At 40.5% G+C, this 249627-nt stretch overlaps 11 protein-coding genes across 18 annotated transcripts; 8 read left to right on the plus strand and 3 right to left on the minus strand.

Annotated features, from left to right (window-relative positions):
• The first annotated feature begins 18302 nt into the window (after window positions 1–18302).
• LOC146516645 (uncharacterized) lies at window positions 18303–25913 on the plus strand. The gene is made up of 4 exons (XM_085163837.1): window positions 18303–19233; window positions 19439–19543; window positions 20940–21032; window positions 22527–25913. Exons 1-4 carry the CDS (start codon window positions 19059–19061, stop codon window positions 22553–22555), a joined length of 402 nt encoding a protein of 133 aa, XP_085019963.1. The 5' UTR covers window positions 18303–19058; the 3' UTR covers window positions 22556–25913.
• Window positions 25914–27895: 1982 nt separating this feature from the next.
• LOC146516646 (putative ATP-dependent RNA helicase DDX5) lies at window positions 27896–38102 on the plus strand. 2 transcript variants are annotated; one of them, XM_085163828.1, is made up of 13 exons: window positions 27896–28117; window positions 30540–30723; window positions 30875–30971; window positions 31083–31216; window positions 31786–31851; window positions 32256–32397; window positions 32492–32652; window positions 32908–33080; window positions 33353–33463; window positions 34457–34518; window positions 34621–34680; window positions 36119–36340; window positions 37252–38102. In XM_085163828.1, the coding sequence occupies exons 1-13, from the start codon at window positions 28077–28079 to the stop codon at window positions 37701–37703; spliced, it is 1905 nt and encodes a 634-aa protein (XP_085019954.1). In that variant the 5' UTR covers window positions 27896–28076; the 3' UTR covers window positions 37704–38102. The 2 variants fall into 2 exon arrangements, with proteins under 2 accessions (XP_085019954.1, XP_085019955.1); XM_085163829.1 differs by having other exon boundaries at window positions 27897–28117; window positions 30543–30723.
• Window positions 38103–38497: 395 nt separating this feature from the next.
• Window positions 38498–44643, plus strand: polg2 (polymerase (DNA directed), gamma 2, accessory subunit). 2 transcript variants are annotated; one of them, XM_085163833.1, is made up of 9 exons: window positions 38498–39214; window positions 39434–39888; window positions 40418–40523; window positions 40750–40855; window positions 40974–41159; window positions 41471–41608; window positions 41714–41794; window positions 41951–42051; window positions 42145–44643. In XM_085163833.1, exons 1-9 carry the CDS (start codon window positions 39204–39206, stop codon window positions 42308–42310), a joined length of 1350 nt encoding a protein of 449 aa, XP_085019959.1. In that variant the 5' UTR covers window positions 38498–39203; the 3' UTR covers window positions 42311–44643. The 2 variants fall into 2 exon arrangements, with proteins under 2 accessions (XP_085019959.1, XP_085019958.1); XM_085163832.1 differs by having other exon boundaries at window positions 38503–39888.
• A 1066-nt stretch (window positions 44644–45709) lies between these two features.
• srp68 (signal recognition particle 68) lies at window positions 45710–58615 on the plus strand. The gene is made up of 16 exons (XM_085163830.1): window positions 45710–45898; window positions 46307–46373; window positions 46722–46835; window positions 47028–47223; window positions 48091–48173; window positions 48308–48417; window positions 48541–48620; window positions 48764–48904; window positions 53186–53284; window positions 53431–53495; window positions 53987–54140; window positions 54306–54400; window positions 54620–54749; window positions 55034–55109; window positions 55195–55244; window positions 56016–58615. Exons 1-16 carry the CDS (start codon window positions 45811–45813, stop codon window positions 56241–56243), a joined length of 1776 nt encoding a protein of 591 aa, XP_085019956.1. The 5' UTR covers window positions 45710–45810; the 3' UTR covers window positions 56244–58615.
• Window positions 58616–62836: 4221 nt separating this feature from the next.
• Window positions 62837–78155, plus strand: evpla (envoplakin a). Its single transcript, XM_085163821.1, has 22 exons — window positions 62837–63079; window positions 67569–67668; window positions 67760–67914; window positions 68101–68224; window positions 68878–69009; window positions 69143–69184; window positions 69478–69639; window positions 69795–69902; window positions 69994–70089; window positions 70210–70320; window positions 70967–71113; window positions 71235–71389; window positions 71484–71581; window positions 71697–71869; window positions 72113–72288; window positions 72458–72596; window positions 72685–72878; window positions 73221–73371; window positions 73573–73656; window positions 73972–74079; window positions 74164–74256; window positions 74376–78155. Exons 1-22 carry the CDS (start codon window positions 63009–63011, stop codon window positions 77763–77765), a joined length of 6009 nt encoding a protein of 2002 aa, XP_085019947.1. The 5' UTR covers window positions 62837–63008; the 3' UTR covers window positions 77766–78155.
• Window positions 78156–79413: 1258 nt separating this feature from the next.
• ten1 (TEN1 subunit of CST complex) lies at window positions 79414–82635 on the minus strand. Of its 2 annotated transcripts, none has more exons than XM_085163836.1 (3): window positions 82449–82635; window positions 80689–80825; window positions 79414–80340 (listed from the first exon to the last, which is right to left on the minus strand). In XM_085163836.1, the coding sequence occupies exons 1-3, from the start codon at window positions 82535–82537 to the stop codon at window positions 80195–80197; spliced, it is 372 nt and encodes a 123-aa protein (XP_085019962.1). In that variant the 5' UTR covers window positions 82538–82635; the 3' UTR covers window positions 79414–80194. The 2 variants fall into 2 exon arrangements, with proteins under 2 accessions (XP_085019962.1, XP_085019961.1); XM_085163835.1 differs by having other exon boundaries at window positions 80668–80825.
• Window positions 82636–82652: 17 nt separating this feature from the next.
• Window positions 82653–98576, plus strand: acox1 (acyl-CoA oxidase 1, palmitoyl). 4 transcript variants are annotated; one of them, XR_014874698.1, is made up of 15 exons: window positions 82653–82876; window positions 83983–84142; window positions 89497–89657; window positions 90734–90841; window positions 90943–91062; window positions 91178–91293; window positions 91684–91853; window positions 92230–92392; window positions 92913–93103; window positions 93389–93568; window positions 95547–95652; window positions 95985–96128; window positions 96278–96484; window positions 96684–97086; window positions 97185–98576. XR_014874698.1 is itself a non-coding variant. In XM_085163826.1 (14 exons), the coding sequence occupies exons 1-14, from the start codon at window positions 82768–82770 to the stop codon at window positions 96732–96734; spliced, it is 1986 nt and encodes a 661-aa protein (XP_085019952.1). In that variant the 5' UTR covers window positions 82653–82767; the 3' UTR covers window positions 96735–98576. The 4 variants fall into 4 exon arrangements, 3 of the variants coding, with proteins under 3 accessions (XP_085019952.1, XP_085019951.1, XP_085019953.1); XM_085163826.1 differs by lacking the exon at window positions 89497–89657 and adding an exon at window positions 87257–87417 and having other exon boundaries at window positions 96684–98576; XM_085163825.1 differs by having other exon boundaries at window positions 96684–98576.
• A 2457-nt stretch (window positions 98577–101033) lies between these two features.
• Window positions 101034–133224, plus strand: LOC146516652 (inactive rhomboid protein 2-like). 2 transcript variants are annotated; one of them, XM_085163823.1, is made up of 18 exons: window positions 101034–101195; window positions 117287–117427; window positions 119502–119653; window positions 120299–120482; window positions 121037–121258; window positions 121474–121602; window positions 121886–121983; window positions 122113–122337; window positions 122519–122630; window positions 122951–123025; window positions 124737–124898; window positions 125145–125233; window positions 125318–125381; window positions 125508–125602; window positions 125706–125781; window positions 125859–125959; window positions 126477–126630; window positions 130816–133224. In XM_085163823.1, the coding sequence occupies exons 2-18, from the start codon at window positions 117305–117307 to the stop codon at window positions 131245–131247; spliced, it is 2493 nt and encodes an 830-aa protein (XP_085019949.1). In that variant the 5' UTR covers window positions 101034–101195; window positions 117287–117304; the 3' UTR covers window positions 131248–133224. The 2 variants fall into 2 exon arrangements, with proteins under 2 accessions (XP_085019949.1, XP_085019950.1); XM_085163824.1 differs by lacking the exon at window positions 101034–101195 and adding an exon at window positions 101205–104449.
• Window positions 133225–133863: 639 nt separating this feature from the next.
• aanat1 (arylalkylamine N-acetyltransferase 1) lies at window positions 133864–137730 on the minus strand. The gene is made up of 3 exons (XM_085163834.1): window positions 135292–137730; window positions 134748–134902; window positions 133864–134514 (listed from the first exon to the last, which is right to left on the minus strand). Exons 1-3 carry the CDS (start codon window positions 135437–135439, stop codon window positions 134209–134211), a joined length of 609 nt encoding a protein of 202 aa, XP_085019960.1. The 5' UTR covers window positions 135440–137730; the 3' UTR covers window positions 133864–134208.
• A 113-nt stretch (window positions 137731–137843) lies between these two features.
• On the plus strand, window positions 137844–189608 carry ube2o (ubiquitin-conjugating enzyme E2O). Its single transcript, XM_085163822.1, has 23 exons — window positions 137844–138366; window positions 165584–165643; window positions 165975–166085; window positions 168182–168279; window positions 168404–168467; window positions 169206–169349; window positions 169852–169961; window positions 170117–170267; window positions 170542–170599; window positions 173165–173324; window positions 175481–175636; window positions 176390–176544; window positions 176887–176999; window positions 177126–177254; window positions 177729–177818; window positions 177898–178216; window positions 179076–179446; window positions 179526–179706; window positions 180517–180653; window positions 181434–181637; window positions 182522–182579; window positions 183085–183922; window positions 184299–189608. Exons 1-23 carry the CDS (start codon window positions 137932–137934, stop codon window positions 184324–184326), a joined length of 4170 nt encoding a protein of 1389 aa, XP_085019948.1. The 5' UTR covers window positions 137844–137931; the 3' UTR covers window positions 184327–189608.
• Window positions 189609–189702: 94 nt separating this feature from the next.
• On the minus strand, window positions 189703–231376 carry LOC146516655 (sphingosine kinase 1-like). The gene is made up of 5 exons (XM_085163831.1): window positions 230492–231376; window positions 211266–211415; window positions 201788–201882; window positions 200011–200126; window positions 189703–193800 (listed from the first exon to the last, which is right to left on the minus strand). The coding sequence occupies exons 1-5, from the start codon at window positions 230904–230906 to the stop codon at window positions 192942–192944; spliced, it is 1635 nt and encodes a 544-aa protein (XP_085019957.1). The 5' UTR covers window positions 230907–231376; the 3' UTR covers window positions 189703–192941.
• Between the last annotated feature and the right edge of the window lie 18251 nt (window positions 231377–249627).

A 249627-nucleotide genomic window follows, 5' to 3' on the forward strand; every position in this document is an offset into this window, starting at 1 on the left:
CATATCCAGAATTTTGCATTGGAACATGATTCATCATTCCAGCTGTTTTCTGAGTCGTAAGTTTTTATCTCTCCACAGTTTTCATTTCTGCCACCATTTGGTTCCCCACTATTCCAGTAGCTGAAATACAAATAAAATTATAAAAGTTAAACTCAACAATTCAGTCAGTCTTTGGTTTCGTGTGACACGATATTAGCTAAAATAAGTTAGTTAATGTACTTAATGACATAAGAAGACTTTGTGGACAAGAAAGGAATTTAATTTGTATTTCAACCTTGTGGTCATGCGAGTCCCATCCACCCATTTCCATGTCCCCTCTGTCTCTGAGTCAGTCAGTCCAATCCACAAACGCATCTTGAGCTGGTTCACAAAGTTCTTTTTTAGAAAGAGAGAAACTAAATGTAAACATGCAGAACTTAAAGTGATTCATCAGTGTATCCTCTGTTTTCATGCAGTTTCATTCACATGTGTATTATGATTAAACACACACCTGTTCCCCTCGGCTGTTAATAATCATCAGGTCTGCACCTTTTTGAAGACAGTCTTGTCTGCTTTCCTCCCAGGATTTCTTCTCTGAAGAAACTTGAAACAAACTACCATTGAATGCCACCCAGTTTTGTTGATAAGCTGTTTAAGAAAATCAGAATAAAAATTTGGGTTTACTGGGGGACAGGTAGCATCCATACAACTCCAGTCATAAGCCTTTAAAAACCATTGCTTTGGAGAAGAAATCAGTGGTACAAATTCAAAACACAAAAAAATTTGAAAAATGTTAAATTTTTGTGACCTCAGAGGGTCACAGGAGAGCAGAAATCAGAGCTGACGAGACAAGGGGAAGCAAAAGCAGACACACTAACATAAGACACGGGACTTCACAATAAAACAGGTAACTCACACACGCAAAGACACAGACTCAGAGACACAGGCTTTACACAGAGACCTGACTATACTGGAACAGAGGGAGCACCGAATAACATGAGGGGCAAACAGATCAAAACCCAGGACCTAGAAATACCAAAACTAAAACACACACATCAATAACATCAGGGATATAAATAATAAACAATTCAACTCGCTGGGTCACAGACCCAGGACCATGACAGAAACTAATCAAAACTAAATTATTATTGTTATCTCAATCAAAATTAACAGCTAACAAAAATCCACAACTACAGTAACTCTACAGCAGATTGCGTTTCCTGAAATTAGTCGTTTGTTTTTTTCAGACAGTTTATATAAAATTCTTAATTTTAGTTTTAGTTTTGTTTGTCCACAAAACTTCAGCAACATGTAATTGTAATATTTATAGATATGTTTGTGTTTTTTACCTGGGGGTGCAGGTCCAGTTGTTTTAAGTTGCACAGTTTGGATCGCTTCCTGATTCATATAAATGTCTTCTGAAGTTCTATGCTCACTTCTGTACTTTCTGTGACAACCTAATACTTCCTCTGAATTCTCATAGATTTCATCCATGACTGGAGGTTCAGTTGGGTCTTTAAGTCTCTGAGGTGATCAGTGTTTTGAGAGAGTCTCTGAAGTTGTTTGTAGTTGCTCTGAGCTACGTGAAAATATATTGACACAAGCAGTTCTCTATTTAACAGGAAATTAGAGGACTGGTGGCATGCCTCAAGACTGTGTTTGTGTTATAACTCCATTCGTCTTTGCATTTGAATATGCACACAACACTCACTGCAGCACTTTGTTGACTTGAAAGAATTTATAATATATCATACACGTAGTATGAATAGAAACAGTAGAGAAGGCCATCTTTTACATTATATATATATAATTAAATTACATCGTATATGTTATGTGTTTTTAAGAAGTCCAAACTTCCTGTGCGACATTATTTTATCACATTACTGTAATACAATCTTTATCTGACACACTTGTTCAGTTGCTTTGTCTTTGTACCTAAATGCCTGCTAAAGGTCTCATAGTTGTGAAACAACATTGTGTGTTTATGCACAAAACAAAGAGCATTCCTCATAGTTTTGTGTTGTGGTTCCTGGGTTATTTGAGCCAGTGTATTGAGTTTTTTGGGTTCATGATTTATTTCTGAATTTATTATGTGTTCTACATTGTTTAGGCCTTTAGCTTCGTATTATTTTCATGTGAATATATATCTCAGTGTCCCCTTGCCCATCGTTAAAGTCTTCTAGCTGATTATTTTGTGAATACTGTAAAGCATTCACACTGTTTTGTTCCTATTTTTTATGCTTCTTCTTTTTCTTTAAGTTGCCCTTTTAGGTCTTTTGGCCTTTAACTACTTCTCCATACTTTGTTCTATTTTAACCATTCTGCTACTTTTTTTTCTCTCCAGCTATACTTTCTATTTATTGATATTTAACTTTTATACTTTTTAAAATATTCATCTTTTTGTGGCTTTTCTGCTCCCATTGATGACTACTTTCACCATTCAAACTCAGAAATGCTCTCAAACCACTGGGCTACTACTGTATAATTCGGCTTTTCCATGCATTTTACTGTTTTCATAAAATCCCTACTTAAGTTTTTGTTGCATCATGATAATGTTTTAGAAAATACATGCGTTGCTTTGGTTGCAATGCAATCAAGACTGTACTACTCTGGAAGCGACGGGTAAGGTAAGCGACCCATGTTGTAGGTGACGTCAGACGCCGGAGATTTGGCGGAAAAAACAAAGCGAATGGTAGCGTAGAGTTTAACAAAGTTTCCTTAAGCTTCAGTACTGCCAAATAAACTAACCAACTGTCATATAACTAACAACATCTGTCTTATCATCTCTAACACCCTGGAGGACAACGGGGAGAGTTTAGACGCTCTCCAAGAATACATCGAACGCTGCTTCCAAGATTTAGTAATGAAGAAGGCCCAGAGTGCATCTTCCCCGGCCAAAACCGAGACGCCGTCATCGAAGAGATGTCGTCCGGCAGACTCCCCCGGCACAACATCGCCTGCCGGCAAAGACATCGCAGATATCCTGGAGTCAATCGACAAGCGATTGTCCAGTTTCGATGCGAGGCTGTCCCTGGTGGAGATTCTACACCGGGAATTTAAATCTCTGAGAGAATCCCTGGAATTCAGCCAGCAGCAGGTGGAAACGCTTGCCGCTGAAAATGCCACGCTACGGGAGTCGGTCAAATCTCTCGCCGATAACGTGACCCAGCTAAACACTGAAAATAAAAAAATAAAAGAGTCCGTTATCGATCTACAAGCCCGTAGCATGAGAGACAATCTTGTTTTTTCTGGTATTCCAGAATCTACCGGAGAGGACGCGGAGGCAACGGTGAAAAGCTTCATTAAAATCCACCTGAAGCTGCCGGAGGACACCGTAAAGAACATCGCCTTCGACAGAGTGCATCGCTTGGGGGGCGTGAGGTCGCGGACCGGGAGACCACGTCCTATTGTGGCCAAATTTGGTCAATTTAAACAGAAGGAACAGGTGAAGAGTCGCGGCAGGGAACTGAAAGGAACGGACTTCAGCGTGAACGACCAGTTCCCCAAAGAGATCCTGGAACGACGCAAGGTCCTGTTCCCAGTCCGACGTAGCTTCATGCAGAAAGGCTCCCGCGCTGTCATCGCCGTGGACCGGCTCTACGTGGACGGACAGCTCTACCGCGACCCCGGCACCACACCGTGGTTATATTGACTGCACTCCAGATAAGAACCCGCTACACTCTTTTCTTATTCATTCACACTTTCTCCTTTAACATGGGTTGAACCTAGTAATATCAGTATGATGTCATAGCAGATATAACACCGTCACCCTCCGTCATTACTTTAATTGGAATGTTTCCGTTTCTTTTCTTTTTTTTGTTGTCGCTCACACTTTATGTGGTTTCTTTCTTTCTCTTGTCTTTCACTGCTGTGATCACCTACTTCCCCACTCACCTACAAACAACACCCTCTATTTCTCCATATATTCGCACCACGATCACGCAAACACACACGCTCAACGGCAGCACATTTACAACAGCCTCACAGCAAGCACAGACTTACAGGACACATACGCAAGCCACGCTTGTTCATATTAGTGAATAGTCACACACATAGTCAGACTTATGGAGCCTATCACCACACTTTTTTCTCTTTCTATTTACAAACAAGTGATGTTTCCACATTTTCTCCACCCGTCTAAACGGAACACCCAGCTTACATCATTAGACATACACACACAATTATGGGCATGCTGAGGTTTGTCACATGGAATGTAAATGGGGCTGGCACCAGAGGAAAGAGGTTAAAGATATTTAACCAGCTTAAAAAACTACAGGCAGATGTTGTTTTATTACAAGAAACTCACAGACCTGTTACAGGTTTAAACGAACTTAAAACACCTGAGTTTCCTAATGTGTTTGCAGCTTGTTATAATTCTAGACAAAGAGGAGTAGCAATTTTAATACATAAAAATGTTAATTTTACAGTACTTGATACAGTTATGGATCCAGAGGGTAGATTTCTAATTATTAAACTATCAATATTGAACAAAAAACTATGTATTGTAAGTATATATGGTCCAAATGTTGATGAACCCTCATTCTTCCACGGATTTTTTAGTGCACTCTCTGAACACCTTGATTGCACACTCATTCTTGGAGGCGACCTCAACCTTGGACTAAATGAAGAAATGGATAGGCTCAACACAACAGGAACTCAGCGCAATTGGCAATCCACAAATATAATCAAACAGTATATGAGCGACTATGGCCTTTGCGATGCATGGCGCTCCCTTCACCCCAACAGTAAGGAATATACTTTCTTCTCACATGTTCATCACTCCTACTCTCGTCTGGATTATTTTTTGGTCAGCAGCTCACTGCTGAGTGACATTTCAGACACTGAGATTCACCCTATAGCTGTCAGCGATCATGCTCCTGTATCTTTAACACTAATACACAAGAATAATACTACGCCAAGTAAAAACTGGAGATTTAACACATCACTACTTAAAGATGAAGACTTTATTAAATATTTTAAAAAGGAATGGACTTCATATTTAGACTTTAATGACACTCCCGGAACATCTGCTTCTGTTCTATGGGAAGCAGGAAAAGCTGTGATGAGAGGTAAAATAATTTCTTTCTCATCACACAAAAAGAAAGAAGAAAACAAAAATATTCAGGAATTAGAAAAAACCATCAAATCCTTAGAAGAAGCCTACGCGTTCCACCAAGATCAAGAAATAATGAACAAAATATGCAAAACAAAACTAGAATTAAATGAAATTATTAATAGAAAAACACAATTCCTTGTACAAAGACTTCGCTTGCAGAATTTTGAACACAGTAACAAACCAGGTCGATTTCTAGCAAACCAGTTAAAAATAAATAAAGAAAAAACAACTATATGTGCCACTAAAGATTTATCAGGGAACACAATATATGACCCTGGAAGAATAAACAAGATTTTTAGGGATTTCTATGAAACTTTATATTCACCACAAATAAACCCGTCTAAAAATGAAATTGATTTGTTTCTTGACAACGTAACTCTTCCAAAATTACTAGACAGTCAAGCAATGGCACTGGATTCGCCACTGACGCCAGGTGAACTCCAGGAAGCCCTGATAAGTATGCCCATTAATAAAGCTCCAGGTCCAGACGGCTTTCCTGCAGAATTCTACAAAGAATTCTGGACAATTTTGGCACCAGTATTCCATGGAATGTTGCAGGAAATCAAGAAAAATGGCAGACTACCACCAAATATGAATTCTGCTAACATTAGTCTCCTGCTAAAACCAGGAAAAGACCCTTTATTTCCCTCAAGTTATCGTCCAATATCATGTAATTTTATCATATAAATGTAGACCTTAAAATAATCTGCAAAGCTCTCTCAAAGAGATTAGAGAAAATAACCCCCCTCTTAATTCATCCTGACCAAACTGGTTTCATATAAGGTCGGCACTCCTCAACAAATACTCGTAGATTTCTTAATTTAATAGACTACTCATACAATAAAAACATTGAAACCATAATATTATCTCTAGATGCAGAAAAAGCATTTGACAGAGTTAACTGGAAATTTTTATTTGCAACTTTACACAAATTTGGTTTTGGAAACTCTTTCATAAATTGGATAAGAATATTATACAATTCCCCAACAGCTCGTATCAGAACAAATGACCAGACATCCTCCAGCTTTTGTCTCCTGAGGGGCACCAGACAGGGATGCCCACTCTCCCCTTCACTTTTTGCAATTTTTATCGAACCTCTAGCAGCAGCACTTAGACAGGCTACAACAATTAAGGGCATAAAATGTAATAACGTAGAACATAAAATCAGTCTCTATGCAGATGATGTGTTGCTTTTTCTGCAAAACTCACAAATCAACCTCTCTGAGGTAATTACTCTAATAAACTGGTTTTCAAGAGTTTCAGACTATTCAATTAACTGGCCAAAATCTACAGTTCTTCCCATTAACTGCTCCTTCCACAATTCATCTTCTGCCCCACTACAATCTGGAAATATTAAATATTTAGGTATTATTGTTTCTCCTAAGCTTTCAGACTTAATTAAATTAAACCACATCCCACTTCTAAAGAAAGTAGAAGGCGATCTGACTAGATGGAAATCTCTACCCATATCACTCATGGGAAGGGTCGCCACTATAAAAATGATGATCTTGCCAAAAATAAATTACTTATTTTTAATGATCCCTAACAAACCATCACAAGATTGGTTCAGATCTCTGGATTCACATATTTCTAAATTCCTTTGGAAAGATAAACCCCCGCGCATCAGCTTAAAAACGCTACAAAGAACCAAGGATAGAGGAGGACTAGATCTGCCTAATTTTCACCAATACTTCTTAGCCAACAGGCTCCAGTTCATCTCAGAATGGTTAAAATGTACCCTCTTAGATGAGCCCTGGCTAGATGTTGAACAGGCACTATGCAATGATCTAGAGATTTCAGACCTACCATTTATTAGCTCAAACATCAAAAGACATGAATGCTTTAAAAGCATCAACATCAGCTTTTCTCTGTCAGCATGGTGGGAGTTTCTAAAAATAACGGAGTCTTCATTAATCCCATGCAAACGTACACCTATCTGGAATAACCCTGACATATTACAAAACAAAAATATGATTAATTTCCCAGAATGGAGTTGTAAAGGAATTAAATACTTAGAACATATATTAGAGGGAACAGAATTTATTCCATTTGACAGACTAGTTATACAATATGGGATCAACAAGAAAAGATTTTTAGAATATCAACAAATTAAATCCATAGTAAAAAAGAAATTTAACCTCAGTCAAGTTGAATTACAAACACCACCAAGTGTGGTTCAATTTCTTACTCTTAAATCCCCCAAACTATTATCTAAAATATACAGAACACTTTCTAAAATAGATGAATCAATATCCCTTCCTATTGCAAAGTGGGAAGCAGATTTATCAGTCAGCTTAGACCAAAACGTCTGGTCTCAGATTTGCTTAAAAACCTTTAAATTTATTAAAAATCCCAATCTGCAATTAATACAATACAAAATACTGCATAGAGTGCACTATACAGGTCATCGAATGTTTAAGATGGGCTTTACATCCGCCAACAACTGCTCACACTGTCAAGGCAATACACCAGACAGTTACATCCACGCTCTTTGGTTCTGTCCACCAGTGCAGAAGTTTTGGCACGAGATATGTGAGGACTTATCAAAGTGTCTGAAATGTAAAATTCCAACCTCCCCTTTAGTATGCTTGTTGGGAAATTTGGATGATGTCACTACAGAAATTAATACAGTCCACATGGTTTTTATTGCCCTATGCATCGCCAAGAAAACGGTCCTCATGAACTGGAAAAATAAAAATAATCTTAATTCTAGCCAATACAGAAACTATCTAATAGATCACATTAGTCTCGATATAGCCTCTGCCACCACATTAGATCAATCCCTCTGGGCTCCTTTGATCGGCTCCATCACCTAGCGGGGGTGGGGGGTCGTGGTTTGGTCCCGCCTTGGCTATTGTGGTTGATGTGGAGGTTGGGATGGGCTTAGGGCACCTGGAGGACCCCTAGAGACGTTATCCCTGGAGGGCTTAACCCGGGGGTTGTGTTCATAACCTGGTTAGTGGCTCTGGTCGCTCTCAGAGGTTGTTCTCCTCGTGGCCGCGTGCAGCGGGGCTGGAGGATGGTCTGTGCTGGCGGACATAGGTTACTGGCCTGGTGGCCTGGCTGCCCCTGAGTGGATCCGGGGCGGGCGTGGGGGTTTGGGGTTCGGGGGTGCTTCGCCTCCGTGCTGGGGCTCTGGCTGGGCCTTGGGGGCTTCGGTCCTCGTCGGTGTGTCGCCGAGGTTGTGGGCGGGTGGGTGCACGGGGGCTCAGCCCTGGCGCAGGGGGCCTCTTGTGCATCGGCCTAACCGGGGGGCTCTTGAACTGGCAGGGAGGTTGTTCCATCTTTGCAGGAGTCCACTCTGCAGGTGGGGGAGAGACATAGGAGAGGTGGAGAATAAACTTAACCTGGGTGTCTGTGTCTTGTGTAGTCTGGGAGATGATTGAATGTTGGGGTGGGTACAGTTTCCTCTGCGGTGGGGTAGAGTGGGCTGCCCCGGGTCCTGTGGGGCTTGGCGGTGTTGCTGCCGTAGGCCCCGGTCTGGATGGGCCTGGGCTCCCTTGCCTTGGTGGATACCAGGGGACGGGGGTGCATATTGGGGTCAGCGGGGGAGCTGGCCCTAGGGAGGGACACCCTCCCCTCCCTTCTTTTCCTCCCCATCCCCGTCTGCCTCCCTCTTCACGCTCCACCACACCCACCCACACAGGTAGGGCTTTGGGGTGCGGGTGTGTCACCAGGGTGCAGGGGAGACATTCCCCCCCCCTCTGTCCTCTTCTGGCCACCTGTGCCTCAATTTTATCTCACAACTTAGACATCCACATTACTTACACTCTCATAACACACACATATATATATATATATATATAGGGCCTTGAGGGTGGGCACGTTAACGGCGTCCAGTAGACGGTCTGTGTATTCAAACCTGCCTCTGGCGCCGGTGCCCACCTCTCAATTTTAAATCCATGTAGACATTGAGGGTTCTCGGGAGGGGCCGTGCTATCACCTGCTGCTCTCTGGCAGCAGCACCATGCTCTCCCTTGTTTTAAATACACTTTAGAGCAACACGCAGCAACACTACACTTGAGCGGGAGGAGGGAGGTATGGGGTCTTAACACACCCCTGTTCTCTGCTAGCCATCGGGGCGGGGGGGCTGGGAAGAGATGCTGGCTGTCCGATTGGCCTCCCTGCTGCTGCGGAGCCTGGGGCGGTCTGCTTGCCTCCACCCCGGAGGGAAGGGTAACATCTCTTGGGTCTGGGTGCCGTTTCCATCTCTGGGGGTGAGGATACCTGGACCCGGGATATAGAGTATGTTTGGGGAGTGTGATTGTGTGTACATGTCCATTTACGTTTATTCCTGCGTTGGGTGAGTGCTGAGTGTTTGTATATGTGTGCATGAGGGTGGGAATGCATGTCTGTGTCTGTGTGTGCCTGTTTGTCTGTGTCTATATGTCAGGTCGGGTCTTAGACTTCACCTCTCTGGGAACTCCAAGGCCCTCCAAAGTGTGGAGGCCTATCTCCCCTCACCACACTCCCTGCCGGTGACTGATGCCCTCAGGGGTCGGTGCGTTGGTGGTTCTTGGTGTCCGGGGCTGGGCGCTCAGGTATGTACCAGCTCACTCCCGGTGACTACTTGGCGGGGCCTGGCGCCTGCTGCTCGGTCAGGCCTCTTCCGGGGCGCGGGGGGCCCTCGGGCCTCCGGCCTCTGTGCCTGCGGCTCGGTTCACTCTGGCACAGCTGGCTGCCGGCAGAGCCGGCGGGCACGCCGGTGCAGCCCCCTCTAGCTTCTGCCCGGTGGCTACTGGGTGACCCCTCATCTGGGGATCCTCAGCCCTTCCCATGAAGGTGGCACGGATGCCCCTCCGGTGGTCCTCCTTGGGCTCTTGCACTCTGGGGCCTCTGGATGTCTGGGGCCTGGATCTCCTCCATGCCTGCTTCATGCCCTGGGGGACGGGGCTATGGCTCTCTACATCCTCTAGCAGACCATTACATGGGGAAACCATTTGAATACAAGCGCGCCGATCCACACAGGTGTGCACATGGGTGTTCACTATTCGTAGACTTAAATCACACCTTTCTTGGCTGCTACTTCAAAGCACATTGTGCGCTGTCTGTCCTGCGTGCTGCACAACAACATTCAATATTTAGTATTTACTGCTGTTTTCACTTAGCTAGATTAATGCGATGGTGTTGTGTATAGTATGTTGCATTGTTTTGTTTTGTTTTTTTGCTTGTTTTCTATTCTTTTTCTCTCAACAGGTGATCCCGGAGATATTTTTTCTTCCCCCCTTTCTCACTGTCCCTCTCCCCTTCTGTTTTTCTTTTCCTTCCTCTTTCTTTCTCCCTTTCCTATCCCTCACTCATGTCTGTCCCGTCTGTAACAACTGAAAATAAAATAAATAATAAAAACAAAGGTCGATCAAATGGACCAATACGGCAATGCCATGATGATCCATTTGGCAAAATAAATCCATTGGGTATCCTTGTTGGTCTTCAGACAACAATTCTGACGGCTAAAGAACCAAATGGGACAGGCGAAAAAAAAAAAAAAAAAAAAAAAAAAAAAAAAAAAAAAAGACTGTACTACTCTAGCTTTCTGAATCTGTTCCTTATGTTCGAACAAATTCTCCCTACACAATCAATTTCCCCTCTTCCTTCACAAATTAGATACAAAAATGTAGGTCTCTAGTCAGAAAATGTGACTGTCATTGATGTGGGAGTTACAGATTTCTGGTAAATCTACCCAAAGCAATAAAAAGTCTAAGCACTGGCAGGACTGGCAGGGAAGAAATACAAATTTCACTTAAAATCAGAGCTGGAAGTCTCTAACCTGCCATGATCCTACAAGAATGTTTAAATCACATGTTAACAAACACAAACATAAACAAAAGAAAAAAACTCTGAACAAGTCTGAACCTTTTGGACTGCAGGAAGTATACTACTGTATTTTTTTTTAAATGTACTGTAAGCTTTTATTTACTATGTTTTGTTATTTTTCATTGTCTCCTTCCTTTTTTTTATGTTGCCTTGTCAAAGGAAAAAAATGGTGCTTCAGTGAATGCGCCACTTGATCAACATCAAAACTTCAATTTATTTAACAGTAATTAAGTTTTATTGACACAATAAAGTGGGGGTCCAGGGTGGGGGGGGGACAGGATTTGAAGTGTGCTAGGACCAGCTGCTCTAAGCACTTTGTGATGATGGGGGTGAGTGCTATTAGGCAGTAGTCATTGAGGCTAGATGGGTTGGAGTTTTTGGGTATCGGGATGATGGAGGTGGATTTGAAGTAGGCCGGTACCACAGGGTGGGCCAAGGACAGGTTGAATATGTCTGTGAGCACTCCTGCAAGCTCCTCAGAACACGCTCTGAGAACATGCCCGGGGATGCCATCAGGACCTGCAGCCTTGTGGACATTGATCCTGCTCAGCACCGCTCCTACATCGGTGGGGGAGAGAGTCAGAGGTTGGTGGTCTGGCGTCATGTCTGTTGTGGTTGTGGGGTTCCCTTGCTCAAAACGAGCATGAAAGTTGTTGAGCTCGTTGAGGAGGAGACATCAGAGGATGTGGGGGAAGGGTTGGTGGTCCTGTAGTCTGTAATGGTCTGGAGTCCTTACCACATGCGTCACTGGAGTTGGAAAAGTGTTCTTCTACCTTCTTTTTGTAATGGTGTTTGGCTTTTTTGATGCCCTTCTTTAGATTAGCCCTGGCTGTACTGTAGGCGTGTGCATCTCCTGACCTAAAGGCGGTGTTGCGGGCCTTCAGGAGGAGACGAACATCCCGGTTCATCCAAGGATTCTGGTTGGGGTACATGGTGATCCGTTTCTGGGTGGTGACACTGTCTGTGGTTTTGGAGATGTAATCCAGTACAGATGAGGCGTACTGGTCCAGGTCTGTGTGGGTGAACGTATTCCAGTCTGTGTTTTTAAGTGTACAATAATGTTGATGTGATATACAGAATGTCAGGAAAGAAATTCTGGTATTAATGTGATTCTTGATTTAAGAATCAAAGGGTGGGATTGTATAGGAATTTCTTTTACTTATGTATTAATCACATTATTTTATTGTATGATGCCTTGGTGCCACTGGATTTTAACATGTCTTACACTCATACACTAAGACAAATGGTGGGGGTCTAGTAAGGAAGTTGGGGGAAGCAGACAACACCACAGGAAGACTCTTTTGTCTCTTTGAGGACTCTGGGAGGTAGCAAGGGAGTGTGAACCTTAAGGTGTGAAACAGCTGTGTACTACCTTTTGTTCCTGAAGAAGGTATTTAACTGAGAGCCATGCTAAGCTTAGGGAGACTCTGCTGACCGTCTGCCCCGCGGCCATGTAGGCTCTCCACAAGCTTGGTTGTCTGTTCTTTGTGTGTTTTGATTAAAGAATGTTAGCTACCACTCACCGCTCGTCTGCAGGCTTTATTTAATGGAAAACTTCCACAACACACATCACTGATGTAAAGTGGCTCATAATTTCTCACCTGCTTTGTGCTGAAGTCTACAATCAGCTTCTTAGTTTTGCTGATGTTTAGGAGAAGGTTATTCTTCTGGCACCAGTTCTCCAGGTTCCTGATCTCCTCCACATAGGCCTTCTCGATGTTATCAAAAATCAGGTCCACCACAGTGTCAGCTAACTTGACAATGGAGGTATTGCTAAGTGAGATAAAGGGAGTGACATGTTTTCCCAGCCTCACTGCTGGGTCTGTCTGTGAGAAAGTTGGGGATCCACTGACATAGTGATGAGCTGAGATCTAGACCCTTCAACTTGGTGAAAAGATTTGAGGAGAGTATTGTGTTGAATGCAGAACTGTAGACCACGAATAGCATCCTAACATTGGTCCACTATGCAAACTGTAGTGAATCAATGGTGGCAGAAAGTGAAGAAGTGATGAAGTCTTTGACCAGTCGCTCATAACACTTCATAACAAATGAAGTCAGTGCTACTGGGCGGTAATCACTGAGACAAGCAGGCTGTTATTTCTTTAGAACAAGAACAATCACCGACTGTTTGAAGCACCTGGGAACCACTGCTTGAGCCACGCTGAGATTGAAAATCTCTGTGAACACCGGTGTTAGATGCTCATTGAGTCTGTTGCCTTGAGTCTGTTGCCTTCCTGGTGTTCACTTTACTGAAAGCTTTCGTCACGGTGTGCCATGTGAGGATCAGCGCCTTGTCTTCACTGGTGGACCAGTGAAGTGCCGGCATTCATCATTGTAGAGGCTTGTTGTTTATAGTCCGTTATTGTGCGCAGTCCCTGCCATAGGCTCCTAGAGTCAGACTGTTTTTTTTCCCCCATAGCTCGGCTTGTCCTTTTTTACCACACTGTGCACAATGTATGATGTAGCCTTGTATTGATCCATATTAAAAGAGGTGAGCCCTGCTTTGTAGGTGGCAGTGTGCAGCCTCAGAACCTCACAGATGTTTTTGTCCCCCCCATGGCCTCTAATTTGGAAATGTTCAGATGATAGTTTTTTTCTACTGTATCAACTCCTAGCTTCCCAATTAATCCCACAACCGCTTCCTTAAACATGTCTATGTCATCATAATTTTGCCAGAACATGTCCCAGTCATAAAACACATCATCAAACACGCAGCGTGGCTATGGATTGGTCCGTCCTGTGTGCGATCTCCCTTGTGACTGGTACTTCCTGCTTAAGCCTTTGTTCTTAAACAGGCATAACGAAAATGGTGGAATGGACTGACTCCCAGATGCCGCCAGGGGTTGTGATCTGTAACAGTACTTAAACAGAGTAGAACAGTGGTCCAATGTACTACTGCCCCTGAGAAGGGCAGGTGATGTATTGGTAAAGGTTGTAAAATGTGTGTCTGAGATTGACTTTTTTACAATCTCCCATGACAATGAGTGCAACATCCAGGTGAAGTGTTTTAGAGCCTTGTGTAGCTCGCATAAGGCAGTGTCCAAGTCTGTGTGAAGCAGAATGTAGACTGTGCAGGCTATGACTACGGTGAATTCCCAAGGAAGACAGAAGGGGTGACATTTAACGATCAAAAGTTAGAGGTTTCTCGAAATTTCAAGAAAATAACTCGAAATTTCGAGTTATGGATCTTTTTTTTTTTTTTTTTAGTGGCGGAAAACGGGCTTCCATACAGATAATAGCTTACAGTCTTGCGCAAAGATGAAGTGACTTCGTACAGCCCCGATTTGCAGAGGCTGTGCCACGGCAGACATGGCGTGTAGGTGTAGGTGCAGTTCCTCATGATATTAAAGGCCTTCTGCTTCTATCTGCACATATCAGTCATAGACGCAGTCTAGTACAAAAGTATGGCATTATTTTTGTGCCTCTATTCTGAGCGCGCTTAAAAAAACAAAATTGAAAGTACAAATGTTGCATTTTGAGGAGAAAATAATTTTTAGCGAAGAAACGTTTAATTTGAGCAAACAAAATTAATTGCTGCATGCAAGAAATGTATTTCAGTGTTTGCTATTATCCATATACACACACAATGACAGCCCCTCTCGCTCAGTTGGAAACACGGTCCAGAATGTGGCTAAATCCAATGGAGTGGTTTGGTTTAAACTAGATTAAAACCAACAATGGTCTTAAAAATATATATATATTTTAAAATAAAATAATTAAACATACTAACCAAAAAATGGATTTAGCTACACTTTGGACAGTGTTTCCGGGAATGCAGTAGCTAGCGAGCTGATTGAAAACCAAAACAGCCAAGAGAATTTTTGCATCCAAGTCTGTGATTGGTTGGTTTTGTGGCACATTTATAACAGTGTACAGAGAGAGTTGAGCGTGCACGGAGCAGAGATGTTGAGAGTGCAAGCGACACACTGAGAACTGGTCCGAAGATGTCTGTCAGCACATAGAGCAGAGATCTGAGCAAGAGCAAATGCCAACAACTGAGCGAGAGGGGTTGCCATTGTATGTGTTTAAAAGCTGAAGGGGTGTGAACACACTCCAAAGCAGCTGTATGCTGAACAAAACTGGTCTGTTGCAAGTTCAGAAAAAAAACTGAGCAATAATAAGAATCTAAGATCTGATTTCCAATTGAAATAAACCTTTCTGGGTTTTTAAACGTCATTTTCTGTCGATAACACAATCATTTGTGCCATCATAACTTATATCTGAAAGTTTATTACTTGACATCAAGTGAATTTAATTTTGACTGAACTGTTTGTTAATCTGTAGATACTGGAGAGACACACAGCCGGATAATTGGGAATCACGCGAAGACTGTGCTGAACTTAGTGAAGGAAAGCCAAACTCAAACTGGAATGATTTGCAATGCAATCTTCAAAGAAATTTCATATGTGAGATTGAAAACTAAATAAGCTGGGGCTTGGTGTCCTGCTCACTGATATTTCAGCATCCAGTCTGGAGAAACAAAGGATCAGACTATTGATATGCAGTTCAGAAATTGAGTTTGTAGGAGTGTTTTATTAAAATTAAGTTCAAATTACTTGTGGTGTAATGTATTTAATGACTTTGAGCATTTGGGTTTACAGTCTGCATTCTTCATGTATAAATAGCTGTGTGATACAATAAGTGACAACAAATGAATAAATAAACAAACCAACTGATAAATCTTTTTTATCAATTCTTGTTAATTTTATGAGCTATCACAGTCATATGGTTTTCTGATGGAGAAAAATGGCTAAGGATGCTAATTAAAATAACTAAATAATTAGTTATATCTGTTACTGAATCCTATATTACTATAGTAGTATTTAGAAGAGGTTCAGTTTATTCAACTGATAGGCATTGGTTAACCATTTTTATTATTGTATGTGAAAATGTTTTTGAATGCAATAATTTTATGTTTTCTGTTCCCATTTTCTGTTCCTCAGCAGCAGTGGTGATATATACCATTAATACAAAAAATGCTACATCATATAAAAACTTTACAGTGTAATTTTTTAAGTAAATTGAGTCTGTAAGTCATTATCAGTAGAATTTTTTTTTCCCCACAATGTTTTGCACAGAGCATATTGTAAGAAGTTTAAGGAGATGATTATTTCAGCTGGAAACAGCCATGGCGCTTTTTTATTGTCACTGCTGTGAATTCATTATGCTGCCTCATTAATCGTGAAGTCAGATGAAAATTACAGTGGGGCAAAAAAGTATTTAGTCAGCCACCGATTGTGCAAGTTCCCCCACTTAAAATGATGACAGAGGTCAGTAATTTGCACCAGAGGTACACTTTAACTGTGAGAGACAGAATGTGAAAAAAAAAATCCATGAATTCACATGGTAGGATTTGTAAAGAATTTATTCGTAAATCAGGGTGGAAAATAAGTATTTGGTCACCTCAAACAAGGAAAATCCCTGGCTCTCACAGACCTGTAACGTCTTCTGTAAGAAGCTTTTCTGTCCCCCACTCGTTACCTGTATGAATGGCACCTGTTTGACCTCATCATCTGTATAAAAGACACCTGTCCACAGCCTCAACCAGTCAGACTCCAAACTCCGCCATGGCCAAGACCAAAGAGCTTTCGAAGGACACCAGGAAAAGAATTGTAGACCTGCACCAGACTGGGAAGAGTGAATCTACAATAGGCAAGCGGCTTGGTGTGAAAAAATCAACTGTGGGAGCAATCATCAGAAAATGGAAGACATACAAGACCACTGAAAATCTCCCTCGATCTGGGGCTCCACGCAAGATCTCATCCCGTGGGGTCAAAATGATCATGAGAATGGTGAGCAAAGATCCCAGAACCACACGGGGGGACCTGGTGAATGACCTACAGAGAGCTGGGACCAAAGTAACAAAGGTCACCATCAGTAACACACTACAACGGCAGGGAATCAAATCCCGCAGTGCCAGACGTGTTCCGCTGCTGAAGCCAGTGCATGTCCAGGCCCGTCTGAAGTTTGCCAGAGAGCACATGGATGATACAGCAGAGGATTGGGAGAATGTCATGTGGTCAGATGAAACCAAAGTAGAACTTTTTGGTATAAACTCAACTCGTCGTGTTTGGAGGAAGAAGAATACTGAGTTGCATCCCAAGAACACCATACCTACTGTGAAGCATGGGGGTGGAAACATCATGCTATGGGGCTGTTTTTCTGCCAAGGGGACAGGACGACTGATCCGTGTTAAGGACAGAATGAATGGGGCCAAGTATCGTGAGATTTTGAGCCAAAACCTCCTTCCATCAGTGAGAACTTTGAAGATGAAACGAGGCTGGGTCTTCCAACATGACAATGATCCAAAACACACCGCCCGGGCAACAAAGGAGTGGCTCCGTAAGAAGCATTTGAAAGTCCTGGAGTGGCCTAGCCAGTCTCCAGACCTCAACCCCATAGAAAATCTGTGGCGGGAGTTGAAAGTCCGTGTTGCTCGGCAACAGCCCCAAAACATCACTGCTCTTGAGAAGATCTGCATGGAGGAATGGGTCAAAATACCAGCTACTGTGTGTGCAAACCTGGTAAAGACCTATAGTAAACGTTTGACCTCTGTTATTGCCAACAAAGGTTATGTTACAAAGTATTGAGTTGTATTTTTGTTATTGACCAAATACTTATTTTCCACCCTGATTTACGAATAAATTCTTTACAAATCCTACCATGTGAATTCATGGATTTTTTTTTCACATTCTGTCTCTCACAGTTGAAGTGTACCTCTGGTGCAAATTACTGACCTCTGTCATCATTTTAAGTGGGGGAACTTGCACAATCGGTGGCTGACTAAATACTTTTTTGCCCCACTGTAAGTGTTAGACTGGGAAGAACAAGTTATCAGAAAGAGTGTGAGAAAAAGCAGTGGGGAAAGGAAACTCTATTTAGGCTCTGTAAGTGGAAAGACTTGTGGAAAACAGATGTGCAGACACACATAATAATGAATGTTTGGCTCAAATTTGTCCTAAAGCTGCAGTCAGATCAAAGCATGACTGCAGAAACTCAGGCACAGGTTCGCCTCGTGATTTTTGAGCCAATCAGAGAATTTACCAAAAGCGAGCCATGTGTTCTAAAAGTTTCTAAGTTTGTTTGCTGTCTGGGGCAGCCTTAATGTTGGAGGAGTAACTGAATGATACATCACATTAAAAGAGAAACCAATTTTTTTTTTATGTGGGAATCAAAGACAATACACACACATACAGTTTATACATGTTCTTTGAAAACAGTCCCCTCACATAAAGGTGTTATACTTTAAAAAAAAAAAAAAAAAAAGTCTTTTTTTAAGTATAGACTTTTAAGACTTTGTGTTTATTTCAGAAAAACATTGAAAATTTTTTTTTAAAGGCAATTATTGACTAATAACTAAAAATCCCAGACGTGGCATTTTATAATGTTTTCCACTGATATTTTAGAATTTAGTCCACATTGTTGTCCATTGTTTTCTGACATCATGCAGCTGGAGGACATTTCTGTAGAAGAATGCTGCATGATATATGATGTCAGTGCGCCCCAGGGTGGCTGTGGCTACAATGTAGCTTGCCATCACCAGTGTGTGAATGTGTGTGTGAATGGGTGGATGACTGGTTGTGTAAAGCGCTTTGGGGTCCTTAGGGACTAAGTAAAGCGCTATACAAATACAGGCCATTTACCATTTACCATGATATCAGTAAACAATTTCTGCAAGGTGATATTCGTGACCAAACTTAAAAGTCTACCATTTCATTAACATTTTTTTCATATGTTTTATATGTATATTTGACATTGAAGAAGTCATCGTGCCTGCTGCTATAGAGTTCCTTCCTTTGTTTCAGCCTCGCCTACTTCTTGTTTCTCTTCTCTGTTTAAACAATGCCTCAGTCAGGAACTGTGAACACAATATCTACTTCTATCTACATTATTTTAACCACAAATCAAATGGCAAAGTGTAGCACCGATCAGTTCCTAAAAAAAAATGAGTGGGTGTCCAAATGGTAATTATCTATGACTTCCCATTTTTATGATCATCCTCTTTTTGTCTTGTGTCCTACCTCTTTTTTGAAAAATCAGACACAACTGCTGTTATATCAAGTTTTTAAAAAAATACTCTGAATACTTAGAGTACAGTATAAAAAACTGCAACAGGTGCGTGTTTAATGTAACATAACCTGACAAAATAATGTCGGAAGGATTGTACGCTAAGCCGGGCAGCATCAAAGACTTTCCCTCTGACAAGAAGAAGGAAAGTATAGTCGACATCTATGTAAGTGCAGAAAGCCTGAGAGTGTATGATAACCCCTGGGTGGAGAGTACGTCACCAAACACCCCTGGACCGACAGGAGCTCAGCACACAGGTATGCTCATTAGAAGTATGAATAACAATAACACACATTTATATTCTTTTTTTTACCATATTTTCATATTTAATTTATAGGCTGATTTGCTAGAGCAAATACAATAATGTTACCTCTAAAAATGTGTTTAAATGTACTGCACTATAATTTTACTTTATAATTATTCATTTATTTCTTTTATATTTTCCTTGTTAAACACCTTTAGTCACTGAGAAAACCAGAAAGAGAAATCATTTCAGAAGTTGTTCAATGTTTCTGGGTTTGTTGTGTCTTCTCCTCCTGGTTGGGATCATCTGCATTGGTGTCCAAAGTGAGTTTCTGTTTTGTTTTCCAAATGTAATTTACAAATTATAACAGAATTTCAAGTTATATGATAGAACATATGTAGGGGAGACCGGGGGTAGTTGTAACATTTTTGACATTTCTGTCTGTAAATTGGAGCTCTTTTAAGGTAGTGGATTCAAAATTTAATGCAAAGTATTTACATGTCTCTGCTATTAAATAGTGCAGCTATTTTCTCTGCAGCACAATTACCCATTGCATGGTATGGTCTCAAACACAAAGAGTGAAATGTTACAATTAACCCCATAGTCTGGGTTAGTTGTAACATATCCTGGGGTGAAATGTAACACAATGAAATAAGGGTACTAACAAAACATTAACATGTAATCTTTGTTTATTCAACACATGAATGCACTTAGAGCCATTTATGTAACTATGTGTGTGTGTGACAGAATGCAGAAATCTAGCTTTTGAACATATGTCAACCCCCCAAAAAAGACAAATTATGGAATTTTCTGCAACTGAATATTTCATTAATTTTGGTTGGTCTTCCTTGAGTTTGGCCTCATTGGCTCCGTGGGCATTATAACCTACAACTCTTGCACCAATTTTGAACATAACAATGAAGCTGAAAAAATGTAGTTGTTCACCAGCATCGCAATTCCATTACTTTTTATCATGGCTTACCTTGGTGTGGTTTGCAAAGTGCTTCAGAAAGATGAGGAAATCTGTTTCTTGCACCCATCCTGATTTATTTCCATTACCAATACTTCCTACTGGTCCATCTCTGACACAGTGGTCTGCATAATGTATTTGTGGGAACACAAACAGTGGAGGAATTGTGTTGCCAATGGCATTAACCGCATATACAAAAGCGACCAGTGAACCTCTCTCTGCTGATGTCGTTGCCCCAACTTGTTTAATATAAGTTAAAGTAATAGTGTGGTAAGTTGTAACATCTGCATTATTGTTACAACTAACCCATACTGTTGCTGTTACAACTGACCCAGACTCATATAGCCATGAACTAGCTAACATTACAGCCAACGGCTAAAACATTAGCACTAAAGACCTACACAGAATATATCCCCATAGACATACAAATAACACAATTTAAGTTTGATGAGTTTAACTGCAAAGCAGATAATGCTATTAGAAATTGAAATAAAGTAGAAAAACTTACTTTTTGGCATAAAAATTACTTTTTTTCGTGTTAAATTGTCTGTGTTTGACAAAATGTGCTGATTTTTCACATGTGATAACAGAACTGAATTGGGCATGCACAGGATGAGTCACATCATTTGAAACTTAGCCCTGATTGGAGAAATTGGAAGTGTTACAACTGACCCACGTTACAACTATCCCCGGTCTCCCCTACTGCTTTTTTCTTTTATAAATATTTACATATTTATTTACTTTCACAGCAGTGAATAACAACAAAAACAACTGTGAGAAGCAGTTGGAGTTACTGGCAAATCTTAGAAATGAAAGAGAATGCTTCTGCAAGGACTTCTGTAGTAAGTAGACTGTTACCTCTGCCATTTGTCATTCAATGAGTAATTTGGAAAGATTTTTTTCTGTTAACAGGATCTGCATCATCCCCTAAACAGACATTTTATATATATTTTTAGTCTGACAGCTTTTGCAATGATGATGATGATGATCTGAATACGATGTTGTGCCAAACACATTTACTAGAATTTATTTACCCACAAGGAGCTTCATTTAAAAAAAAATGCATTACTTAATTTATGATTTAATCTGTATTATTAAAACAAATATTTTAGCTTTTGCAGCCACAAAAACAGTTCACATAACAATCTGTAAACTATAACACATGTAAATTTGAAAAGGAAAAAAGAGAAGACAGAAGGTTTAAAAAAAAATCTGGTATGAATGTCTGATGCCATTAATCTACGCAGAAATTAGGAAATAAGGCAAAGTGTTCCTTGTTGTGTTGTTACACAGGTGATTTCAGGTTCCACATTAACCTTTTCAGCACACTCACTTCTGTGTTTGTAAGTGAGACAAGCAAACAAGTTCTCTTTGTTCACATGTTTATATAAAAGTAGAGATATTTCCCAAGAGTGGCACGGGGGGGGGGGGGGACCAAGAAAGCAGAGAAAGAAAAAGAATAAATAAATAAATGAACATAGTGCTCACAGGAAGCCAGGATTAACACACTGTAGAAAACTGTCAGGTTCAACTCTGTGTCTAAGTGGTGTTGTAAGATACCTGAAAATTGTTTTGTTAGATAAGTGTTTAAGTTATAGTGTGAAAATTAATGCTTCAATGAGTTTTCCAAAATTAGGATAAAGCATATTAGGCTTGAGGTTATCATCTAATTATCTTGTTTTTTTTTTATCTTTACGCAAGTTAAATAATTAAATAAATAATATTCTGATCAATAATTTTAGACTCAAACTTGTAGTTAATTTAAAACAGACATTATATTAGCAAACAATAAATATTTATTAAGGAATGCATGTATTACATTAATGTCTTAGATATTTATTTATTTACATAACTTACTTATTTTAATTAATTTGGCTGGGCAGTTTTATCTATAACAATAAGACATAATATATTATAATATACGGAAACAAAACCTTTAAAATATATTGCTTGGAGTACAATATTTAAATTCAAAATATTGTTGGTTAAAGTGTACTTCAGTAAAGTAATTGAGTAATGTAAAGTTTCCTTCTGGTCTTGCTGTCAAAGCCATGGCACTTCAAGGTTAACCAAGTTAATCATTCCTGCTGAAAGGCAAATTTGCTCAAATGTGAAATTCAAAAATTGGCTTACTTAAACTATATTGCAATGTAATGTTATAATGTACTATATTTTTGTTTTTAAAAATGTAATCAATTGAAATTTTAGATTTTAATAAACTGGGATGGAACTCTAAAGTGAAACATAAGCCAAAGCATCCATTAAACACACTTTTAAAGCCGAGTGTTTACTGTGAAACTACTTCCTTCCTCATGTTTTTCTCTCTCCCTCTGTAGAAAAATCCAACAATCGGGCTCAGTGTTAATGTCCGTGGTCAAAGAAGGACCTGAGAATGGATGGATGCAGTGGCGGTCCTAGCCTGTTTGGCGCCCCGGGCGAACACACCCTCTGCCCGCCCCCACACACACACACATAAAACATATTAAGGATTATACATTAACATAAAACTGTTGTCGGAACCATACTGAATTTCGCCAGAGAAACACACACACACACACACACATATGAAGAGAGTATGCATTGTATGCAAACGGCTACCAAACAGCCATCATAATACATCATACAATGAGAACAGGACAAATCAACAATTGACAATGGCTAATTACTATTAAAATCTGTAACATAATGTATTGTTTGGAGTTTAGTCTGTTACTGTTACTATTTTTACATTTCTTTTTGGAGCAACTGTAACGCACATAATTTCCTTAGGGATTAATAAAGTATTCTGATTCTGATTGTTTCAGGATGACCTGCCATTATCCAATCACACATCTGCTTATCTGTATCTTTTGCTCCTTTCTCCTCCTGATGGCACCTGATGGCTTTGAACTTTTCTTGTTCATCTTACATTGGTTTTAATTTTGCACTCCAGTATGAACACAAATCCACCAACTCGAAGATCGCCACAACATAACCTAATAGACCTACACCTTAGTTCACAGATTCACTTTGTCTAGGGTTTATTTCTGGGATTTCACACAACCCAGGATTCAAATCAAGAATATATAATGGGCTTGGATTTACATCATTATGAATGAAATGTGCTCTATTTGGAAGCAGCCGGCCCCCCTCCCCTTTCGACGGGTTGTGTGTGAGACTTTAAATCATCAAACTGTAAATTATAAATTTTAAATTGTTATTGATCCCTTTACCCCTGGTCCTAAAGTGTATATTTATTTTCTTACTCTTCTTATATTTATTGTTTGTTTACTTGCACTGCTGTAACTGGAGCCTCGTCGTCTCGTCTCTCTATATACTGGACTGTATATAGCGGAGATGACAATATAGTTTACTTTGACTTCAGCAGTAAGCAGGCGCACCGAGGGCTCTTCCGCTCACTTTTCGCGTATAGAATTTCGAAAAAACATTGGTGCAAATTATAAGTCTGTATCAGGATGTCTGGTGTTTTCGTGTTTGTTTTTTTGTTTTTATTTTGTTTTATTTTGCGAGTTGGTTATTAGATGCTGCTCCAGCCAGCCAGAGAATCCCCCGCCGCCCCGCCCTCCCTGTGCAGCAAGCAGCAGTCGCACCTCGCAAACGGAGGCCGCCCTTACTCCCAGCAAATGGGCTATAGAAAACCGATCGGTGCCTATGCCATTCCCAATATGCGCTAGCTGATGTCAGGACAGCATGAGTACGAGCAATTTTTTATTTTAATTTTTTTTGCCGATGCCTGTGATGCCGCCCCCCACCACGATGCTGCCCCGGGCAACCGCCCATGTCGCCCGTATCAAAAACCGCTACTGGATGGATGCAACAGCACTGCTGACCACACAACAGTACGTATTAGGGGTGCACCGATACACAAAATTCACGGTTCGGTTCGATACTTTGGTGTCACGGTTCGATATTTTCTCGATACAAAAAAAATGTTCATTCCTTTTTAATTTGTCATTTATTAAAATTATAAATATATATTTTAACTCAAAAGTACAGTTTTTAAATTTAATGTTGATGAAACAACAAAGTAATAAAAAAAAAATCTATCTGATCAAGAAATCACTCATCTTTGGAAAAGAGAGTTTATTACAGAGAAATGGCTCTTTCCAAAATAAAAGCTATACTACGCTTCTTCTGGGGTATATTCTCAGCAGCATATTAAACATATCAGGTCCCCATAAGGAGAATCATGTGCTAACGGCTGTCTAAATGACTCAGGTAAAGTTTGTAGCATGCGTGCTTGTTGTTTTTGTCTGCTTCCACTTGTCTTTGCACCAGGATGATGTCGGTGTAAATGTGCAGTCATTCGTTGTGTTCCCACTAGTGCTGTCAGCGTTAATCTCGTTGAACTGACGTTAACGCCACAACACGGCAAATCTCCGTTAACGAGCTACCGCGGATCGCCCCGACGTGGGGCAGGACGGCCAACACGTTAACGAGCTAACTGCGCTAACGCAGTAGTTTCCACCAATGTAATTGAGCATTGCGTGGCACATCCGACATACTGTTTTACTTTTGTCCATGAAGCTAGTGATGTGTCCTGTGTGTCGAAGCGTCGAATCGTGCGTCGGGTAATCTCGGGGGCGTGTCTGTGAAGCGCATATCGAGGCTTGCTTTGATTACGTATGCAGTGACGTTCGAGGCCTCGCGGGCAGTCCGTACCACGTGACTGATTCAGGGACTGGTTCACCGGTTTGCGCCAGATTCGAAATAAAATGGACAGAAAAACACAGCTGATTTCCCATCACACTGTGTTATGGAATTGGATTACGTACGTGTTACATAGTTACTTGAGCATTTCCTTAATCGATGGAACCAGGAAGGAAGAGATTTGTTATTTTATTTTATCTCTCCTAATAAAGTATGCACACAGTAATAAATATCACAAATGATAAGCACCATAATATAAATAAACAACACTACAGATCCTATAATCTGATATGTGTCTTTTAGTTTATTAAAAAGTGAAGCGCCAAATACTAGTTTGTGTCATTATCCAGATGTACATAAGCATGATTACACAGGTACTAGCGGGTTTTGATTATCGATTAAAATCGATTCTAGCTTGGATAACGTGATATCGATTCATTAAAATTCTGAATCGATTTTTAATATAAATATTACTACATTTCAACCACCACCAAACAGCTAAAACAGTACATGAGAGCAGGTACACCGATTCTGCACAAAGACGTGCAAAAACACAAAGCGCTGACGCGTCAGAATCAGTGAAATGTCGCCTTTCTCACCAGACAGCACAGACACGGTCGGGGCTGAAAGCCGACAGCTCACTGATTCTAATCTAAGACATCTGCTGTGATGCTTACACATTAGATAAAGTCTCGAAAGTGTCAGCTTTCTTTTTATAGTTATAAAAATATGCAAATGTACTGATCTATGATCTGAATTATACTATTGACTGACTGTCTGAGGCTAACAGTTACACAAACATACCAAAACTCTGTCCTGATAGTTTCCACTTTCTCTTTTGTATCACACATACTGAGACAATATTCAGGATAAATAACCAAGAAAACAATTTATTTATTCAGTTTAGAGGTTTACACATCATTATAATCACAGAGCCTTGACTTGAATTGTCCACTTGATGGCGCAGTAGAGCAAATGAATCATCACAATGCTTCGAACCATGAGTCGACCAATTGGGTGGAAAGCTTCAGTTCATCATGAGGCTTCATCTCACCATCACTACATGAAGCACTTACCTTCAGGGTCATACGTCACATGAAAACCAAAATAGTTCCAAACGCCAGATCTAAATGAGGGTGGGGGAGGTTCAATTTGCCATGTTGCAACGAGCTTAACTTCTGTCTTGCTAGCTTGCCCTGAGCTCAGTGAATCTGCGTTCGACTACTCCACCTAGGCTGCACTGTCGAGCGCAGATCCACTGAGCACAGACAGCATCGTCAGAAGGAAAGTTGATAAAATAAATTAAAAATTTTGTATTGTTCGATACATATGCGTACCGAACAATACAAATTTTTTTCATTAATTGTGAATGAACTGTGTGAATTAGCAATATTATTTGTCAAATAAATGTTTACTTACTGTTACTCTGGATATTGCTGGAAAGAACAAAAAATGAGGTTATGCATCTGGCATGCCACGCTGCTCAAGATATTTCAACAGTATGAACCATCAAATCGATAATATTATAATGTTTTTTTTGTCAGGTAGTTATGAAATTTATTCCACTTTAACATTTACATACTACTGGCCGTGTTCAATTAAAGGAAGATTTGGAGGAAAACTATAGCTTAATGATTAAGAATGTAATGTCAAGTATTCTGTATCACAATGACCATAGAAACTCAGCATTTGGTTATTTCTACATGATAACCCAGGGATATTTCAGTGAGTACAATGAAGTGTACAAAATTTAAAGTGGGCAAGGTTTCTACTGAGTTATGTTTTTTTAAATTGCTATACATTTGGTAAACATCCGCATTTTTAACAAAGAAAATTGTAAAAGTATTGCCATTGTTGTTGACAAAATGGCACTGAAATCTGTTAAGTAGTTTTGGGGATATTCTGGTCAGTGAAACAGGCACAAGTAAACAGATGAAGTGGAAATAAAAGATGTGTGGAGAATTTTATTTTCATTTTGTTAATAATTTTTATCTGCAGTTTCTGGGCATGTACACACTTTCTTCTTCTTCTTCTTCTTCTTCTTCTTCTTCTTCTTCTTCTTCTGGCTTCTCCCTTTAGGGGTCGCCATAGCTGACTATCTGCCTCCCTTTAACTATCCCTAGGATCCTCCTCTGTTACAACAACCCTCTGTATGTCCTCATTCACATCCATTAACCTTCCCTGTAGTCTTCCTCTTTTCCTCCTCCCTTTTAGCTCCATATTATCATCCTTTGTTCCACTACTATATCCACTATCCCTTCTCCAACATCCAAACCATCTCAACTTTTCCTCTCGTTTGTCTCCAAACAGCTCAACCTGAGCTGTTCCCTGATGTACTTTTTAATTTTTTAATTTTCAACCCTGCCCATTCTGCACACTCCCAACAAAAATCTTAACATCTTCAGCTCTGTCACCTATCTTTTAGTTAGTACCACCTTCTCCAAACCCTACATCACAGCAGGTCTCACATCTTGTAAACTTTCCCTTTCACTCTTGCTGCTGTCCTTCTCTCATAATGTTGGGAATATGTAAATCCTAAACACCTTGGAGCCCCATCACACCAACAAAACACATACACGTGATAAATCCCATGTAAATGCCATTAAATAAACACACTGTATCTAAGAATTCAGGCAAAAGAGTTTTAGAAAACAACATATTTCCAGTCACCCAAACATCATGGCAGTAAGAGACTTGTTTTTGAATGTGGACCGTTTTAAAGGTTTGCATTATAAACATCTGTATATACTCAATTGCCAGGATCTCCGTTAGGTCTAATGGATGTATAGGATGTCTCGTTTTTTTGGAAGGATTGTAGATTTTTTTTTTTTTTACTTTATTCACTTTGGAGGAGGTAGTTGCACTACTGTTCAGTTGTCGCACACTTCTCAGAAAAATGCTTTTGAAAAATGCTTTTACTGATGTCAACGGGGCGGATAAAGGAAAGATAGAAAGAAAGCAAAGAAAGTTGTATCAACTGTAGAAATAAACGCCACAGCCCCGAACGCGAACATAAAATAGTACCACAGCTAATACGGATGAAAAACGCGCATTGATACAAATGTTATCCGTCCCGTCTGACCTCGTTTCCGTCTCGGTAGACAGACTTTTGTCTGCCGGCATTTTCTTTTTATTTCGCCGGTGCGCTCTCAGCTCGTAGATTTTTTTCGCCCGTTTTATAGGCCGGCAGCTGATATTTCTTCTTATCCCATTTTTTCACTGCAGTCTACAACACAATGCCAGGTTTTTCAGACAGAGATCGTGGCAGAGACCGAGGGTAAGTGTGGGTTTCCTTAATATTAGCAAAAAATGCCAAGTGTAGCATTCGGCCGTTGGCTGCAACGCTGTCATACGTGTCAAAACAAATGTCACTGCGAGGGTTTCGTGGTTTATTGTCGCCTTTCTGTTAGTAAGTAAAGCCGTGTATTAGAATGTACGCTTGTTTCTATGCGGGCGGCGCCCTGTCAGTGTAATGCAATCCATTTCCTTGCCGTTTGGAGATAAAATGGCAGCGAACGGCGGCTCCGTGTCGGCGTTTGCACGTCAGCCTTCCCGTTACCGGAGCATGTGACGCAGAAGTGTCTTCTCTTGAGAGTGCAAGATTTATGTCGCTGAGGCCCAATTTATTACTAACGAGTCGTTTTCTGTCACCGGAGGCAAAACGAAACCTCATAACAGCCCCGTTTAACCGTGTGTTAACCGGGTCAAGTCAGGCTCGGTGATGTGACATGTTATTGTTTATGCGGAAGCGGTATTCAAAGATGGCTCCGCATAAGCGGTTTGAACCTGTTCAGTCTGTACAGCATTCATAGTTATATATGGGTTTTAAATGTTAGTAAACCTGGTGTTGTATACATATACTACAATAATATAAAGTTAAATATATACATATAATGTGGGACTGTTTATGAAACATTTTAATTACAATTTTTTGTCATTATTTAGCGTTTGTTTTGGTTAAATGTACTTGTGAAATTACTGCAACTGACAAGTTATTGGCAGTTTCTCGAAAATGATAATTAAATAAATGCCCATTTAAAAAAAAAAAAACAGAACGGCAACGGATTGAAGTAAGCGGAAAGAACATAGATAATATACTAAAAAAAAGATGTAGCCTGGAGCTTTAGCCTATTCAGTACTAGGTTTCATCAAAAACGAAAGCTACAATGAATAAATATTCCTAAAAAAAAAAAAAAAAAAAAAAAAATATATATATATATATATATATATATATATATATATATATATATATATATATAAGTAAACGGGACATAAAAGCCATCGTTTCATAAAGATGATAATTACAGTTTCAAGTTGTATTTACATAACACATTCTAAACCAAAGGACTTTAAAATTAAAATATTTTTTAAATGGTTTCCTAAAAATTCATGCTACACATTGACGTTCAGCCCTACTTTTAATTTTATAAATTTATTTTCTTAGTGTACTACCCATTAGTAAGTTTACCCCTTTTATATAATTGTTTATGTGAGAGAGAGACACACACAATCTTAACTGCTTTATCTAATTTTTTAAAGTAAATTTCATATGTAATTATTAGCCTGTTATACCTATGCATTTGACATAACAGCTTCTTGTTGTTTGTTGGTTTCTGGTTGTCCTGACCACGCCTGTCTGAAAGATTAGTTTATCGACAGTTAAGGGTGTAGTTCTTAAATTTCTGCCATGCCCTACTTAAAAAGCTGAATTGTTCATATACCAATTTTTAAAATCAATTATTAAGTATTTAAAAAGGGATCTAAATCTTATTTTGTTTAAATAGAGGTGCAATCATTAGATCATAAGATGGCATCTGGGAAAGTTTGTTTGTTTTCCCAAAGCACTGTATGTGATCTCCTTCGTCAAAAAAATCTGTCTTTGTTTGTTTGTTTTTACACTGTCTGATTATTGAAGTCAAAAAAGTATATTATAATAATGTAAATTACACCATAAATACCAAAATGAGCTTAAAAAAATAACTTGTATTTCACAGTGCCAGTTTGTATTCTTTGGCTCTGGCTAAAACCTCTATTTAAAAAAAAAAAAAAAAAAAAAAAAGTGAAAAGATTCAAACTACAAATGTTTGGTCCTAAACTTGTATTTATTCCATTTAATGAATTTCTTTGCTGACATTTATTTCATCTATGGGTACTTTTTGGTGAATGCTGTTATTTTCAAAAACAAAATACAAAGCATATCTTCGATCATATCACTTCCATTTTCCCGAAATTCCACAGGTGCTGATTTTCTGTAAAGTAAATATTTAAGTTTTACAAACTAAGTGGGCACAAATACCCTCTTCTTCCAGTAAATAAATACATGGAAAATGGATATAATAGAAAGATTGTGTTTTGTGTAACAAATTCCTTTATATTTATTTTACAAAGGCTGTTTCCTTATAGTGCTATAAAACTGTGGAGACAGGAAATACATCTAGCGCTGCGATTGAAGAAATTGACCAAACAGGCCAAAACCTCAGCAGTGATGCTGCGATTAACTTCATTCATAGTTTAAGCCAACCTGAAAAAGTCCAGACTGCAGTTATTTAAACAATTGCAGTGTTTCATTTTGCATCCTTAAGAATATTTCTATAGGAATGGCTGAGCAGTTAATTGTTATTTTAACAAAAGGGTACTTTGTTTTCTTTTCTTTTTTTTATACCTGGCATCTTTTTTTCTTTTTCTTTTTTTTTCACAAGAAGATATGGCGGTGGGCCTCCTCGTTTTGGTGGTGGTGGAGGAGGCAATAGGGGTGGACCTCCTCCTGGAAAGTTCGGCAACCCTGGTGAGAGGCTGCGAAAGAAGCACTGGAACCTCGATGAGCTTCCCAAGTTTCAAAAGAACTTCTACCAGGAGCACCCAGATGTCACCCGCAGACCACTTGTAAGGCCTGATTTTGCATAATTTTCTCTATTTTTTTAACTAGGAAAAAAAACCCCATAAAACGTAAAGCTCTTAAAATTATACATGATTTCAGTGGGTATTGCTGCTTTAATGTGAACTTGTGTCTTTTTCTTTCTTTTTGGAATTCCAGCAAGAGGTCGAACAGTACCGAAGAAGCAAAGAAGTGACAGTTAAAGGCAGAGATTGCCCCAAACCGATCGTAAAGTTCCACGAAGCTGCATTTCCAAGTGAGTACAAATTCATGCTGCTTAAATAATTAAGAACTGCCTGTCTGCTCTATTACCCTATGCTGATATTTCAACTTGCAGCTACTAAACTTGCATGTCTTGCTTCCTCAGGCTACGTTATGGATGTAATTGTCAAACAAAACTGGACTGAACCAACTCCAATCCAGTCTCAGGGGTGGCCCGTAGCCCTGAGTGGCAAAGACATGGTTGGAATCGCTCAGACTGGCTCTGGGAAGACCCTTGCAGTAAGTGTTATACAGTTAGAATTTTTTTTTTTTTTTTTAAATCCATTTCAGCCAAGATGGGGAATAAAATTAATGGTGCTATGTGGTTACTTTTGCTTTCCAAAGCATTTTAAAACATAATACAGTATAGATTTTTTTGCAGCATGATTGGCTAAATTCACCAAAGAGAAAAACATAATAAATTCTTTATTCTGTCATTTTGTATTATTTAGTACAGCCATTTATGGCAAAGTAACCTTACTGCACCACTCACTAGGCAAAATTGGGGAAAAAAAATGTGTATAACTGTTGATATTTTTTAAGGTGACAACAGTGAGTGTATACAAGTTTAAGAGTGGCTCCGTTGAGACTGACCAGATGCTATGAGTTGTAAAATATCCATTTGAGACAAAATGTTTTGAGTTAAAACCATGTTAACACTGCTGTCTTTTGTAAGAAATTCACAGCACTGATGTTATGGCGATATGGAGATATGGCAGACAACTCTTTATTCTTTCAAAACACTGATGTTACACTGTTATGTTAATAGTTGCATTACGTGCAAGATTCACTCCTTTTGTCCTTTTTAGTACCTTCTGCCTGCAATTGTGCACATCCAACACCAGCCATTCTTGGAGCATGGAGATGGGCCTATTGTAAGTAAAAAATATAGCCATTTCCATCCTTTTGACTGCCATTTTGAAATCTGAAAATCTTTCCTCCTTTGTGTTTTCAGTGATTCATTTATATATCTTGATGCCTTTTTACATCCTCATAGCCTCTGCAGTCTTTTAGTTTTTTCCATCTATTGACAAGACACAAGTTTGACTTTAAAATGAAAAAATATTTATATTAAATATTTACATTTTAATTCAAACAAAAAATAATTAAAAAAAATAAATTTTCTTCCATTTATGACTTTTTGCTGCCCATCTACAGTACTTTCAAGACCCACACTTTTTGATATTTAATCTATAAACATGTGTCATCTATATTTGTTGTCATGTGGAAGAACAGCTGAAATGGTCAGACTTAAAAAGAATGTAAATCGTTTTTTTAGTGCTTGGTGCTGGCACCAACCCGTGAGCTGGCCCAGCAGGTGCAGCAAGTGGCGGCTGAATATGGCAGGGCCTCCCGTCTGAAGAGCACCTGCATCTATGGCGGGGCGCCCAAAGGGCCCCAAATCAGGGACCTTGAAAGAGGTATATTTTCTTTAAAGTTTTTCTTTAAGGATTACAGTTTAATTGTATTGGTTTTAAGTTTAAAAATGCTATTTTCTCATTTTTTTTGTTTAAGGTGTTGAGATTTGCATCGCTACTCCGGGTCGTCTCATTGATTTCCTGGAGTGCGGTAAGACTAATTTGCGTCGTTGCACCTATCTGGTGCTGGACGAAGCTGACCGCATGCTGGACATGGGGTTTGAACCTCAGATCCGCAAAATAGTGGACCAAATTCGGGTAGGTTGTTTCTGATTTTGCTTTGCAGACAGTTAACATTATATTTCTAAGAATCTGTGTCAAAACAGGTTTTCATGCCACAATGATGGCAACTATTTTAGTGGTTTCTTATGATATGTAATTTGCATAGTCTTTTAAGGGCAAGGGCCTCAAAAATTTGATGAAAGAAGACCTAGAACTGAACCAGAATACATCAAGTAAACCTGTGTTGGTAAAATTTCTTTTTTTCTTTGTTTTGTTTTTTTTCTCTACCAGCCAGACCGTCAGACCCTGATGTGGAGTGCCACCTGGCCTAAGGAAGTTCGTCAGCTGGCTGAGGACTTCCTGAAGGACTATGTCCAGATCAATATTGGAGCACTGCAGCTCAGTGCCAATCATAACATCCTGCAGATAGTTGATGTTTGCAATGACCTTGAGAAGGAGGACAAGTGAGTAAATGCTTTATACCACCCTTAACGAGTGCTTAAACATGAAAAATCCATGTTCTATATTTAATTATGTACTGTAGATAAAGAAAAATGTCTTATTAAATCTAAAATGGCTCTAATCGTGTTGTGTTCATACCATCTTCATAGTATTTTAGCTTAACCATTTAGACACAAAACGTAAATTTACGTGCTTTAAATTGGTAGAGAACTTTATTCAGCCAGTAGATGAATAATGAATAATGAGACTTCCTCTGTTGTCTGCTCTCTGTAAGACTGATCCGTTTGCTGGAGGAGATCATGAGTGAAAAGGAGAACAAGACCATTATTTTTGTGGAGACCAAAAGACGTTGTGATGAGCTCACCAGGAGGATGAGGAGAGATGGGTAAGGAGTCCATATCCTTAATTTTTTTTTAATCGTATTTACAGTAGGGCTGTGCGATATGACCAAAATCTCATATCCCGATATTAAGACATCTATCGTCCGATAACGATATAAATCACAAAAATGTAACATTTTCTGTAAATTCTGTGAATCTCGGGCAGCTCGACTTGCGTGAAATGTTTCCAGCTAGGCGTCGCGTACCTGGAGTCGAGTGTTTTAACTGATGCATGAAACTATACATTTTTAGACATAAGTTGTAACGCCCGCCGTTTTCTTTGTGAGTATTTATTAACGGCGTGCTGCGGGAAAAAGCCTGTTCTAATGTTTGAGTCTAAGGTTTATTTTTTAGCACCTGATGGCTCTTTTTTGCTTCTCATCCGTAAATACTCTGCATCTTTCACGTGATTCAGTTTATTTTGAAAAGTCTCAACAGGATCTTGAGCTTTATTGTGAAAGGTTTATGTAGAACATAAACAAGCAGACACACGATGGTGTTACCGTCGTTTTTGCTAACGACAATGCATAAAAACAAGCGCTTGTCCGTCCGTAGTGTGGTTATATTAAATATAAGACAAAGAGAGAACTTTAAGAAATTAATATAGCCACTACAGTGACCATCAAAATAATGAAAAAATATTGCCGTAAACAGTTTATTTTGTGACACCACAAAACAAACGATAGCGTAAAATGCAACAATAGACGTTTTTATATCGTCCTCCGATATATATCGTTATGTCGAACAGCCCTAATTTACAGTCAAGTTCAGCAAATATTTGAAGCAACATGTGTCACATTTGCTGTAAATATACATGCAGGTTTTGACCCAGAAACACATAAAATTAAAGTTACTTTAGATAAAGGTTCATATTAACTGCCTAAGTAAGTGCGTATAGGCATTTCAAGATTGCTGCAACACATGCTCCTCAGTGGACTGACAGTGGACTAATCTAGGCTGACTGTGTGTGTGTGCGCGTGTGTGTGTGTGTGAGACAGGTGGCCTGCAATGGGAATCCATGGAGACAAGAGCCAACAGGAGAGGGACTGGGTCCTTAACGGTAAGATATATGATTTTGTGTTAATAAAATGGATCTGGGTTTTAATATTGAAACAATCATTGTTCCTCTATATTTTACTCAATTAAGTCCCTTTCCTTCCAGAATTCAGATATGGCAAAGCGCCAATTCTCATTGCTACAGATGTGGCCTCCCGCGGCTTAGGTCAGTATGGCATTGAATAGTACTACTTTATTATCAGTGTTACACTTATTTTAAAGAAAGTGCTTTTGCTTTCTTTAACTTTTCTATGCATTTTCTGAGTTTTTCTCACCTTAAGGTGGAGTCTTTGTGGCAGGCGCTAGGCATGACAGTCCCAGGCCTCGAGAGGGAGCAGGATGACATATTGGAATTGCTCAACTGGCTTGCCACCCAGTGGGCCTAGAGAGGTGAAAGCTCTTGTGTGCCAGTGATCTTCAAAAGGCTGTGTGGCTAAGCCTTTGTCTCTGATATGTTGTTGAAAAACGCTCACATCTGTTCTCTGTCCATGGATTTCACCTGACAAATGCCATCCAGCTGTTTCCAACTCAAACGTTAAAAAACAGAGATATGCTTGATGCTGTGACTTTTGCCTTGCATGCTGTTGTGTTAGAGAGCGCTGTATTGCAAGTCACTTGTTTGAGATTTGGAACAATTGTTACCTTTCAGAGCTTGTATCACATAGCATGGGTGTGAGCTTGTCAAAGCTTTCAGTTGTTTTCTTTTGCCGTCAAAGTGCTGGATTCCTTGAAAATGGAGAGAGCAGTTTGAAATCATGTCTCTGAAAATTGAGGAGACCTGGCACATGTGTTTAGGGGGTAGTGGGAGCATCTAGTGAGTGGAAAAAGAGAGAGTCAGCTCAAACCAAAGTTCCTCCCTCGCCTGCGTTTTATAGTCATGTCGAGACCTGCCAACAAGAGACATTTTCTCAAGTGAACACTGGCTTCTTGGAAGATCTTGCCTTGATGATACTGATGAAGGGGGTGGGGGTGGTGGTAATTGTTCTGTGTTCGCTCAGGGGTCCCACAGGGTTCAATGTTTGGCTCTTTTTCATGGTTTTTGAAGCGGGCCCCTGTTTAAATTAGTACTCGGTCTATTTTGTCTTGGCAAGACGCGCAGTGCGGCCTTTAATAACAAGTTTCTTTTGAGAGTGTACTGGGAAAAGCCTGGACATGCAAAAATGTACCACTCAATGGTCCTATATTGGCACGAGGAGGCCCCAGTGCATATCGTGGCCCAACTGCGTAGAAGCTCCTGGATGTCACTTGACAATTTGTGGGGGATTTCGCTGCATTGGGAAAGGACTAGTGAATGCATACTCCTTAATGGTAAGACTTAAATTCATTTTTTTTTCTCCCTTGGTTAACAAAAGGGAGAATCATGTCTTTTGATTATGGTAAGCAACTGGAGTGTGCATCGTTTCTCTCTTCCCACAGTAGTATTCCCATGGAGTAGACTTGTACGCAATTCTGATGTTTTAACGTGTTTCCTCCACAGGCTAACAGTCGCCTTTCTTCCCCAGCCTTCCCAGTTGCTAATTTTTCCCTTTGATCTGGCTGTTGTGGTGTGCAAAATCCTTTGTGGCCTCCTTGTTTTGTTTTGCCACACTGCAACACTTTCACAGATGTGGAGGATGTGAAATTTGTCATCAATTATGACTACCCTAACTCTTCCGAGGATTATATCCACCGCATTGGACGCACAGCCCGAAGTCAAAAAACGGGCACAGCCTACACCTTCTTCACCCCCAACAACATGAAACAAGCCAGTGACCTGATCTCTGTGCTCCGCGAGGCCAACCAGGCCATTAACCCCAAGCTGATCCAGATGGCAGAGGACAGAGGAGGTAAAATGTCATTCTTATTTACATTAGGATTTAAACGTGAGCTAGACTTACTGACGAGTAGATACTCAGTTTTTGTTATTGATCAGTGATGTTATTAGAGAGGCGATTTAAAGTGAACCAATTAGTCTTTTCCAAAAAATGAGATCCAAGTATCAGGAGTTAGTCTCTAAATAAAAGTTAAATGGTTTAGACTGCTGTAAACACTCAGTTTTCGTTGTTCATGGACCTATACAAGAGACGGATATGCCTAATATGGTTATTTCAGGCATACGCTGGGACAGCTTCGCCAACACCTTAAGTTTACTCTCTAGCATCTGGTTGGCACGTCTCCATTTTAGTTCTTTTGACATTTCAGCATCAAAAATAGGTGATCAAGAATATATTTATTGTAATTATTATAATTTATATTTTCTCTCTCACCCCACCTTCCGCCACGGGGCTGCACCTACAATTTGTGTGTGTGTTTGTGGATAAGAGAGAGGTGTTATTGTCAAGGAAAAGCATAGTAGTTCCACTTTAAATGTTGACACAGCATACAGGTGTAGCTACTCCAGTACAGTCCAAGAATGGATATTAAGAAAGAAAAATAACCATGAAATGTTGCTTATTATAATGTTCAAATCGGATTTTATGGGGAAAATAAACTAACTTCAAAGTAGAGCTCTAGATTTTTATTATCCTTACTGAACTTTGCAATTCGTTCTTCTATCAGTTATTAGGTGTTTTTCCTTATATTTAGATCTAATAAGGTAATTGTGGTACTTTTTAATTGTGACTTGGTTTTTTTTTGTTTTGGGTTTGTTTGTTTTTTTTACGATCTCATAGCAGCCCTGATGCTGGTTTCTGTGTCTTGGTGCCACAGCCACGGTGTTTTAACCCACCCTTCCTTCTCTCTCCTTTGTCTCACACAGGTCGTGGAAGGGGGGGAAGAGGTGGCTACAAGGATGATCGTCGGGATAGGTATTCTGGGGGTGGGAGGAGTAACTTCAGTGGTAGTAGCTACAGGGACAGCGACAGAGGGTTTGGCAGTGGGCCGAAGAGCTCCTTTGGTGGCAGTAAGGCCCAAAATGGTGGCAACTATGGAGGCAATAGTGGTAACTCTAGTGGTAACTATGGTAGCAGCAATTACAGCAACAGCAATGGACAGGGTAATTTTGGCGCTCCTACAAACCAGGTGGGCGGCTTTGGTAACCAAAGCTTCCAGGGTCCCCCTCAGTTTGGGGGTATGCAGAGGGCCACTCAGAATGGTATGAACCACCCACCATTCCCATTCAACTCCCAGCCGCCGCCCCCACAGGCCCAGCAGCAGCCACCACCACCACCAATGGTGCCCTACACCATGCCACCACCCTTCCCTCAGTAGATATGATATATGCACAATAAATGGAACCAACATGATTTTTGTTTAGTCCTGAAATCTTACAGTATGATGATCATTACTATTATTATTATTAATATTATTATCCTTTGTACTGTTTAACTTTGTTTTGCTTACAGCAGGGTTGGAATTATTCCGTAAACCCAGAGCATTACATGGAGTCATAAATATGTCTCCTATAGTGCAACCATGATTGCTGCACTTTTCCTTGACTATTTTTGGTTTTTTGTTTTGTTTGTTTTTTTTGTTACATTCCTCGGTAATTTATTTTTACTAGGTAATACAGTGTTTTCAGTTTGTGGTATGCCTAAAGTGATGTTATGGAGATCATCTATAAAAGGGGTGCGTGTGGCCCTTTTCAATAAAAATAAGAAAAGATGGTAACCTTGAGTGTCTGTGTTCTCTCTCTTTGGGGAATTTGGGGATTTTTGTGTTTTTTGTTATTTTTGGGTGGTAGGGGGGTAGATTTTGATTTTGATACCTCTAAGTGGTGTTACAGGGAAACTGGCAGAGCTCTGTTCCGCTGTTTTGTTTTTTTTGTTAATTTTCACCCATGTGTCCATCCATTTTTCTGTTGATTATCTGGGTCACTGGGACAACACATAATGCAAAGCTTTAAACCTTTTGCCAACCTGCAGCTCTTTCTAGGGAACACCAAAGAGTTCCCGAGCCAGCTGAGAGATGCAGTCTTTCAAGAATATTCTGGCCATACCCCATGGCTGCCTGTTTATTTTTTTTGTTGTCGTTGTTTTGTTTTGTTTTGTTTTTTTTTTGGGGGGGGGGGGGGTATTATTATTATTATTTAATTATCGCAGAGAATGGTGTCTATGGAAAGTGAAGTTTTATGGTGCAATTGATGATTTTAATTGGTAATACCCCAAAATAATACAGAGAAACCTCAGATATTCAGAAGACACCCTATGAGCAAGCACCTGGCAACATCTATGCAACACACTTTCAACTGAATTCAAATGCAATACACATATTAAATCTTTCACAGTAAAGGTCAAGGATTGGTTAAAGGTAAATCAGAGGTGTAGTCATTTCTATTAACTATATTATAATTTTTACAAGTACCCTTTTTTTAATTTAATTTTTTTGTAGTTTTATAATCATAGTGTACACTATAATCAGATAAATAAACTGAAAAAAATATCTATTTAAATTAAACTGCTATTTTTTTTATTTTTTTTTTGTACAGTAATGGGTACAGACTCAATCACCACCTCCATTCACTTCCGAATTAAGTTTAATCTGTGAGCCAGAAAAGCACCCATATCATTGAATCGGTGAAGGATGTAGACGTTTTAATTTTATTTTGAAAGTCTTCTTTACCCGGATATATGGATTTAATTTCCGGATCACTCACCACATGTAACAGATGCGTTGCTAACACTGAAATGTTTCTCCTATGAGATGTGCAGCGTGAGCAGCGGCTAATTGGACATTAGTTGTGTGACAGCAGGGAAACTGTCCGACTCTTAAATGCACCGCAGGTTCGCTAAAGTTAGCTTTCATTGGGAGTTTAACACAGTGAGCCCAGTTCACATGTACTATTCAAACCACCGTATGCACTCATCTTTTCACTGCGGTATGCGGCCACTTAGGACCGTACACTTAGCGAATATTTTAAATCTACAGGATTCAAAGCTTGTTGTTTGCTAATGAAACTTTCTCTGAAGCGGGTTCTTCATCATGTTTACTCTGTGTGTAAGAAACATCCTGTCTAGAAGTGCATTCACTGTGACGCTGAAGCGGCACAGCTGGAGACGCTGCAGCACATCCCAGACTGAGACTGTGGACCGGGTCACTACGTTATTGCAGCTCTGCGTGGACAGGTTCTTCGTTTCTCCTGGTCACGCTAACGTGGAGCTGTTTCAGCGCGGGCTGTGCTGCAGCTATGGACCTCTGGGCATGGAGCTCAGGAGAAACCTGCTGGACCAGTGGTGGCATTCAGTGACTAGGTCCGGAGCTCAGGTTTTTGGGATTAACACCCTGAGCAGCAGCAGCAGGGAAGCACCTACAGGTGGACAGGGCCAGCTGAGGATTGTTGAATGTGAACAGCTGAAACAGAGACTTGGGCAGAAGGAGCTAAGCAAGGGGCGGCTCGCTGAGGAGGTGCACATGCTCCTGCAGAGGTCCCCAAGTATGAGAACAAACTTACTGCAAGGTAAGTTGCCTCACACAGCATAACATACACGTTTTTATTTCTATACTGAGAGCTAGCATTAAACATGCACAGTAAAGTAATGACACCACAGATGATTTATAAACTACAAGCAAAGTCACCGTGTATACCAACTGTTTCACGTTATTGCATTTATGATCTTCCATGTATTTCTTTTAATGGTTTATGAATAATTTTGATACTTGTAAGTGCAGTTTGATGCCAACACTGTGGTACTTTTGTTTGAGTAAGGTGAATGGAAACAAGAGCTGTTCTTGGAATATTATTTTCACACTGTAGTAAACTCAGTAAGTAAGAAAGATGATGGCAAGAGCTGAAATACCATGTTAAGGATACTGTCAGGACTTCAGCGTTGTGTGAAAGTGCTCATCAGCTTCAGAAATTCAGCTAGTAACATTTCTGTTTAACATGTCTCTGTCTTTTACATTGTTGTAAAACTAAAAAAAGACTAATTATTTTTTTCAAATTAGTCTTGATGGTTCTAATTTGTGTTGTGTTGTTTTGTTTCCAGGTGCCTTGGAGCAGTTTGTCCCCTCGTTAGAGCTGGTGAACAGGAAGCTGCCGTTTGGTCTGGCTGAGACGGGTCTGTGCTTCCAGCCTGCAGAAGGCTCTGGTTGGTGAGGCTTCGTCTGTTGTTTCTTACCTGTGTGAGTGTCTGTGTGGATACACTTATGAAAAATAAAAATTCAAACAGATTTCACTGAGATTTTGTTTCTTTATATTGTTTATCTGAGCTAGACTTTTAATTTTAATACAGTATTTCATGAGTTCACATTAACCTTTTTCAGACCTTATGAGGTAAGTATGTTATATTAACACACTGTATGTTCTATTTTCTGTCAGCTCAGCTGAGGTCACGCAAACATCTCTAGTGTGGTTTTGCTCTCCTCGCACATCGTCCCAGTGGCTGGACCACTGGACACGACAGAGGCTGAAGTGGTGGAGAAAAGTGAGTCTTTGAGGAGGGAAACATCTCTGACAAATTTAAAACGGTGTGATGCACCAGCCTTATAAACTACAAACATTAATAACTCAGCTTTTCTCTTTGTTTTGTCCTCTTTATCCAGTTTGCCCTCTCCCCGTCCGACTTCAGCAGCAATGAAGTCCAGCAGGAGGAGCTCGAACAGGCGGCTTCTCGCGGTGTGAGGATCATCTACAACTTCCCGTGGGGTCAGGAGGTCCTGGAGACACTGTGGAGTCGAGGAGATGCCGAGCTGCTGCACATACACAAAGGAGACCGGTCCAAACTGCAGGTCCGTCTGCTTCTTTTAGAGTGTGCTTTAAGTCAGGATCGAGTATCTGTCATGTTCCTAAGCTGCTATTGCAGAGGCTCTGGTTCTCTGACGAGGCGCATGTCTTAAAACAGGAAGTCAAATTGATATCAAAAATTCCCTTAGCTCCCAGCTAAGGGAATAGAGTCTTTCAGAAATCTCAGTTGAACTAAACGGCTTTAGGAAGAAGAACCACCAGGTCTCATAAGAAACACGGGCAGCTGCTCGTCTGTTGCTGCTTTTCTTCAGTTTAATCACACGCAGTGTCATCTCTCTTACCTGACCTCTTTCAGCATCGAGATGGACGAAGGTCTATTCCTCATGTCGTCTCCGTTACCGCAAACATGGACCGTGGTGCGATGGCGTTTCTGTCCAACTCACTCCAGCAGCTGAAGAGAGAAGAGAGCAAGCAAAAGCTGCACCAGAGAAAGGTGATTGTGCTTAACAGCTCGCTGCACGTGCAGAAAAACTGTGATTGGGTTTCCTATTTGTGGCGTGACTTTTATTTATGAGATTTGTTGCACTGTTGATTTCAGGTCCTGAAGCTGCATCCAGTGTTGGTTCCCATTAAAGTGGCTTTAAATATTGGTAGAGGAGCCACTGTGGAGCTGAGGCAGGTAATGATAACATGAAGTACATGTTGCATGCTTTTTCTTTGTGGAGTTTTTCTGTGCAAATACACATTTTTCACCTTAAAAGGATCTGATTGAATGTGTTCCTTCTGTGGACTTGCATCAAATTGCATTAAAGGTGTTTTAAATATATTTCTTCAGATTTGTGAAGGCCTTCTGCAGGAGTTCCTGGAAGCAAAGATTTCTGTGTGGCCTGGATATCTTGAAACTCTGCCAACATCAATGGAGCAGCTGAATGCCAAGTAAATGCCATTAAATCAGCACATAATGCAAATTGAATTACGTTACTTTTCTTTAAACTCGTGCCTGTGTGTTTCTGTGTGGATGTAATGCAGATACGATGAGATGGGCGTTCTTTTCACCATCATCATCGGTGAGAACACGTTGGAAAGTGGCCTTCTTCAGGTCCGCAGCAGAGACACAACCATCAAAGAGACCATGCACATCTCGGAGATCAAAAACTTTCTATTCAGATACATTTCTGCAGCTGACAACATCTGAATGCCCCTGCAGTTTTTTCGAACACCTGCCTGAGTTTGCATTCCTTTTAAAAAACAAAATGATGGTCGGGGACATGCTTGTGAAACATATTTCCTCAGAGCGGTCCAAAAATAAGAGACTTTTTGGGATAGAGGTGCACATGAACCCACTGTGTGTATACATGTACCCCAAGAGTTTGTATTTTTAACTTTGCTAACTCAGCTCTTACTGATCCTACAGTCTCTTCACAGTACATTCAAGGCACTGACATGGTTACATCAGGTTTATTTATCTGTGTGTAATTGGTGGCTACATAGTGGTCACAGAGCAGGAAGCTTTTGGATTTGTCTCTACATTTCTATTAAAAGATATGGAATCCCTCTTTAATATTTATATTATATTGTTTTTTTCTGGTTGTTGATGGCACTTTTGATTCTTGTTTCCTGAAGGTTCAAAGACTGTTCACAATAATGGAACAAGCAGTTAAGAAAACAGTCTTACCATATTAGTAAAGTGTAGTTTAGTTCAAATATAAAGTTAAAATACAGCATACCACACAAGTATAGAGGACTGAAACTGCTATAATAAAACACAAATAAATTGGTCAGTACATTAGTGACTGTCCCTTTATAACCTCTGAATATTATTAATGTTACTTGCTCTGTGGGAGGAAGCTAAAGGCCCCACACAAATGGCACACTGAAAGGCCTCAAACAGCTGGTGGATTTGAACTGGATGATGAAACTTGGGCTGTATCCCAATTCAGGGTCTGCAGCCTTAAAGGCTGCATTTTAAGGCCGATTATGTCACAGTGGCGCGCCGAAGGCTGTCCCAATTCAAAGGCTGCTCGAAATGCGGCCCTCAAATGCGTCCTTCATTTCCCTGAATTTTAAGGCTGTGGCAGTGTATACTTTGTGGCCCCATATATCCCACAATTCATAGCGCGGCAGTCGGTGTGGATAATTCTGCCGCAGACGGCAGAAGCAGAGCGGCCGAAGAGTAAACTGTGAAAAGTAAGTACTAAATATTATATCACTTATTTATGTGCAAATGTTTAATAATGAGGAACATTAAAACATTACTGTTGGCCACATGTCGGCAAAGTTATGTGACATTAGTGATGTTTGTACGGTCAGCTTTTACTTGCTTTTAAAGCCTTTAAAATATAATAATACAATAGTCGACCTTAATCTTACAGAGAATGTGATGAGTTTGTGGATAATTAAAGTCAGTCATATATCCACAAACACAACAAGCTGAAAGTCAGCGATGCTGCTCGGTTTGCAGTCCTGAATATCACGGCACAAGCAGGATTCACTGCACTGTTAATGTTAGCTATGTTATATTGCTGCCTCTGTTCGGTGGTGTCGAGCCAAATGGACTTTAACGTGTGTTTGAACGAGCTGATGGTTCACTCGTTAAGCTGAAAGAAAGATGCTTTAATCACAGCAGTCACACATGTGTCCACTGTCCCATCTGGGAACTCTTCTTGTTTAGCACTCGTAATAGCACAAACACTAAATCCTCCTGTTTGTAGCAGTGTATACACCTGAGACTGTCACCTGTCTATCTGTCCTGCACTCTCTCTCTGTTTCTTTCTCTCTGATTGTGGAATAAAAGTATGAACATGTGTTTATAAGTTACACTTGTGTTTGAATCCTGCGCTTATCACACATTTGATTTCCATGTGTGACGACTGCAAGTGTCCAGAGTGAGGACAGACTGAGGGACCCACTGCTGCACATCATCTGTGAGGCTTTGCACCCCTGATGATCCACCAGGACAAACTCAGCAGTGTGTGAGGAAGAGGAGGAGGAAGAGCCAGCAGCAGCTGACAGATGGAGAGAATAGACAGACTGTTCCCTGTTTGTGAAGGACTGCTAGGAAAGTTTAAAATAACTAATTGTCCTGAATCAGTCTTATTAGGTAATGTTCAAATAATTTTATCATTCCAGTGTTTTCAGTGTGGGAGAAAGTACTCAGGGCCTTCAAGTTACACACTATGAAAGGCAGCAACAAGTTTAATGTTCAGAAACCTAAAGTATCAGCAGCTGAATGGACCTAAAAATAAATGTTTGTTTCAGTTCTATGAAGCTTTGAGTATTTTGGATTAGTAGCACTGCTGTGTTTGTTGCATCATATTGCTGTAATTGTTTATATGCTTTATATATTCTGAGGTAAGTTGATCTATAGTGTTACATCATATTCTATAAGGATGTTATGTGTTTGTAGACTTTCTGCCCAGTTTGACCCATTTAGCAGAAGTCAGCCTGTTTAAGGCTTTGATATCTATTCTGTATGACTTAAAGCAGTTATGACATGGTCTGATTTTCTCACCCAATAAAGGAATATTTAATATATCAGTCTACTCTTCATTCTATCAGAAACAGTTATCACAGCTCGTACATTTGCTTTTTACACATATATGTAAGCATTGAGCCAAATGTAATAATGCCAACATACTGAAGGAACAACATTTGTCTTTTATATATAATACATCTATAGATACACTGTCAAAGATACTTGAGTGTCTTTGAGTGAAGATTTAAGGTGATAGGACATATAAATAGCTGCAACTTGAATCTTTACTGAAGCTCAGTATTTGACACAGAGTTCACTCACATGTGCTCTACCAGTGTACCTGCACATGTGATGTGACAATAGAAGTGATTTGATTTGAGAGTTCAAACTCACTGCTGTAATAACTAATAATGATTAGTATAATAACTATAATATTGGCCATATCATATTTACACTGACTTTAGTCTCATGAACAACATTAACTATTTGTTATTTACTAGCTAATCTTATATGACTGTTCAGTACAGAAATTAAGCCCAACAATCATGTTTTACAGTCCTGTGGTCTCAGCCTCAGATACTTATTAAATCACACAAAGCTCATGTAGAAACAAACGAACAAAATATGTTCTCCTTCATTTCTGTCAACCACACTTTTCCAGCTATCATGGTTGCTAGGCAACCTGGGCAGCCTAGCAACCATGATAGCTGGCCGTCCCATTTCACAAGCCTCACACTTCCGGCCTTAGCGGTCTTTGAGTACGCGGCCCTTGAGGACCGTTGAGGCTGCATACTTTAAGGCTGCAGACCTTGAATTGGGATACAGCCTTGGTGTGAGACAACAGCGGTGACCACTCACCATCGATGCCCAATCTATATATTAAATAGGGGCATTAATACGAAGGTGGATACAAAAGCAAAGAGGGATGGTTTAATTTTATGATGATATAATTTATTCTAATTATAATTAATAGCAGTAGCTGTATTGAAAATGATAATAAGAACGATAAAAAAAAATTGTTTTTTTTGTTTTTTTTTGATTGTTTTTGTTTATTTGTTGTTCCGGGGGCAGTGGGGCGTATTTCATTGAATCGACTGAATCATGAGGCACATTAGCAAAGTCTCGCGAAGTTTGCCCCTTTGCCCCTCCCTGCGCACTCATTGGTCCCTGGCTGCACCCCTGACTGGGCATGTGTGCCGCTTAGCTGTTAGCGTGTAGAGATGGCCGCAGACAAGCAAAACGACGCTAAAGTTTCCCTAATGGAAGAAAATAAAGAAAACTTACCGGATGGAGGACTCGGACTGGAAAGTATCCTTAAGAACACGACACGTGCTCTTTGACGTTTTCCCTCTGCGAGCATGTTTCACGCTCTTAAGCTAACGTTAGCTTTTAGCTAACTCAGTTGGAGGATAAGCTAGCGGTTATTAGGCTACGTGTCATACTGAAGCAGGCTGTCAGTGGTAAATGGGGATTTTTATGTATTCACAATTTATTTTGGGGGTCTGAGGGCATATTTTAAGATTGCTAGCTATTATGTGATGTCATCTTTGAGTTTCATTAGCGGTTACAATAGTTAAAACAGCTTGTCTTGGTGCTTGCATACAATAACTGCTATCAATACTGAAACGTTCATGCTTGAAAATAAATGGTAAACTGCCCCTCAGAGTAACGTGTGTGATGGTTACAAAAGGTTTGTACCTTAACGTTTAATCTCAGTCTTGCAAATCATCAAAGAATCCCAGCAGCAGCACGGCCTCAGGCATGGAGACTACCAGAGATACAGGTGAGCTGGCTCAGGTCATACATGACAGGGTGGAGATTTGTGTGTGGTGCAGCAGTTTTTCCACCCAATGTAAAGACACTGACATGAGACTTCTGTCCACAATACTGGGCTCAGATTTATGGTTTAATGCAGTTAAATGGAACAGGTGTGGATTAAAGTTAAACTCAAAGCTTTTGATGTCCACCTGTCTTCACCACATTTTCATATTTGCGGAGTTTAAGATATAGTGATAGATAATTTATGTTCTTTGATCTTCCTGCATATTAAGTTTTGTGGTGACTTTTTTTGTCTATGTTGTATTTCATTTATTGTAATGTAGAATTTTAAAAAATCCTTGTCTGTTTCCAGGGGCTACTGTTCCCGCAGGCTGCGGCGCCTCCGCAAGACTCTTGGCTTCAAGATGGGAAACCGACACAAGTTTGTTGGGAAGAAAGTCACTGTGGAAATGCTTTCTGATAACAGGTTAGACTTAGATCATTTTAACTGGTCATTCACATGTAGTTAACTGGCTGCTGGTTTGGGAACCTTTACATTAAGGAAATTCCAGTTTGAAACACTTAAACAGATCACTTTGCTTTGATGTGGAACAGTTCAGCGGCTTGATGCTTTCACATAAAAAACAAACTGTTTATACAGCTATGCCACCTTTTTCAGGTATCTTCTGCTGGTTTTGATGGAAGCAGAGCGTGCATGGAGCTACGCCATGCAGTTGAAGCAGGAGGCCAATACGGAGCCACGTAAGCGCTTCCACCTGCTGTCACGACTACGTAAGGCTGCAAAGAACAGTGAGAAGCTGGAGAAGCTCTGCGAAAGCCCCCGTGTGGACGCCAAAACTAAACTGGAGGCACAGGTACACAGGTCAAATTCACCTTAACTGACCTGTGTAGGTGTGTGGAATAACAAGTGGATGTGCAGCAAGGTCCCAGCCTCAGAGATGAATTACTTTAACTTTTTGATTTGTTGTCTTTCAACTGTAAGATTTCAGAACTTCAAACACTGTTAATTAGAAAAACAGTGTAGAATATTCCATGACTATATTTTATCTACACAGGGACACCAAATATTGATATTTTAATCAATAAAATACTTTTGGAATACTTTGAACAAGAGGGCTGAAAGGTTGGAGGAGGCAGCCTTTCTGCAAACAGTTGCAGTGTGCCTTTGGATTGACTGCAGTTATTCAGGGAAATTGGCAGAGGATTGTGAATAATTGCTTTCTCTAATCTATAAATGCAGACAGATTGCCAGCGGTCTGAATGACTCTGTGTCACTGAGCACAACTTGAGGGGACTCAACTAAACTGGCTGCCAGCTGATTGTATTCTGGCTATATTCTTATTATATGTATGTAACTGCTAACTTGACACTGTTCCATCGCAGACTTATATCAGCCTCAAAGCAGACTGATTCTGTCTTACGGCAACTTCTACAGCAAATTTTAGTGACAGTGTTGTGTACTTATTTTGCAACAAAAGAAAAAAAAAAGAGTTTAACTGTAACTTTGGAAACATAATTTGGAGTTGAAAAAAGATGATAAACTGTAGTACTTGCTACTGCAGATATCACAAAAATGTTAAATCACAATAATATCATATCACGAGTGAAATATTGTGATAATATCGTGGAGAGTCTTGGTGATTCCCACCTGTACTGTTGATGAAGTGTGGTGAGGGAATGAACAGAGAAGCTCCTCATCATGGGTTGTGGTGTTATTTCAGGCCTACACTGCATACCTGAGTGGAATGGTGGAGTTTGAGCTGCAGGAGTGGAAACAAGCCATGGAGGCTTTCAACAAGTGCAAGTGAGCTTTAACATTACTGCACTCTGTTTTTTGTTTTTTAATCTTCTTTTAATAATGGGAGGTTTTCTTTTTTGTTTGTTTTTCTTTCACCTTTTTTTTTTTTAAACCACTGATAAATATTTTTGTCTTGTCAGGACCATTTATGAGAAGCTGGCCAGTGCCTTCACTGAGGACCTGGCAGTTCTGTACCGCCAGCGTGTAGACGAGATATCGCCCAACATTCGCTACTGCGCTTACAATATTGGTCAGCATTGCTGTAGTCGTTCTTCTCAGTGTCATTGTTGATGCACAACACCAATCCTGAGTTCAGTCCTTCCTCTGCACACTGACAAACACACACTCACTCCCTGGTTGTATTTGATTTTAGGTGATCAGAATGCCATCAATGACCTGATGCAGATGAGGCTGACTGGTGGAGGAGGTGGCATGATGGCTGAGAAACTAGAGGTAAACACAAAGGGGTAAAACTTTTGTTACTCAGTCTGTAATTCATGATTAAACTGCTGAGGGGAGCACATACCAAACAAGAATATTACACAGCTGTGTAATCGTGTACTACATCCAGAAGTGTTTGTTTCGTTTCCCTCAAGGCACTGATTACTCAGGCGCGAACCAAGCAGGCGGCCACTATGAGTGAAGTGGAGTGGCGAGGACGCACGGTGCCCGTGAAGATCGACAAGGCTCGCGTCTTCCTGTTGGGTCTGGCAGACAACGAGGCCGCCATCGCTCAGGTCAGCCTCTCACACGTTCCTTCTTTTTTAAGCATATAAACAAACTCAGTGGGAAACACATGTTGGTTGTCCTTTCTATGTCTCTTGGGCTGCAAACAATGGAAACAACTGCAGAGACATTGACTCAAAGACAATAAGTGAATAGATTCCCTCTGTAGTACAAATCTAATCGTGTTCATCACTGGTCATTACCCCTCCCTATGTTTCCTGACTGCCTCCCGCAGAGCTACTATCAGAAACTACCCAGTATTTATCATAACACTGATTCTGTGTGCTCATATGACCCATTTAGACTGCTTATAGATGCCAACGTTTTAATTCAATGAATTCAACCTTGTTTCTTATTCTCTGCTGCCACATGCCTTTTATATCCTTAGAAGGGGAGCCTATTATTTTTGTTTTCACTTCCAAATTCAGGCCCACTTCTATATTTTCATTCTTAAATTGGGCCTTGATTTGATTTTTAAGCTTACAAGGATTATTTGCATATAGATCAGGTAGTGTCAAACATAATTCCTGGGTACAGACACTCCAGCCTTACCTGTTGGACTGCTTTGGAAAATGTCTTAAAAGTGTTTTAACTATATTTTCATAGGTTTGGCAGCTTTTCAATCTGTTTAAGACCTTGTATGTGACCATTCATACTAAAACAACACAATTAAGTGATAGTTAAAGCAATTAAATGACAACTTTCACTATCTATAAGAGAAATAAAATAAACTATGATTCTCTTTCAGTGAATTCAGAGTAAAATTAAAATTTCTGTGAATTAACACTTTGTTTTATAACTTTTTGTAATTTTACACATTTATTTTCTGTAATTTAGGCCTAAAGAGTCGTGCTGACAGATTTCTTTAATTTACTACAGCGGCATTTCTTTATCATGTACTGAAAACACTTTATTTTATTAAGACGTCTCATTGATTAAATGTGTAGTTCCACTTCTTTACAACGACAGGAAGGGGAGTTTCACTTGTCCGCCCCGCTTAAGATCAAAGTATGTAAACAGATCACAATATAAAAGGAGTTTGACATCCCTGATATAAATGAGCTCGATATCCAAAACCTTTGCATGCTTTCAGTGAATGTCCGGTACAGTAAAAGTGAATATATGAGAGGAAATAAGTAAAAGCATAAAAGTCTCTTCTTAACTAAATAATCTTTCATCCTGCTGGAGGCTGTTGGGTACTCGTCAAGCATTAAAATGGTTTAATAAAACCATAAAACAACCCTGAGAGCACTCGGTGCAGTTCCATAAAATTTCAGTAGGTGGCACTCTGTTCTTGATAGTATCACATGTCCTCTCGCTGTCACCACAGCTCATTCCTTCTGTTTTGTGCCAGAGTACTCAGCACACCCTGCAGACACACCTGTCACACCCATTGCCACTCAGGTCTCAGGCATGCAGCTGCTCTCACCACACAACTGCATTCTACGCATTTCACCTCGCACATGAATGCAGGGCTACACCCAGCAGCTCATTTTAGTTTCAGATGGAGCATTTTAGGTCTGACTGTCACATGAAAGGCGGTTAAAGGTGGCTGTGATTGACTGTGTGGAGAAGAACTGCAGCGCTGGCAGTTTTTATCACATTTGGCTTTTCTTATTGGTCACAATTAAAGGATTTTTGCATAGTATGCACATTATATTGTGTCACAGCTCTAGCACCTTTAGCTACACAATGTGCACCTGTTCTTCTGCTTGTGGCCTCAGGGGACAGGAGACACTGTAGGGCCAAATGTCAACCCTAGTTGAAGGGCTGTTTCCTCCTCTAACCAGTGTATCCATCCAGCCCTCCTGCCGAACAGCACAGATTGCTCAACAGGTAGAACTGGCTGTTCTAGGCCTTACTAGGGTGTTGGCACAAGTGTGAAACGCAAAGCAGCATCACCTTTCTGGGTGGGAGAGAGAAGGCTTGTGAACAATCTGTTATCAGGTTTGCCACCACAAGGAATTGTTTTGTAACATTCCTCTATTGTGTTTTCTCAACTTTTCGCAACAATAGAGACACAGTAATGTAATCCACAAAATCCTTTAAATACTTAAAACAGATATTTTTATGAATGATCAGTCCTTCTGTAATTGTTTTATTGCTCACACTTGGCTTTTTTCCAGTGTTAGTAAAACCCATCCTGCATCTTTCTGAGAATATCTCAGTTTAACACAGGCCTGTTGTATTAGTGTGGCGATGAAAGATGGCTTAGATGATGAACAATCGTGTCATTCTTAAAGACCTGAACCCTGAAACTAGACAGTGTCTTAACTGCTGATGAGTTATGTGCAGGAATGCATCAGCAGCCTGCCGGGCCACATACCTGCGTCTCTCCCCGGGTTTGTCAGTCGCATTCCTGCTTTAACTGTTGCTCTTTGTATCAAAGTACTAAAACTGTTACATGCATCAAATGTTTGCTTGATCGCGTTTTAAATGAGATACGTCTGCACAATCTGGTAGAAACCTTTTATGATCTGATCAAGTTTCAGCCAAATCTCATCAGTCTGGTTAAATGGCTGATATCGCTGCGTAAATCTGCTTGTAAGTTATTCTACAAAAAACATAAAAAGGATTTGTGAACATCTCCACTTTCAGTCTGCATGTTAAGAGGCGCGACTGCTTCCTCCCCTTCTCCCTTCTGCCTGTGTGTGCCTAGGATGGCCTCAGAGTATTGAGTGTTCTTTTAGCTGAAAGCAGTCTTTGTAGCTACAAGAAAGCAGAAGAAAAGCAACTGAAAGTGTTAGAGTATGTTCCTAGCTGACCTGTACAGAGAGCTGAATTGAAGTAAGGAGATACATGGAAGCCAAACTGGAGGCTGAAAAATTGCTTCAGTGCCTTCAGTGTGTTGTGTTACTGCTGGGCCTGCATTTTTGATAGGTACTCTGTTTTTACTTTCCAGAGTCATCTATAGAGATTGACAGACCACGTGACTTTCGCGCATTGCATGCCGGTAACTCGTGGCAAAACAATCCAAGTACCGCAAAACGTTCATTCTCCGGTTCCAATACCTTCTTGCTTTTTCTTTGCCCCCCAAAAAAGTTATGTACAAAACGAAGGAGAACAATTCCAGTCTGTACAAAGACAGACTTGATGAAAAGGCAAAGAAAAGATACGAGGAAAAAATCAAAGGAGTGAAAGGGTTATACCCTTACGAGCACACAGAGTGGACAAAATACGTTAGCATGCTGCCCAACTTTCACCACGCTCATATTTATAATTATACGGTTCTTGGAGTGAGTGCATACACTCATGAAGTTCAGTAACTTCAGATCACTGCAACAAGCCCAGGAACAGTTTACCGACGGATGGGTACAGGACCATGAAATGCACCGTGTAGAACGAAAGACCATCATACGTATGATAAGTTTACCAGTCTCACAAATCGTCTTCATAAATACACATTCGTTAACTGTTTATTAATAGGACCTTTGAGCTCAACGGTAATTAATTCGTAGTGGAAATAATTTCTGGTTCGCATTACAGAAATGTAGCAGTGACAATAATATTGTATGCTGTAATCGTACTGGGCAATTAGTGATAGCATAGCGCCACAATTTCTGTTCAGCGCCAGACTTGCTTGTAACCTATATCACCAATTATGTTATGAAAAATGACGTATTAACTACTACAAAACACTGACCTTTGTGGAAATGCTTGGAGCAGACTAACCTGTGAGCTGGAGTGTTCTGGGACGTTATATTTGGTCTTTGAATGGCTGCAATCCAGGCCATCTGTCGCCTCTTTTTACTTCAGAAACATGGCTCGAATAATTTCTCTTCAACAACGTAATCCGATATAAAAAAAAAAAACGATCTCTTTACCCGTCGGCTTCTCGTTGCTGTCATGCGACCGGCTATTGCAGTTAATAATACAACAGCTTCTTGACAGTTTTTTGTGTTTCTTTTTATCGCTGTGTAACTGATTTCAATTGAAAGCCTGCGTGCGCTAGTACCTCTTGCCACGAGTTCCCAGAATTATTTGCGGTTTTACCCTTGAATGATGTCACATTTTCAATCTCTATTGTACATCATCTCATCTTCAGCATGTGCCATCCATCTCACACATAGGCTTCACCCCCTGGGTTTTCCTCATTGTTGCCAACTTAGACATTTAGTTGCATTAAATCTATGATCTTTTAAAAAATGTAAAGACCGTGCTGGTACGATCTGAGACGTTTCTCTGCTTAGAATGTGAAACACACCCGTCTCCCTCCTTCTCTACTATTCAGTAAGTTCTACATTATGTTTTTTTCCTTTATCCTCATCTTTGGATCTGTTTGTGTCATTCAGGCAGCTAATGAGGAAACCAAAGAACATCTGTATGAGACCCTGCTGGCCGAGTGCAGAGACACCATCCAGGCAGTGAAAGAGGAGCTCAAGACTGAGGCGGTAAGATTCAGCAGGATGAAAAGCTGTGACGTTGACAAGAATGAGAGGTGGTGAAGGTGTAGCTTGTAAATACTTGAAACTGGGAATAACTAAAGAGCTTCTTTTTTCCCCTTTTTGTAAATCTATTAATTTTTTTATCACTGTAGAAACAGCGAGAGAGGAGCTCTGATGGTGACACTGGGAAGGTGTCCAACCTGCAGTACCTGCACAGGTAAAAAAGGAAGAAAAATGTACTTCAATTTTACTCCTGGTTCTGTTAGGTTAGTCAGTCATAGGATTAGAGCTGCAGCTAAATGCTTTACCGCTTATCTCAGTAAGTCAATAACACTTTGATCATTCCCCTCCTCGTCTCTTCATGCAGACAACACTGTAACACACAGATCTTCAGTTTATTGTGAAATTACAAACACATGCTCACTTTTGGGAGGATGAAATCGGAGAACATTTGGCTGTTTGTTTGGAAACATTACTAGCAACTTCTAACATATTTTAATAGACAGACATGTATAAACCTGTCAGGTCGGGACATCATTAGGCTGAACGCGTGTCGGATGAGTCTGGTTCAACTTGTAGAGAACCTGTGAGGCATGTTAATGGTTCTTGACGATGTCTGCAGTTGATTCAGCCGAGGTTTACAGACCTGATGAGTTTAAAGGGATCGCACGCCGTAAGTCAATAATCACTGCGGCTCTTCTCTCCCAGCTACCTGACCTACATTAAGCTGTGTACACTGGTGAAGAGGAATGAGAGCATGGCTCATACTCTCCAGGCCAAACTGAAGGAGCCCGAGGCCGACGAGAACAAGAGGGGGCCCCGTCCACAGGATCTCATCCGCCTGTATGACATCATCCTGCAGGTGAATATCCTGTTATCAAGTTTAGTCTCTAAGTTGTGTGGTTCTATTGAAAAAGCAAAGGTCTTAGGTGTACAGCCTGATGTTTGTGTTACCACAGTTACATGATGTGCATCTTGTGTTTTTTTTTTTTTTTTTTCCCCACCACCACCTCCCCCAACTATCCAGAGTCTGGCAGAGCTCTCCACCCTGCAGGGTCTGGAGGATGACCACACCTTCCAAAAGGAGGTGTCCCTGAAGACCCTGGTCTACAAGGCCTACAGGTCAGTGTTTTTGTGCCTGGTTTTCAACATGTTCTGCATCAAACAATGCAGCTGAAATTCAAACAGTGCAACAAGTGTCGTATTTACAATCGCAAATCCACCTGCGTCCTGATGTGAAAAGTATATCTAAGCTTTGTTCCATTTCAGATTTCCATGAAAGCTTCTGCAGTTCATAAACCCACACGTTGTTAATGAGCTGCTTTCTTTGGCCTCTTGCAGGTGTTTCTTTATAGCCCAGTCTTATGTGTTAGTGAAGAAGTGGAGTGAGGCGCTGGTGTTGTATGAAAGGGTGCTGAAATATGCCAAGGAAGTCCAATCTAAAGCCAAGAGTCTCAACAACAGCCTCAAGGTTGGTATAACATGCAAGCGAACACACACACACACCTCAAACACGAGTCATGGCGTTACTCATTGTGGAGGCCTCTTTTCAAAGCCTCATCTTTATCTAGGTTGCCATTTTAGTTATTTACAACACATTATATTTAGACAAATAGATGTTATTAAAAAACTTTATGGATCACAAAGATGTTGTTTGTTAGAAAAATGCAATGAGACCCAAACACACAGTACATCAAAGTTTAACAAAAATATCACTGCGCTACATTAATTTACATTCATCATGAATTTCTGCAGGATCTCCCCGATGTCCAGGAGCTCATTGCTGAGGTCAACGCTGAAAAATACTCACTTCAAGCTGCTGCCATTTTAGGTGCGAGCCTCTAAGTCGTTAAACAGTTAAACCAGCAGTCGTCTTCTCTGTTGTACAGTCCTGAAGAAACGTGTTTGTGTTTCAGACACCGATGAGATAGTTGAAGTTCCTCAGCAGCTGGTGAAAGACAACAGGGTAAGAGGAGGAAGCCTCAGGCTGCTCAACACTACAGCCATACACATACACATGGTTGTTGCACGTTTGTGTCTGTACGAATAAAATAAACAAGCTCTGTGGATTAATTACTTATCGGTTATATTACTCCTGAAGAGCCGAGGTGAAGCTTAATTTGTATATTTGCGTCTAAGAAACTGCAACATAATAACTTGGAAAGTGGTTTTGATGATGTCATTTAACTTTTTACATGTTTATCTATTTTTGTGATAAAACTTGATTTTTAGGAATTTTAATAACTGGAATAAGTTTAAGTGGATCTGTCACAGTCTGCACTGCAGTAACTTTAGTTTCATGAGTCAAAGTTCTAAATCTTATCTGTGTCGTGCTGGCCTTGGCCTAACACGAGCCGTTTCTGCTCCTCTCACGTCAGGCCAGCTTTCTTCTGATTGGTTGCCCATCACAGACACAAAAATTGAAGAACAAAGGGCGGGGCTTGTGCTCTAACAGACAGAGCTGAGATTAGGGATATCTTCTTTTTGGAAAATAAGTGTTTGGAGCAGCATGGGATTATTTGCACATATGCTAATCTCATCATTTTAATTTTTGTCCATGCTTGATGTGATCTGCCATTTTAACATTTATGACAAGAAATGCAGTTTTTATGGGGCAGTCATCACTCATTTTCTGCTGTTTTTTTATTTATTTATTTATTTTTATTTCTTCATTTAGCTGAACTTTCTGTTCCCTATGATTCCAGTGCTCTCATCTCCTCACTTCTTTTTCACGCAGCCCCTCTGTGACCACCTGGAGACCTTCCGCTTTGACCCCAGTCTCGTCGGAAAACAGCCCAGTCTGGTCCAGTTCCCACCCGACTTCCAGCCAATCCCCTGCAAGCCTCTGTTCTTTGACCTTGCTCTTAACCATGTGGCCTTCCCACCGCTGGATGACAAGGTGGAACAGAAGGGCAAGGGCGGTCTGACTGGCTACATCAAGGGCATTTTTGGCTTCGGCAGCTAAACCTAAACCCACACTTCAACCTCCATGTGAGAGCCACAGGGCCCAGAGTTTACTGCAACCAGCCAGAATTGGGTCAGCTGTTAGTTAGAATCATTTCAGTTTGTCTTTTATGTTTAATTTTTAGTGCCTATGTGCAGAGGGGTTGGAGTTGGCAGTTCTGAGGAAGACTGAGTCAATATAGTTTTCTCGGAAAGATTAATGAAATAGTAGCACTATGACCCAAGTCCACATCCAGCTTCAGTAATCGTATCAGCCTGCATGGCTTCACAGCATACAGGCTCCCTCCTTAAACTGAGCAATGGAGGTGTTGGCAACTTTTAACACATTAATATGCTGTGGTTTTGATGAGTGAAGTCAAGCTGTCAATCTCACGTTCTAGTAAGATAACATTTTTTCCCTCCTGTGTTTTAAATGCGCCTTCATATTGTGTGTTTTTTTTTTCCTTTTGTAAATGGATTGTTCTGCATTTTTCTTAGCCCTCTAAAAACAAAAAGATATGTTTTGATCTCATCAGCCTCAACATTAGTTACAAGACCTATAGCTGACCAAACTGTAATCATCTGTATGATTTCATCAGTCATCACAAACTAAAGTTTCTCCTCTTAATCTTTGCCCTTGTTGCTTTCACAGCATAAAAATCCTCATAAACACTGTACAGCCACAAGACCTTGTGTTGGGACAAGAAATGTCAGCTTGCTCAGGTGCCTAAGAGTGTACTCGCACTGAGCTGCTCCTCCCAGCGTTCAGTTGTTTTGACCAGTGTGTGCCTGTTAGAAGAAAACAGGTGGCCATGAGTCCGTAGCTGAAACGCTGCTTCAACATCTCAGTTATTAACCAATAAATCACTGGTAGATAAAGGCACGTCAAAGAACAAGGGTTCACTGTAAGTGTGCCTGTGTTTAACTTTAAACTCTATAACGTGAACTGTAACACGTGTCTCTGAGTGGAGAGGAGATGTTTGGGTTTGAGGAAAAATTGGAAGAAAATCTTCAGAGCATAACCTCCAGAAACATACTCGGGCCTGAAGCACATTTTGAGTGCAGGCACACGAGGACAAGTGTGAGTACACCTTTAGTCCTTTAGTTGTTCCACTTGGTTGTGATTTAGTAGCGGTGAGGATCCGAACATGTACAACATCCAGTTCCTCCTAAGTGCCCTGTGGGTGGGCACCACATCATAACAAACAAAGCTGTCACTGTCAAAGGTGTAGGGTTGTCCATTAAGCTGTCGCTCATCTGCAGATGTGATGTACTTTTAATAATCGCAAGAAGAAATTTTTCCGGTCTGTGGTTTTCTGTTTGTTCTTCTCTGTCGTCCCATGTCATTGCGCCAAAGCCTCTCGAAACCCAGCCTCTGAATTCAGGAAACTGGGACAGGGCTAGCATGACTAATGACAAAGCTATGAGTCACAGTTTTAAATCATCCTTTCTGAATAAAAGAAGCTGGATTGGCCAGTGTTTTTATTTCTTTGGTAGTTAGAGCCTAAACTCACCAGGCAGTTCATTAGATGCACTAACCAGCTAGAACTAAAGCAGTCACATACAACACACACTGCAGTAAAAGGCTGCTTATTTACAGTCGTCATAATGGTGGGATTCCCTCCATGACAGTTGTGTTATCCTGCTTTAGTTTTAGCTACTTGGTTTATTTGTACTTTGTTGCATTTTTCTTGCCCTCAAACTTGACTTCTTGTCAAAGGTCCAACTGCTTCAATAACTTCATCTCGCTGGAAGTAGAAAGCTCTTTAAAGGTCCCTCTGCTACATATTTTCAAATGGTACCTGCTTGTTGACGGCAGGTTCAGCTCATGAGACTGTAATCTGTTACTGTAAAGCTTTTAACGGTGTGTATTTATCTACAAAGGACAGTGGCAGACATCAGGACGCTGAAGGAGCTGTTAGCAGCCTTTCATTCATCACATTGCCAACACCACACCTCTGTCTATCGGTCTGTCTGTCATGGGAAGGACTACAAAAATGTTTTCATCACCTTTGACATGTCTGTGGATTTTCTGTTTTACATGTTCGGGATGTATTGAAACCCCTGATCTTTATGTGACCTGGTTTGCCTGTGAGACTTGGTGAAACACTAGGAAAGGACAGTTTCAGTCTCACTAACATGTTTAACTTTTTTTTTTTTTTTGCTTAATTTTGTCTTCATCCCTCCCTCTTCCCTACTCAAGTGTTTTTACGCTAAGTAAGATGGATGGGCTGGAACAGTTCCAGCACTTTACCTCGATTAGCTTGAAAAACAAAATAGCTATAATCTGTAGATGCTGGAAACGTTTGTGTGTGTGACGAGAGTAATGAAATGAGGGGATCGTATGATTTCATGTAGTTTCCAGCCTGGTAATTAAAGTATATTTGCACCAAATGCTGTTTTTGTCATTCTTCATTCACATTTTTTTTTGGCTGTATTTATTTTGATCTGGCATAGTTTCTGATTGCTAAAGAACTGCTATTAAACTGACGTGTTCTGAGGACGGTAGGCATGGAGGTGTGTGTGTGTTCAGTTGTTCCTGTGTTAGGGTGTGGGAGTGCATTGGATGCCTGAGCAGGGTGTGAATTTTTAGCTTTACTTTGTTTGTGCACTGAAAAGTGAGAATAATGATATAGGTGTGTTTATTAACCTCGATCTGACATCAGTGGGGGGGGGTTTTCTTGGAGGGGGGGGGGTCTCCCCATCTTCTAACCAAGAAGTCCCCCCAACCCACACACGCGCACTTACCGTAGTATTTCAGAAATGTGTACTATTTAGAATAGACTGAAAATATTTAAGCCTTTATGGGGTGGAGATGAATGCTTATCTGCAGAACAAAACCAAAGGGTAAAACTTGAACAACATTCTGTGTTACTGAATTATTGGCACAGATTTTTTTTTTCTTGCGCATTTTCCTCCAAGAGAGGTCCAGAATTTAGAATAACCATCAAAGCTGGGATGTGAGATTTACTTTGTAAACCAGACAGCTGGGCTGTGTGTAAGGTGAATGAAGAGGCTGGCACACCCTTGCAGTGTCTCTGCCTTTGTTTCTTCTCTGTTCAGCTGTTTGGAATTTACAGGTATACAGATACATAGTTGCTACATTAATGTGTCTCAAAATGAGCTGCAGGATGTGTGTGAACTGCAGGTTTGACATCGGTGAAACGCCTGACCTTTAATCCCGAGGAATCTTAATGATTGCGGTGATTGTTTTTCCGTGAGTCCTGCTTTCCACGAGGTCTTGCATTTGTGGACATTTATCTCCCTGCTCAGGGGGCATTTGTCACTAAAAAACACGAGTGTTTTAAGGGGAGGGGTGCACACCAGCATTTTTCTTGTGTTTTTTGTTTTTGTTTTGTTTTTTCCCCTCTTATACAGGTTTAAGTATATGTTTTCAAAAAACATACAAAATTAATAAAAACTTGAATGGAAAAAATAAACACGTGTTGTCATGCTCTTCAGGGACGCTGGGACAAAGCAGATTTTTTTTTATTCTTCCTGTTATGATTGCCACAAATAAAAATCAGCATTTTTAAAACACTTTTAGGAGTTTTCATGATGAATTAGAGCAGGGGTGGGGAACTCCACGCCTCAAGGGCCGGTGTCCTGCAGGTTTCAGATATCACCCTGGGTAAACACACCTGTATCAAATGATTAGTTCATCGCCAGACAACTTCAAGGCAGGTTGAAGAGGTAATTTAGCAGGACACTGGCCCTTGAGGCCTGGAGTTCCCCACCCCTGATATAGAGGAAAATGACCCCTGTCTGTGTGTCATTTTCAGTAGCTCACTTGAGGTTTAAGATGAAAGTATCGCTACAGTTTGTTACCTGGGTGCAACCACAATATACAATATATGTGAGCAAGTGAAAAAGTATGTTACTCCAGACACGTAGACCCACCCAGAGAGAAACGTTGTGTGACTGGATCAATGAGCACAGCGTGCTCTCGCTGTTGCAATGAAAGCTGCTTAGCTACATTTTTTCTCGTGATTTCTAATTGTTGCTATGCAGCAGAGAGACGCCCTGATCTGGAATAACTTCCACGTCTTTAGATGCTGCACACTAAACGTTCCAGTGTATGGGGCAACCTGTAATCAGCAGATTTATGGCATGTACCACTATATGAAAGTGTTATGTAAATTACTTTCTGACCCTTTGGATGTTCCACTGTTGACTGTACACACAGTGTCCCTCAGTGTTTGTGGCACAGGTCTGCTCCAAGCTTTGACTCAGGCTTAATAGTGAGGTGTCAGGGTGACATAACCAAATGAGAACGACTTAATTTCCTTGTTATAAATTCAGGAATAAAGGCTCAAGGAAGAAGAAGGAAAAATCAGAAGGGGGGGGGGGGGGGGGGGGGGATTGATCTCACTGTGTAAACTATCGTCTCCTGAATATTCTCATTAATTTGGAGCTCTCAGATGGGAATGCTGTGTTTTTTTAGTTATGGTTGCAGAGAAATTTCTTGCATATACTAATGCATCAAGTGTCTATTGTCTGGCAGTAGATAGAGTTTTTCAGCATGCAAGACAGAAAAATAATGATTGTTTAGAACTGTGACTCATACAAAGCTAGGAAAAAAACAGTCCAAAAATAAAAACATTAAGCTGGAAATGAGGATGACCTTTTAATAATTATCACACATTTTCTTTTTCACACAGCATGTCCTCATACTGGCTTCCTCCCCTCACCCCAACCAGTCACAGCGCATGGCCGCCTCCCTGAGCCTGATTCTGCCAGAGGTTTAAAAGTTTTTCCTTGCCACTGTCGCCAAAGCACTTGCTCAAAGAGGGGTCATATGACTGTTGGGATTTTCTCTGTATTATTATAGGGTTTTTACCTTACAATAAAAGCAACTTGAGCCACTTGTCATTATGACAAAGACAAAATTCAATTAATAACAGTCCAAAAAAGAGATTTCATCTACACTGGGAGAAAAAAAATGTTAAAAATTGTAAAAATGCCTTTCAGACAGATCAACAGTGACCTGTTGTGCCAAAACTCCTCCTGTGCTACATATTTCAGATATTTCACAGCTGTAACTGTCCTTCAGAAGTAAAAATGTATGTACAATGCAAATTTTACATGCGATTAAAAAAGGAAACAAATTGCAAAGATTACACAAAAATAATATATTCTTTTTAAAAATATGGATAAGTAAATAAAAATATATGTGATGGGATAAAATAAATAAAAGGGGATAATGCTATATTGATTCTAAATTAAATGTAATATTCATTAGCCGTATGCGTCACTTTACACAATGTGGATTACACATATGGCAAAACCTTGAAAATATAAGTGTGGTTGTGTGTGTGTTTTGCCATGCTCACAAGGTTTCACCAACATGGGTATCAATAAGGGGAATCTGGTGCCTCAAGGGTTTATTATTAGAATATATGTCGGTTTTAAAAAAAAAATTATTTCAATAGATATTTGATATCAGCACTGCGCTGAGTTTATTGGCAGAAACAGTATAACTGTTTAGCCTCAGTTTATTTATAATATGAATTACTGTATGACTTTATCATGTAGTCCACAAATGAAACAGAAGTGGATCCAAAACTGAGCCCTGAGGGACCCCATATGATACACAAACTTTAAATAAGACAAGAGCAGCTCAGAAAACGTCTAATGGGGGTTCGTGAGTTATGTAATCACCTAGGACAGACCAGATCAGACACTTTAGGGCTGTTTGATCCAATATTAACAATCATTAAGAATCACATGTGTAAAATATGGATACATCAGTGCTTTTTCAAATGGCCAGCAGGGGACAACTCCTCTGGTGGAAAAAAGAAATCAACTTATATAGAAACCTTTTAAAAGGGCCGTTCAGCTTCTCTTACAAACGGCTCAGTATCTTGGTCTCTATTTTCAAGGGTTTTGAGGTGTGCAGTTCATTGATTTTCAGATTATTCAGATCATACCCTTCAGTTTCACAACAATAAGGTGACAGTGGCACAAATCCTGAACTTGACACTTCACACAAGGACTTTACGGTGATGTCGCAGTGGTCACTTCAATCTTTTATCTACAGTTTATGCAAACAAGACTGTAAGGCCCAATTTATGTGCTGCTACCTTTAAAACCAGACTGGTATTATTCTGGTATATTATTGGTATTATTCACTGAAGTTTTGAAAGGCCTGAATTATTATTTATTTTTTGGGGTAAACGTGAAATCGAGTTGCCTAATATTATGTATCCTCTTATACGAATAACCTTGAGAGACACCTTGTGACAAAACTCACCTATCCCTTTAAGCATTCAGATTTGCAGTTCAGTACCATTTTGGGTTTGTAGCACTGGATCATTTTTCAGCTCTATAATTTTCCCAAGGGATACAATCTTCACAATGCGTGTGACACACAGAGCCGAGGGAACAGTGCAGGAATGGACCGTTTCCCTCTGGCTTTCTGAATTATGCATTCCTGCTTTGTTGGTAATTAAAAGACCTGTGCGAGTTTGGAGAGTGTGTCAGGGGCCCAATGAAAAGGAAGGGCTGGCCTGAAGAAGGGAAGAAGAGAGGGAGAGTGCAGAGAACAGGTCGGTCCAGTCGTCCTCTGCAAGGTGGATGTTTGGGCGTTGACACACCTGTTAACCTGTTTGGGAGGAGCCACTGGCATTAAACACCGTGGTGACATGAGTGTGTGTGTGTGTGTGTGTTTGTATACTTCAGTGTGTTTGACAAGAACCAGAGAGAGCGGGAGTCAGAGACGAAGAAGGAGTGAGACAGAGAGAGAGTGAGAGTTTTTACTCGGGATCTCTGCTTGACGTCCGCCAAGATGTTTAAGAAAAAGGAGACCACCAAGGACACTAAGAATGGTACACTCAAGGTCTCGGGGAAGATCAGCAAGTGAGTTATTCACTGTGGATTTTATGAATGCGTGTATGAGTGTGGTGACACTGTATCTCTGTCATGTTCCTCCTGTTCCTGTTCTTCTAAAGCCAAGAACTGTGTCATGTTTCCTCTGTGTTCTTGCTGTCCTCTTTCTCTGTGTGTGTCTGTGTTGTGGTTTATTATATTACAGGTTTAAAGGAGGTTTTAATGCATGTTTTCCTAGGGAATTCCTTCACTGCTTTCAAGTGCTGAGTTATGTGAGAGTTAATCTTTTGGAAAAAGTGAAAGCTAAATACAAGCCAGGGGTCAAGTTTACTTTGTAAACACGATGTGCAACGGTGTCCTGCAAGAGGACGAGTGAAATGAGGGAATTATGACTAAAAGTGAAATTGAAAGATGTTGTCATCCTGATTATCAGGCAGAAATTTACCCTAAACCTAATTTATTGGTGTTAGACCCTTGACAGGTGTCAGATTATTTGTGTTAGTAATTTTATTGTACTGGAGAGAAAAAAATCATTCACAGAGAAACTTTCTGTCTGTGCAAAATGATTATTGGAGAGCTTTTGTTGCTTGAAGATGTAGGGAGTCCTATCAGGCTAGGCAGCTGTTCAGATCAGATATGGAAATATGACAGTCAGGTGGCACAGGTTCCAAAAATGTACATAAAGCTGACAGCAACCTGCTTTAGAGGTTTGCCAATAAAAATGAATTCCATTTGATGCATAATGTGGGTGAGGTTATTTTCATGTGCTAAATATAAAGAGAAGACTCATGAAGAGCCACTGAATCTAATTCATGGCAAATCTGCTAAAAGTCTCCGGATCACAGATCAGAACGCCATTTAAGTCGCTGCATTCAAAGCGGCGAAGGGGGATGATCACCTTTTTAAGTAATGGATAGTATTGAGGACGGGTATTCTTCAGGTTTCCTCAGGATCAGTTTCTATTAATAGAAAGAGCCCCACTTCAGCTGCAAAGCCGACCACTTCACCTTTTTGTTCCTGGGAGTAACAAAAGACCGCTGACGTGATCTCACCGTCAGGTGGTGTCCGGCTTGTGCTTTCACCTTGGCTCGGCTTCAGACATATTTTCTCTCTGCTGAGGCGTGATGAGGGCTGGGTTGTCCGTTTTGCTCAGCTGGTTTCTGCCTCTCATGTGGGCGTTGGTTTTTAACTGTACATTACAGAGTGACGCACAGGAAGTGCTGTTCGTTTCATTCAGTCATTTCTATTGTCAGATAATTGTTTATTTATTAGTTTAAGAAAAATTTGTGAATCGCAATCAAAAATGATTCCTGGGTGACAATTGTGTTTGTTGGAAATGACACGGACAGCTGGAGAGCTACGATGTATGGATTTGTGCATTAGACATGGCACCGGGACGTTTTTAAGTGTTTTTAAAATAAAGGTACAAATAAAGGTAAAAGTGGCAGCTAATGCTCGGGTCAGTCTGAGTCTCCAAGAAGTCGAAAAGCCCAAAGACGTCATGGAAAAATTTGTATTTGTGTGTTTGTGTGTGTTGAGTCTGGGCGGCTCTCAGACATTCATCTTGTTCTGCTGGTGCCTTTGGTTACATCACAGATTAGAGAGCTGGTTACGCAGGGATTTGATAATGACTCTGAGGACTGTAAAACACAGATTCATTTCAGCATTCAACATCCATTTCTTTGCTCCAGTGGTCATGTTGTAAAATAACAATTCTTGAACCTAATTTTACTATGAAATCAGACCTTTTTTTTAACCATATGAGTTTAGCTTGAGGGAGAAATGAGGGTGTTTGTGCAGAAGATGTGAGATCTTACTATCATCTAAAAAATGCAGGCAAGCCCTTCTAAATTATGCAGATAATCCAGTTTAAACTGGTCTCATAGTAGTGTTTTCTGTAGCAGTCATTCATTTAATCATTTTCTAAAAACCACCAACTGTTGAAGAAGAGCAGTTTAACGATTTCTTTAACGATTTTTTAAAAATTGGCTACAAGCTCAGCATGACCACACAAGCAGCCCGCACAAATGCTTGATTCATGCTGAGGAAAGCATAAAGTTCCCCCAAAACACCTTATGAGAAACTCAAAGTATCACCTTACAAGACAGTCCTGGAAAACCCTGCACAGCCACTCCTGCACAGGAATATCACACTGCTGCTTGATTTAAAATGCAGATACTGTATGTGTCTACAGCAATGTATGGGTGTGACCAGTAATTCTTATCTGCTATTAATAAAAGAATGAAGTGAATAAACCAAAGGTGACAGCTTTAAATAAAAGAGATCAGAAATCAGACCTTTATTCATTTCAGTCCCTACACAGTTTACCTTTATCAAGACAAACTCAGAACTAAATATCCGACATGTAGGAAAGTAAAAAAGTAAAATATAAAGATCTGTAAATTACAGAAGACAAACTAGAGAGTAAAGCCACTTTTAAAAATTACCTTTAAAAATCCAAATTGAGTACAATTATTGGAAACATGGCGCCATCCGTAGTATAGCGTGTGTTTGGTATGTTTGGCATCAGTAATTCATGCTCCTCTGTCTGATGATCACAGACTCTTTTTTTTTCATGTATTTATTTGTTCATTTATTTTTTTAGAGCAAAGAGGATAAATCATTTCCGCAGCCCACTGCACCAACTGTTTCTATAAACAATGGTAACTAAACAGGTTTTTCTTTGACTGCAAAGGTGGGAATGCATACCTGTCCCTCCTGCTGAGTGAGCAGGAACAGGGCAGTCGTTGTGACAGCAGCTGCAGAACCAGATTCTTTGATTTAGTTTTGCACATAAGTGTAATTTCAGCATGAGTGTGACCTTTCTCAGACCAAATCCTCGGCACACTGGTCATTTCCTCTATAAGCAGTTTTTTTAAAGTGCTGACTCTCTTTTAAAAAAGCAGTTAAAATCGTTTTATTTTCTTGATTTATTCTTTGTCTTGATCTGTAGCTTATCTGTTAAAAGGGCTTCATAAGTAAACGTACTTACACTGGTTAATATAACCATGTTATTCTTTATAATAACATGGTTATTACCGGTGGGCAGATAGTGATTTTTTGTTTTTATGTTTGTTTCTGTAACGGTATAAACAATGAAAGGTGGTGGATTGTCCAATGGTTGTGATCGACTCTGGGCTGGACCAATTACAATACATCCATATTGAGGTGAAAAGCAAGCGATTTGTCCCGTACCTCAGCTAGAATGAAAAAAAGACACAAAGCTGGAGTTATTCTGTGTATTTCTGTGTTTATTCTGCCTCTTCTTCTCTCATCCCTCATCGTCATAGAAATCATACATATATACCAACAAGACTGTACATCACTGTCACAACAGCGTTTGTTTTCATTCAAAGGCTTTATGGTTTTTCCTATAATACCTGGTGTGCCGGTCTCTAGTCAAAATACCTGGGCTGATTTTTTTGTCCCAGTCCAGCCCAGTCTGACAGCTTTTCATATCTCTTTTCTTAATGTTGACACTGACAGATACACCAACAATTGTGCTGCTAAGATTTTTTCATCTGTACTTTTTGAACTGTAGCTCTACTTTAGCAACATTTTTTAAACTTCAGAGACTGCTGTGCAATCTATCGCACATTTCATTACTAACAAAAGCAAAAGTATTTATTTAGAATGTGTGTGTGTGTGTGTGTGTGTGTGTGTGTGTGTGTGTGTGTGTGTGTGTGTGTGTGTGTGTGTGTGTGTGTGTGTGTGGAGGTGGCATACAGTTTTATACAGCTGTGTAAAATACATAAATCTCAGTTAATGATGCAAAACCTGGATTTTAAAAAGTCTATTTTTAACACACACACACATTGAGGAGCTATGTGTGCTGAACCAATTATAAGCAAACATATCTCCAAAACCCCGTTTGCAGTTTGCAAAAACTTTGATTTAATCTAATTTAACTTTAACTGAGCTCTACCCAATGATTTATTCAGGCAGTAGATACAAAGCCTCTTAAATAAAACAAATACAATATTTGTCTCCAATCCCAAAGACTTCACCTTCATGGGTGTAGCTAATCTCTCAATGGAATGTCTTCCTCCTCCTCATTTTGACAATCTTAGTCATTGCGTTGCTTTGCAGCGACACAATCAACACAAACACTGACAGAGGGAGTGACAGTCAAAGTTCAAGAATGGGTAGAATTTAAGGAACATTTTGGGTGTGGTGCGAAGGGTGGAAAAATCCTACTCCATCCTAAAAGATTTGGAAACTGTGCAGTTTGTGCAAAATAAAAAAACCTGAAGGAAAAAAATAAAAATAAAAACGCCCTCACTGTGCAGATTTTTTTATATAAAGGATGACCTGGGGATCTGAAGTTTGTCCACAAATATAAATAAGTCTTTGTTGGTGAGAGTGCTCATAAAGATGCACACCGTAAGGTTTCACTGCAATCAAGCTGTTAATTATTCAAAACGTCTGCGTGGGAGTAGTCGTATACTTACCAATTCTGTATCATCCCTGAACTGATGTGTGCTGCTGTTCAACCTCTGACCTTTGTTGTCTGCTGCAGGTCACAGGCCACCGACTTGGCCTTGCTGATCACCCAGATGCAAAAAGATGCAGACTTGGTGGAGAAAAACGTCCTCAGGGCTGAGGAGCTGCTTGCTGTGGTAAGAACAAAACAAAACCTCTAATTATATGAACGATTACCTTCATTGCCTTTGTAAAAACGTCACCTTGTCTGTTGTCTGCCTTTGCCAGGATTTTGAAAATGACAAGAAAGAGCTGCCATACCAACATCAGAAGGAGATCTCAGATGAGCTGGGTGAAGCTGAGGGCCTGCTGAAGAAGCTCTTCATAGATGTTGACAAAGCCAAGAACCTAAAACATCCACAAGCCACAGACATAGAGAGCGAGTGAGTTCATGCAGAATAAATACAACACAGAAGATTTGCAGTATACCTGGTCCCTCCTCTGAGAACATACTGAGGATTTTAAAACATTTTAGCTGTTTAATATCATTAACTTTGAACTCATTGGAGCTCCACATTAACCACAGTTGTTTGTTTCTTTGTGTCTTTTCTGCCCTTTGATGACTCCAGTGTCCTTCATCTTCATGAGCGCTGGCTGAAGGACTGTACCGTCTACAGAGACATCTACGAGCAGCTTGATGATGTGTCGCGGATGCCCTTAATTGATTGGGGGCCTGTTTTAAGTGAGAAGCAAGTAAGTACTGTTACACTGTCTGAACATCCACGTCAGTCTTTCATACTCTATTAAATATTAATGCTCTTATTGTCAACAAAAAAGACAAAAAAAACAGTTTTAAAACGGCTGCCACCAACAAGTATTTTCCTCTGTAGTCAGACGCTCTGTAACAAAAACTATTCAAACTTTGAGTCGCACTGTTGCTTATTTGAGCATCGTAGAGAAATCAGACTCCTTTGACATGATGTCAGCAATCTGTAATTCCTATGTAATCTATAGTTCCCTTTTTAGCTAGCACTAGCATGGCCACCCTTGCTGTTCCCCCTGCAAGCCACTTTGCAAACCCCCTCGACATCAAGTGTTCTGAAAAAAATCAAACTAAATATTTGCAGTCTTTTAAAAAGATTTAAGTCTCCATTAGGAACTACAGGGTGGGGAAAATGGCAGTCACCCTTTCACAGGATTGCTTAATAATAAATAACATTAACTGTATCCTTTAATCCTAATGTAATCTAAATGCACTTGTTTCTTCGTTATGCACCTGTCTGTACTGTAATAAATCTCCCAAGCAGAGCTGACTGATTTACCGGCCTCACCCTGTCAGACCTGTCCTTCGGTATCTCATCACTACATTTCCATGAACTGCTTTCTTCTGGTGTCTGTGCTTTCAGAAACTGGTGGATGTGGAGCAGTTTGGCCCTAGTATGGCTGATCTGGAGAAGCAGATTGCTGCTCACAACATCGTACACAAAGAGATTGAAGCCTACAACACACAGCTCTGCCTCGCTTCTGCTGGCAACAAGGTATGCATGCATGATTACACAAGAACACGTGCTTGCATGATGTGTTTTACTTAAAACTGATTGCAGCTTGTGTCCTTTATTAAGCAAAAAGCATTTCAAACAGCCGCTCACATACGCTGTCTTGTTTTTTAAGGAGAAATACGAAGCTCTGAAAAAACAGTACAACAACTTATTGGTGAGTTGCTTCAGTCACTTAATGTTCAAAGATAAAGACAAGTCTTATTTCACTTTTGGTTTTGGCAGTATAAAAAGCTGTGAGGCAATTTTTCTATTTTTGTTGTTTTTTTTCTTCGTTGGAGAAAAAAATGAAAAATGTAAATTTCAGCTTAAAATTTCCCCCCCAAAAAACTAAAAAAATTTAAAAGAAATAAAAAAACAAAAATAATAATTAATACATGAATAAATGAATAAAAAAAATTCTTTTAGGGGTACTCATGTGTCTTTCCATTTTAATTTATTTCTCCTAAGGACAACTCCAAGTGGCGCCGCCACTACCTCAATAGCCTGTACGAGTACATGCAGGGCAGCAAAAAGGAGCTGAACTTCCTGGCAGAAGAGCAGAATAAGATCAAAAAGCAGGACTGGAGTGACCACATGTTGGACCCGCCTGACGTTCGGAGGCAGTATGAGGTTAGGATTAATGCGTTTTTAAGTCAGATAAAAATAGAATTGAAAGGCTCACCAATCACAAGGTGTGGCCTGTCCAGTGTGACAGAAGTTGTTTTGGTTCTGTACCTGGATGAATTCACACATAAATACGTCAATTTTGATTTGATCTCATTTAGAATTTCAAGAACAACAGTCTGCTGTCCCACGAGGCCGAGGTGAACAAACTGCAGGATGAAGGCGAGAGACTTGTTGAAATGAAGCACCCCGCAAGCGACACAATACAGGTACTTGAAAAGCCCATTAACAACATCAGCTTCACTCTTTCATCATGAATGCTGTTCAAAGGTATGTCAACTCCCTTCATTATATTTCCAGGCTCAAAGAGATGATGTACGAAATGAGTGGCAGAAATTCCTCAATCTCTGCATCTGTCAAGAGACGCACCTGGACAGCGTGGAGGATTTCAAAAGGGTGAGACAGAGTTCATCGCAATGCAGTGCTCAGTTTGCAACCTGTTCTGTCATCACCATTTGCAGATTTTATGCATAAACTCAAAACAAAACAAAAAGTGTGCTTTGTTCTGTTTTTCAGTACCAATATGACAGCGAGCAGCTGTCAGAGTCACTGACCAAGCTTAACAGCACCCTGGACCCCAAGACTCTCAGCAAGAAGAGCAAAACTGAGAAACTGCTGCAGCTTGAGGTACCAGTACTGCAACTCAGCACACATAAGAAATTCAGCTTGCACCCCTCTTTCAAGCTAGCAGTGAGGATTTTAAAAAAGTGAATGAGAAGGAGATTTGGATAGAAAATGAGGGACCGGGGCGGCAAAGCTGGAGACAAGGAGACTCCAAAGTCCAAAAGTAAAACAGGAAAAGTCTCCAAAAGTTGATTCTGTTCAGCAAAAGCCTAAAAAGGGAAATTATAAAGTCTTTGAGTTATATTTATTGAATAATTCTCAATGTTTATTTATTTATTCATATGTAAATGGACATATATATGAGAAAATATAAGGTGTAAACACAGCAGACTGAAGGAAAACTGTTAATTGGCTGGGCAGGTCACATGAAACTTTACAGTCAATACAAAGACCTGCCAATATACACCAGAACTAACAAAAACAAATACATAAAATGAGTTAAAGGTGCTCACACACCTGGTTTGCCACCACCCACTGATTGAGATGTGTTATAGAGCAGTCTTTCATTGCTGTACTGGTACTGAAATCAGGAAGAAACAGAGGTTCATTTTGTGGGATATTACACTAAGTTTGTTAAACCCAGCAGAAAGATTATGTGAAAAGATATGTTTGGAATCTTTTTTAAATCTTTGTGTCTTTTTCCTACCAGGCGGAGGAGAAAGATGTGCAGAAATGTGAACAGCTGCTGGCCGACCTGAGGAAACGCAGCACCACCATCGCACCGCTGAAACTGCGACGTACGACCCCCAGCAGAGCCATCACTGTGGAGTCCTTGTGCGACTGGGAAACAGGCACGGTGGGGAACAATTTTTGTCTAAATGTAAAACTCTAACTGCATGTGGCTGCAGTAAAAAAAACAACAACAACAACAACTTTGAAAAGTGACTTGTCTGACTGAATCAATCGTTATTTTTTAGGATTCTCTGCAAAGAGGAGACAAGTTCACCTTAAAATCAAACTCAGACGTTGAGAACTGGAATGTCATTTCCACTGATGGAAAAACTAAAAAATTCCCAGGAGTTTGCTTCCAGATCCCACCACCTGACTCAGAGGCCATTGATAAAGTGGACCTGTAAGTGCTGACAAGCTTTATTATTAAACAGCTCAAATGGCACATCCGACGTCTGCCCTTTCTTTGACTCCGTCCCTTTCTTTTTGTTCATTAGTTTGGGCCAGGAGCTTGCAGACATCAAGAAGAGAAGAGCCGCTCTGGCCGACTCCCTGAAGAATAACAAATCAGAAATCTCCAGGGCCCAGCAGTTAGGTTGTTGTCAATTAATTAAATGCATAAGTGTCCTCATTATATGCAATCACTGCATCTTTAAACCACAACTAAAGTGAGCTCAATCATTTAAAAACGTGTCCTTTTCCTCCTTCAGCCCCAGTGTCTTCTGCCCCCATGGACCCCAAAGCAACAGCCCTCTCTCAGCAGCTGGACAAGCTGGACAATGACCTGGCCAAAGCTGAGGAGAGCATGCTGAGCCGTCTGCGAGCCCCGCTGAGCCGCAGTGATCCCGCTGGTGATCTGGCCGAAAGGATGAAGGAGCAGGAGGTGAGAAAAAACACAAACTAACATCAGCACCAGCTAAATATCATTCACCACGTGAAACTAAAACAAACCATATAGAAGCAATTTTTTTGCTGTTATTATCCTCATATGTGTGTGTATGCATTCATACCCTATACAGCATAAAGAGATTCTTCGCTCCTGCAGACTGTCAGCATGAAATGATTATGCTGTGAATTATACTAATATCTGATGTTTAATGGAGGGTTGTATGGATGCTCTTTACAGCAAACTGCTCAGACACTTCAGGCTCTACAGCAGCAGCAACAGGCTGCACAGGCTGGCATGCAGCCCCTGCTGGCTAAAGATCCCAACGGGACCTCTTCGGGGCTGCCGCTCAAACTCAGTGCTGCCAGCAACAAGTCTGACAACCTTGCTGCACTTGCTGACCTTTACAATAAGAAGTAAGAGCTTGTTTTATGGCGGGGTTAGAACAACATTTTTAAAAACTTAAATCAGTTTTTCATTTGATATTCTTCTATCCATCTTTGTTAAGTTCTGTTACTTGAGTAGATGATCTAGATAACGAATAACCTTAGTATATTAGTAGTTTATTTATCTTCTTTTCTGCAGAGCAAATGCCTCACTTAACCTGGAGAAACAGATCAAGAAGGTGGATGGTCTCGTCTCCGGCTTTGAGAAAAGGCTGAGTGAAGATGGTCCGATCCCTGATGGCCCAAAAGCAATTGAAACCCGTGCTGAGGAAATTCAAGTAAGGAAGTCTTGACCATACAAATTTGAATTCTCTTGCATATCTCTAATGTTCACTTTGAATTGAACATCTCCTTTGTGGTGTTTAGAGCCAGCAAAAGTCTGTGGCAGCTGCTCAGAATGACATGAAGAAGCTCAGCAAGGATCTGGAGACCACAGAGCAGCTGTGCAGCTCTCTGCAGCAGGGCTACCAGGAGTACTGCCCGGACATCCAGCGCCAGAAAACAGAGGTCAAGCAGCTACAAGCACGTTATACCAACGTTGCCAACCAGCTGAAGGAGAGGTGAGAGTCAGACTGTGAACACACATCATCTCAGTCCCTTCAGCTTTATTAGAAAGACAGACTACAGTGGTTTTCCCTCATCAGCCTTTTAAATCACTTAAATCAAGCAACAAGGAAGTGAGAAGTACCTTTACGATTAGATCAGGCATTTGCAACCTGCAATGGGGTTAATCTATACTTCATCTATAAATCTATATACATCTATATATAATCTATAAAAATGTGCTACTACACTACTAAAAGGTAAAACAGGTTTCATTACATAAGGCGTTTCTGTTGTCATAATGTACCTAATACACCAATACCTTATAATGTGCCTAATACCTCTCATATTCCTCTCAGAGAAAGCACCTTACTCGAAACTACAGGAAAGAACCAGGAGTTCCAGAGCACATGTAAATCCCTGAACTCATTCTTGGACAACCTGCCAACAAACAAGATAAGCCCCAATGACGACCTGTCTCAGATTGCTGCTAAGAAGAGCTCTCAAGAGGTGAGACTGTCTTCTGATTATTTACCTTTAAGTATCACATAAAGAATAAAATAACAACCTGGCTACCCACTCCACACATAATGTCTTTTTGATTTATGGATGTATAAACATTATTGTCAATATGAACCAGTAGACATTCACTATGATTATGACAGGACAGTAACTTTAGGTGATTAATGTTTCTATACCTACGCATTGCAGAGGGTGATGGACGACCTGACGCGGAAGGAAGCTGACATGGAAAAGGTGACGAGCCTCTCTCAAGACCTGCAGGATCTCCTCAATGTAAGACTCCTAACTTATAATAAATAATATAATAAAATAATTTATGGAACCATGGTGTAGTGGTACAACCCTGGGAGGAAATGCTAATCCTGGGGATAATGGGACTTCCCTCAGGAAGGGCATCCAGTGTAAAGTCAAATGTGTTGAAAAGTTAAAAAAGCATAGAATGCATAAATGCATTTTAGGCAACACAGAAAGTAAATTAATACATTTTAATTTTAACATTAGCAGACATGGCTCGTACTTAAAGATTCTGAAATAGGCAACAAATGACATGAAACAATTCAAAGATTTTAAATCTTCACGTCTCTGCAGGAGTACGAGACCAACGTTGACACGTACAACAGTACGCTTGAGGACGCCGGCGCCACCGTTCCGAAGAAACCACGTATGCCCACACTGTCTGAGGCTATTCAGAAAGAGGTAATGTCTGTGTGTTTTTCAACATGATACACACTTCTCACATTTATTTATAGATCGAGGTGACATGAGCTTTGCTTATTACAGGAAAAGAGTCTGGTGAACCGCTACGCTGAAACGAAAGCCGAAAACACCCAGCGCCAAAAACAGATGGGCCTGGCTGAGAATCTCATATCACGAGTAAGAAAACAATGAATGAATTTATTATCTTTTGTATGCATTTAGATTATGCTTTCATTAAAACTAAAGCTACATTGCAAATAATATTACTTTGAATAAATTTGCTTTTCCTGCTGCAGAATGAAGAGACAGTTCAAGCAGTGGCACAGCAGCAAGTGCGGTCTGAAAGGAGTGCTTTTGAGTTAGATGGTCTGGTAAAAGAGCTGGAGGAGGAGAAGGAGAGGAGGACTCATGCTGAGACAAACCTGAGAACTTTCAAAGACAGGTTTTTGTCTTTGAAGAGTCGCCGTGGAGTTGAACGTGTCGAGGAGAAAGAAGTACTAAAGTACTACCGTGACCCAAAAGTGGAAAGTGATCTGAGGGATCTGCAGCAGACGCTACATGAGGAAATCTTGAAGCGCACCACCATACAAACTGAGGTTGAGGTTACAAACAAAAAAGTCACCACCCTGGCAGAAACCGTAAAGAGCGCTCCACCAAAACTGGTGACTAGAGAGGTGACAGAGTTTGAGAAAGATCCCCAGCTGGATACAGAGGCTGCTAAGCTGAGAGATCAAATAATGAAGATGAGAGAAGAAATTCGGATGAGGGATGGGGAGCATATTCAGATGAAGACAGAAGTAACAATTCTCCAGCAGAAGAGGCCAACAATCAAAGAGAGGGTGGTTAAGAAGGAAGTGGTTAAAGTGGAGAAAGACCCAGAGATGCTGAGAGCAGTGCGAACATTTGAGACAGTAATTTCTGACGAGAGCAAAAGGACCAAGCTCCTCCATGATGACATCTTCCAAACAAGGAGTCAGATAAATGCACTAGAGAGGCTGATTCCTAACATTGAGCCTAAGATAATCACTAAAGAAGTCAAAAAGATTGAACAAGACCAAGACTTAATCAACGAGTCCCAGAATATTCGAACAAGCCTGGAGGAAGAGAGAATTGGAAACAACTCTCTGGTCAATGAATTGACGGTGCTCCACAACCGTTACAGAGAAGTTTACGAATGGAAACCCAGAGTTGAGGTGAAGGAAATTGTTAACGAGATCTACAGGATAGACCCAAACACAGAGGTGGAGATAATGCGGCTCCGCAAAGAGATACAAGACTGCAGCAAGCAGCGCTCTGACCTTGAAAGAGGGCTTACCAAGGTGACAACTGAACTCAACATCATTCAGTCAGAGAAGCCAAGAATTGAAACAAAAGAAGTTTTCCAAGAGGTGGTTAAAGAGGAAAGAAGCCCCGAAAATGAGAAAGAAATTCAGAGGCTAAATGACCAGGTGTATAATTTACACAGCAATTACGACTCCTTCCAAGACCAGCTGAGAATGCTCCGGCAAGAGAGAGATGAGTGGAAGGCTGAAAAGTCAAAGGTAGAGATCCAACTTGTCAGCAGAGATCTTATTAAGTATGAGCCCGATCCACTCCAAGAGAAAGAGTTTGACCGCTTGAGAAATAATGTGCGGGAAGAGGCACAGATTCGGCGCACCATTGAAGAGATGGTGTTTGACCTGAAAAATAAATACATCCAGTTGGAGAGACAGAAACCAGAAGAGAAGGTGGTTGTCCAAGAGGTTGTTCGTTTGCAGAAAGACCCAAGGCAAATGGTCGAGCACGAAAGGCTTAGCAGGAACCTGGATGAAGAAGTAACGAACCGGCGTCAGTTTGAACTGCAGCTACAACAGTTAAGAACAAAGGTGGAAGAGAAAGAGAGGATCCTCAGAGAGAGTGTTGAACGCCAAAAGAGGATTCAAGCTGAGTCTGAAGTCAGAGAGATTAAACTGCGTATCTCACAGCTGGAAAATGCCCCACCGCCTGTTGAGGAAAACATAGTTGTCGAGGAGGTGCTCAAGGTGGAGAGAGACCCGAAACTGGAGAGGCTGACAAGCAGTCTGCGGTCAGACATGGACAACGAAACCAGTGATATTCTGAGACTGCAGAGAGAAATCCGTAACATCAACATAAAGCTTGAAATCTTGCAGAAAGAGAAGTCCAGTGAGAGGACAGTCTACAAAGAGGTTGTCCGTGTTGAAAAAGACCAGGCAGTTGAGGCTGAGAGGGATCGCCTGAGAGAACAGGTGTCTCAAAGTAAATTTGCTAGACAAGACCTCGAGGATGAACTTAGACGTTTCAATGACAAAATCCATTTCCTAATGAACAGCAAATCTGCTACTTCAAGAGAGGAGACAACCCTGATTATGAACCGAGATGCCTTACAGAGAGAGAAGGAAGACCTCACTCGTGAACTTAGATCCCTTGATGGCAAGAGGCACGATATCAGCCTGTCCTTCCAGCAGCAGAGCCGACTGATGAGTGAAAGAACGCAGATGAGCAGACAGAGAAGCATTAAGATGGAGTCTGATGTCATGCGTTTGGAGAGGGACATCTTGGATGAAAAAGACAACATCCATCAGCGAGATAGCATCATCCGTGAGCTTATACAGAACCTACAGAAAGAGGAGAGTGCAGAAACAAGAACCAAAGAGACCAATGTCTCTACAAAGATCACAATTTTGGACCCAGTTACCGGCAAAGACATGTCTCCTTATGATGCCTACCTTCAGGGCTTGATTGATCGTCCGCAGTACATTCACCTGCAAGAGCTTGAGTGTGACTGGGAGGAGATCACTTCATTGGGACCTGATGGGGAGATATCTGTACTCCAGGATCGCAAGAGCGGAAAGCAGTACTCCATCAAAGATGCGCTGAAAGAAGGAAGATTGACAGAATATGATCTGAAACAGTACAAACAAGGAAAAATTCCCATCTCGGAGTTTGCCCTGCTAGTCGCTGGTGACAACAAGAAGCAGTCCCAGTTCAATTCAATCACCCCAAAATCCACCACATCACTCAATTCAGCACCATTTAACCTATCTGCTGCCAAAGAAACCTACCCAGTTGCTGGAATAATAGATACAGACACTGACACCTGCTATACAATACGCAATGCCACCGTGAGTAAGCTAATTGATTCCACAACTGCCCAAAGACTTCTGGAGGCTCAGGCATCAACAGGAGGAATCATTGACATCAGCAATAAAGGGAGATACACGGTTCACAAGGCAGCAAACAGAGCCCTCATCGAGGATAGTCAAATTCAGAGACTGCTCAATGCACAGAAGGCTTTCACTGGAGTTGAAGACCCTGTGACCAAAGAGCGTTTGTCTGTGGGAAAGGCTGTTCAGAAAGGCTGGATGCCGAAGGACACTGCCATTCGCTTCATGGAGGCTCAGCACCTGACCGGAGGGCTGGTCGATCCAGATACTGGTGACAGAGTTAGCATCTTGGATGCCGTTGGGTCCAGAATGATCGACAACACAATAATGAGAGACCTGGAAACTGAGTCCGCCTACATCAAAGATATTATAGACCCAATCACAAAGGAGAAAATCAACTACAAGCAAGCTCTGAATCGCTGCAGGAAAGACCCAAATACAGGCTTACCAATGCTGCCTGCCTCTTCCAAAGGGTCTGGTTACAGTCCAGTGTACAATTCGACTAGATATGCAAGATTTTAGATATGTTTACTTTTTGGAGACATCTTTTCTATATGAAATCCATACATTACTTACAATGAACATTTTGACTCAGGAAAAGTCTTCTACTGCAAAGCTTTCTCTCTAGCCAAAATAACTGCTGCTGAGTTTTTTTGTTTACTAAAAATGTTTGATGTGGGCAGATTTTTCTTTTTTGGTTTAATTTAAAAACAGTATAAATGAAGTTTATCTTCAATATTAATGTGTTATTAGGGATACTGGGACATGGTGCAATGGTATTTGCCAAGATTAATTGATTCTGTATTACTCATTATTACTCATGGGTTTTCTTCAAAACTGTTCATTGAATTTTATCTTGTTTGATACCTTATAAAGAAACAAATATCAATAAAATAAATTATAATGGTTAAAGTGTATGGACTCTCATTTTCAATGCTGTGCAGTCTCTAAAGTAAAAAAAATGCTATAAAAAAGTATTTACTTCATCTTGATTTCTTAGTTTTTTTTGTATATGTCAAACTTAAATGTTTCAGATCATCATCTTTTAATATTAGAAAAATATAATATAATAGTGTAATAGAGGTCATGCCAAAGTATCTCAACAAGATTAAATACAAGACTTTGACTTGGGCAGTCCAAAACCTTCTTTTTTATTTGTTTATTGAGATATTCAGAGGTAGACTTGCTGATGTGCTCTTAGTCGTTGTCCAAGTGAGCTTGGGCTTCAGTGAATGAACTGATCGTCCATGTCCTGAAACAGCAGGGGAGCCCCAGACCATCACACTACCACCACCATGTTTGACTTTTGTCGGGTTGATGTTCTTTTTATGAAACAACTAGATGCAACAGGACTCAACCCTTCCACCAAGTTTATCTTTTATCTCATCAATCCACAAAATACTTCCCCCAAAGTCTTGGGTATCAGTAAGATGTTTTTTGGTAAATATGCAATGAGTCTCGGTTATTTTTGTTCAGCGGTGGTTTTCACCTTGGAACTCTCCCATCTTTGTGTGCCATTTTTGCCCCGTATTTTTCCCATTGTTGAATCAATAACACGGACCTTAACTGTTGTTCTGGGTTCTTTTGTGAACTCATGGATGAGTCGATGATGTGTTCTTGGAGTAATTTTGATAGGCTGGCCACTCCTGGGAAGGATCACCACTGTTTCCTCCATTTGTGAATAAAGGCTCACAGGGTTGTTCACTGCCTTAGATATATCTTTGTAACCATTTCCAGGTTGATAGATGTCAGTAACTTTGTTTCTCAGCCATTTCTTTAGACAGTGGCATGATGTGTTGCTTTGTGAGTTCTTTTAGGCCGCTTCACTTTATCAAACAGGTTCTATTTAAGTGGGTTTTTTTATTCTACTTGCCTGACAGTGATCAGGCTTGGGTATGGTTAGTGAAATAGAACCCAGCTTTCCAACAAAAAGTTTTCAATCACAGTTAATTCGTGACTTAAAAAGTGGGGGGATTAGTTTTTCACATAGGGCCACGGTTTGGATAGTTTTTTTCCTTAATAAATTAAATCATCAAATAATAAATTAATTAATCAATAACACCTGTATTTTTTAATTTACTTGGGTTATCTTAGACTAATATTAAAATTGTTTTCATGAAACATTTAAGGCAAATGATAGATTCAAAAAAGGGGCTTAAAAGGAAGCTACTGATGACTCAAACAATCCTTTATTTCAATTTGTACAAAGATTTCTACATCTGATCATTTCTTAACATTAACTTCTGCTAAGAACACACTTAGCTGATAAAATTAATGGGACAGACAACATAAACCTGACCCAAACTTTAACAGTCAGATGAGATTTCCCAATATTAAGTTTGCAAAGTTTTTAGTACACAATTCAGTCTCAAAGTAGCAGACAACACACAGTTACAGAAAGGGAGCACCAGCTTGAGGTGCAATGCATAATATTCACCAAAACTCTGCTGGCTTAACAGCTGCAGAATCCTAACCTCTTCTGGCACTGATGTTTCCATGGCCAAGCTGCTCCTGATGGCCCAGTATGTTTGGACATATAGTGAAGTTTTATCATATTACATGCATACAGATATTTGCTCATATCTTTAAAGCTGTGTCCATGCCGAATCATCACCTGGAGTCTTCAGAATCACAGACAAAACTAAAAATGTGACATATTTATGAGCCATAAACCCAAACCATCTGTTTGTAACTCTTTAATGACCCTACAAGAAAATCTAATAATGCCCCACTAATGCGGGGCTTTAGCTGTTTAAAAGCAATCCCTTGATCAAGTGCAGAAAAATCCCAGATCACAGGACAGTCACGTAAACTCTCAGAAGTGAACCTGTGTCTTTTACGCAAATTTAGACAGTTATTAAGTTCACTGTTCAGACAGCACAGCAAGGGGCATCACTGCAGCTCTGATGACCAAAGAGCACCTTGAGAAACCACATGAATAAAGTCCCTGATCATGTTGTATCTGCAGGTTGTGCACCCAGTTTGCGCTCCCTCTCTGTGAAGAAGTTTCTTTGTTCAGTGATGGCTTTCTCCAGAAGGGCAATGTTTACACCGTCAACACAGTTCAGCACACGGGCACGGACCATTGCACCGACTCCTGTAGGACAAGAAGTTACAAACACAGGCAGGTGATAGCACCAAAACATCATACCCAAATTAAACTTTTCAAAAGGCAGCATAAAGCTAAATAGAGTCAAAGAAATTTCACTGGTACTGAACTGCAATTTACATTTGCGTTTGCCCAAAACAAACACAAACAAACAAACATAGCATTTAAAGATGGCATCAGGTCAACCACACACAGGACAAACTGACACTTGCTTAATGTTTCCCATTTTTAAGTTATGTGAAGGTAAATTAACATCTGAACAGTCCCCTGCAACATTTTTGCACACTGTCTGTCTGTGTGAAATATTTCTCTTACTCTCATCATTTTCTATCTCACCCAGCACAATGTACTGGGCTCCAATTATGGGGTTGAAGGGCTCCACAAACAAGGTGTGGACAACCACACGGTGCTCTTTAGAAGCATGCTGTGCTGACAGCGTAGCCCTGGACTCCTCAGGCTGATAGCATACAAGTCTGAAAAAAAATGAGTAAAACATTTTAAAGTGAAGTTGGTTCATTTTCAGATCCGTGGTTTAGTTATTGAGCTATACAAGAGTAACTTTGTATGATTTACAATTTAAATAATCATTTACACAACCGGTTCACAAAAGCTACCCTTCAATATTTTTTTAAAAAGTGTGTAAACAGGTGAGTACAGTCCAAATCTATGTAGAAGATATAATCGCTGATCTGTGTATGTTTTAGTGGTTTAATGAACAGCCAATTGGGCCATAAAGTGTGAACAACACAGTAGCTTCTGTATGTTTAATCTGCTCCATTTGTTTTTCAAATTGATATAATAATTATAAAAGTAAACTTTATACAAACTTTATAACTTTAAAACTTTATAAATTACTTACGTTTTAGGTGACAAACAGGAGAATAGGGGATAGCGATAAATAAAGGTGTATGAGCAGAGAAGTGCTATAAAATCATTAATGTCAGTTACACAGTCATTTCTGCCTGAGTCAACATCTACCACCCTCAGTGCTGCTGCCAGTCAGTGAAGACAGCAAAAATCCTAGAGTGCATAGAAAGTTTATTTTCAAAGATTTTCATTTTTAAGAGGACATTTTCAGAAACTCTATGGTTTTAATACCAGTTTTTCAAACTTTAACTATCTTACAAACACCTTTTACTTGTACTGCATCCTACTGCATGTTTTTCTTAATTTGTGAAAGTATAATAAGTCTCTAACTGTAACACATGCAGTGAAAAACTAAGTACACCTCATGATTCAGTAACTTGAAGGTGGTTTGACCTTTAACAACAGTAACGTGAAGTAATCGTTTTCTGTATGACTTTATCAGTGTCTAATATCATTGTGGAGGAATTATGGCCCATAATGTTCGTGCTGACATGCTGTATTTGATTTGCCAAATGTGGTGCTGTTCATTATAGTCTAATATCTCTGCTTTGGTCTTGTTTTCTAATAGTATGATCATGAACTTTAATATTTAATAGGCTAACTGAAGCCTGTAGAGTCCAAGATACTTTGACAACTAACATTTTTTCTATTTCTCTGGCCATTAGATGGCTGACCTTTAGTTGAATTTGATGGGGCATGGACCTCTGGGAAGACTGTCAACTGTCTTGAATATTTTGCCACTTGTGAATAATTCACTATTGAACGATGGACTTTAGATTGGTTGGTCTTGTAATCCATCTCAGACAGATAAGCAGTGAAGATTGCTTTAATGATCAAAGATCGTTGTTGATATTTTTCCTCCTTGGCACCATGTTAACAGACATCTGAATGCTCCTAGCCAGAAAACTGTCAAAACTTCACATTTTACCCATGGTCAATAGCTCAAATGCATTTGATTCTCAGCATCTGGTTGCTACTTACCCTCTTAATGCCTATGGAAGAATAAACGTGTGTGGGCTAAATCAACAAACAATAGAAAATTTAAATAAAATATCGAATTTACTGAAATACAACCAAAAAGTCGTAGCTTTACTAACATAAGTCTGATTCTGTCCTCTCTGACCACATCAGATCAGGTATATACAAGATATTGTGCTTGTCACAACTGGCTGTTCATGATCTCATTAACCACACACTGAAGATTTTTTCTAGTTTGAAACAAACCCCACCTGCCAAATGTTCTGACTGATTGTCCTTCCTCCACGCTTCCAGAGTTTATTTCCCAGGGGAAATGAAAAACTGCAGCTAAGGGCAGCATCCCGATTTCTTAAAAAAATGTTTGGTTTGTATGATTAAAATTTAAGAGTCGTTTAACTGAAGACGACTTGGTACTTCCGCGCTACATGTCACGTGGCTTACCTCCGCCTCTCTGCGCCTGCGTGGATAAGAGGCCGATTCAGGAGAAGCCGTCAGTTTGCAGGAGTTTTAGGATCTGGGTCGCTTCATAGTTTTAAGTAGTAAGTATTGTTTCCAGTCTGAGACGGAACCATGAATCCTGATATCGTTAAGGAAAGAAAAAATGCCACGTTTGACGTCGAAAAACTGACCTTTATTTTGGACGGTGGCCCAGAAAAGACCAGAAGAAGGCGAGAAATTGGTGAGATTGTAAATGTCTTCCTTGGTCAAAACATGTTATTTTAACGCGTTTGGTGCTGCTGACTGTTTTAATTTAATACGATCATGGGACCTGTACTTGCATTTAAGTAAAAAACACTCACGTGAAGGTAAGAGAAGTTTAATGTTAGCACAACCGTGTTTCCATCGGCTGTTAGCTAAGGTGTTAGCAGCTCTCATAACCTGCAGGTGACTTTCAGTGTCCGGGGTACAACACACTTTTATATGCTTTAGATATCAGTCTCAGAATGATTAGTTTAAAGTGGCATTTCTGAAGTTGACTGTGCCACAATGATTTTTATGCGATCCGAATCTAAATTCGGCTTTAGTGTAATTTATATTTACGATTGCGTTTCACTGTACTGAAGTAATGCACTTTAACCCTCTTCTTTTTTTTTTTATTGTGGACAGCCGGTAGATGAACCCAAAATGCTGACACGCCCCGTGTAATGTTAGTTCAGCACGTACAACTTGAGGAGCATACTGATTACTATAGAGGTATATTTATGTACAGTGAAATCTTTCATCCGGTACTCCAATGTTCAAATTCAAGCTGAAATTTGGCATTGTGGAAATCAATAAACGGGCATTTGCAGGTTTTTTTTTTTTTAGTAAAGGTTAATGTGTCTCTCATATAAACTGATAAACTGCTAATGCCAAGCTAACGGAAGCTGTTTCTTGTGTCATCAGGGATCACAGGACAGGGGGGAACAATTAATTTTCCCAAGGGGCCACATGGGACTGGAGGATCACACCAATAACTTCATAAAGAGAGAGAATTAGTTATTGATATTAAGCAGAACTGAACTCAGCCTATGTGTAGAGTTACCTTTGCAGCAATCCCAGCTTCCCATGTGACCTCTTTTTCCCTAGAAAAAAAATCCACTAAAACCCATTCTGCTAAGCGAATGACTTCTTTACAGTTTGTTATAGGATGCTGAGTGGTTGTGTCCTACTCAATTCTGGTGAAACAGGCTTACTATGCGTTTTGCCTTGAGGTATTTGTTGGATTCATCCTTTTCAGCCTGCCATACCTGTTCAATTAGTAGCTGCCTCACTAATGCATGAATGTTTGAATTTCCACTGTAGAGTCACTCGTTTTCAGCGACCCAGACTTTAAGGAAGAAGACCCAAACTTCTTGTCCCGCAGTGAGCGCTATGACCAAGCCGTTAGAAAAAGTGCCCAAATGATCCTGAAGCTCAGAGAGTATGGTATTGCTGACCCAGAGGAGATCTACCAGTATAAGAGGTATGTGGTAGAAGAATCAGCTCATAAAGCCAACTGTTAAAGTAGATGGGTTTGTTATTAAAGAACAGCCTGCAAATGTTTAAATCCACTGGTTTGTGTGTAGATGCTGTTCATCTGTAGAAGTATAAGGGGGGAGGGGGGGGGGGGCTTATCACACTCAGTGCATTTCAGCGTATACTCATAAAAAGGCTTAACGAAATGTTCTTATGAAGCAAATGATGTGAGGCTCAAAGGTAAAGTATCGTGTATGTGGTGTACTTTAATGTTACTACACCCCGACTGTACTTTGACAGTAATCAAATTATCCACCCACCTTCTCTGTCAGCTTGTGTGCGATATGCAAAGCAACGAAAACCAATGTTTGTTTCCCAAACAGTGTCACAGATGTTACATGAACGGGCCTAATATAGTTTTCTTAATTAACCTCCTAAGACCTGAACTCTTCCACGGCATGCATTTTTGATTTCTCTTTGATATTTGGGCTGATTGGGACCTGATGAATGTAAAAACAAAGAATTACTAAAAAAAATATTTTTACCTAATTTTTGTTTCTGAGAAAATTGAGAGCCACTTATGAGGATATCTGTTTAAAATTTTGATAGAACAGTAGCAGTATAATGTCCTCGTAAGTGGATATCAGGCCCTTGTTGAGCAAAATTGAGCATTTTGGTCTAAATAACCCAAAATGTGATGTCCACATATGTGGACGCCAGGTCCTTAAGAGCCCCCCCCCCCCCCCCCCCCCCCCCCCCAATTGAACCCAGTCTGGTAGATTTTTTTTTTTTAAACCACTCTTGGCAACTAAGTCAACAACAAAAGCAGCTGGGGCAAAGTTCGCATAAGATTAAAATTGTGTTAGAGGGCAACAATCTGCCTTGTATCGTGTGCTTTCTTCATGAGCTGTGTGCATTTATTTAAACTCAGTTCTTCAAAGCTCTACCATGCAGTGCAGCTTTACTTCCACTGTAAACTGCACATATTCATACAAATCCTTTGATTTGTCAAGACACATGACCAGATTTATTAACAGTCAGAAATCCCCAAATGATCTGTAGCTCGTCACTGAGTTCTCACCCTGCATGTTTAGAGCTGAGCCCCACATTCTTCTGGTCCTCATATTACTGAAGACCATTGTCATATTTTGATGAGGAACAGTGAGCAGATGGGTTTGGAGTGTTTCAGGTTGACTGTCATATTTCTGCACAGAGATTGATCCACAATGAAAACTGCAAAGAGCACAAGAGCAACTTTGTGCCTTTTTCTCAGAGGTGCATACACACAGAGCTCTGCAACATGACACATTACCTGTTTATTTTAATTTTTAAATGTTTTAAAATTTCCCCACTACCACATAATGCATGCTGTACTGAAATGTCTGCCAAAATACAGCTTTTAATGGGGCTTTGGCTTGCAACATTACATAACATACAGGGAAAAATGTTTCCATTTACACACTTATTAAAAATGCAGATGGGTCAGGATCTGACTGTAAGCAAAGTTGTTCTGCACACAGTCCCCAGCAATTTCTAAGAGGGTTTGCCCCATTCTTTTGTAGAGAAGCGCATGTTTAAAATCTGCATTTCCATGTACACACTGTTTTGGTTATTTACTGGGTTCATTGGGTATTATTATTTTTGACTGGCTAATTAGCACCATTTGTACATTAAAGTCCATGCATCTTTGTTTTAAAATGAGTACTGTTAGAGCTCTTCACTTGCATTTTGCATGTTTTGTTTGTTTTTGTTTTTGGGGTTTTTTGGGGGGGTTTTTTTGCTCCACTTGGTAAAATCTGGCCAAACTGATCACGGTCATTCTTGGATTTACTTTAAACTTATTGACTTGACTATTTAAGACCCTTAGACACAACTTCATGATGCTGTGCTAAAATGCCTCAAATTTGCAACTTTTGAGAGTTTAATCTAAGTTATATTTTGGGGTTGTTTTGTTTTAGCAAAACTGGGAACTGTTGAACAGAGTATCTCTCACTTCTTGTATGTTTGGCAGATCCAAACTTAATATCACTATATAGGAAATAAACTTGATGTCATAAAATAATGCAGTCATCTAACATTTGAGTTGATGGTAAATCTGACCTTGTATTCACCCAGTATGGTCAAAGGCAACATCCCAGAGGCTATGGGAATACATTTTGGGGTGTTCCTTCCAACCATGCACAGCCAGTGTGACTCTCAGCAAAAAAAAAGAAATGGTTGCCTCTGACAGAGTCCTACCAGGTGGTGGGCACATATGCCCAAACTGAAATGGGTCACGGTCAGTCTTGGATTTAGCTTTTGACACAAATTAACTTAATTTTTGTGGAGTTCCTTAGACGAAACTTAATGATTCTGTGTTGAAACGCTTCAAATTAAAAACATTTTTTTCCCCAAAAAAAGTTTAATAAATGATCTCTAAGGCCAGGCAAAATGCCATTTTAAGCAGGATGGGAAAAGTGTTTAACACTAAGAATACCTCTGATTTCTTGTATGCGTTTGACAGATCCAAACTTGATGTATGTAGAAAACTTCCAATTGGATGTAATCAAATTATCAGTGTCTAATATGTGAGTTAACATTGTCTGAACCACACTTGTGTACACTTCCCTTTACCCAGTATGGTCAAAGGCAACAATCAGGAGCCTTTGGGACTACACTTTGGCATGTTCATCCCATTCCTGTACAGCCAATGTGACCATCACCAAAAACAGAAATGGTTGCCTTTGGCAGAGTCCTACCAGGTGGTGGGCACGTATGCCCAAACTGAGATGGGTCACGGTCAGTCTTGGATTTAGCTTTTGACACAAATTAACTTAATTTTTGTGGAGTTCCTTAGACGAAACTTAATGATTCTGTGTTGAAACGCTTAAAATTTACAATTGGTTTTTTTTTTCCACAAAAAAGTTTAATAAATGATCTCTAAGGCCAGGCAAAATGCCATTTTAAGCAGGATGGGAAAAGTGTTTAACACTAAGAATACCTCTGATTTCTTGTATGCGTTTGACAGATCCAAACTTGATGTATGTAGAAAACTTCCAATTGGATGTAATCAAATTATCAGTGTCTAATATGTGAGTTAACATTGTCTGAACCACACTTGTGTACACTTCCCTTTACCCAGTATGGTCAAAGGCAACAATCAGGAGCCTTTGGGACTACACTTTGTCATGTTCATCCCATTCCTGTACAGCCAATGTGACCATCACCAAAAAAAGAAATGGTTGCCTTTGGCAGAGTCCTACCAGGTGGTGGGCACGTATGCCCAAACTGAGATGGGTCACGGTCAGTCCTGGACTTAGCTTTGAACTTATTGAATGTTGATTAAGGCCCTTGGACAAAACTTTATCATCCTCTGCTGATAAATGATCAGCAGTCACATTTGAGTAAAAGAATAAAACTTTTAAAACCATAACTCTAATTTCTTGTATGTGTTTGACAGAAGTAAAATATTGACAAAATCCAAAGTAGTTGCATGTGTCTTTATGATTGTGTTTGCAGTTGCATGCTTTTCTAAAAGACACGCTACATGTAGATCTATCAATGCTATTAGCATAGCTTCAGTAGAAGTTCCCATTTAGACCCTAAATATTAAACTAGTTTTATGTCATTGACACATTTTCCCATAAGCAATTTCTAAGTCTACTTCCTTTCCACTGACTCTTTCATTCCGCTTTCTATGTTGATAATGCCCCAATTATGAAGCTTGTGTATATTTTGATTGCTCCCTTGATTTGCGCTCTTTTCTATGCATGATTTAACAATTAAGACTGAATAACTGATCAGAGATGGCCTGTCTTTGTTTGGCCTGTGGATTTGAAATGATGGGAACTAGAAACATGAAACTAGTTCAGTTGTCTTTTTCATGAAGTCTTGAAAGAGTAAGAGAAGCAGCATTATGAGCTGCAGAAGTTTGTGGCTCATCCACATGTAATCTGTGGATGAGCCACAGATTACTGAGAAATTGGCAAATTTCTCAGTAATCTGAGAAATTGGCAAATCTCTGTGAGAGAGAATGTGGGCCAAGCAGCTATTGTTTAGTGGCTTTCTGTTAAAAAGCCGGGTGGATGTCATTTTGAATTTGTAAATCTGTCACAAAGCTGCACTTAATATTTAACCCTGTATTTACTCACCATTTCAGTTTGGTTTGAGCCTACACTGGGTCAGTTAGAGAGAACACTTAGTTGTGGTCAACGGCACCTTAACACTCTTGTGAGGCTATCCCTAGTATCAGACTGCTGAAATTTGCGATTTAGAGCCCATATTCACTGAAAACGATGCAAATAAATATTAAAAACTCTGCACTGTGTGTTGGCAACAGTTGCTCATTTTGAATTTGCTGCCTGCTACAATTTTATTAGTTAAAGTTGGGGGTGGCACATTTTTGCTCCTTTGTTTAGGAACTAACTGCTTTTGTGTTTTGTTTTTGTTTTTTTTGCTTTTTATTTTTTTCATGACACACTGAATCCTTTCAATGACTGGACTGTTTAATGTTTCTTCTCCTCCTGTAAATGATCTCAGGACCAAAGAAAGCACTATCCTTTTTTTGTTTTGTTTTTGTAACTACAAAGTCATGTTAATAATTAAATGTTCCACTTAAAAATAAATTGCCTAATTTGACTTTTCCAGCCCAACTTTATTTCCCAACATGTGGCTAGTATCATATTCAAAATGAGCATATAAATAACACTACCAGTTATCTCTTTAGACTTATCAAATCACTTTTATTGTCACATCACATGTGCAGGTACACTGGTACAGTACATGTGAGTGAAATTCTTGTGTGCGAGCTTCACAAGCAACAGAGTTGTGCAAAAATACAATAACGTAAAACAAGCAAAACTTAATTAATATACATTCTGTCAGACTTGTAACAAGCAGGTCCAGTTTACATCTATGTATCCGTTCCACTCCCCTAAACATTTTTGGTGGCTTTGAGTTGTTGCCACCTGAGCAACCCAAACTTGGTCATCCCTGTCAGTGGTATGGCTAAATGTGTAGAGCCAGCTACTAAAGACAAACTTTTGGAAAATGGCATTTATGAAGTTTGAAGTTGGATTCTCACCACATGATCAAATCAGCAATTCCAATATGCATGTCATGCTGACAAATTGTTTTAATTTGTCTTTGTCACCTCTTTCTCTGCTGCTTGTGCACATGTCTTTTATTCTTGCATCACTATTTCAATTCCTGTAAATAATTCTTCCTGCGGATACACAACTGCATCATTATCTTCTCATTCATCTCTGCTAACGTTGTCTTAAACTCTTCATAATCACTTCCACCATCTGCGTCCCTTCTCCTCGCCCTTTCTACATCACAACCTGCTTTTTCCCCCATTTCCCACTGCTTTGCGTGGCCAAGATGTGTGCACCCTGACAGGCCAGAGCCCCTGGATCTTCATCTCGGGATGTTCCTGCCCACACTACTCAACCAGGCCACCCCAGAGCAAATGGACCGTTTCTTCATGCCCGCCTGGACCCTAAAGATCATCGGCACCTACGCTCAGACTGAGATGGGCCACGGTAAAATGAAGTTCAAAACAGTAGGCCAGTTAGGAACACTATGCCATTTTTAATTTTATTGTCAATATTCCCACAAACTATTGAGTCAGGTTGGTTGCGATTTAAAGTAAGAAAGAATTTGGTGCTGTTTATTATCTATTTATTTGTTTATTTTACACATGGCATTCAGCACTAGTTTATTATTCAAATATGTATATTCACCAACCAAAATTTGCGCTGGTGTACAAGTGGTTTATTTAAAGACACTTCAAGGAATTTAGGTGAATTCAGTCAACTAGAGAACTGCTGCAAACAAAGTAAGAGTTAAACCACTGTGCTACTTTAAGATTAGATGATAGATGGTAAATGCACCCAGTATATCTCTGACAGTGGAAGTGTTTTCTTCTTTGTTAAAGAGAAACGAAATCTTGAAACCAATGATTCATTTACATAACATCTGTGTCCACGGGGCCACTGGACAAATGTAAAGTTTTCCTTTCAGAACTTAAAAAAAATGTAACCACAGAGAAACATTGAGTAGTTTCTCACTGGCTGTTCTACTCCCTGACCACCCCTCCTATTCCACAGTAGCTCTTCTTATCTGGTTTTTGTTTTGTTTTCTTGTCTTCACTAACAATCTTTACTATACTTTAACAGCATGGGGTGTTATGTCTTTAACTAAAAACCAGTAAAATCCAGTTTAAACATCATGCAACTGAATCATCTTAAAACTGATTGAAAATTAAGATCTGTCAAACACCTACAAGCTTCTCTCGGAGAGAAGTGGATTCAGCTATTTTATTTAAGTAAATTTATACTGGATACTCCATTTTAAGTCTCAAGGGCCAAATGTGCTGTCTATTTATTATAAGTTTAAACTTAGATTTTTTTTTCCATCTCTGATTGATGCTAAAGGTATTTTCTCTTAAATGTAATTTTTAGTCTAGACATGTTTGTTAACAGTAGTAGTAGTTTTGCATAAAAATCATCAGATCGACTGCTAATGTCTAACCAGCACTGTGATGCACTACTTTTGCTTTTTAACTGTGTTCTCTGCATGTGTGTCTGGTGGCCTTTGACATATTGAATCACTCCAGGCACACACCTTAGAGGGCTAGAGACCACAGCCACATATGATCCAGCCACTCAAGAGTTTGTCTTGAACAGTCCCACTGTGAGCTCCATCAAGTGGTGGCCCGGAGGACGTAAGTGTTTTGACTCCGTTAGGTCTGGGGTTTCATCATGAATAGCGTTTGTGGGGTTTTCTTGTTTTGCTTTTGTTAACCATTTCACTCTCTCTTTCTAGTTGGGAAGACCTCCAACCATGCCATAGTGTTAGCACAGCTTTACACTCTTGGAAACTGCCATGGTCTGCATGCTTTCATCGTACCCATCAGAGATATGAACACACATTTACCCCTGCCAGGTAACCACAGCCTGTGATGACTTTCTGAATGTGATATTTGTAAAGTAAGTCCTCATCATCCTTTCTGTCCATCTCACTTTTTCTCTTACTGGCTTTGTTTATCTTTCTCTCTCAGGTATTGTTGTTGGCGACATTGGCCCCAAGTTTGGCTTCAATGAGGTTGACAACGGCTTCCTGAAATTGGAGAACGTACGAATTCCACGGGAGAACATGCTGATGAAATACGCCAAGGTGAAATGAAAGTTTGTCTTTTTAACAGCAGTGATTCACCATGAGTGGATTAATTTACCTCAGCTCTTTGTTTGTGATGTTTGGGAAGGGAATTGCTGATCTTGAAATTAGGCACAGTCATTGGTCCCGTTTCAACCATTGCTTGTCCTTTTGCTCCTTGCAGATTCTTTTATAATCAAGCACCAATCTGTGCTAACAGTGGTGGTTTAACTAATGAGTGTCAGAAATTGTGTCCTCATTGGGATTACATTTGCAAATGCCTTGCAAGAATTACTTAAAAAATACTTATTCAGTTTGGTAATATACATTGACACTTGGTGTTGTTGGTGGTTATATGGATACAGAATAAATACATTTCAAGTAGGGCTTCAATATGACTCTGTCCACCAGGTGGCGCCAGATGGAGCCTATGTGCAACCACCAAGTACTAAGCTGACCTACGGCACCATGGTGTTCATCCGCTCCATGATTGTCGCCGACTCAGCTCGAGCCCTTGCAAAGTCCTCCACCATTGCCATCCGCTACAGTGCCGTTCGTCACCAGTCTGAAATACGGCCAGGGTCAGTGGACAGTTGATTGCTGTCAATGCAAACATTTGCACAAACATCTCATGACTCAAAAGTAGTGAGTAAAAACAAATTTGTAGTTTAGCTGAAATAAACCAAGTGAACAGGCTGAAAGTTACACTAGTACTTTAAAGTACTTCACTCTACTAGTGGTTCCTAGTTTGCCCGAATATCAGCATAAAGGAAAAATGAATCACAGCGGTATGTGATGTGAAGTATACTGCACTGCAAACAGCTAGGATTGACACATCTGCAACTTTTGCATAGGTGACTATAAAAAGACCTGAGAGTATTAAACTCGGTGGTCTCGCTCGTCTGTGTCACTGTTTCAATCATGAAAAAAAATAAGTTTTGTGTTTCTATTGCACAGAGAGCCAGAGCCTCAGATCCTCGACTATCAGACACAGCAGTACAAGCTGTTCCCTCTGCTGGCCACAGCCTATGCCTTCACTTTTGTTGGCCAGTACATGGGGCAGACCTACCACCGCATTACTGAAGACATCAACCAGGGAGACTTCAGCGAGATGCCTGAGGTACTGACCAGCCACCCTGATGTGGGGCATCAAAGCTTAATTGGACTAGTGCACCCTCTCTGTTGATCCCACTTCTGTGGTCAGGGTCTAAATTAAGTTGGGGGCTGGGTGGGGTGTACTAGAATGAGAATTAAGTGAGGAATTGTGGTGATGATCAATGGACAGATTAATCACATAACATTTAAAAACACTTTCTTTTTTTTAAATTGATTTTTACACTTTACATTTTGAAAAACAAATCTGTTTGGAATTTTGAGCAAAATGTTAGAAAAGCAATTACCAGACATTTCTGAAGCATATGCGTCGCATATGGTTTTGTATGATGGCACACGGTTGCTGGTATTTGGTGGAACGGTGGCCTGTCCCTTTTCTTTGGACAGACTGCTTTTTTCTTCTTCTTCTTCCACTTACTTTCAATCCAGCCTGTCACAGAACCATATATTTGTTCCCATTTTTTAAGTTTAATTCATTTATAGCTATGAATTAATCTGTTTCACTTGCTTTGCCCTCTAATTCACAGCTCCATGCCTTGTCTGCGGGTTTGAAGGCCTTCACCTCATGGGAAGCGACCTCAGCCATCGAGGTGTGCCGCATGTCATGTGGTGGCCACGGTTACTCTCGAAGCAGTGCCTTGCCGGACATTTATGTTGAGTTTACCCCTACCTGCACCTACGAGGGAGAGAATACAGTCATGATGCTGCAGACTGCCAGGTAACACAAAGTGACATTTAACACCACAAATTAGAGAACTACTGAAGCTGAATTGTGTCCTCGGTGTCAGTATTGGTGGTGTAACATAAAAGCTCCCTTCATAAACTCGCCTTCACACCGATGACTAAAACACACAGTTAGTTGAAAAATGAAGATATGTTAACTTTTATTTCTAATAGGTACATATAAATATGTAAATATTTCTGTAAAGCTTTCAATTAATAGAAACACAGCTGCTAGCTATCTCGCGCGACTAACTGTTAAACTGAACACTCGTGTCTGCAGATACCTGGTGAAGAGCTACAAACAGGCTAAGGCAGGCCAGCAGCTGAGCGGCATTGTGTCATACCTGAATGAAGCAGATGTGCGGAGGGTGCAGCCACAACCCGTCGCTGCCAGGCCAACAGTGGTTGACATCAATGACCTGACTAGCCTGACGGAGGTCTACAAACTCCGAGCAGCCATGTAAGAGAGCAGTGGGAAAGATGATGACCTTGTTACATGAAATATCACCCGTTTCCTTTTATTTGCCATTAATATTTATATATCTAGTAGAATTGTACAGGTTTTCTGGGTTTGTACATTAGAAAAGGTGGTGGAACTTGAACATTGGATTGCACACTGGGGAAATTCACTTGCTACAGCAGCAAAAGGAAGAAGTCAGGAAGAAAAAGTCAATTGGAGATATTAGAAAAATGAAAAACCGTAAAAGTTGTGTACAAAAAATTTTAAACTGTGTACAGAGAAGAAATCTGTGTATTTTACTGTGTATAGTAACATTTCTACACAGTAAAGTGCAGTGGGGGTGGTAAAATATGCCCTCTCCATGCTGCCACTTCACAACTGAGAACCATGATCATGATGGTCTCTGACAAAGTTGCTTTTTGATTCCCATTTATATTTAGGAATGTGTTTCCACTGAGTGTTGTTTTTAAAAAGAAAATACGGTGTATAACATTTAAGGAAGGACAAGTTTTGCAGTTGTCACTACTGATCTCTTTAATAGTTCAGTTTGCTAGTGCAAGTCTGACTTAAACCTGCAGTTGTTGGTCATTTCCTGCATGTGACATGATATGCAGAGCTGATCACATGACTGCAGCTGTCATTATCTAAACCCATTTGGCAGGGAGTGTCAACTGTGGTGGAAGTTTCTTTTTTTTTTTTTTCTTTTTTTTTTAATGTAGTCCAACTTTAAACATCAGAGGGTTAAAAGGCAAATATACATTTCTAATTGGGTGGGGGTTTTTTTGTTTGTTTTTTTTGAATAGTATTAGGAAAATGATGCTTAAAGTATTGGGACTAAACGGATGAAAAGAAAGTAGTAAAAGGCTAGTTTTTCATAAGAGGAGTTTGACATATCTGAAAAAACTAAATGAGTGTTATGGTGTCAAACACTGACTCTGTGTTGGCAGGTAGGTAAGGCTTGGGAGGGGTGAGGCTTTAGTCAAGAACCAGACTAAAAAGCTTGTTTGGCGTTTCTTAAAAATGGACTTGCACAGTCTGACATTTGCTCAGTCGTATATTTCTGCCTGCTCTAACTAAGGCGATTGCAAGAGGGAGGATTAAAGAGTCTCTAAATTGAAGATTAAATAAATCCATCAGGGAGGCAGGTTTAACTTGGACTCAGCAGTGTTTGTCAGGGAGCATAGGCAACTTCTCTCATCTCTCCTTTTTATCTTAATCCACGTGTTTCTGATTATTTGAGGCACCTGGAAGTTTTTCTTGTTTCATCCAAAGGGCGCACATACTGTATTGTTTCAGACTCAAACTAATTCAGTTAATTTGTTTGTTTAAGGTTGGTGGCTGCTCTGCCTCCCCAAGTTGTAAAATGCTCTCTTTGTACCCCTGCATTTGTTTTGTTTACCACCAAAGAAGAAACCGCTCTTACAGTATCTGTCACAACATCAGCAATGCCACAAAAACATTTGGGTTTTTTTTTTTTATTGTTATTTCAAAGCATAAAACCTCATTTTTAGCTTACTTGCCTTAATCCAGGACCTCATAATCCCTGTCTAAGCCCAATTTTAGATGTATTCATTGAAGCTTGAATGTTGTAGACTATCTTCCTCAAAGTCTTTAGTGTAAACCTGCTATTTATCTATCAAGTCTATTATGCAAACACTAGTTACTGTCATAGGAGGGGCTCATCTTTTTTTGTTTTCCATCACAAAAGCTTAAAAGTCAACTTTAGTGTGACATGAAACACTCTTTGATCTGTAATTGTGAACGAAAAGGGAAGACTGATCGTACTCACATTTAGTTGTATTCAGTATGCAACTCTGTAGGTGAGCGCTAATCTTTAATGTTGATCCACTGAAGAGCATTCGGTACATAGACATTTTAGTCTAGACATACGGGGATGTAAAACTGCAGCTTACCTACAACCACAAGGAGGTAATTCTGGCTTTGTTGCTTAATGCACGCTATGTTTCTGTGTTTATAGTCTAGTGGAGCTGGCAGCGAAGAGCATCCAGCAGGAGCTGCAACGCAGGAAGAGTCAGGAGGATGCCTGGAACAACAGCGCCATTGACCTGGTCAGAGCCTCAAATGTAAGTTCAATTTTGCTTGATTGTCCTTTTTTATGAATAAATTATGACTAACCTTGGGGAAGGTTTTACTTGAAAAGAATATCTAAAACATCTGTCACCCTTTGAATATTGCCCTAAAGTTGGAGGTTGTTTGTTACTAGTCAGTATCTTCGGTTCTTTTGTTTATTGTAGAGTAAGAGCACCGATATATGCGAACTGCATTCTTAAGTCAAATTCAAATCATGATTTTTATTTATCTATCTACTTTTTTTTTAAAAGTCTGATTTTATTTATATAGATGGATATCTATATAGAGACACACACACTTTCTTTTTTTTCTCTCTTGTGTTCAGGCCCACTGTCACTATGTTGTAGTGAAACTCTTTACTGACAAGCTTGGGGAGGTTGCTGATACAGCAGTACACTCAGTGCTGTCAACCCTGGCTCTGCTCTACACCCTGTATGGCATCACAAAGAACTCTGGAGACTTCCTACAGGTAAGAAAAATCATCGTGTGTGGTCAGCAGATAAGCACAACAGTGCTGTTTCACTGCTCTTTCTACTGCTCAGCTTGGTCTGATCTAAGATCCAAATTTCTACAGCTGCTGGTGTTGTTTGTTTGTTTTTTCTTAAATTCTTTTTCTAGGCCGGACTGCTGAGTGTGCCTCAGGTGATGCAGATTTCTAGTCGAATCAAGGAGCTGCTGGCTCAGCTGAGGCCCAACGCTGTGGCCCTGGTGGATGCCTTTGACGTCCACGACAAGAAGCTGAATTCGGTCCTGGGACGATACGATGGGAATGTTTATGAGCACATGTTCGAGTGGGCTCGCAAATCCCCCCTCAATGCTACAGAGGTCAGTCGAGCCCACGAGGTTGTATGGTCACAGTGTTAATGATAAGCTGCTCTTTGCATTTATCAGCAGCGTGGAACTCGAGTGTGTTTTATATGAAAATGAAGATGTTGGCAAATCCAACCTCACACTAAACTTGTTTGTATGATCATTGTGTACATTAGTTGCATTATTTCAGCAACTTTTTTTTTTCTCTCTACAGGTACACGAATCTTTCCACAAGTACCTGAAGCCTCTGCGGTCCAAACTGTGAACTGATCCATGAACCTCACCTCCTGGCCGGACCCTTTGACTCTGCAGGCTCAAGCTCAACAGTACTAATCTACCCCATGATGCTTTTTACTAGCTACCAGCTGGTATATTTCAAATATTAGCCCTCTTAAGGCCATGGTAGATGGCGAACTAACCCTATAAGATAGAAGAGAGTGAGAGGAGGGAATTTAAAGTGAGTAGATGTGTTTTATGAAGGGAAATGGAAATGCAACCAAGACTGAAAATTGATAAAGTGAGCCCACCGAGAGACCTCAAGAATAGCTTTAACACTAACAATCACACATTTACAATTTTAGACTGGCCTGCCTTTTGAACAGAACATCCACTGCAAAGTATTATTTGTGGTCAGTTTTTTTTCCCTCAGTTTCTTTGCTGCATGCCTGAAATTTCCTTTTTTCTTCTTCTTCTTCTCCTTCTCTCTTCTAGCAAGAACAGAATGTCTGATGATTGTTACATAATGTGGGCAATCGGCTAATGGTAAAATCAGGGTGGCAAACTGTTGTTCTTAATTATTTGAAGAGGCTTTTGTTTGTCCATAACATTTATCAATCATGGTACTGCTTAAGGAGTAGTTTCACATCAATGATTCAACCAAGTCTAAGTCTGTAGCCCTTAATTGTACCATAACATGACAGACTTCCGTTTGTTTCAGATACAATTTTCGATTTAAAAACTTTTTCATAAAGAGAGCTTCTTCAGTCACTTATTGTAATAAAATGTTTTTTAAAATGATCATAAAAGTCACTGCTAACTGATGGCTCACTTGAAATCTGTGATTTTGTATTGGTATCAAATGTTCAGCATCTGTGCCCCGCGGATATGTGGCCGTTTTTTTTGTTTTTTTTAACAGCATCTGCTGCAGTCAGCTCTAAACCCACGTCACCAGCTGTAGTCCCCACAAGCCTTTAACTGCCTAAATCCTCCAGTTGTCTTATTTCAGTCAAAAAGGTGAATCTGTCTGCCTCTTCTCTTATTTCATATTCCGCATTTGTTCCCATACAATGACCAAGATTATGTCACATGGCAATTCCGCCATATTGGTGCTCCATAAATAGGAGCTGAGCTCACTGGACAGCTGAGAGGCAGTGTGTACATTTGAGACAGTGGAAAAATTTGGGGCTGAGAGAAGATAAAGTTCAGCACTCTAGGATTCTCAAATCTTCAGTTTCTGACAGTATCGGCTCTGTATCTGTAAATGCTCAGCATGATTATGTTAAGGTCTGGATGGATTTTTTGTTTTTTAATTTATTCTAACATATTTCAATCTAAGAAATATAAATTTGTTTACTAAAAATGTTCCTTTATCTCAGAGTGCAATTGTTTAAGTGATGCTGCAGTAAAATTACTTTTTTTTTTTCTTTTTTTTTAAATGACTTGTTGGGCAGTGAGCTTTAAATCTAAAACCTTGCTGTAGACGATGATGATGATTTTGTATAATAATTATGTGCCTGACCATTAATTCAGAATGTTCTCACATGACTCCTTCTGTTTCGATCCTGTATTTAATGGTTTGGATCTGCTGTGAGTTCTGATGACAAAGTTGTTCGTAACACTGGTCTTCTAATTTGTGCAGTCATTGTGGGTGGGGAAGGGTTTTATTTTCTTCTTCTTGACTCTAATTCAGAATATTCTCACAAGTAATTGCATTTCATTTGTTTTTTCACAAAACTATTTTGATTTGTTAAACGGTCACAATGATCATTATATAAGAGTAAGCTGTTTGAGGTTTGTTTTTCTTTTTTAAAAAATAAAATAAAAACATGTTTCAATGAGTAATAACAGTTTTTATGGTTGGCAAATAAAGACATGACCTGAAATATCACCATTGTGTGTGTGTGTGTGGGTTTGGTTTTGTTGTTTGTTGGTTTGTTTTTGGTGTGTGTGTGTGTGTGTGTGTGTGTGGGTTTTTTTTTTTTTTTTTTTTTTTTTTTTTTTTTTTAAACCCACCAAAAAAAGTCCACCAAAATCTGGAGCAATAAATTGACTGACATATATTCAGTTCAGAATTTTCTGGCTTTGACCAACAGTATCTTATTTTTACTTCCAACTGTTTGGACACTAAAATCCTGGAGTTCCTTTAAATTAATATTCGCAAGTATTTGCAGAAATATTTTGGGAGAATAAAAAGCTTAACTTTGCTTTAGAGGCAAAAAATTCTGTATGCTTCACTGATCTTTTGGTTTCTATATATTATTATTATTATATTTTTTTTTCTAGGCAGCACGGTGGCACGGTGGTTAGCACTGTTGCCGCACAGCAAGAAGGTCCTGAGTTCAATTCCAACATCAGGCCGGGGTCTTTCTGTGTGGAGTTTGCATGTTCTCCCCGTGTTTGCGTGAGTTTCCTCCGGGTACTCCGGCTTCCTCCCACCGTCCAAAGACATGCAGCTTGTGGGGATCCAAATTGTCACTAGGTGTGAATGGTTGTCTGTCCCTGTGTGTTAGCCCTGCGACAGACTGGCGACCTGTCCAGGGTGTACCCCGCCTCTCGCTCTATGACAGCTGGGATAGGCTCCAGCGACCCTGAAAAGGATAAGCGGGATGGATGGATATTATTTTTCCCTAACTGTGTTGAAAGGAATGTTTTTTCGAGCTATATATTAGGCAATGTTACATGAGTACCTGAAGTACTGCAAACCTACATGGAAAAACATTTACAATTTACATGAACAAAAATATAATATAACATGATTGCAAAATAATAAAATAAAACCGTGATCAGACACAGGTGCGCCAGCTGCAGAATTACTCCTTACTACTTTGAAATTGACAACAGCTTGAATAGTATCTGTTAATGGTTAACAAATTACATAGTAATGAGAAATATTTCAGTAGTAAACTAGTCTTTGAACTTGATTTTTGAATGGGTACAAAGTAATGTACACACATTGCTATTAAAATCACAGGATTGTAATGTAGAACAAGCAGCTTGTTCGCTAATGAATAAGCTACCAGACAGTGCAGTGAAGCATGCTGCATATTTGTGTAGGAGTTGGAGTAAATGACTTCTATGCATATGAGTGTGGTGAGGGGGCAATGGACATCTGCAGTAATAATGTAATTTTACAATTACTCTATTCTGAGTACTTTACTGAAGTACAGTTTTAATGTACTAAAAGTTTTATAAGTGTTTCTACTTTCTGCTTGTAGCCCACTGTTATGTATCCACTATTATGTATTTCTTATTTGGTATTTTGGCTACGGTTAGGGTGCTATTGCACTCCAAAAGATTTATTTCAAAGCTTCAGTTATTTATTATTTTTTACTTTATGATAAATAGATTTATGTCTATTTATATAATAAGCTATATTATAACATCCATTATTATGATGCACATGTAAGAGATGGATGTATTTTCCTGGTTCTAAAAAGTGAAGCTAATTCACAAATACATTAAACCTGTATTCTTTTAATGGCCAGCAGGGGTCGATTTATGTAAATTAACCTTGAAGTTCATTTTGTAAATAATGGTCAGTCTAAGAGTTAGGACGATTATTGAGAATTCCGTTGATTTAAACCTTGCTACTCACATCAGGTTTCAAAACACTATGATATTCATGGCTGCATGTGAGCACCACTATATTTATTTCTGATCAAGTAAATGATATTTGTCACCCTCTGCCACCAAATGGTGATTGGATCACAACAAGCTCTAAATGTAAGCTAAAAGGTATGTTTGTATGGGACAAACATTAAATATGCACACACACAAAGTGTGACATTTAATGGTTTGGCAGTAATCATGTGAAGAACAAGAAAAATGTATTTGATTTGAATGACATCATCCCAACTCCCTTGTAAAGTAAATACAATAAGCATAAATGGAAGCTATTTTTTCTTTTTTGTAGGAAGGAATACCTTTTTCTATACCAGTAAATATCAAAACTCTTATTTAAGCTGTCATTTCATTAGGGACACCGACATAGATAGTTGCCTCACAACAAGAAGGTCATGAATTCAAATCCACCATCTGACTGGGGCTTTTTTCTGTGTGGAGTTAGCATGTCCTCTCCATCTCTGTGTGACTATGTTTCAAAATTTTAGAAGTTCAGAAAAGAAACTATGACACAAGCAGAACTTCATAACATCCCAGCCTCAAGAAACACATGCAAAAGAATTGGTACATTGACCAAAGTTACAAGGAGTAAAACTATTTTTTTTTTTAATTTCCATTTTAAGTAACCAGTATTATTTCGGTTAGTTTTTGTGTATGTGGAGACCTTGACAAGAACACATATACTAACACCGCCCCTGCTTCTCGGGCTCCTGTTCCTTCAGGCCCGTGTCGGGGGGTCCTAGCTCCGCCCCTGGTTTCTTCAAGGATGTTGGAAGCAGAAAGAGGGAAGTAGTGACACGCTGTTGGACACTAACCCACAGTATCGTTGCATTTCGGATATATTCTCTCTGCTAATGAATTATAATCTAGGCATTTCTTCCTGGAGGTGAGTGGAATAGCACTCTTCAGCTCTTTTATTTGTTTTTGTGACGCTGCAATCGCTAAAACTTAACTTAGGGTCGGGGGTCAACGGTCATTATTAATACGCTTTTAATATGAAAGCACCTAATAGCTCAGTATGAGGTGTACTAATGCTGTAATATTTACTGGTTTGTTGTATGCGATCCTAGATGAGTCAAAGCGTTTAAACGGGAACAAACAGCACTGCTAATAATGACATTTCCAGTGTCGGCGTTAGCTTCCAACGGTCGTTTACATCTAATGTTAGAGTAGCGGCTGAAAGCACGCCTCGGCAAGCCCTTTGTTGCTGCTCTGCCTGTTGGGACAAGTGCATATGAATGCAATTAATCCTCTTGGATTTCCTCATGTTCTCCCTCTAAAGTTAATCGTAGTCGCCGTGTGCCGAAAAATTGAATTTGCCGTAAGCCTTACACCCCTTCCATTTATTTTTCGTGGAAGGTAAGAGGTGGGTTTGACACACCGTGTTTCCCCGGAATGACAGGAACGGACGGTTTCACATGAAAGTATGACACAACTAACGTGAAACCATTTGTGTGTCACTGCTGATTTTAAAAATGTGTGTTTGCATTTGTTAGCTTTTACTAAAACAGAGGCAGGGCGGTGAGTTATTGAAATGCTGATTAGAAGTTAACTAAGTCACAACAGGTAGGAATAGTTGCGTTCAAGTGTCAGTGTACTTAAAGTTAAAACCAAAGACTGTATATAAAAGACGTCGCACACTGGGTTGGAGTCTTTTTGAAGGCTCAGCATTAAGCTATGTTAATCTTTTGAAGCCACACGTGACCATATTTGGGAGAGATAGTGGCATGTTGCGGTATCCTCTAGCTAGCGGGCTTGGTTAGCAATCTGCATCTATTAACTGTACCACAGACATGCTAATCTGTTGCCGCCAGACTAACAAAACTCTACAATTTCACGCACAGAGGAGCAGAAACTTTCTGGACAGTTTGCACAAACACTCAAAGAGGTTCAGTTTGTTGACCCAAAGCCTACCAAACAGCAGCCAGCTTCAGTTTCCTGTGTTGGGACACCTGTCATTTAAAGTGGCCACACCTTTAACTCCAGCATTCAGTTGGACATGTTTAAAAGAAAAAAAAAACACTGTAGTTTTGTGTTTAGGTGGGAAACTGTCAGTAGAGGCCAAAACAGGCTTTATACCTCGCAGTAAGCATGGTTTTTAATGTTGTACAGTTGGACATGTTAATGTGGGAGTCTTTTGGGACGCTCTTCTGGAGCCAGCCGGATGTGCCCATTAAAGGAACCACAGTTTTTAGGACTTCCTGTGTTTTGTTTGTTTCCCTCCTTATGCACTGTAGAGCAGGGTCGTATTACAGGAAGCATGTTCAAAAAACTTTTTAAGAATAGACTTGAGAACCTTTGAGAACTTTCAGAAAGGCTAATCACAGATCAATCATCTTTGAGTATGACAAACATTTTTTTTCCATCAGTGTGACCAAAAACAGCACAACAAATAAATAATCCTTAATTGGTAAATTATTCTAAAGCTTTTACAGATAAGGTTGTTTTTAAAGAGTGATTGTTACAGTCCAAAAATATTTACAGTGGAGGGAAACTGGCTGACAGCTGCAGTACTGTCCACAGAGTCACATACTTAGAAACATGGAGGCAATTTATTCTGAGCTGATCATAAATCTGCTATGTAATTGCTTTCTCTGTCCTTATAGACAACTGAAGTATTGTAAAAGCGATAAGTTAAATATTTTAAAAAACTCAGTTAAAAAACTGACTCACCAGTCAGCTGATTTGGGTGCAGCAGGAGGGGAGGAGTCAGAGAGAAACTTAGACTATGTTGACAAAAATCTGCCAGCGAGCAGGTTTAGTTTGCAGAGTCTGTTACCTTGGTTACAACTCAGAGTTTAAGTTAACTCTCTAGAACAGAAAACGCGGGTTTTCCATTAACTTATGGTTAACAAATTCAGAGTTGTTTGTTAAACCTACTTCCTGGAATTAAGTCCTGGGTTATCATAGGACACACAAAGCTCAGTGTAATCTCAAGTGGGCTAAAGCTATAATTTAATAACCTATATGGGGGGAAAAACATATCCCTCTAAATTTCTTTGAAGACATTGTAAAGAAGTACAGAAACATCAATGGGGGGGGGGGGGAAAGAGGCAGCTTTAAATAATAGATCTCAGGTTTTGACACATTCATTTACTGTTTACTGTACTACTTTGTTACTTCTTTATAGTAATCCAGGCACCAACACTACACCAGAAATATCAGTTTTACTGAAAAACATGACATAATTAATGACTGAACACAATGCAGAGCCATCCATGGTGCTGAACTGGACCCTCTGGAGGGCTACGTGTTTGACATCGCTCCTGTAGAGAGTTGTCTACTCTGTTTTTGTTACTAAAAAGAGCATTGAACCTTCTCTGATTCACTGGTTGGAGGCAGAAAGCCGTGTAGACGCAAACACATATCAAACACATGTTGATTAATGTCGAGACAAAAAGGTGTTGCAGATATACTTTAGTTATACTCAGTGGAGGTCTTCTCTTTAACCACCTCTTACTGCATATTTGTTTAATGATGGTTTGCAAGTAGTTCGAAGCAGCACGGTTACTTCAGGAGCTAATTTTAAAATTGAAATTTAGTGTAGCGTCATTGTCACCCACCCCTGATATGTGGGAGGGAGATGGGTGATATGATCAAAATGATCACTGCAATAAGTATCACATCATCACACAGTTTGACTTTAAAGTCATGTAATGAAATCATTATGTTATATTGCTCACCCCAGCCTCACTGACATCACAGGATGAAACTGAAACCTGTATTATCTCTGCATCTATGTGTACAAGATGAAATTAAAAGAGAATTATTGCAGTATATGCTCATCACATTAACTTTCTACTAACATCATGCATATGCAATCATGAAGGAAATTTAGAAAAAAGAGGAAATTCACTGGCACATAAACAGGCACAGAAGGCACGGTGTTTCCATGTAATGGCTAGCAAACAGCTGTTTCTGCGTGGTTGGAGTCATGTGATGTTTGCACCAGTTTCGCATTTGTCACCTCTTTACAAAAGAAAACTGTAGCCTAGTTTCATTCAGAAACTAGGCTACAGTTTCTGAATCTTACTTGTTTGACAGCCTCCCACAGAAAAAAGCCAAAAATGTCACATCTCACCGTTTTTATCAATCAACTACAACACAAAAGGATCTAAGCTGAAGTTTAACAAGTCAAAGGTCAGCAAATTTGTTTATTTTACCTTCAGAAGTCATGCCATTAATCTGCTTAGCTTTACTTCTCAAAAAGTACAGTTTTGTTGGACGTTATGGGATATGCGTTATCTGCGTGTTCTGCTTTTACTTGTTTGTCAAACTGATTTTAAAAGTTCTTAATTGATGACGTATTGATCCTATGTTGGGTGGCATATACTCCAGCCCTGAAAATAACATGTTTTAACACTTCAGACAAGAATCACTGTCAAACCAACTAACCTTAACCTGCTTCCATAGCGAGTAATCCAAACTACGCAGTGGCATTTTAATAACTGTCCTCGTGTTGTGGATGGTCTAATCTCAAATGTTTTCTTGGTTCAGTTTTGTCTGTTTGGTTTTAGCCAGAGACACAAAAACTCTGCCAGCTCTGCCAAATCAACTTCTTTGTGAAAAGGGAGCAATGAAAAGTAACTTCTTTTTTTAGTGTGACTGAGCAGTGTCGGAGGTTTTAACTTTTAGAAACAGTTCAGTTAGAAAATGAGATATCGTCTTTAGATGGAAACAAGCTGTTAGGTTCTACCTCCGTTGAACCTTAAGGGGTTTCTTTTCACATGAAACTGTGATTGTCAGATACATCTGCTCAGAGGTTTAAGTTTTCATTTTTTGTTACTTCCGCATTTGTCAAACCACAGTCCTCTTTTTCTCTCAACAACAAAGGCTAGAAAAGATACCATTCATTTCCATGCATTCATAGTGGTAAGTATGGAAAGCCCTCAGCTTGTCCTTTTGGGTTTTTTTTGGGTTTTCCATAATGTTATCTGTTTTCAGCTAAGAACACACCCAGAAAATGGTAAGCCCCTTTAAAAAAACAACAACAACCACCCACTTAAGTTACGGGAGTATCAAGCTACTGGCTCATATGCTGGGATTTTTTTCCCCTCCATGCCAAACCTCATTCCACAATGCATGACATTTTATCTGAAAATATGGGAACATTCTAGGAATGCTTTGAAATCCAAAGACGCGTAAATCTGCAAAAAAGCTTTTTGTTGATAATATAGAACTCTTCAAAGTGCAGAGGAGTCCATGTCCACTTTGCATATTTATTGCGGCATTGAAAAAGCTAATTTCCTTCCACATTTCATGCCAGTTTCGGAGGGGAGACAAAATGTCCTCACTCATATTCTGTCTCTGGCATTGCAGCAGCAGATTTGCGACTGCTTCATCTGTTTCGCTTTTTTAAAAAAAGGCAAGCTGGGCTAGCTGAGAGGAATTTATATGGCAAAAGCCTTACGCTAGCAGTTTTCTGAGTGTTGCGTTTCAACATTCACATGTGTCATGTGTTATTTTGTGTAAGATTAGCTATTCATGTTAAGGATTGTAAGGAACTCATGGCGTGGGCCAAAGCTGTTGCTGCAGCATTGCGAAGCTTGCTGGTATGCAAGTTTGGGCATGAAGACTCTTGGAAAAGGTGCAGCGTTTTAGATGGGTTAGGTCACAGTCAAGGTGCTTCTCAAACGTGCTTATCATCTTCTAATGGATCTGAAATGGAACGATTGATCTGTTTTAGCCACCAAAGTGCTATCATCGTCAGCCAAAGAAATATAATGGTATTAGTAAAGATTTAAGGTTTTGTTTAGAGCCAGTCATCATCAAGAGGTATTGTGGTTGGAAGCGAAGAATGAGGGGGCAGTTTTGATTGTTGCTCTCACTCTTTGGAGACGTACAGACACCACTGAAACTCGCACACTCTCCTACGCCTTCAGTAGCACTCAACTGTTGTGCCTGCTGGCATAATTACTGTCTGCTCAGTCATGATGAGTTTTAACCCTACACACCTAGCAACAGTAACAATCAGACCTCTTCTATAAAAAAGCCAAGAGAATCTCACTTCAAAGGAGTCCTCTGCTTTAACATTACATTAACAGTTTTTGTTAAAGCAGAGTACTCCTTTTCATTTTGACAGGTGCATTTATTAGACATTCAGAAGCACTGGGTGTGCACCATCCACTATGCTGAGCCACTTTAATGCCATCTGACTCTTTCGGTGCTTCTCCTTTTTTGGTTACATTTAGTAAGCTTATTTTATTTGTCTTCATTCCATTGAGTGATTTACTGAGGTCCCTTTTATTTTGTTCTACTTAATTTTCTTTCCCACATTATTTATTTTTATTTTTTATTTTTAAGGGTTTTGCACAGACTGCCCTTTTCCCTGCCTTGCTTTTTGTGGTCTCTGGACTGGATTCTGGCTTTAACAGTGGAGTTTGGGAGGTCACTCTCTTGCTACATTTATACCTTCTCCCATCCACAGACATATACGTGCTGCGGGACATAAACAAAACTCGATAATGATGAGGACAGATTGCAGCATGCACTGCAAGATTATGACTTCATTCTTTGCTAAGGATGCTGTAATCTAATATATTCCTTCTAGCATGTAGTTGTTTGTTTCTATATTAATATTCACGCTGTCATATATTATAAAACCTTTAAGGCAGCGGCCCCCAACCCGCGGGCCTCGGACCGGTACCGGTCCCTGAGTCGTTTGGTACCGGGCCGCAAAAGTCGAGGCTCAGGTGTGAAATGTATAGTTTTCAGGGTTTTTATCGGTTTTCAGCGTTATTTTGTTATCGTTAACTTGGTTTTCCTGGGTCTTTTCACGTGTGTTATGAATAAATCTTCTTTTTTTGGTACCGGTACTAGTTTTATTTTGTTGTATTTATCCGCGACACCTTAAAGGCCGGTCCGTGAAAATATTGTCGGGCATAAACCGGTCCGTGGCGCAAAAAAGGTTGGAGACCGCTGCTTTAAGGTATGCTGCTGGCTGCTTGCCAGGTTGTTGTGAGTCTTTTTCACAGTCCTTTTGTTATCGTGTCTAGTCATTCGTTTACAGCACGGTGTTTCTTTGTGTCTGGTCAAACAGAGCTGTCAAAGGCTCCATTGACAAGCCTAGATAGGATGGAAATATATTTTCATAAGCAGCATGTTCTTTTTTTATGAGTCCTTTACTTTGGATTCTTGATTGTTTGGAAGAATATTTAAAAACGGTCTATATAGACTATAACAAGTCTATATAAATATGTGGCTGTGAATTTAGGAATCCAATCCCAAATAGCGTGTTGTTTAGAGTCATGTTTGCATACATCTGCCCAGCAGTATAGATGTGCTGATTGTGTAACTGAGTGCAGTAAAGAATGTGACTGTTGCTGTTGATGTTCAGCACCTTTAACAGACAAAACTTTGTCCCATTTCTCCTTCCAGTTGCCTCAGCTTTCAGGAGTTAAAGGGCTGAAGTAATAACACCCCCTGTATTTGCCATAAAACGTTGAATGGAAACCATTAAATGTGAGAATTATATACCACTGTACCATTTCTTGACGGTCAGATTATTGTCTGGTTTAGACACCAGGCCTAAGGTAACACTTGGACAGCACATGAATGTTTTTCTAACTATCTAGCCACATATTCTAGTTAACTGATTTCATACACACTGTTCTGTCTGAGCCATCACATATGGCTCAGGTGGTCAAGCGGTCATATACCAATCAGTGGATTGATCCTTGGCTCCTCCTGTCCATGTGTTGAATTATCATTAGGCAAGATGCTGAACCCCAGGTTAAACCCAAAAGAGGTTTTGGCCATGCCCCAAAGACATTCACCAGACGTCTAAACTTTAAAATTGAGGTTTAATTTGCTAAAACCTAAAATAAATAAATAAAAAAGGCTAGAAATGACAGAAAAATGTTTATACTTCTGTTAAGTAAGGCAACAGAGACCCTGTGCCTTAACTTTATTCAGCTCAGTCATGACAACCTCCAGTTGCTGGTTTTTACCAATGAAAAACATGAAATTGTGCTCAAACAAACCAGCCTGATGCCTAATTGCAGCTACCACCAGGCAAACAGTTGTTCGTTTGTGCTGTCAATGTGTATGTAGAAATGGTGGATGATGTCTGATTGCACCATATCAGCTAATGTAATATCAGAAGATTCAGATGTAGTGTGTGTCGTTTTCTATCGGCATGTAATTGTCTTTTTTTTACCCTGTTTTCATTTAGAGCTACAGCCAGCATAAATACACAATGTTAATGTTACAGTCCAGGCTTGCAGTGTTGGTGTAGACAAGTCCCACATACAAATTGGCACTTGGCAGAGTTGTCCATGCTCTTAATGATGATGTGAGACGTAGTCTGTGTGAGGGTGTGAACTTTTTTTCTTTTTTTTTTCTTCTTTGAGTTCAACCCTCAAAGCTGTTTTCAGCTTAATAATGAAATAAATTACAGTTTGCGTTATTATTCATTCCTCACTCCTCATTGTACCGATGTCTCATAATATGATTCACACTTGTTCTAAGCCTTTTAGTTCTTGCATGTGTGAAATTATGGATTTTAGATTTGTGTCCATGCATATTTATTCTCTTCTGATGTGTGTGGCATGTTGCAGAGGTTAGGGACTGTTCATTAGCAAACTGTAAGAGCTCACATTTCAGTGAACCGTTTTGCACCAGTGCACTCCTGTTTATTTGCAAGTATTCTGAAGACAAATGCGTTTAAGTAGAACAGCAGAACTGCTTTTTGCATGCGTGCCTGTCAAGCTTTACGTGCATGTGTAAGGCTTGATGTTAAAGAAGAAGTTATGAGGCAGTAATGTGGGTTAGTTCCTCATTTAGCCTCCAAGTCAGTGCTGGGAACAGCAGCTGTTTCTTCTGCATGCTAATTTGACAATATAAGTGCAAATCATAAAATGACTCAATGTAAAGCATATAAGGCAGATTTGGGGGAGGGTTTGTAATTTAAAAAAAGTGTCTTTATATAATAGAAGTAACAGAGAAGTACATTCACAAGTCTTTATAACAAAAAGTAAAGCATAATTGTGCATCTTAGGTTTTTTTTAAAGAGTTAAAAGTTAGCTAAAAGTTAAATACTTTTCTGAGAATAATCACTCCTCCACTATCGTGCTTAGAGTTTTTCCTGCCTTAAATTGGAACTTGGCGTGTAAGCACCATTAGTCCACATATAGTGAAGGCAGAGATGGGGAAAAAGACTAGTAGTATAGTTAGTACTTCGAGCCTTCTTTAGTTCAGGCTACATTCATACGGTGCTTTATTCCTTATTCTGGGGGCAACCAAGAACACTTGGAGGAATTGGCGATTGAAAGCTGTCTTCTGATTATTGCCATGCTCTTATGCTTGGTTACCTTACTTAACAAAAGTCAGCTACTGCGGCTGAGTAATCAGTCCTGTTATATTCAAGTAAAGTCAGGTTTAATTGCTGGTGCATTGTCTGTATTGAATTATCTCTACACACAAGTCCACATGGTTGCAAAAAAATAAAATAAAAAATCAGACACATAGAGGTCAGGATGAAGCTTTACGATCTTTGTTCTGTTCTGTTTGTTTCTTGGACCCAAATGGACTTGAGCAGACCTGTGGACATGGAGACTATAACACGCCTTTTAAAACCATTTTGCACACCTGGTAGATATCACTGAACTGTATGATCAGAGACATTTGGAGGATTTATTGGCCAATAACTCACAAGGCTGAGTCTTTGAGTGGAATACAATTCAGTCAAATGATATATGCTTTGCACAGTCGATCTGAGCAGTGATGACACATATTCATTACAGTCTGCCTATTGTGCAGATAACATTATCAAGCTGTCTGCAGTCAGGAGCCAGCAGTCAACTCAGATTTCACATTTGTCTTTAGCTCATAGCTCCACTGCTTGATTGGATGTAGTGGCATGGCACTCTGGTAACTCCTGCTGCTGTCAGTACTCACTATGTGCATCCATGAAGCAAATGTAAGGCTTGTGCAACTACTACAAGTTCCTCTGGTTAGAATGCTTAAAATGGAAATGTAGAAAAAAAAAATTCTGGGCTTGGTTCTTGCAACATTGAAGTCAACCCAGTTCAGCAAGCTTCTGCTTTTTCTTCTTTTTCTCCACACAGTAAACACCAAGAACATTGTTTCTACTGCTGTGGAGGCACACAGAATCGATTTTGTTTTTCCAACCATTCCCTGCTTCAGATGTGCCAAAAATACACACTGAGTTGCTGCCAAAAACGCGTAGTAGATATTTTGTTTTTCTGGTTTTATATTTTATATTATACATAGACTAATGTTTCCCTCTTGTTGGCCAAGTGCAGTTAACTAAACATAATTTTTTATATAAGTACACAATCTTCATAGAGAGCAAAAGCAATGCTGCATTTTCCATCTTGCAATAATTTGGGTTTTTATTAGCTTGTTAAAACTTGTTTCTATATGTTCACAGTCATCAGGGGATGTCAGTGCATGCATACACATGCATCTTTCAGGGAGACTTGAGCAGACTTGAAATAGTGTAATTGGAAGGACTATTATGCACAGCTGTCCTGTTGCACATCCAAAACCAAGTATAATCCCATTCGAAGTCAGCAGACTGATGATGAGCTCCCAAATTACAGCAATAGACTCACAGGAGCAGATGAAGTTGAACTAACTCCTACTTACAGCACATTGAGAATGCTAACAGGTTTGCAAGCATGGGTTTCGGGTTTGAGTTTTGGGTCACCTCAAACCTCAAAATCAGGAAGAAGTACCTGAAAATCTCCTGAGGCTGACTTTAGTGTGGTGGGAACCACAGCCTTTGTGATGCATAGTAATTTGAGACGCTGGATCCAGCGTGGGCAATGCCTTAACTAGAAGGTCAGCAGTTTGCTCTCTTTCTCCCTCTCTTATCTGTACCAGTAGTGCAGTCTAGGTTTTTGGGTCTTCTCCATAGTCCGATCATCCAACCCCCCTGTGCGATTTCCAGTAAATGATACTACAGAATTGCTGCCAGGTCAGAGAATGGGACTGAGGTGGATGCTGCATGGCCCAAATACAGAAAACACAACACTGGTGAGAGAGCACACAGTGGGAGTTTATTTCTCACTTCCAGAGAGAGAACGTAGACTCCAGTGTGAGAGCGTTGTGTAATAGTAACAATAAGTGGACAGATATTGCCTGAGCAGCTAAAATGGCATTCATTAATAATATTTAACCTGACTCTTAACTTCTGTCTTTTGTCCTGCAGTTATTTTTCAGTCCCCTTCTATATTAAAAAAAAATGCTCACCTTCCATCCCACCTTAACCTTCACCAGTTATATTAAGGTCTAATTTGTAATCAGAATAACAGACAGATACTGGATCTTTCGGTTTTCTTATGATGGTCATGATAATAGATGACTCATGCATTTCATTTTCAGTGCAGGGGTGATGACATGAACTTGCGTGTGTGGCCAGACAGTTCTGTGTTGCTGAGTCTTTGCATGCATATGTGCCATTGATGTCAACATGAAACCATAGTGAGGTTAATTCAAAAAATATAAATCTAGTACTGATAGAGTTGCAACATAAATTGGTAGATGAATTATATTTTTTATTTATTTAAGTAATAACCAGTATGAAGTATTAGTGTTAGACTAGTCTAAGAGTGAAGTGGCTTAAAGTCCCATTGGACGCTTAGGAAACCAATCCTTGGTTTCTGTTTAGTTTTTTTGATTTGGTTTGTTTGTTCTGATCATTGGTGGGGAACTCTGGTTAAATATCAATTTGACTTGCCAGCTATTGCTGATTGGTGACGATTGTTGATCACTGAGATCAGTGGAATCACTAAGTTGCTGTGCAGAGCGAGTGTGGCATTTGATGAAACTCATCATCTTTCCTCATGTGGACCATGAATGAGATCAGTGGGTTTGATCAGTGGTTGTTGATCAATGGTCATGACAATTTGCATATTAATGATCACGAAACTGACCTCACAGCCCATTGTTTACTCAGTGGGCTACGTTCAGTCATTGTGCAAATGTACTGTTTATAAGATTGGGGAAACCTGCAGTCAGCTGAGAATGAAGAAGTCGCTTGGATGACTGACAAAATGTTTGTCCCACTGAAAACGCTACGTCCAGATGAAGAGAATCATCCTTTTGGGATTTACTTACCTGGATGATTGCACATGCATTAAGATGCTGTGAATGAGGTTTAACAGGTAGAGAGAGTGTGCCTTGTGTGCATCTGCAGCCCATACATGTTGCTAAAACTAGACAGTGTAGCAAGAATACGCGGAGGACAGGCCTTCCACTGGGGGAAGAAACTGAACCATGATGACACCCCCTCAGAGGACCATGTGACATCACTCACATGCACATTTATCCCTGCTGGTCAAGTAGGGAGCAGTTAGGTGAGGCATTGAATTATTAGACCCTAGAGAGGCTAAGACGTGTCATTACTTTCCATATCATGTGACAAACTGCTGATTATGTCATTGTGGTCATTGTCCTTTCCTCAGCGAATCTACCCCCCCCCCCCCTCCAGTTGTCTTTCTTGTGGTTTATTCTTGTTGTTCTGTGGAAGCAAACAGTTTCATCTTACATCTTACTTGTTGCTTTAGAAAATATGTCATTGCTTCTGGCTGAGGTAAAGGCTTTCACACAGCTAGAGAAGATCATAGGGTTTCATAACGTGACTAAATTAGTTTCATATATGATCTTTTTTTTCTCACATGGTCACATTCATATGACTTTGTTAGCGTTCCTGATGCTCTCTGACAGGCAGTGACCACAATAACCATGGTGTTAACCAATCTGTTTCTAGCAATACACCAGTTAAAATAAATGATCATAAATCATCAGAAATGGCATATTGGTTGATGTCTCCATAGATAGATCTTCACATTTGACTGTTACTTTCATGCTCATTAACCTTCCTGTTCTATGGGAATAAAGGCAGAATAGAACCAACTGGCAGCCAGTTGGGTCAAGTCCCCTCGAGTTGTGCTCATTGACAAAGACTCATTCAGACTGATGGCAACATGCTGGCAATCTGGTTGCATTTGCATGAAGTTACAGAAGAACAAACAAGAATGCCTTTTGACATTTTGTTGAACAGGACCCAGACTTGTTTTCTTTGTTTTCCAAATTTCTTAAAAAAAAAAAAATGACCAACTTGAAAAGTTGGATGCCAGGATCCTTTTCTTGCTGTTGATTTCAGCTGTCATACCGACATTTCTTAACGATTGACACGGCTGTGTTATGTTCTGTTATCATAACAGAAGCTAAAATACATTTTTGTTAAATTAGCTTAAAATGATGCATAATTGTAAAATAATGTATGTAGAGTTGCAACAAAGTGGTAGATAATGCATTATACTTGTATTAGAGTTGGCTGACGTGGCTGACGTGGCTTAAAGTTCCACTGAAGTGGCTTAAAGGACGCTTAGGAAACAAATCCTTGGTTTCTGTTTCGTTTTTTCATTTTGTTTTTTTTGTGTATTTGTTTGTTTATATATCACAGAGAGACATAATTATAATTGAAGTTCAAGTAAATTTGCTCTCTCTGTGTGAAAGGTCCAGGGTTCAAAAAATGTTGTCAAGTGAGCTTTCAAAATGAATGTGAAGGGTGAGTGATAGTTTCAGATTTTAAAAAAAATACAAATAGAGTAAAAATTAACACAAAAATTAATTGGATAACAGTTATTATTACCTTGGCAGCAAGTAAAGTGTATGTTTGGGGGGGGGGGGCATTGCAAAAATTAATACAATTCTTGTGTTTCTATTCTTTATATGTCGCTGTTATCCTTCTACAATCTGTACCCATATGTTTTCTAGTATGGACCCTAACAACTGCCTGCATACATTGATAGACTTGGTTAGACCCGAGCACTCCATCCATTAGCTAAATTCCTAGCTATTTCATTATCTGAGTGATTTCCAGCCCCTGCCCACTACTCTACTGAACCAGAGGCTGGATTGCCAGTAACCTCCTCTCTGTCTCTGGAGGGCTGAACCAGGCATTCTGTCTAAGCTTCAAATATTTACCACACCTAATTGAGATCCGTGTTGAAATTTACACTCGTAATAACATAAAGGTATTTTAGAAATGGTGTTTTTTGTTTGTATGTGGACAGAGTAAGTGTTGCCTACACTATGGTTAGCCCTGCGCAGCCATTCCTCAGCTCTGTAGTGGAAACTAGGCCGAGCTGGTGTCAGGTTTCCGTGTTGCAGCCGTTCCTGTCCCAGACACTCAGGGACTCGCATTGATTTTATAAACCACAACTCCAGGACAGCATTCAGGGCTCTGAACACCATAATGACATAATGGATGTTTTGGCCAAGCCAAGCAAAATGACATTATGTTCAGTGTGGTGTTTTATGTCTGCAATACCTTGAATTTCTCTGGAAATGCACTGTGTAATGCTATGTGAAACACTCTGAGCTCCAGGAATAGACTGGCTGCTTGCTACACCATTAACTGAGATTTGTAAAGACAGGGAGACAAAGATAAGTAAGTTTGACGGTATAATTCAGTCCCTGTGTAGACAATAATGAGTCCTATTTCACCAGCTCCGTTCCATCAACTTGGCTAACGAAGTTGCGGATATGTCATTTGTGTCATCCGCGCAATGCATTTCAATAAATACGATTTGTTGTTAGTAAACACTGACAGTGAGACAAAGTGATATTAAAAGGAGTCGTCCTGTTGGTCCTTTGAGTATTTTTCTACAGTGTGGTGTGGAGCTTTATTGATATAAGCACATAATCTCCACAGCTTACATCAACTGAAACTGTAAGTAGTCTAAATGGTTGAAGCAGCAGCTCAAAGTGACTTTCACGTTTGTTTGTTTTTGTCTGAACTAAAGTCAGAAATCAGAAATGATTCACTTTGAGACTGGCAGAAACAGCACTGCATGATTGAAAACGTTATATTGCTATTGTTTGGTCTTAATTCACATTACTTAAGTTGTAAAAAAGTGTTAATTGTAGTTTGTTTTGTTTGTTTTTACATATAACTAAGATTGACATTTTAGAACTTGAAAATTAATTAAAGTGATTTCAAAATATCACGTTTCTAATTATTTAGCTGTGTGTGCTGCTGTTACAAGACTGTGACAAAATTGCAATTGCATTATAAAAATATATATACAGGTATTTGTTTTATTCTTTAATGCATGCATTAGTAGGAGAAGCTTAAGCTATTAGATCACCATTATTACATTCAATCAATAAAATAAGATGAGAAAACAATAGCGATTACTCACCACCTCGAATGTATCATGATTAACGGGGGCTATTGATCACCGTTATGTGACGTCTTTGTTTATCAGCTGCTTTTTCATTCAAAGTCAAAGATCTTTAATTCTTCTAGAGTCTCCTTATTGAGCAGAGTCACAGTATTACTGATTTTCTTGTGTGGTGGAGCTATCCCTCTAACTCTCTATGGACACTGTTTAAAAATCAATGAGCAGGGCTGCCTGTGGTCTCATAATTACATCATTTTTGCATCACTCAGTTAAAGTATTTAGGTATTTAATTGTCCAAACTTTTCACTAGTGCTGTATTTCCATTTCTTTTTTTGCATTCACTTTCATTCATGATGTTGTATATTTCCAGAAAAGATATAGTATCACATGTATCACCTTCTTACAAAGAGATTTTACTAATAAAATGAATATTTATAACTATAAACTTGAACAAATATATTCCTTTATTTGATGTTTTGGCTAAATACATGTAATTGAAACACTCAGGAGACGTATCATTCTGCTCTGTTTTCCTCATCCTTTAAAATTACATGAGCATAAGTCAGTGACCTGAACACTTTGATGTAAGAGAAGGTTTCTCTCCTTAATACAGCACAATTTCTGTGCAAAGCCTTAAAGAATCACTTAAGAAATTGCCTTGAATCAAAAAGCAAGGAAAGCAAAAGCAACGAAAGTTGGCAGTGTTTTTTTTTTTTTTCCTTTTAGTAGCAGATGGAACTGGAGGAGAGCCAGTTGCTGTTAGAGGCTGATTGTTTGGATAGACTGTAATGGTTTCCTTTTTTCGGTTATTGTTGGCTGTAGGAAGGAAGGCATTAGGTCCACTGCCACAGCAGAGACCTGATATAAATGCAAACAAGAGCATTTCATTTTCTAAAGATGACGTTTTTATTTTTTCTTTATGTGTCATTCTTCTTTCTTTTTCTTCTTGATCTTACCTGAATGTATATTTTTTATATATATATATTTGCTCATAAATCCAGTTTAAATAAAGACTCTGCTAAAGCATTCAATATTCTTTTGATATATTTCACTACAACATTTTGTAAGTAAGCGTTAATCACTGTATTTATGAACATCTTTCAAGTAACAGTAATACTGAAGCCTACAGTACTGTGCCACACCTAATTATTTTATATTTTACTTCCAAGGAGCCCGACTTTCTAATTATTTTATTTTTTATTTTTTATTTTTGAAGTGTTCCCCAGACTTTCTTGAAGTCTTTCAGAGATTTTCTGTGGACATTGGCTGCTTTTACATTCATTGTCAGTCCAGTCTTGTACTATTTTTGGATCAATCTGGTTTTTTTTTTTTTTTTTTTTAAATTGCGCTACTTAACACTGACCTATGAATAATTCAAACATAAAAAATGAATATGCTGAGGAGGTAAGGAGAGAGGCTAACCATTAATGTCTGCAGCTATCTGTAAAACATGGTGGATACTCTGGCATGGTTTGTGGCTACATTTCAGCCAGTGGTGTTGTGGATGTTGTCAAAATTGATGGAATTATGAACACCTTCATTTTTCAACATGACAATGATCCCAAACACCCTGCCAATGCAGTAAAAGCACACCTGGACAGACAAAAACAGTGGAACAGTATCAGTCATGGATTAGCCTGTCCCAGAGTCCGGACCTCAACGTTTTTATCTTACACTGTATTTCCATTTATGTTTTAACCTGCCAGTAAATTGCTGCACCTACTGGAGGTTTGATGTATGGAGACTCACCGTAGACATGCATATATGCAGCTTATCAAATAATAATACAAACTTTGTTTTGTCATGATTTTCTCAGCTCCAGCACTCTGACAGGATGGCATCAAACGAAGGGGAGGAGCCTCCTCCGTACCAGGGCCGAACAGATAGTCGTTTAAAGAGCAAGAAGCCACCCAGCCTTGTAATAGCCATCCCTCCACCAGAAGCAGTGATGTCCCAGGTAGGCTGGTTGTTTTTTTTTTTTTTTACCTGACCCTGTCCTTCACTGCTTGGTATTATGCAACAGTTATTTAAATGTGTTGTCACATAACACGTAGGGTTGACATGGACCCTGAAAATATAGACGGACTCATGAGCAGGTCTGTGCTTCTGTTGTCTCAGAGGTTTGCTGCTCTCTGTGGATTTAACATGATGAATGAATTCTACAAGATATTAGTACATGCTAAATGAACTATCATGGATGCCTTCCGGTGGCTAGCCACTAAAAAACCGAAGTAAAAGTGTAATTTGCTAAGTGATACTGAAGAGCGTTACTGGCTGAAATCCAAATTGATGACTACTACATCTGAGCAACGTTGTTCACGGACACTACAGTCTGTCCTGCACTAGTTTAACATGGTCTACAATACTGCAAACTACCTACAAAGTGTGGTGATTTTCTTATTAGCACAGACTGGAAAACATAATACTGATATATTCTTTATGTTGTCAACGGGTTTAAAAGGGTTTTTTTTTTCTCTCAATTATACAATTTTAAAATAACTTGTTTTTTCTCCCCAGAAAAATGTGTGAAAATATTTACAAATGTTTTCTCTACTCTACCATTATTTAGCTTTTTTTTTTTCTTGTACTACTACTACTACTAGTGGCCTGTCAAGCTCCATACTCTCTCACATCACATGTAATGTAGCGAAATCTAAAAAGTGACCTGTAAAATAACTCATTGTAAATCACTCACTCCTGCGTATAGCACAAAGTTCTTCATTTAAACGAAGATAAGCAAAGGTCAGCCCAATGAACACAGAATTAAAACAGAGCCAAAAAAAGGCTGAGTGTTGTGATCGTTACTGAACAAATTTCTTCAAAGAAAGGCTTTTTATTCATTTTGTGTTAGTAAAGAGCACATTCCTCTCAATCTGCTTCATAAACATGGTCCAAAAAACATGACTGGATATTTTGTGGGTAGCTCACATGGAGGTTCAGATCAATTTTCGGTTTCACTCACTGTGCGATTATGAAAATTAATGGATGGATTAATGGGCTGATGGACTACTTCATAAATGGTTTGTAATAATCATTTGACTCAGGATGCACAGTAGAAGAAAATAAACGATGATGGGCAGTACTTTACTTTTAAGAGTTTACAACACATTAAAGCAGCACAGTGTTCCTCGATGCCTCTGTAATTGCCACTTGCTCTCGCAAGCAGGCTGTTGGCACAACTATCTGGCAGTTTGTGTAGCCCATATATTTGTAACGGCGGGCCTCATGCTAACAACAGAAACAAAGGCATTTCAGCTACACAAATTAGTTGGTGCTCAGAGTTCAACTGAGCATGTCACATTTAAACTGTTCTAAAGGGCAAGCAGTGTAATAAACATGTAAATTTGTGCTGTGGCTTTGCACTGCAGGTATTTATGCTCCTAGCTTTTCCATTACAAAGACAATTTTAGATCATCCTAAATTTGGTACTGATTTGCTGCATCATGTGCCATAGTTAATACTTAATCAGGATGTGTGAGGCAGTGTTATTATTCTGAACTAAAACTGAAAACAAAAACTACATATGAAAAGCATTTTAGTTAAGTAGAGTAATAACAACTAGATCTTAAGAAAAAATGATTACAGAGGAAGTCTTATACGTTTTTGTCATTGGAGTCAATGTTACCATTGGAGCCTGCTCAACAAGGCTTTGTTTCAGAGAGTGTGTGTTGTTTTTTTTGGGGTTTTTTTTTTTTTTTTGGAGGGAGGGGGGGGGGTTATTGGAGCTAAAAACGGGGAGTTTAATGCCTTTTTAAATTGTTGATGTTAAAAACTGTCACGTGGGGCACAAACATTTTTGGGGCATTGAACTGAATAACATTTAAGAGCCACTGGTGTAAAAGAGGGCATTTGTCCTCACTCCTCTGGAAGGAGATTGAGCATGGCCTAATTATGAAGGTACTTGCAACCTGATCGTTTGACAGGCTTTCCCCCTGCACAGGCAATATTATTTAGTTTTTATAGCTTATATATTTTATAGCAGCAAAGATTTCTGATGACAACATTTTCTTCCCTTCCTTCCTTCTGGTCAGCCACCACGACAATCCCTGAAAAAAAACCCAAGTGCTCAAGCGACCGGTTCTGTGTCAGAGAGCGTCGATGGACATGGAGATGGAGAATTTTCAGCAAGAGAAAGACGGGAGAAGTTTAGTAGACAAACATCGCTCTCACAAAGCATCCGAAAGTAAGCTCTGCTGCTGCTTCTGCTGTTGTTTTTGTCTCAGAGTCAAGTGTGACACTTTAAAGACCTACAGTGGATCCATAAGTAGCTCTGGGAGACAGAAAACAATCAAATGTATGTAAGCATTCTCCCCTAAAGTGTATTTCAAAGAAGTCTGGGTGTTGTTCCCTGCAGTTTATTCACCTAAAACTTTCAAGCACACACAATTCATTCATCCAAAAATCTCCTCTTCATAATCTTAATCCTAATTGCAGTCATTTAATTACTCCCATTTATCAACTACATGTCCTAAGAGTCCAGTCATTGAGCGTGCAGCAAGTGTCAAGACATTAAATGTTTGGTAATAAAGTGCACTAATGTCTTTAAGAGTGCACAATACGTGACTTTTAACTTCCCTTATATGAAAGTTACCCAAGCTACATCACCTTGAACAAAGCTGCATTGTGTAATTTGGTGTGAAAATATAGCTGTTTAGTTTTTTCTTTTGTGGTAGTATCTACTCTCTCCATATAAGGTGAAAAACAAGACTTGGATGTTTCGTTTCATTTCTTGTTTATGTAGCTTTTAAGAATAGGTATATGGTATATGCATTTCAGGTCATTTTTGTGAATATCTTCTTTTAGCTGAACAATCTTTCTGTCCCTCCAGGAGTACAGCCCAGTGGTTCGGTGTGGGCGAAGACTGTGAGACTAATCAGCAGGTCTGGCACCGGAAGAGCCTGCGCCACTGCAGCCAGCGCTATGGCAAGCTGAAGCCCCAGTACAGAGAGCCCGAGACGGCCACCAGCATCGACCAGAGCCTGGATTCACCAGCTGCCCACAGGATGCCCAGGGTATAATACCGTCTTACAAAGACAGCGTCACTTAGTGTGTTAACCTACTGTTAGGATGCTACAGTTTTATTTAAATGTCTGCCTTATCTGTAATTTTAACTTGAGTGGAGAACATCCTCCAGGAAACATGATGCACTTTCTGTTTAATATTCTGCTACTTTTGTAAGAAAAGAAAAACTTTTTGTACTGAAGGAAACTAAACAGAATGACACACAGCAGGCTTCGTGTGTAGCTACTAAGACTTTCCATTTCTAAACTGCCAAGAAGCTCAACTTTTTTTCTTTGTTCTCCACCTGCATTTTTTCACTTGATGAAGTGGAGAGATTTCTCAAGAAGACACTGTATTAAAGTGCTGCATAGTTACAGACGTGGACCATCTGTGCTGCAGACGAATCATGTCTCTCTTTCAGTCTGTGCCAGACAGTTCTGCTCCACATTACTATTTTGTTCATCTTTTTGTTCTGTCATCTATACACTGCCTCACGCATCCTGTTCTCTGTCATCTATACACACACCTACCATCATTCCCCCACCTTAATCTCTCTTTCTGCTAGATTGTGGACCCCCTGGCACGAGGGCGAGCCTTCCGCTGCCAGGATGAGTTGGACAGCCGCTCTCCAAGAACACCTCAAACAGCTCAAGGGGGTCCGGTCACACCAGGCGTCGCTTCACTCATCTCCTTCACCAGCCAGCGCTCCGGGTACAGTCGTTTCCCCAAACGAAAGCGAGAGTCCGTCGCCCGCATGAGCATCAGAGCTGCGTCCAACCTGTTGAGGGTGGGTGGAAATGAAAAGCAGAGTGGCAAGAGCACTGGTTCGAATCCCGGCCTTTAATGTTTCCTCTGTGTTTGCATGCTTTTTAGCCATCCCTTTGAATAAAATGACAGTAAATGCCAGCATTTATTGTTTTTATCATTATTAGCATAATTAAAATCGCTCCTTTTTTTATGCACTTGAGGAACCGCATGTCATGTGGCGTGTTTGTTGTTCAGGGTCGCAGCAGCTTGGCAGGCCCACAGGCTGGTCGCAGTTTCCCCAGGAAGAGCTTTGTCAGGCCCAGCTGGATGGACGAGGACACTGTGGATTCTGCAGATGCATCCGAGTCGCTCTTCTTCAGTAAGGTCAGCAGCAGCTCTCGCTACCACCCGTTTGAGACCCGGATCTTTGCAGCAGTTTTTTTCCTTGCTTTTACTCTGTTTGACAAAATTCTATGTTTTCATTCGATTGTCATTGTTTACCTGCTTCTTCTCTCAGCCCCCATTTTTTTCCATGACTGTATTCTTTGTTTGTCCTCCTGTCTTCCTTGCTGTTCGTGTGTCCCATACAGCAACACATAACATGTGACTACACGTTAATTACTGCCCTCGCTTTTTGTCCTCTGTGTCCCGCATTACCTCTGTACAGGGTGATGTCCGTGATGAGTTATATTCCATGGCCGATGATGTCTTTGAGTCGCCCCCCTTGTCTGCCTCTTTTGCTCCCTGCGAGCAACCTTCCAGCCTGTGAGTAAATATAAATACTCAACCAAAGTCTCTGAATTGCACAAGTGGTGTTTGTTTTTTTTGGGTTTTTTTTTTTTTCCTTTTTAACCTTAATTCTTTCTCTGTCTTGCATACCTGTCTTCCTCTCAGTCCCAGTAAGGATTTATCACAGGCTCCTAAAACGCCAACCCTATTCCACGAAATGGCTCAACCGCGTCGCGGACGTCGGATTGCCTCCCAAGTGAAGCACTTTGCGTTTGACAAGCAAAAACGTCAGTATGGTTTGGGAGTTGTGGGGAAATGGCTAAACCGACAGTATCGACGAAGCATTAGCAGCAACGTCCAGAAGCAGCTGGACGACTTCCACAGCCACAGGTTGGGAATGAGCACTGTGCATATATACAAGTGAATTATTTGCTTGATTTAAATCAACATAACACAATTTAGAGAGAGATAATTAATTAGGCTGACAAAGTGCTGAAAGTATTTATTGGTTAGTCTTTGTTTTAGCTTTTACTCGATTCACAGCACTGTTTTGTGGTGTGCATGATTTCAGACCCTACTTTACCTACTGGATTACATTTGTCCACATCGTTATCACATTGCTGGCCTGCTGCACGTATGGGTTTGCCCCTGTTGGGTTTGCACAACATTCAACAACTGAGCTGGTAAGTATATATCTCACAGATTAATTTGGAGCAATATTTAAAAATAGAAAATATACTTTTTGACATGACAGGTTTCATATCAGTGTGAAAATTGAAGGTTAACATTTTGTAGTGTAACTCAGTATTGAAATTAGAATTCCATTTTTTGCTCTTGAACACTCAATGTAAATATATTACCAACTTTTTAGTTGCTGTATTTGTGTCCTAAAACTCACAGAAAGAGATGTGTTTAATAAACAGTGTATTACTGTGCAAGCTAATACTCAGAAGTCCTTGATCAGACTCATTTGTAAACTGTGATGCTCTGCTGCCCTCTGTAGGTGCTGAAGAACAAAGGCATTTATGAGAGTGTTAAGTATGTCCAACAACAGAACTTCTGGATTGGTCCAAGCTCTGTAAGTTTAGCTGTATTATTAATGTGCTTAGAACGGCTTTGGATGTTTGTCTAGATGTGCAAAACCTAAGGGAACAGCTCCCAAAAATGGTCGATATGGTAAAATGAGCACAGCCAGAATGTATGATACTAGCACAGCTAAAGGGAACTCCCACTTTGGTGTGAAGTTTAGGTTTGCTGTGTTTTCAGGTGGGACACTTCTGCCCTCCTCCAGTGCATTTACTTTATTTTCTCACTTCATGTTTTATCAGTGATGATTTACTGCATTTATTAAGTTACAAGCCTAAAAATGTCAATTTATTTTCTGCATTTAAAATTGATCATTTCAGTTGTGAGAGTAAATTGTTTAAATGGAGGCTGAGCTGACCAGTTTTAGTAATTTATTAAGAAAAATAACGGAACTTCTATGTTTGAATGCATGAGCACAAACACTATGTTGCCAAAAGTATCCACTCGTCTGCCTTCACACCCATATGAACGTGGGTTGAGATTAAGACAGTCAGTCTCTTCTACACTTGCTCATCCATGACTTTATGGACCTTTCTTGGTAATGACAATAACATTATTGTAGTGGCGGAACTCCGTCTCTATTTCACTCTTCTGTACCACTTTTAGGAGTCAGTCCGGCAACATGCATTTGAAACGCGAGCAAGTCCAGGTACTTTTCGTGCAAAAAATATGTTTATTGAAACTTTTAATTTACATGGCAAGACTCGGTCAAAAAACTGTGTTGCTTCCAGCTTATCCGACTCCCCAACTACTTAATTACAGTGTGCCGGAAGCCCAAAATACTAAAAAGCGCATTAGAATGTCGCACTTCTATATTCTATACCTTTAACAAAACAGTATTTTGAAATTAACTAGAAATTATATTCTTAACATCAAACATGTATATTTCTCCTCTAATCATTTTACCAATACCAATAAAATTAACCTTTAATTGGCTCTTACAATTATCATCCTTCCAGCAGACAAGGATAAGTGCACGGTTTTGCTAAACCAGGAAGAATATCACGAGAAAATTTTGTCACTGCTCAGTGACAAAAATACTTACAAGCCCCTGAAACGAGACCCAGGAAGTGGTTACAGGAAGAGGGTGATAGATTGTCTGATGCAGTTAGAATGAGACAATGGTATTGATGGGACCTCGTACCACAGGTTTTACCCAGGCAAATCTACACCAAGTCTGTATGGTTTACCCAAGATAAATAAACAGGGTTTACCTCTAAGACTAATTGTCTGTATGATCAACTCAGTCACCTATAACATCTCAAAGTTTCTGGCTTCGATCTCCTCAACCCGTTTGTAGACAGCTGTGAACACCACATCCAGAACACCTTGGTCATGACAATTTTCATATTAATGATCAAGGAACTGACCTCACAGCCCATTGTTCCCTCAGTGGTGCTACGTTCAGTCATTGTGCAAATTTACTGTTTATAAGGTTGAGGGAACCTGCAGTCGGCTGAGACTGAAAAAGTCACTTGGATGAGCGACGAAACGTCTCCCCCACTAAAAACGCTACGTGCAGATGAACAGAGCCAACATCAACAGATACAGGATCCTGGATACAGGAGTAAATACCTTTGGGAAAATAGTGTATTTAAAAGATAGACAGGCACCAGTTTATTTCTTTATCATCTTAATCTGTGTTTAGCATGTGTGTTACCACATTTGTTTTAATCTTTAAAATCATTTCCATCAATTTTTAGGAAGACCTCATCCACCTGGGGGCAAAATTCTCCCCCTGCATCCGTCGGGATGCACAAATCGTCAGCCTCATCAAGAAGGCCAGAGAGCTCGAGAAAGATTCTGGCTGCTGCGTTCAGAATGACAACTCTGGATGTGTGCAGACCCTCAGCTCTGGCTGCTCTGTACGTGATAATGTACACATACCTGTGCACATGAGTTTATAATCTTTAAGAATATAATCACTTAAACACTCGTGCTAATCATTCACAGTGTCTTCGCTGTGCTCTTGAACTTTTCCCCTTTAGATGCAGATTTTGGGTGTGCAGTAAAAAAGAAACATAATCTGTTTTTCATTTCTTTGCTGTAAATGAGAAAGAAAACTGCCTTAAATATTTATAATAATATAAATATATAATAACCTGATGCAGGAGACGCTGGCCACCTTTATTAAATGGGACAATGAACAAATGGAAAACATCAGTAGGTCGTCCGGTTCTGTCTGTCACCAGGACCCCAGGTGAGGATATGAAGCTTAATTAAAGTGTGTCATTAAAGACTCAGCAGCGTTTGACCACTTTGATGCCTTTCTTGTTGTGAACAGAATATGTGAGGAGCCTGCCTCTGCTGAGCCTCATTTATGGAAGGATGACATCACCACGTGGCCGGTGAGGGGCCACCGCTGCCTCGTTCATTCTTCATATTTCTGTTGCTACTCTGTGTTCACTTGCGTCTGAACCACATTTTATATTAATTTTACTTTTTCTTTTTGGTTTTACCTGTGCTGCTGTCAGATCTGTACATATCCAAAGAAGTGGAGTCACACAGGCTACAGACACATGGACTGTAACATCAAAGGACGGCCCTGCTGCATAGGAACTAAGGGCAGGTGTGAAACATGTGTTTGCTAAAGCGCTTTGCTACTCTGAGGTCATCTGTTTTAAAAAAAAAAAAATAAATAAAATTTGATTTATTTATGTATTTATTTGTAGATGTGAAATCGCAACCAGAGAGTATTGCACTTTCATGCATGGTTACTTCCATGAGGAAGCCACCCTCTGCTCACAGGTATTGTGTGTGCATGATGATGAGTGTGTGTGTGTCTTTTTCTTTAGTATGTTTCTGACTGCAGTGTTGTTACACAGGTCCACTGTCTGGATGATGTGTGCGGCTTGCTGCCCTTCCTTAATCCTGACGTTCCCGATCAGGTCTACCGTCTCTGGCTCTCTCTCTTCCTACATGCTGGGTACGCACTTCCCCCTGCAGCAACGTCCTAAGACAAAGATGAATTTTTCCTGTGGTCATGTTTTATGGCTATGTTGCACAGATCTTTTAATTTCTGACACATGTATCTATGAATGAGCTATTTCAGCTGAATGTAGCATTGATATATTGTGAGACTGTGTAATATGCCATGACAGAGCCTTTTACACAGTCAATGAACTGTTTCATTAATATGCTATGAGTGATTACTTAATGCGGTTTCACTGTGTCAGCATCCTTGAGGATTCAAAACTAATGAAACATTTCTAAATGAGGACCCAGTGCTCGTGAGAAGTTCGCTCACATGAGAACTGTAAGGCTAATACCAGGCAGGCACAAGAGATTTCCCTCAGATGTAACCCTTTAAAAGCAGGCGAGCAAACAAGCCAAAGGAGCTTAATGGGGGGAAAAAAAACCCATCCTAAATGCATATTTGTGATAATGCAGTGGTGGAAAGGAGTTTTAGTTACCAGTGATAACCTTTGTTCGTGTGTGTGTAGGCTTTTACACTGCGTGGTGTCCGTAGTGTTCCAGATGACCATACTGAGGGACCTGGAGAAGCTGGCAGGTTGGCTTCGCATCTCTATCATTTACATGTTGAGTGGCATCACTGGTAACCTCGCCTCTGCCCTCTTCCTGCCCTACAGAGCCGAGGTGAGTTCGTCACATATATGTAAATACACATTAATACACTTTTTTTTTTCTCTGAAAGTTTCAAGACACACAGGATGTGAAGTTTTGTGCACTTCAGCTTTTTAAATTCATTTGTCTGAAAGTTTATGTTAAACGTTCAGTTAAGTGTCCTTGGTAAGTGAATATTCCAGTCATATCTGCTATAAGGAAGCTCTGATTAATCTGTTAAGTCTGTATATGTGGGGCACTTGGGGCTCAGGAGCAAATCACCCACTAAATAGAAGGTCTGGTTCGATCCAGCCCACATGCCAGTGTGTCCTTGGACACGATGCTGAAGAAAGAAAAAACAGCTTTTCACACACTTTGTTCTAAACACCAACATATCTGAGTTGCAGTGACTTTTGACAGGATTGGATTGGATGTACTTCTGTTGATTAAGCACTCACACTTGACACACACAGGTACTTTCACACAGTCAAATTTCTGTGTTGTAAAATCGGAGATTGTATATACTTATGTGCTTTTTTCCTCATTTACCCCCCAAATTATCTAAACGGAGAAACCGTCATGCTGTTTCACTTCATGTATTTCTCGCTACACTATAATCTGTGAGTTCAGGTCTAAATGTCACCTGTGTGAGCTCCAGCTCTCGTTACTTTTGTGTTACACTCTTATTTGAATTGCAGTTTCTGTGCCTGCAGTTTAAACTCTGTGGCTTAGCTCAGCTTAGTTGAGTTCACTCACTGGACGAGGGTTTCTCCTGTTGGGGATTATTGGAGCAGAATTGACCATCTCAGTCTAGAGGTTTAGAGGGGTGCAGGAAACACTTGTGGTATTAACTGTGGAAGTGCCTGGAGAAACCGAACTTGGGTTAACAGCACATGAGACAACTTTACTGCGAAAGCAGCAGCGCCACCAAACCGAGCGTAAAGCATCCATTTACCAGCAAGCCTGCTTTCTTCTGAATGTATCTATATAGTCCAGTTTCCCCTTTAAGAGATTAGCCTAATGCCATTGTGCGGGTTAACAAAGGCCACTGCTGTGGTACTTAGTGAATGGGATTTCATGTTTTTCCTTTTAAACAAAGACTATTGTTGCAGAGACCAGACCTGGTCCACACGTTTCTGAACAGGTCCATCCTGACACACACACACACACACACACACACACACACACACACACACACACACACACACACACACACACACACACGAAACAGTTCCTCACTGATAGAGGGGACCGTTTTAATGTATAAAGAGACCAACATGTAAAACATTTACGTACATGATGGCTTGATTTTATAAGCGAGCTCCAGTTGTTTTTACCTGATAATTACTGTAGTTCTAAATATCAGTGACCAGCTCACATGTCTTCACGCACCAGGAATAACCAGAGGAAGCACATGCAGCGAGGCCACTTAAGGAGGCGATTTAAGTGGATTATCCCTTTACTGTTGAATTAAGGAGCCCCTGTGGCTTTAGCAAAAATGGCTCAAACAGCAGCTGTGACTGGAAATAATAGTTTTCACAAGTAAAGGAGCTCTACGGATTTATGAAGGAACAACTTTAGTTTCAATTCATTAAGCTCTGCAGAGAGACGAGCAAACATGAATATTTATTATTTGATAATGTCAGTCAAACGTCTCTTTGCTAACCACCAGTGCAGGGTACGCTAAATGAAAAAGTGCTGCATACAACATAAAGTATGCTGACCATACCTTCCTCCTCCTTTTACATTTACAACCACAACATTTTTTTTTTCTTAGGAGCCACAAAACATCTTCAAGCAGTTTAAGTTACATTAAATGGTAAATGGTCTGTATTTGTATAGCGCTTTACTTGGTCCTAAGGACCCCAAAGCACTTTACACTATACACAATCATCCACCCATTCGCACACACATTCACACATTGGTGATGGCAAGCTACAGTGTAGCCACAGTCGCCCTGGGGCGCACTGACAGAGGCGAGGCTGCCGGACACTGGCGCCACCGGGCCCTCTAACCACCACCAGTTAAATTAAAAGGCTTTGATATACTTCAGTAGGTGCACCTGCTCAGGTTGGATGCTTTAAAAAATCAGTTCTCGACCCGACTTTCATGTTTTGGGGTTTGGTGTCTTTAAAACGGATAACTTTTTAAAACTATGTTTTTATTGCTTTTACAGTAACAAATAGAGTGAGATTGACTAATATTATGTCCACTGTTTATATATTATCTGGAGTTTTTGTTTCAGTTTTAAACTTTTGTTTGGCTCCGTTTTAGGTGCTTCCTGTCCTTCTGCTTAACAGTATAGAAGTAATTCACTGTGGAGTTATTACAACGCATTTACCTGCCTTCAGTTAGATTAAAGCTGTTCACGCTCAGAGACTTTAATAGACTTAATTAAATCCTGACACTGTGAGCATGTGAAACCTAAAAGCTTTAAACAACAGGAAAAACAATCCAAACAGTGCAAAAGTCAGCGTGTTGACAGTGAGACGTCGGTGAGTTTTCTTCTTTATCTTGGTATTTGAGTGAAAGAATTTGAAGAGTGGTTTCTGGAGAAATATAAAGGGATACCTGGAGATTATATACGTTACTTTCAAGGAGGAATTAGAGAGGAGTGTCTGTCTGTCAGAACACTTCTTAATATAATTCATTAAATTATTTGTACAAAAACATTTAGGTAATTATGAGAGAGTCATACGGGAACACACAAAGCTTCTGATTCAGTTTGAGAGCAGTGAGCAGGTTAATTCTGAATGAGGGGTTTGTATCAGTCACTTTGACTCTGACTGTTTGTGTCAAATTAATGTAGATCCAGAACAGTGTGAGTTTAAAATTCACGGCAGCTCGTTTTTCTTAAAGGAGCAAAAAATAGGATTTTAATCTGAACCTGAAATAAGGGAAGTGGGATATCTATGAGCACATTCCCCACTTCAGATTGGCACATCCTCACTTTGGTTAACTAAGACATCCTCTCAGTTCCTGTTCCAGCCCCGGTGTTGTCGGTCTTAACCAATGGCGAGTGACGACGACTCGTGTGAGGAGCGTGTCAGCCTGCGTGTGTGTGCACTCGTTTGGGTGGAGTGCACTTTTTTTCTTTTTTTAAAAAATGTTTGTGGGTGTTTAATGTCTTTGCCGATTAGCCATCTGCCTCTCACCAGGCCAAGCTTTGACGTCACCTTAATCTGCTCACCTTTACTGCGTGACCCTGGGCTCATACTGCACATCTTCCCCAGAACTGGATCTTTAACATAAGATAATCTGTGCACAACTAAACCTGCATTACGGTTAGGAAGCTTCAGTGTGGATGCACTGAGAGTCGCTTAGAAACTTCTCTGAACCTCTGTCTGCTTTGCTTTAAAGAATAATTTATGAGAGATGCTGGTGAGTTTTTATCCTTAGCTTACTTACAGTAACTACAGTTTACACTGCATTAAGCCTCTTAGTGTGACTCATAATGAGTCGATTTAAATAATTGTTACTTAAAATACTATCCTGGTACTTGCTGCCAGGATTCGGTAATCAGGTTAAATCTTTGCTGCTCTGGGCCTAAACGGCGCGTCTGCCTGGTCTGTCTGTCAGCGAGCTAACTGGTTGTTGCACTTTATTTGCTGTTGTTAAATCACTGATTAATTCAGAGACCTGCTTCACATTTAAACAAACACAGTTCACTTTAATGGTTTCCTCTGCAAATAACACAGTTTGACAAATCATCTTATTAAAATGTGTTTTTATTTTTAAAAAAATTAATAAAATGTTACAGTTCTTACAACTCCTGGAAAGTTGTTCCAGGAGTTGTCCCCCCTCTCCCACCCACCACCACCACTACTACCACCATGTGAGCCTGTGTAATGTGCCAATTAAGTGGAGCAGTTAGAGTCACCCTGACATCCTGTTTGCCCCCTAACAGGATGTCTGCCTTTGATTTCCAGGACACACTAAAAGCACCTGATGCTTATCATGCGTTGGTCCAGTGCTGAGTCAGGCGCTTAGGTTTTCTGTGCACACTGTGTGAAGCAGCGTGCATGCTGGAGGAATCCTCTTTAGTTCCTGTGTAACTTGTTTTTTTCTTTCTCTCTCTCTCTCTCTCTCTCTCTCTCTCTCTCTCTCTCTCTCTCTCTCTCTCTCTCTCTCTCTCTCTCTCTCTCTCTCTCTCTCTCTCTCTCTCTCTCTCTCTCTCTCTCTCTCTCTCTCTCTCTCTCTCTCTCTCTCTCCTGACAGGTGGGTCCAGCGGGGTCTCAGTTTGGGCTCCTCGCTTGCCTCTTTGTTGAGCTGTTTCAGGGTTGGCAGATGCTGGAGAAGCCCTGGAAAGCCTTTTCTAAACTGTCGTGCATCGTGCTCTTCCTCTTCCTGTGCGGCCTTCTGCCGTGGATCGACAACATCGCCCACATCTTCGGTTTCCTCAGCGGCCTGCTGCTCTCGTTTGCCTTTTTGCCCTACGTCACCTTCGGGACATTCGACAAGTACCGGAAACGTATCCTCATCGCCGTCTCGTTATTGGCCTACGTCGGACTGTTCGCTTCCCTCATCGTTTGGTTTTATATTCGCCGAATTAACTTGCACTGGCTGGAGCATCTGACCTGCTTACCGATCACAAACAAGTTTTGTGAAAAATACGACATAGACCACGACATCGAACATGTGGTGAACTAGTCTGGAGGCCACAGATGACATCTAAATTATCAAACTGCCTGTGCTGACGGCCTACTACCAATGATGTGATCAGTCATTTGGGTGGGCACTTTTAAATCTCTCTCTCTCTCTCTCTTTTTTTTTTTTTATTGTTTTCTACTCAAACTCCATGCAACCAGAACTGGATCACTTCCTCCTCAAAAGTCAGCTGACTTTCCTCCTTCCATAAAACATATCCAGTCCTTTTTTAGTCCTCTGTGTCTGGTACAACCTGCAATGTTAATTTGCTAACCGATGAACATAAAAAAGGAAAAGGCACTCAGGACATTAAAACTGCAAAGAGCTGATGGATCCAAAAGATCTACGGAGTGAGAGACTCCTTCAGTGTATATGAAGAGTCGTGTTGAAGTAAAGAAGCCGAGTCAAAGGAGGAGGTTTGAACGACTCTGTCTGACAGTCGTTTCCCTTTAACTCTGTGGACGACGATACCACAGCGGGTCATTGAGCATCTTGTAGCCCATTTCAGATGCTTCCTTGTTTTCGGTAACACTGGATTAACACTACAGACGCCGTCTGCTGCTGTATTTTTTATTTTTTTTATTTTTTTTTTGTATTTGCCCATTGCGCGTATGCACTTGGCATGTTGATAGTCTCCGGAGCAGTGAAATGTTATGCTAAAGTAAATGATGTGATCCAAGTACTAACAGCAGTTAAGGCACGTTTCAGTCTACAGCACCTAGTTGCCTTAAACAGAGGCATTTTACAGAGATGCCTCGTTGTACCTTTGAATACTGCTTGTAATCAACTTTGTAAATAATGACAGACATTTTTTGACCCTCAGCTACCAAAGCAAGTTGTCATGCTGCTTTTATGAGCTCGTGTATGCATGATCTTTTTACAGCCACTTCTCCGTATGCCAATGCCATGAACAAATTTTTACTTGAGCTCTACTTTTTAATCACTATTCGATCGTATTTGTCTGGTAACACAGTGGTGCCTAAACTGTTTGGTTTTTTTTTTCCTTTGTGTTTTTTTTTTTTTTTTTTTTTTTTATTTAATCTGTGAAAAAAAATGGACACAAGAAAACTGTATTTATTTAGCAATGATCTCACGGGCTGCTTTTCTCAGATCAAATTAAGATTTGTACTACATTTCCAACTCTGTGAAACAGTCAGCCTCACGGGACCGCCTCCATGTTTTGCCCAGGTACTGAAACGTTGTTGAAATGCACCGTAAAATGTGTCGTCCTCTCATTTTCACTCGGAAATGTTCTGAAATGATTTCAAACCTGGACAAACTTCTCTGCACACATGCAGCTGATGGCAGATTTGGAAACGACATGTTTCAGAGGCCCGACAGCCTGAAGTGAAACTGATTCCCCATCATGGGTGTTGTTGTTGTTCGGGGTTCTTGTTTGAGTTGACCCGGACTGTTAGTACCACAATATTGACCGTTGTGTGGAGGATTATGTGAGTTTAGTTACTGAGTGATTATGAGATTACGTGAGTTAGTCTATAGGACTGACTGACGGATAATCCTGCGTTTAAGACAACACAAAAGCATCCAGAGTAGGTCTCTTGTTGGATGCTTCAGATGTTTTGAGTTTTTGCCTCACTGTTTTTCGCATTGCTGGAGCCACAGGACTCATACAGACATGCCCTCGTGCATTTGATGGGTAAAGTGTGAACAAAGACATCCACCTCTCTTCTTTTTTTTTTTTTTTTTAAGGAAACCTTTACTGTGCCTTTTGACGTGTGCGCATCTGAATGTTTAACATGAAACACAACAAGCCACTTCCACCATCATGTCTGTATGCAGCAGCTGTACGGCCAGCTGCATGTGCATCGGGACCAAATAATGTCACTTTTTTCCCCCCCTATTTATTGGAACAAAAGGGGAATGCTAAAATTAATTAGAGGAGATGTTCACGGTACTGTTATATGTGAAATTATGTGTATTGAAGCAACCACGTGAAAATACATTACACTGTCAACAATACGTTTGTGAGTAGTTTGATTTCATGTTTTCCCAAACCTGACTGCACTTACTCCCCAGCAATACACCCATCATATGAACTGCTGTAGATGTATGTGGAGAAAAGGAAGACTTATAGAGATCACTTGATTTTTATTTATTTTTTTATAAATCGGTTGCTGTTTTCTTCGGTCAAGAACAAACTTTAAATGTCAGTTTTTCAGACACTTTGGTCCTCAGCAAGCCCAGAAAAATGTAAAAATGAACATCCCCCTTTCATGTTCAGCAGTAATTAAAAATGTAAATAACATATGAAGACAGAGAGGTTAGAAAATAAAATTTTTATTAGAACAAAACAGTGTAAAAATGAGTTTTGTCTTGATTTAAGACTCCGAGGCAAAAATGGTGGCTGTCTACAAGAAAAAATTGACAAGACCATAAAGAAGACAGACTTTTAAAGTGCCACACGTCCGATTTATAAACGGTCAGTCACGGGATCACTGAAGTCTTAATATAAATTGAATGTTAATATTTAGCCTTGCTGATATCCCTCCTTTGTCATTTTAACTGTACAGCTGTTACATATTATTGGAGAATTACTAAAGGAATTAGTTTTATTTAAACTTGTCCTCACTGTTTAAAAAAAAGAAGAAAAGAAATAAATAAAGAAGGCAGCAGTTCTGTTGGACACAATAAATGTCCAGCGTTTATCAAAATAAAGATTTGGGATTTTGGTTTTTGTGTAACAAACTCACTAAAATGCAAATCAAATCTTACTTTCAGGACACTTTTGCAAACCGCTGCTGTCGACATCTGTTTTTGGCTCTCTGCAGACTCCGGGTCAGAATTCACACCTCACTTCCTGCCAAACAAACAGGCTTCACTCACAGACAGCGATGATCACAAACACTCACTGCATCGCTCATCACGTGCCCCCTGTTCCCCGTTTCTCAGGGGTCTTCACCTCCTTTCACAGCTATAGAGAATCCACATCGAGTCTCTGTGTCTTCAGCAGCCACTGTTGCGCCGCATGAAGGCGTGGCCCCTCACGGGGTAGAACATCTCTGTGAAGTTAAGGGGCCCCACTGTGATGTTGCTGGGGCCTAGCACTTTGAAGCCTGACTTCTGGTAGAAGGGGACCAGGAAGTCCTCACACATGAGCACGGCACGGCGGATGTAGGGCAGGCAGCGGAGGTACTGCAGGTAACGCCACATCAGGATGGAGCCTTTTCCCTGCTGGCGGAAGGTCCGGTGGACGGCCAAAACGTGGATGTGAACGGTGGTCCCGTGAGGCTTGTGGAGCGTAAGGGCGTCCTGGAGAGGAAGAGGAGAGCTGTCAGTAGAAGTAAAACATCCTGCTGGGTACCCACAGAAATATTTAAAGCTTAAAAGAGCTAAATGAAGTGCTCAAGTTTAAATTACTCAAGATTTATCACCATCCACTGAATTTTATGCACTTGAAGCGCCTCTCTTAATCTGTGTTGAATCTTTGCTCGACTCTCAACCGGAGATAAATCACTGTCCAGGTGTCTTCCGCTCCGTCTTACCGTGGTAAGCCTCTCCTGGTCCCACAGTGAGCCGATGATAAAAGCCACCAGCCGTCCCTCCTCGAACCAGCCAAGAGACAGCTCAGGACACAGAGTAAGGAAGTGACGCACCTCGTCCAGGTGGAGTGGACACTCACCGGAGACAGAGATGAAAGCTGTGTGAGGAGGAGGAGGAGGAAGAAGATAAGGGTCACGGTTGCCACAATCAGACAGTTTTATTAGTTGTGCAGGATGTTAAAGAAGCTGAGCGTGATGTTCCCTAAATGTACTGACTGCCAAGCACAAGGAAAGTGTACAGGACAGTTAACTGAAGAGAATCTGCCCGTGAATAAAATCAGTGATGGCTCAGGTTTGTAGAGAGCTTTCTATTCAGTCGGAGAACATAAATAAAATCTGTGTTAGCTGAGAATCTCTGCCCGCAGTTTTCTTAAAAGACGCTTCGCGTGCGTAAATCTGCATAAACACGCGCGTCCTCTGAAGAAATTCAGGCAGGTATTTAAAAGCACCGTTGCTCTGTACCGTAAGTTACAAAGAGTCTGCTTACCTTCTCTTTCAATCTCGAACACACTGATGGCATCTTCCGGGCTGAGGGAGCGGAACTCGCTGGCCGGCAGCGTGTGGCGGCGGCCCTGAGGCACCGGAGAGCGCATGTGGAGAGGCTTCAGGAAAGGCACTGCGCTCACCACAGACATAGTCCTGATTATTCCCAGAAAGTTTCGCAGGAAAGCTAAGAGTGCTGCGCTGACAATTTCCTGTCTGACTTCGTGTCAGTCTCTTTTTAAACAACGAGATGAAACTTGTCTGGGTGTCCGTGATCCGCGCGTAACCGTACAGCGAGAGCTGGCACAGACTGAACAGAGAGTGGAGCGCTTCCAGTATTTATACCGTTTGTAATCCTGAAGTGAGCTGTATGGATAAACCCTTTACTCCCCGTGAGTAAACTGGACCATAAACATATTTACAGGAGGGATAATCGTCGTGCCTCCATCAGACCAACCGATTTGGATTTGCTGAGTTCCCACACCAACCTCGTGTTCGCCTTAGGTTTAAGGTTTAAACCTTTAAGTTTCATAAAGTGACGCGACTGGGTTGGAATAAACACAATAACGTAGGTATAGATATTTGGAAAATGATTTTCTGGCTGGTTAATCATCAGAACGTCAGTGATGATTAATGTTGTCACACTGAGGAGATTGCGTGTTTCTTAACTGGGCCAACTTAAGGGCTCGACTTACCACTCTTCATGTGATTTCTCTTAAGGAGACTTTTGTCTATCCATAGCCCCTTTAAGCAGAGTTCACGATTTTTCCATGGGTTATTTTTCCCAGTTCTGTAAGAGGATTAGGCTACAGGATGTGTAGGAGCTTGTTTGTCACCTGGTGGGGTTTTAAGCTCCCTGAAGAATTTATCCTCCCCAAACAAACTTTTACCCTCATGAGATAAAATCATAAAATAATTTACTGCATTTTCTCGCGTTTAGATGGCGTTTCCCATCAAATTAATGCAAACTGACACAGAGAGCAGGATATACAATGCTTAACAAATTTATTAGAACACCACCTAAATGTGAGGGTTATGCCACAGTTACACTAAATTAACAATACTGATGATAAGCAAAATGACTTTTATGTTTGTCTAATAGTAAATTCACCAGTGTGCTTATTTAATGCTAAAATATAATTATTGTTGTCATCCTTGAATTTACAAAAAAAGCTTTTTATTAAGATAACAAATCAAACCTATTTATTTGCAGTGCTGAACAGAAAAATTAGTTTCAGTGGTTGACTTTTGTGCTCATGTTTATAGGTCAGGTGAGGTAATAAATGTAATGTGGACACCTCCTTTTCTGACACTAAACACTTCTATCCCCACGTTCTTCCTAAAAGACAAATTATACATGTTCTTGTTTGCAAAACTGCAACTGTGCTGAAGATGTTGAGACAGTTGCAACAGTGCTGTTCAGCAAAGGAAATATAAAGAATCTGTTATCTGTATTTTCTCCTGTGTCTTTAGGTATGAGACGGTTTTAAATATTGTTAATGCCGTGTTTTTTTCCCCCCCTGTGTTTTTGTAGCTTGTTTTTGGATACAATGTCTTCATCACAAAGACATGCCTGGGTTGGGTTATTTGGTGGCTGTAGGTGTGAATAGTTGTCTTTCTCTACATGTGAATCTTGTGATAAACTAGTAACCTGTTCAAAGTATTCCCTGCCTCTCAATCTGTCTGAGATAGGTAACCCTGAATCAGATAAGTAGAAGAGGATGGAATATTCAAGTCACATCAAGAATATTTCCTGGTTTTCAGTCTTCACAAATTTATAGACCTGTTCCTTTAAAAACAGATTAAACTGTCAGGTATTCTGTCTCCTGTACACTAATGGGGTTTTTACTTTGTAAATGTCTTTGAGAACTTGGAAACTGAGAAGATTATCATACCCCCCCCCCCCCACACACACACACACACAGAAAACAAATCTAAAACAAAACAGATATATCCTTAAAGCAAACAACTGATGTTTAATTATGGGGCACTGAAAATTAATAAACTCAGGCTACTTCAGATGTATTTGGGGTGAAAAGATGTTAAACAATAAATAAAGAAACTTTTTTTATTGTTAACTGACCTGCATGTTTATTTGTATAGCGTTCACTGTGTAACAATATTAAATCATTTAGGTAAGATCCACATAGGATCATGGATCTCATTCTCACACACACACACACACACACACACACACACACACAGAGAGAGAGAGACAGAGAGATATCTTTTTTAACTATCGTGACTTAGGAAAATATAATTTAAAAGGGAACATAACCAAATATAATGAAATTTATAACAATAAATATTAGTAATTTACAGCAGAAAACGAAATGTAACCATTAAAATATTGGCGTAAAATAAAAATGTACACAATTAGAGTAAGTTAGAGAGTCTCCCATCAGCAGATTACGAATCATACTTTACGTACCGCCTGCGGTCTTTCTCGGTGGCTCCTGTTTCTGGCTCTCGGCGCCCCTCAGTGGTGACAGCGGGTACTGCGTGATGACGCTGCCACACTGCGCTTCTTACGTAGCCTGCGTAGCTACGTAAACACGTGCGCTTCGCTGCTTCCAGGTTACAGTTTTTTTTTTATTCCACCGTCATCCTCGCGCTCCAGCATCGCTCCCTGACAACAGCGGCGATGGCGGAGCCCGTAGCATCGGATGCAGCGGCCAAGACAGACGCAGCAGCAGCGGCATCATCACCCACACCGGGCCTCTCTCCCGTAGCCAGCCCGGGCTCTGAGCCTCCTTCCATGGCTCTCTCCCCCACCGCGGACGGCTCACAGCGGCTGCTCTTCTCCCACGACCTGGTCTCCGGACGATATCGCGGCTCAGTCCGGTTTGGCCTCGTACGGATGATCCACGGCGAGGAGGACTTTAACTCAGACTCGGACCTCGACGATGGCGGAGGGAGAGGCGGAGACGGCGGCGGCGGTGGAGGAGGAGGCGGACGAGTACCGTGCGGTTCGGACACTGAGAGCGCCGTGGACACCCCAAGTCGGCCTCTCGGGAGGGGATTTGTCCGCGTCCAGTGGTACCCCGAAGGTGCGAAGCAGGACATCAGGGAGACAAAGGTACCACACAGCTGCTAACGTGCTCACTGTTTACCCCGGCAGTCGGTGGTTATCTCAGCCTGACGTCAGGACTGCTTTGTTTCACCTGCCTGTTGTGGTTTTTCGGAGAGGGGGGTGATCGGCGGACTTGTTACCCAAGCAGTCATCAGCTTCACCTGATCCATCCGACTAAAACCTGCAGCCTAGCTCGCTAATTGGCTAGCATTCAAGCACACAAGCTAACTAGCAGTTTAGCTCGTAGCCTCATGTATCTCAGCTGGTCCCGGCAGGCTGAGCAGGGTTGATCCACCTGACTGCAGCCAGCTCGCTGCTAGTACACCAAACACACACACACACCACTGACTGGACAGGTAGGGGCTTGCACAGGTCCTGTCAGGTGCACCTCCCTGCTTAGACACCTTACACCTATTGATTAGCTCATCCTTGACTCAGTGTAGATCCTCAGCTGGGTGTGACCTGGCCTGAGACCAAGCTTTGTGTGTGATAGAAGATCTCTTATTATTATATAAACATACATATCTGAGTTGAGCCTGATCCCAAGCACCGAGGTCAGACCAGGAGAACGAGGCTGTAATCGTTGTCCTGTCCCCCCTATCAGCTGCAGATGTCTTCCAGCTCAATTACAATTAATGAGTTAGTTGAACAGCAGGGATTTAATTTGAATTTTTTTTTTAAATTTCTTTAGAGCACATTTACTTTTCATTGCGTTTATTATTTACCTTAATTAGTTCAGAACATTGAAACCAAACTCGTGCTGCTTCTTTTGCATCATTGTGAGCATATTTTTGCTTTTTTTTTTTTTATGGCTGCTGGTCATCATTTTAATATTTTAATATAATTTTGATAGTGCAGATGTGCTGAACTGAGAGTTTATAGTCTATGGCTTATAATTTCTAATGCTCCTCTATAGCAGGGTTTTACATATCTAACACTAACAATAATTGCTTCCACCCAATTATCTGCTCGATCTACCTCCATGCCTTGGGGTTCTGTAGTGTCCTTTCTGTCATTTGAAACCAAATCTTGTTGATTACTGTGCTTTGTATTTTCTCTGTCGTTTCAAATGTCGGGAACATTACCCAAGAAGATTTGAATTAGTTTTTTGCATTAGTTCACACAGATCTAGAGACCGGATGGAGAGTGGTTGCTGGAAGTTGCTGTCTGTTGCAAACTGTATGCTGCACCAATAACCTCCTTGTGGTTGCTGCCGTCGCCCGTAGTTTGCATGGAAGGTGTCATCTTGTCCATATTTGCCAACAAACCACTGAGCACTAGTGAAATTTACACTGCTCACCTTTAATGTAAGAGTTGTACCCTACTTCTGAAACCACCACGTTTCAAAAGGCATAACTCTTTACTTTGAAGGCAAACATTAGCTATTAACACACAAGTGTTGCACTCTTCAGTTTCACAGCCACTTGGCGAATAAAGAAGTCAGAGTCTTCTCTGCAAAGGACGAGTGACCACAGCAATCACAAAGAGCTTTTTGGTGCAGCTCCCTGTCTGGGCATAAGCGCCTGGAGATTCAGTTAATTCATAGTTTCAGATCATCTTTAAGGACACTAAACCTAGTGTAGGTTATATTTTTTGGGAGGGGCTGTTAAGTGAAGAGGGTACAAAAAAGGTACAAAGATCAGGGAAGACTGTGCAAATGTCCTCAGGCAGATTTGATATGGGTCAGGTGCTTTACCCATGAGCTAAACCAGCACTCAAGAATTTAGACTCTTGCATCCCAAATGGTACAGTTGACATTATTTCAACTGTAATTAATTACATCACTCGTTGGTGGTGGTTGGACACTGTGAACCTGTATGTTAAAAATTCAGCTGTCATTGTTGATCAGTAGTTTGTTGATACTACCAGTATGGTCAACACTGGGGCGATTATGTGGAGTGCAACCAATATGAATCAATACCTTTTAACTGACATATCAAGGTGATTGATTAAAATTCAGAAGGCTATTGAGGTATGAAATATAGATTTAGACACCTGGACGCCATTCATTTGTTTTGAAGTTTAAAGTCTGCATTTATAAAGTAGACAGCAAATATTTGCAAACTTCTGGCGATTTCTCTGAGTGATTGCAGTCAGTCCAAATCAGACTGCAACAGCTTGTAGAAAGATTGCCACCCATCAGGTAGGTTGAACCCCCATGGGTCGTAATATTCCCAAAGTATTTGTATTTAATGTATTAATTTAATGAAATATTCATATTTGGCGCCCCTGTATTGAAACAATATAACAATGCAAAAATACACTGACACTATGGTGTATTGATATATTTCTTTTCTTTTTTTTCCCTTTTTCTCACTCATAATAATTAATACAGAGTACCACACGAAAGCATGATGCTGGTAACAGTGCCAGACACTTAGATTTTAAGCTCTACAAAAATTGACCAGAGAAATCTAAATGGTCCGTAACACTTTGCCTGTCTGGTGCAGTCAGCTGCTGCCTGTATTTGTCTAAGTGGCCACGCCCTGAACTCCAGCATCCTTTCTTCTTCTTCTTTCAGCTGTTCCCTTTAAGGGTCTCCACATCTGCCTCCACCCTAGCATCCTCTTCTGTCACATCAGCCCTCTGCATATCCTCCTTCACTACATCCATGAAACCTCCTCAACATCCTTTGTCATATATATCCACTATCCCTTCTCTGCACATGGTCCAACCATCTCAGCCCTGCCTCTCTAACCTCTTCTCCAAAACCGTAACCAGAGCCCTCCCTCTGATAGCCTTATTTCTTCTGAGCATCTTCAACTCTGCCACTTCCAGGTTGACTCCCTTTTTTTCTCCTCACAGCCATCTTCGAAACCTTCCCTTTTGCTTTAGCCACTATTCTTCTGTCACAAATCACCTGCGACACTCGTCTCCACCCACTCTACCCTGCCTGCATGCTCTTCTTTACCTCACTGTGCACCGTTCTTAACTCCAGTATTCAAATGGATGAATTGGAAAAAAAAATCAGAGATTAAAACCATTTTTCTCCTGGGCAGTTAACATGCTTTTTTAATGCTGTAAATTTGAACATTCTAACATGGAAGTCTGTAGTGACTGGATTTTGGAGCCAGCCTCAAGGAACAGCAGTGTGGAGCGCTTCAGCATCAGACCTTGAATTCAGTCGAATCTGGACAGCACATATGTGATGTTGGTACAGAAAGTCGCTAACCTGCATCGGTATAAACTACAGTCTCAGCCTTCTAAAACCTCTTGTCAGCTTCAGTTCAGTTAGACATGTAAATTGCTGCGTACATCTTTGTGCAGTTTTACCATTTTACCACCAGATAATGAGGACGTTTTAGCAGGTGCAAACTTTGCAAACCTGTTGTTCTGTGCATCCTCTAAGCTTCTCTGGGGTTCTCCTGGGCTTTGTGGAAAAGGGTCACAGAGTTTAAAGGAGGACAGGCCTGGAACAAGCTCACACAGACTCATTTCAGAGACAGGATGGGACCAGAAGAAGCCTATTTTAGAACCCAGCGCTACCTTGCTTTGTCTTTCCAGTTAAATGAGAAAAGTTCTGGTCTGAGTGTCATTCAGACCTCAATCAGAACAAAGGCAGAACGACGCGCCCCTTAAACAATGACGCTGATGTTTATGCAGCACCATGTCCTCTGTGCCGATGTGCACATGTATGGGTTTCATTGTGTGTCGTATTCGTGATTTCTCCTGTGCTTATCTGCACGCCCAGTCTCAGCAAGCTCATTTTGCATAAATCCTGAGAGTACGGTTTTACATCCTAATCAATCATTCATGATCACATCCTGCAGTATGCAAAGTTGCACATCTTCAAGGTGCTGTTTGCACAAAATTTCAACTTTTTTTTTCTTTTTTTTTTCTGCAGGCGGCACCTCATTTTCACTTCACGTTTTCTCTTAGGAGCGATTAGTGGAGAGAAAAGTGATGCTTAGAGTTACTCTCGGGTTTCATAACGCAGACATTTTCACAGCGAATTAGGATTTTGGACATTGCGACCATTATGTGCAAACTCTAAATGATACAAGGCGATCAGTCTAATGTAGTTTCTTTGTTGCTTCATTTTAGCGCATGAAAGTGAAACCGTTCAAAGTTAAAATGATTGAAATGCTAAACTCTCTGCTTGCACAACGAGGAAGCCTTGCAAAGATTTAAAATGTACACAAACGTAGTGTTGCCAGAAACCGTATGAGATTAAACAAAGTGGTCAGTTTAATGAAGATTTGTCAGCAGGCGCGGTGCCCCATCGAGCAGCCTGGTAGCCACTGGTATTACTTTTGATATAAAAAAACTATCAACGACTATGAGCTTATCTGCATGTTGCAGACTCTTTAAAAACTCCATTTGTGGAACAGCTGCCACACCACACACCCTCCTGACTGACGTTACAACACAGTCCCATTGATTTTTAGTATAACGCACATCGAGGAAGGGACAGTGAAAATGAAACGGCAAGCTTGCTGAGCTTGTGGTGTGAACACGCATCGTGTACGACATGTTCGGTGTTACTTTGTTTATTTAAAAATGCACCAGCGACATCAGTGTACATTTAAATACCCTGCTGTCTCACTGGCTTTAATTTCCCCTTTAGCAGTTTCACCCACACCAATCAGCTATTTGGTGGGGGGGGGGATGTTTCCCTTTTACTTGCCATAGGGCCCCATTTACACATGAAACTGAAAAATAAAAAAGAACAGACATGTTTTATTTGTTATCTACTTAATTTATGGTTTGTTTCATTTCAGCTCACTGCATGGCTTTACTGGATTTTGCAGTTTCGCTCCTCTCCTCTGCTCTCTGTTTCACTGCATTTGTCACGAGCAGAGTAAAAGAAGTAAAGATAACGGAACAGTAAAAGCAGATGGCTGCGCTAAACGTCTAAGAACATCTGTGTTTACTTTTAAGCCTGCCCGATATCTAATATGGTGAAGGGTGGGGACAATATGAGAAGCTGTGCTGCTGATGTTAAAGAGGTTGTCGCGGTTAGAGCGTTAGCAGCTCTCCACGCCGTAAACTTTGAGTCGTTGTGCTATGTCAAGCCAATAAAACCATTCAATCGCACAAGAAAAACAACTGTTGTTATATGATTTAATTTATGATTACTTTTATGTGATTGTCAGTAGGGATGGGTATCGTTTAGGTTTTATCCGATACCGGTGCCAAACCGGTACTTTTGAAACGGTGCCGGTGCTTAAACGGTGCCCAAACCGGTGCTTAAAGAATGGAAAACACAAAATTGGTCCAAAAACCTCTCATGTTCAGCTGTTTTTTTGTAAAAAGATAACAATGTTAGTCTTTTCTGCAGGTATAGGGCATATATGGTATCACTCTGGGCTGGAAGCAGTGCTTAAACAATGGAAAAAACACAAACTTTGTCCAAAAACCTCTCATGTTTAGCTGTTTTCCACTTTTTCTTCGGTCATTTTAGCCTTTTTGGCCAGGGTGAAGGGAGTATCTGCCATCAAACAAGAAGACAGCCGCATGTAGCTATGATGGTGTTTGCTAGTTCACGTTACATGCATTAATTTAATAACGCGGTTAGCTTACTCAACGTAAATTACACACGAACAACATTAAGCTACTCACGCAGAGAAGAACGGCTGCTGCTGCCATCATCATTTCTGCTACACTGGCAGGGCTAGGTTCATCGGATTTAAAGTGTGACCTCCTTTGACAGTATCAGCTTAAAGCACTTGTTGCAGGCTGCTGAGTTTGCATCTTTTGCTGTGAAGTACAGCCAGACTTTTGACCGCTTTGCCTTGGGCATTTTTAATCTGTAGCTCTGCTCTAAAAGAACGTACGTACCTGGACCCGCCTACTATCCTCGAAACGTAAAATGATTGGCTAGAATCTAAAGTGTATCATTCCATACCAGTTGGTGGCGGTAATGCACCTTTCAGTTGTTTGCCAACCGCCAATAGAAATGTAAGGAAGAAGAAAGTGTATCACAGCTCAGGAAAAAAAAGCACCGAAATAAAGCACCGAAATGCGCGCTGCTTTTCGGTCTGGTTACTACCGTTTATGTCAGAACCGGTGCCATGATGGCACCGGATACCGGTACCCATCCCTAATTGTCAGTTTATGTATCACTCACAGATGTTAAATTACTGTATTTTTCGGACCATAAGGCGCACCGGATTATAAGGGGCATTAAGTGAAACAAAGCGGTCAGATAAGTCAAACTTTACTAAACTCATTAAACTTGCTTCCTCCACTTCCGTACCATTGATTAATTAATGTGGAATTCTCTGGCAGCTGCTCTATTCCCATGTTGTTGCAGTATATTAATGACTAACCTTGTATTGTGGATGGATTATCTCAGTTGTTTACTGCATCCTGCCATGCGATTGCATTTGTCCCCAACCATTGGATCGAGTGGAAAAAAGTTAGCGTTCATCTTCTAGCTTCACTGTGTTTGTTATGCTAACATAGCTGTGACGCTGGCAATCTCGTAGCACATCATTATATACCAGCTAGCCCAACTTCAGTAACCCTAAAAAGTCACTGCTGTTTAGTTTTCGGTCTTCATTTATGTTGTACGTGATAGCAGAGCTGTACGTTTTAATTTTTTCAGAAATCTCTCAGTCAGAACATGCTATATCATGTTTAGGTGGAAACTAGCGAGCTAACTTCCTGCTAACTTTTAACTCTGTTAAATGTAATAAATTCTGTTTTCATGGGTGCCTGGATGTTAAACTTAATTGTTACAGCTGGTAAAGCAGCAACACTGATCATTTTATTACAGATGAAAGAATTTAGACAGTTTTTAACTCTCAAAGATGCGGCAGTGTTCGTTCGACTTCAGGTCCTGAAGCGGACGGAGTTTTGGACCCAAATTACTCCGCGAGGCTCCTGATTACGGTAGCTCCAACAATCCATCAAGCGGTGCGGCTTCATAGCTTACCAAAGTCGTACGAAAACATTTGGTACAGATTTTTGTACCACATAAAATCGGTTCGAGGTCAGTAAGCACAACCAGAATTCATACATAAGGAAAATTAAAGGATTTTAAGTGCCTCATAGAGCGGAAAATACGGTATGTCCTAAAACATAACAATAGCAATAATTGACCTAAATAATGGAGGACCTCATCTTCCGTGTTGTCAAACCTATGACACCATATACCAACTTTACATACCTGACCACATCACCACCACCAGGCGGTGCTTTTTGAGTGTTCCCGCCAAGACCCTCTCTCTGTACATGTCGGAAGACACAAACTCTACTGGCGATTACAGTTTTTGGTCTCCTGACCAAGCAAACAGAGCTGGGATGTTCAGTATCGTGCTTGAATCTGTCATGTTACCTTGAAAATCAGCAGGAAATTCCAACAAACTGCACTCCAGCAGCTCTGGGAAATGTAAGCAATGGATGTTGATGTATCCATTTCTCAAGAGCACCAACCAAAACTTGTGCTTTCTGATCTTTGGTGACTTTTAATTCAGGTAGGTGGAATTGTTCTCTCTGAGAAAGGAAATGGCATTTCCCTTTTCGTGGCGCTAAAACGTCATACGATGGAGTCTGCTTCCACTTCCAGACAGCGTGCTGAATTTTTGTCATGGGTCATTAATTAACATCAGCCCATCATGCTCAGACCAACCTCACTGAAATAGTGAATTACACCATGAGAAAGTGAATTTAAAAAAAAAAAATTAAAATGTTGACTGCAAATGAGACATGCTGACAGTTTAGTCCCAGGTGGCTGTTATGGTAATGTGCAGGCTTTTTCTGTACCCTGGGAATGGTTTCATCCCACCTTCTGCTCTCAGAGTCAGTTGAATTGTCAGGGCTTTCTTGGCGTGCTGTCATATGATGAGCTCCCACTTTCGCTGCTCTTGCCCGTTACAATGCCCTCGAGTTAGCAGCATTATGCATTCATTAAGGTTCACTGCTCTGAATACAAATCAGACTGATCTGATTTGTGATTAATAAATTCCACTCGGCTGCTCGCAGTGCTTGACCCCACGGTGAAATGAGGAAATAAAACATTAGCATTTTGTCGCTTATGCTAAGCCATTATCGTTATGTTGCAACTGAAACAGGAAGTTCTGGATCAATAGACATAAATAAATCCCGGTGAATAGGGAGACTCCAGGTCTTACTGCATTTATTTTGCCTTTCATCGTGCTGGAAGGTTTTTCTTTTTCTTTTTTTTTTTTTTTGTTTGTTTTAGAGGCACTGCTGAGCAAGTTATTTAGGGAAGCTTGATGCTGCGTTTATATGGGAACCTTTTCTTTGGCTTGTCCTTCAACTTAAAGTGCTTTCAAATTACTGAATAGTTTTGGTAGACTTGTGACTTGCACACAGAACCTTTTGGCAGCTGTAGCAGTCTGTCTGTGCAGGTTTCTTCTGTTTGGTCTACGGGGGGAACAGTTCTGCAGTTTTGTACCACTACTCCAATTTCCCTGTACCACAGTGGCCATGTTGTGCTGTTAAAACATGCCAGTCTGGTGAAACCTGGAATTTTGAAAAATCGTGCAGGTCCTGAGTGAATAGCAATTTTTAACAAAGTACATAAAAAGGAATAAGTGTACATATCCCAACATACAGTACATTCAAGCATGTTTAGCATGGGTTCAAGCCTGATCATGTAGAGCTTAGTTTCTAATTAACAACATTTAAAATTTTGTATCTCACTGGAAAAGATCTTCTGATCTGACTCCTGGTACTCCTACTAGTTGCTGGATGGAAGAAAATGCAAATGTATAAGAGAAATCTTGGTTACATAAGCTATTTGTTTTTTGTTTTGTTTTTTGATAATGACTATTTTGTTATTAGGAAATCATGAACACCCCTACAAGGGCGGGGGTTATATTCACTGTATGCTATCCTTAGCATGGAAACAGTGATGGCAGCCATCAGTCTGTTTGTCTCTCAGGCTTATAGTTTAACAAATTCTTTTGTGAACAACAGGTTTATTGCTCTTGTTTGCAGCAGATGGGGGGGGGGATCCATCAAAATTTCAAGTGGGAGGAAGAGCTGAATGCTGTAACCGCGGGGTGACTCCCATCTGTCAACCTGGCCCTCCACCCTGCCCCCATCCATCCAGCTACACAAGTGTGGTCAACCCCCCCAGCTGACCTACACAATAGAAACATGTCTTTCCCGGGTGGGCTGACTGCTGATTTACACTCGGGCCACTGCACCACACGGTTTTCTTTCACCTCTTATCCATCTTCTGGTCATGATTACATACATTGCTTTTAGTCCCATCGAGCCCTCGCCTCTTCAAAAGCATTTTAGCTGCAGCGCTGCCGAGCACTTGAAGAGATCATCTTACTGCTGAAATGCGTTTAAAACACGAGGTCGGGCTGTATTTTTATTTTTTTATTTCTGGTTCTTCTGTTAAACACATGGAGGCTAAACAAAGTGACTGTAAATCGATCACTGAGGACAGTATTTCAAGAAATGCACTGAGTAATCTGACCGAGTAGAATAGGTGTGATTAGCTTTAGGGGTGGGAATTAGCAATGTAATGATACAAATGATACGAACAGTCATTACATGGCAAGCAAGCAGTAATGTTTGTGGCTAAAAATGACGCCAGTGGTGGAGGTCTGAATGAGAGGGTCCATTTCTAGTCTTTACCACAGTTCTATCACTTTATAACAGCTGTACGAAGAGGCTTGAAATTTTATTCCTGAGGTGTGGCTGCTCTGACTGACAGGTCGATGGACAGCCTGTGTATGTTTGGCTTCACCTCTGCTTATTCAAGTTACCAAACTTGTGGTGCATTTTTAGCTCAGTGATCTAACGATAACATGGCTTGCATTCATAGACTGTATATAAAGGATGGCTCTAACTAAAGGGTCTGAAAAGTGGAGATAATGCAAAGTGTCTTACATTTGCATCTTTCCTAAGCAGGCCAGCAGAGAACGACTCCTGTGGTTGCAGAAAGGGGTTTGTGTGGATGCCTCCCTGTTTGTTTCTTACATAGCCAAAAATGACTCTGTTGGATTACACAAATATTTTAAGTCCAGTCTGACTGCAAGACGATCGCCCAATACATCGCAGTACACACAAAGGAAGAATTGAGTGTTCATTCACTTTGCTGTGGTGTCAGCCTGCGTGTGTCGTCCTTATTGATTAAGCTTGATTAGTTGATAAAGCAGCAAACACAGTTACTGTCTGGTCTGAGCGGATGATATTAATCACATTGCTTATCTCCACTTGTTTAGTCTGCTCAGCTTGTTTAAAACCTAAATCATTTATCCTGCCAGTTCCTCTGCGTTTAACCTGCCGCAATTCAAGTTGTATTTAATCAAACGATTTTGTTTTTAAAAATGAAAAAGGTAGGATTAGTAGAATTTGATTAAGTCCTTCAGAGCTGTGGTCTTATGTCTTTTAAAGGTCACCTGAGTGTTGCCGATTGTCAAAACAGCTACTCGGATGTCGCACACTGCTCCAGCACTAATACCCATCAGATGACTGTATGCATCCGTCAGTGCAGTTTGCTCAGAAGCCACCCGCAGGTGCTCGTGGTAGGCTGGCAGACGTTGGTGTAATCTGGGACACGAAGCTGTTGCCAAGGCCCGCCCAACGGTGCTTTGGAGCCCAGAGCCTTGGTTATGGTTTGTGCAGGTGCCAGGCAGGCCCAGGGAAACAAACAGACGAGGGGCAGGGCACCAGCCACCGTACTGTACGCTTCCTCGAAGAACTGTGAAGCGCTGCACTGCAGCTGCTCATCACACCTGAAGAAATCCTCCTAAAATTGCATAAAGTTCTTTTTCTTTAATGCTGACTGTACATGCTGCAGCAGGTAGCTGCAAAAGTCTGTGAATAGTGGATGCAAACATCTGTTTTGTGTTCATCCCTCAAGAAAATGTTCAGGTTAAAGTCATTTATTTGTCTTCTTGGAGATGGTTTCTGACTGGTAAAACACGAGCTTCACGACTAGAACAGTTATGCAGTGTTTAGACCAATTTTTATTGGATCAGGAGAAAATCTGAAAATGTTGCTCGTGAACATTAAATCATGTTTAGTCGACTTGCTGTCTTGTTTGAATTGTTCGAGGAAAAATAGAGCAGAAACTACTCTTTTTTTTTTTTTTTTTTTTTTTTTTTTTCCTCATTGAAACTGTCATTTTGTGCGTTACTGTCACACTAAAGTAGTTTAAGTTTATTACGTTTATTCATAAGCACATTTTAAAATGAACAACAAAGTGCTGTGCATGCTGCAGGAAAGACAACTTAACTGTATGAAAAAAGGGGGAAGAAAATAGGAAAAACTTCTAACCAGTTTTAAATAAAATGCAAATAAGTCCGTGTACTATTGCACCGAAACGTCAAAAATAAATAGACTCGAAGCAATAACTTTGAGGACTCCTCGGCTGCTGTTTTCAACCATCAGTTACCCATAAACACACGAGCAGCGAGTGCAGCTCATGCTGTACTGAGTGTGTGATAGTTTATTGATTTGACAGCATTTGATGGTGCTCTAGACAGCACATGACTACGATGCTGCTAAATGTGCGGTGACTTTGCTTTGTTGTCTTATCCATCAGAACAATCATGAAAACCCAGACAGACATGGAGGATGTCTAGGTAGGTTGTGATGAAGCTGCTCAGCAGGTAAAGGAAGGATATGTCTGATGTTTTTCTTTTTCACCTTTTAGACCTCCTCCTCGGGGGTCATGGCTTTTAGAGTGCAACCAGTTTGTTGTTAAAGTGTGAAATGGACGGGACAAGCTGTGAATCTGCTGTGCTCTCTGAAGACTTCAGGTCTCATGGATCATCTTGTTCTGTTATCCTCCTTCCATTTAAGCTACATCCAAGTTGTTACAGACTGTATGAGAGTTTGGGCAATTTAGTGTTTTTTTTTTTGTTTGTTTTTTTATAAATCAACCTTTTAAAATGTGGGTAAACACTGGTGCTGTGTTAATTTACAGAGTTTGGCTAATAGTGGCACCAGCAGCCATCTGTTCCTGCTGGTTAAAGTCCATGTTGCCTGTTGGGAATTTGGTTACACATTGCTCTGGTGCAGTGCCAGTTTATTCTGACACAGCCTACATTAAACTTCATTTTCACTGAGATATTGTCAGACCGAGCTGGTTTAACTAGATGGCCAGCAGGTATTCAGACCTGCCCACGACCAGGACAGGGAGTAAAATCAGACTAGCTCACTAGTCTAAAGTCATGAAACAGTCAAACCTGAGTAGAGTCTAATGGATGAGGTTAAACACTGTCTGTACTAATATGGTGTAAATCAAAGAACCGTTTAAGCCGTTGGTTACATTCGGTTTTAACTGAAGTCTGATCTCAGATTAGTTTGAGAAGTGGGGCTAACGTTTGCCTTCTCTGCTGCTTGGTTAACAGATGCATAGAACACCAACTGATGTGTAATGTATGAGGTCACGGTTTTCTTACTGTAACCCGGGAGATGAATTTTGTTTCCTGTCTGCCGTGTCTACAGTGAGCAGACATGCTTGCACAAGAGACAAGCGCAGACAGGAACCTTAATCCCTGCATTAATTCCACTATTGTCAGCACCGCGTTCAAACTTGAAAGTGAAACATGCGTGTTCCTCATCACGACTTGTCAGACTTGTCGTTCAAGCTTTTACAGAAAAGTGACTAAAGTGTTAATTTAGACATTAAATCATCAGTTCTGATGATTTTAAAGGATAAAAGGTGCCTGTTGTGTCTGAGAGTTTGTTTTTTTTCTCGAGCGTGTCTTTATCTCCATCCCACCCTTCTTCATTTCTCTCGCTCCCCTGCGTTCTCCTCATCTCCCCCACCTCCCACCACCTCCCTCATCTTCTCCACCTTCTCATTAACAGCAGCTGCATTCACAGCTTTTTCATTCTGAATAAAATCAGCTGTTGTGGGATGTGATTTTCATATAATCTGGTGTTTACATGCTCTGACGCAGTTAAATGGACAGAATAACGTCATGTTCACTGCAGCGCTTGTTATTGTGACTCAGTTCTTTCATTTTTTAAGGTAGAGCTAATGTGCTTTTCTCTAATTTCAGCCTCACTTGTATGGTTATTCATATTGATACGAAGTAGTTTAATTATTAGTGCGTGTTCAACTATGTGTTAAAAGCTCAGACTTTTTAAATTCTTTTATTTTTTTATATGTATGATGTCAAGAGTGGATGTCCTCATACCCACCAAACATTCTTTTTCATGAGGGGCAGCCGATCAGTGATGTGAGGGCTGATTAGTGAGACTGACTGTAAAGGCAGAGAAGCTAAAAGGGTTTGTTCTAAAAGGCTCAAAATAAGACAAATGAAGAGTATTTTGATTTGTGAATCATGCAAAGCTACTCATACTGAGTCCAAGAAACCCCATGGAGCTGGAAATATACATCAGAGGTCCACTTCAAGAGTTTGTAATAAAATCAGAATAATTTTAGTCTAGTTTTTATACTACCAGACTATTTTCTTTACATTTTTTATATGTTTTGGACCTGTTCACTCTTTATTATTTTTGTTTAAATTTTGTATCGATATTTCTTTTCCTTCATACAGCCGTAGCCAGCGTCCTGACAGAGACGTGTTAGACTGTTGATGTAATGTGGTGCTGACTGGATGGGATAATGGAACACACACACGCACACACACAAACAAGAATAGCTGCACTCTGAGGTGACTTGCCTTGCTTAAGGAGCCAGCCTCCTTTCCTCCTCCTCCTCTCTCTCTCTCTCCCTCCTTCATCTTCCCATCCTCCCTGTTTTCCTCTGCAGTGTTGGTCCTGCCCAGTGGGGAGACAGTCTACTTTCTCCTGCTCGCTCTTCCCCTTTGTATTTCCATTTTACTATCTGCTGTTTTTGCTGCACTCTTGTCTATTTCTGGCTCCTGCTTTTTCTGGTTTCCTCACTCTCTGTCTCTCTCCTGGGACTTGTCTCGATCTCCCACTTGTTGGGCTGGCTGCTTTCTCGTCGGTACCACGTTCACAGCTCATCCTCATTTTCTCCCCGTCACACCCTGTCTCCAGCTCCTTGCGCCCTCCTCCCCTTCGGCATCTTCTCTCCTGACGTTTTTTTTTCTTTCTCTTTTTCCCCACATCCATTTCTTTGTCTTAATGATTGACACTCGAGTATCCTCCACCACCTTCTTCCTGTCTCCATCTCCTATTCTCCTCCTTTTTGTGACTGCATTTTCTTCTTTTTCTTTTTGCTACTCATTTCCCTGCTGATATACAGTACAGTGCTCTGTCTTGCGGCTCTTAGTGCTCCTTGTTGTTTATATTTCTTGTTTCATCTCTCAAATTACACAGCAAGGAGATTGCTCTATAATAGATACTGTGCTATTAGTCCTTCTGTCGATCCCCTGTGGTCTTCATCGGTAAAAGGATTTGTGCCTTCTCTGTTTTTAATAGAGCCGTGAACCCTTCCTGTGTGTCCAAATCAATAGGCTCAGCTAGGCTGTCCTGCAGCAGCAAGAAGGGTTATCAGGGTGTGAGGATTTATTGGTGATGCAGTTTATTGCCTTATAAACAAAACTGCAAAGACTAATCATTGATCTGTGTTTTGGTTTTTTTGCTTCATTACTTTTAAATAAACTCAGGATTACTGTATTTACTTTATTTTAAGATCACCATCCTTGCAGAATCGGTGTCTGATGTGAGAACCTCATTGTGCAGCATCAGACAGCCAATCACAAAGCTGTGATAGCAGTTCTTCAGACTAGTGTGAGAGCGAGAGGCTTTAATGTGCACAAACCAACCCACACGAGCTCAAAGGGTCTCCTAACGGTAGTGTAATTAGTGCTGAATTAGTAGCAGCCTGTGTAGTGTTTAGCAGTTAGTTGGTGTGTATCACAGTTATTATTAGAATTATTTTCATAGCCCCTTTACATACGCCAGCTGTTAAGTTAATGTCTGCAGTGCTGTTTTAACTTTTAACACATTCGCAAAGTTATTATAAGCCTCATTCACGCACAATCGCATGCATTCATACAAGCCTAAGATTCACATACCCACACTCTGATGGATGCATCAGGGGCAACTCGGGGTTCAGCATCTTACCCAAGGATACTTTGACATGGGGATTGAACTATCAACCTTTTGATTAGTAGACAACGTGGTGGAGCAGGACATTAGCTAATGCTATGTCTGCGGCTACTTCATTAGGAGGACATCACAAAATATTTACATAAATGTAAAATGAGTGGAAATTTATCATAATGTTTTTTCTGAGTCCTATGAGATTTTAATCAGTGGCGTTGATGAAAATGAAACCAGTGATCCCACGCTAACTCACCGTGTCATTATGTTTACATGCTTAATAGAGAATTGGCAAACTGTGTCAAAGATTAAGGTACTTTGTCTTTGCTGAAAGATAAAAACAAATTGAATTTGGTGACTGTTATAACAGAACAGAATGAAACTGGCTTTTAAAAAGACACAAAAATGGTAGGAAAACTGTGTCAGTGTAACCCAATGGTTACAGTCACAAAACCGTAGTGTATACAAACATTGGCTTGTTGTTATGGCAACAGGTTTGATGATCAGTAAATCATTGGGATTACAATAATCTCTAAGTCATTGGGAACCAAAGTTGTAATTGAAGGTGAAAACTGATTAAATGCGCAGCCCTAATTATGAACATAAACCATCAGGCTCTGAAAAGATGCTACAAACAACATCTAAAATGTTTTATATGACCCCGTTTCCTTTGAGGCGGTTTCAGTCGATCCAGAGGCTGTTTACATTAACTCAACACAGACACGTTTCAGTTTTATCCACAATCAGCTTCAGCAGACCCACAGTGCAGAGTCTGACATTGTTCCATTCTACTGTGAAGTCTTAATTAATTACTAATTAATTAATGAATTATATAAACTAACGATCAGATTTTGGAAGTGGACAAATGCTGTTTGTGCACTGTTAAATGCAACAAGTGAGCAAAGACTGCAGCACTAGGGCTGGGTATCGTCACTGATTTCTAGAATCGATTCAATTCCGATTCACAGGGTCCCGAATCGATTCGATCCACGATTCGATTTAATTCGATTCGATTCGATTTAATTCGATTCGATTCACTTTGATTTGAATCTGGGAAATTTTGACAGTCAGAAATATTATAATTCAGATCAGTACATTTACATATTTTTGTATCTATAAAAAGGAAGCTGACACACCAAGACTTTATCAAAGGTGTGAGCATCACAGCAGAGGCCTTTGTGTCAAAGTAGCTGAGGATAAAACACAGAAAAACATGAAGGTGATTTTCCTGTTCTGGGATTTTATAAAAATTTTCTGCAGTAGATCAAAAACGAAAGAAAACCATTAATCAACACATGAACATTACCTCTAAAGTTACAGCGGTTTTATTAGAGACAAGGCTGAGCGTTTTGCATTTTGCATAATTTTAAAAAGTTTAAATTTGTTCGGTATTGAACGGCAGAAATTAGGTTTTATTTTCGGAAGTATATAAAACGAAAAAAAAAACCGTCGGCCGACAGCGCTATAAACAACGGTAGACTTGTGCGTAACAAGCAAGCGAATAATGCAGAAAACAGTACAGAGAGAGAGCGCGCAAGAGAGCGAGCATGCGAGAGAGAGCTGTGCATCGTGGTCGAAGCAAAACAATAAAAGTCAGAGTGAATTCATGACGTTGTTTATGTGAAGCCTAGTTTGGATCTTATTTTGCTGCTAGTTCGGTCAATATTGTTTGGAGAGAGATAAAACTGACAGCTTTAGAATCAGCGCATAAAGGGCGTGAACACAAAGCGCGGACCGCCGACAGATCAGAATCAGCGCGCTGTCGGCTTTCAGCCCCGACTGTGAGAAAGGCGACATCTCACTGATTCTGATCCGCGGTTGCGCTGTGTGTTTAAGTCTTTGTGCAGAATCCATGTTCCTGCTCTCATTTACTGTCTTAGCTGTTTGGTGGTTGTTGAAATTTTGTGAGATTTCACCAGAGATTCTGGCATTTCGGGCAAAATAAATTTATATTAAAAAATCGATTCAGGATTTTAATGAATCGATTTTACGTTATCCAAGCCAGAATCGATTTTAATCGATAAATCGATTATAAAAACCCACCCCTATGCAGCACCACTCAAAGACTGACTGCGATGAGTCAGCTCAACATCATGAAACTGCTCACAACACAGCTTGTGTTTTTATGCATTTAATTTTTGATTGAATTGTAAAACTTTTGATATATGAGCTAATTTAGCTTTTGATTCAGCTACTGCATGGGGCGAAGCTCTGCCCGTGCATGTAGGTCTGTTATTATCAGGGCGACCTGTTTAGCAAAGTCATTTAAGTATTTTTGAGTCACAAATAAATAAAACTTTCAATACATTTTTTTAATTAGCTTGCACATGTAGTTTACATCGTCCTGAGGGACCTACTGTACATTTACATCTGAGTGTACTGGCTTTACCTCATTGCTTAGCGAGTGGTTCCTCCTCTACAACCTGTAACAACCTTTTTTTTTTTTTCCCCCTTCCCCTCAGTGTGACAGCTTTAGCTGAAAGCAAACCATTGCAGTTTTGGTGCTGTAAACGTCAGCTTCTTTCTCCTCCTTAACAGTCCTCACTATCAGTGCTGTGGAGCTGTGCTTAGCTTCCAGACACCGATTATGTCTAAAGGACATTTTTAGTTTTATGGTTTCTCGATTTGGAAAAGGAAGTGAATATAGTTGTGTTGGAAACCTACAAATCTTTACACCCTTTCAGCAAACTGATTAGCTGGAATCAAGTAGCAGCAAAATGTTTTTAAAAGTTACAAAAAGTCCTACAATATCACTCACTTTCTTCTTTTTGTTTCTATAAATAAAAGTGAAGTTAACCCTTGTACCTCCAGCTGTGCATGATGAGCTTATCAGCCATTGCTAATCATCGCTGGCATTCGCAACACAAAGTGATGCAAATTTTTTTTCTTCCCAAGTTGAAACGTTTTTAACTTGCATGGATGTGGATTTGATCAGTTCACCTCTTTAGTTCACGTCATGTTTGATGTGAACGAGCTTAGTCTTTCTCAATGGTCATCCCAACCTTTATGTGAGGTTTTGGTGTATCTGGTTTGTTTGATACTTGGATGTCTACATAATTGAGAAAAGTTAATACCTCTTCTGGACTTCTGAAATCTTGCTGCTCACAAATAGTCCAGCATGCAGTGAGGTAATAATTCCATTGAGATTCCACATAGGGATTTTGATTACGAGTCATAATATTTTAATCATCCGAAGCAGAACTACTGTGCCCACAGTCCTAAATTGAAACCACATCTGTGATTGGTGGAAGTCTCTGTTACCATGGAAATGTTTAAACCTGTGAAGACAGGTAGCTTAATAAACGGTAAACTTCAGAAATGGCGAGAGTGGTGGTTGCTGTAGAGCATGAAGCACTGTGCTATATTGATAACCAGGATAAAATATATACAAAACAATTATTCAGCAACGGGATGATTATTAGGCTCAAATTCAAGAAGTTCGTCCAGAGTGAGTGAGTGTCTGCGTATGTCTAGAATTGCAATGCATTCTGGGATGAGCAGTTTTTTTTCCACAGTCTTGTACCTTGTACCTATCTAGCTCAGAACAAGCAGGAACTATTAAATATGAACCTATAGTAGCTCTGCAACAGATTACCTGAATTGTAGAACTTGGCTTACTCAGTTACTGAGTAACACACTGCTTTTAAACCAGTTTCAGCCAACTCTTTGTGCACTGACAAATCATTGAAGTCATTCACATAAAAACAACTCGGCAGCCACCCAGAGCGCAGTTCTCACAGGATCCACGTAACCCAGAAGGCCTCACTTGCTGTTTTACAGTTTGTTTGTCTCTTCTTTCAAAACTGCAAATTATTTTTTCGATTTTTCTCCCAAACGCCACTGAGCTGAAGCATAGTTTGCCTGTGGCTGAAGGCGGAGGTGCAGGATGTAGCTGTGCTACGTCGCACCTTCATTATCACAGATTTTTAGCAGCATCTGTGGGTGGAATTTCACCTTCTGGCTTCATATTCAGTGAAGTTAGCCGTGTGTGGAGAGAAATGTTACCTGTTACTACTGAATCCGCCCGTGTTTGTGGCTCGGGTGTCTTGTTTGTATGGACAACAGAGTGAAGGAGAAGTGAGCCCGGTATAGAAAGCTGTCTGTCAGAGAGCAGGCGTGGCCCCCAAGCTGCAGTTCTCTGCAGCATCCATCTTCCTCTCCATCTTTGTGCCGCACCTGAATAATGACTCGTGCAAATCAGGCTGGAAAATCAAAGCCTCCATCGATTCTTGTTATCAATCTGGCCACTTCTACCCTAAAAGCATGGATGAAGAGACAACCAAGGTTGATGCTCTTCTTTTTCCGAGGCAAGTGCCACACACAAACATTGTTTTTTCCTTTTTGTTGTCGGAGTCTGTGCCCACCACCTCATCATACCGCCTCCCTCCTCCTCATCTCTATATGAGCCATAGCAACAGTCAGCTGCTTTGTTGTGACCCATCAGTGTAGCAGGGTAATCAGCTGTGTGTGTGCATGTTTGTGTTACCGGTAATGTCAAGAGATGTGCGATTCACTCAGCGTGTCAAAGTCCAGTTTTAATTAGTGCGCATGTGTGTGAACCTGAGGCTTTGGAAGAAATGCATAAATCACCACAGCAGCAGTGGTGCAGAGACACAGCTTTGATTTCAAGGTGCCTCGAGGAGTTGTGTGCATCATGTGAGTAACGAGGAGGAACCTTCCTCCTTCATCTGCTTTCAGATTCAGATTTCACAAAGTCACGGCGCTGCCTCATTTTAATTTGACCTCCAAACAAACCTTAAAGCTGTCAAACTCTTTCTGCTCCTTAAGGAGATATCATTGCTTCACTGCTAATGTGGAGGATTTCTTTAAGGTTTTTTTTTTGTTTGTTTTGTTTTTTTTGTGCTGAATTAATGCTCACCAGATTGCTCTGCAGAAAAATCAGATGTGAGAGTAAATTCACAAACCTGAGCAAATTGTGCCTAAAACTTAAAGTTGGCTTTTCTTTTTTGCGAACATCAGTATTTCTGCAAGGGTCACGTTTTTCTATCAACATTCAAGTTTAATAATGTTGTTTTTTCAGCTACTGTGCACTGGAATAATCTTAATTCTGCATCATTAGTTTAGTAGCTGTGACCTGTCATTAGTACTTGGCTTCTGACTTATAAGGTCAAGTTTATTTATATAGCACATTTCAAACAGCCGATGCTGCACAAAGTGCTTAACAATATAAAAATGGCATTAAAAAGCAACAATGTAAAACAATAATAGGACAATAAAATAATTAAAACAATAACTAAACTAATTCAAATAAGACCAGAATGCTTGGGTCATAGTGTGTTAAAAGCCAGGGCATAAAAATGTGTCTAGACCAAAATACAATGAATTGCAGTAACTAATCTGCAAGTAAGGAAAAGGTGAATAACACGTTCAAAGACGTTAGCCGGGAGGTATGGCTTTATCTTGGCTAGCTGTCTTAACTGAAAGAAGCAGGACTGAACTACTGCACTCACCTGCTTATTCAATTTAAAAGAACCATCAATGTAGACACCGAGGTTTTTTACATGTGTTTTACAATAGGAGGAAATGGGGCCCAGAGTGCTGTCGATGTGATTAAAGTTGCCAAAAATGACAACTTCAGTTTTATTTTCATTTAGCTTTACTATTTATCACACAGATACATAACACACAAACTCCTCTGATTCCACTGATTTCAGTTTCTGCTGCTAGTCTGAGCAGTGACGTCCTGACCTTTCCTGCGGGACACTGATGCGATCCCAAGCTCTCTGAGAGACAAAGTCCTTCCATTGTGTTTTGGCTCTGTCCCCAGATCCCCTCCAGGACACACCCAAAGCACCTCATCTACTGGCCCCAGTAGCTGTGTTGTTAGGGGTTGCTTGGTCTATGTAGGGTTTTCCAAGGAAAGGTAAGGGGCTAGGCCAGGTATGGCTCAAATAACTGTGAAGACAAAATCTAGATACTTGGAGCGGGGTATACCAGGCTGTCCAGTGTTTACTGTATATGATTCTCCTCGTCTTTTCTCTTTCTCTGTGCTCGCTGTTTTCCCCTTCCCCTACCTCCTTTTAAGTCTTTCTCTTTCTTACACACATGGTAAAAGAGAGTAAGTAATACAAAGTTTAACCAAGACACTGCTGGATGAAACAAGAGCACTTAAAATCAGCCAAAAAAAGGTGTAATATGTTTTTTTTTAATCTCCCTTTAGTTCCTCAGTTACTGCCTAAATCACTCATTTAGGCATTAAGAGACGTAGATGGTAAGATGGTGAACATTTGTATTTTAGACATCAGTACAACTCGTGCATTTTAAATAAAAAAAGGAACTCGAACGTTTAGGTTTCTAATGTTTCATGTGTGTTGATGCTGAACACAAACATACAGTTAAATCAAGGGTAAGACAAAACTGGGTGCATGTAGCTCATTGGTGGTTAAAGCAGCTTCTACCAGAGCTGTAAGCCCAGGCGATCCTCTCTGCTGAGAGATAACGGTATCAGGAGGGGAAAATGTTTTTGCTTTATCACTTTTGTAACGCATTGATCGATGGAATGGCGGCGCCGTCCCTCCTCCTCAACTTCACCTCTTCCTGGAGAGTCGTCGCTCCCACCGCGGGGGCATGCAGCTCCCTAGCAGAATCAAGGAACAGAGTGTAAATGACATAATCCAGTTACAAGGTGTACGGTGGATTAGAAATTACAGTTACACATGTTAAGTGGATTATACTTTCATACCAACAGGACACTTTTAACAGGTGCCTGACCAGCACGTTCGCACTCGGTGGTTATGTTTCTGCACCTGTGCTTTAAACGCAGCGTTTCTGACTACAGCAGCGCACTGCAGCACAAAGCACTGAAAGAATATTAATGAAGAAGAGCTGCATTTGTGGGTCTGTCCAAAAAAAGCTCTTCTCTTGGCTAAAAGCTTCAGATAAGTAGGGAGACAAGTTGGGGTGTGTGTGTGTGTGTGTGTGTACATGCTCTAATCCTGAACTGCAGAGAAATGAGGAGATGACAAGCTGATGTTTAATTGAGTACAAGGGAACATGGCGACCCATCGATTATATCCCCTCCACACAGTCACACACACACACACTCAGTGGCTCCTCTCCCAGAAACCAGAAGAGTTGGGTTACAGTGTAAGATAAAGCTGAAGAGCTGCTGTGTGTGTGTGTGTGCTCGTGCTTGCAGGCGCTTTTCATACTGTCCTCAACAGGATGTTTGGGCATCTTTACTCATACAAACTGCAGCCATACAGTCTTCACTGTTATCTCCAGCACCTTCTTGTTGTTGTGCTCATTTCTAGTCCAACTCTTTGCAGTAAAATGAAAAATGTATTTCCAAACATTGAAGAGTTGTGTGCTGATTGTCCTGATGCAGAGTTTAGCCCTGTTTCTGAATCTCTGCTGTGCAGGTATAAAATGACCCAGAAGGTCCACACTTATCAGAAACGTTTAACATTATTGAAATGCTTGAATTTTCCTTTAGGTCAAGAGAGATGCATAATACTAAATAATAATGTAGTTGAGCTCGTTGTCCTCACACGTATAGTAAATTTAGACGCTGGGAAAGCCTGCTACCATTTAGTTCCTCGTTTAACTAATTATTGTTTTAATTGGCTGAAATTATCTTTCAGCCAATTAAAACATGCTGCTATGCTTTACTGTGGAATATATTACTTTTTCCCCCCAAAGTGGTGTGTTTAGTATTTCTTGATATTTATTTTATTTGGGCTGCACAGTGGTCCTGTGGGGTCCTGGGTTCTAGTCAGCCGGCTGTATTCCCTGTGTTCTCCCTGTAGATGTGTGGGTTCTCTCCAGGTACTCGAGCTTCCTCCCAGAGTCCAAAGGCAGGAGTGATGTTTTGTTAATTAGTGACTCTGGCTGCAGGTGTGAGTGGCGTTCTCTCTGTGTTAGCCCAACAGTGGCGATCTGTCCAGGGTCTGGCCTCGCTATGACCCTGAAGTGGATAAGCAGTTAACAAACTAAATGGATGGATTGTGTTGATTAGTATTCTGATTAGTCAGCTCATCAGCTGATTGTTTCAGCTCTAATAATAGCAGTGTTACCTGCTTACCTACACATGAGTCTGATGTAAGTATATATTCCTGTTTTTCTCCATCCCCACTAGAGCAGGGCGATGTGACCAAAAATATTTATCACGATATACATTTGAAAATTTGCGATAACGATATAATTGACACTAGACAAAATGCTTTACAACTCAACTTTATTAGTGCAAACAAAAAAAACCATCAATGTATTTTCACTAAAACAAGCAGCTTTTTTATGTGCATTAAAGTTATATAAAAATTTAACAGTGCAAATGCAAATTCCTTGCTGACAGTTTAACCAAAAGGCATTTCCAGTGGAAATTGACCGACATATCCTCAGCATAACCATGTATAATATCCACAAAACTTAAAAAGAGGTTATACACACACAACACGGTAATATTATGTTGAAGCACAGTACATATCACTCCGCGAGGCTCCTGCCTACGATAGCCGTAATGCTCCACCAATCCATCAAGCCGTGCGGGTTCGTAGCTTAGCAAAGTCATACTAAAACATTTAACAGATTTTCGAGCGCGGCGTACCACATAAAATCGTTTCGAGGTCAGTAAACACAACCAGAATTCATACATAAGGCACACGGGATTATAAGGGGCACTGTCGATTTTCAGAAAAATCAAAGGATTGATTTTAAGTGTGCAGTGTTTTCCAAAAAACACGGTAATAACGACGGCCCGCTAGCATGCGCTACCAAAAATAGTGCTTTGTTGTGTATCTGACGGATGAAAGCCAAACCAGTTCCACACCACTGTAGTTGCAGCATTTTTACAAACCAATTCTGGTTCATCCTTTCAGTTAATGATCCACTTTCGCTCTTCTCATTCTGCATCGCCGCCAGGTGCATATGTAAACAAAGGCACTGCGCATGCGCATTTTACCCATATTCTATCGCGATATTTCATTTTCTTATCGTTGCTCAACATTACACTGTTATTACCGTGAACTGTATGATATAGCCCAGCCCTAATCCCCACCTCCCGTTCTGTACTAAATATGCAGTCTGGCTTGTTTTTATTCGATTTCTACTCTCTCCTCTACCTCAATCTGCGTCTGTCAAAACACCAGAGTTAACTCTGGTGTTTTGCCTGGTGGTTCGCTGCCACTTCTCTTCCTGCCATCAAAGCCATCTTTTCGATTCGCCTATAGTGAAAATAGGCCCCCCCACAGGTCGCCTTTTTACAGCAGGGGTTTGCACCTGCTGCATAGGAATGTTAAACTCTGTTGCGAGGGTGGTGGTATTTAGTGCTGGTGTTTCTTCATTTCATTCAGTCACTTTTCTCCCTTGTATGTTTTTGGACACAAGGTTTAGTTGTCTAGGAACAGAGGAGGTGGTTGTATTGAAATTAGTTGCTCATCCTGTCCACGCCTATCATTATCCAGGGTAACTCCTGCCTTTCATTAAGGCTGTAAAATTAATAAATGAGGCTACAAGATGGCAGCGATTAAACTGAGGACCTAACAAATACAAAGTGAATTGCTTTAAGCCTGAAATTCACTTTTTTTATTTTCACGTAGCTCATCGTTTTTGTTTAGAGCTTCTTCATTCAGGTGAACGACTTCATGAAAGTCCGATTTTTATCACAGCAGTGTACCGTTCAGAGTTCACCTCTCATAACGCACGGTTAACATTTACATGAGTTGTACTACTTGTGTGTCTCTGTGAATTGTGTGTCATCTTTAGAGTTTAAAAGAAGGCAAATAGGCTTTTTTAGGTTTATTTGAAGATGTTTCACCTCTCAAGATGCTTCTTTGGGTCTAGAACTGATGGAAAGTCCCAGGTAATGAACCCCCGGTGGGGGCTGTGTTATCCTTGTTCCTTGTTCCTTTCAAGGGTGGTTCAGTGTATCTCTTCCTAAAGGAGAGAATGAAAGAAGCACTCAAACACCTTCTTTTCATATTTAGAGAATCTGCAGAGCTACTTCTGGGTCACTTCCCCCATTTAGAGTCCTGTGTCTTCAGCAACGGTCCACGTCTTACAGTCTCACGTTGGTGCACTTTTATGTTTCTGCCCTGACTGGACTCTTAACACCTAATGTAGCAATCTGAGGAGTTAAAACCTCCCTCTTGCACATTTTGGTGATTTTGGACCCTGACGGTTTTCCCCCCCTCAGCTGTAAAAGTCTGATGGGGTATTGTTTCAACCCTGCCGGGCACGCAAGCAACATGATCACATTCACAAGTTTGTGAATGTGACACCTCGACTCTACTAAAAATCTCAAATAACTTTGAGTCTCAGTGACCTTGACCTCAAGGTTAGAAGTCAAAGGTCAGGTTTTCTAAAAATCTTGTGAATGTGAAAACTTCAGAACACAGTCACGTAGCATTTTGAAATTCATGCTGTAGGTGTCTCTACTAGGAGGCTAAAGGGTACTACTGGTCACCGCCAGTATTTTTGTAGATGAATTTTTGGCAACAGCAGGTGGTGTTTTTGTCCTCTCAGGTGTAGTGTGTGGTGTTTATGCACAAACTGGTGACATGAAAAACACCTGCCTTCGTGGGATTCAAAGTTTTTTGTTTTTTTTAATTTTTGCTTTTTCTTGCATACAGTTTGTTCCATTTAAAGGCATCAACAGCCCAACAACAACTGAGCTAGCTAGCATTATACCATTTAGTCAAGCATAACTACTGGCACTATGGAGGTAACAAAAATACTTCTAATTGTGATTATTCTACTTTTAATGATTAAAAGTAGAATAAACTTAATATTTAAGTACAGTAAAGCATTTTACCGTATCTGTCAAATAAGAAATTAAAGGAGTTTCCCAAGTTTGGGATAAATGAATCGTATCTTAAAGGAAGCGGTATACATATGAAAAGCACAAATATGGCCTTGAACTAAACTAGCTGTTCACTGGTGTTTCATCTGTTTCATGTATGAACCCATGAAGTCCTGCATGCTGTGGTTTAAAGGTGAAGGAAATGCACAGCAAGGATGTGAGCCGGAGTTGTTTTTGGTGTTTGTTTGTTTTTGGGGGGTTTTAAAGGAGAAACCAAGATATCCATATAAGTGAAATAAAATCCACAGTAAAGGGCAGGGTCTATTCCTTTATCAAGGAGAAAAACTGCAATGTACAGTTGAAATTAAGACATCTCAGGGGTTAAATACGCAGCAAAACTTCTTTACATGGGCAGAAAGTGCAGTCTTCAGTAGTCCAGGCCACTTCAGCTCATGTTGCCCATGATGTCAAATTAATTTGACATCCTTTATGTAGTTTGTGTACATGATCTAGTTATATTTGGAGATCAGGCCAGCAGTTAATGGATTTTTAAAAACGTTTTAAAACGTATCCTCGCTAAAGAAAAACCCATGTGTGAACAGAGAAGGTGTATATCTATCATGGAAACTGAATTTGGACGCAGGCTGTAAAGCAGTCTGATAACGGGGAGCTCACACTCCTGGTAGAACATGAGGAGCGCATTTTATACCGTTTACCTGCTGATCGTTTTTTAATGTTGTTCTCTAAGCATTAATTATAAACCATCTGTGTGTTGCCATCCAAAAAGCATTGAAACTCTCTATAGCTGCTGCTCAGTCATTGTTCATTACAGCATGTTTTTGTTTTGTTTTTTAATTAATTTACTGCAGGCCCGTTTTCAGTCTGGATTCCTGCGCACAGGCATGGCGTGACACAGCAGAATTCAGTTCACAGGAACAATGTTTCCCTCTGAGAGTTGATCCGATGCCAAGTTTAGTCCAACAGCTTTTGTTTTCTGCCCTCTCCGATCGCTGCAAGCTGTGACTTTGTCCGCCCCTCAGACTGTCCACAAACCATTTCAGTTTTACTGGATCTGTATTCTTTTATTTCAGTGTTTTGATTAGTAATTGAAAGTGAAACTGTGTTTGCTGACTCGTCCGGTGCTGAATAAACACTCCTGCTGGCCGGCTCAGTGAAATGCGTCTCTTTGTTTGGACAGCAGAGTCGTTTATCTGCTCTCAGAGGGCGTTGCAGCTCTGCCGAGTGGTCGTGTGGGTGAGGACGGGATGCCCGTGTGACAAATTGCATAAGTAGCGCTCTTATGGTCCAAGTGCGAATAGATTTCATTGCTGGTTAATTTCCAGCTCTGTGTCCAGGCTCCATTAGAGTTATTGATGTGCAGCGTTCTCCTCTGCTGTAAGGGTTATTATAAGAAGATGATGATCCAATTTCAGTGTCACACACTCAGCAGCTTCTGTGAGCATTGAGATGTCTTAACCATGAAGTCACTCAGCTGCGTTAGCCACCATTTTCTCAAACCGTTTGCTCTTTCTCTTGCAGTTAAAACTTGAGGATCGATCGATCGTCATCAGAGACTTCGTGCGAAGAAACAACTCTAATGTGAGTGCGGCCCTCCGCCTGTTTGGAACTCTTTCACCTTCTCTCTGTCTGCGCCGCTCTCTCGTTTTCCCTCCGACAGTCACGTCACTGTTCATCACTCTGTTTCATTTGCTGCATCAGGCATGACCTGAATATTACTGCAGGTCTGCTCGTGTAGAGGACTGAAAGGAGACTCTTGCCTCGTGTAACACGCAGTCTGAATACAAATGAAACATTAAGCGCTGAGGTTTTCTTTTGGTTGAAATTCACAGTGCGAGGTTTTGTGCACGCATAAAACTCCTAAAAGGTCTGAGGTGCTAACAGGCTGATGTGCGTCTCTGTTGTGTTTCAGGATAACCAGTGTGGCTCCGTGACCAACATGAACATCGAGTGTGCAGTGAAATTAGTAGGAACCAACTGCGTTCTGTATCCAGTCAACAGCAAAGACCTGCAGCACATCTGGGTAAGAAGATGAGCCGAAAGACCAAATTTACTAAGATTCAGTTCAGCGTGAGAGCCTCTGCTCTGCTTTGCTTTAAGCTAAATTAGTTTCTCTGCTTTGCTTTGCTTTTAACGTTTGTGGATGTTTGACGTGAGGAGAATTAAACTTAAGCACTCAGTGACACGTCCTTGCCTTAAACAGTCCTATATAAATAATCTATACTTTACTCAAGTTAACTGCTTTTCTTACTGCAAGCAAAGGCTTCTAATAACAGGGAAGGTGGTCCTGGTCAGAACAACTTTCCTAAATTGACCTCTAGAGACTCTGTAGCTTCATATGGGGACATTGCATTTTGGCTTTTCTGCACTTTATACTTACCTCTGCTGTGTTAGGCTCTTAAGCAAGCCTATTGTCCCCATATGAGAACAAACTAAAAATAATTACTTTCAGAAACGATACTTGCCAGGTTTGACTAATCCCAGTTAGCTGGGAGAAATTAAAAAGAGCAAGAGCTCGAGTCTCAGGAGGTAGAAATCGGACTGAATTTATTTACAACAGTGAAAGTGGAAATGCTGAGACCAGTGAAATAAAAGTCCTGTTTGAGACCTCTCGCGTGATGTTTACACACCTTAGAATTATGTAACACATAAAGATATAAAGCATGCACGACTACCTTAAATGTGTTTTACATCAGCCGCATTTGAGGAGTAAGGAAAAAGCTCTTTTTCACACTAACCGGTATGTGTGTGCAATTTTTATTATTATTATTATTATTAAAAGCATTTTATGCACCTACAAATTTTTTTATAATAAAAATGCAGGAAGTGTGTTTAGTTTTAGTCTTCAGTCAGATTCATCCACACATCTGACCTGATGGAAACAGTGGTGCAAAAGTTTGACATTTGACCTTCTTAGAGTGGAGTATCTCTACAGTATCTCTGCTGTTCTAAACATCTTACATTTAAGCATCTTCCTAATACGACCTGTAACGTATTAATAAGAAAACACACACACATGAATAGAAACCGCATTAAAACGAAACATTTTTAAACAGGCAGACAGGAGCAAACCAGCTCTGGAAACAAACTGATGTTAAACTGAATGGAAAACGTAAAGCTGGAACTCACAGTGTGAATCTGGCTCATAGCTGCTAACTAGCCTTTGCTCTCACACACAGATGCTTTCACAGCACTGCATGGGTTTAGTCTTTATTTCCTTTTCTGAGATCAAATGCGGTGCACAGCACTCGTGTAGCTGTTTTACCGACTGTTGGATTCGTCTACAAACCTTACAGCTGATTTCAGTAACATAATCACTGCTGTCCTGTCAGCTGCACCTCACAGGGACAGCAGAGAGTCACTCACTTCCCACAACAAGTGCTAACGAGGCGATCTTCTTAAAAAGGTCACTGTCCGCGCACGTTTATTGTGCACATTGCAGAAATTTAAGCACTGAAGTGCAGAAATAAATTCGAATACTTTGACATTTAAATCAGATTCTGTTACCTCAAACTGTGCCTTTAAGGGGGTGACCATACATTTAACTCTGATTGGTCCAAATATACAGTGTTTAACAAGTTTATAAGACCACTAACCAGCCCCAGCTGCCCAGAGGTTTTCATTGATTTAAAATAATGTTTTTCTTGTTTTTATGAGTAATTGTTGAGTACATTAAACCCTATCTTAAGGAAATTTAAAGGGATTGAAAGCACATTTTAAAAGTGATTTTTCCTTTATTGAAAGGCCAGAACGTCTTTGGTGGAAGACAAATGTTTTTATGTGCAGGAAAACCCAGATGAATATCAACAAATGTGAATGGAAACTACTCTAAAGATCATTTCTGGCATCAGTCATTAAGAGGATTAAATGCACCTTTGTTACGTTTGAGTAAACGATGGACACAAAATGATGTAATTGGATGTTGTTATCCAAAGTTGTCCTCATATTGTTGGATTTTAGATACATTTACTATATTCAGTTTCTCTTAAGCAGTCAGGTTACACCGAGCAGCAGAATGTAGAGTGAATTTTCATTCAGAGTCGAGAAGAAAAAGCCCTTCATAAGTTAATTCTCTGACACAGTGTGAAGCTGATGTGCTCCTGCTGTTGTTGCTTTCAGTCTTTCATGTACGGCGACTACATCGCCTACGACTTCTGGCTGGGGAAAGTGTACGACCTGACCAATCACATCATCCTCAAGCTGTCCAATGGAGCCAGGTAAAGCGTGCGTACGTGCGTGTGCAGACAGTGTGTACTGTGACCATGTGACAGTCTGTTGGATCGCGTGAACGTACGTCGATCGGTGCCACATCCAGTGAATGTCTCGTCTCGCTCCCTCCAGGTGCTCCATGAGCGTGGAAGACGGTGCCAAGCTTTATGATGTCTGTCCACACGTCAGTGATTCGGTACGTAGCCACCAGCTCTGATCTGTCACTTCAGGTACATTCACTTTGTTCGTGTGTTCTCCCGGCTGCTGCTGCAGAGGTCATAGCCCCCACAGAGGCTGAAATTTAAGTGACAGCTGTCTGTTCAACATTTTTTTTTGTGTTTGTGTGTGAAATTGTTAAAATTAAGTTTGAACATGCTCTGATAATGCTGTCCCTCTCCACTCGTGCTGCTCCCGTCTTTGTATTTTATTTCTTCTGGTGCTCACTGTTATTTGAGGATCAGTCCTCAGCTTCAGGTGTCCAGAAGCCTGTACTATGGAGCAGGACTTTAGGCTTAGTAGATAACTTCAGATTTAATCCCGGGCTTACTCTGACACGAAGGTGCCGCAGGTCCAAACTGCTCTGTGGAGGGTTATGTTTGAGATAAAAGAAGCACACATAAAAGCAGCACATACTAATGCTGGCATTTCCAGGAAAGATGATGAGGATGAGACGGTCTGCACTTTCAGAGGCCCAAAGTTTTAGTCTTTCCCTGATGAGCATCATTATGAAGCATAGATCATTCATCCCATTGCTGACTTTTTTTCTTTCCTCACGGTTTTGTGCAGCTTCAAGAAAAACAAATTAAAAATGTACTTGGCATTGTATGTTTAATAAAAGTTACACTGATGAAGTTTCATACATGTACTTGTATCTTTGTTATGTTGTGCTCTCACTTCTTGGTTTTGTGATGTTCTTGTTGTTTTTGGGATCCAGGGTCTGTTCTTTGACGAGGCGTACGGCTTTTACCCGGGACAGGTCCTGATTGGTCCCGCCAAAGTTTTCTCCAATGTCCAGTGGCTGTCAGGGGTCAAACCTGTACTCAGCAGGAAGTGCAAGTTTAGGGTGGTGGTAGAAGAGGTACGCAATCTTTTCTTTTATGCAGCAGCCACATTATGTGAGATGGAAAGCAACCCGTTTAGGGTTCGCTGGTTATTATAAGAGTTTGTTATGCCTTGAAACTTTTCTTGAATAATAAGCGACTGAATTTAAATTAAAATCTTTGGATGAACATTTTGAATTCTTCCCTTCTGTATAAAATAAGAAAATGCTCGTTGATTTTAATCACACAAACAGCTGTTGGACCACCGGGGACCCTTTCTAAAAAATGGGAAGAAACAGTAAAACCATTAAGTGAATTATTTATCTTAATTTAAGCCTTTTGGGGATTTTTTTCGTAATTAAAATGTTTATTTACTTTTACATCGAAAGCTAGCGATCACTCGAGAGATGAATTCAGGCAGATGGAACAATATTCTTTTAATTAACACGTTCAGTTGTTTTTAATGAATTGGAGTTTATGTGTAAATGTACTTCTTCATGAATGTAAACACTCACTTGGATGTCATCTTGCTTCCTTCAGGTGAAGGTGGTGGAGCTGAAAGTGACGTGGATCACCAAGAGCTACTCGCCCAAAGGTTCTGACAGCGTTTATCCGCCTGCCTCCACCATCACACAGGAAAACCTCTGCAGGTCAGTGCAGTGACTCATCCACACGTGCCCACTTCAGCTACGTCTGCCTCCGTACACAAGCTGCTCTTGTTACCGTTGCTTATTGGGTGCAGTTTGCATCGTGTATTGATATCGTTGAGATTTTAAGTTAAAGTCATTCTCCCGTTTGGATTTAGGGTGAGGCGTCTGGGCTACTACGACCACACCCAGAGGCAGCTGGGAGAGAGGGCCCTCTACGTATTCCCGGCCAAAGGTGATGCCACACGCATCACCTGTGATGGACCTGAGGGTGCCCCTGTTTTGCCTGAAGACCCCGTTGCCAGAAAGGTGTGGATAAACTTGCACTGGTCTTTTCATGTGTTCTTAATTGGTTGTTTCCTTCTGTAAAGAGCTATTTTTCCCCAGAGGAGCACATTAGCACCTTAAACCAGCTGCTTTACACAAGAGCAGGGAAGATCTCTGATGCTGGTGTATTTTCAGAGTGTTGCTCTCGAATGTTTGTTAACACTCAGTGTTAGAAGGACTGATAGCACCTGAAAACACTCTTTGATCATCTTCAAGCTTTTGCTCTATCTCACTGCTTGTGTGTGTGTGTGCGCAGTTGAAAAGGATGTTCAAGAAGGATTCTGGGAAGAAGACAGAGAACGCCGAATTACAAGGTGCCAAAACATCCAGAAGATCATAAAACACACACCCAGTAATGCAGCATGTATCAAAAAAGATCAGATTTCAAGAGGCTGTATTTTTACTATATATATATATATATATATATATATATATATATATATATATATATATATATATATATATATATATATATATATATATATATATATATATTAGGGGTGCAACGATACTCGTATCGATATCGAACCGTTCGATACAGTGCTTTCGGTTCGGTACGCATATGTATCGAACAATACAACATTTTTAATTTATTTTATCAACTTTCCTTCTGACGATGCTGTCTGTGTTGAGCGCTCAGTGGATCTGCGCTCGACAGTGCAGCCTAGGCGGAGTAGTCGAACACAGATTCACTGAGCGCAGGGCAAGCTAGCGAGACAGAAGCTAGGCTAGTTGCAACATGGCAAATTGAACCTCCCCCACCCTCATTCAGATCTGGCGTTTGGAACTATTTTGGTTTTCATGTGACGTATGACCCTGAAGGTAAGCGTGTCATGGACAAAAGTAAAACAGTATGTTGGATGTGCCAGCAATGCTCAATTGGTGGGAACTAGTGTGTTAGCGCAGTTAGCTCGTTAATGTGTTGACGTCTTCCAGCCCCACTCATGAGGCGATCCGCGGTAGCTCGTTAACGGAGATTTGCCGTGTTGTGACGTTAACGTCATTTCAGATTAACGCTGACAGCACTAGTGGGAACACAACCAATATGACTGCACATTTACTCTGACATCATCCTAGTGCAAAGACAAGTGGAAGCAGACAAAAACAAGCAGGCATGCTACAAACTTTACCCGAGTCATTTAGACAGCCGTTAGCACATGATTCTCCTTATGGGGACCTGATATGTTTAATATGCTGCTGAGAATATAGCCCAGAAGAAGCGTATAGTATAGCTTTTATTTTGGAAAGAGACATTTCTCCATAATAAACTCTCTTTTCCAAAGATGAGTGATTCCTCAATCAGATACAGGGCTCGCAAAATCGCTAGCCCCACGTCCAGTCGGGCTACCAAAATCTATCTCTGCCCTGCCCGTCGGCCTATCGTAGGAAGGAAAAATATATGTCAATGCTTTTGCATTCTTTCGGAAATGTAGCTGGGTAATTATGTCATTGGCATCGGCCACTGTCAATATGTGACATACTGAAATCGCGTTTGAATTTGCGCTTGTTTTTTGCTTTCACTTTGCAATCGCGTGAACTGTGTATAGAGAGCGACAGTACTGATTGGTGAGTGATGATAATTTGCGCACCAATTCCTCTGACATCGTCTTATCAATCGTTAGCTTACTATGCAAACATGGCAAGTGAAATCTCCCGCAGCTTAAACATGTGAGAGGTTGATCGCGCAGAGAATCGCTGAGCGTTATGTTAGTGCGTGTGTAAAAGCAGCAGGATATATATTTTAGTTCTGCTGAGCCAAATAAGACAGGTCAGGGTGAAGAAGTGACAAAACGGAAAAGTTATGACAAATCAGACTATAAGGCAAAAAGAAAGTGCAGCTTTATGGTTTCATGGACAAAAGAATTTCTGTGGCTGCAATATGACGAGCTAAATAACCAGGGCTGCACATAAGTGGTCCGCAGGTGCGCATTCGCTGTCAAAATAAAAACCCGCACAAGATAAGAAGTTGCAACGTGTGTTTGCGTACATAAGATTTTCAGGAGGAGGACAGACATTTGTTTAGAACTCTTAAAGATGTCGAAGAAGCTCCTTTAAGCAATTACTGTGATGTTCCTCCACCTCCAAAGAAATGTCAGAAGGAGTCCGAACCACAAAAGAAGCGTATTCTCGGAAAAGTGGTTGCAGGAGGTGAGCTGGCTTCAAACAAATGATGAACGCACAGAGATGTGGTGCAGAATGTGCCGTGAAAATTTAATAAATGACAAATTAATAAAAAGGCATGAACATTTTTTTTGTATCGAAAAAATATCGAACCGTGACACCAAAGTATCGAACCGAACCGAACCGTGAATTTTGTGTATCGTTGCACCCCTAATATATATATATATATATATATATATATATATATATATATATATATATATATATATATATATATATAAAATTAATTAAAAGTGCTCAGTACTGAGGGAGAAGACTAATTGGAAATTTTGCTGAAGCAGGCCAGACTTGAGCTGAGAAGCACATTTGTCGGTAATAGACTGACAGCGTATCAGGTAAAAACAGCAGGAGAGAACAGATCTGGGAGGAGAGTGATATTCAGAGAACTTTAAGAGGTGGAATGATTCAGTCCCTTTTAATTTAAAAAAAACATTTTTTAAGGAGAATATTCTTGAGTCTATAATCTCCCCACCTCCTTATATTGTTTATTTCCAGTGGCTCTTACATACAATTCTAGCGTATATAAATAACCAGGTTTTGTACTATAGAGCCTCACCTGGTTATACAGAACCATAACTTCTTTGTTGTTAATTAAATTCCTTCTCAAATAGAATTTTGATGATTTTTCCTTTTGACTGGATGAATGTAAATCCTTTTTTTTTTTTTTTTTTTTTTTAACTTTATGTTTCTCCCTGTAGGCGAGCACAGATCTGAACAGACCGACTCGAATCATCCCAACAATAACAACGGTCCCGCGGTTCCCGTTCAGAACGCTCCGGACTCGCAGAACGACGCCTCGGCTGAACACGGCGAGCAGGACGCTGATGACGAGGCTGCAGAGGAAACCGACGACACCAGGTCAGGGTCCTAGTTATTACCCTTTACAAAAACATTTACGCTGTCTAATTTATCTATAAGCAATTCTAAAATGCTCTAATATAATTTATTATAGCTTTGAGTCATTTTTATCCAAATTTAAGAAATTAAAAACTTGAGACAATCCTTGTCGGTTTCCTTTAATAATAAGAAAAGTATCATTTATAATGTAAGGCATAGGTGTCAAACTCTGGCCCGTGGGCCAAATTTGGCCCGCAGCCTAATTACATTTGGCCCGCGAAGCCATACAAAATTACTATTAGAGCTGGCCTGTCAGTATTATAGTGCATGTACTGCTAATACTACAATTCCCAGAATGCTCTGTTGGTGTTTTGGCGCGTCAGTCATGACGGGACCCATTAGCACCCTCTCCTCTGTTGACCATAGTCATAGCAACCATGCAAATACTGCCATGCTACCTATCCCAAAATGGAAAAAAGAAAGGCAGAAAACAGGAGCTTTCTGGACAGGTGGGAGAATATGATGAAAATCTGATAAATGATAAAATGATAAAATTTAATTCAGAAGGCATGTGTGCAATATTAAGTTATATATACGTTTATATAAGTTATATATATTGTTTAGTATTAAGCTTTGCTTGTTCCATATTCAGTTTTTCAGCAAAACTTGTTTGAGTCCATAAGAAAAGATTCCTTGTTATATTTGGAGGAAGATTTTTTTTCAATGAATATTAATGTTAGCCCGCAACTTTGATCCAGTTTTGAATTTTGGCCCACTGTGTATTTGATGTAAGGCAAGCCCTGATGTAAGGCATTGAATGAATTCTGTGTTATGGTTTGGTAGAATCTCAACGATGTCTTTTTTTTCCATCTTTTATTTCTGTGCTTTTAAAACAAACATCTATACAAACCACTTCTTTGTAGATGTTAATAATGTTAAAATTCATAGTTAATTCGTGTAATATTTAATTTTTTTTTGAAAACATAATTGAGGGCTTACCATTTTGGTCTAAAACTAAATGGAGGAGAATTAGGTTGACAGTAGGGAACGCTTTTAATATATATTTGTGATGATCCTCGTGAGTGGTTCAGTTACAGATTACAGAGGTTACAGATTTTTTTAATTTTTTTAATTTTTTTAATTTTTTTTTAAATTTTTTTTTATTTTTTATTTTTTTGCATTAGGAAATAAAAAGTCAGCTTTCTGTTATGTCGGAGTTGCTGCTGATTATTCTGCTTATTGTAATTAATCAGCTGAGATGCCCAGCAGATGTTTAGGTTCAGTGTACATCATTAATACAGCTGAGCTGCTTGTTAATTAAAATCAGTCGTGTGTGTTTGTGTGTTTACATATCTGTGTGGGGACCAAAAATTGTAAGTTTACTATGCTTGTGGGACCAACAGCTCTTATGGGGACAAAATTCAGGTCCCACGAGTTTGAAGGCATTTTGAGACTCACAATGTTGTTTTAGTGTCAGGGTTGCAATAAGGTTATGGGTAGGTTTAGGCTAAGTGGCTAGAAAAAGCATTATGTCAATTATGTCCCCACAAAGATATGAAAACACAGCGTAAGTGTGAGATTCTGGGGAAAGGGAGATATCGGACAGCTCTACACATTTTAACTCAGTATTATATTAAACTGAAAGGGATGGAAATGTGCTTTGTTGGAAACCAGAGAGACTAAAGCCTGGTTTAGAGAAAGTAACAGTTCAGCTGAATCATCGTGTCTCGAACCAAAGACGGTCCCAGGACATGCATGTTGGGTTAATTGGTGTCTCTAAATTGGTCGTGGACATGAAGACTAAATGCTTAGAGTGCACAAAATAAAGTGCTGTATGCTCGTGTGAGTAAACAGTCCAAAGTGGAAATTTGAGCAGGAAAAACTGCTCTAAATGTGACTTCAACATCACGTGGAGCTTAAAAGCTTCATGAATGTGGGATTGATTGCATATCTGTTGCACAGTTGTCTAAAATGTTTCCTGTATGTGTTGAGCGCATAAATTTATTGTTCAACACTGGACCCGCTTTGTTTCTCATCACTTTATTACAGTTCAGACCAAAGACATCACTCAGTAAACCTAATAATGCACAGCCTGACTGAGGGGGAAAAATGAGTTTTTGCATGCTTAATACACAGAAAATTGCTTTTGCATAAAGAACTTGTTTCCCTCGCTGCAGCTCTTTAACGTCATCGGCGAGCTCCACAGCCTCCTCTCAGAGCGGTGGTCTGGGAACCAACCGCAAGAAGAGCATCCCGCTTTCCATCCGCAACCTGAAGAGGAAGCACAAGAAGAAGAGGACAAAGTTCTCCCGCGAATTCAAGCCCGGAGACCGGTGGGTTAAAATCACAAATGCCGGCACACGAGAGTAAATTCCATCTACTTTCTTCTGTTTGTCACCAGAGTTCAAGCAGCTCTTCTGGCTGTTTAGGAACTTAGCAGTCCGCTGTTTATGTTTTTAGAGTCGTCTGTAAGAGACGTGGAATTGACACCAGTTATGACATCTGTTCCTGTTAAATTTGCAGCTGCTTTCTCAGAAAGACCTGCCATCTCTCGCTTTGACTGCATGTCTGTCCATCCAGCTCTCGTTAGTTTAAGGGTTTGCGACTTGATCCGTCAACTTGACAGACACAAGTCTTTCAGTGATGGTGTCATTTCCTCAACCACACAGACACACTCATACTCAGCTCACACGCTGCACATCCTTCATCTGTTTTTACTCCAAAATGCACACAGTGTTACTTTAGTCATCGGTGTGTCTGTAGGTGTGTTGTTGTTTTTTATGTTTTTTAACTGGTGTAGATGTTAATGGTGGAAGACACTGATGTAAATCTAAATAGGGCAGAAGTAAACATCATTGAAACATCCACATTCTTTTATTTGCTTTAGTTTTGAATATTTTAAAGAATAATCAATTTGAGGTTAAGTGTAAGAGTGTTCCACTTTTGTACTGCACACTGTTATCACAATGGATGCAGCAGGACCAGACGGATGGCAGTGAAGCAGGATAAAAGTCATCTGAGGAAAACTGAGAAATCGGAGAGAAGATTGAGGTCTCTGCTTTCTTTTTCTTTTCTTTTTTTTGCAGAGTGGCAGTGGAAGTCGTATCCACGAATACCACGGCTGATGTGATGTGGAAGGACGGCCGGGTGGAGAAGGGGATCAGATCGAACGACCTCTACCCCATCCAGCACCTGGACAGCCACGAGTTTTGCCCCGGCGACTTTGTAGTAGATAAACGACGTAAGGAAAAGCTTTTATCTCAGATTTGATCTCAGATTGGTGGGTATTTTTGTGTATGGGCCTCTCTGCCACTTAGTACCTGCAGTATGTAGGTCATTTTCTGTAACTGTGCCAAAGCGTCTCTGTAAAATGGCCTGAATACACCGGGATTTACATCACAATGGTGATGTTACAGCCATGTACGGTAGTGCCATTCTGCAAATGAAAAAGTTTTTATGTAGAATCCATAGAGGTTAACTTCACATCATAATATTCTTTAAAACGGGAATCCAAAAAGTACAGATATTTGTGTTTTACAGAGTTTACTTTGATCTCTAAGCTATGCATGTGTGCTCACCTCAGCCCAAGCGCTGCAGGACCCCGGGGTGTACGGCATGATCCAGTCTGGCGATCACAAAGGCAGAACGTGTGTGGTGAAATGGATCAAACTCAACTCCACCAGTGACGACGTGGAGGTCAGTCAGGAGGAAAAACCGCGATTGTGATTTAAAGCTTGTGAAAACGATCAGTGTTTGAATGTTTGTGGGCGACAGAGGTACGAGGAGAAATACGCTGTAAACGTTTGTTTCTGTGTTGTTTAGGTCATCGGTTTGGAGGAGGATGTCAGTGTCTACGACATCGCTGATCATCCGGACTTTCACTTCCGCACGACCGACATCGTCATCAGAATATGGAACTCGGAAAACGGACAGAACGACTGTGAAAATGAGGTAAAATGATGCGACACACGAAACACTCAGTTTCGTTTTGTTTTTTTTTTGTTTTTTTAAGAGTCATGAAAATGACACATGTTTTTCTCCTGGACTGTAAAGGTTATGAGAACTCAAATCCAGACGAATCAAGTCCACATGTTAAGCCCACCTTCTTTGTATGTTGAGGGCCTTCAGGGCTTCATTAAATAAGCTCAAGTTGTTATACAGAAAAATCGTAACGGCTGATTCTGAGGAGGTCAGGTGGAAATTTCTTTTCAGATTTGGGTGATTTTTACATGAAGTGAACCTCTACTGATTCCCAGCCTCGAAACAGTTTGCTTCTTTTGCACCTCTCCGTGGGGAAAAGTCATTATCAAATCCTAAAAAGGCTTTTTAGGCAGTACTTCACACACTAGCTGCTGCACTTTTGTCCCTCTTTGTCTTCATATTGTATTGTTGCTGATAATCGTCCCTATATTTGCCTCCTTTCAGACATCAGTCGGTCAGGTGTACAGGGTGGATGTAAGCAGCAAAGTAGAGGTGGTGTGGGCAGACAACTCGAGGACCATCGTCCTGCCACAGGTAAGCAATTGAAGCTCATTGTGATGTCTGCGTAATCGCAGGTGAAACGTTTGTTTCTGACCCCCGATCGCTCTTGCAGCACCTCTACAACGTGGAATCGGAGATCGAGGAGACGGACTACGACTCGGTGGAAGAAACGAGCAGCGTTCTGTCGACCGAGGAGTGGGAGGACGAGAGCGACAGCTGGGAGACGGACAACGGTCTGACCCCAGAGGACGACAGCCACGTGAACAACGCGGATGCCACGGATACTGCGACGCCGACCCCCACCCCCACTGGCTCCACGACATTCATCATCCCACCGCAGGAGGGCAGCAAAGCCGGGGTTACCAGCCCCACCAAAGGAGTCTCAGGAGAGGAGGGCGAAGCGTCTATGGCGAGTCCTGCTTCTGGTGGAGGTAGGAACTCATTGGAAGAAGTTTCATCCATACAAAAAAAATAGTCTGGTCTTACGAGCTTAGTTCAGACAGATGTCATCAACAGCTGCAGAAAAAAGCTGCTGGTTGCAGCTGGATGGAGCTGTAACCAGTCAGCCATTAAATGGACCATGTGACGAACCACAGAGAAACAGGAAACCAACAGATGTTGGTATATGAGCTCTCAGATACCTCTGCCATCAAACTTTATAGTGCAGTTCATGTCTTTAGGCAAGTATTATGTGTTCCAGTCACATGCTCCTCTAAAATTCTGCAAAACATCTCAGTATTTATCTTGATGGCATTTTCCTATATTATATTTCTCACCTCTAGTTGTAGTTCACTCTGACTCAACCACCATCCTGCTGCCTTAAATACTTGTTAGAGCAGCATGTTTGTTTATTAATCTGAAAATAACCCTCAACATATTCAAATTTTCTTCTTTTTTGAATACTGGATGCTAAAACTATGATACCTGGCTGTTTACAAAAAAATGAAATTAACCTATAAACTGAAGACTCGTGGATGTTTTTCATGCAAAGAGTGAAGATATTAAAAAATATAGAATGTGACGTCGTTTCTGGTATTTTGGTGGATTTTGTTGACCACATTTTATGGATTTATTTGCAGTTATTTTGACTAGTTTGTGTATATAAAACAATATATTTAAACCCCTTATAAAAAAATAAAAATAAGTCAAATGGAGCAAATACAATAAAAAATTTGATGCAGTCAATAATCAAACATCACACGGTGCTTTCGTATCAAAGAAACAGTTTCTGTATTGTGCTGTAAACTGCGTTTGTGGTCATTTTGTCGGCTTGTGTCTGAACCGCTGCAGGAGGAGCTGTGAACGGAGCGGAGAAACCCGGTAAGGATGGAGCCTCTCGGGGCTTCAGGGAGTTGAAAGAGGCGCTGAAGATCCTGGAGAGCTTGAAGAACATGACTGTGGAGCAGCTCTGGACCGGTGGCTCCCCAACCTCCCCGACCTCCGTCGAACCCACTTCCACGACTAACGTGGCGAGTTCGGTGACGCCGACGACCCAAGAAAAACCGACCAAGGAGAAACGCTTCCTAGACGATATCAAGAAGCTCCAGGAAAACCTGAGGAAGACGCTGGACAACGTGGCCATCGTGGAGGAGGAGAAGATGGAAGCTGTGGTGGAGGCAGTGGGGAGTGTGGGAGCAGGGATGGAGGCGGGTGTCAAACAGGTGTGTACAATCATTTTGCTCTTACCTCGTTTAGATATCTCCGCTCATTAGACCGCGTCTTACCTGTCGCTGCTTACAGGCAGAGAGAGCTGGAGATGAAAAGCCCCAGCAGGAGGCGCAGACACCCGTAGGTCAGCAGGAGTGGCCCAGTGAGATTCTCAGTGACACGCCGGTACTGTGCCAGCAGAGCGGCGGCAAACCTGGCGTGACATTTACCAGTGCCAAGGGGGAGGTGTTCTCGGTGCTAGAGTGGGCACCAGGTAAGACATTCAGATGCGTAACCTGTAACTTTCTTCACCTCCGCCTCCTCTTCCTCCCCCACGCTTGTTGTCTTTGTTTTACACCATCTGTCCTCCTCCAGATCTCCTTTGGTTTTATTTTCACCTCCAGTGTCTTGATCTTTACTGAACCTTGCTCGACTGTCTGAGGCAGGAATTTCTCTCTGTTAACTTTACAAAGAAAAACTACTGACAAACCACATAAATGCGCTGAGATGTTGCTGTTGGTTTTTCTCCAGAGCTGAAAAATGAAGTAAACTTGAAATGTTAAAAAAAGTGCACTTCCTTTAAGTTGGCTTCAAAAATAGAGACAACAGAAGTTTATTTACAGCCTGCTAGAAAACAGTTATGGCCTCTGCGGATGGTTTCCCAAACTCGCCGTAGCTGATAACTAAACACCCCACCCCCTCATCCAAATATGGTCAAACACAGCTGCGGCCAAAACACAGATGTTGAGTCCATGTTTGCTTTATATGGTTTATGGGCACAATCATCATCGGTGTAGCTGAACCTGTAAGTCCAGTAGAGACCTGCAGATCGTTCAGGAGGACAGAGGATGAACGGCAAATACAATAAATATACACGTCGTGTCAGAAGTGGGTCTTAGATCACCATCAGCCTGATCTGCTGCTTTAGGATTTATTTTTTTCCTGCATGGTTTTCACTAACACAGTCGCACCTGTGAACGCATCATTTTGTGTACTGAATGCTCAGTTAATTGTGTAGATTTCTTTCTTACTGTGGTCGTGTTCAGTCATCATTCATCGCCGTTCTCCTTTCTGTCTCTCACAGAAACTCACTCGTTTAAGAAAATGGAGTTCCAGCCTGCGGAGGCGAAGAAGTTCTTCAGCACGGTGAGGAAGGAAATGGCTCTGCTAGCGACATCGCTGCCTGATGGCATCATGGTCAAAACCTTTGAGGACCGCATGGTGGGTTTCCTGTCATTAATGCCGGGAAAGTAAAGCAGTGCATGCTTTTATTGTCATTTTTCAGAATTAAACTTTTCTGCTTTTCCTGATTTTCCAGCTTTGGTTTCTTCTCGGAAACAAAGTTTGTGAGCGTGTCTGAAGGCTTAAAAGGGGAGGAGCTAAATTGTGGATTATTTTGAACTGCAGGTTATGCAAAGCTAGTGTAGTGGAGTCAAAGAGTAAAAATATGAAGCAGGAAATGATCCTAATCATTAAACAGATTATTCTTCTTTAGTAACATACTCCAAATTTGGACGGTTTCATTTAATGCTGGAAAATCTGTAGATTTGCTAAAAGACACTAAACAAGGACATAAATTTACCACCACCTTCATATTTAGGTGAAATTAACCATTTGTAGATATGTAGTAATTCAAAAGCCTTTGTTTTTCTCCGCTGTATTAAAAAAATGCCTTCAGCAGAGACTTACATTTTTAAGTTGGAAAAAGTCATTTTGACAGCATAAAATGAAATTGCTGGTTCTTAAAAGCCTCATGATCAGTAATGGGCCTTTTTCAAACCTAAATGCCAGCATGAGGTTTAAAAGTATTAATAAAAGAATAAATATTTAAAAAATTACAGGGAATGAAAGGTAGAAGCAGCCAGGCTTTACTCTTACATCTGCTGCGCTGTACTTTGTTCTGCTATCTCATACGTATTCTCCTGCAGACGCCTGAACATCGGCCTCCTTTAGATTACAACATCAAACATGTTGTACTTTTCTTTTGTCGCTCCACCGCAGGACCTGTTCTCGGCTCTGATCAAAGGGCCGACTCGTACGCCCTACGAGGACGGTGTGTTCCTGTTTGACATCCAGCTGCCTAACATCTACCCAGCTGTGCCGCCTCTGTTTCGATACCTGTCCCAGTGCAGCGGCCGCCTCAATCCCAACCTCTACGACAACGGCAAGGTCTGCGTCAGCCTGCTGGGCACCTGGATAGGCAAGGTGAGTGCCGAAGGTGTGGACAGCCTCAAGATGGTCTTTGCAGCCCGAGCACATGATTCAGAGTATTCTCAGTGGACTTTTATCAGGTCACTGCAGTACAGTGTTCACCAACCTGTCCCTCTTCTTCATCACACAATCATAAACAACATCAGTGAAGTGTGTTTCTCCAAACTTCAGCCTGAAAGATTCAGTTGATCACCCTGAAGTGTTTTTGTTAAACCAGTTTAAACTTTTAAATTAATTGGACTTGGCAGTCAGTAGAGTCTTTCTGGTGTACCTGATGTACAAGGTGTCACATTTCAGATTTTCCTGATTGTAGTAGGTTGTTTTTTTTGTTTTGTTTTGTTCTGTTTTTTTTCCCACTGTTGCGTCAATGTGGCTGATTCAACCACTATGGATGATTAGAGTGGTGTGGATTTCAGGGTGGATATATGACTCTTGGCAACAGGGGGAAGGAAAAACTCCCTTGTAACGGGAAGAAACCTCCTACAGAACCAGGCTCAGGGAAGAGAAGAGGGAGACAAGATAGACAAGATAGTTGGAGACACGGAGAATAACACACATTTCTTTCACCTTTAATGAAAAGAATAGAGGGCTAACTTAGAAACAGCACTGTAACTGTAACCAACCAGGTTATAGTTACAGTTAAACTCTCAACATATGAACCTAAAGTACGAATTGTATAACTGCTGAATGTTTTGGGGTGTTCCCGTTTATTGTGTCCGGGCTGCACACACAGTACCTTTGGATGTTTTAATGTAATCTAATGTGAGAAAAGTGTAATCTGGGGACGACTTTACTTTAGGTTATTGTAGCGTTAAGTGAACGGTTCACTAGTCAGAGACGTCAGTGCTGAGCTGTTTTAATGCTGATGTGATCTGCAGGGCACTGAGAGATGGACCAGCAAGTCCAGCCTGTTGCAAGTCCTCATCTCAATACAAGGTTAGTGCAATCACACACCCACACACACAGATTGTGCATCCATCACTTAAGAGGACCTCACACTGACTCACTTTCATTTCCTCCAGATTTTCTCTCACCCTGGTCTAACCTTTACTTACTCTGACCTCTAAAGTTTGCATTCCTAACTTAACAAAGTACATTGTCCTCACAAGGAAGACACGTCCCCACAATGTGAACATGAGACTGGTGTAGGTCCCCAGATTGCTGTAATACCAAGAACACACACACACACTGCTGCTTCTCTTCTCTGCAGCTGAAAATGTTTTATTCATGTTTTCATTTGCTCAGAAGTTACTCAACTAAATATATCTGCCTCACACACAGACATGACACCACGTCCATACAACATCTGCAGCCTGCCAGACTAACAGAATCCAGGTTTTAAATCTCGGATATCTTTTAGCTTCAGATGTTGCAGTTGAATTAGCAGATTTCACAGTGTTGAGCTGTTTTTCACAAATCCTGATTCGATGTGTGCCTGCAGGCCTTATCCTCGTCAATGAGCCTTACTACAACGAGGCCGGTTTCGACAGTGACCGAGGCCTGCAGGAGGGATACGAGAACAGTCGCTGCTACAATGAGATGGCTCTGATCAAGATGGTGCAGTCTATGACGCAACTCCTCCAGAATCCCATTGAGGTCTTCAAGCAGGAGATCCAGGAGCACTTTGTTTCTAATGGCTGGCGGCTCGTCCACCGGCTGGAGTCGTGGCTGGAGCTGCACGACTCTGCGGAGCGAGGGCAGGCCGCACACCCGTACTCCAGGGCTCAGCACTCCAAGGACCGACCTTCATCTGTGGAGCCTCTGGATGAGCAGCTGGCCCTGGGATCGGGGCCCGTGGCGGTGGCCCACAGCAGCCCCGGTAAGGCGGGGGAGGAGGGATACACGGGAGCAGGCGTCACCAGTATTATGGAGGAGGAGTTGGAGGATTCAGGACTGAGTCCCTCCACCACAGCAGCCTCTCAGCAGGAGCTGAGCAACAACTCAGACTGCGACAGCAACCTGGGGAACAGCTCTCTGGGCAGTGAAAACAGGGGCAGCGCTGCGGGGCCCGGTTCCGTAAGCCGCACCGGGACGTCCGAGTCGGGTTCTGCCGCAGCGAGCGCAGGAGGGGCGGGATCCTTGGGGAGCCAGCCAGTGGTGAGACCAAAGAAAAGGAGAAAGAGCTACCGAAGCTTCCTCCCGGAGGGCAGCGGTTACCCCGACATCGGCTTCCCACTCTTCCCGCTTTCAAAGGGATTCGTGAAGAGCGTCCGAGGAGTGCTGCATCAGTACCGAGCTGCGCTGGCAGCCGCCGGCATCCCCAAGCACACAGAGGACAAGTAAGTGCCTCCTCATCCTTTCCCAGTATGCCACTGCACTGTTCCCTGCTCCTATTCCTCCTCTTCTTCTACCTTTTCATCCGCCTCAAGCCGTCGAGGAGGATCCATTACTTGTTGTCTGGGAGAGGGGGGCTACAGCTTTCTGTCTGCTGTACCCCTGTCCAGAGCTGCACTAAGCCCCCAGCACTGCCCACATTTTTAACCTTTACCTCCATTTCTTAGTCTTTACTGCTCCTGCTGCCCTGAACTCCACAACATTCTGCCTTTTCTTACCCCCATAATCGAACCACGATTGCAAGAGAGCCGCACCTTTGATCGGGAGTGTGAGCGGGCTCTGCTCGGGACGACGATTTGATCATGTTTTTGTTTCCTTCAGTGTCCCTGCAGACGAGTGTGAAGCATAAAGAGCGACTCACCCACCTGCATACACACCTGAGGGAGCTGCCTCGTCATTCACACACTGTCATCTTTTCATGGATGCAGGTAAAAAAAAAAAAGAAAAAAAAAACAGAAAAGAAAAAACAGAAAAGGGGGGGAAAAAGTGGCACCAGTAAGAACTGTGGTGGCGTGGATGCAAAAAAAAAAAAAAAAAAAAGAGAGAGTGAGATGAGAAATCAGTGCCATGTCCTCTCCTACACCCCCCCTCATGATCCCACTAGCCTCCAGCATCCTCTGCCGTAGGGGGGGGGGGGGGGGGGGGGATTTGCCGGATGAAGAAGTAACTGGGTACCACTGAAAAACTGCACAGCCCAGCTCCCGGTCAGCGACGGGTCGACTGCAGCTATCTGTAGCACTACTGATGTTATCACTGTACCATCCTGCACTACAACGAGCGAACGAACGAAAGGACAATCAAGTTTGGGAGAGGCGACGCGCATAAAGCCACTTTTTCTCACCGGTTGTTACGCTTTCTGCCAAATTCTCTCTGTTCACACACTCACGCGAATCTTCACAGAAGAACAGGCCGAACGTCAGTAAAACTGCCAACCACAGACCACTTCTACCACCGCACGCTCGCTGGCATCTTCCTTCGCTCATCACCGGACCACGCGGCAAACATCGAGTGGCTAAGTTTACATACGAATCAACCTCCGGAGGTTTGTAGCTGTTTGGTGTGCGTGCAGAGGAGCACGGGGCGCGGACAGTCGGGCGAGTGTATGTGGCGCAGTTTAGTCGGAGGATTTATCAAGGCGGTTCGTACGCCAACGTCGAACTTTTGATCCATTTCAGGTGGTTTTAGTCACTGAACTGTAGTCAACCCCACATCACTGCAAATGACACAACTTAAACAATGAAAAACGACAACAACAAAAAATCCACACGGCATCCATTCCGCCATCTCATGTCAACATGTTGCCTTACTTGAATTCTTCTTAATGATCTCTTGTGTACAGAGCTGCTTGTGTCTTGCTTTACTCATTAACCCACGCAGGCCTGGACACGCATTAAAAACCACTAAAATCCTGCTCCAGTGTTTTTTGTTTTTGTTTTTTTCCCTTCTCTCATTCCCCTTCCCACCACTGCCGTGTTCTGATTCGTTCCCTCTCCAAACTGCACGTGCCCAGTTGAATTAGATCAGAACGTAAACTGCAGTCGAGTATGAATGTTTGTTGATGATATAATTAATCTGCCTAATTGTTCATTTTTAGTTAGTTTTCTGATTCAAGTGGCCAATGGGATGACGCCTCTACAGTAAATATCTTACATTTGGATGAAAGGAGAAAAAAAAGGGGGTTTTAGCTACAAAGTTTCCACAAAGCTGTGAAACTCAAACCTTTGGGTCCAATCGTGCTTCCTGAGGAAATCTGCATTCTGTGTTTACAACTTTTCAAAGAATTGCATTCGTTACTCTTATTCTACTAAATATTATTAATAATTATTATTATTGGACAGGTCAGACATGCCCTGTGATGCTTTAATAGCGCTGCCTGTCCTGATCTTTGATGCTGAGAAGTGTTTGTGGATGAGAAAGCAGTAACAGAAGAGTATGAAAGTATAGAACCGACAAGCCAAGAGCTGCTGCGTTTAGAGACTTATAATAATTAATAAATGAATAAACATGAGGGTATTTTTTGTTTTGTATTGTCTTCCATTTTTTTACCCCCCCCCCTTTTTTTTTCTTCTTCCCCCTGTATCAGATGTGGAAATCAGGCATCCATGATTTGTTTTCCTCTTCTCAGATTTTACTTTTTTCATGATTTCACTGCCTTTAATGCTGCCTCTAGCATCTTTTCTTCCTTTTTTTCTTCTTTTTTTTTTTTTTACCTCCTGTCATCATGCTGCTGTTCGTAAAATGTCGCACATCTCAAGAGGAGCGTGTTTCCCTCCCCGGCTCCACAGAGAACCAGGAGGTGACATTACTCCCGCCATCTTCATCTTTCGCCCTCTTCCTCATTTATCAACAGAAGCATTAACAGAAAATGTGAATCCATCTCTAGATCTCAAAATAAAAGTCCGAAAGGATATCAAGCCCATGACGCTTTGTATAATTTTCTGTGTATGTGTGTATATTCTTCAGATTGAAACCATTATTATTATTATTATTATTATTATTATTATTATTATTATTATTGCGAGAGGTTTGTTTTACAGCCAAAGCATGTAACATTGTTGCTTTAAGCCCTTCGAATGGGCTACACACAAGACTTGACTGTACGATGTCTACATTTCCACAGTGGCCTGTTATTGATATAATATTTAAAAAAACAAACAAAAAAAAGGAACTCAAAGTTATAATTTGTAGCCTGATTCCCTCTGTACAGACATCATGACTATATTGAAATATATGAATACATACAGTATATATTTAACACAAACTTGAGTTGTGATGAGTCGGGGCGTAGAGTATGTACAAAATGCTGAGTGTGTATTGTACTTATTGTTTCATCTTTTTAATGGTTTACTTTTGTTGCTTTAAGACGACTGTACAGTGATGTATTAAACTTTGCAAGCATTACCATAGAAGCTTTGTGGCTTTATTTGTGCCAGATACAAAAATAATAAGGAAATCACCTGGAAAGTACAAACTCGGTAATGAATGAATGTTATTAAAGGCGACCTGCTCCACTTTTAACCTGTTTCTCTGTCAGATACAAGCTCTTACAGTGACTTTTTTTTATTTAATTTTTTTGTACCTGTATGATGTCAGAAAGAAGGGGGGGTCCTGAATATCATTATCTTAGGCACAGAAGCTCCACCCACCTGCTGTTCAAACCTTCTGTTTGCAAGTTGCAGTCAATCAGAAAAAAGTTGGGTTAAAGGGGGAGGAGCTAAAAGGTCCAGTGTGAATCAAGCCTGCTGCTGTAGTGGAGGACATGCTGGAAATGAACAGGTTCAATTACCTGTGTATCCAAACCCTGATGCAGCTGTGAAAGGGAGAGAAAAACAAAGTATGCAGGTGTACGGAGAGGCACGGATGATCTGTCTTCTTAACGCTGGATTATCAACCTGTCTGGAGTGAACTTTGCTTCTTGTCCATTGTTTGGATGAGCTCCAGCCTCACCTGTTATCCTACTTGGACAGGTGATTAGGAAGTTGGTGGTTGAATGCACTGGTCTGACTGGCTTTTCTCTTTAAGAAATTGGTCCCTTTTCATTGGGTTGAATTAAAGAGTTATGGCTGCTGTAGATATGAATATGGCAAAGCCTCGGGGCTAGTTCAGCTACACTGCCTCAAACACACGAATGGTTTGAAACATTGAGAGATGCTGTGTTGTAGTTTTTGTTTTGTTTTTGTTTTTTTCCTCTAGATGATGAAGCTGAAATGCTCTCAGACCGGGTGGAGGTCAAAATGAAGGCGCCAGCGTCTCCTGGTGTTTAAACCAAAATAAATCTGTATCCGTGAAACTGAGATTTCGAGTCAGCAGAGGCAGAAAATTTAATAAAACAAACTGATTTTTCTGCAGCCCATCAGCTGAGATTGTCATAATTTTGGGCTCTTGATGAGTTCTTCTTTTTCTAGGGTTGGGATGATTGTACATTATCTTTAATCATTTTAAAAAACAAGAATTAGGTGCGCTTGAATTTATGTTGGATTTTCTCTAATCCACCCAAGGCTAAAATGTATCCGCCTTTATCTACTTAAAAAGAATAATTGTGTGTTCAGCATCAGTGTGTTGGAAGATCTGTGTCCATGTTTCAACTGTCTAGCTCTTGATTTGAGGGGTAGTCTTTCTTTATTATTCCACCACTTTGTGTCATGTACCAGTACCACAGGCAGCAAAACGGCCCAAAAGCATGATTCTACCACCACCATGCTTGACAACTGGTACAGTGTTCTTTGAAAGCCTCACATTTACTCCTCTAACCAAAAAGCTCAGTTTTTTCTCCTGAAGGCGTTTGGCTTGTGTGGGCAGCCGAGTCGAGCTTGAAGATGACGATTTTGGAGTAGGGGCTTCTTTCTTGGTTGGCACCCTCTAATAACTCCTGCAAAACCGTTCCGGGAGTTCCCAATTCAGGGCAGGCTTGAGCTTCAGTGGCTCCTGGATTGTTCCTGAACAACCTAACCAGCTTCCTCTCATCTGAGGATGGCTTCTTCCAGATCTTGGTAAAGTGGAGACATATGAACTCCACAATTTCAACAAATATTTAATTATCATATTTACTCAAGATTAATATAACTTTTTATCAAAAGCCCTGAATGTGGAACATTTGTCCTCCATAATCCTCCCTAGGGTGGATTTGAGTTGGACACATCCCTTATTAACACACCAGATCAGAGGTTTGCAGCGCTGCATACCTACCCACTCATTTTGGTCCAATGTCAGAAATTGTAAAGCAACTTTGACATTTAATCTTAAAGAACTGCATTGCAGGTTTCCTGTCAGTGATCGATTATGTCTTCAGGTGTAGTTTTGAAGCAGTAACACACCTGAGAGTAAACCTGCAAAATCACCCTGTGATGCAGGACGCATGACCCAGTCATGACTTGAACTTTTCTCCTTTGAGTTTTCTGTCCTTGTGCAGGTGATGATGATATCTTCCTCCTTTGTATTCAGGCCACGTGGATGCAATTACTGTGTCCCTGACCTACATATAAGATGAGCTGTGCAGGCAAACCTTTCAGTTAACATCTGATTTTTGGAGAAGCTCATCCTGGCAGCAGGAAAGAGGAGGACGCAGCCAGCGTTTCACAAACCAAACACCAGTTTGTCTTTTTTGTCATAATTCAATTTATTTGTTTCAGTCAAAAGCACGTCAGTAGAGTGATTTGATTAGTTTAGAAAACTTACATTCGTCTAAATGGAAAAATAGATCTCTCTTAGAGTAAAGAATCAATCATTCAATAATCAGCATGACTGAAAAATAAAATAAAATAAAAACAACTCATCTTCCCTTTACCGTAAACTTTGAAACACAAGATGACAGCGGTTCAGAAGCAGCAGATAAAGACAAACAGCAAATCGTCAGGTCCTTCATTGCCCTATCACTCACTTGGATTTTCAGTCACATCGACCTACAGAGGAAAACTGGTCTGACTCTCCATGTATGGGCTCAAATTGTGATCATAAAAAATTTGTACATATTGTGTATGATCAGAGATCGGTCAATAAGATTATTCAAAAGCAGCAAGTTAACTGCACTGCCGCACTCAAACCACCGGGGGGCAGCACAATCAAGGCACATAAAAACTACCACAGGACAAAAAACATTTGACTGCACTAAAAAAAAAAAAATTAAAAATAAAAGATGTAAGTGCTCTAATGGACTCTGCATTAGAAAAAAAATTAAATGTTACATAATGTTTCAGACAGAGCAGAAAACCTGCTGCTGCTTAAGAGCAGGTTTATTTTTCTTCTAAATTTAGTCAAATTTCCAGATAATTGAACATCATCATAGCAGGTTGATCCTGCTTCATCCTCCAGCTGGACCGAGCAGGTTTCCAGCACGATTGAACAAACTTAAATTAGGGCCCGTGATTCACTTACATTATGGAAGCACAACCTCGACGTCCCACGAAGGCTTTAACGTGGCGTTGGCAACAAGCGTACGTTGTGCAAAAAACACGGAAGAGGGAACAAATTTTGGTCTCTAACGATTGAGCCTTTGCAGATTCAAACAGTCGTTGGCGTGTTGAATAAAACATGGAAACATCAGCATGTTTACTGCGACTCTGTAGGCACATCGAAGCTCCACAACTTTCCTTCTTATGTGGACTTAAAGATCACCGTCGCCTCTCCCCTCCCTCATTTTACTGCTCAGCTTGAAGTGAAACACGTCCTCCTCTGACTCACTGCATCTGGACAGTCTACTAATGTTCCCCAATGATTTCCCGGGGTGAGGGGGAAGGAACACAACACCGCCCACCTCATGCAGCATTTAACAAGTCAATATCTCCCCCTTCTCCTCCTCCATGTCCACTCCCTCACACTCTGTGTAACCAGCTCCACCCAAAACCCCTGTTTAAGGCTCCTCAGTGTTAACATACATTTTGAAATCTGCAGTCATTTTCTCTGTGATTTAAAGCTCAATGCTAAGGACACCTCGGTGATGATAAATCTGCCACTGTGTGCGCGCTGTGACTGCTCTGCAGTGGCACCGAAAGCAACAAATAGATGGATGAAAACAGAAGAAGATGATGGGTGCTATGGTGAGGATGACGGGATGGCAGAGAGCGAGGCAAGGGGGGAAAAAAAAATACAAACAGAAGCATCACGTAAGTGAGGAGGAGCAGAGCCACAGCTGTTTGAGGGAGAAACTCCACCCGCGAGCACTTAAACACTTGCTGGAGGTGCAGTGGTTTTTCTAAACGGGCAAAGAGCTCTGCGGCTTTTAAGGTCCAGCGTGCAGCACAACGACACGGCTGAGGGAGTTTTGTTTGTTGCGAGTGTAAAAACAAATCTGGCTTAATCAGAATTCACATCCACACAAAATGTGCCTGTGAACATTTTTCACTGGAGCGGTTTCATCCTGCAAAAACAAAAAAACAGACACAAAAACTGAAAACTGTCGCAAGTGAAGATGGAAGCGCAGCAATCGCCTCACAGATTTCACAACCTGTTTATGTCAACAAAACCTCTAACAAATTTTCCTCCTGTTTTCCTGCCGCTTTATGAAAATCTCGTGCCAAAAGAAAGTCTGAGTCACGACGGAAATATGAACGTGAAAACGGTGCCAAAGCTGTGTGAGATTTCTGTGGGTGTGACCGCTTGTTTACAGTGTTTTAAGGTGGATTGCTTCTTTACATTCACTCTCACCTGTTGCCATCAGTGACCCCAACTCTAACCTGTGATTCACTTAAACGATGGAATACATATTCGTATTTGTATTCTATTAAATTTGGCAATCAGGGAACAACTCTCCCCAGACGAGTCTGGATCCACGGATGCCAGGCAGCAGCTTCCACAGCTGAAAGTCAATTTCCTAACGTTCCAGTAGGATTTCTACTTAAATTTTGGTGTGATTCACTTGCTGAGGCCCACACAGCCTCTAGGCTGGATGAAGATATATGTTGGACGCAATTCTGCTTGGACAAGTTAACGTGGCTGGTTTAAAAATCGGGAACTGGGGAGGCTGAATGTGTGAAATGACCCTTTAGTGCTTTCAAGAAACAGGATCAAGTTAACGAGTTTAAGGCAACAATGAGAAACTCTTCAGAGAGCGAAACAACGTGACAGCCTCTGATCAGAAACCAGGAACGCTGGTGCAGGAGCGCCCCACGAAGCTCTGATACATGATAAAATAAATATAAATAAATTAAATATAAATACTTATATCTAATGATTATTTATACAATGTGCTTAGCTGGGGTTCACTTTAAGATAACATGAAGAAACAGACGTTTTCCTGCCTTGGCGTCGCCCATGACACAGACGAGCACCTTCCCTCCTGAAGGTCACGTACATAAAGGCTTTCATTTACGAGTTTCAGCCTCTCTCACACAAACAGACACAAACACGCTGCACTGCAGAGGAGTGTAAAGGCCAGAGAAAACTAATCCCCCGTCGTTGCATAAGATGCTGTAATTCTGGCTGATGTGTTTGCTGCGACGCAGACAAACGTCGCTCTTCGTGCAGCCGCGATGAAACGAGACGCCGGGAAAAAGATGGTGATGGATTTTCGTTCTCCGGAGGCTGAACGTTTGATGAATGGATGATGAAACGTGTGGGTCTTTATGTGTTTGTGTTTTAGCTCAAATGAGGCAGGACTACCGTCAGTTCACACAGTCATGGCTTCGGAGTGTTCAGTATTAAATTAACAGTCACATTAAATAATCAGAATTAGAAACCTAATGATGCTTAATACTTTTAAATGAAATCTTTTCACAATAACAGCCTGTTACATCAGATCTTTTTGAATTGTTTGTGCTGCTAAATTAATGTTTATTTCCTCTTTTTTCAAATGTTGTAAAACAAAACAAAAACCATTAAAGAAACATATTCACAGACTTCAGGAAGTGAGGAAAAACTGAGCTGAACACTCAGTTTGAGACATTTTTTTCTCTACTCTTGAATCTTTCTGATGTCGTCGAGCAGTTTTAAGGGAAGGGAAGCTAACTGTGAATAATAAAAAGGTCAGTTTTGGCTGTTCCCAAATCTCACACAGGGCTTTACGCATGTTTAGAGATTTGTGTCTCTTCCTGGAATTAGAACTGGGGCGTGTAAACCACTACACTGTGGAGCCACTGATGTTACTCTAGTATGGAGCTTGAAATGAGCCAATTACATCAACTTTGAACAGACTCAGTTTGTGTTGCTTTACAGGTCTAAATATCTGTACTAAAATCTCTTATTGTGAAAAGAATGTTTAATAATAAAATATCAAGCTAAGCGTGAAAAAAAGTCATTTTTAGTGTAATTCATGGCATTATTTGGAGTTTGTTTCATTATTTGTCTAATACTGAACACTCCGCTCATGGCATTTTAATGTAATAACATCAGGAGGCTTGAATCCGCTGCTTTGCTCCTGCAGCTGCACAGCTCGTGCAGCTGCACAGCTCCTGATGCGACAGGTGAAACACATTTATTGTTAAACGCCGTCACAGAGTAGAGATGAAAGCGGGCAGTCGAGATTATTCAGTCTCATCCAGTGATTAACCTCGACAGGCCTCTGTGCACCTCGGCCTGTATTGGGCCGTACTCCACCACCTCTCCGTCTACTGTAATTATTCCTTTGGGCGAGTACGGCTCCAGCCTGAGCGCCCGCACCTTAGTGTACACCAGATGTTGGCAGTTAGTAGTCAGATGTGCACCCTTCTCCATAGCTAGGAACAGCCTCAGCAGCGCGGTGGGCGATATCCCCGCTCTAACGTAAAAAAGATGAATGACGCCGTCGTCCGGGGTGGCCTCCGGTGCCGCCAGGAGATCCTCTGCCAGGTGGGATTGGTACATGGCCAGCATGAGGACAAAGTCTTCCTCCGGGACCACCACCCAGTCGTCGGGCAGCGGCTGATCCAGAGGTGGCAGCAGGGAATCGTGTGGGCCGGGGAGGGCTTTGGTGGCGCTTCGGGAAGGCGTGCTCTCCACCCGCCTCACTTTGAGGGAGTTGTTGGAGTGGCAGGAGTTGTGGAAGGAGGAGTCTCTAACAGCAGGTAGTGTCACGGGGGGGACCCGATCCTTGCAGAGCATTGTGTTACTCCTCAAAGCCTCCTCGTTGTTGTGGTCCTTGGTGGCGGGCAGATAAGCCAGCCTGCCCTTATAGACACGGAGAGAGGCCAGCCGCACCAGCGTGCCAATGGTGAAGCGGACGGTGCCAAAGTGACGGTACTTCTCGCTCTCTATATCGACGTCCGCTACAAAGCCCCAGGCCAGAGACAGGAAGGAGAAGAGACGGGGGCTGGAGGAGAGATGGACGGAGACCATATCCATGTGGGACACCAGACCTTTGCAGAGCAGGAAGCCACAGCTGACCAGGAGCTCCTCGCTGGTCACAGGAGAGGCTCTGCAGGAGGAGAGGGGACATTTAAACACTTCATGGCAGCTCCTGCTTTCAGACACGACAACAGTTAGGCTGAAACAACCACATGAATAAATTATAAGTGATTTGCAAGTAAATTATTTAGGAAGTATTGTGGTGATTAATTAATGTCGTTGTTAACTGTACATCTTCAGCTGTTGGATAAATGTGATTTTTAACAATAACAACTCACAACAATATATCAGTTAATCAAGAAAGCAGTGTGCATATTATTAAATAATCAGAATATTCAGCCTTAAAGTAAATATACGACAAGATTTTGAAATGTTGACATGTAAATATGCAAGTTAGACATTTAAAAACCCAAAGACCACTTATATTTGTTTTATTGCTACAGCTTAATTTAGAAATCACCTCTACAGGCCATCTTCTCCTTGTGTTTTTTGTTCTGTACAAGCACATTTATGCATTTCCTGCTGCACACTCAGTCACATGGGAGGGGAGCAGGTTTAAGGGTTCAGCATTTTGCCCAAGGACACGTCAACATGCAAACTGTGGAGGTGGAGATCTCCTCCACAGACTTACTGCGAAATGACCTGCTCTACCTCCTGATCGACAATCCAAGCTTTATTTATAAAAAGAGAAACATCCACCACAGAACAGCTTCCATTCTGGTTCCATTTAATCATTATTTGCAATGAAATCTATTTAAATGTGAACGACGGGCTTTTGTAATGTAAAGCAGAGGCGCCTGATCCAAACTGGAAACAAATCTAGACCCTCAACTAAAGCCGATTTTCAGTGTTGATTTATGTTTCAGTTCATAAAATATCAACAACAAATTATTTGAGACTCTGCAGACAGCTAGTTTCCCCTCATCAGTCTGGCAGGAGGAGGCAGTTAAAAATCTGGTTTCAAACACAAGATAAAGACACCAAAATAAAACAAAAAGGCTCCTTCTGTATTTTTAGGAAGTGGGTCAAGGCATCCTTGTGTTTTTGTAAGTGAACTTTAAAAAGTGGCGTTATGCAATACAGGGCTAACAGCGACCTTGTTGTGCTATCTGAAATCACTGAGGTGGGGGAGAGAAGAGGTGGAGCCCCTACAAAGCTCAGAGGGTGGGGTGTAGGCGAAGGACAGTGTGGGCCTTCAGATAACAAAGACGACCCCATCTGGGAGAACGGATACAGAGGTGGAAGGTCACATTAACACGCACCCACAGATTTGCCGGCTGTTACAGCCAACGGCCAATTACAGCGAGGACTGGACGTCTCAGCGGAGCTCAGATATCTCCATATTCAACATCCTGAATTTATTCATCAGTCTAGCTTTCCAAACAAACTCATCTACATTTTCACAGCTCTGTTACTGTATAATCACGCTCTGGTAAAAAGGTCAAGAAATAATCTGATTATAAGGCGATTTCCAGCTCATCCTGCTTCGCCTCTCAGTTTTATGTGTTAAAGGTATTAATTCAATTTATAGAGCACCGAACCACAACATGATTTATAGACGTGCTCTTGGATTGTTTGGGGTAAAGAGCAAAGAAATAAACCTTTGTGAGCAGCGTGCAACTGTGTGCAGATTTCAGCAACATTTACTTTCAGAGAGATAGTTCTGTCAATGTCAGAAGAAAGAGCAAGACGCGATCAGAGAGCAGCAGGATGCTGTTTGTGGCATAAAAATGTCAAACATTTAGCAACATGTTAGCAACAATGAGGTGAAATAAAGCAGGTTAACAAGAGAGATTCAAATACCCAAAATGAAAAACTGAATGCCTACCCAACGAACAAATATTGAATAGTCAAATATTTGGCCAATCATGGTACACGATCTTAAGTTTAGTGATTTACCTAACAAATGAAAGCTCACCAGTTTGATCCCAGGAGGAGACACAAATCCCTTTAGGGTTGCGCCAGAAAGGCCATCTGATGTCAAAAAACAAAAACAGATAGAACATGTGGAGGTACCTGCCTACCTTGTGAATAGGGAACCAGCCAAAGGTAGCTCTTCATTGTACAATACCTTAAAGTATAGAGTAAGTGCACAGCAACAATGTGGAGGAGAAGCTCAGTGTTAACAGAAAGAAGCTTCAGATGGAGGCTCAAGAACGGCAGCCATCTTCCTTTGACTGATGTCCACTGATGAAAAGCAAAGTGTCTTAAAGGTGTTTAGCAGATAAGTCATCGCTTGAGTTTAATCTGAGAACTACTGTTTCTGTGGTGTCGTGTGCAGCCGTAATCACTGTGTGTGAAGTGGACAGAAACATGAATGAAAACAGAAGGGGTCCCAGTATGCAGCCTTGAGGAACACCGAGGTTAAACTGCATTTATTGTCCACATTTCAATGCACTAATTTCTCTCCTATATTAAACATGCAGCGACATTAACTATAACACACAATCTTCTGCTCACTGATGATGCATCAAGGTCTATTTGTGGGGCTCACTCATGGATAAGAATATATAAAAATAACCTCCTGGATCACTTGACCTGTGTAAACATTTCCTAATTGCTTTGGGTTCTCAATCACTAGTCTAAAATCTCATTGATTACAACTAATAGATTAGAGTCCAAAAGATTAGTCCAAAAGAAGTATAAAAGTAGAACTGCACTAAAAATGTGCTTTATCCTCTTAGACTTTGACTTACATATTTATTCACATTTTACAACACAAACATCCCACTGTATTCAACAACTAACTCATCAGGAAAGTGTGAAATTAAGTCATGGATAGAGGGAGCCAATGGGCCATTTTCCATATCTATCCATCTTTTATTTACAGTCAGTAGGTCTGAATGTTAGTGTAGCTCACTGAAGTGGTTGGTCTCTTTCAAACTGGAATAATGGTGGTAGCTTTGAAGCATTGGTAGACCAGAGCCCGTGACAAACACATATTGAAGCTGCTGGTGTTAGTTAAGCGGCGAAGCCTTGCTGCACCCATCCAGGACTCCTGTCAGGGCCTGCCGCTTCCGCGGAGTCTTCTGTCATGTGTCCACAGCATCAGTGGTGCGCCTGGCGCTGTGGGCTTTGCTCTTTATGTCATTTCCTTGTTATTCCTGTCAGAGTGGGCATTAAATCTGTTGCTCTCTTGATGGGATGACGGATTTGGTGGGGGTGGTACCGTTGTTACAAGCGATATGGAACTGTATGGCTTGCCATTGATGGTTGGATGACATTGCAGCTCCTGCTCAGAAGCAAATTAGACCCTTAGCCAGCAAACCTGCACACTGCCAGTGTTTTGCATAACACCAAATACATTCTAGCTGTCGCTCGTTTGATCCACGTAGCCTCGGTGAACCCGACATTCAGCTGGGAATAATACCAAATACAATCTGGCCAGGGCTACTGCAGGACAGAGAGGGAGAGATTTTCTGGATGCCCCGGGACTGTGAGAGGAGAGTAAACAATGCAGAATCTGGTCCCTTCCTCCCATTGTTGCTGCCGCTCTCACTGGAAGACTATTGTTTGATGAGAAGCTGATTGGCAGATGAAAGAATAAACCACCAGTGAGAGGTGTTTTCTTCAGTTTGACTATATTCACTTTAACTTTTATTCAGTCTGGAATCCCCCCCAATTATTATTATTTTTTTAAATCAAGACAGCAGGACAAAAAACTGCTTGACTACAAAAAACACCCGCCGAAAAAACAACACTTGAGTGAAAACTTATTTAATTAAATAAAACAGCGAGGCGCTCAGATAAAGCTCATGTGACCTACAAAAAAGAAGCAGCTTGAAAAGGAAGCGCCTCAAAGCACTTAAACAAGCTTTTTTTCCCCCCATTTCCCACATGGTGACTTTAGAGTATAAAGAGCAGAATATCTAAACACACAAATAGAAGCCACAGTTCATAAGCTGTTTACATAGAGGGATGCAAATTTGTATAGAAATAGACCAAGAAGCCACATCTTTATGAAACAAACCAACCACCTGTAAGAAAATTAACTGCGTGTCACATGTTTTGGTACCAAACGAAGGGATGATTTAGGCACTTACACTCTCCAGTGGCATGAGCTGCCTATTAGTGGAAATAAATACCAGTAAGAAGAACTGAGAACACCTGACACGAGCCACTTAAACAGAGATGCAAGTCCTTAACCAAGAAACAATTGTAGGCAATGGCTGTTGGAAACCAACTGCAAGTAGCTACAGTGACCAACTGGTCAACTTAACCAGCAACACCCTTAGGGCAACATGTTGCAATCAATCAATCAGTCTGTGTTGATTTGTGCAACTTGTCTGTAAAACATCTCTTTGCAATTGGGGCCTCGACTGGTTTGCAACTGGTTGCACTCTTGTTATATTCCTACATAAAATCAAGGCTGTGTTTGTTAATCATGTTTCAAATCTTCAAATCCAGTTGCTTTGAAGATGGCAACTGACTGCAAGTCGCCCATACCTGGTTCTTTCTTTGACTTGACCATTTAAAAGATTGTTGTCAAGATTGTTGTGTTCACTGCATACGACTGCAATAATTTGGACGTGCCCCAGTGTCCATCCATGGTTTTCTCTAATGTGACTGCAGCATCATGTTAAGATGCAACAGAAACGGCCGCACAAAGTGATGATTTGGCATCGTGCCCTGCTAAGAGTGACAGTCCTGTTTTATGCTTCTGGTAATTACAAGGAAATATGAGTGCATAAAGAGTCCTGACATCAAGAAGATGATTTAGGAGTCACTGGCCCAGCATATGAAGGCAATGAGTAAATTATGTCATGTAACCAATAAATGGTTCAGGATTTACTGCAAACTGGAAAAAAATACAACAAAAACAAGGTATGCTTCTTCTTCTTATCATTATTATTATCATCATTATCATTATCATTATTATTATTATTATTATTGTTATTATTATTATTATTATTGCACAGATAATTTAAAAAAAGGAAAACAACATCTGCTGCCACTGACCTTTTAAATAACAGCTTTTAATGTTAATATTTTATTCCAGATGTTTCTGTGTTATGATGTTATATTTATTGTATTTAACTGTTTGGTTGATGGTTGAGTGACTTCTGCTGATTGTAGCTCTCAGGGATCATTACGATGTCCTTGACCCCTGATGTACTGCAGGTTTCAGACTCAAACCGATGACACTGTACTTCATAAACAACGCCACTGGTCTTTTTCTTTTTAGACTGAATGGTAGTTAGTAACAGTTTATGCTACATGAACATTTACAGATAAACGTGGTCTGATACATATGCTGATATCTGCTTTATTATTAGGTGATATGTGGTTAACTGATTTTTAAACTCCTCCCATCAACTGTGTTCTGAGTGTTTGAGTTTCCCACTAACTACAGACCTAACTGTGTCACTGCAGAGATAGTGTGTGATACGTGAGTAATCTGCTTGTATGTATTTGTGTTATAATAAATGTCACTGCATGTATAGAGTAAACGAGTTCCTTTATCTTCTGTCCCTCTGACTTCTTCTTTCTGTTCTGTGTTCAGGCTGAATGATCTCCAAACAATAACCCATTTGAATGAGTCATGAATAATTAATTCAGATGAGAGGAGTGCATTTTACAACGAAAAACACCAAAAGGAGTCAGGACCATGTGTGTCTGAGGTTCAGCCGTGCAAAAGATGCTGTATCTACAGCAACGCTGCAAATAAATACATCCTATTGATTTCTGTAACATGTCCACAACATTTTACAGAAAAAGCTGCTGTTATATGACTGATGAGAAGCAGAAGGTTCGACAGGCCCCACTGAACCATACTTAAAGGGATCAGAGCCACGATTCAGAGTCCTTGTCTGCAGATCTTTGTTCTTACGTGAGAATAAAAATAGACAGACCTCCTCCTGCTACAATCACTTGCTAAGAAAGTAATTACTAATGACAGCTACTGTTTGGTTGAAACTACACACTGCATGTGATTTAAATCACTTAACCACAGGTATATGCATGTTGCTCGTGTAATGCTGTGGCTCAGGCTGGTATGTTCACAGACTGGCTGGACTGGTTTCGGTGGAGCGCTACACCAGAAGTTCATCATGAGAAACTAATCATTTTTACTACCAATTAATCTGCTCATTGATTATTAGCGTAATTTTAAAATTGCAAAAACAAAACATCTTTATTTTTAAGATGATGTCTTATTAAGTTTTATTTTATCTATCCAACAGTCCAAAACTGGGGGAAAAAAAAAAAAAGGTTCAAGGTTTTGAGGTTTCTACAGAGTACTGATGACTGATTTGTGCGCGTGTGTGTGTGCGTGCCTCACCCAGAGTAATGATGTATGGATGCAGCCAAGGCGTTGCCTGATCCACCAGGAAGGATACCCAGTGGTGTCCGGATGGCCTCCTCCCAATCTGGCCTCTCTAGCAGACCATTTATCACCTGACGCACACAGAAAATACAGCCTCAGTAAGGTGGCCTGAAAAATTTACTGTGTCAGCTAGACAGTGACAGATATACACTGTATGGACCAAAGTACGGGGCCACCTGCACATCAAACCAGCAGGAGCTGGTGACCGTGGAAAGCCATGCAATTAAGTTTTTGCGCTGATGTTAATGCAAGAGGAGGTTTGGAACTGTAAGGCTGAGGTTCTGTGGTCCCCACACGCTTCCACTTTGCAATAATAGCACTTAGAGCTGATCATAGAATATTTAGGAGGGAAGAAATTTCATAAACTGACTTGCTACAGCAGTGGTATCCTGTTACAGTCACATGCTTTACTTCAGTGAGCTCTTTAGAATGATTCTTTTCACAAGGTGTTTGATGAAAGCAGCTACATTCAGATATCAAGAGAAAGTGTGGCCCAATTTTGTCCATAGTTTACTTGCATTTACAATGTATGTTTTGCTGAAAGTATAGTAATGCAGGTTGTAAATATTGCCATCATATCAACAGTTTATGATACTCTTAGAAACACCTGCAGTGCATGCAGCAGAGTAGCAGAGTCAAATGGCATCTGCACAGCAGGTTTCCAACCACCAATCCATCTGTACACTTTAACTGCTTGTCCATTTCATGGTCGTGGGGGCCTAGAGCCTATCCCAGTTGTCATAGGAGAAAAGGAAGGGTACACCTGAGACATGATGCCAGTTTGTCACAGGGTTAACATAAATTAATCACCAATCAACCGAATACGCATGTCTTTGGACCGTGGGAAGAAGCCAAAGTTCTGAACAAAATCCATGCAGGCAGGGGAGAAAAACACAGAAAAGCTCCTGCTGGCTGAAATGTTCAAACTAGGAAACCTCTGTGTGGGCTGACAACGCTAACCACTGCTACACTGTGTTGCTGAAATTTCTAGCATTGTACATATGTATATATTCTATGTAGCAAGTATTGTATGAAATACTGTGGTGGGGAGAAACAATAACTTGTGATTTTTCCCACTTCAACTCTAACATGTCGTTGTCATCAGCTCCAAAAGTCCGGTATTGGTCAGGCTCCGACAGTCAGCATCCAGCCTGGTAGCACAAACTTTTGTAGTACTGTGGAGTGCTAATATTCATGTGCTCACAGAGAGAATAGAAAACTATTGTGTTTACGCCATTGTACTCACTCATTTTACCTTTTAGGAATGCAATTTTAACCATTTTAGACCGAAATAACCCAGGCAGAGTCTATGTACATTTAACCTAACACTGTCTGTGTGATGGATGACTGTGAGGTGAATTTGGTGGGTTGAGTAGCTGACTGCTGTTTCTACTGTCCAGCTCTTTTTTGATTGGCAGGCTACATTTTTAGTTATTTGTCTAATAAATGTCAGAAATTACCCATGTCTTTAAAAAAATGACCATACAATCAAAACATTTATGCCCAAAAATGCTGATTTCACGTAATTTGCTTTTATGTAAATATAAAACAATGTAAAATATTATTGTTAATAGAATCTGGCCAAATGAAACATACTTGATCGGCATACATACAGTTTATAAAAAGTATATTTGAATAAATAAACAGCTGAGTTCATATATTCCAGCTGGATTGGTTTTGAGATTAAGGTTGTGTTTTTGGTTATGAACATAGTGCACGTGTGTGTCTTTACCTCATACAGAAGTCCGTCTCCTGACATGATGACTAAAGCGTCCCACTGCGACAGGTCAGCCTCTTTCACCATCTCCCGAGCGTGATTCTGCCGCTCTGCAAGACAAACAGAGAAAATATGTAAAGTATGTTGACTCATGCAGGTTTGTCTTTCCTGGAAGAGAAATCTGAAAAGAAGGACACATTCTCAAAATGTCAGCTTCATTCCTCCTCATAGAGGTGTAGCTACTTGTGTTACAGCTGAATAGCATAGCTGGGCGAGCACGGCCAAAAGACAGCAACATGACACAAACACGAACACCTGAGGCAGTCTGAGTAGATCCCTGCTCCTCCTGTAGTTTTAGTCTTCCTCCCCTTCCCTTCAGTTTCCAAATTAAAGTATCACCGTGGGAGGGAAAGTTGATATATGGTCTTAAATGAAGCGCCTGTCACACCGCCAATTAGATTGAGAGAGCTAAATTACTCAGGAGCACTCTGTCAAATTACTCCGAGAATGAATAATCTGATGTGAGTCTGTCGCTAATGGGCCAGCTGCTTGGATGGTACAGGAGTAAACTTTTCTACTTTTTGGTGTTCATGATTAAAGCTTAGACTTTAAAATGAGGGGGAAAAAAATCCAGATGGGTACAAAGCAGGTATAAATGTAACATGTGTACAAAAGTTCAGAAAAAAGGTGACAAATCCCCCCAAAAACTAATTATTGTGGACATACCAACAAACCACAACATTAAAACCACGAGTATTTAGAAGGTTTTGTGTTTGTAAGGCTGTCACACGCGTAGGCCTGTGCTATATGACCAAAATCTCATATCCCGATATAAGAATTCTATCGTCCGATAACGATATAAATCACAAAAATGTAACATTTTCTGTAAATTCTGTGAATCTCGGGCAGCTGGACTTGCGGGAACGGTTTCCAGCTGCGCGTCATGTAGCTGGAGTTGAGTGTTTTAACCGATGCATGAAACGATACATTTTTAGACATAAGTTGTAACGGCCGCCGTTTTCTTTGTGAGTATTTATTACACGGCGTGCTGCGGGGAACAGCTTGTTCTAACGTTTTAGTCTAAGGTTTATTTTTTTAGCACCTGGCGGGTCTTTTTTACTTCTCATCCGTAAATAATCTGCTCTTTCACGTGATTCAGTTTATTTTGAAAAGTCTCAACAGGATCTTGAGCTTTATTGTGAAAGGTTTATGTGGAACATAAACAAGCGGACACGCTATGTTGTTGCTAACGACAACGCATAAAAACAGGCGCTTGTCCGTCTGTATGTGGTTATATAAAATATAAGAGAAAGAGAGAACTTTAAGAAATTAATATAGCCACTACAGTGACCATCAAAACAATGAAAAAATATTGCCGTAAACAGTTTATTTTGTGACACCACGAAACAAACGATAGCGTAAAATGAAACGATAGACGTTTTTATATCGTCATCCGATATATATTGTTATATCGAACAGCCCTACACACGCGTGTCACATCTGAACATTTAATTGCACAAGCCTCGTGAGTTTTCTTAATCAGGTTTTTGAATATTCCATTCGCGTTTGTCTGCTCTTGTAGGAATCCTTTGTATCTCTCTTTCACTGTCAGAGTCTCCTTCTCAACAGTTTCAAGGTTAAAGGGCAGAAGAAGTGCTCTGAGGCGTAAAACACACACTCACACACACAGCAGCACCACTGGTTTGTGTTTCTGTATTTCATATTTCTTATTTTTCTTTACAAAGCAGCAATCATTCTCTCATTTGATTAGATAAGGAAAAAAAAATCAAGGTAATGATGAAGCATTTCAGTAATGTTGGACTTTAGGTTGTTGAAATAATGGAATCACTGGATTTCTCACTGTATCCCCACTAAAAGTATCAAGTATTTAGACATTTAGTATTACATATTCAACATGGTGCTTATATTTCATACTTACAAAAGCTATTAAGAAGCTATTAAGAACTTTTTTTTTTAATACCACCACGCACTGCTTTGTTGAAGATGGGTTTGTTTTTTTGTTTTTTTTTTAAATAGGAACACAGAAACCAGACACTGCTTTCATTCAGCAGCCTGTTAGTTATGCTAATACACTAATACGCCTCCAGTGCCATTGTGAGCCAGTTTGGTCTTGGTGTCTTTTCGGACCAGACTACATTTCCACAGCTCTGAGAACCGATCATTACATACCATAAATAGCGGAACGTGAAATATGAAGAAATAGGAAATATATATGAAGTTACTTCTGTAAAAATGCCTAAAGTTCTGATTTTAATGCAAAGATACATGCAGATTCCATGCATTAATTAACCCAGCATACAGACACACATGCACTTCTCTCTAGTGACGGATCTATTTTTTTCTTCCTTTCTTTCTACTTCCTCTTCCCTGAAACCCACAGAATGAAGGAATCAATTCCTCCTCATCAGTCCAGTCACATCACATTTAGTTATTTGCGCAGAGTCTGAACACTGAAAAGGTTTAAAAGGCCTCCAATCAGCAACAAAGCTGCAGAGCAGCAACACTGCGGTGTGGCTGAAGGATAACTCCTCACATCGGTCAAACCATTAGGGGATGGTGGAACAGCTTGTTATGGTTTTTATAGTAGTTGCTGCAGTGGAGAGGAGACAAAATCAAGTACTGTTGAACTTTTATGTTTCTAGCTTTGAACAGGTATTTAACAGCAATGTACTGACTGCAATTTCATGTTGAGCAACATTTGACTGACTCTGGAACTGATTGGCACAGATTGGCAGAGCTGTGAAAACGAGGGCAGCAGATGGCTACAACAGAAGATTACAGGCCACTGTGAGAGGATCACGATGAAGACAGATTCCAGCCCATAATAAAATACATGCTGTTTCACAGAAAACATTGTTGTAAAAGTCAACATCCTGTGTAATTTTCTTTTCACTCCATGCTGTCACCAAACCACAAACTTTTCAATTGTTTTTTAAAACCAGATGGTCAGTGATATGATATATGCAGTTTTTAGGTCCCTTTGAATATTAAAATTAGAGTTGAGAGACTCCACATTCATTTACAAATGGGCAGGCATTACTATAATGGCTGAGAAGTGGTAAGACTTACTTTTATAAAGACTTTATCATCAATCTCAGCCTACTGGCTTACAGTAAAATCCTGCCACCAGCTGACTGACCGGTCCATCTGTGGCACTGAAGCATCAGCTCCTGCAAGGGCTTGAACAGCTGCAAGAGCACCGTGTCACTTGAAAATAAACAAATCCTGTTTGGTTGCACTTCCTTAAATGCCATTCTTCTTGAGATGACAGCCTCACAAATGACATTACAGTTCTCCACATATCAAATTCCTCTGTTGTGATGGTTTAAGTGCATGTAAGGTAACAGAAAGCCTCGTCCTCCTGTCGACCTTAATCTTCCAGCTAAAGGCAGCTTAATGAACCTCCACCTTGCTTTTTACGTTTCCTGCCCGCAGCAGTCTTTAAGCAGCTGCACTCCTCCAGCAACATGACAGCAGGTGATGACAGTTAAACAGCACAACATACCGAACGTGTGTGTGTGTGTGTAGCAGGAAACACTAAACATTGCGACAGCTTTCTCAGCTGCCGGGAGCAGCCTGACGGTGAAGTCACCCAAAGTTTGTACACACACAATTGTAAAAACTACATCCCCCCCCCCCCCCCCCCCCCCCCTCCACACACACACACACACACTTTAATTCTTGGCTTTCACTCCACTGACCCAGCACTTCTGAGGTTGTAGTAACAGTAACAGAAAAACATCTCATCGCAGATCCATGGAGACACAGATGGACTGACAGACATTTCCCGCCCTCAGTTCGGCCTCAAGCAAGATCAGCCAACAGGAGTTTAAACACCACCGCCCTCTTCTCCGTGTGTCCGAGGAAAACGTACCTCAACTCAGTGACAGTAAAGCTGTGGACCAACTTTACAAGTTAGTTGCAGCTTAACACAAACTATGTCGTGGTTAAGTGGAAACCTCCATATCAAACAAGTATTCCCACAATTGTTATCTACACTGGCTACGCAGCTCTCAAAGCCTAAAAATGAGTGCCTCCGTGAACGCTAGAGTATAGAGGATATACATAGACTGTAGAGTTTCATCTTTTCTGCTTATTTACAGCAAAATAACAAATACAATTTAAAAAAAGAATCGATCGGTGAGAAATGTTTTCTTAACTGATTTTCAGAGTATTTCAGTATTCCAGATTAACAGTCTGATAATATTAGATTGGTTGTGGTTTAGGAAACATGAGTAAAGCAGTAAAAACCTAAATAAATTGCACAAGACATTTTTAAGACCAAAAAAAAAAAAAAAAAAAAAAAAAAAAAAAGTAGAAAAGAAAAGCACATGAATATTTTTAAATTTGTCAGACAAACTACTTTTCTGCCAGTTATTTCATCGTTCAGGCTTTAGAGGGTTCATTTCTGGTCCCTCCTGAGAGTCGCCACAAAATATGGACTGTCAAACACTGTAATATGTATCTTCATGTGTAAAATTGGCAGCACTCCCCTTTAAGCATCACTGCCCAGCCAATTTTGTACCCGGGTATGCTGTGTTATCTCCCAGGATTTCTGGCATTTGAGATCAATGTCTCCTTACTATTTTGAGCCTTTTACTTGTCTACAGCAGCTGTCAAAATGTCACTCGCTTTGTGCGGCTTTATTGCACAGCTCCAGTGTGATTTCCTGAATTCCTGCTTAACAGGAGGCTGTGATAGATTTTTAAACTGTTTCCTTTCAACATTTTGTGAGATCTAGGAAAATTCCTGCTCTCTCGTTGCTCTTTCTTCTGGTGTTCATGCAATAAATGTTTTAACATCCTCACATGGGTCACAACAGAGAATAAGAGCTCCGAGATGTACAGCAGATTTCAAAAGAGCATGACGAGTGCTGTCATAAATGAAAGAACAAAAGACTGAACAAGGAAGACAGAAAAAGCAACAGAGCAGTTTCAGGGAATAGCCATCTCTTCTGGTAAATATTTGTAATCTGTATTGAGTTTATGAGCCGGAGCAGAAAAGCATGACATTGTTTAATTAATACTGTCTGACAGTCATCTCAGAGTGCCTGTGAGGAATCAGCAGGCCTTCTTCACATGTGCACTAACAAGAACACAACCACAGACAGAACAACACACTCTCTCCTCTACACTGGACCCCCACAGCAGTGCAGTCATCCTTCATCCATCCTCCACCCCTGGCAGTGCCCGCAGCTGCCACACAGCAAGATTCAATAATGACTCTGTCCACTTTTGTTAATATACGCTTACAAGAGCATCCACAAACGCTTCCAGCCGTATGCTTCATACAGATGCCACTAACACACAGGAGCAGACAAACATGCTGTTGCCAGAAAACACATTATAAAGCACATTTTTCACAGGCAATGAGCTAACACATGGGTATAAACAACTTAAACTGACCGCTTTTTAATTCCTTCTTAAATGACAGGAAAACATAATAATACAAAATAGTCACAGGTAGTGAAGGAGCTCTAATGTAATGACTGGAACTAGTGGATGAGGCTTAGCAGAGTCCAGAGGCCAGTACAGTATTTTGCACCCGGCTGTCATCATGTTTTTTAATGCAGCAGAGTGGGATATTTTAACATGGGAATCTGTGGTGATTGACTCTCTTTTGAAACCAGCCTCAAGTTGCCACAAGAGGAGCTGCAGTTTTTGGCACTTTTGTTTTGGTTTCAGCTTTTTAACTCAGGACGCTGCACCTTAGTTAACTCTCTTTTTCTGTTTTTCTTTCTTTCTTTTAAAAAAAACAAACAAAAAGAAACAGCAGATTAGCAGTTATTATATTCCAGTGATCTTTGAACTAGGACTGTGCCATATCATATCGCAAAGAGGGATAAATATATGAATAATGTAAAAATGTAAAAATGTCAGACAAACAAAGAGACACACCCAGGAATGAGCAAGAATCACACGTCAGGCACAGGTAAGGTGTGGACCTAATGTAAATAAATGACTCAACTGAGCGTCAATAGTTGCGTTCCATATGAGAGGAAAGGCAAGCAGTAAGTCCTTATTACTGACGTGGTTACATGTTCGTAAAGGATGGCTTTAAGGGATATTACGATCTAATATTGAGGCCATATCGTCCGCCCTTACTTTGAACTTTGAACTTAAAGTTAAAGTAACTCAAAAATGAGTTTCGGTCACTGCTCGTTCACTGTGATGTTCCACCTTGAGTGTGCAAAATTCAGTATGTTCAGAGTTTGAAAACACTGATTTTACATTCACCTGCTGAAAAAAAATCATAAAAGGTTCACAAAGTACACAAAAAACTGAATGCCAGTGTACAGATACTACAACAGGAACGGAGTTTCACCAAAACACTATGGGGCAGATTTAGTAACAAAACTGGGTTTTGGCAAGGAAAAAAAAGGTACTATCATCTATTATAATGAGAGTGCGTAAGAGGGGAACGCAGAGATTCTTGCAACTGACCCTGTTGCATATGCATTTCTGCAAACTCTTTCTGAAGGAGCAACATAAAGGGAAAAAATATTTAAATCAAGCGTGCAAACTGATTTACTAACACTTACAACATTTTTACTGATAATCATGCAGATCTTGAAAGCAGAAAAAAGGCTTGTGCTACTTTTTGCACTTTAAATTGGACTGACTACACTTTGGTTAGGAAAGCATTACAATGTTTGTAAATCACCTGTAAAACTACCCACAGTACTATTTGGGGATCGTGCTCACACACTATTTTGCCCTGTTTAATGACGTTTTGTCTTTAACCACCTGACCTCTGGTCTCTGAACATGCCTGGTGGAGATATTTAGTACTGAGACATAATTCTAGGCTATTTGAGAGAGATTAGAGAGAAACATTTATTTCACAAGTTGATCAGATTGTCCATCGCTGTTGTAATCAAGTTCTCCTGTCAGTGGCCATGCTGTTAGATAGATGTAGATTTGAGGATTAATCTATTCTTATTCGTTCTCCGGGATTAACTTGTCTAAAAGTACATCTCTGAAATCATAAAAAGACTTGTCTTTTCGACATTCTCTGCAGGGCACCGTAAGAGGATTTCTTCTTCTTTCTTCCTGACTGTGATTTGCTCTCCCTCTGCCCTCCTTTCTTTCTTGGTGCACCGCCGACTGTGATGAAAAACACTTTTTTTTGTCTGTTAACCTACACGACACTGATTCACGAACAAACACAGACACTCAAAGAAAAAAAAACTCCACTGGTTTGATGAATTATCTGTCTGCTATGATACAGTTTTAGATGAGTTTCTAATAACGCACTATAAGATCATTACTATCCAGAGTAGATTACAGAGTCAACGGTGAACATGACAGAATTGGGGCCCGTGAGATTATATCAAAGCACATTACAGCTAAAGGGGATTTTGTGTGAATGTGTGTGTGTTTATGATGGACCTGTCTTTATCCATATGTGTATTTGAGTGTGTGCACACAAAGTTATTGCATAACAGCACAGCATGCTTACGGTTCAGAGGCAGTTGGTCAACATAATGGTGGCAGCAGCATGAAAACAAGAGGATTTGGGCAGCAGTAGATAGAGAGACAGAGAGAGGGAAAGAAAAGCAGACCCATGAATGGAGGTGTGGCCTTTGCTGAGCTGTGTGTGTTGGTTGGTGTTATCATTGACTCATCCTGCTAGTGGGAGGTTGACTTGTAAGCATGCACTGCTACAATATGAGGTGTGATTAAAAAGTTACAACAATACATCCATAAAAATTACAAACCTGGCCTGTTTAAGATCATTGACTCACCCTCCTCCGGACCAATATCAGTGCATCTGCTATTTTTAGATTCCTCCCTGGAAATCCTATTATGACCACTCGCAATGTTCCCTCGCAATGTGATTTCACCACCAACTTTAAGCATCCACTTCTCTTTTAATATGATCAAACTCACGTCTAGGCCTAAGCATAAATTCAGCATCTCAGCTAAAAAGAGATGCCAAGACAAATCTGCTTATCATTTTTTTTTTTTAAATACACTGACTATGTTTTGCTCCATGAATTAGTCCTCCAATTCACTGCAGTTTCTTTAGGGCGCTGAGGATGAACATTTAGCGTGTCACTGTGATTTTTCTGGCCACACCAACATCATTGCTGCTCACTACCTGCCTAATCACCAGCTGTGTCTCCCTGTAACTTGATCCACTTACTGTACCAAATTTCCCCTTGTGGGACAATTAAAGGATTATTCTATTCTAAAATTAAGCTAAAGAATAACGGTTCTGACAGACTGGAGAAGAGGCACAGGGTCAAGGGAAGAGAATGGAACTTCTTTTTAAAAAAACCCACCAGTTCTGAAGGTGGTCCGAAGATACACAATAAGATTATCAGCCCATAAACATCAAAACCCACACCTGATAACTCCCCTGTACAGCGCTGTGAAAAAGTATTTGCCACTCTTAAATCAGGAATTAACTGTGATTAACCCAGCTTTTAGGAAAGCTGATTCATTTTCAGTAGTCAAATTCAGGTCTGATTAGTGCCAGATTCAAGAAATCACTTCAAAGAGCAACACATCATGCAAAGAAACAGCTGAGAAACAAAGTCATTGGAATCAGTCTGGAAAGGTCTACAAAGCAATTTCTAAGGCTTTGGGACTCCAGCGAACCATGGTTAGAGCCATTATCCACAAATTGAACAGTGATGAACCTTCCCGGGGGGGCTGGCCTTCCAAAATTACTCTAAGACTGCATCCCCACATCAATGACTTATCCAGGAGGTTACAAAAGAACCCAGGACAACATCTAAAAACTGCAGGCCTCACTTGCCTCGGTTAAGGTCAGAGTTCATGATTCAACAGCAAGAATGATCTGGGCAAAGATGGCATCCAAGCCACGGCTGACCAAAAAGAACAAAAAGCACCAGCCAATTTAGACTCGCCAATAATCCTCATACACAACATTTTTAACTGTGGGAGGAAGAACATGTAAACTCTGTGCAGAAAGCCACCAGCTGACTGTGAATCTTTAAGCTAACCACATAAACGTTCCCAATTCAGTGTCTTTTTATTCCGTTATTTTATTAAGCACTCAGTCAACTGAGCCAGCAATTCAAATATCCCAGAAGATGATTTGATTCATGTATAATAGATGATTTCTTTCAGTCCTGTGGAGCAAACAGAGATTTTACTCAAGGACTTTTTCCTCTTTGGATGGATTCATTAAATATTACCAATTTATCTTAAAAGTCAGATACTCATCAATCCATCAGGCACAAATCAAGTGTCTGTCTCGTTTTTCAAATGAGGGTAAATCCGACAAAAATAGCAGAGTGAATATTAATTTACATTTTCAAGTCTTTTTCAGACTTGAATGAATTCGTTACAGTTATTGAATTCTCTGGGAATAAAAAGCTTGACTGATTTGTTTTGTTTGTTTGCAGCTCTGCTCTCAAAGTGCACATGTGAAGTTCTTTTTAATAAACATCTATTAAAAATCAAACCAAAATGAGCGTAGAATATGTGCCTGCGACTCACCCGTGATAACCAGAGTGTGTTTAATACCGGCTTCATTCAGCATTCGTTGGATGTGGTTGTTGTACAGCGTGAGTGCTTGTCCTTTCCCACTCTGTGGGTTCACCAGCAGCATCATCTGGCACGGGTGGGACATTTGGCTCATCAACACTCCTACAATGCAGAGGAAAGAAAATGTAACTAAAGGAATGCACAAATATGATCAGAATAAGTACGACGGGTTTGAAGATACACAAATTGTATACTGGGAAACTGAAACTTGACCGCTTCTTTGAGAAATGATTTAAAGAAAAGGCTTTATATTGGATATTTTTCATACTGCGCACATCTCTGTGTTATACTTTATCTTCAATAGACCATCATAATTCTCGCCTTGTTTTCTTTAGTGTTTTGTGCCCCTTCAGCACCAGTGGGAGGACAGCCTGGCAGGATGATGTATGTGTTCTGTAGTGCCATAAAAAAAATGCTTGTGAATAAAATGAAAAAACAAAGATGGAGAGATGAATAGTTTTGGTTTTATTTTTATATGCACACAAGATGCAAGGTTAATCAGGGTAATGCGTTTACATCCACTGTGCCAAGCTGAAATGCAAATTTGCATTGAGTTGGCTAATAAGAAGGTCACCCCCTAGCATTTAGACATTTCAGTAAGGGTACACACATTGTACCAAGAAAGGAAGTAGTTTTTGTTGAAATGTCATAAAATATTAAACACAAAAGACACAGCACTAAATGTTCCTACATAAGAAAAGCCAGAAGCCAGGACACCTGGGAATCTGCACACTGGTATATTTGGAGATGCACACACAAACAGTAGCCTTATCTCTCCTAACCAGCTTTGGCCTCGTGTAAAGGAGAGGATGGGGGTGCAAAACGATTGTTACTGCTAAAATATTTCATTAATACCGCAACAGGAAGGAACCGATGGAGTGCAAGCCTGAATCGCCTGCATAGACCCAGCGGGATAAAAGGTCATGATAATGAATGCCTTCAGCGACAGAAACATGGGCCATACACAGAAACACTTCCAGCATGAACTAGAGCCTTGAATGTTCTGCACATTAATGTGAACTGATTTTTGGCTGATGCATGCATGTGTTGACCCACTGTTTTTGGTATTTTTTCTGCTTCAGCTGATCTTTTGCAAATTTTGTGCATTCTTTTAATGTGATAAATGTACTTTTTTTAATCTAAATTTAATTTTGTGATATTACCTGTAATGTACCTGCAGCTGCTATGAAATACAGCTCATTTATTTAAGCACCCACTGATAAGGAGACTTTGTGCACAGACCTGACAGAAAAATTTGTGGACGCAAGCAGAAACAAAGGTCAGTGGCACACACTAACTTAGTCCAATGACACAGCTTGCATCTCAAGATGAATGTGCACAGCTCTGAGCTCTTTGCTAAATTTTTAACTGCGGGGTTGATGCAAATTAGGGATTGAAACAGTTATCAGAGGGTTACAAAGATCTCACAGTGATCTTTTTAAACACAGTGAAGAAGACTGGGTGTGGGGGCTTAAAAAACAGAGAGGAACTGCTGCTGGCCTTCTGTTCCTCTGAGGAGGACTAATTAGGTACTGCAATCCTGAATGCAATCTAGAGCATGTACGTTTAAAGTGGACCTATTAAGCCCTTTTTTATTTTCTCTCACTCATATAATATTACAGTGGCAGATGCCCAGATTAAACATGCTAAAATGTCAAATAATTAAGTCAGCAAAATGAAGTCTGAGCTTTTCAGAGTGCTCTTTCAGTCAGTTTTTAAAACTCGAATCCTCGCGATGGCAGTGAGAGGGGACGTTCTTTGAAGAGCTCTGACTCTAATCAGAGCAGCAGCATCCACCTGTAGTTCTTATGAAGGCCCAGTTAAAGGAACACTGACTTAAAGGGAAAGAACTGACTGACTGGATTTTGTATTTACCTGTATAAGGTAAATAAGTGCTCATTTTAATATAAAAATTACGCATTAGCCTAAAAGGTCCATTTTATCAGAAAGATTATTACTTATTATGCAAAGTACGATAAGAGTTCTGAGAGAGAAACGAAAGACGATATCATGGTGATATCTCAAATGTTTTAGAAAGTTATAAAAAGAACATTTCTTGCCTCCCCACACAAAACCCATAAGCAAACTACTTCATGAATTTTCCATCTCATTCCTCCTCTCCCTTTCAGTGTGTTTTTGTTGGAGGTCAGATGGGAAATATTTAAAATAAAAGGCAAAAAAAAAAAAAAAAAAAAAAACCCTCTGGTGAAGTTATCCTTAGCTGCAGCTAAGGGATCATTTTACAAACAGGTACGGGGGGGGAGGGGGAGTAAACTCTTCTAAAAATAGTGTGATCCAATAAAAAAAGTCTGTGTGTCATGCTATATTGTTTCAACTCAATATCCAAAAGCCCTCCAGTGATATTCCTGAGAATCCTCAAATTTTGCATTGCAGTTGATTGGATTTTCATCCTAGCATATCTGACAGCTGAACAACTGAAAATGCTTTAGTGATGAGTGTGTCTAACTGGTTAAAAACCTAACTGACAGGATGGGTTTTAATGGGCACCAGGTTACACAGTGATACCGCTGGAATGCAGAGAAACCGGTCGGAAAGATGTTTACACGTTACGGCACCTTAACAGTTTGACCTGAGGTGAAGTCTTCAGGCGTTAAGTCTTTTTACAGTAATCCTGAACTGAACCATTGCCACAACTTTATACACACTGCTGCCACTTTATTAGTTCTACGTAATATTGCAGCATTTGTGGATTAAACCGGTAATTTTGGAATCTGGACTATGTGGTGCTGTGGGATCAAAGCTCGATATTTGCTCATGCTTTAGAGCCAATAGACACATCTGAGTATATTTGCTTGTTTAATTTATTCTCATTTTGATATCTCATTTGTTATCTCATTATTCGTTTGTTGGAATAACTCAGAAGGGAATGGTAAATAAAGTGACAAATAAAACTTTATCCATTAATAGAGGACAACCCACACTATCCCCACTATTACTTTCCTGTATAAGGTCATCAGTGCTCTAGACACTAAGGAGAGGTTGGGGACTTGATTTAAGAAGTAATATGACATGGTTTTCTGTATACTTTCACTTTAAGCATGCAATTTCATTTTAATTACTTACTCATTTTTTCCCAAGAATTCAATTTTTTCCTTTTATTTCAGTAAAGCAGAAGAACTGTTAAGTGTTACTCAATACCTGTGTCCTTGATTGTAGTAATTCCAGGAATACATGCACAGGTTCCTCTATTTTGTTAATCGACCAGACTCTCTATCCTTCCTCTGACCTGCTGACTCCTCGTCCTCTCTGTGCAAACTGACGAGGCTTCTGCTGAAAATACACCCAGGACTACTTGGAATTGCAAGATAATGCTTGCAATTCCACCAAAGCATTGGTACAATAAGCTCCAATTCAATTCGATTCAATTTATATAGCACCAAATCACAACAACAGCCGCCTCAAGGCGCTCCAGTGGCCAAGGCCGAGCCTGAACAAGTGAACTGTGCACAATTAAGTGCAGGGTTTCCCCTGAGCTGATGCTTTGTGGGATGGATGGATCCAGGAAACAGGAATACTTTTTTCTTACTCTCTCCGTTGTTTTAGACAAATTCAGACTCGCTGTGGAGTTTTTATTACCTTCACAGTAACATAACCTAAAGTAATTAAGGTTATCTTCACTTTACTGGGCTCTGCTTCATGTATCTGAGAAGAGGGTTTAAATATGCAGACACACACATACAGGGAGGGAAACTATTGTGACTAAATGAAAGCAAAACGTACCAGCCTATCACTCTGAGCTCGTATAAAATGAGAGCATATAAATTTTAAAAAAATTAATTTACACTTTTTTCTTTTTCCGGTTAGCAGGTCCTTCAGGTAACGGTAATGGCAGGTAAAACCTGCATGTAACGGTACACAATAATCACATTAGTCTATAAACTGGCATTCAAGAAAGGCTGGTTATGTCTTTTTATAAATGCAGAGAGTTAACGTCACATTTCCTTGTATCATTTAGATGCAGTAATCTCAAAATCATAGCGACTGGACTCCTGAGGGAAAGACAAGAAAGTGCCCTCATGAATCAGCTGCACGACAGCTGGCATCGAACGCCCTGACCTTGGTCTGTGTGTGTGTGTGTGCATCCCAACACCCACACAGCAGTTCTTGCTGTCTAAACCCAGTCCTATGCCACTTCCTGTGTGGCACCCCTCCTCTTCTACAAACATTCCAGAGGACACTATCTTCTCGTCTGTCTGTCCACGCTCCGGGTTTCCTCCTCTATCATTAACTCTGCTGCAGCAGCAACATGGCACTGAGCCAAAACATCTAATATAAGATGCAAAAGACTGTAGCAATTTTTTTTTTCTCTAAACAATCTACTGGTTGGAGTTTTATGACAGCAGATAAGCGTCGTGTTTGTTTATTTGCTGTTGATCTGTATAGTCCTGATGAAAGCCCTGCTGATGCAAATGCCAATCAATTTATCATTATAAAAGAAAAAACAAAACAAAACAAAACAAAAAAAACACACAATTGGAGCAGAAGTCAAACTGGAACATCTTCACACAATTGGTGAAAAAAGAAACTCAGCATCTTGGATGAGGCGATTAAGGGAACTGTGTAAATTAAAAAGTAACCTCACAAACAACAATCAAGATAAAAAAATGACAGGAAACTTGCAACAACAAAGCTATGCTCTGCGCCTCAACTACGTTTACTTGATCTGTGATTACAGACGTCTCATCTGCTCTCTTCAAACCAACAGCATTGGAACTGTCCCAGATCTTAATGGAATAATCACTACTGAGCTATTCACCACAGGAAATAACAACCTAAATGAAAGGGAAAACCCAGGAGCAGTAAAAAAAGAAAAGAAAAAACACATTTTCTGGGAAGGTTCCTTATAGTAGCTTTCTGGGTGCATATATAGTGTGAGAACAGACAGCTTCCTTTTTCTTTTTCCTGCTGTATCTGCTTGTATAAACCAGACACAGACATGAATGTTTCATGGTAAACTTCAAATGCACTTATTCCAATTTTTTTGTGAAAACTTCTCCAGTCTTTTTAATACTCTTTTTAATTCCAAGTTTAAAAACTGGGTTATATAAATTCAGTGTTTGTATTTAGGAAGGGACACAGGGATATTCATCAAACTGCATCTTCGTTATTTCTATGACCTTACATGGTCACTGTTTCTGTTTGAAGTGTAATAACTGCTCTACGACTCAGTCTGACTAACAGTGATGACTTGCACTCATCAGTCAGTAGTTCCGGTATCTCAGTTCCCCTTCAGCAGTGAAGTATGACAAAGCATCAACCGTCTGTGATTAAGAAATTATAATGTTGAAATTCAAAAAAGTGCCGGGCTTTCATTACGCTTTGCTGAGCCCGCATCTCGGCCAGCATAAATCTGCAGATGGGACCAGTCAAACTGTCAAAACTCAGTGAAAACTGGGGATTTAAAGAGAGAGATGAGACATCGGGTTATATTTTGCTCCAAGTCTTAATGTCCGTTTGACATATAGGAAAAGATGACCATGATTCAGACAATGATTACAACTAGCCAAGAAGTTTTTTTTAAAAAACCCATTATAATTCAACACTAAGAGATAGGTAACTACATATATTTACATATATTTGTGTTAAATTAACCCACAGAAGAGTCTATGAACCAGACAACATTACATGAACTTTTTTGGTAGCTAATATTAATGCATAAAATTCACCTAAAGAACATGTAGAAGGAAAGACCGATACACCACAGGTTGTGCTCACACTTCTGCCTGTTGCTCAGTGCAGATTTGCACTCTAAGCCTTGACAACACCCATTAGGAAGGAATCCAGTTTCCACATTTAAGAGATTATTGGATTAACATCTATTTCGTACTGTATTTGACACAATACGTGCTCTTCCAGCTCTGCGTAATGTGACAGATTCAATGAGTTAAACTATTTCAAAATCAGTAATTCTCTTATGTCGCTCTAATGGGTTTTTTATTTTAACGTAGCCTACCAAAACATGGTGAAACCAAAATTAAATAAATAGTGGAAGCCACTTTAGTGATTACATCTGAGAGAAATGTTTATAGGGTTGTACAACTAATTGAATTTTAATCTCATTCATGATTTTGGCTTCCCACAATTAAATGAGCATGATGGAGCAAAATTTAAAATGCACCTACTTCTACATAAAACGCAAAGCAATAGAAACTCAAGTGTTTTCTAAATCAGCATAAGCCTGCATGTGACAATCACAGCTGTTCCTGGACTAGTCTAGATAAGTAAGAACAAATTAAAAGACAGATATACAAACAGAACAACAGGGCTTGACAAGCTTGTTTGGAAATACTTCAGATTAGATAGAACCACCTGAAAACATACCACAAACTGCACTGTAATTAATGCATGAAGCCCAAGAAAAACAATGAAGTGGTTGCTACCATTAATTAACTACCATCACCTCAGACATCCATCAAAATAAGCCTGTGTAGGTTTTGAAAATACATGCTCAATCATCCAGGTAAGGAAATCCCAGAAAGTTTATTCTGTTCACTGAAGTCATCACGAGGACGAGTGACAAAATGTTTCTCCCACTGAAAACACTACCTGCAGGTGAACAGACTCAACTGAACGGCAAACCAGAGCAGCGCATCCGTGTATCCATCCAGCTCGCAAAGATGCACTGAAACCGCCAACCAATCGCACCCATTTGGCCAAAGATGTGTTTTCCAACAAACACATACCTTCGCCAAAATATCTATCCATCTACCTACCTAAGAAGCTATGTGAATAAGGACGACCATTTTTTTAATACAAAACTTAGATGTGAAGACGTGAGAGCAGTGTTCTGTTTACATGAGATGTCATTAAAATCAATAAATAGTCATGATAAATAAACGTGATCTCAATACTGAACAAAATGAGAGCCTTAATGAAAAGGGCGCAAAAATCACCATATTCTCCATGTTGCCATTAATTATGTTTTTGGAGTCAAATCAATGTGCAAAATCCTAAAAGTATACTTATTAGGATCCTATAAATTCATTACAAGACAAACTGTGGTATGGTTTATAATCCCAGCTGAACTGTGGGCTCCATCATGGGAACAGTTCCTCAACTGTTTGTCTTTTTTAGCATGGTAACTTTGGATAAGTGTTAAATGACATATTGTGCAAACGAGCTTCCGATACCAAAACTAAACTAGATTTTCTTCTTTGTTGGAATTCCAAACACTTGGTTTTGCATATTTTACTACAATACATTCCATTTGAGTTTGTTATTGTTTGTGTCATTGTGACGTTGATCACACTATTGCATGCTTGCTGCTTTCCTATTGGCTGGTTAACAGCTGTAGGTCGTAGTGGCAGTCACATTGTGAGTTGATCATCCCAAATTTCTGCCGTTGTTTGAAATTCTTTTTGTAGAAAGATCGACCTCATACAGGAGACTGTGTGAGTTTTGAAGCCACGACAAACAGTATCTTTCACGCTAGTCATCTTTCATCAGCACAGTGTATACTCAGCTTTACCGTCTGTGTTTACAAATTGATTAAAATGAAACTTTCCATGCTTCAGAAAACAAAGTGTTCATTAAAGGCCCTTACAGAATATTTTAAAGTGATATTTTAGGTTAAGACTTTCCTTTTGAAACTGAATCATAGGCTCTGCCTTTAAAGAAACCACATCTGACTGGAGCTAACTGCAGGAGCACTTAGCTGCACTGAGGTGATAACTCTTCAAGCGGTTTGTAAATCAAAGAGTGGAAGCTCCTCAAGCTCACAAGCAAATTTCTGCTGAGCCAGAACCACAAAGGGTGTGGAAGGCTGAGGAGCAGGAGGAGGTGGCAGTGGTTAGCCTTCTGTAAATCTATATTAAGTAAGGCAGAGAGTTTACGACACTGAGGTTTGAATTGAAATCACCCTGCATGTATATTACGCAGTTGCCCTTACTGTATCCTGAGCTAAGAGATAAATGGAAAGGTTGTGAAAGGAGAAAGAGGATGTAATAGCTGTCTGTCTGTGTGGAGTGACTTAGATTCCATCTGTGTATTTTAGGCCCTAGAGTGAGATTGGGGAAGGGAAGTTAGAAAACAACCAATAAGTAAGATACTTAACGTTATCCAAACTGGCCTTTAGTTCGACTTTTTTTTTTTTAATTTATTTATTTTTACATAAAGTCACAAGACAAGAGCACAAAAAACAAAACTAAAATGCAGCAATATACAAGAAAAAGTGTACACTGCTGCTGTATGGAAGAAATGTAAATGTTTTCCACCTTAAAAAAAAACCCATAACCACATTTTTTTTTTAAACTAGGAAAGACTGACTTACTCTTAGGTGTAGCAGCTGCTCTGCTGTAGCCTGAATGGACTGTGGTTGCTGCTGTCGGCGTATCAAAGAATGACTTGAGAAGCCTTTTCTGAGAATAGAAATCTGGCAAAGCACAGAAAACTTTCTGCACTCACTGCTATAATGTACAGATAGTCATCTTCTTGTTTTGTATTCAGCTCCTGCATCTATATCCAAGTCTCACAGGGTTTCTTTGAAATGTATTGTACTGTTTGCTTTTTTCATAGTTAGACAGAGAGGGACATTATGGACACAAAGCTGCAGCGAGCCTCAGTACCTACAGTGAGCTCCGGTGAGAGAACGAGACACTGAACTCGAGCTACAGACAGCACATCAAGTTCTATCGCTGCGTATGTTGGGTAAGGTCCACAGGGAGAAAACTGCTGCTGCCACTGCTGTCTGACTGCACACACCAATGCCTCCAACGCTGCAGTGAGAACTCATGAAGCTCTGCTTATTGTAGACTTCTCTTTTGATCCTGTACGACACAGACAACCTGCTATGAATAAAATATGTAGGTTCACTTCCAAGAATTGAGAAGCGTTATTACTACTGACAGTTCACGACCGATTAATCAGAAGAGTGAACTAAATTAAACATGCTTCTAAATGTGAGAAAAACCACACCTGGGTTGTTGTTCTGAACTTCTTCAATCTGACTAAACAAATGCCACGATTGAAGAACAGTAAAACTGCACTATACTGCCCAAACTATTCACTCATCAATCTAAATCAGGTGCTCCATGGCCACAGGTTTATAAAGTCAAGCACCTGAATGCTTAAGCATATCAAGACAATTTGGACAATTTCACGCTCCCCTCTTTATTTGAATAATTTGTCATTATTCCAACATGACTGCACACCAGGTCCATAAAGACACGGATGAGTGAGATTGATGTGGAAGAATTTGGCTGGCCAAAAAGAACAGCTAATCTTTGGGATGAATTACAGTGGAGACTGTGACTGCGACAATAATAATGCAGAGCTTATTTAGTGAGCGTAACTTATCTTATTTTTTGTAGCTACAATTTACAGATGCCCATTAAACATACAAGAAAACACAGAGTTACTGTTCTAAATATAGGACAGCTATAACGATAAACTTGCTGAATGTGTGTGTGTTCGATGTGTGACTGCATCTGTTCAAAACGTAGACGTGCAGGATGGGCAGACTGCAGTCTGCAGCTTTCTCGAGAACCGCTCATCTAAAAATGAATGAATGACTGAACTCGTTTGTCACAGGAAACCAAAGACAAACATAGAACGCGTGTGACTACATTCCTTTAAAGTAATGCAAATATGCCTTTTTAAGGGTTAAGACTTGGTGTTAGGGTTATGCTGAGAACATCATATTTAGGGGTGACATGCTTGAAAATGATGCATTAAATTAGTGTCACCAAAAAGCCTGCCTAGCCTGTGTGTCTAGGTATGCTTCCCCTCCACAAACAGGGTGGAGAAGGGAGTGGTTAATTTAGGGGAAAAACTGGTTACAGTACATAACTTTTAGTTCAAATATGACCATCCCAAAAAAAAAAAAAAAAAAAAGGTCAAAGACATGAGTGCACTTTCTCAAATGACTTGCAATAGACAAACCAAAGTTGACAAAGGCAAAAATCAGATGAAAACATAAATTACATGTATTTGTAAAATAATGGCACCTGTTCTTTTTGTGTCCAGTTATCAAATGTACTTATTGTGTTTGCATATGCACCCACACTTTTTGTACTTTGTGTTTACTGTGTACGTATTTACTATATTATAAAAAAAGATCTGCATTTTAAAATTCATATTTTTAAAATACAGGTCTTATGACGTAATGAACCCAAATTTGAAATTTTTGGTTCAAACTTTCATCATTATGTATGCAGGAGAAGTACAGCAGTGAATGTCTACAGCCATTTGTTAAAAAAAAACAAACAAAAAAAAAAACGATCCAGCCTCCGTCAAAGTTGGAGCCTCCATTTCAGCAAGTGGTGTTGCAGATCTTGCCAAAAATGACGATAAAGAATTTACAAGAAAGCTTGGCTGAGAGAGTTCAGACTATGTTGAAGAATAAAGGTGATCAAACTAAATATAGACTTTCAAGCTTAGCATTGTTCAAACTCTGTTTCTGCCTTATATACAGTCATTCCATGTTTGCACATTTTAATAAACTGCTACCCATGTCCCATTTTCCTACCAAATCATAAAGAAATGAGAGGTGACTCAAGATTTTACAGTAGCACAATGTTGTACGTGATTTTAACTATGAAAAGTATCCTGTGAGCACTCCCTGGTAGTCAAATACCTCTAAACGTTTGGTTTCTGACAGATGGTTTCTACTCTTCTCTTTTCCTTAATGCAGTCATCTCAAATACACAGCTCCACCCACCTGCTGTTCAAACCTTCTGTTTGTAATGGGCAGCCAATTAGAAGAAAACTGGCTTAAATGGAGAGGAGTTAATACTGCTTATTTCACACAGTGAATGAAGGGGGCACAGCACCAAGACCCAGTTTAAGACAAATAAGCATTATTTACAGATGTGAATCTCTGGTACAGTCCAAGAATAAAAATATGGAGTTTGCTAATAAGAACAAATGGTCACTTCTAAAGATTGATCACTTGTTCATATAACATAGAACTACACTTTGCACTTATAAACTTTTGCAGCAGGACAAAAACCAGTGTCCCAGCTTCAACTTTCTCAGCCTGAGGTAATGTGTTAGTAATGGCATCGACTGGCTGAGAGAGGCCTGGATTTTGCAGCTAAAAGAAGCCATGCCAGTCCCCTCGAGAACGTCAGATAAGATCCTTCAGAGCCATTTGCATTGCTTCGCACTCATATTCAGTTACACCGCATTAGCACAAATCATTATCCCTGTAGTAACTCAAAACATTACCTTCAGTGTATCACTACAGTGATACACTGAAGCAAAACCCTTACTCCTGATTTCAGTTACAGAGATAAATAATAACAGTCACAGCAGTGTTGTTTGTTCTATACACACAATACCTAATTATCGTCCAAATAACGAAGGGCGTAAAGGAAAACTAGAAATTGGGGTCATGGCTGTAGCAGATGTTGAAATTCAAAAACGTCTGATGGTAAAAACACACACAAGCAAAATCATCCAGACAATGAGGAACTACAAGTGACAATGACATTGTCTCAAGAGGCCAAACAATGACACCACTCTGCCCTGGAGTTCAACTCTGCACTGATGTTGACTGACTACAAAACCCATACTAAAAATATATAAATATATTAATTAATTTTAAAAAAAAAAAAAAATGTAGTAGTGGTAGGACTGCAACTCTAAACTAAATGTTAGAAGAATTCAATGGCTGATGTTGTTGTTCTACAAATTTGTCACTAGGATTTGCACTTAGTGACTGCATGATGCTAAGCAAAAAGTGTCTCTTTCTACACAAACAGCACACCATTCTGCAGTCGACAGTGAGCCACCAACATCACGAAAAACAAGCTGCTCCCATATTATCATCATCCATCTAGTATCATCACGTTTTCATTTTTTTTGTTTGCTCCTCAAGGACACACTATTCAGGTTTACAATGTGCCCCATTCAGTCGTCCCTGTGAATAAACAATTTGCTTGTTTGGTTTTGCTAATATGGTCGATTTGCTCCAAAACCCTTTATCACACTACACTATATTATACTGTTACTGCCATTCAAACTATGTCTACAGCAATATACTTGGGACCAAACACACAAGGAAGTTTTTCCCAACCAATTGGAATATATATTTTTTCCTAGCAACTGGTGGTTCAAATCGCAGTCATGCATGACTTTAGCGATCCTTTTGCCAAAGACTGCCATTAACCTCCACCAATTACACACAGCCAGTTGGGGAATGATCGTTTTTCCCCTCGTGACTGATGGTTACTAAATGATTGCGTACAGGTCTCTCAACCTGTGTGAACAAAGTGACTTATGTCTGCAAAATCTCACTAAAGATGCCAAACAAATGGACAGAACCATCTGCTGTGACAATACAGAGGGGAATAGAGTTTCTTTCTTTGAGTTTAGCCATTGTCCCTTTAATTTCCCTGTTTACCATTATTATGATTTGCTCTGCTAATATAAATGGCAATATAACGCAAGATACATGGGCAGATAGACTGGAGCAACCACAGGGCTACAGCTACCCCACCTGGTTGAGATCTCTGTAATTTGATTGGGTCAGTTTGCTGAGCTAAGGTTTTTGTATCCTTAAGCAGCATTTTTGAATAGCATACTGTTCTCTTTCACGGGCCCATTTTTTTCTGAGAAATAGCCTGTTTTCATTGTCATTTTTTTGTGTTTCATCCTTTTTGTCTAATTTTGAAGCTCTCATAGATGTGTGTTGTTGTGTCACACAATCTTCAGGTTTTTATGCCATATTTGGAAATTTGTGTAGCCACCAGTAACATTTTCGTTCACAGATTAAATGGAATTACAATAACTGCTGATTACACTTCCACTATATACTGCACTGCAGTTCATTATCATTTGACATCAGCAACCACATGCTCGAGCGAGATGACAATATATTCTGTCGGGTTTAATCAATACTTGTAACCTCTCTGTCTGATACCATCTCCTTCCTTATGATCATAATGCTGTCAACAGGTGAATTCAGTCTTTTCATTCAAATTTTATGTTTGTAACCTCAGGACAATACCATTAAGAAAAAAACAAACAAAACAAAAAAAACAGGTAATGCAGCTGAGGTGTCAAAGAAGGAATGTGTCAGTCTTTTTTGGTGCCATCGTGGCAAGTTGTTGACTCATCTGTCACCTCGTGTCATTTTTTCAAAGGTTTCACATGAACACACCACAGAGCTAACCAACAGCTGGTAATGACCTGCAATATATTGTTCACTTCCTTTTTCTGAGCAAGCAACGCTGTGTTCAATGTCTCTCAATGAAAATACAACAGTGAGAATAAGTGCAACAGACTATTTTATTGCATAATTACAGCCGTATCATGATCAGCCTGTGACCTAACCAATTCTCTAAGCCACAAAAAAAGCACCAAAAACTATTCAAAACAGCTATAACAGATGACAGCTTGTGGTGTTTTGAGTCATGCCTCTAACAGGTGTTTGGATAAATGATCATTATCATGCAAACTAGTATGCGTGATCTAAAGTGCAGCTGACTCAGTGTCAACCATAGAGCAGAGAAGCAATACTGGACAAGTTGAGAAGACATGAAATATGCCTGTATAAGTTATCTCACAAGGAAACAAACACAAGGAAAATGAGTGTATAGAAAATAGATGTTTTCTGAATAACTCTTTCAGCAGACATTAAGCCAATGACACAAGCATCAATACTGATGGAGAGGTCAGAAAGGATTGCATTGACCTCATTTAGAGTAATGGTTTGGATGCAGAGCTCCTGAACATGATTTAGTATGGTTCATGAGTCCTCGGGCACAATGAGTAACTAACTGGAGACACCCTTTCAGGCTGCAATCATATTAGCCTGTTCCAAAGATACCAAAGACCCTGCAGCTACAATGAGGTTTGAAATTACCACCACTGACTGTGAAAATGTTCAGAAATCTAACACATCAGCAGGTAGCGCTGAAATAGACTCATTTTCAGCTGATATTTTATTCTCAGTACTTCTATTTGATTCTTTATCCTACAAAACACAGACAGGTGACAATAATTGAAAATCAGCATTCAGGTGATTTCATCGAGGAGTCATTAATCTTTTATTATTACTACAACTATCAAATATAAGAGGAACACTTCCTCACTCCCATGTTTCTAGATCCCAAAGTCAGTAACTAGCAACTAAAATATCAACAATTTATTAGAATATAAGGTACCAATAAACCAGCAATGTTTTGGTCATTTTGTATGAAAAAAAAAAAAAAAAAAAAGGGACTAAAAACTTACCCCAGCAAGTCATATATAGCATAAACACAGTTTGCCACAGTCAACTTGTCTATTTTTCCACATTTGAAATGGTGTGAATGTAAAAACAATACTTCATGCATACTATTTTTTACTGCTTGTCAGTGTAATGAACAGTTTCCAACTCACACAGAAAGTAAGAAAGGAATAGACATACTGTAAGTCTGTAACAGCTCCAGCTACAGTGGGGCAAAAAAGTATTTAGTCAGCCACCGATTGTGCAAGTTCCCCCACTTAAAATGATGACAGAGGTCAGTAATTTGCACCAGAGGTACACTTCAACTGTGAGAGACAGAATGTGAAAAAAAAAAAAAAAAAATCCATGAATTCACATGGTAGGATTTGTAAAGAATTTATTCGTAAATCAGGGTGGAAAATAAGTATTTGGTCAATAACAAAAATACAACTCAATACTTTGTAACATAACCTTTGTTGTTAATAACAGAGGTCAAACGTTTACTATAGGTCTTTACCAGGTTTGCACACACAGTAGCTGGTATTTTGGCCCATTCCTCCATGCAGATCTTCTCAAGAGCAGTGATGTTTTGGGGCTGTCGCCGAGCAACACGGACTTTCAACTCCCGCCACAGATTTTCTATGGGGTTGAGGTCTGGAGACTGGCTAGGCCACTCCAGGACTTTCAAATGCTTCTTACGGAGCCACTCCTTTGTTGCCCGGGCGGTGTGTTTTGGATCATTGTCATGTTGGAAGACCCAGCCTCGTTTCATCTTCAAAGTTCTCACTGATGGAAGGAGGTTTTGGCTCAAAATCTCACGATACTTGGCCCCATTCATTCTGTCCTTAACACGGATCAGTCGTCCTGTCCCCTTGGCAGAAAAACAGCCCCATAGCATGATGTTTCCACCCCATGCTTCACAGTAGGTATGGTGTTCTTGGGATGCAACTCAGTATTCTTCTTCCTCCAAACACGACAAGTTGAGTTTATACAAAAAAGTTCTACTTTGGTTTCATCTGACCACATGACATTCTCCCAATCCTCTGCTGTATCATCCATGTGCTCTCTGGCAAACTTCAGACGGGCCTGGACATGCACTGGCTTCAGCAGCGGAACACGTCTGGCACTGCGGGATTTGATTCCCTGCCGTTGTAGTGTGTTACTGATGGTGACCTTTGTTACTTTGGTCCCAGCTCTCTGCAGGTCATTCACCAGGTCCCCCGTGTGGTTCTGGGATCTTTGCTCACCGTTCTCATGATCATTTTGACCCCACGGGATGAGATCTTGCGTGGAGCCCCAGATCGAGGGAGATTATCAGTGGTCTTGTATGTCTTCCATTTTCTGATGATTGCTCCCACAGTTGATTTTTTCACACCAAGCTGCTTGCCTATTGTAGATTCACTCTTCCCAGTCTGGTGCAGGTCTACAATTCTTTTCCTGGTGTCCTTCGAAAGCTCTTTGGTCTTGGCCATGGCGAGTTTGGAGTCTGACTGGTTGAGGCTGTGGACAGGTGTCTTTTATACAGATGATGAGGTCAAACAGGTGCCATTCATACAGGTAACGAGTGGGGGACAGAAAAGCTTCTTACAGAAGACGTTACAGGTCTGTGAGAGCCAGGGATTTTCCTTGTTTGAGGTGACCAAATACTTATTTTCCACCCTGATTTACGAATAAATTCTTTACAAATCCTACCATGTGAATTCATGGATTTTTTTTTCACATTCTGTCTCGCACAGTTGAAGTGTACCTCTGGTACAAATTACTGACCTCTGTCATCATTTTAAGTGGGGGAACTTGCACAATCGGTGGCTGACTAAATACTTTTTTGCCCCACTGTAACTAGTTTGCAACCAACAGTAACAACCAAAGCATTGCATCCAGATCTAACCTCAGCAAGGAGTATATCCCTAGTAAGCATACATAATGTAGCAGAAAAGCTGGCCATGGACGCACACCGAGAATCCCAGCTGCACGCAAAAACAGCCAAGGAAAGAGGCAATCAAGATCAACTGGAAAATGTATAAGAATCAAGAACAATATTCAGTGTTTGTTATCTTAACTTCATCCATCTTCAATGGAGCTGGAGTCTACCCCACTAGTGAGACAGGTTGCCAGTCTGTCACAGGGCTAACACAGACACAGATTTATTCACGCTCACACCTATGGCCAATTTACAGTAAACCAAACACGCAATTATCCTAATAATTAACCTAACGTGCATGTCTTTGGACTGTGGAGAAGTGGAGACCATGCTAACTCCACACAGAGAGGCCCCAGCTGTGAGGTGATGGTGCTACTGAACAATTACTGAACAATAATAATAATAATAATAACAATAATAACAACAATAACAACAACAATAAAAGAAGAATAACTCCAAAAATAGGAAAGTTTTTGACTATGTAAAACCAATGTATTTGGTAGTCAAGGTAAGTGTAAGAGATTAGAAAAAACTCAGCAGCTCTTTATCTGGTTTACACATCAACACCTCTTACAAACATGTGAGATAAATTTAATCTTTTTCAAAAAACTCTTTATCTAACAAAGCTTTTCCTATCTCTTTTGTATTGTTATGTAAAACATCCTTGGGTTTCTTGAAAGGCACAATACAGATCTAAGTTATTATTATTATTATTATTATAAATCAAACCTATTTGCATGTTTGCATGAGGTGTTCCACAAAACACCTCATGCAAACATGAAAAGAAAAAAAAAAACTACAAGTACTACAACCAAAAAGAAATAGCATTCAGTGGAACTTCAAAATGATTTATCTCCTTTTCTTTACTTTTGCTTGAAACTGAGCAGCCATCATTGCAACAATGACACTTGATGTGTTAAATTAGTCAGTAGTATACAGCGTGAGAAGCAAAAACTAGGCCAAAAACAAAGCATTGGTCTGAATAAACCAGTGATAAGAGAGGCAAAGCTAGATCAGGTGAAGTCATTGAGCCGCTTTTATTTGGGTTGCTGTCCCAACCTGGGACACTCATTCAGTCACTGTCTTGGATTACAACCCGTGCACTTATATTACAACACATTTCAAAGCAAATGATACTTTCCAGAGCTACTAAAAGTCTACTCTCTTCTCTTCTGGCAATGACAGGCAGAGCAGAATTGCAGTATATTTTGTCTTGTTAAAAATAAATTTTGTGGAAAATGCTAACTGGGTCACAGTGCTCTGTGTGAAGGAAATAATATGTATGACAGAAAATGGAAAAAGTGTTTTGGGGTTGTTGTTTTTTTTAAGGACAAATAATTTGTCTACTTATCTTTAGTATAATCGTGGGTTATAGAACAGCTCCCACTGGAATGATCATACGTCTCAGCATTACGTTAACAAAAGAAGCAATCAATATTGTCTCATGTTTCTCAGGTGTGTTTTTATGTCAAGTGGGTTTGTTTGCAGGAGGCTGAAAATACTGAACTGAAAAGTGACTCTCCATACCACACCAGGACTATTGTTTTATCCATGTAAGCAGGAGGTTAAATATGATAAAGCAGAACTGATAGTAAGGACTCTGTACAAGACACCTCTTGACTGGACCTTAACTCAATAGCAGCAATAATCCCTTATGGTTTCTTCAGGTTTCTTAAAAGATTCTGAAACACGACTCTGTTTAGACTGGCTCTTTTGTTTTATTAATCCAAGGAGCAGTTTAAAGGTATTTGGGAGAGATCTGATGAAGTGCCAAGAAACCTGTTTGGTATAGGAAATGAATAAGGATACTAACAGCTAAGTAACAGTGGTGCTTCGGGGAAAAATTACTGATACAAGAATAAGCCAAGAAAGACAACCAGTGGGCCCTGTATAGTAAATATTAAGTGAAATTGTACTTTACAATTTCATGGAACCTGAAAAGTGAGAAATGCATTTATAAAAAAAAAAAAAAGGAAGACAAAGGTGAAGTTTTAAGGTGATGACTGATCAATGGTACATTACATTGCTTTTAATAACCACTTAAGGCTTTAACAATCTAACAGAAACTGAACAGAAATAAAAGCCACCTTATATTTAATCATGCTTGTGGTATTTGTGTAATTGTGTTTAAAAAAAAAACAAAAACAAAAAAAAAAAAAAAAAAAACACAGACTTAGTGATTCGTTGCCTTTTTTAATCATAGGGTAAAAGCAGTTAAAGCTCCTCCCACTACAATCCATGACCATAAATAACACAGTATGACTGTAACAAGATAATAAGGTACTCTGAGTAAAATTTATTTTTAATCAATTAATTTTCAAAAATGTTCAACATTTTAAGGTCAAAGCTTCCAGCTTGTGAGGATGCACCGCTTTTCTTTTTCATATGACAGCAAAGTTCTAACTTTTTGGACTGTTTAACAATATGACAGCAAAGTTCTAACTTTTTGGACTGTTTAACATTTTACAGACCACAAATATGTTTGAGCTTACCTTTAAATACAATGCACTGTGTGCTACTAAAAGCCTTTATATGCTGGATTAAAAGAAGATGTAGGTCAACACCTACATAGATTTGAAGTAGGTTAAATAGTGTGTGTGGGGGGGGATGGGGGGGGGGGTAATTAACTGAAATAGAAGAAATAGAAGGTGACATACACGATGTTTTGCACTTACAAAACGAAGAAACGAAGTAAAGAGAATAAAATATTAAAAAGTGTCTTGTTTTAGTATTTTTTTAAATTATGTCAGCAAAACGAGGCAAGAATAACTGAGCATACTGCTTTTAGATAAAGCCTACCTTTTAACATGTTAGCATTTTGCTTATACGCAAACTGCTTTTTTTTTTTTTTTTTTTTAAATAAAATACACATAAAAAGGGCGGCACCTTTCTCGTTTCACTAACCTTTCTCTTTCACCAGTGAGCAAAGGTGTGGGTTAACAGTCATCTGGTGACGACTGAAACTCATATTTGCCTCAGTATCACAGTGGTATACTCATACAGAGATGAATGTAATTGCAGCGTGGGATCCTGCTTCTATCACTACCTGCAAACTTTCCGCCGTCGTTGCTATCCAACACTCACCGTTTCTAGGGAACTGTTGCCGGGCAGAGCGCTCTCGGACAGCGCGAGCCCACTTCTCTGCCTCCTCCAGGTTAGCTTGCGGGTCCTGGAGCGAGGCGAGCCGAAAGCCCTGCTCCACTCTCTGCCGCGATACCCTGGAACTCATCCACCGCCGTTTGAGCGGGTAAAAGTAGGCGACTAAGTACGCTGCCTTATCCGCACTGTCATTTCCCCGGTAAGCCCGGCAGCCGACACAGTCCTTCAGACTGAGCACCACCTTGTTCCGTCCGACAGGTGCCGACGTGAGCCTCTGGACGACGAGGTCCTTCTCGGTCAGGATGACGGCACACCTGCCTTTTCGGTTACTGGTCCCCGTAAATTCCCCGTACAGCTTCACCAGACTGGTGGGCTCCAGTTTAGCTCTGCACTGATCCATCCTGAACAGACGCCGGACCGGAGAGACCGGGACGCAGAGGGGGTCCGGGAAGTAGAAGAAGCAGCCACACAGTCACATAGCTAACGTGAATGATGCGAGCAAAGTAGACCGGAGGACTGACAGGCTGCTCCGGACCGCTGTGAAGACTGACGGAATCAAACGCTACATATCCGGTGACATTTCAAAATAAGAGCCCCAACACTGAAAGCGTTGCAGCTCCTTGTGGGACGCTGCCTAAGGTTTCAAGTTATCGTTATTTAGGAATTGCCAGGGTTTAGTCCAGGGGTGGGCAATCTCAGTCCACGAGGGCCGGTGTCCCTGCAGGTTTTAGATGTGTCCTTGAACCAACACAGCTGATTTAAATGGCTAAATTAGCTCCTCAACATGTCCTGAAGTTCTCCAGAGGCCTGGTAACGAACTAATCATGTGATTCAGGTGTGTTGACCCAAGGTGAGCTCTAAAACCTGCAGGGACACCGGCCCTCGTGGACTGAGATTGCCCACCCCTGGTTTAGTCAATGGCTTATAGTCAGAAAATAAAAACTTAGATAGTCACAATATTAATATAAATAAAATTATTTAACACTACAAAAATGTAAGTTTGTTGTTTTGTTGTGGAGCCATTTCTGGTATTTCATGGATCATATGACTAAATGAAATCCAAATTTTAAAAGTATTTTCAAACTAATAACAGGATAAAGATAAAATAACGATGACTGAAAGTTTAATTAAGAAAAAAAATTAAATATCTCTAAAAAGTAAGATATTCCAATAAAATGTTATTTCTTTTTCCTTTATTGGCAGCTAAAAACAAGTTTCTGCTATAGGAAAATCAGTCAACTTAACATTGCTTAATCGACTTAAATCAAAAATCTTTTATTTTTTGTTTCGTTTTTACCGAGTTTTTATTTATGCGATTTCATAGATAATGGCATTTGCAGTCCTGGTGAAATCAAAAGCCTGTATTCCTTTAGCTTCATTCAGGTCCGTGAAACATGCACATTTATTTATTTATTTACAGATATACCCTCATCATCCGCTGTATGTGATTTGTATTACGCAAAATCCAGCTTTTATTTTTAATTCATCCCCACATTTGTCGGTGTTTTTCTTTGTCTGTCCCTGGCTTCATATTCAGTTTTCATTGAACTTTGCTGTGCAGTAGTTTTCGCTTGCTGCAAAAGTCGCAGTATGCTGCCCCCTAGTGTTTATGAGAGTGGAGTAACTGTGTAAAATGAAAAAAGTCCCTGAACAAATAAAACTGAACTGAGTAACAATTACGAACAAAACACAAACATAGAACAGATGCGCATCTGTCATTACTGTCATCACAGCAGAAAACCACTGACTACTGAGGCATTCAGTAATGCAGGTTTTTAAACAAGCACATGAAGAATAACTTAAGAGTTAAAAAAGAAACTACCTGCACAACTTACTTGTCCTGAACACACCTACAGAGAAATGTTTAACATGTTTTTCATGTTTCCTTTGGAGGCGGCTGTGCACTGTAAAAAAATCGTCTACAAATTTTATATCAAGTTACTGTAAAACATTTATAGTATTTCTACTGAATTTTAATATATAGTATTATTACTTTATTTTATATACCTTTCCAGGATGTAAAAAAAAACAAAACAAACCCAAACAATAAATAAATATAAACATCATATAGCTTGCCAATAAAATAGTTAAGGACATCACTGCTTTACGTGGCAGCTTGTAAAATAAAGTTTTAAAAAATACATCTTTCTTACAACCTGGCTTATTTCATAAATGTTTGCAGACATTCATTCATGCAGTTCTCTTACGGTCCTGCCACAGCATTTCAGTCAGATTAAAGTCTTTACTTTCACTGGGCCATTTAAACACCTTGAGGTATTTTAGCCAGTCTGTTGTAATTTTGCTGTTGTGATTGCAATTGTTTCCTTTACCCGACCCAGTTTTGGCCTCACAATTGACCCGTAGAATACTTTAGTACAGCGGTCTCCAACCTTTTTTGCGCCACGGACCGGTTTATGCCCGACAATATTTTCACAGACCGGCCGTTAATGTGTCGCGGATAAATACAACAAAATAAAACTAGTACCGGTACCAAAAAAAAAGAAGATTTATTCATAACACATGTGAAAAGACCCAGGAAAACCGAGTAAACGATAAAAACGATAACAAAATAACGCTGAAAACCGATAAAAACCATGAAAACCATACATTTCACACCTGAGCCTCAACTCTCGCAGCCTGGGACCAAACGACTCACGGACCCGTACCGGTCCGAGGCCCGGGGGTTGGGGACCGCTGCTTTAGTATGTAGATGAGTTCATGATCTCCTCCACGACTGCAAGGTGTCCAGATCCCATGGATGCAAAACAAGCCCAAATCCTTACCTTTACACCACCGTGCTTGGTGTGTGTTTGTGCTGATATGCTGTGTTTGGTTTACCCAGACGTTCCCAAAGTGTGGGGCCCGCCCCCTAGGGGGGGCGCAGAGCCATTGCAGGGGGGGGCGCGGCATGAAAAGGGGAAAAAAAAACAAAACGCTTGGACACTGCTAGCACGGGCGCCCACACAAACGCAAAGCAGGAGATGAAGCATGGCTGAATATGTTTCCAAACCAACTTCATTCTGAGCCAAAGACTAGAAAATATGGTGAAGCAAATCTTCCCTTTGGTTTCACCTGCACAAGTGCCGAGATAGGTCTCCCTGCAGGATTGGTTTTCCCTTCGTTGGGAGCAGCGCTGGGCTGTTTAAATCACGGACAAACAGGATCCCACATTCTTGATTTGTAGTTCACAAACACTTGTTGTAATGACTAACTACTCCTGACATTTTGGAGATGTTAGCTCTTTATACAGTAAAGTTACAGTGGGATACAAATAACATCAGGCTGATCCTGCCACAATTTGTTCCCCCGGTTCAAATCACGGACAAACAGCATCCAACAGCTGTTTATGTTTTTGAACCCATTTTGCACAGAGAGGCATTTTTTGAAAAATGTATTGATAGCAATGTTGAATATTATTACACAGGAAAAAAAAAAAAACTACATGTAAAATAATTACACCATGACCCCTCTGCCTGAGTGGTCATGGTGTAATGACCCCTCAGGAGGGACAGTAACTGTGTGTATATGTAAACTGTAAAACCTGTAGATAGTCAGATTAACAGTATTTTGTCTCTATCTGCCATTCAGCAATTCATCTCATGTAAACAATAACGTGCACACAGCGTGACGTGAAAAAAGGCACATACCTTTGACGTTGAGTGACGAACTCTGTATTCCTCTTCCACACATAAACGCAAAAAAGGAGTTTTAAAAAATCTCCGTTCTCGGTGATTCGAAACGCCGTTTACGTGTGGACGAAACAGCTGCGTTTTCAAAAAATACCGGTGTAGGTGTGGACATAGCGTAAAAGACTTAGTAGTTTATTTTCTTACTACCTGTAATTTATTGCAGATTACTTGTATTTGCTTAATTGTTTACTAATGTTTGAGGTGTGAAATAAACCGCAATGGAGCAAAATATGGGTGTGTGTGGTTGGCGCGCGCGCACGAGGGGGGGCGCGAACGTTTTTCTTGTAAAACAAGGGGGGCCCAGCAAAAAAAGTTTGGGAACCACTGGGTTTACCTAACATGGCGCTGTTCAAACAGCATTCCCACTTTGTTTTCTTATCTTATTGTCTTATTGTTTGTTTAGATGTAACTGTGCAAACCAAAGACTTGGGCAGTTCACTGGTTAGTGCTCTCACCTCTCTGCAAGAAGTAACTGTTTGGGTTTACACGCAGTCCAAAGTGTTAGTCCTGTGATAGCCAATCGCCCTCAGGTCGCCAGTCTAAGTGGCTAAGGAAATGAATGGATGGATTTAAAAAAAATGAGTTTAGCTCAAATATCTCTTTGTGGGCTGAAAAAACAGAAACAGAGAGGAGGTCTAAGAGTCTAATTTCATCTGAGACCACTTGTTAAGAAAAACGCTGAATAATTATTGTGAATTAAGAATGCCCTTTTCTGATAATCGATTGTGGGGCCATTTGGGCCAAGCAAAAAAATAATAATAAAAAAATAATAATAATAATTTCTGAGAAAAAAGTCAGAATTCTGATATTAAAGTCAGAATTGTATAGAATTCTGACTTTTTCTCAGAATTCTGACTTTTTTCTCAGAATTCTGACTTTTCATCAAAATTTTTTTTTTTCAGAATTCTGACTTTTTCTCAGAATTCAGGAAAAGAAGAAAAAAAAAAGACGTGCCCACTTTTTTTTTCCAGTGGCCCTAATCCTCTTCCGTTCTCACGTGATGTGATGCTTTACACACATCGTTTCTTTTGTTGTTGTTGTTTTTGTTTGTTTGTTTTCTGCGCTCTACATACTCAAAAGGGAAATATTTGTCTCTTTTGCTGCTGCACCCTTTTAAACTGCCTGTCTTTGTGTCTGTTTTATGGTCAGTGAGAAGCAGGCAGTCCGTATCTACTGAAACCTTCTGGGGAATGCACATTTGTAAAAACGTTAAGAAAACACCTGAGAGTGGATTCCCAACATGAAGAAAAAGCTACCATCATAGTATTTTTCATTTTGGTCGCCAGCCTGTCACAGCTCAACTAACTACACGTGGCTTAGGAGGTTGGGAAGCTCATCTGTAACTGGAAGGTTGCCGGTTCGATCCCCCTGCTCTCTCTGTCCTGGTTGTTGTGTCCTTGGGCAAGGCACTTTACCCTACCGCCTACTGGTGTTGGCCATAGGGGCCGATGGCACGATATGGCAGCCTCGCTTCTGTCAGTCTGCCCCAGGGTAGCTGTGGCTACAACTGTAGCTGCCTCCACCAGTGTGTGAATGTGAGACTGAATAATAGTGGAATTGTAAAGCGCTTTGGGTGCCTAGAAAAACGCTATATAAATGCAATCCATTATTATTATTACACTATTTTTCATTTTTCCTTGCCACTGGTGTTTCTGTAAGCTGTAACAATCGGTTGTGGCTGAAATGTGGATTTAGGGAGAGCGCAGGAGACAGAACTTTTGCATTCTGAATTTCATAGGATAATATGGTGAAGTTGTAGCCCATGCTTTATGAAGACTCTCCCACGAGCTGGATCGGTACTCGTTCTGGCACTTCTGATACAGCACATGGCCAAGCTGTTCCCACAACAGTTCAGCAGGCCTGTGATCCGGCGACCGCACAAGCCACTGCATGACAGAATAACAGCTCACTGCTTCTTCTCTAAATAGTTCCTGCATAGTTTGGAGCTGTGCTTTGGGTCATTGTCCTGTTGTTTGAGAAAACGGTCTCCAACAAAGTGGCAGCCACAGTGTTTTGGCAAAGGTTTGCAAAATGGAATGACAGACTTTATTGTTCAAGATCAATTTTATCCTGTGCGTAACTCGCACTGTACCACCAAACATTTCTTCCATCACCCTCGTCAAATGGAGTCCAGCACTCGTCCAGTATCCGTTTATGTTTTTTCACATTTTGACCCAAATACCTCCAACTTTTATCAAAGATCCTCTCTCCAGTGTCTGTGTTCTTTAACTAGCTTAATTCTTTCCAATCTCAGATATGGCCCATTTTGCAACGTTACAAGTCCAGCATCCAGAACCCATTTCATTAGTGCTGACTTTGAGTCATCATTCACAGGACAAGGACACAAAAGAAGACTCTGGAGACAAGTAGAATTAACAAAAAGTGAGCAGTTTGATTAGACGGCTTGTAAAAGTCCACAAGGGCACAGAAAGGAACCAACAGGGCTGGATAAATGGCTGAACAGGCACTGAGACAAAGAGCAAAGGAATGACAGGACTGTGACACTCACTCACTCACTCACTCACTCACACTGAGGGCTAATCAATAGAATGAGATGCTGTGGAAACAAGACAAAGGTGAAACTAATGAGGATAACATAAGTGCAAAACACAGGAGATACACGACTACCAAAATAAAACAGGAAATAAGAAACAAAAACTGAAACAGGTGTTCACAGAGACTTTACACAATGGATGACTACCGATGAAACACTGAAAGAACGAATAAACTCAAACTGGTAACAGAGAACAAACACCCAGAACATAAAAGTAAGAGAATACAAGTGAAAAAGCTTGAAATCACACCTACACAATAAACAACATTAAGGACAAGACACCCTGAAATCCAAAAACAGACAATAATTCTGTTTTGGATTCATACATTTCTAAAGCGAATAAAACCTCAGATTCAAATCCCAGGATCATGACACTTTGATGGGTATTTTATGTATTGAAGCTTTTGGCTGAGAACTTGTTAGGTCACCTGTTTCTTTAACTGGAGATGCACTTGTTTGTCTGTTTTGTACTATGGCTTCCTCTTCTCTTTCTGTTGTAGTTAGAGATACTTTGTGCTTTTATGAGTCCACACTTTTGTATGTGTTCGCTTTTGGTTGGCAGCCTGTCACAGCTCAACTAACTACACTTATTCTTTTTTAATGACCCATGGTGTTAATGAATTGGAAAAGTTGTTGTTATGTATGTATAACAACAAACTATTCAAAAACATGAATAGTTAAAGGAGCATGAAATAAAAATGTAACAAAAAGGAATTAGAATAGAATATTGCATAAACATGTACCATTCTTAGAGACCCAAAAGTTTTGAACTGTGTCATTTGGGGATTACATTATCTTCTCATTTACAGCATAATGGCTGGTGTAATGATAGGCTGTCCATTTAAAAAAATATATATAAAGAACTCTAAACGTTTGGCTTTTACTTGATGAGGCTAGTAGCAAATATACAGAACTGTGCTTTATATATATACTTTTATATTAGCTGTAATTACTGAAACGTGCAAACATACATGGAAATGCAGCATGAAAAGAAAAAACAGAGTTTTCACAGTTTTGTAAGTGTGTTTGGGATCATGGTCATGCTGAAGAGTACACCAATCAGACGCTTTCCAGGTAATATTGCATTTGCATTGCTTTTTTGTGTTCATAACTCCATCAATTTGAACAAGATCTCCATCACTACCGGCTTTAAATGGAAGCCCAGAAAAAAACTCAACACAGCCTCCACAGAGTTTTACAGATGGCTGTAGACACTCACTCTGGTGCCTCTCTGTTGACCTTTTCCTCATATTTCCATCAGACTTGTTTCCACTAATTTTCAGTCCATGCAACACCTGTGGATTAATTTGCATTATTATCTTTAGTCTCTTTTCTTTTCATCTCTGCAGGTACAATAAAAATGTTGTATTCAATCTTTCTTATCATATGAACACAGCAGCTGATTCAGATGACCAACAGATGGCAGTGTTAGCCTTAGAAAAAGACAGCTGATGGCCACAAAAGATGGTTTAAAGTACAGAGACTTTTAAATGTGACTATCACCAAGCAACATGAAAAACTGAGCAAACAAACAAAATTTCTGAGCTGTGCAAATGAACATATTTTTTATTTTATTTTTCACAAATGATATCTGGAAACCTCAAAGGCAGTCGTTTCAGGTATGTTTTCTAGCACTGGCGGTTTACCTGATTACCTTCCACACAACAAATGCATCATACGAGGTGCATTTGTTGTGCAAAAGATCACTCTCAGTACATGAGTTCATTACTTTTCAGTGTGCACTGCATAATGTATTTTGTCATTGGCACTGCTATAATACATTTCTGTCAACATACGTTATGTCTTATTATTGCAGGAGAAAGATGAGAAGATAATAAGAAGTTGCCTGATTTCTCCTTGTTCAAATCAAAGTCGTTCTCACATTTTGCTCCCGGCACTGGCACATCATCCACAGAGGGAAGGAGGGGAGAGGGAGGTGGAGGAGGTAAACATATAGCTATACAGATGGGAGTTAGTGGTCCCAGTAAACACCTGGAGCCAGAGGGGAAATGAGATGATCTTATTCACATGCAAGTCTTGTGCTGCTAAAATTGCACAGCTTTTCATCCACTTCACACCAGAAGATAGGTAGGCATCACCTTTATTGCTGCTTTAGCTGTGAATAAATCCCCCCCCCCCTCCCCCCCTGCTGACATTCAGGGTTCACTATGAACATGAACATATTATGTAATTTACTGCAAGGGGAAAAGAAAATGCCTCTGAAAAACGTACAACGCAAAATCATTACTCACACTCTGGGCTTCACAACAAAAGAGCCTTTTCAATCCAAACTGCAGGGTAGATGCTTATTTCCTAAAAGCTATTGATTGAAAATGGCACAGCTGAGGAGCGGCACAGGAGCCGTGAATGGAGACAGTAGAGTCTCACTTCCAGCCTTCTCCAGCTGTGAGCACTATTGCCGCCTGGTATTGAAGGAGGGGAAGAGGGCCGTCCCTGCACACGGTGTTTTTCATGCCACTTGTGAGACACTGCTGTCACTCCCACAAGAGATTGAGCATATAGTTTCGAGAGGTTTCCTTTCAAAAAGGCCAATGAACACGACCGTGTCTTCGCTGTATGCTTCCACGTGTCCTGGTTTGATGTAATTGCCATCACTAGCTATCCACACCATCTGGTTTCATCTCCTGAGCATGAACCCATTGGCACAAGCTTAATAACTGATAAGCAGCCATTATCTGTTGTTAGGGCAACTCGGTGCAGATGTCAGCTTAGTGCATATCAATACGGTCGATACATTACCCTCATTATTGCTTATATAACGTGCAACTCAGAGAGCTACTCTGCCCTACCACCACCCCACACCCTTGACGCGCACACAATCACAGTGACAGATAACTGAGTGGGAGGAAGGAATGTCATATACCTCAGAATTTAGTTTGCATTGGCATCCAACATGACAGATTCCCTGTCTGGGTCGCTTAGCACTGATGGCTCGCAGAAAGGTTTTGCCTGTCTGCCTGACTCTCCTTCAGTTGCCCCTTAATTCTGCTCTGTTTCTTCGGATGCCCACCCTCCCCTTTGTCAAGGAGATGCCATAATTATGTAAGACTTATGTAAAGCTGTCGCTTGCTGGCAAACAATGAAATATTTCTAGCTCTGAAATCATAGGTTTAATGGCGATAACCATGAGAAATGTACACCCACGCATCGTGAAATGTATCATTTAAAACGAATAAAGTTGTCATTGGCTGTGTGCTTCATGGACAGTTAAATATATGTGCCTGTGTAGTGTTAGCAGCTCAGTGAAGCTGCAGGGACTCTGTTGTGCTTTGATGCCAGCATGCTAACATAAGGGGGCAGTTGCAGTGGAGGCTGCTGTGACACCCTTAATAGAAACGAAGGAGAGTGGTGACAATTACTCTGCACATGCTCAGTTGCACTCTGTCGCTGCCTGTGGAGCAGCAGCAGGATCATTTTTACCGTGGGAGATTTCAGACGTCTTTTAAAGTGTTTTATTAGATTAAATTAATAGATGGACAGGGTTTTTTTCCTGCTCTCGGAATTTTTCACGTGTTTAAATTCTAATGTCAGCAAGTATGCAAGATGACATGGCTGCAACACTGGGGTACATGGTTTAGCTCTTTGTCTGTCTGTGCTGATACATACTTCTGCTATACCAAAAAATAATGCATATTTTATGGTTTCAAACAGTATTAGAAATATGCTAATGCAATATGATAATACTAATCATATTGCATTAGCCTAGTCAATTAGGAGACATGGTCAAGATGAGCTGCTGAAGTTCTAAACAAACGGTCAAAACTTAGAAAAAAGGTGACTTGATTGATTCTGAAGGTGGTATGGTTGCTGGTGCCATATCAGCTACTCTGCGTATTTCAGAATATTTATGTGCTGATCTGCTGGGATTTTTCCACTGAACCATCTCTAGGCTTTATGAAGGTGGGGTCCAACAAAGAGAAAATATCCAGTGGGCGGCAGTTCTCTGGGAGAAATGTCAGAGGTCAGAGGAGAATGGCCAGACTGCTTCAAGCTGATGGCACAACTGTAACTGAAATAATCAGTTACAGTTGCTTGTAATAAAACAGTAGAAGTTTGGAAAAATGCTGCGTGGTCTGATCAGTCTTGAGTCTTTCTGCTGCAACATTCAGATGGCAGTCAGAAATTAGCATGAGAGGATGGTTTCATCCTGCCTTATATTAATGGTTAAGGCTGGTGGTGCTTTGACGTGTGGGGGATATTTTCTCAGCACACATTGGGTCCCTAATTACTAAATGAACATCTTTTAAACATCAGAGCCTATCTGAATATTGTTATTTGCCATGTCCATCCCTTTATGACCACAGTGTACCCACCTATTGATGGCTCTTTCCAGCTGCTCCATATCACAAAGTTCAAGTCTTCTCAAAGTGGTTTCTTGAGCATAGCATCCAAGGTTATCCAGATGTGGTGAAACAGGACATTCACATTATGGAAGAGGAGCTGTGTGACACTGTCAGGAAGGCAAAAGGGGGTCCAACCTGGTACCAGCAAGGTTTACAGTATCTAATGTCTGGTGAGTGTATATTACATCATTAAATATATATCTAAACTCAGTTTTTGATACTTCAATCTGAACCGCAGTTGTGGATCAGGCAGACACTGCTTTCCCCTCAAGCATGGCAGAAAACCAACAAGCAACTGCAGCGAGCAGACAGCGACAGCACAACCTGCACAACGCTAAAACCTGCAAAGTTTAATTTCTCTCTCTGTCTGACCGGTTTTGCTGCCTTGTTTTCCTTTCTTGTTTCTGTCTTGATTATGATTAATTATTGTTACCTCATCTGTCCTACCACCCACTTTTCTTTTCATTGTTTTACACATGTATGGTTTTCACTTAACTGCACAAATAAAAAGGCTCTCATTGTCCGCTAACAGTGAGTATTTGTTGCTGTTTGGCTGACAATTCAACGTTAAATCTGTGGAAACGCTGCTGCTGCTTCATTATGCTTGCCTGCACTAATAATAGACTAATTAATCAGCCAATGATGCACTCTATTATTTCTTATTCAATAAAATGTCAAACAATAGCAATGCTTCTCACAATCTCTCAAAGTCCAAATTAAATCAATTTGTTATGTCAAAATGACAAGTAATTAGTTTTTCTAATACCATTTTATGTTTTAATGGATTTAAATATATCAAGTAGCTCTCATGTGGGAGATGCGTGTGTTATTTCTTCTCAGAGGTTTGTTTGACTTACAACACAACCAGCAACAAATTGAGTTTAGCTCAGCCTGAGCTGCCACGGGGCATCCAGAGGGCTGAGTCACTCGGTGAACTGAAGTTATGCCAAGAGGAGCAGACAGGGGGAAAGCCCAGGCCTCTTCCTCTGCAGTGGGGGAATCACTCCTTGTTAAATGTGGACGTGGTTTATTGGGTCACCTCCATTCTCGTGGCCTGATTAGTGGAGCATGGTCATGCAGATTTGAGCAGAGGCAGCTGGATTAGCATGATGCTCCAAGCACTGATACATTTTGTGTCTCAGGGGTGAAATGCAGGCTTGCAAAATGACTGAATCTATTTGTCTGGGGTTATCAGAGGGAGCTCTTCAGATTCAGTGAATATCTTGGCCAGTGGGCATTACTGACAAGCCCTGGGGGGGGGGGGGGGGGGTTACTGAGATGTGATGTGGGCTGCAGAGGGCGTAATGTGATGGCTGGCAGGAGTCAAATCTTCAGATTAAAGCATAAAGCTTATGTCAGTCCCGCTGTAGGTGTACAAATCAAAGGCATGCCCTATTTCTGCTCATGCTTCACTTTGAAGTGACAGATTCACTGAAAAAAAATTCAGTCATGGATCAAAATTCTGTTTTTTATTTATTTTTAGTTTATTTGAAAGTATGTCTGACCTCAGCTCTGTCCAGCTCCTTTGCCATGATCGTGTCTTGTGGTTGTTGGTTTTTTTCTTTCTTTAATTTTCCAGTTTTGTCCTCTGCTCCTTCTTTTAAAGCCATCCATGTGCAATCCAGTCTCATTCTTGGGTGTTACATAATTTTGTCAGTTGCCACCGAACCTCACCATTCTGCTCAAGGTGCACTTTTTCACCCATCCTTGAAACACTTGCTGCATCAATATTAGCTATCATTTTAGAGTTTTAGCCACCTACAGCATCCGCAAGTGTAGGTTAAGTAAGTGGCGGTGATGTAAGTCGTAGGTTTATGAGACAGTGGTGGTCGACTTCCTGCTGGTATCTTGATGTTTTCCATTTTGAAATTTGTGGTTTAGAAACCTACAAGCAGCTCAGTTTAGGGAAAGATTATTGACACACCATCATATTTCCTGTCCCCAGGAACAGCTGGACATATTTATGTTATCTAACTTTTATTTATACAAGTTGTCCCATTGAGACTAAATGTCTTATTTACAAAATACCCTTTTCACACAAACACATTGAAATTACAATAATTAAAGTTACTTCATATTTCAAACCATAGGGAGCACACATGAATCCAACTGTGGTGTGTTATTCTTTTAGTTACTTATATTTTATACAATCCCACTTCCAAAAAAGTTGGGCTGTGTAAAATGTAAATAAAACAGAATATAATGATTTGAAAATCTCATAAACCCATATTTTATTCACGATAGAACATAGAAAACAAATATTTCAATTGACATGTTTTACTCAAGTTATAAGCTCATTGTGAAAGTGATGGCAGCAGCACATTTCAAAAAACCTTGGACAGGGCCACGTGTGAAACTGTGTGATATCCCCTCTTCTTTCAGCAAGACCCCGTGTTTTATCAGAAATGTTGTCCATCAAACACCGAGGTCAATTCAATTATTTATTAATCAAAAACTGAACAAAACCATGATTCTTACAAGTGTGGTAGAAACAGAAGAAAGGGGTGGGGCTAAATAAGCTTCTTCCTAATCCAGGGGTCTGCAACCTTTAACACCCAAAGAGCCACTTGGACCCGGTTTCCACGCAAAAGAAAACACTGGGAGCCGCAAATACTTTTTGAAATCTAAACTGCTTTTTTAAAAAGAATCCACAGAGCAACTAAGGTGTGTTGCTTATGAACTCCATGAAGTGCTATGGAGAAAATTACATTTTATTTATGTAATTAATACATTTTGAACTCTGAAAGAAATATAACAAAAGGAAAGACACCCAGCTGAACTAAAATGATCCATGTAGCAAACAAAAAACTGCTGTGAGCCGCCACCCTTATGTCGCCTTTGGGCTTTTGGAGCCTTGACCTGACTTTTAAAAAGTAATTGGAAAAAAAGCACTATGCTGCTAAAAAATAGATATTTGCAAAATTCTGCCTAAATATGTATTTTACCTGGTTAATGTGTGTGGCGGGGCGTGGTCTGCAACGCCGCTGCATGGGAGTCGGACGCACCTGAGCGGCACCCGCAATCACACCTCGCCACCTTAAAGTCTGTGCTCTCTCTGCTGTTGTGTTGTCGGGCTGTGAGCTGAAAAGCTACAGCCGGCTGTATGCGTACAGCAACCGTGTGTGAAAAGTGGTCAGTAAAGAGATGCTGAAAAGCATGTTCATGCAAACATCGTCGGGTCTGCCGTGATATGTTTACAATAAGACACAGCATCTGCAATTCGGGTCTTTCATCTTTACGTAGGACTATAAGCTGTCATCTGTGAGGCGTGAGCAGTGTTTGTTTTAACATAGTTCATGGTGGAGCAGCATAATGTGGATCCAAAGATCCATAACTGGCCTACCTGGGGTCAAAAGTCTCGATAAATGCACGGCGTTTCGGCGGGTATACCGGCTTCCGCGAGTGTGACGCTTATTTTGAGCGGTGAAAAAATAATAAGATATAATTTTATTTTTATATTTCAAAATCACAATAATCTTCCAATTTAGAACTACAAGTTAAAAAAATAACTAAACACAAATAAAATAGACTTCAGCTAAATACTTCTCATTTATTTTCCCAAACCACCCGGAGCCGCAGTATAAGGACAAAAGAGCCGCATGCGGCTCCAGAGCCGCAGGTTGCCGACCCCTGTCCTAATCCTTGTTGAACATGACGAGTTATGATTTATTTGGATTATTTTGTTTTCCCTATGTTTTGTGTTTGATTGATTTTTTTTATATCAAATATCAAGTTTGACCTTAGACCTCTGACTTCTTCTATAAGTTCAAATAAGGTCAAACTTTCATAAAATGCCTTTTATTTTTAAAACTTTGCCTAAAATTCTCATGCCTTTGTTTGTATTGGACCGCAATGCATGGTATATGGGTATTATAAATATCGCATTATAATTGTCATGTCAGATTTGACCTCTGACCTCACTTTTATATTTCATATCTGCCAACGGGGCAAATAATAAAAGCCAAACATTGTACTTGTTTTTACTGCACTACAAACTTCTAAAATTATTCTTAAAAAGGACAAATAAAATAAATACACACAAAATACAAACTATTCTCTTGAAAGTAAATACTGCCCAGAGTGTGAACTGCCTCGTGATTTCTTTTTTATTCACATTTTGTATCAAATTTGGGGTCATATGTGGACTTAGGTTCTCACTTATGTTTAATTTATGGATTGTCACACATGACATACACTGCCTATGGCACAGGTTAGGGTGGTGTGTGCGTTGCTGACAGAGTCTCCAGAATCAGAGCTCACGCTCCTGATGTTTTTGGAAATTTACCTGTTTCTAAGCATTCGCTGATTTCGTGGTGCATGAGAAAACTCCCATATCTCTGAGAAAGTCATTTACTGTGGTGATATTCTGAGTGATTCAAAGACAGAAGCTTTGCAAACATTTTCGCCATTTTCAGTGTTCAACCTTAGATTTTTAGCCTACAGAATATTTTAATGCTTTTACATAGTTATATTCTCTAGACACAGTTTAAAGAAGGTCATCATGACAATGCCCACATACACACAGCTGAGTGGCTTACGAAGAGCCCTGACCTCACACCATCCAAAACCACTGGGATGATCTATGACACAAGCCTCGACACGGCTACTGATGCAAATCTCAGCGAATCCCACAAACGGGCTCCAAAAAGCCGATTTAATCAGTCGTGTGGAGCTCTGCCTTTGACAGTGGTTTATGGGATTTTGGTTGGTTTCATTAAAATATTATTAAGGGTTATAGGCTACATGTTTTTCATTATTTCTTGCAAAGTTTTGTTCGTGGTCTGAGTCTTTAACAGGCTATATTGCTTTTTTCTGGCTTTGATGAGTATCAGGCAGCCAGCCCACTACTGTGGTTCCCTGTCACCTCTCTTCCTCCTGCCACAGCGTCAGCTCTCATGATGCTTAGATGCGACCCTTTGGAAGTAGCTCTCCTGTATATTGCCCCTCATGGTCTGAAGTGGTACCTCGGTGGTGCTGAGAGAAGAAAGCATGCTGGTTGAGCAGACATCATGCTATTCTCATAACCTCTCCATCCCACTCAAACCCCCCCGTGACAAAACCACAACCTATACAACCCAAGAGGAGCAGCGAAAGAGTGTTTGCATGCAGGTGTTTCGATGAGAGTTTGAAGGGCGGTTATTGCTGCTGTTCTGTGCTAATTGTGTCTGAATGACATTTGATCAGACTTTTGTTTTACTGTCTCCACCTGTGGCTGGTTATCAGGTGAGGATTACAGGAGCAAATGTGAGCAAGAAAAAGATTGCACTGCTGTTTTATTTGAGATTCTTCTTTTATTCTGTGTGGACATCATTTTGATTGCAGTGGATCATCCTCTACGATGGCACATAATAACTGATAATGCCCCTGTGAAGACAACTGAAGATGCAGGCTTCTTAGCATGCAGTAAGACTGTGGAAAGAGCTTTTTCTAAAACCGAAGGAGTACTTTTTCTGCTTAAACCCATCCATGTTTTTTCCCTATACCTGCGACTGTAGGCAGACTGAGCAGTCAAACTCATGTCATGGCCCCTTGTTTTGTTACGTTTGTTGTTTTGCCCCTGCTATATGTGTTCCCCCGTTTAGTCTGTATGTTACGATACAGTTTTCTAATGTCTCATTAGTTTCACCAGCATTAAATTGTTTCCACCTGTGTATAATTTCCAATGAACAAGCTATAGACATAGTTCTGTCTTCACTCATCAAAGCCCTGACCTCTGACCGGTTCAACATACCCAAACTTTTTTTTATCTGAATTCACTTAACCTATCATCAGTAATCAGGATAACAGTCGCACGGAGCGATATCAGCATATTGTTAAGGTAACCCAGGTATTCACCTGCATGTTTGCATTAAAGGGGCAACATTAGCAGTATCTGCCCAATCAACACAATGGATAAATAAACTGGTAGAAGAGTGACGAATGCTACAGAGGAAGAAAAATATTTAATACAAGAAAAATTCTTGTATTAATATGAATACAAGAATTCTTGTATTCTTGTATTCTCTACTTCTTTTTCTCCCTCTCGTGGATCCAGTTTTGTCTTCTTTGCCCTTTTGTGGGTTTAGAGTGTTTCCTATCACCTGGTAAAGTTTAGCGACTTTAGCTCAGAGGTTCAAAAATGAACTGAAAAAGAAAAAAAAAGAGAAGGAAAACCTAGGATCATCTGAATAGAAGCATGAACGACGTCCTTGGTCAGCCTGGACAAGAGGACGTGAGGTGAAAACTGCATCTATCCACTGCAGCCACATCCTCGAGGTACTGTCACCTGATACCAGTGCAAATTCACGTTCATTTTGCCTCCTATACCAACCAAACAGTCAATAATAAACACAAACTTTTTAACCCACTAAAAAAGTAATGTACTGATTCAGTAATCCACCACATGTCAAAGGTTTTTTGCTTTTTGTTACAGTTTGCATTCTTAACTGTTTGAACGTTCGGTGCATACCTCTTTGCATACATTTGCAGTTATTTTGCCAGTCTCACAAGAATAAAGACTGATTAATTCAAAGACACCTTACTCTCAGGCTAACTGAAGACCAAAAACTGATGTTGCCATGGTAGCAATATGTGACACCTGCTTCGACTTGTGACACTCGACAACAACAACACAAAAAAGAGGAAATGGTGGCTTGTAATTTGAGTTATGAGTAATTTTTTTATTATTAAGGAAGCAATGAGATGCAGTTTTTAGAGAACCCATTGAAAGTGAAGAGCAGTGAGGTCATCGTCAGCCATGTTTGCCGAAGGTAAGCACCCGCATGAAAAATTAACAAGTCACGTTAAGAAGCCGGAGCATCCAGGCTCTGCTGTGGGTTTGCACAGCTACTGCTTTCTGTCACTGCATTTGTTTCCCAGTAAAACGTCATCATACCCGCTGAATTCTTCCCAAATACAAACATTTTCGACCACAGTAAATAGAGCTGGGTGTTTAGATACTGTCAGTCAGCCATGTTCTTGTTATTTGAAGAAAAAAAAAGAGTCTAAACTTGTCCTGCCTAACATGTCTAAGACTAAACTTCTTTGTGCAGCAGATGAATCAATGTGAAAGTCCATCTTTGTGATGTCTGACCTTGTGGTGAATAGGAGGATGTTTAAGAAACTACTCGATATTATGGACAATGCATCTCAACCGCTGCACTCCACACATTAGCCATAGACCAGGGGTCTGCAACCTTTTACACCCAAAGAGCCATTTGGACCCAGTTTCCACGCAAAAGAAAACACTGGGAGCAGCAAATACTTTTTGACATCTAAAATGAAGATAACACTGTATATATTGTTTTTTACCTCTATGCTTTGTGTGAACAACTAAGGTGTGTTGCTTATGACATCCATGAAGTGCTACAGAGAAAATTACATTTTATTTATGTAATCAACACATTTTGAACTCTTAAAGAAATATAACAAGGAAAGACACCAACCTGAACTAAAATGATCCATGTAGCAAACAAAAACTGTTGTCAGCCACCACCCTTATATCGCCTTTGGGCTGTTGGAGCCTTGACCTGACTTTTAAAAAAAAAATTGGTAAAAAAGCACTATGCTGCTGAAAAATTAAAAATAGATATTTGCAAAATTCTGCCTAAATATGTATTTTACCAGGTTAATGCGTGCGGCGGGGCGTGGTCTGCAGCGCCGCTGCAGGGGAGGCGGACGCACCTGAGCCACACCCGCAATCACGCCTCGCTGCCTTTACGTCTGCGCTATCTGTGCTGTTGTGTTGGTGGTGGTGTGTGTCGGGCTGTGAGCTGCAAAGCTACAGCCAGCTGTATGCGTACAGCAACCGTGTGTGAAAAGTGGTCAATAAAGAGATGCTGAAAAGCGTGTTCATGCAAACATCCTGCCGTGATATGTTTACAATGGGACTTCTGCTCCTGAACCTCTGCGCACAGCGTCTGCTAATCGGGGCTGTACGAAGTCAGTTTACGCAGGACTGTAAGCTGTCATCTGTGAGGCGTGAGCGGTGTTTGTCTTTAACATAGTTCACGGTGGAGAATAGCTGCCGACATAATGTGGATCCGAAGATCCATAATTGGCCTACCTGGGGTTGAAAGTCTCGATAAATGCACGGCGTTTCGGCTGGTATACCGGCTTCCGCGAGTGTGACGCTTATTTTGAGCGATGAAAAAATAATAAGATATAATTTTATTTTTATATTTCAAAATCACAATAATCTTCCAATTTAGAACTACAAGTTAAAAAAAGAACTAACATAAATAAAATACACTTCAGCTAAATACTAATTTATTTTCCCAAACCACGCGGAGCCGCAGTATAAGGACTAAAGAGCCGCATGTTGCCGACCCCTGCCATAGACACACTCCCCTTCTCATTTCCACTGCACATCCATGACTCCTCTCCTCACATTGCAGTCCCAGAGCAGAGGAGGTGAGGCAAAGGGGTATTGAACAAAATGATCCTCCTCACCTTGCTTTAAAGTTACAACTGTGGAAAATGTTTCATACTTGCACGTATAACATCTTCCAAAAACTTTTATATTAAATAAGAATA

This window comes from Neolamprologus multifasciatus, chromosome 6 (genome assembly GCF_963576455.1).
Source record: "Neolamprologus multifasciatus chromosome 6, fNeoMul1.2, whole genome shotgun sequence".
Taxonomy (NCBI): Eukaryota; Metazoa; Chordata; class Actinopteri; order Cichliformes; family Cichlidae; genus Neolamprologus; species Neolamprologus multifasciatus.

What these genes read in the sequence shown, in the direction of transcription:
- LOC146516645 (XM_085163837.1), top strand. Translation starts at nt 19,059, where the DNA reads ATGTCGGAAGGATTGTACGCTAAGCCGGGCAGCATCAAAGACTTTCCC. An exon ending in GACAGGAGCTCAGCACACAG is followed by an intron (nt 19,234 to 19,438) that starts GTATGCTCATTA and finishes AAACACCTTTAG; the next exon opens with TCACTGAGAAAACCAGAAAG. An exon ending in CATCTGCATTGGTGTCCAAA is followed by an intron (nt 19,544 to 20,939) that starts GTGAGTTTCTGT and finishes TTACTTTCACAG; the next exon opens with CAGTGAATAACAACAAAAAC.
- LOC146516646 (XM_085163828.1), top strand. Translation starts at nt 28,077, where the DNA reads ATGCCAGGTTTTTCAGACAGAGATCGTGGCAGAGACCGAGG. An exon ending in ATGTCACCCGCAGACCACTT is followed by an intron (nt 30,724 to 30,874) that starts GTAAGGCCTGAT and finishes TTGGAATTCCAG; the next exon opens with CAAGAGGTCGAACAGTACCG. An exon ending in GAGGGACTGGGTCCTTAACG is followed by an intron (nt 34,519 to 34,620) that starts GTAAGATATATG and finishes CTTTCCTTCCAG; the next exon opens with AATTCAGATATGGCAAAGCG.
- polg2 (XM_085163832.1), top strand. Translation starts at nt 39,414, where the DNA reads ATGTTTACTCTGTGTGTAAGAAACATCCTGTCTAGAAGTGCATTCACT. An exon ending in GAGAACAAACTTACTGCAAG is followed by an intron (nt 39,889 to 40,417) that starts GTAAGTTGCCTC and finishes TTTTGTTTCCAG; the next exon opens with GTGCCTTGGAGCAGTTTGTC. An exon ending in CCACTGTGGAGCTGAGGCAG is followed by an intron (nt 41,795 to 41,950) that starts GTAATGATAACA and finishes ATATTTCTTCAG; the next exon opens with ATTTGTGAAGGCCTTCTGCA.
- srp68 (XM_085163830.1), top strand. Translation starts at nt 45,811, where the DNA reads ATGGCCGCAGACAAGCAAAACGACGCTAAAGTTTCCCTAATGGAAGAA. An exon ending in ACGAGGCCGCCATCGCTCAG is followed by an intron (nt 48,905 to 53,185) that starts GTCAGCCTCTCA and finishes TGTGTCATTCAG; the next exon opens with GCAGCTAATGAGGAAACCAA. An exon ending in TGTATGACATCATCCTGCAG is followed by an intron (nt 54,141 to 54,305) that starts GTGAATATCCTG and finishes CCAACTATCCAG; the next exon opens with AGTCTGGCAGAGCTCTCCAC.
- evpla (XM_085163821.1), top strand. Translation starts at nt 63,009, where the DNA reads ATGTTTAAGAAAAAGGAGACCACCAAGGACACTAAGAATGGTACACTC. An exon ending in GCCACAGACATAGAGAGCGA is followed by an intron (nt 67,915 to 68,100) that starts GTGAGTTCATGC and finishes TGATGACTCCAG; the next exon opens with TGTCCTTCATCTTCATGAGC. An exon ending in ACGTTCGGAGGCAGTATGAG is followed by an intron (nt 69,640 to 69,794) that starts GTTAGGATTAAT and finishes GATCTCATTTAG; the next exon opens with AATTTCAAGAACAACAGTCT.
- ten1 (XM_085163835.1), bottom strand. Translation starts at nt 82,537, where the DNA reads ATGCTGCCCTTAGCTGCAGTTTTTCATTTCCCCTGGGAAATAAACTCT. An exon ending in TCAGTCAGAACATTTGGCAG is followed by an intron (nt 80,826 to 82,448) that starts GTGGGGTTTGTT and finishes ATTTTTTTTCAG; the next exon opens with ACTTGTATGCTATCAGCCTG. An exon ending in TGAGATAGAAAATGATGAGA is followed by an intron (nt 80,341 to 80,667) that starts GTAAGAGAAATA and finishes CTTGTCCTACAG; the next exon opens with GAGTCGGTGCAATGGTCCGT.
- acox1 (XM_085163826.1), top strand. Translation starts at nt 82,768, where the DNA reads ATGAATCCTGATATCGTTAAGGAAAGAAAAAATGCCACGTTTGACGTC. An exon ending in GAGATCTACCAGTATAAGAG is followed by an intron (nt 84,143 to 87,256) that starts GTATGTGGTAGA and finishes CCCTTTACCCAG; the next exon opens with TATGGTCAAAGGCAACAATC. An exon ending in CCAAACTGAGATGGGTCACG is followed by an intron (nt 87,418 to 90,733) that starts GTCAGTCCTGGA and finishes GAATCACTCCAG; the next exon opens with GCACACACCTTAGAGGGCTA.
- LOC146516652 (XM_085163823.1), top strand. Translation starts at nt 117,305, where the DNA reads ATGGCATCAAACGAAGGGGAGGAGCCTCCTCCGTACCAGGGCCGAACA. An exon ending in TGCGAGCAACCTTCCAGCCT is followed by an intron (nt 121,984 to 122,112) that starts GTGAGTAAATAT and finishes TCTTCCTCTCAG; the next exon opens with TCCCAGTAAGGATTTATCAC. An exon ending in GACGACTTCCACAGCCACAG is followed by an intron (nt 122,338 to 122,518) that starts GTTGGGAATGAG and finishes GCATGATTTCAG; the next exon opens with ACCCTACTTTACCTACTGGA.
- aanat1 (XM_085163834.1), bottom strand. Translation starts at nt 135,439, where the DNA reads ATGTCTGTGGTGAGCGCAGTGCCTTTCCTGAAGCCTCTCCACATGCGC. An exon ending in GTTCGAGATTGAAAGAGAAG is followed by an intron (nt 134,903 to 135,291) that starts GTAAGCAGACTC and finishes CTCCTCACACAG; the next exon opens with CTTTCATCTCTGTCTCCGGT. An exon ending in ACCAGGAGAGGCTTACCACG is followed by an intron (nt 134,515 to 134,747) that starts GTAAGACGGAGC and finishes CTTCCTCTCCAG; the next exon opens with GACGCCCTTACGCTCCACAA.
- ube2o (XM_085163822.1), top strand. Translation starts at nt 137,932, where the DNA reads ATGGCGGAGCCCGTAGCATCGGATGCAGCGGCCAAGACAGACGCAGCA. An exon ending in CCACCAGTGACGACGTGGAG is followed by an intron (nt 177,000 to 177,125) that starts GTCAGTCAGGAG and finishes TGTGTTGTTTAG; the next exon opens with GTCATCGGTTTGGAGGAGGA. An exon ending in GGACCATCGTCCTGCCACAG is followed by an intron (nt 177,819 to 177,897) that starts GTAAGCAATTGA and finishes TCGCTCTTGCAG; the next exon opens with CACCTCTACAACGTGGAATC.
- LOC146516655 (XM_085163831.1), bottom strand. Translation starts at nt 230,906, where the DNA reads ATGGATCAGTGCAGAGCTAAACTGGAGCCCACCAGTCTGGTGAAGCTG. An exon ending in GAGACGGACTTCTGTATGAG is followed by an intron (nt 200,127 to 201,787) that starts GTAAAGACACAC and finishes TGTGTGCGTCAG; the next exon opens with GTGATAAATGGTCTGCTAGA. An exon ending in TCCATACATCATTACTCTGG is followed by an intron (nt 193,801 to 200,010) that starts GTGAGGCACGCA and finishes CTCCTCCTGCAG; the next exon opens with AGCCTCTCCTGTGACCAGCG.